This window comes from Bos indicus, chromosome 13 (genome assembly GCF_029378745.1).
Source record: "Bos indicus isolate NIAB-ARS_2022 breed Sahiwal x Tharparkar chromosome 13, NIAB-ARS_B.indTharparkar_mat_pri_1.0, whole genome shotgun sequence".
Taxonomy (NCBI): Eukaryota; Metazoa; Chordata; class Mammalia; order Artiodactyla; family Bovidae; genus Bos; species Bos indicus.
The window spans coordinates 77,852,611-78,130,760 of record NC_091772.1 but is presented as its reverse complement, the minus strand read 5'-3'; the positions used below and the strand labels follow the sequence as shown (position 1 = coordinate 78,130,760).

The window sequence follows — 278,150 nt, the reverse complement described above, 5'->3', positions numbered from 1 at the left end:
CCCTCACCCCTGTGGCAAGTGGACACTCAGTCCTCTTCCCTTCCCTGGCCTGCACCTGCTCCACAGGACTCTGCAAAGGACTCGGGTCTTGACGTCAAGGATTCGAGCAGAGAACGTTCTAGGGAAGGGCAGCTTGTGAGAGCATCTCTTCTTTCCATTTGAGAGAAGGAAGGTGCCAGGGTGGGCTGTATGGGCCGCATGTGGCTCTGGGCTATGGGCGTGACAGCTGGACATACCCCCAAAGGCCTCCTCCTGGGGGCTCCATGAAGTTACCTGCTGCTAGCACCGTGGCTGCAGGTGGCCTTGGAAGAGGGGAGGGCTTAGCACTCAGTGCCAGCCTTGCAGTTCTTGGCCCTGGCACTGGAAGGCACTGGCCACGTCTTTGGGGTTCTGGCGTGTGCCTGACGGCCTGAGAATGTGGGCTCAGTGAATGCCAGATTTTGGTTTTTTAATTGAAGTATAGTTAACTTACAGTATTATATTAATTTTAGGTGTAATCTTTCTGATACAGATTTTTATGTGAGATCTCCCAACATTAGGGTGTCACACTCGTTTTTTAATTCCTGTATAGAACAGGAGCACCTTCGCAGCCCGCTGGCCATAGTTGAGGCCTCAGGATGGAAAGCTCCATCACCAGCTGTCCCTTATCCTCCCCAGATTGTCATCTTGGTGGCCTTTGAGCCCTGGGAGTCCTGCAGTCCTGGAAGCCCTACCCAGGGTCATGTGGTGGGTCCTCAGAACGTGGGCAGGACCCCTGTGGCCCAGGGGGAAGGTGCCGAGTAACAGGGTGGCCGCAGGGTCCCCAAGAAACAGCCCCACATTTCACTGAGTCTGAGATCCTGTCCTCTATGAGATGCACCATTATTTTATGCACCACCAAGAAAAAAATGCTGCCAATTATAAAGATGCCACTGATTGTAAGGAATGTCCCAGTTCCAGAAATGTTAAGATGTTAAAAAGTGAACATTTTAGGTTTGACGAGAAGTAGAGTCTTGTCTACAAGGCATTGGTGGCTCAGTGGTAGAATTCTTGCCTCCCACGAGGGAGCCGCAGGTTCGATGCCCGGCCAGTGTATGTACTTTGAACTTGCCAGGTGGCGCTAGTGGTAAAGAACCTGCCTGCCAATGCAGGAGATGTTAGAGACTTGGGTCTGATCCCTGGGTCAGATCCCCTGGGAATCTCCTCCAGGGTCAGGGAAGATGCCCTGGAGGAGAGCATGCAACCCACACCAGTATTCTTGCCCGGAGAATCCCATGGCCAGAGGAGCCCGGCAGGCTACAGTCCACGGGGTCGCAGAGTCGGACACGACTGAAGCGACTTGGCACAACACGCACAGTTGTGATCAGCTGTGATAAGCACAGAGGCGGCAGCCACCCCAGCAGTGAAGGGCAGAGACCACATCAGCTCTCTTGCTAAAAAAAAAGTAACCTGCCCATACACTAGTGATGAGAAATCTGAGCTGGAGACCCCACTTTGTTTTCACCAAAGAGAGACTACAGGAACCTAGACAGTGCTTCAAACAGTAGCAGGGGACAGAACAGAAGGTGAGGTTCCCTCCCTCTCCTGACCCCGCCCCCGAGGGCGAGTGGCTCCCCATCTCCCTCTCTCTCTCTATTTTTTTTCCAGTTAGCATAACTGGGCGTGTGGCCTCCACTCCGCTCTTCCCCCAGACACGTCTTTCACCAACAGGACCTTTCAAGGCCCCTGGACAGCTGCTGAGCGCCCAGGACACCATGTGCCACCCCCAGGGACCAGGGCCTCACGGGAGACCCTGAGGTCATCCCTGACGTTCCACCCCGGCCCCGCAGCCTCAGCGCACCCGGGCGCAGCTGCGCCAAGGGAATGCCTAAAAGCAGACTTCTCCCGCCAAGGACATGGGCAGTTTTAATCTTGTCATTTTCAAACTGCCTCCAAACGAAGAAGTACCAAACTCGCCCTCCCGCCAACAGCACAAGATGGTTCCTTCTGTTCCCTTCCCTTTATCTGCGCTCATACGTCTTGCCCGCCCATCTTTGAGCTGAATCGTGCTATTTCACGGCTTCCTGTGCACTTTCTCATGTGATATGCTGAGTATCTTTTCTCGAGATGAGAAGCCCTTTATCCCTCTCATTACGTCATCTTTGTTCCTTTTCCCTCCTGGTTTGTAGGAGTGCCTCACACACAGGCATCCTCGCCGTCTGAGACGGTCATCTGAAGCATAAACAGATGGCTCTTGTGTGGCTCGGTGGGGGCAGCGATGGGTGGCTGCCCTCACCAGCCACCGCGGGCCCTTGGGATGCAAAGAGCTCAGATCAGAAGCCCTTCCGGGTGGTCGGCGGGACACGTTTTCAGTCCCTCCTTGAGGCCTGTCCACTTCAGGGTCCGGTGGGCGAGTAGGGTGGAAGACAGGTAGGTGGCCGGCCCAGTGGCCTCCTGACACCACGCGGAGCGGGGCTGGGTGACGCTGGCCTGCGTTCTGTGCTCTGACCCACTGCGCCCCGGGGGCTTCGAGAAGCCCAGACCGTGTGCCAGCCCGCCAGCGCACTAGGTTCAGTTCAGTTCAGTTCAGTCGCTCAGTCGTGTCCGACTCTTTGCGACCCCAGGAATCGCAGCACACCAGGCCTCCGGAGTTCACTCAGACTCACGTCCATCGAGTCAGTGATGCCATCCAGCCATCTCATCCTCTGTCGTCCCCTTCTCCTCCTGCCCCCAATCCCTCCCAGCATCAGTCTTTTCCAATGAGTCAGCTCTTCGCATGAGGTGGCCAAAGTACTGGAATTTCAGCTTCAGCATCATTCCTTCCAAAGAAATCCCAGGGCTGATCTCCTTCAGAATGGACTGGTTGGATCTCCTTGCAGTCCAAGGGACTCTCAAGAGTCTTCTCCAACACCACAGTTCAAAAGCATCAATTCTTCGGCGCTCAGCTTTCTTCACAGTCCAACTCTCACATCCATACATGACCACTGGAAACTTCCCCAAGCCAGTTCTCACGCCCTCCCCCTCCTATCCCAAGTGCCACCTCCCTGGGCTCTCCGCCCATCACCCCCAAGCGAAACGTGGCCACGTCACGCCCGTCTGGTGCGCGGGCCTAGGACTTGCTTCCTCGTGTTCATGCGGTGGGCTCCCACCACAAGCAGCACAGGTATGCCCCTCCACCCCGAGAGAGCCCCAGCCCCTCTGGAGCAGCCACTGCGGGCTGGCTGTCCTCATTAGCCGATGCTGTTTTGTTCCTGGCAAGTATTCATACCTAACGAACTGATTTATTCGGTTACTGATTCCTCCTTCCCTCTCTGGAACGGGCACCATGCAGGTCGGTGCTCAGCTGGCTCATCCACATCTCTGCCTCCAGCGCCGGAAGCTGTCCCTGGAACACACTGAGAAGGTTTCCATGAGCTCAGGAATCCTTCTCCAGAGTGGAGCGGAGCCTTCCTCTCCAGGCCCAGGGCAGTGACGAGGGCAGGGTCCCGGCGGCTCTGCCGAGAACTCGCAGAGTGACGGAGGGACTGTGGGCTAACTGGGAGGGCGAACAGAGGGACCAGCCCAGTAAGGAGTTTGGCGGCTCCAGGTGAAGCTGGTGAAGACACGGGTGGGTGGGCGGAGGAGAGGCTCGCACGTCCTCTCTCTCCCCGGATCTCAGCACATGACCTGGAGTCGTGTGCGCCAACCCCAGTCCACCTATGGCTGTGTGGCTCTGGGCAGAGCCCTTGGCCTCTCCATATCCTCTTCACAGGACTGTGCTAAGCATTACGTAACGTTTTAAGTGCCCGTGAGATTTTCACGGTCCTCAGCACAGGGCAAACCCTTCAAGCCACTGTGAAATCACCCAGTTGCACCAGAGACAACTCTCCAGGTCTGCAGGCCCCAGGGCTCCCCGGGCTGCGCCCCCGGCTCGGGCCAGCAGAGGGCGCTCACGCGCTGCAGACGGACGCCCGGAGGGCGGGGCAGGAAGGACCACTTCTCAGCAGCCTCGCAGGCATCTGGGCGTGCGCGTTTGGCGCGCATCCACCCTCAACCCCACACCTGGAGGACCAGCGCACCTGCGCTACCAGCCCACTTTTACTGAGGACGAACCTAGGACTCAGAAGGCGTCCCCAAGGTCGCCCAGCCCGGGTGTTCGCGGTGGGGTCCTGCAGCGAAGCCAAGGCGGCCTCTGGCTTCAGGGGTCACAAACTCAAAGGCTTCAAGGGGCTGATGTTACAAGCTGGGAAACTGACCTTCTTGCCTCTGGAATGAGAGCTCAGGTTAGCCATATCTTTACGTTTTTTGAGACAGAAGCCAGACTTCAAGATTTAGTAAAATATCTCAACTTTCATGGTGTCAATGGATTAAAGGCTTTTAACATTTTAATCACCTTACCACCTCTGAGCTACCTTTTAACCTTCCCTTGGAGAAAGGCATATTGAGACAAAACCATTCTCCAGTCTTCACCAGCCCACCCTCTCCCCCTCCCTCAGGCCTCAGGTTACAGGTCACCTCCTCCCTCTGGGTTAGGGGCCAAACCCTATCCCGGGGCTCTCACTCATTTGTTTGTTCATTCATTTATTCAACAAACATTTATTGAACTCTTTCTGTGTGCAGATCTTCTATACCAGAGTCACAACAAAGCGAACTAAAATCGCTGCCTTTGGAATAGAGGAGACAAAACAGACAGGGTGAATTTACAATGTCATTTCAAAGGATTAAGCACATACCTGAAATATCCCAGCAAGAGAACAAGATGGGAAAGCCACCCTGGGCAGGGAGGGCCTTTCTGCAGAGGTAACATCTTCAACTGTGGGGAAGAAATTGCGTGCCCAGAACTCGGCAAGGTGGACAGTTCTGAGTGAAGAGAACCAGGGAGCAAGGGCCCTGGGGCAGGAAGAGGCGTGCCACGTGGTCATGGTAGCAGCTCTCAGTGCCTGGCACATAATGGGCACTCTGCACCGGTGGATCAGTGGGCACATGGATGTGCTGCACCACGCCCTGTGCTGGGCACTGGGGAGGCAACGCTTGATGAGTGAGTGGAAGAATAGATCCAGGATTTGCCCTAATCCAGCTGCTTCTGCCCTGGTTTCAGCACCTTGGTCCCAGGTCTCTCCCCCCACGCACTCTGGCCTCATATTCAGCCTGGCTGGGAATTGTCCAGGCCCATCTCTGGCTGAAAAGGCCCTATAAAGTCCCAGATGTCTTCTCCCAATCTGGCTTGAGCCCCCTTTTCTGTGGCCTAGAAACTGTCCAGAGTCCACGTGGCTTGTCCAGGAGTAGGGGGTGGAGAGGGAAATGGGTTGGTATCTGACTTCCCTGGGTCGAATTTTGGCAGGAGGTTCTGGGAACATCAGGCCTGTCCCCAGAGGAAGGCAATGATCTGGGGGCTACAGAAGCCCCCACCCCACCTTTGCCCTGGGCTGGGGTCCAGCCTAGTTGAAATACCATCTTTCTTGAAGGATGGCCAGTTGGCCCATGCAGTCATGAGCAGCACACAGAGAATGGACATATGTCTGCCTGTCGTCTGTCTGTCTGTCTGAAGGTCTCCGAAGGTCTCCTTTGTGCCAGGCACTGGGAATGCAGAAATGGACTGAAAAGTCTGTGCCGTCATTCCAGGTATGGGAGACAGAGAGTACAGAATGATGAATCAACAAGATAATTTCACAACGGAATCAGGGCAATAAGAACAGGACAGTGAGGGAATCCCCTGGTGCGCTGGTGGTTGAGAATCCACCTGCCAACGCAGGGGACACGGGTTGGATCCCTGGTGTGGGAAGAGCCCGCTGGCCGTGGAGCAATTAAGCCCGTGTGCCACGCCATTGAGCCCTCGATCTAGAGCCTCTGCTCTGTGACGAGGAGCCTGTGCCCCACAACTAGAGAGGAGCCTCTGCTTGCTGCAGTTAGAGAGCCCGCACACAGCAGCCAAGACCCAGCACGGCCAAAAATAGATAATTTTTTTAGAAAAAAAAAGAACTGTACAGTGAGCTGATGTGGTAGAAAGGAGAAAGGGTGGGAACTGCTTCGCATGAGTGGTCAGAGACGACCTCTAAGGAATGACATCTGAGCTGAGCGCTCATTGGAGGAAGAATTGGCAGCGGGAATAGCAGGTGCAAAGGCCCTGAGGCAGGCGTGAGCTTGGTGGGACCGAGGAACAGTAAGGAAGTCCGTGCAGCTGGAACCGAGTACGCGAGGGTACTGGTGGTCGGAGCGAGCAGTGGGATGAAGGCAGCCCTCCCGGGCCCCTGAGGACTGCTGTGGTGGGAAGAGTGAGCGTGGTCACCTCATGGCGTGACGTGAGGGTTAAACGGGACAGTGCAAGAAAGTGGCTGAAACACAATATGAGCTATTATTATTACTATTACTATCAATTACCATCATCCGCCCCAGCTCTGGCCCTGGGACCATCCCAAGGAGGGCTGCCGGGTTTTATCTGTGGCTTGTAGCATAGTGGTCCCCTGTGTTGGCCCACTGCCCCCACCAGGACCTGGGGGTGGGTATGAACAGTCCTGGTAGGAGGTGAGGCTCAGGCAGCTCCAGGGGCTGGAGGGGCCTCCCTGAGGGGCACCCCAGCCTAGAGCAGTGGTCTCCCCTCCTGAGAGGCCGTACCCTGACGCCACACCCCAGCCACTCACAGTCTGGAGGCCTCTGCACCAGCCCAGTCTGCACCCTAGTTCCCTCGGGTCGCCCTGAGCTGATGATTCGATCTTCTGAGCCTCTGGCGGGGCCCACCTGCCCAGACCAGCCCTCAGCCCCAACGCTGGTTCCCGGCGCCCAGGCCGTGGGTTCTTGGGCACGCGCTTACTTTTCTTCCCAGATAATTCAGGCCAGGAGATGGCCACTTCTGGCCGCACTGTTCTCACTGCGGCTTCCTGACCCTCTCACTCCACAAACTTGACCCTGTGGTCAGAGGCCTGAAGCCAGACCCAGGAGCCCCCGTGTCTCCCCCTCTCGCCCTGCCCCTGAAAAGCGCCCAACTCTGGGAATCTGACTGCAAACACTTAGGACCCTCAGCTACCCCTTTCCCACAAACCCCAGCTGAGAACACGCCTACCCAGCCGTGGATTCCAGGGAACATGGTGCGTGACAGTTCATAGGGCGATCGCCAACCACAGGGCTCCCTGGAGCTTCCCACTTAACCAGGGACGTGGCAGCATCTGCTCTTGCAAGTTCACTCATCAGCAAGTGTGTAGTGAGCCCCCACTGAGTGCCGGGCTTCCTGGTGGCTCAGCTGGTAAAGGATCCATCCGCAACACGGGAGACCTGGGTTCGATCCCTGGGTTGGGAAGATCCCCTGGAGATGGGAAAGGCTACTCACTCCAGTATTCTGGCCTGGAGAATTCCATGGACTGTATAGTCCATGGGGTCGCAAAGAGCCGGACACAACTGAGTGACTTTCACTTTTCACACTTACTGTCAGGTGGGCTTCCCAGGTGGCTCTAGTGGTTAAAAAAAAAAAAAAAAACCAAACCCGCCTGCCAATGCAGGAGCCGTAAGAGATGTTTGAGTTTGATCCCTGAGCTGGGATAATCCCCTGGAGAAGGGAATGGCAACCCACTCCAGTAGTCTTGTCTGTAAAATCCTGTGGATAGAGGAGGCTGGCGGGGTCCATGGGGTCGAAAAGAGTCGGACACGGCTGAGCAACTGAGCACAGCACAGCATGGTGTGCCAGGCTCTGCCCTAGGCTGGGGGGCCACAGCAGGGGATAAACTAGGCAGAAACACCTGCCCTCGTGAAACTGACCTTCTGCATGTGGTAAAGGCGGGACAATAGACAAGTGAACATTCAATCACGTAGAATATTGGCTGCTGATAAATTCCATGAAGGACACGAAAGAAGAAGAGGGGGTGCTGGTGATAGGAGTCAGTCAGGGAAAGCCTGAAATCCAAGAAGGCGGTGTTTGAATTCAGGCCTGAAAAAGGTACCAAGTCTTGCAGGCACCTGGGAGAAGAGTCTTTCTGGTGGAGGAAACAGCCGGTGCAAAGGCCCTGAGGCTGGAGCATGCCTCATTGATTGGAGAAACCACCTGGAGGCCAGTGTGGCTGGAAGAGATTGGGTGAGGGGGAAGCTGCCCCAGGAGACAAGGCACGGAGCGCGCAGGGCCGAGGAGAGAGTCCCCTCTGCCCCAAGGCAGGCAGGAGCTGTGCGGAGGAGGAGGGGCGGGACCCAGGTGTTCACGGAGTCCCTGCAGGCCGCGGGAGCACGGGTGGAACAGGAGACCAGAGAGGAGCCGGAAGCAGGCCCGCCGGTGGGGAGGTGGCGAGGAGAGGAGGGGCCCCCTAGGCGCTCCCCGGAGAGCAAGGGAGCAGTGGGCAGGCGTGGACAGCGTGCCGCTGATCGGGGAATGGGCGCTTTTCCCCACCTTCCGCCTCTCACTGTTTTCCCTGACCTCTTAGATTCACTGAGATGTGGAATGGTCAGACAACGGGGCCCGCGGGGCTGGCTCCAGGGGTGGATGTGGGGTTTGGGAAGGGAGGAGCCGAGGGGGCCCCCAGGCCTGGCCCGAGCCCAGGAAATGGCCTTTTCCTGCCCCCAGGGAAGGCTCAGGAGCAGCCAGTTGGTGGGGGTCTCCAGGGGTGGGTGTGAGCATTACACGCGGTGCATCCGAGAGTTGAGCCGAGAGCCACATCCGGGCAGCCGGGGCGGGGTGGGGGGACCCTGAAGTGGAGTTTAGGGCCTGCGTCTGAGCTCCCCGGGGCGGGTTGGGGGTCAGCAAGGACAGACAGAGATGGGGAAGTCTCTGCAGCCCGTCTGCGGCTTTCAAAGCGGGAAGAGGTCCCCGTCCTGAACGTGGAGCCCACCTGGGCGATGACGTCCTTTGCTTCTCGGGGGGCACAGCCTCATGTGAGGCTCAGAGCGGACCCGGGACTGGACCCCACGTTTCACTCAGCGCTCCGCTGTGCAGCCCTGGGGTCTTCTGATGGTAACAGGATAAACCTGAGGCCCCAGGTCACGCAGCTCTGAGCCACTCAGGGAGATTCAGCTCTGACCAGCGTGGCCTCGAACCTGTCACACCGCCTTAACTGCCTGCCCCCAACCACTATCCCCCCACCACAGAGATGATCAGCTACTCAACCTGCTCGCCAGGTCCAGTGACTCAGCATGGACTGAACAGCTCACAGTGCCTGAGCGCACACCCCGAACTCACGTCCTTCCCACCCATCCTCCCGTGCGGCTGGGGCCCCATTTGACAGATGGGGACGCTGAGGCTCTGGGAGATTAAGTCACTAGCTTGGGGTGAGCCACATAAGCTGGGATCTGAACCCGGCAGAGTCAGGGTCCAGAGTTTTCCCTTTGTGCCCCCGGGGAAGGAAAAAGAGAGATGGCCTCAGGATTAAGAATAGTAGACACGACTCAGTGGTAAAGAATCCACCTGCCGATGCAAGAGACACAGGTTCAATCCCTGATCTGAGAAGATCCCACAGGCGGAGGGCAACTGGGCCTGTGTGCCATAACCACGGAGCCATGCTCTAGAGCCCTGGACCACAGCTGCTGAGCTGCACAGCCCCGCCACTCGCCACACCTGCAGAAAAGCCCATGCAGCACGGCCAAAAATAAACAGATAAATAATTTTTTTTTAATTAAAAAGAGTAACAGTCAAGGTTTGACTCCAGTTTTCTGCATGCTGGGCGCATTTATGGAAGTACCGCCCCCAGCCCTACGAGGCAGGGACACCTTATCGATCCCATTTTATGAAAGGAGAAGTTGAGGTCTAAGTGATTGTCTGAGAGGGTCCACGAGCCCCTGCAGTTCCTGGTGTCCCCACTCCTGCCATCCTTCCTGAAGGCCCCCTGGGTGGCAGGAGAGGCTAGTGATGCTGGGTGACTCGGGGGGATTGCTGGCCCCGGAGCCTCAGTGCCCCTAGCCTGACCACAGGCCATGACTCAGAGCCCTGAGTCCCCCACCCTCAACCCCCTCACAAACCCAGCCCCAGGGGGTGCTCTTACCCCTCCCTCCTCACTCCCAGCCCAAGACCGGCAGGCTGATGTCCTAGGACATTTATACCCAAGGCCTGTGCTTCCTGCAAAAGTATAGACATGAGACCCTTAGTCCCAGCAGAGCAGGGAGCCTGGTGTGAGCCCGACCCAGGGAGGCAGACCTCAGCCTGCCAGGCCGGAATGAATCTGCAAGAGCTGTGTGTGGGGGTCTCTGCACCTACCACAGCTCTGTTCAGACGAGTTACAAAAGCAGCGGCCCTGACCGGACGCCGGGGACAGCCCAAGTTCCCGAAGGCCAGCACAGCCCTCTTGCGGGAGGAGGGCGTGGGCCGCCCTCCAGGGCTCAGAGAGGGCTGTCGGTGACCCGAGACACACAGCTGGCTGCTGGGGCTCCAATGAGGGTCTGAGTATCTCTGCTCTGTGGCTGGGCCACAAATCAGTTGCAGCTGCTACAGTCCTGACCCCGGAGCGGGGCTCTCAAGACAAGTACAGGGGTCCTGGAATCTGAGGAGCAGGCAAGAATGTCGTGTGTGTGTGTGTGTGTGTGTGTGTGTGTGTGTGTGAATGCAGGGGAAAAAAATCCAGAAGGAAACATGCCAGTATTTTAACACGCTCACTCCAGCCAGTTCTCAGGCCAGGGCAACCCTGTCCCTGACCCCTTGGCAACATATGGAGACATTAGGATTGTCACAACTGGCGGCAGAGGGGGTGCGACTGGCATCTGATGGGTAGAGGCCATCCTACCATCCTACCGTGCTCAGGACAGTCTTCCCCCACCCCAGACAGTGAGCCAGTCCACAACGTCTGTGGTACCCAGTTCAGAGAAACTCTGCTCTAGGCTGTGTGGACAGAGGGCGTGGCGGGCTCTTTCTTTCCTTTAGCTTGTCCAATTTCCCAGAGAGAAATGGTTAAGAGTACGGGCTCTGCAGCCAGGACTGGGGTTTATATCACATCGCGCCCAGGCAAGTGTCCTTACCTCTCTGAGCAGCAGCTGTGGCCGGGGGAGCACGCCTCCAAGGGAAGATTCAGTGAGATCATATCTGTGAAGGGGCTGGCTCAGCAGATCCTTAAGTCCGGAGACGTGAATGTTTGTGTCACCAGGAAAAACAATAATAACATGCCCCAGGGGCGGGGCCGCACGTCACATAAAGCCCCTCGGGTCTCCCTCACCCAGCCGGTTGAGGGAGGGATCAGTTTTCATCCCTTATTTGGCAGATGAAGCAATTGAGGTACAGAGAGGTTAAGCAACTTGTCCAATGTCACACAGCAATCGTCAGAGCAGGGATCAGAACTGTCACTTCGGAACCTAAGTCCCCACCCTTCCACCATGGGGTCCCTCACTGTCTCAAACATCAAGCAAAGGGATCTTTTCAGTTGAGTTTTCCCAGTCGTCTTCTCCAAAACTTGGGACGACTAAGCCGTCATTGGAATTCAGATCGCTGGTAAAATGCCAGGTGCCCCTTCTGCCCAGCCACCACCCTTCTGCCCAGGCCCTAGACCCTGCTTTATGGTAGATCCCAAGAGAAGGCCCGAATCCCTGGGGATTTCATGCCCCCATCCTGAGCCAACTTCAAAACCTTCCATGTTGTGGGCTCTGCTTTGATTTCAGGCATTTTATGGGCATGAAATCCAAGCCTTGGTCCTTTAGGAGATATGGAGCTCCTGAGGGGTGGGGTGGCCTGGGGGGCTCACTGGACAGAACCACGGGCCCGGGGCTGGACTCTGAAAGGATCAGAGGGACAGCCACGCTCTGGGAGAGTTGGACCACAGGCCCCCTCCTCTTAGCAGGCACCTAGGGGCAGGTGGCCTGGCCGCCCAGACGGACTTCATCTCATCTACTGCCCATGGCGGTTTCCAAGAGGCCGACAGCGTTCCCCCGGTTACAGATGGGGAAACTGAGGCTCGGGGTGGGACAAGCACTCACCCATCCCATCACTCAACAGAGAGTCAGGTTCTAGGCTTTTCCCTTGCATCCCGCTATCTCCAGACCTCCAGAGGCCACAGTGAGAGGGACTAAGGGCAGACAGGTGGAGAACGTCCCTCCCTGCGTCCTGGGCTCTGGGCTCTAGCGGAAGGTGCCGCGAGTCTCTTGGGTGGACACACCATGGAGTGTCCAGGATGTGGGGAGGCATGCTGGCTGCAGCGGGTCTGAAAGGCATCCGTGTCGCTGGGGGGTGAGGTCCCCAGAACTTCAGCCCCAGGCGTGCAAGTGGGGAGTGGACCTGAGTTTCGGGGGCTGGGAGTGGGTGACGCCTGCAGAACCTGATTTCCTTGTCAGCTCAGCCAACCAACTTCAACAGCTCCTCACAGCCACCCCCACACTGGCTAGACCCACTGCCAGCAGCCCCTACCCCCAGAATCCAAGCAGGCACCCCAGACTGCAAACCCAGTCACAGAGTCATGGGGCCATACGTGACTGCCCCGGACCACCTGCTGAAGCTGAGCGGCTCCTGGCTCCTTCCTCTGTCCACGTGATCATCCATGAGAGGAACCTGTATGCATTGAGGAATCTGTGTGTATTTTCTGTGGCTGCCATAACAGACTGCTACAAACCTGGGAGCTTGAAACAAGAATTTATTCTCGGACTTCCCCGGTGGTGCCGTGGATAAGAATCCACCTGCCAATGCAGAGGACACACGTTCAATCCCCGATCTAGGAAGATTCCACGTGCCACGGACCCACTCAGCCCGAATGCCACAACTGCTGACCTGCACTCTGCAGCAAAGAGTAGCCCCAGCTCCCTGCAACTTGGGAAAGCCCGCGTGCAGCAGGAAGACCCAGCACAGCCATAAACAAACACATATTTAAAAAACAAAAAGAGAGAAATTCATCCTCCTACAGTTCTGGAGAATTCTGAAATCAAGGTGTCAGCAGGGCCTTGTCCCCTCTGAAGGCTCCAGGAAAGAATCCTCCCGGCCACTCCAGCCCCTGGGGGCTGCCAGTGTGGTCTGGCCCGTGGACAGTGCCCTGCAGTCTCGGCCTCCCTCTTCATGTGGCCTCTGTGTGTCTGTGTCCTTTACTCATAAGGACACCAGCTGTTGACTTTAGGGCTCCCTCCAGTGCAGTATGATCTCATCTTACGATCCCTGACTAATGCCATCTGCAAACATCCCATTTCCAAATAAGGCCACATTCTGAGCTTCCGGTGGATGCGAAGTGGGGAAGGGACACCATTCACCCCACTGCAAATGCCTACTGTGTGCCCCAGGCCCTGGGGACAGAGTAGCAGACCAGACAAGGCAGGGCTGGGCTGGGGAGAGACAGAAACAGCGAATTACAGAAGAGATGCTCTAATAAACTCCACCAGCGAACTTGGACTTGGGACACCCACAACCAGAGGAGGAGCCTTGGGGTAGGCCTGGGCAGTGACCATCCTCCCTGTTCTGAGTCCCCGCCCACAAGACCTGGGGCCTGAGCTTAGGACTCACCCTCTCCTGGGAGCCTCCTTGATCCCAGAGGCGCCCCCTTGGGGCTCCCGAGGCCCCCTACCCTTCCTCCCGGCATCCAAAGATGATGGGGTTGTATTTTTTGAACTTGGGAATTCCCCAAGTCTATTTATTTACAAAAAGAATGCTTTCTGTAAACAAGCAATGATCATTGAAAGCCTTGATAGAAAAACGCACTGACTTTCTCCCCATCCACTCTCTGGGAGTTATCTTTCTTGGCAGGTAGGTGCAGTTGCACAGTCAGTGGTAACAGTACGTGCTTCATAATGTTTGAACACATGGATGACCAGTGTCACCCTGCCTACCCTGGGGACAGTGAGACGGTTAAGTGACAGCCTGTGGCTGTGAATTCACTGCAGTACAATCTCTACATTGCCTAGTCTAGAGTGGAGCATACAGTTGGTGCCCCATAGATGCTGGCAGTGGTTGGGGAGTTGCCTTTGGGGTCCCCTCCATCTTCGCTGCTGTCCCTGGTGAGGGGACCAGCAACCAGGGATGCTGGGATATGGGAGATTCCAGCCCATGGCTTCAGGGATTTCCTTCTGGGTCTCCACTCCAGGGGCAAACTGTCAGCTTCCAGGTCTTCTGTCCACAGCCGCCGCCCGGACACCACAAACTTGGGAGGTTGAGTTGTCGTTGTTCAGTTACTAAGTCGTATCTGACTCTGTGACTCCATGAACTGCAACACGCCAGGCTTCCCTGTCCTTCACCATCTCCTGGAGCTTACTCAAACTCATGTCCATTGAGTCAGTGATGCCATCCAACCATCTCGTCCTCTGCTGTCCCCTTCTCCTCCTGTCTTCAATCTTTACCAGCATCAGGGTCTTCTCCAGTGAGTCAGCTTTTCACATCAGGTGGCCAAAGTATTGGAGTTTCAGCTTTAGCATCCATCCTTCCAATAAAGATTCAGGGTTGATTTCCTTTAGGATGGACTGGTTGGATCTCCATGCAGTCCAAGGGGCTCTCAAGAGTCTTCTCCAACACCACAGTTCAAAAGCATCAGTTCTTCAGTCCTGAGCCGTCTTGATGTGAGGCTGAGCCCACTGGTCAATCCAGTAGCCTGTATTGAACAGCTGCTGTGCGCTGGTGGGGGCTGTGTCGCAGGCTCAGTGGTAAGGAAGCCAGCCCCGTCTGTCCCTTGTGGAGCCTGCGTTTTAGGCAGAGCAACAGACACAGACAAATCAGTAAAGTATCAGGACCCAGTGCCAAGGGAAAAGAAGGCAGGAAGGTTCAGGGGGTGGCAGATATTGAATAGGCAGATCAGGATGGGCGGCCTCCTGGAGGAGGTGACATTTGACAGAGAGTCGGGAGGGGAGGAGGGATTGTTAAAAGTCTGGGAAAAGCAAAGGGAAGGCCTGTGGTGTGAGGTCACCTTAGGGTCCGAGGAAGAGGGAGGAGCTGGTTGCGGCTGCAGCGGAGGGCTGGAAGGCAGGAGGGCGGGGTGGCCACGGGGCCCCTCGGGGCCTCTCGCCCGCCTCAGTAAGGACTTTGGCTGTTCTCCGTTTGAGCTGGGAGCGAGCCGTGGAAGGTGAGCACGGAGAACAGACATGACTTGGAGCTCACACGAGGTCTTCATCCTCAGCTATTAAAGGCTGGGGTCGGACTGTTCTGTGCCACGGGGCCATCCCGGGAGAGGGAAGGCAGTTTGGCCACACCCCTGGCCACCACCCACGCCAGCTGTGACAACCAAAATGTCCCCAGACGTGACCGCGTGTACCTCGGGGCAGGGGTGGATGCTGGGCAGATCGCCGCTGTCGGCCTGTGAGCGGAGATGGTCAGGGAGCGAGGCAGGGAGTGAGGACACCCGTGAGGAGGGGTCTGCTGGTGGGTGTGGGTGTCAGGGAGCAGCCGTGGGTTCCAGGTCTAGTTGGAAGCAGGAGCAGGGAGCACGGAGCTGTGGGATCTGTGTGGGTAGGCATGGAGCTGGGTCTGGACACATGGGTCCTGAGTGTCATCGGGCTGTGGGCCCAAAGGAATGGGGACTTCCCTGGTGGTCCAGCGGTTAGGACCCTCCCTTCCACTGCGGGGAACATGGGTTTGATCCCTGATCAGAGAACTAAGATCCCCAAAAGTCCTGGAAACTTGCCACAACCTCCGCTTATGAAGCCTTTTGTGTTTACCCTCGTGATCTCATTTGATTCTCAAGACTGGCACCCTTGGGAGCCCCAGTTACAGATGAAGACACAAGGCCCAGAGAGGCTGAGTGACTTGCCTGAGGTCACACAGCAAGTCAGGCGTGGGGATAGAGAGGAAGCCAGCTCAACCGGGGCCCAAACCCTGGTCTGTATCCAGCCCCGCAGTGGCTGGCTGCGTGGGGAAGGGGGTGGGGGTTGAGTGGAGGAAGGCTTTATTTTTCTAATTTATTTCCCCCTAAATTTTCTTTATTTTCTAAGGTTTCTGAAAAGAATGTGTTTTTCTTTTGTAGTCAAAGAGAAACAAAATCCAGAAAGGGAGGTTTTGGCTTGGTTTTTCACCAGAGACTCCTTGTGAAGCCATTCCCTGCTCCCCCCACAGAAGAGCTGACTGGCTCTGGGTCTCGGGTTCCTAGTCAGCACCATTGCTGGTGGGCAGACTCAAGGAAACAGTCTTCAGGGAGGGCAGATGAGCATGACTCTCAGAAGAGAAAATAGGACTCCTCTAGGATTCTTCTAAGAGCTCATCACCTAGAAAATACTTGCCTGAAAAACACGAAAACACTTGCCTAAGTCCCGGAAGACGTGTATGGCGTTGGGGTCTACCTCAGTGTGGTCTGTGGTAGTGATAACAGGTAACAACCTACGAGTTCATCACGGGGAGCCTGGAGAAACAGCCAAAGTGCCTTCCCTGGGGGGAACACTACACAGCTGTAAAAAAGAACCTCCCATGGCCACACGGAGGTTCCTGGAATGTCATCGTTACGTGAAAACAGCTCAGTGCTGCAATGTACGTCGTGACTGTGTGCTCAGTCGTGTCTGACTCTCTGCAACCCCATGGACTGTAGCCCACCAGGCTCCTCCGTCTGTGGAATTTTCCAGGCAAGAATGCTGGAATGGGTTGCCATGTCGTCCTCCAGGGGATCTCCCTGACCCAGAGATCTCTTGCATCTCCCGCAACAGCAGGCAGATTCTTTACCACGGAGCCACCTGGGAAGCCCTTGATACTATCTGTAAAACAAAAGGTAAATAGGAAAGAAGAGAAATGTGGATTTGTTTGTGGATTCTCAGACAATCCCTGGAAAGTACCAGAAGACACTCTTAACAGGGGCAGGCTGAGGGTCAGAAGCAGGAAGAAGACTTGGCTTTTTCTTTTCCTTTTTCCCTTCAGTTATTATTTTTTATGAATACAAAATAGTTCAGGCGAACAAAGAAAATATAAAGAATAGCATCCCTACCACCCAACCCAAGAAAGAAAATATGGAGAGAACTGGGACCCAGTGAGAGAATGTTCTTCCTGGCTCACAGGAACCGCCATCCTGAACCTGCAATTTATCCTTCCCACGAGTGTCCTCACTGCGCTACTCCCTTAGCCCTGCTTGACTTGAACTGAGTTTTGTGCTTTGTTTTCTGTCGGTTACCTCTCGCCCCAGGGATGCAGAAAATTAAAAGAAGTCTTCTTGCATTGCCACCCCTCCAGACTGCTCCCGGAGCTTCAGTTTCCTGGAACAAGGGGGCTGTAACCCTCCATCTGGGCCCCCGGAGGCCCTGAGCAGAGCAGAGGAGCTGGCGGGAGGGCAGAGGCAGCCCTGGGCACCGCAGCCCCAGCCCACTCGCCGGGCTTCTGCAGGCCCGGGGCGTGGAGCCAGCAGGCTGGAGCCAGGCGGCCTCCCGGGCCTCCTCACAGCCGCTTTTGATAAAGCCCCTCTGTGCACGGGGTGGGGGGGCCCCGGCCGGCTGGAGCCAGCTCACATCTGGAGGCCAGCACAGGCCCGGGGCAGCCGGCGCGGCTGACAGCGGCGCCACCCCGAGCCACACGCCCAGCTCTGGGTAAACAGCCCCGCGCCCACCCAGCAGCTCACCTTTCGCCCACAAGGCCGCCTTTCTTCTCGGACCCCGGCCGCGGCCACCGCGAACATTCCTCCAGCACGAGGCAGAACGGGCCGCTGACCTCCAGGCCGGGCCAAAATGTGAATCCAGGCATCAGGTGATGATGGAGAGGGGGGCGGGGCCGGGGGAAAGCACCTACTATGTGCCTGGTGTCCACCGAGCTCATTTTGGGCTCACTGCTGCCCTGGGAGGGGGAACGGTGGTAGAGAGCGTGTGTGTTGGCCCTAAAAGACCTGGGTGCAAAGCCCAGCTCTAGCTGTGTGCACTTGGGCAAGGTACTCCACCTCTCTGAGCCTCCTCGGTAACGGTAAAATGGAAATTATAAGGGTGCCTCCCCCAGATTGTTAAAGAAGTTACCCTGGGCGATTCCCGGAGGCCCAGGGGTCAGGATTCTACGCTTCCATTGCAGTTCCCCCTGGGTGGGGAACTAAGATCCCACATGCTGTGTGGCACAGGCAAAAAATTAAATGAAAAAAGAAGTTACCCTAAGTTAACTGTGGAGAATTGTGCCTGGCCTGGCTTATATATGATGGATCTTATGCCTCCTCTTTCAACAAAGCTATACTCGGGGTGTTTTCTGATGGATACCAGGATTAAGATGGGAAAAACTAGGGGGCTTGGCCCTCTAGGAGCTGTGTCCCTGGGCAGCGGGCAAGGCCTCTGCCCAGCCACCCGAGGGACATCGGGGCCAGCCTGGGCTCCAGGCGGCGGTGGGGCAGACCGTCAGGCCAGGGCTCCACACACACCCCTTTCTTTGGGGAGCATGACCCAGGACCCACCTGGGGCCAGCAGGCCTGGGTCCTCAGCTCCTGTGCCAACAGGTGGCAGGAAGCGGCCAGGCTTCCTGACTTTGAGCCCGGCGAAGCCTCCAGAACACCCGGTTCTGCTGTTTCCTGGCAGTGAGCCCCTCGCTGTGCCCCCGTTTCTCCACCTGCAGGGGCAAGGGCTGGGGCAACAGCACAGGTCCCTCCTGACCCTCGATGTCCTCACCTGCCAGAGGGGCAAACAGCCAGGTACCAGGCATGCCGTGGAGCTGGGGAGGGCCACAGGAAGGGCTCAGTACCTGACCTTGAACCTGGGTCTCCCGCATTGCAGACAGGGAGAGGTCTGAGTCGAAGAAGAGGGAGGCTTCCTGGAGGAGGCCACCATGCTCTCTGGTGGGGGTGTGGGGCGGTGGGGGCGGGGGGGAAGCAGGACTTGAAGGAGGCTCAGGGAGAGAGAGAGACAGAGCAGAGTGCCTGCAACGTACACAGCCCATACTGCCCTGCGGTCCCCAAGAGCCAGGTCCCTGTTCAAGCAATTGCCAAGGTCAGCGCTCTGGCCATCCCTATTTCACAGATGAAAAAACTGAGGCTCGGAAGGCAGAAATAATTGGTTCCCTCGGGGACTAAAAGTCAGAGTCAGAATTTGAACCCAGGGGGCCAGAGTGCCTCCCTCCTTCCCTCTCTTCTTCCCATTTCCTCACTTGGGTCTTTACTGCAGCCCCACTGTGCGTCGGACTCACAGAGCCGAGCAGACCCAGGAGGCCCAGCCCCAGATCCTCACGTCTCTGTCCACCACCAAGCTGGGACCGTCCTTGGCCCCTTCAGGGCCTCGGTTTCTCTCCTCTGAGGAATGGGTTGAACTCCCACTCCTGGCCCGGCGTGCTGCCTCTAGGCAGCAGGGAAGGCGGCAGCGGGGCGGGCGGGCGGGGCCTCCCTGCCCCGAGATGAGGCGGGCGGGGGTCCTCCACCTGCTGCGGCCCCCCAGTCCCCCGTGAACCTGCTCGCCAGGCTGGAGCCAGCCGCCATCTGGAGCGACGGGCTGTTTATGGAGCCGGGCGGCGGGGGCCCTGGCCCTGACCTGGCCAATCTGGAAGCGATTAGCGGCCCCGGGGCTGGGAGCGTTTGGAGTTCTCATCAGCGGGTTGGGACCACCCCCTCCAGCCCCCACACCCCGCACCACCCAGAGCCAAGGCCGCTCTGGGGGTCTCTGAGGAGCCCCGTTTCTTGCAGGGCACTCCAGTTCGGACCTGCTCCAAGGCCTAGAGCTCTGAAAACCAGGCGACACTGGGCCACACACAGACCAGGACGTGGGGGTGGGTGGGGTGGTGGGGGCGCCGGGGCCTTCGTGGAGGGAGCCTCTCAAGGAATTGCTTTCTGGCATGTTTGGTTTTGAATATACATGCAAGCACACAGAGGAAAACACACCCGGAACTCAGCACAGAGGGTGCAAAGCACGGAGTTAAAAGTCGGGGTGGCTCTCCGCTGCCCGCGAGCCCGCACCCCCTGCACAAACCCAGTGTTTGCATAGTCTCGGGTCTCCTGAGAGGCTGCGAGCGTCTACGCACACAATCTAGTTGTTCTTCTTGCCTTTTTCTACAACTGGCAGCCCACTTTATATTTGGGCCTGCCTCTTCTCCCTTGGATTAATCCATATTTCTACCACTAGACGGCAAAAAATCTGTCTGCAATGCGGGAGACCCAGGTTCAATCCCTGGGTCAGGAAGATCCCCTGGAGGAGGGCATGGCAACCCACTCCAGTATTATTGTCTGGAGAATTCCATGGACAGAGGAGCCTGGCGGGCTACAGTCCATGGTGTCGCAAAGAGTTGGACATGACTGAGTGACTTTCACTTTGCCGAGGAATAATAACCATAATGTTCACAATAATAATAATGGTAGCAAAGGTTTCCAGAGGATTTACTGTGTGCTGGGCACGGTTCCAGATGCTTTACATGGATTAATGAATGCGTCAGAAAGATGAAGTGATCCTATCAGGAGGCTCTAATCCCCATTTTGTAGATGGGGAAACTGAGGCATGGCGTGTCAAGGCGCCTGCCCAGTGCGACACAGCTGTGCCTGGCAGAGATGGGACTCAGACCCCGGCAGGCGGGCTCCCTCCCAGGCCTGTGCTCCAAAATCCTTCACCATCCGGCCCCTCCCTCTGCTTTCTGGATGGATCTGGTGGTTTTGACAGGTGACCGGTGATGTACCACTGGGCTATCTCCATCTTGGTGCTGCTGCTGCTAAGTCGCTTCAGTCGTGTCCGACTCTGTGCAACCCCATAGATGGCAGCCCACCAGGCTCCCCCATCCCTGGGATTCTCCAGGCAAGAACACTGGAGTGGGTTGCCATTTCCTTCTCCAATGCATGAAAGTGAAAAGTGAAAGTGAAGTCGCTCAGTCATGTCCGACCCTCAGCGACCCCATGGACTGCAGCCGACCAGGCTCCTCCATCCATGGGATTTTCCAGGCAAGAGTACTGGAGTGGGGTGCCATTGCCTTCTCTGATCTCCATCTTGGGCTGGTGCTAAATGTGCTGTGAACAGCCTCGTGGGACGTCACGCCACGTGGAACTGCGGGGAGGTCCCATCTCGGAAGTGCCTGGCCAGACACAGGAGTGAGCCGTGCAACGGCCAAGGGCCACTGCCCAAGTGTTGTCTTGGTGGTGATGTTGGAGGTGATGCTGGAGGTGATGGTGGAGGTGATGCTGATGCCTGATCCAGGTCCCCAGAAGAAGGGAGGAATCCTCAGCTGCCACATCCTGGGCCTATTTCCGGGGTTACTTGACCTCCCTCCTGTTCTCTGACAGGCAGACAGGACTCCAGGCTCCCCTCCCATCTGCCCGCCTCCGGCCACTATGCTCCCCCAGTCCCGGCTCCATGCTGTGGCCGGAGCGACAGTAAAACCTAAGTCAGGTCAGGCCTTTTCCAGCTCCCCCCTGCCCTCCCTCTCCCTCCCCCCATCCAGGCCAAGCCAGAGGTGGGTCCCCGAATTGCCATGCCCACTCCCGCACCTCCTGCAGGGGCCAGTCCTGGCCCCTGGGACATTCCCCCCTCCTGCCCCCACTCTTCACCTGGCTACATCCTCTGGTCTGAAAGCACAGCCTTCCCCAAGTGCCCAGACTGAGGCAGGCAGGGCCTCCCCTGACAACGCACCCTCAACAACGTGGGCCCCTAAGAATCTTAGCTTGACTCACGCTATCTCTGATGGCTGTCTCTACTAACAGAGTATCTACAGAGATTTTTGCCTGTTTTCTTCATTTCCGTATCCCTGCAGACTGGAGCTTAGTAGGTGCTCAAAAAAGTTGTTGAGGGACTTCCCTGGTGGTCTAGTAGTTGAGACTCGTGTTTCCAATGCAGGGGAGCTTCTGGTCGGGGAGTTAAGATCCCGCATCCTGTGGGGTGCGGCCAAAAAGTTAAAAAAACAAATTACTGACGGGGTGAAGGTATGAATGAACAGATGAGTCGGTGGGGAGCCCGGGTCTGTGGGCAGAACGCCTGTTCTGAGGTGGGCGGGGTCCGGGCCGTCCCCCAGGGGAGGGGGAAAGGAGGACAGCTGGGAGGGGAAGAGATACAGACGGGTTCCCAAAGCTCCCACTGTCCTCAGGCACTTGCTCATTCTTTGGGCCTGCAAGACCCACTGCACAGATGAGGAACCTGAGCCCCCTTCATTTGCTCCACAGACCCATCCTTCAGTCTCCAGGCCTGGGGCTGGGGCAGGGTGACTCCGGGTTCTCAGAGCTGGTGGGAAAGGCGAACCCAGCAGGAAGGGGAACGGAATGAACCGGAACACCTGAGCGCCACCATGCCACAGTCAGCTGCTGACGTGGCCACTGGCCCCACCTCGAGCAACCCTCACACCAGCGATGGCGCTCTGTCCCCTCTTCTGGAGGCTCAGGACAGTAAGGGCCACAGCCGGCGCTTACGTGGCACCTACTGTGTACCAGGCCCTCGTGGGAGCCTGACACAGACAGACAGCTCATCTATTCCCACCAGGCCTCCAGGGCAGGGACTCTTATCACCCCCACCTTACAGAGAGATTAAGTGACCTGCCCAGGGACACACAGAGGTCAGCAAGGTAACACTGTGACATCACACACAGGGTCCTGAAGGCCCAGCTCAGGATGAAGGCCCCTTTGGAGGGAGGGTGTGGGGGAGGCCCTGAGGTCTCCCCGGGCCTCGGCGTGTTTCGTTTCTCTCTTGGAGGTGGGGATACGGATGCTCACGCCTCATTCCTGAACTCCTGGTGCAAGCTGAAAACAAACCACAGCAGCACGTAGCCACGCGGCTCCACTGCAGAGAGTGACTAAGCGTGGATACGGGGCTGACCTTTGACCCAGCTCTGGCTGACCTGGGGGCTGAAACCAGCCTGGGTAAGGGGGCTGCCCCCCCCCAGCCTCTGGGCCCCCCCAGGCTCTCAGTGACGCAGCTGTGGTGGCGTTTGGCAACCTGGGCTGCCCGCAGTTACGACAGCCCAGCATCTGGCATCAGGGGGAGAGCGGGGCGGGGAGCCCCGGGCCTGCCCCTGCCTTGTCGGCTGACCCCTCCTCCCGGCAGCCCGTCTGGCTCCATCTTTCCTCCCCTTTACCAGTTGACGTCACAGTTGCTCAGTGACCAGAGAGTCTTCACCCTGAGGGCAGGAACCTGTGCTGTCGGCACCGCATACAGCTGGCGCTCCATAAGTACTTGCTGAACGAACAGATGAAAAGCTGGACACACGGACTGCAACCCCTCCCTCCTCCCTCCCTCCCTCCCTTCTCTCCTTCCTTCCTGCCTTCTCTCCACAGATAGTTGCTGAGCACCTAGTATGTGCCGGGCAACCGGGACCCACTGGTGAAGGGAACAGCCAAAGATGCCCGTCCTCGCGGAGCTGACGTTCTAGAGAGGATGCCGGTCATCCACGCGGTCATCCTGCAAACACGGCAGCTGGGGGAGCGGCCACACACCTGCTGCAGGTGGCTGGACCCCCAGGGCTGGGAGAGCCCCCCGGGGAAGCACGCCCACTACGCGCTCCGCCGGGAGAGCCGTGGGAGTGAGAGGCACGCACACACGTTAAACAAGAGGAAGCCCTGGGCTGCGGACCTGCCCTTCCAGCCCGGAAGGGTCCCTGAGGAAGTGACGCCCTGAACACGGAGCCGGATCCCCGCGACCGCGAGGAAGACTATTCCCTTCCCAGCAGGGGCAGCAGCCCGGCAAAGGCAGGAAGCCTGCCCCACCCTGGGAAGCTGGTGGCTCCGCACGAGATGGCCCTCTCTGGCCTGGCTTTCTCCTTTTGCGGAAAGGGAACAGTCCCCCTGACAACAGACAGGGGTGTCGGATCACTCTCCGGGAGCCTTTTAGAGGGCTGGGCGAGGCACTTGATCTAAAGCTTTCTTTTCTCTTTTTTTGCAGTATAGTTGCTTAACAATGTTGTGTTAGTCTCTGCTGTACAGCGAAGCGAGCCAGCCACACATGGACGTGTGCCCCCTCTTCCCTGGATTTCCTTCCCAATTAGGTCACCGAGGCTCTAGGTCACCGTGAGTTGTATTCTCCCTGTATTTCCCACTCGGCTGTGAGCACAGGGGGTGCTCAGGGCACTTCTGGTGATTAAATGAGCCAGTGAGTCTCGGTTTCCTCATCTGTGTGATGGGATGACGCTGGTGTGGCCACAGGGAAGGAATGAACCGCTCTTTATAACTTGCATTGTCTCCTGGGGGTGGGTCAGGCCTCTGGGGACCCCCTCAAGTCCTGGAAGATGACCTTCGGGCTGAGGGAGACAGAGACAAGAGGGCAGACACAACAGCCCTCCAGCTCTGCACGTGAAGGCAGGACCCTGAGTGCTTAGAAGGAAATGACAGGCCGCCTCATTCACAATGGAAGGAAACTGAGGTACGGTAACAAAATAATAAAACCTCAGGCGTGCTGAGCGCTTACAGTAAGCCAGGTGCTGTGCTGAGCCCTTTGACCCAAGTTCTTTCATTTAATCCTTCCAACAACCGTCGCCGTGGAAAGCTGATACCGGGACCCCTATTTTACAGGTGGGGAAAGGAAGACTCAGGCAGGTAAGCCAAGGCCATGCCCCCTGTGAATGGGGGACCTGAGATGGGCACACAGATCTGGCTCCAGAACCCAGAACCGAAACCCTGGGATGTCCTGGGGGGAGGTGGAGGGAAGAGAGGAGGGAAGCCTGGGAGAGACGGAAGATAAGCCCTTGTCTGGGGGCCGCGGGCAGTGGAATAAATGATTACAAGAGTGAGTCACCTGGGGTCAGTTCCACGTCCATTCTACCCTGGATGACCCAGGGTAAATTGAAGAAGCCCCAATTTCAGCCCACCCCAGCAACTTAGAATTTTCTCTGCTTCATTCCTTCACTCATTCATGCAATCATTCAGTCAACAGAAAACAAAGTTCAGGATGACACAAACACAGCCCCGTAAACAATAAATGTAAATGGGTTGAACGGGTCTATTAAAACACAAAGACTCTTGTATGAGATCAAAAATCAAAATCCAGTCATTTATTCGTGGACCTAATATTTATTAAATGCCTAAAATATTCAAGGTCCGGTTTTAGATTCTAATGATAGAACCTAAAAATAAAACGTCTGCTGGTGGAAAAACACCGGGAAAAGGTGATCCAGGGAGAGACGTGAAGGTGCAAAACACTGAGGCTGCAGTGAGCTGGAGGAGGGAGGAGCAGAAGGGGGCCCCTGTGGCCGGAGAGCAGCACCGTGAGCATGGGGAGCGAAGCAGCAGAGGCCCCGCCAGGTTGGGAACAGAGAGCAGCGGCAGCAGCAAGCAGGGCCCAGACGCAGCGGACCCGGGTCCTTCTCTCACAGAGTCCTCACTGCCCCGGCAAGCCCAGCTGCATTCTCGACTCTTCCCATCTAGGAACCCTCCCTGCCCCCCAGACGGGGCTAAGATGCCCTGGCACAGCCCCCTCTCCAGAAGGAGACGCTGTGGGTGCCAGGCTGCACCATTGGTGGCTTCCACGCTTCATTAGCCCATTAAGTCCCACCACCAGGTTTGTTCCTCCCATTTTGCTGAAGAGAAAACTGAGCCTCAGCGGGGCTGGGTGGCCTGCCCGAAGCCACAGGGGCAGGCAATGGCAGGCCCAAGGCTTGGACTCAGAGCATCTGACACTGTGGCCCTCTCGGGAAAGGGCACTGGAGCAGCCTCGGCTGGCTGTGTCCTCACATGGGTCTCCTGACCTCCTCGACCTCAGCTCTCCGTCTGGGAAACCGGGTGCCAGGTCAGTGTCAGGACCTTGATGACGCCCTCCCTCCGGGCAGCGGAGTTCCCAAAGTGCTGAGGTAGCATTTCTGATTCCATCCCCACAATGACTCCATTTAACAGAGGAGGAAACTGAGGCTCAGAAAGGGGGAAGTGATCCTCTGGGGTCATGGCCTTGGGACTCCTGAGGGCCTGGGACTTTTGCTGAATCTGTTCATTGGATAATAAGGATGGGGACTCCCAAGGATGCAGAGACTCGGGGGTGGAGTGATGGGGTGGGGGTGGGGGGCAGACAGGAATGGGACACACAGACAGTGAGGGAGAGAAGGCCTGGAACGCAGGAGCCCCCTCCCAGCCTTTGCCCCTCACTGCATCCTGGGGAAGACAGGGGCCAGGCCCCTGGTCCGGATTATTTCCTGAGAGCAGGGAGGGCCACGGGAAGTCTCCCCACTCAGGTCCTGCCCAAACAGGAAATGCCAGGCAGTCCCCCCACCCCCATCCCAGGGCCGTGGGAAAGCTTAGCCTGGGATTCCAGCGCCTCCAGCAGCTCTGGCTCAGCCTCAGTGGGGAATCTAGACCCTAACAGGGCCTGGGTGACCTTGGGCAAGGTCCTTCCCCTCTTGGGGCCTCAGGCTCCCGCTCTGCAGTCACAGAGCTCTGCCACCTCCGGGCCATGTGACCCCAGGCAGGTGGCTGTGGCCCGAAGCGAGCTCCTCCTCCTGTAAGACAGGGGACCGGGCACCCAGAGTGTGCCCCACCCACTGAGCCATCGTCACCCCAGGCGAGGGCATGACGGGGAGGCCTTCGGAAAGATCCCTGCAGCCCTCTGCGAAAGATGCTCTAGCTTCCTTGGGCTCAGGAACCACAGCAGGGTACCTCTCTGCACCTCACTTCCCAACTGGTACTCAATTTGCACAAGAGGCAGAGCCCTGAATCACAGGGACTGAATGTCAGGAGAACGGATCATGGGGGTGGAGGGGGGCAGCCACTGATTTCATGCCACGGGAGAAGGTAGAAGGACGCACATTCAAGAAAGATAGGGATGCTGACTGGCGTGGGTAGAGGGGTGGCTGGAGCGTGTGCCCTGATTAATCACTTCTCTTTCCCACTGAGAAAAGACAGCCAGGGACTTCTCTGGTGGTCCAGTGGTTAAGAATCCACCTGCCGATGCAGGGGACACAGGTTTGATCCCTGCTCTGTGAAGATTCCACATGCCTATGCCTGTGAACCACAGCTACTGAGTCCCTGCACCCTAGAACCCAAGGGCCGCAAACAGAGAAGCCACTGAAATGAGAAGCCCAAGCGCTGCAACTGGAGCCCCCGCTCACCATACGGAAAGCCCACGCATCAGTGAAGACCCAGGGTGGCCAAAAATAATAAATAAATTAAAAAACAGGTTTTTTTAAGGCTCTCAGAATAGTGGCAGATGGGCCAGGAGGTCAGGGCTGCACCCACCCCTTGGGGGCTTGCAGAGCTCTAACAGGGGGCGCGTGGGACGGGAATGGGTCTGGCGCAGGGGTGAAGGTGGCTGTTACCTCCTGAAAACAGGTGCTCCCCGCTGCCCGGCCTTGGAAGATGAGTCCTCACTCCTTCCCAGCCCAGAACCCCCTTGTCAGCAAACTGTGACTCCATGCAGTCAGTCGAGGCTGGCACCTCAGAGAGGGACAGCCACTTGCCCTGGGTCACACAGCAGAGTTGCTACCACGTCTCCAGTCCCCTCCTAAGAAAACGGGGTCCCAACTAGGGACAGACCCTAAAGAGACAGGGAGACTAAGGCACCAGGGAGGCTCTGAGGCACTGAACGTGTAATGGGTTTCTGTATTTGGGCGTCTCCATCTCCCAGTGCCAGGCATGTCCTGGGACAGTAGAACCTGGGAAATGGGCCCAAACTCTCATTCCGACTTACAACCAGTGCCAAATCACCGCATTTCTCAGAAGTGGGTTTCTTTGTGGTAAAGTATAATAGAAGGCGTGGTACAGGTGAAGGATCCCGGATATGAAGCCAGTGCCCAGAGCAGAGCTTGGTAAACGGGTTATTGTCTCTATTGTTGTTAGAGACCTGCTACTTAATCCCTCTGAGCCTCGGTTTCCTCATCTGTAAAGTGGGTTTAACCATCCCTACTACAGAGAGTCCCACTGAGGATTCCAAGAGTCATCCCACATAAAGCACTTCCCATGTGCCTGGCTTTCACCTTCTGCCTCTATTCCAATATCCCAGTGCCTGGCACATAGTAGCAGCTCAATTATGTCTTAGCTGGGTTATTATTATTATTATCACCCCAACTCCAGCTGTCTGAGATCTTGGGCAACTCACCCACTTCCTGTCTTGCTCAATTTCACTTTCCTCCTTCATAAAATCGAAATAACAATAGCGCCTGCCTCTCAGAGCTGAGCAAGGATCCATTCACGCATTCCACAAACACTTATTAACCGTTTGTTTTTAGGAACAGGGGATATAACTGGGAGCAAAACAGAAAAAAAAAAAAACAACCCTGCCCTCATGGAGCTGACATGCTCACGGGGCAGACAGACCACATAAATCGGTATTTTATACAGCGTGTTAGAAACTGATAAGGGCAGTCTGAACACAGGCTTCAGTAGTTTTATGTGGTGAGACTGGACGAGAATGAAGGGGAGGGTGGGGGAGGCCAGGCTGGGCCTGTGGGTTGCGTGGGGTGGGGGTGCTTTCTGTGCTGAGTGGGGGCCCCAGAGGGTTCTGAGCAGAGGAAGGATGTGGTCTGACCCAGGTTCTCTGGCAGAGGGTGGACTGTAGGGGGATGCGGGAGGGATTCAGGGGGATGAAAGGGAATGCAAGGGGATGATGTGGGATGCAGGGAGCCTCGGATGAGGTCACTGTGATAATCCTGGCAGGCAGGGATCTGGCCGGACCGGGAGGGGAGCTGGGGAGACATGGCAGAACCCTGGGTCTGTTTTCATCCTCCAGGGGATTTTCATTCCTCTTTGTCTGCTGAGGAAACAGAGCCTCAGAGAGCTGGTGAGACGCCTGAGATTCCAGAGCCAGGCCAGGCCCCAGGAGGCCCTGCCCGAGGCCTGGGAAGTGCTGCTTCTCTCAGGGTGCGGGGTGTGGCCCAGACAAGCTGGGAATCCTCGCCTCTGGGGCCTCCCCTTGCCCAGACCCGTGCAGGAGGAGCAGTGGAGGGGTTCAGACCCTCACTTTCTGCCCCACAAACCTCAGTCCAACCTGCTCCCTGGGATACAGCTGCTCCGCTGGGGTGCCTGAGGATCGTTACAGTCATCTTTAGATGAGCAAGAAACTCTCATTATAAATTACATCATTAAACTTCGGGCTCTAGGATGTTGAAGCAGCTAATATCACTGCGTGTGTGCGTGTTCAGTTGCTCAGTCGTGTCTGACTCTGTGACTCCGTGGACTGCTCAGTCGTGTCTGACTCTGTGACTCCGTGGACTGTAGCCCGCTAGACTCCTCTGTCCGTGGAATTCTCTAGGCAAGAGTCTTGGAGTGGGAGGCCGTTCCCTTCTCCAGGGGATATTCCCAACCCAGGGACTGAGCCCAACCTGTGTCTCTTGAGCCTCTTGCATTGCAGACAGATTCTTTACCACTGTGCCACCCGGGAAGCCCAGATATTACCATTAACCCCATTTGAAACCTGAGGACTGAATTGTCAGGGTGGGGGCGGGGGGTTCACTGCCCGAGGTCACACAGTGGCAGGACTGGGGCTCGGACTCCCAGATCCTCGGTTCCAGGGGCTGAGCTCTTGTCAAAGACGCAGAATAAAACAGGCTGCCCAGAGGTTCCACTGAGCCCCACAGATGAGGAGAGTGGGGACGATGAGGCCAGGACCAGCTCGGGACCCGTCCTCCACCACACAGAGACCCTTGAGCAAGCCAGAGAGGCTGCTTCCCACAAGCTGGGCGGCTCCGGGCCCTACAGGAAGTTGCCCGGGCTAGGACAGGCCCGCAGCTTTGATCAGCTTTACGAGCCGTGGCTGTTTATGGAGGCCCAGGCCCCCACCTCCTGCCGCCTGGGACTGGGTCTTGTCACCGGCACTCTGGATATTGGCAGTCCCCCGAGAGGCTACCCGCCGGGGGTCTTGGCCCCACTTCCTCCAGCTTGGCCCCTGCCCTGCCCCTTGGCCTCGACCCCTGGGAACAGGGCGGGAGGGTCCCCTCAGGCCAGATCCCCTCACACAGGGGCCTCCCGGCAGCTCCTCTGCAAAGGCTAAGCAGCTCTGAGCTCTCGCCGCATCTCAGGCCCTTTGCCCCACCGCGGGGCCGGCCAGCTGGAGCCCACCAGCCCTTCTGGAGCTGCTCCTCCTCCAAGCCACCCCTGCGCCCTGGTCACCTCCTCAGAGAGGCCTCCCCGATCCCCATCTAAAGCAGCCCCCACCTCGTCACCCTCTAACACCGCCTTCCTTTAATTCTTCATTGCCTGTGTCACTGTCTGGAGGGCTTTTGGGCCCCAGCGTGTGGCTTGCAGGGAATCTCAGTTCCCTGACCAGGAATCGAACCCATGCCCCCTGCAGTGGACACTCAGAGCCTTAATCACTGGACTGTCAGGGAGGTTCCTGCAATTTTCTGGCTCATTCTTTTTGCCTGTGGGTCTTCTGTCTTCTTCTCCCCATGGACAGGGTCCTCATGGGTCCCACCCACTCCTGTGTCCCCAGTAGATGCCCAGGAACCTTTTCTTCAGTGAAACAATGATAAAGTCTGTTAGGGGGTGGGCAGGCTGAGGCCCCAGAGCATTCTTCAGGGCCCCCCACCCCCAACCCTCACATGTGCCTGGGAGACTTTCAGGCACAGATGCTGCGCACAGAGGAGTTTCAGCCCCACGTTATGGATGAGGAAACAGAGGCTCAGAGGAGTGATTCGACTTGCCGGGCATCCCAGCCTGAAGGAGTAGGGCTGGGGTGCTCCGCCGGGTCCCCCTCCCCCAGCCCCTTCTTATGCAACCCTCAGGCCCCACCTCCCTCCTCCCCATCCCCCCACCCCACCCCCAGCCTGGCTCATGTCTGTGATGGCTCCCGACAAAAGCATCAGAGGACAGGTGTCCGACCAGCCAGGCCGGTTCTGGGCAGCCGTGAGGGCACTGCCCGCCCCCACCCCCAGCGATGCCGAGAGTGGACACCTGCTCCCGCACCTGCTCCCGCTCCGTCACCCTCAGGCCCTTCAAGTCCCCCCAACGCCCACGACCACGGATGGTTTTGGAGGCCCCGGGGTGCCTGCTCCCCATCCTGCCGGCTCCCCGTCTGAGCTCTGTGACCCAGGGCAGGCGGACCTGTGCCCTGGCCTGAGAGAGCAGCCAATTCACGTTTTCCTTCCAAGCACACACACAGTCTGGCGGGCTGCCTCTCCACTGACCCTGGCCAGCTGGGGAAGCTCGGGGTGCTGGGGCGGGGAGCATGTGGGCACCTGCTGAGGGCAGCCCAGTTCCAATTTTCACAGTTTACGAGGCTTCCTAGCCACCCAGGGGGCAGTTTCTGATCATCCTTTATTCCAGCTGGGACAGTGGCCGTCCAGACTCAGAGAGGGCAGGGCGTTTGCCCAAGGTCACACAGCAAGCAAGACCAGAGCCCTGACGTGTATGCTTTCCCTGTTCTTCCAAGTCATCCCTCCCTGGACCATCGAATGTCACTACAGCCTTGGCTGAAAACCTATCAGGCATTCAGCCAGGTCCAAATTCATTGAAAAACACTTGTTCAGCAGATATGGATTTGTCAGGCCCTCGGCTGGGTCTGGAGATGTAGCAGAATGAGACAGACGCCAGCTCTCGGGGGATGATCTTCCACTGAGAAGACAGAATTAACAAGCTAGGGAAGAAACCAACCCAGTGATTCAGACATGATAAGGGTGACAAATGAAAGGGACTTCAGAGTGAGGTCAGTTGCAGGGCGCTCTGAGGAGGGGAGGTTTGGACTGAAACCTGGAAGAAGAGGAGCGTCCAAGTGGGGAGGAAACGGGGGAGGGGAGGATGTCTGAGGGATGGGGAGGCCCGGGTGATGAGGAGGCAAGAGGGGTGCTCACTGCACAGAGCAAGGTGGGCCTCAGTTTTCTCAGCTGAACATTAGGCTGAGCTGCTCCTGGGTCACAAAAGACCAGGGGCCTTTAAAGAGGGTGGAGCCTGCCCTCCCTGCTATCTGCAGGGGCATCGGCCCCCACCACGCCCCCCCCGGCTCTCGGGGGAGCCTTCTCATGCTTTTCCCTCTTTTGAAGGGTTAGGCAGAGGACAGGGCCTGAAACAGGAGGATCTGGGCTCTGGAATCTTGGGTGAGCAGCTGGCCCTCTGAGAAGCTCAGCTTCCCCATCTGTAAAATGGGCACAGCCCTGCCACCCCACCTCTTGGGGTCAGTGGCCAGGTTTCAGAGGATGGACCCTGCACTCAGCAGCTGTTCCACTTAACAGGGCTCCGATCTCCTTTCTTGGGGGTGCGGTGGGGCATTGCTTAACCCAGTGGAAACTCAGACCTGTTAGGCGGCCGGACGTATGAGCTCAGGTCCTATCCTGTTCGGACCTGGAAGGTTCTCAGCCCTGGGTCGGGCCCAGAGACCCAGCCCCTCCACCTGCCTGCTGGGGTGAGTTGCCAAGTCTGGGGCCACCAGCGTGGTCACCCCTGGGGTCCAGGGTTGGAGAGGCTGCAGGGCAGTCTCTACCCACCCAGACACGGCTCTGGGAGAACCCGGATTCCCAGCATCTAAACTGCCCCGTCCCGCAGATGAGGAAACTGGGGCTCAAAGAGAACTGACTTCTCTGAGGACTCAGAGAGACAGGGCTGTTTTCCTTTAGTCCAGAAATATTTGTTGAGCACCTACTATGTGCCAGGGCGAAATATACAAGCAGGGATTAAACAGACAAGCTCCGCTTCTGTGGCCTTCACAATCCCAGGAGAGAGGCAGACGCTGACCCCTTCGAGTGACGCACACCAGGCTTTGCAGAAATGCCTGGGTTTGAACCCAGAGTTGTCACTTGTCAGCTGTGTGACCTTGAGCAAAAGATTTAACCTCTCTGTGCCTGATTCCTCATATATACAATGGGAGACAGTACTAAAATGGACCTCGTAGCGTTGTTCGGACTTCCTTGATGGCTCAGATAATAAAGAATCCACCTGAAATGCAAGAGACCCGAGTTTGACCCCTCAGTTGGGAAGATCCCCTGGAGAAGGAAATGGCACCCCACTCCAGTATTCTTGCCTGGAGATTTTCATAGACAGAGGACTCTGGCAGGCTACAGTCCATGGGGCTGCAAAAAGTCAGACACAACTGAGCGACTGACATAGCATAGCTTAGGGCTGTTCACAGTTCTTACATAGGGAAGACGCTCTCTAGAGGTATTGCTTTCTGTTCTTTCATTTTATAAAAATTTATTGAGTGCTTCCTGTGTACCAGGCTCCGAAGTGGGAGCTGGGAACACAGATGTGACCAAGATGACAGTCACTGATCTTGAGGGGTCTAGTTTGAACCCAGGTGTCTGACTCCCAGACCAGCAGTTTCCAGCCCCACCACCTCCTCCAGGAAGTCTTCCATAATGCCCCTGGCCTGCTGAGAGCTGCCACATTCTGGGATTCAGTAGACCAACTCTGACACCAGCCCCTCCACCCACGGGTGCCCAGAGCCACTCGCCCATAGCTGGCGCTGGTCTCAGGATGGAGGGCAGGGCCTGAGCACTGGCAGGATGTTTTATCCATTAAGGTCCTGACAGACGCCAGGAGACGGGTGGGGTGGAGGTGGGGGTGAGCAATGACTTTTGCAGGCAGGACAGTGCCTCCCCTGTCCTGGTCTGGCTCTCCTCAGGCAGTCCCAGGCCTCCACCACATGTGTCCTTCCCTAGGCCCGGCCCTGGAGAATTGAACACAGAGGGGCCTGGAACTTCTCTTGGACACACAGCAAGCTCCCCTCTGGCCTCAGCTGACAGACAGAGATCAAACACTGGGGGCCCTCAGATCAAGTCAGACCCACAATGACAGAAGTACTGCTGCTGCTGCTGCTCAGTGGCTTCAGTCGTGTCGGACTCTGTGCGACCCCAGAGACAGCAGCCCACCAGGCTCCCCCGTCCCTGGGATTCTCCAGGCAAGAACACTGGAGTAGGTTGCCATTTCCTTCTCCAATGCATGAAAGTGAAAAGTGAAAGTGAAGTCGCTCAGTCGTGACCCCATGGACTGCAGCCCACCAGGCTCCTCTGTCCGTGGGATTTTCCAGGCAAGAGTGCTGGAGCGGGGTGCCATTGACAGAAGCACAAACAGCCCCAAAGAAGGCACACAAGACAGATGCACAGATAGAAATACACAACACCACACCTGGACACACCCCCCACGCACTCACACAGGCACCTGCTATTCAAGGGCACCCCAGCGGATCCAGGCTTCCACCAGCACCACGAGGGCTCTGTCGCTCCTGTTCCCCCCGGCCTGGCATCGGCCTCTACCCGGAAGCCTCTCCGATGGCCCCCAGCCTGCCCGTGTGACATCACCCCACAGCCATCCCTGCCCTCTCCTCCTCTCACAGTGGATACCCACGCTGTGCTTGCAACCTCTTATTATTAATTAATAATCGTATTAATAATCTAACTAATTATTATTGCAACATTTTCTTTCACACCTAACAACAGGATGAACTGGACAATAAGGCCCCTCTCCCTACACCTGATGACCAGTGGGATGCCTTGGGAGGGCAGGGTTAGAACCTAGTACCCAAGGACAAAGCCTGGTTCTGCCCATCCTCCTCCTTATGCCCCTGCGCCTTGACTTCCCCAGCTGTGAAGTCTGTGACTTCCCCAGACTTCCCTACTCTGATTGTGTGGGGACAATCAGAGTTGCTGTAAGAATGAATGAGCTGATTCCTGTAAAGGCTCAGAAAATGGATGGGCCCCAGGGACTCACTGCTATGGTTAGGGTGGGTGTTACTTCCCTCTTCACAGGCAGCCTGTGCTTGCAGCTTTTTCTGGGATTCTCCGTTGGGACTTCTGAGCATCTCGGGGTGGGGATAGCATCTGTCTCCCTCCTCACTATTCCAGCTCAGTAAATGCTGGTGGAATGAATGGATACATGAGGGAAGGGATGAAGGAAGGAGTGAAGGAAGGGATGAACCAGTCCCAGGCCCTGTTACAGCTGGTCCAGCTTGGGAGGCAGCAGGAAGACCATTTGGCAGGATCAGGCCCCAAACAGCAAAGGCTTGGCCCAGAATACCGGCAGATGCATCTCCAACGGTGGGGGTTTGCTGCTATAAATCTGTTGGAGAAAGCAAAAATATTCTTTGAAATCCTTAAATTGCTTGAAATGCATGGAAGACTTGTTCTCCCACCTAGTCTCTCCTAACATTCCCTTGGTTACCTGCTCTAGCCACACTGGCCTCCTGGCTGTTTCCGGAACACTTCGGCCACGGTCCTGCCTTGGGGCCTTTGCACTTGCTGTTCCCTCCACCTGGAATCCTCTTCCTGAGCCTCAGATAGCTAGGGGGCCCCCCTCCCTCAGCCCCATCAGGTCTCTGCTCCAACGGCACCCTCTCTGTGAGGCCAGTCCGGCCCGTGCTCCAGCCCACGGCTGAGGCAGCCCCTCCGCACTCAGCTCTGGTTTACAATGACGTCACTGGTCTCCCACTTCTCTCCACTCCTCTCACCCAACCTGACGCGGCTCTTTCGTTTGTCCCCAGGCTCAGTGACCAAGAAGCCGCCCGCCAGTGCAGGACATGTGGGTTCAACCCCGGGGTCAGGAAGATCCCCTGGAGAAGGAAATGGCAACCTGCTCCAGTATTCTTGCCTAAAATCAGTCTAGTATTATAAGGGCTTCCCTGGTGGCTCAGTGGTAACGAATCTACCTGCCAATGCAGGATTTCAGGTTTGATCCCTGGGTTGGGAAGATCCCCCGGAGAAGGAAATGGCAATCCACTCCAGTATTCTTGCTTGGGAGATCTCATGGACAAGAGGGGCCTAGCGGGCTACAGTCCATGGGGTCGCAAAGAGTCGGACACAGCTTAGCGAACAAATAACAAGTCTCTTTATGAACTCCTTCAGGCAGGATCTTGCTTTATTCAAAGTTGTAACTCAAGAACCTAGAACACTGCTTGGCACATAGTTCAGTTCAGTTCAGTTCAGCTGCTCTGTCGTGTCCGACTCTTTGTGACCCCGAGAACCGCAGCACGCCAGGCCTCCCTGTCCATCACCAACTCCCGGAGTTCACCCAAACTCATGTCCATCGAGTCAGTGATGCCATCCAACCATCTCATCCTCTGTTGTCCCCTTCTCCTCCTGCCCTCAGTCTTTCCCAGCATCAGGGTCTTTTCAAATGAGTCACCTCTTCGCATCAGGTGACAAGTATTGGAGTTTCAGCCTCAACATCAGTCCTTCCAGTGAACACCCAGGACTGGTCTCCTTTAGGATGGACGGGTTGGATCTCCTTGCAGTCCAAGGGGCTCTCAAGAGTCTTCTCCAACACCACAGTTCAAAAGCATCAATTCTTCAGCGCTCAGCTTTCTTTGTAGTCCAACTCTCACATCCATACACACAGTAGGTGCCCAATATACATCTGTTGCCTGACTAAGCAAACAATAAGAACACAAACAATAAGAACACAGAGGACGGAAGGCCCTGGAACAGATTGCAACACACAGTAGAACACAGACAGTGCATCGAAAGGAACAGGATGCACCACGACAGCCCCACACAAGGCAGCGGAGACAGCCTCCCTCTCGGCCTCAGCGGCGCTGGACAGAGCAGCCAAGACCCTCCTCAAACCATCACTTAGACCCCGCTGGGAACCCTCGGGGGCAGGCGGCCGAAAGCTGGGTTGGGTCTGGGGGTCTTAGCTCACCGTCTCCCCCCAGCTATCCTGCCCGGGGGGGTTCTTCCACCCACTTGGTCCCTGTTCCTGCCCAGCTGGACAGGTCAGGTGTGGTTTTTGGTCTGGGCACCAGGGCACTGGCTCCCGTCTGGGGTGATTCCTGCTGACTCACTGGCCGAGGCTCTGGACAGGATCCCATGGTCCTGATCGTGTTGAGGGTGGGGGCAGCCAGGGCCAGAGGGATAAGACACGAAGTCTCTGCGTGTGTGTCTGTGTATGTGTCTGGGGGGGTGGCGGTGCTGAGCTGGCTACAGGCCTCTTCTATCCCACGCTTATGGTTTCTGCATCACCTCTCCCCGCTGCAAGGCTCTGAAAGGCCCCTCCACCGAGCCACCTCCCAGACCCGACCAAGGCCCTGGTTAGCCTCCTGATCATGAAAGAGAAGGTAAGGAGAATTAGGGTCATCCCCCGCCTGGGGAAATGCCGACCAGTGAGAAGCTGCCCGCTGCCCAACACAGATTCGAGCTTGACCCTGAAAGCCCGGATCCCTTGTGGGGTGGGGTCCTGGTCCAACGCTTGGGCCTCTCATCAGGACAGGAGGGACACAGGGGGACCCTGCCTGCCTGTCTGATCCCAACTCAAGCATTTTCCGGGCACCCCTCTCTCCCTAGCCTTCTCCCTAATGTGTATCGGAGACAGGCCAGCTCTCCCCCTAAATCTACCTGGAATCTGACCATGTCACCCCACTTCTGCTGCCCTTTCTGTTCAGGACCCTCCCGGGGCTCCCCCCTCCCTCGGAGCAAAAGCCAAATCCTCGCCATGGCCTGCCCACCTGCCCACCCCAGCCCCTCACTGACCTCCTCCCCTCACGCCTGTTTTGCTCCGGCCACACTGGCCTCCTTGCTGCCCCTTGGTGCCGCCAGCCACGTCCTGACTCAGGGCCTTTGCACCTGCTATTCCCATGGCCTAAAATTCTTTCCCCAGATACTCACTTGGCCCCAGGCTAACTTCCTTCAAACTCTGTGGCACCACTTTCTGAAAGAGACCTTTCTTCCCCACCCAACCGACATGGAGGCCACTCCCTCTGGCATCCTGGCTCCAACCACCTGTGCCTGATTCTTCCTTCCTGACACTTACCACGGCCCACTGTATGGCTTTTTTTTTTTTTTTTTTCCGGCTGCACTACGCAGCATGCAAGATCCTAGTTCCCTGACCAGGGGTCGAGCCAGTCCCTTGGAGTGTTTGAGGCAGAGGGAAGAACAAGTGCAAAGTCCCTGAGGCTGGAACCCTGAGTCTCAGTCTCTTGAATCTACAAATTCAAGAGACAGAAAGAAGGTCTTCCTTGGGGGCTCAGGGGTAAAGAAGCCACCTGCCAATGCAGGAGGCACAGGTTCGATCCCTGGTCCAGGAAGGTGCCACGTGCTGCGCAGCAACTAAGCCCCTGCAACACAACTACTGAGTCTGGGCCCCAGAGCCCGGGAGCCGCAACTGCTGAAGCCCGCACGCCCTCGAGCCTGTGTTACACAACGTCACGGTGATGAGAAGCCCCTGCACTGCAAGAGAAAAGCCTGAGGGGCACGGAGGACCCAGCACAGCCAAAAATAACATTAATTAGTTAACTTAAAAAAAAAAAAAGAGAAAGAAGTTCATGAAGGCGCGTATAGTATGTGCGCATATGGGGGGCGGGGCTCAGGAAATTTGGGGATCGAGTTTGCTGCCTGTAAACCAGGGAGGTACGAGGATCTCGCCCTGACACCCCAGGACGCCCTTGTATCTGACTTGCTCCTGACAGAGGGTTTTCTCTCGGTCCCACCCCGAGAACCGTCCACAACTGGGATCTTAGCTCTCGGTCACCCCCCTCCCCCTCCCCCGGCCCGCGGTGCTGGCAGCGCCGGGAAACGGTGACTCAGGAGTCTGGCGGGATGGGGCCTCCCTCCCCCAACGTCCGTCCGGGCAGGCGGCCGGGCAGGAGCCAGCCTTGGCCGACACCGGGGGCCCTCCCGCCTGACGCCCGGCCGGCCGTGCTCTGGCCGGGGGAGTCCTCCCCTGGGCCGGGCAGACACTCTACGTGGACTCCTTCTGGCGGCAGCGGTGGCGGCCCCAACCATGTAACCTTCCCGGCAGCTTGTCGGGGTGGGGGGTTATCCCCACTTTCCAGGGGAGGAGACTGAGCTGCAGAGACGCTGAGATGCCCGCCACAGTCACAAAGCGGAACTGGCACCCTGGGAACACGGTGCTGGCAGCCTTGGTGCCCAGCTGGCAAGTCTAGGGCAGAGGCTGGGTTGAGCGTAGACAGACCACACACTTCCCCGGGCACCTCCCAAACAGGAGGGACCCTGGGCTGCAGGTCTGACCTTGGATCCCAACAACCCCCTAGCACCAGGACTGGGGTCTCCCTTCTCTCGCTAACCCCCCAATCCACAAACACTCACCAAGAAACAGCCAGGCCCAGAGTCCAGGAAGGAAAATACCCAGCAAAAGGGACACTGGGTGCTTCCTGGGGTGCCTTTACCCCCTCCCCATTTCCTCATCAACAACCTCCCACCCGTCAGCCAGTGACCTCAGCCGGACACGGTCACTTAGTTTTGCAGAACACGAAACATTTTTTCCCAGCCTTCCCCGAGGAAGGCGGTGGTGGGTCAGAGGGCAGGCTCCATCCGGTTCCTGGCTGTCTGCATTCAAGCCCCAGCTTAGCCTCTTCGCTGTTCAGCCTGGGGCTGGTGTCTCCACCTCTCTGGGCTTCAGCTTCCCCATCTGCACAGAAAGGTGTATAACAGAACTGCCTCTCGGGGTCGTTTTTCCGGTGGACTGAGGCGATGCATACAGCAAGTGCTTAGCAAACGTTCCCGTGGTTCCCCGAGTTTGCTAGCTCAAGTCTGTGCTGAGTTCAACCAAGAGGCTCGGGGACCCCCCGCCCAAGCCCGCATTAAAAGCTCATCTGTGAAATCTCTCAGTCACCCCTTACATCCTGTTAGAGTTACATGTTCAGGTTAGATTTTTTTATTCGCTGGCATCCACGTAACAAGCCGAGTTATTATTATTTCTGGCCTAAAACGCGGCGTGGTTCTGGGGACGTGATGGACCCAGGCTATGTTCTCTTCTGACGAGGCGGCGTCCAAGCATTTCTGGAAAACTGCGTGCTGTTTTCCCGTCCGAAACATCCAGCGTCACTGCGGATGTGGGACTTGAAGGTGGACGCCGCTTCCCGTCCTGGGCCCAGCCCTTCCAGCCTCGGGGCCCGTTGCCCCCCGAGCCTCTCTGGAGAGGAGATTCTGGGAGTCCCCGACTCCCTTCTGCACCCCCCAGCCTCACTCAAACCAAAAGCATGAGATCTCAGGCCTGGAGAAATCTCTTCCCCTTGTGCCTGAAAAGCCATGAGCATCACAACATTCCTAATGATAACAGCAGGGGTAGGCTTCTCCCATCCTTATAGCTACCATCTGAGGGAATTTCTGCCCTAAACACCCCTGAATGGAGAAACAGAGGCCCAGAGAGGTGAGTCAGCTTGCCCTAAGACACACAGCCAGGAAGAATCAAGGGGGAACGACATTCTAGCAAGTCCAACAGAGAAATGCCACCTTTAACCGCTTTCCTCAGCTTCCTCTGTAGATGGACCAGAGGCAGCCCTGGCCTCCCTCTCCTTCTCTCTCCCAGTTTCATCAGTTCTCATCAGTGTGAAGTTGACTCATGAATTCCACTTTGTGAGCCTCAGTTTCCTCCTCTGCAGAATGGGGGCAAGGCACAGCCTCCCTCATTAGCTTGTTTTGAGGATTTCCCGAGGTCATGGATGCTTTAAAAACTGCTGAGCTGACGGTTCCTCAATAAATTAAACATGGAATTACCGCATGACCCAGCAAGTCCACTCTTAGGTATATACTCAAAAGAATTGAAAACAGATGTTCAGATGAAAACTTGTACACAAATGTTCATAGTAACACTATTCACAACAGAACAAAAAGTAGGAACAAATGTCCACCAGCTGATGAACGAATAAACAAAACGTGGTATATCCATTTGTTGTTTAGTCGCTAAGCTGTGTCCGACTAAGTCATGATTTAGTAACCCGCCAGGCTCCTCTGTCCGTTGGATTCTCCGGGCAAGAATTCTGGAGTGTGTAGTCATTTCCTTCTCCAGGGCATCTTCCCAACCCAGGGATTGAACCCGTGTCTCCTGCATTGGCAGGTGGATTCTTTACCACTGAGCCACCAGGGAAGCCCTCTATATCCATACAATAGACTATTATTCAGCAGTAAAAAGTAATGAAGTACTGATGCATGCTACAACATGAATGGACGTGTGAAAGGGGCCAGACACAAAAAACTACGCATCGTATGAGACATTCATGTGAAATACACAGAGCAGGCAAGTCCACAGGGGCGGAAAGTAGGTTAGTGGTTTCCAGAGACTAGAGGGAGGGGGGAACGGGGAGTGACTGTTTCATGGGTCCAGAGTTTCCTCTTGGAGTGATGGAAATGTTCTGGAACTGGATGGTGGTAGTGATTGCACAACGCCATGAATGCTCTAAATGCCACTGAACTGCACACTTTCAAAAGGTTAAAATGGTAAATTTTATGTGTCTGTTACCACTCACACAAAGTGCTTAGCCCAGTGCCTGGCATACAGTAAGCATCCAGGGAAAGTTAGCCAGGATTATTAACTTATTTCAAGAGAATCTCGTTGTACTCAGGGCTTGGGTTCCAGAGTTGGCTTGTGAAGCTTAAATCATGTCAAAACTACAGTCCACAAACCCCAGGGCCTGTGTTCCCTGTCATCCATCAACGGCACCCACGCTCGGGTCCTGTGGCCATATTTTCCATGCCACGTGGTAGCCAGTAGGTAACGCTACCCAGCTGACATTGCAATTACGCTCAAAGAAAGACAGTGCGTCCCTGTTCACCCGACACAGAGACTCGGATGCCACAGAGCGGTGAGTGCTGTGAGAAAGAATGAATGAGGGCTAGTTCGGCCAAGGTCATCAGAGAAGGCTGCTTGGAGGAGGTGACTCAGGGAGCCAAGCAGATCTCTAACTGTGGCCTGCTCAGTCCTGCATGATTCATCCCCGCTCTCTCAGCCCCACCAGGCCCCCTCCGGTTCACTGCATTCCAGCAACATGTTCTCTCAGTCACCTGGCGTGCTCTGATCTCAGGACCTTTGTGCTTGCTGATGGCTTTGCCAGGAGCCCTTTCCCTGTAACTGTCTGGGGCCAGCCGCTTCTCATTACCCCTGTCTCCTCTCAGCTGTCACCTCCTCGGGGAGGTCCTCCTGGACTGCTCTGTCTCAAGGGGTCCCCAGCAGTCACCACCCTCTGTCACTTCCTCCTGCTTCATCTTCGTTCTTTTCCCACTTGAAACTGTGTTTTTATGTGTCTACTGTCTGTCTCCCCTGTGAAAGCATCCGCTCCACGACAGCAAGGCTTTTGGTGTCTCTTGTGTTCTGATGTACCCCCTCATGCTCCATGCCTAGAACAGTGCCTGGCACAGGGCAGGTGTTCAAGAAATATCTGCAGAAGTAAAGTATAAATAAATGAATGAGTGAGTGAGTGAATGAATGAATGCCTCTTTGCAGAGTAGATGGGGTTCAGCCCAAAAGGGGCTAAGACTTCCCAAGGGCATGCGCTGGGGACAGGGTTGACTCCAGGGGTCCCCTCTTGGTTCAGGCCTCACCTGGGGTGTCCATGAGTCCCTGCTTGTTGACTAGGGGCTATGGCCCCATCTGTCTCCCTCCCTTTTGACACCCATTCTGCCCACACAATTTGGGGGTGCGGCCCTTCCAGCTCCCCAGCCACATCATGGCCATGACAGCCCTCCAGCCCTGGGGGACCCACAGGGATTTTCCCCAACAGGTGACATCTGGGGCAGGGAGAAAGTGCTATGCAGTTACCAATCTGGTCTTGTGTTCCTGAAACTGCTCTCCAGGAAGTGAGTAGGGGGTGAGCGAGTCAGCGGGGCTCTACTGAAGGCCCCCCCAGCCCCAGGTCTCGAGTCTGGGCCCTCAGTCAGGATGTCCACAGGCAGGTGGACACAGTTCTCTGACCCTCCAATTCCTCGTGGGTCAACGCGAGCGATAGCTCTCACCTCACAGGGCTGTGTGAGAAAGAAATGGGGCATGTGAGCAAAATGCCTCACACAGGGCCTGCCATGGGGCTGCACGGGTACACTTACCCTGATAGATAGCATGCGGGATATACTTACCCTGATAGGTAGCATGCGGGATATACTTACCCTGATAGATAGCACGCGGGATATACTTACCCTGATAGATAGCACGTGGGATATACTTACCCTGATAGATAGCACGCGGGATACACTTACCCCGATAGATACTGTGTGGGATATACTTACCCTGATAAATACTGCAGGGGATATACTTACACTAAAAAAAAGGACTCGCTGCTTCTCTGGAATTCAAATTTACTTGGGCGTCCCGGGTCTTTTGTAGCTGTCATGGATCTCGTTTTTATTTGTGCTACATCTGGCCACCTTAGCCTGGCACAAAATGTATTCACCAATGTTCATTGAACGAACGAACGGAGCTAAAGCATATCAGCTGAAAGAATAAACAGATGAAGCAGTGATTGAAACGCACAGGCATTATTACTATGGTTGCCGTTGTTGTCTCACTGATGGCTCAGAAGTTCCTGCCTCTGAGAACATTCTATCTATCCCAGGCCCAGACCATGGGGGGAAGTCGGGGCTTGCAGAGCAAAGTGATTCACCCAAGGCCTTCAGGGCTGTCGCTCCTGAGGCGGGCCATCTGCACCCCCAGACAGCCCCCATCCTCCAAGCCTGAAACACACCCCAGCCTGAATCTCAGAATAACCCCACCAGGCTGGGACAGCTACCCTCCCCTGCTACCGATGAAGAAACCGAGGCTCAGAGAGGCAAAGGGACTCATCCACGCTGACAGTGACCCCCCCCGGGACCCTTCTCTCCACACTGGGGGCAGAGCCTGGAGCCCGAGAGCCACAGCTGGCAGAGCTCCAGGCTGGGCTGGAGCTGGTGAGTCCCACGGCCCCGCGCCTGCCCTCCCCGCCACCGCCGCGGGCCGAGGAATTACTCAGCCCCAGCTTAACTCTATGGAGGAAATTCTTTCCCCTGGCAGGCTTCCCACAGATCCCCAGCTCCACGGCCGGGAACTGCCTCCCCAAAGGCCCGCTCACCTCCTGGCAGCACCAGCAGATGTGGAAACCCAGGCTTGGCTCTGAGCAGGCAGACCGTGGGCGGCAGGCGGGGCTTGCTCCAGACACGCTCTGCCAACGCAGCCAGCGAGCTGGGCATTTCATTCAAGCATTCAGCAAACGGAGGGGCCAGGTGCTGAGCCCCATTTTGGGGGTTGGCTGTGGGGGAAAAGGAGGGTCAGATGATGATGTTTAAAAAGCCCAACAACACAGCAAGCACTCAGATCTATCTGTGCTCCTCTTCTGAGTACCTACTGTGTGCTTGGCACTAGCTGGAGCCCCCTGTGGCCCATGAAGCAGACAGGGTCACACCAGGAAACGAGAGTGAAGAAGAGACTAGAGGGGCTTCCCTGGTGGTCCAGCAGTCATGACTCTGCCTTCACTGAGGGGCAGGGGGTCCACGTTCGACGGCTGGTCAGGGAATCAAGGTCCCACATGTGGTGTGGGGTGGCCAAAAAAAAGAGAGACTAGGAAGCTGCTCAAACCGGCTCATGCTGTGGGGATCGGTGTCCCAGGGTTATCTCACAGGACCCTGGTGATAAGCCTAAGTGGAGGACTGTTAACTCTCCCTGTTACTCAAAGCAGGGCGAGAGGACCAAGGCTCCCAACGAGGGTTAGCACTGCTTCAACATCACCCACACTGAGGGAGAATGAGCCGTTACAGAGCACCTTTCAATGGGTCAGCTCCCTTCAATGGGTGATCATTTATTCACTCAGCAAATGTTCAGTGAGACTTACCATATGCCAGGCAACGGGGGCACAACAGTGAACCACACTAACGAGGCTAAAACTTGATAGAGGACTGATAAGAGCACGGGGTCTGGAGCCAGATACCCGGGTTTAAGTCCCAGCTCTGCCACCCACCCTGTGTGACCTTGAGCAAGTCACTTGACCACTCTGAACCTCAGTTTCATTTTCTGAAAAATTAGCAAGGATGGCAGTACTCGCCTCCTGGGCTTGGGAGGATTTAATGCACTTCTCCATGCAGAGTGCTAAGCTAAGAGCCTTGTAGACATCAACAGCTCAGCGCATACTGAGTCTTTTTTCTTTCGAATCTCCCTTTTCTCAGATGAGTAAACCAAGCCTCAAAGAGATTGTGGCAGCTGCCGCCAGGGTGAAAAATCAGTAGAGGTGGAACTTGAATCCAAACAGACTTTCCTGGTAGCTCAGACGGTAAAGCGTCTGCCTACAACGTGGGAGACCTGGGTCCAATCCCTGGGTCCGGAAGATCTCCTGGAGAAGGAAATGGCACCCCACTCCAGTACTCTTGCCTGGAAAACCCCACGGATGGAGGAGCCCGGTAGGCTACAGTGCACGGGGTCGCAAACAGTTGGACACGACCGAGTGACTTCACTTCACTTGAATCCAGTCAAAGGACTAGGAGGGCCCCTCCTTCAGGGCCGCAGCCTCAGTCCACTCCAGTTCAGAGGCGGTAGCTCCCTAGCCCCCGCCCCTCTCCCGTAACTTTCAACCTTGATCTTCAAGGGCCTCCGAGGGCACTCTCAGGACGTGTCCTATGAATTACCAAATAGGACCTGTCCTATGAATTACCAAACCTCCTCCGGGTGTTCACCGCCACCCGCCCTGCCCCCAACCCCGTGTGCAAACACACCTGCATCCGCGAGGTCCTGGGGTCCGCGTTTGAATGCGGGCTGCTGACGGCTGCTGTACGGGGGCTAATGCAGCCAGCCAGCCTGGAGCAGGGCTGAGGGAGGTCACCCAGGCAGAGGTGAGGAGTGGGCTGGAGTAAACAGTGTTTTATCTCAGAGGAAGGAAGGACAGAGGGAAAAGGAAAGCAAAAGGAAGGAAGGAAGGAAAAGGAAAAAAGGGAAAGAAGGAAGGAAGAATGAAAGAGAAAAGGGAAAGGAAAAAGAGAGAAGGAAAGAATTCTCATCTGGACAAGCTTGCCCAAACTGAGTTTAGGGCCAGACCACAGGGCTCTCATTTTGCCCCTGATTTTTCTGCCAGAGGCAGGAAACATTCTCCCTTGGGATGATCAGAAATAGCTGAGTTCAAAAAACGAGCCTGGGTGAGAGAATTCCAGGCGAGGGGGAGGGACTGACACCAAAGGGCTCCGTGGAGTCTAGGGGTTTAGGGCATGGCCACGGGCGCCGGTCGGCCTGGGTTCAAATCCCTGTCCTGCCCCTGCCTGGCTGTGTGACCCTGGCTTTGGCCTCAATTTCTCACCCACAAAGCGGGAACCATAATAGTGCCAGGCACAGCGGCATCTAGGTATTCCGTTTTCATCCTCAGCACTTGTTTTTTCCTCCATTTTTCCTGGTTCCACTCTCATTCAAACTCTCTACTCATAGAAGCAAGACGAACTCCACTGCTCCAAGCTTCCAGTCAACCAGCCACCCCAATAGAAAGCACTGCATTATTTTTGTTTCCAGCTAAAATCCCAGGCCTGCCTCTTATTTGCTGAGAGAATGCAGTGCTCTGATTGGTCAGTGGTGGGTCACATGCCCTACACCTAGGGGAAGCATTGGCCCCACCCCAAATCCCTGGACCCAGGATCAGGGAAGCCGAGTGGGTGTTGGTTTAGCCCATGAGGGATAAACATTCAAGAAAAGGAGGACTTCCTATGGCTGGTTCACGTTAATGTATGGCAGAAACCAACACAAATATTGTAATTATCCTCCAATTAAAAATTTAAAAAAATTTTAAATAAATAACATTTAAAAAAAGAAAAGGAGGGCTTAACACATGTTGATCCTGTTAAGCTTCCTGACAACCTCCTTGGAAGAATATCCCTTTGGGGAGGTGAACAGATTGGGTCAAGGCTACCCAGAGCCAGCCTCAGCTCCCGAGCCCTCCCCCGCCACCAATGCCCCTCACCCATCTCAGCCTCCAGGAGAACACAGGGATGACTTCCAGGGCACCTGCCTTGAGAAGAACATATCTCTGAGCCTGGGGGGAGGGATCATCCCCTGAAGCTCCGAGAGGTTCAGGCACTTGCCCAAGGTCACACAAAAGGGAGGCGGGGAGCCAGAGTCTGGACCTGGTGCTGCCTGAGGCCACGCAGGGCCTGGAGGCGAGGCTGGGTCCTGTCACTGGGGACAGGACAGGGCTTGGGAGAGCCGGGCCCCCTTGAAAGGTGGCCTGGTTTGAACCCAGCTCCGCCCCTTAACTCTTATGTGACCCTCCGCAAGGTGAGCTGAGTGCCTTGGTTCTCTGGGTCTCGCTTGCAAAATGGCCCGAAGCCCAGGAGATCCACCCCCTGCCCGCCGAGGCTCTCAAGCTGATGCTCACCACCGGCACTTAGTGAAAAGCTGTCCCCAAGCCTGGCTGCTGCGGTAAGCACCTTACCCAGATGAATCTTTTAGGGAAAAGAGGTGCTGCGTCTGCTGCTGTTGTTACTGTTATCATTACCTGCACTTTACAAAAGAGAAACTGAGGTCCAGGGGGGCGTGGCTGGCCCACGGCCACACAGCCAAAGAACAGGGATTCGGACCCAAGCCAGTCCGGTTCTAGAGCCCAGCTCCTCGCCGTTTTCCAGTGTCCTGTCTCCATCAAGTCTAGCTGCTATTACATTGGTATCTGCTTAACTTGCTGCAGTCGAGGTCCTACCCTGACGCGAGACACAGGGCAGGTCCAAACTCCCCATCCTCAATGGCCACCCTGCTGTGAAAACTTTCCCCCTGGGAAAACGGAGGCACCACGCAGCTGCGTATGGTACCCAAGGGTGCACAGCGCTGGGCTCCGCTACGGCTTCTCACGGCAGCCGCCCCCAGAGCCAGCATCTCCTGGGTCACTCCCCAGCTCACACACAATCTCCCTCTCTCTCACACACACATGCACGCGCGCGCGCGCGCACACACACACACACCCTCCCCCGCCTCCCTCGGCTCCACGCTGGCTGCGGGACATTTGTTACTGTGTCAGTTCCAGCTCCCGCCCTGATGGGGGGCCGGCAGGCAGGGGGCTTCCTGGCGGCTCTGGGAGGGAAGAATGCGCCCCCGCCCCCCGCCCCATATGGCCTGCATCCCGGCCCATCTGCTTTCCATTGCCTGGCGCGGCCACTGCGGGGCCGCCAGCGCCCGCCCGCAGGGGTGCGAAGTTTATGTGGCCGGGCCTGGAGCCGGCGGTGACAGGGCCACACACGCTCACACAGACACACACCGGACGCCCCCCGCCAGCCCTGATGTGTGCTCACACACACAATCCATCCCTCCATCCGCCTCCCAAGGCACCCACGTTCTCACACACCGACAGCAAAGATCCCCAACCCAAACACTCCGGAGACCTCCAACTCCCACAGGGTCCCCCAGAAAAGTGACACACACGCAGTCCACTCCCAGAATTGACCCTCCCAACGTACCCACCGACGAATCCACACACAGACTCACATGTGCCATCACTCTATACTCCCCACCCGCTGACACACACACCCACCAGCACCCTCCCCACTGTCTTCCACAGAAACACACACACACACACACACACACACACCCCTGCCCTAACCCCGATGACACCAACTCAAATCAGTGACTAACACACGAACGCGGGTCCCAGAGAGGCCCCAAGGCACAGAATGGCCACTTCCGTTTCACAGCCCCCTTCCCCCTCCTCTCCAGCATCTCCCTAACCTTGGAGCAGTTAGGAGTGCCCAGACCCCTGTGCTGGGCTTGGACATTTACTGTCCCGCCCCATCTTCCCTCCTAGAAGCTGCTGAATTTGGACCCAGACTCCAGGGACTCTATCCAGTGCCTTCTCTAGAACACCTGAGTCTGTCCCCACCAGACTCACCTGGGCTCCTGGCTACCTGGACCATCTCCAGCAGACCTCATCACTCACCACTACCTCCAGGAGCCCACAGTGGAACTCAGGGACCCAAGAAATTGGACAGGGAAAGAAGGGCACATCTTTTTTTTTCTTTTTAATTATTTTATTTGGCTGTGCTGGATCTTCATTTCTCCGTTGCAGGGCTCGGACTTCTCACTGCGGTGGCTTCTCTTATTGCAGAGCACCGCCCGGCTCTAGGTGCATGGACTTCCGGAGCTGTGGCTCACGGGCTTAGTTGCTCTGTGGCCTGTGGGATCTTCCCGGACCAGGGATAGAACCCGTGTCCCCTGCATTGGCAGGCAGATTGTTTACCGCTGGACCACCAGGGAAGTCCAGAAAGGTACATCTTTATTAGCCAACTGAAATGTGGCGTTTCCTGCCCGTACAGGCGGACTTGGGAAACGAACCTCAGCAGGACCGTGGCTTTGTCGCTCAGAAATCACAAACAGTTCCACATCCCTCTCCAGTGTTGTAGAAATAGTCTTTATCCTCTTTTCAACTTCCAAATTACCCTAGTTATTAGGCCCCATCTTATCATTAAATTCGTTAGCAAAGAAGTACAGCTGTCACCATATCTAACATTTGACTAGTTCAATATAACTGGTTTCCTTTTAATCCTGTATACTTTAATTTATAAATTGAAATCTAAATTTAGAAACATAAACCGGGTCCATGGCATGAAAGCCGGCAGGAGCCCCTGAACCAGGTCCAGGTACTATATTATTTCACATTTTTATTATTATTGTACCTTGTTATGGTAAGGACTACAGTGAGCTTGGGCAGCTTGCCCAGGCTCCCCCAGCTCCAAATGGCTGAGCTGGGATTTGAACCCACGCAGGCAGGCTCACCTGGAGTTCTATGTTATCCTGTTTGTTGGAAACGCAGGGTCCATGCCCCACCGCCAGGAAGAGGATCCCAGGGTCTCGGAGGCCCCACCAGATACACCCGCCAGCCTGGGGACCCTGGGAAACATCCGGCCGGCCCGGGGTGGATCCAGCCGGCTGCCCCAGCCAGAAGGGAGCCTAGCGGCCTTTACAACGTGTGAGATTTCTCACCAGTGGCAATGACAGCAGAGCGGGCTCCCAGCTCCCAGCCCACCCCACTGCCGTGGGGGCTGCTGCTGCAAGTTGAAAGCGAGCTTCCCTCTGCAGGGCCCCGGCAGTAGGAACAGCCGGTGGGCCCTGGAGCCCTCTGCCCCCGGTCCCTCTGTTCACCTGACCCTCTGCCTGCCTGCAGCTCAGGAAACCTGTCCCCTACAAGCCAGAAGGAGCCACCAGAAACAAAGGGGAGGCTTTCTTTGTCCTCCACTGCCTGGTTCTGTCCATCCATTCATTCATTCCCCATTCATTGAGCACCTACCTACTGTGGAGGAGAAGGGGACGACAGAGGGTGAGATGGCTGGACGGCATCACCGACTCGATGGCCATGAGTCTGAGCAAGCTCCGGGAGTTGGTGATGGACAGGGAGGCCTGGTGTGCTGCAGTCCGTGGGGTCGCAAGGAGTCAGACACTGAGTCAGACTGAGCGACTGAACTGAACTGACTGTCCTCATTCACTGAGCACCTACTGTGTGCCAGTCTGGGAGCAGAGGCTACAACTGTGAACAAAATCCCCATTCTCTTCCGGCTTATGGGGAGGTGGAAGATTCAAGAGAAGAAACACATGAGCCAAAAGGTGTATAATACAATAACAAGACACAAATCAGGGCCAGAGGGCAGGGAGAAAGTACTGGCGAGGGGGTGTGTTTAGACGGTAGTCTGGGAAGGCCTGGCTAAGGAGGTGACCTTTGAGCAGAGGCTGGAGGAAGCAGGCTGAGAGCCGTGGAGGTGTCCAGGTGGAGGGCGGAGCAGGTGACAGGCCGCCGCCATCTGGCTGCTCTGAGCTCTGCTTCTGCCTCCTTTGAGTCCCAATCTGAAACTGGGCCTTCAGGAGCTTGCCCTCTCCGCAGTTCCCCCCATTCCAGGTCATCTGCTTCTCTTCCTCCCCCTACCCCCTCCTTTCACCCTAAGGGCCCAAGGTGCTAATTACATAAGCACCTGTGTGACTATTCATCTCTCTCTTTCAAAGGAATCCCTTGTCACTCCCAGGGGAGTGGAAACCCAGGAGTCCGCAGGCTGGGGGTGGGGTTGGCGGTGGTCCTGCTCCCTTCTCTTCCCCAGCCTCTGGTCCAGTGCCTGCCACGTGCCCATTTGACAAACGGGAAGACTGAGGCTTACAGCAACACCTCGGCTGACTCAAGCTTCGGTGTGGCAGCTCTGCGGCTGGGCCCTCAGTTGTGTCAGACTCCAGGTCCTGGGCCCATATCCTTAAGCTGACGGCCTCTTCAGGGACGGCCCTGACTCCAAGCCTGGCTCCGGTCTCACCGCAGGCGGTTGGAGAACAGTCCCCCAGATCCAAAATGTGCAGCCCCTCCTGAATACCTCAGCCGCAACTTGTGGCCGATGAAATCATAAAGTTAATAGTACCCATAAATTACTAGCTCTGTCCAGGGCTTCCCATGGGCTGGACACCCTTGCATCTATCAACCCATTTAATCCTCTCCTCCCCCCAACCCCCAATCCCCCGCCCAGCGCGCGCAAGACAGGGCCCACTTTACAGACGGGGAAGTCGAGGCACAGAGCAGCAAGGCGCCGGGACGGGAGGGCCAGCGGGGCAGAAAGCGCAGAGCCCCGGGCTCCCTCCACCTGCCGGCCGCCACGGACACGGGCGGCGCGGTCCCGGGGGGCCCGGGGAATGCGCGGGGGCGGGGGGCGCCCGCGGAGCCCGGCTCACGTTTCCGGCCCGGCCCGCAGCCCCCACCGCCCCCTCGCTGCCGCCGCTGCTGGCGGCCCCCTCATTAAGGCGCCTTGCCTTCCACCTCCGAATTTTCCACGCAGGGTTAGCCTGGCGACGCGCTGTCTGCGGGCCCCATAAAGGCCGCCGTGTGCTGCATTCGTCTCGCTGGGGGCCGGCGGGGGAGGGGGCCGCGGCCTGGAGGGGCGCCCGGCGGCCCGCGGGCGGGGCTGCGCCACGGAGGCCTGGCCGGCTCCTTGCAGAAAGGGCCCCCTTCCCGGGACGCAGCCTCGAGAATTCCACATTCATAAACATCCATTAAAAAAAAAACCAAACAACAACAACAAAAAAACCCAGCCGGAATTGATGGAGTCCTGCTCACAGGACCATGAAAGCGTCAGAACCCGCCCATCCCCTGAGACCCTCCTAGCAAACTCGAGGTGGAAAGGCTTCTCTCGAGCCTCGTTTGCAAGGGGGGAAACCAAGCCCCGGGAGCGGAAAGAAACTGACCAGGGTCACGCAGAAGGGTGTGGGGTCGTTTTAATGAACCTGTCCACTGCTCGGGGCTTCTCTGTGGAGCACCTACTGTGTGCCAGGTACTGTTCTAGAGCCTGGGATAAGGCGGTGAACAAAACACAAAATGCCCTACCCTCCCGTGGCTGAAATTCCAGTAGGGGAGACAGACATTGGCAAATAAACACCTAAAATAAAGTGTCAGATGGGGAGTGCTGCTGCGGGGAGAAATCAAGCAGGAAGCGGGCCTGGAGTGAAGGTGGTGGGGAGGGGCTCTGTGAGGCGGGTGGGGAATGCATGAAATGGCTCATAATAGGATGGTCAGGAGAGGTCTCTTTGAAGGTTGGAGTCATGCGGATTTCCATTAGCTAATAGAAGGGTATTCCAGGCAGGAGAAACAGCATGTGCAAAGGCCCTGAGGCAGGAGCACGCTTAGCCAGCATTTTTTTTTTTTTATTATTTACTAGAGGTGTCTCATGTGTTATCTTTTTCCCATTCCTTCCAACCTCTCTGGCCAGTCCAGCAATTTACATAATTCTCCTTTTCTAGCTGAGGAAATTGAGTCTCAGAGAGGTTAAGAGGCCCCCCTCAAGTCCCCCAGCAGGTTGGTGGCCAAGGTGGGATTTGAACTAGGGTCCCTTACACTTGTAATGATGTGGTCCATTGATGTGATGTGGGACCAGCCAGGTCTTAATACCCATCTTCTAGGGCTGTCTGGGACTGGTCAGGGCAATAGAGGAGGAACAGAGGGAGGAAGCTTTCAGAGCAGGGTGCACCCGGCCCCCGATAGTGGTGGGAGTCCTCCAGGAGCTCCTCTCCGTGCGAAGGTGCATGCAGTCAGTAATACCTAGGTGGTCTCAGGAGGGCCGCATCTGGACGAGCTTGTCTGAGCCACCAGTGCCTGGTGCTCACAGGGTCAGAAGACAGAGCAGAACGCGTGGTCTGTAAATCTCTGTCGGCGTGGTTTATATCCACATTTGTTTCCAGGGCACACACACACACCACCACCACCCTCCATTTCTGTTGTCAGAGGCGGGTCGGGTGTCCTGGGAGGTTGGGGTTTCTCAATCATGTCTGCATCTGAGGAGAGTGGGGTCCTCGCATGAGGAGGTCCCCGAACCCTGACCCCTCAAACTATGTCCATCTCACCTAGCTTCTCTCCTCTCCAAGCATCTGGGAACCAAGAGGCAGCTGTTCTGCCTCCAATGGTGCCAGGCTGCTCTATGTTGTTACCCCCTCCACTGCACGAGTTCACGTTTCCCTCCTGTGCCGGCCGGGGAACCGGCAGAGTCGTCTTGCTCTCCCCGGGCTTCCCCTAGGCATTCTTTGGTCTCTTTGCTCAACAGTGTACCGGGTTTGGTTTTTACTCCCATCACTTAGGAATTCAGCCCCGGCCCTCCGAGAGTTGCCCCTGTCACCCAGCTCCTCTCCAGCCTCTCCCAGATTTCTGCGTGAGTCAGTCCATCACTCCGGAGACCCTTGTCGGCTCAGACCACAAGGGGTTACTCCCTCTGCTCCCCTATTTATTAGGCAGTGCGCCCCCACCACATCCCTCAGCTCCCACGCTCATCTTTCCTGCCCGGTACACCCGGGGTCCCCTAGCTACACTCCATGATTGGCATTTTACTTCCAGCTGCGGTCAAGGCTTGGGCCAGCGTGAGCCGGTGTCAGGCCTGTTTCTCCGTGTCCCCATCACCGTCACACACCCACCTGCAGAAGGGCCCCTCCTCCCTCCCGCCCTCACACACACTTGTGCTCAGAAGAGATGCAGCTGGTGGCCGCCTTCACCCCCTGGCCTTTGTCACCCCTCCTCCATGCAGCAAGACCCTCCTGCCTGCCGATGTCCTGGCTTCCGGGATCCAGGCCAGCGTGCCCCCGAGCTTGGCTGTGTCCCTGTGGGTGACCCGGCAGGCACAGTGACCCCATCTCCCCAGTGTGCCCAAGTCCTGCTGCAGTGAGCCCCGCACGTGCGCTTGTATCTGAGCAACTGGCGTTAACAGAACACCTTGCCTGAATCGCCCTGCTCCTCCCTCCACAGCACCTCCCAGCCTCCCGGTGTCTCTCAGCAATTGTGAAGGGTCTGTCTCTCCTCGTCCGGTCCCCGCTGTCTGGCCACTGCCCCCTCTTCTGTGCTCTGCTCTCGCTCTGATGTCATCTGTCACCGCTTCTGTCCATCCTCCCTGCAGACAGGCTTTCCTGTGGTTTCCCAGGAAAGGGGCTGAAAGCCCAGCGCCTTCAGTGCCCTCTCTGTCCTCCCTTCCCCCTTCTCTGTCTTTGCCTCTGTCTGCATCTCATCTCCATCCCTCCCTCCGGCTTGGCTCCAGCCTCTCGAGGGACACGTTGTCTCGGCTAGTCTCTCTCCCGTGTCCCTTCTCTTAGGTTCACGCCTCTTTCTCCTCTCCCCTCCCCGCTCCAGTCTTCTGCAGCCCCCTTTCTCTTCCTGGCTCTCACTCCCTCCACCTCGCTCTTTAATCCTTTCCCCCCATTTATCACACACACCGTGCCCCACGTCTCCTAGTCCCCCATTCTTCGGAGCCCCACTTTCCAGCCCTTGTTTTTTCAGTTAAGCCCTTCATCTTACTTCCTTGCCAGTCCGTCTCCAGATCTACAGATTATCCTGATGCACTTTATCTCCCAGATTTATGTTCACCCCGGTCTTCTTGCCACCCATCTTTGGCCTTTATCCAACCCCACCCTGACGTTCATCTCTGCACCAGCTGTTACTTCCGGAGCCCCGTCCCCTCCTGAGCCGGCCTTCCCAACCCTTGCGTGTCTTCGCGGCCACCCCGTGCTCTGTCTCCCAGCCCTGCTCAGACCCCTACTCATGCCACATCTTCTGCCCGCCCCCTCCCCACCCCGCTTGGCTCTCTGTCTCTGGGCTACCTTTCTGCCCCGTCCTCCTTATCTTTTCAGCCCCGTCGGTCATACCAGCTGCATGCTGTCCCCCTCTAACCCCATATATACATTTTGGCTCAATGCGAAAATTTCTAATAGTTACAAATCTCTGTTTTCTGGAAGCTGAGTATCACCACCATGGAATGCATCTGAAAGAGGAGGGGGAATGTAAAATCCTATCAGATGATTTAAAATTGTCGGTCCATTTTTTTATGCATTGGTTTTTAAATTTTATTTATTTAAGTATTTTTGGCTGTGTTGGGTCTTCACTGCTGCTCGGGCCCTTCCCCAGTTGAGGTGAGTCTGGTTTCCGTGGCTTCTCTTGTTGCTGAGCGCTGCCTTCAGAAGTTGTGGATCCCAGGCTCTAGAACTCAGGCTCAGTGGTCGTGGAGCATGGGCTTAGCTGCTCTGCGGCATGTGGGATCCTCCCAGATCAAGGATGGAACCCTGGTCTTCTGCACTGGCAAGCAGGTTCTTTACCCCTGAGCCTCCAGGGACGCCTCTATCCGTTTTATTATCACAGTGACTAGTAGTCCATTTTAAACTTTTAGCGAATTGAGAAGATCAAATTCTCTCTGCCGTCAGCTACCCAGGGACCCCTTCCCACAGGGCACCACGCTGCAGAGATGGCCTCTCTCAGCAGACGCATGGGCAGGACAGTGGCTTTCTGGGTCCACGGCCATGAATTCCCAGACACATTTTTTACTAATATGTTCTCAAGATGGAGCTTTTACCCAGGATTCATGATCTGGGCAAATTTAAAAAGTCCTTCCTTTTCAGCTACTGAAGCAGTTGCATGAATAGCAATAACTCCAGCACGTTGCTTGTATGGCGTTGTAGCCTGAAGGCAGGAAATAGTATGGAAAGTATGTACCTAAAGCTCTCACAGGATGTCCACGGTTTTGAAGTTTGATTGGCGAGGACAAAGGGTCTTGTGGGTTCCTCATTTTCCCTAAATCTTCCCTCATTTTCTAAATACGCCCCGATAAGATTTTTTCCCTAAAAGACTCCTGAAAGAGGAAATGAAATAACTGAAATACATTACATTCTCAAAGGTTAAATTCTTATTATGAATTTTATGATTTGTTATGAGAGCTAGCAAACCACATAATGGTACAAGTATTAGAATTAATGTGACTGTTCTGTTGCTGTCGTTTAATTATTTATAATCATTTGCTGAAGGAAAAAAATGACGCTCCATCCAATTGTATTTGGATTTTGTATTAACCATCAGTTTTATATGCTTCATCTCTATGTCTTTGAACTTTCTTGTTTTTAATACAGTTGGCCGTATTCCCAATAATGATTATAACTGAACCATGTTTTACTCCTTTGTAGTAAATATACGTGTATATTTCAAGTGAGCGAAGGACTTTCAATCAACAGAGCCTGCAAGAAGATATTCACTCAACTGCCCTGCAGGCTTTTGTGGATGTTTGATGATGACTTTTAGAAGCAACCAGTAAAGTGAAACACACATCTTGTTCATACCCCTGGCGAGGTGTGACAGTGACAACATGTTCACATATTGGCAAGTCAGGCAAGAGTAACTGAAAACAACTCAGAGAAAAGTACTTAGTTCTTTAGGACAAGCAGGGCCATTGTACGCTTTTGCTTGTTTGTGAGTGAGTGACACAGGAGTTTCTTAAAATAATTCTCATCTTTACTACACCAGAGGGACACAGCTACAGTTTTCTCTATTCTGTATTTTAAATTTTATTTATTTACCTGCTGTGCCGTGTAGCATGTGGGATTTTAGTTCCCAACCAGGGATTCAACCCGCGCCCCCTGCGATGGAAGCTCAGAATCTTAACCAAAAAACGTCTCTTATTTTACTTATTTGAACCAATGCTCGGTCTCACCTTTGATCATCAACTTCCACCCCATCCCCATTCTCACTAATATTTTTTCTAAGATTTTTTTAAAAATATGGACCATTTCTAAAGTCTTTTGAATTTGTTACAATATTGCTTCTGTTTTGGTTTTTTTGGCTGCAAGGAGTGTAGGATCTTGGCTCCCCCTATCAGGGATTAAACCCGCACCCTCGGCACTGGGGGTCTTAGCCACAGGACTGCCAGGGAAGTCCCCACTCTCACTTACATTTTGAGTCCCAACATGTCACCCCTTCTGGCCCCCAGTCGGCCACAATGGAGACATAACTCTCCCAGAACTGATCTCATGGCCAAGCTCTGATGTCGGTCCACAGGAGTCAGGTGAGGCCATGAGGGACCCTGGTCTCAGCTCCATCTCGGTCAGACGTGCTGAGTCTCTCTGATCGCTCAGAGCTGCTGTGAGGATGAAGAAAGAGGACCCGTGAGACGGGCCAAGGTGATGCTGGTGCAGGGTCACCCCATCGCCACGCTTGTTCAGACCCAGACCGGCTCCCTCAGCTCCAGCAGCCACAACAAATCGAAAACACGATATTCCATCGAACTTGTCTGACTTTGCTTGAAATAATAGTAATAATAATACCTAATTTTTTCCAGCCTTTAACCCATGCCCGCTTACCTGCTTTCGAGTTTTCAACCTTCATAGGAACCACACAGATGGAGAGACTGGAACACAGACAGAAGCCCCGTGCCCAAGGTCACACAGCCAGGGAGTGGCAGAGCTGAAGTTTGAATCCTAATACTTGCACATTAAGCCACAGGGATGAAATGATAGCAACAGAACTGCCCGCCAGTGTTTTCAGCATATGTTACAACTCTTTGTTCAGACTATCTGCCAAATGTATCTGATAGAGAACTTGAATCCAAAATATAAAAGAGCTGTCAAGATCTGATAAGAAAAGAAACAAATTTTAAAACAGACAAAAGATTTGACTATTGTATATCTTCACTAATCAAGATCTATGGATTGTGAGTAAGTGTGGAAAGACGTTCAGTGCGATCTAAAACCACGGTGAGAAACCAGTAAACCGCAGAGTGGCTAAAATCTAAAAGAGTGCCCATGTCAAGCGTTGGTGAGGACCTGGGGGAGCTGGAACCCTTGCACACCGCTGGTCAGAAGGCAAACTGCTGCAGCTGCTTTGGAAAATGGTTTGACGGTTTCTTAGAAAGTTAAGCCAATGCTCATCGTTCAGTCCAGCAATTACACTCCTATACATTCACGCAAGAGAGATTAACACAGATGCCCACGCAAAGACTTGTCCATGTCTGTAGCAGTCCTACTTGTAATCCAGCCCTCAGGTCTCTTTCATAGAGGCCACCAAACACAGGTGCTAACACATGTCTGTATTAATGCTTGGAATGTTCTAGAAGGGCCTCTCTACCTAGAGGAATTCTTTCCCACCCAATTGGGCCCCCCCGCCTTTTTTTTTTTTGCTAACTTTTACATTTTTATTTTTCTGAAAAAACTTTTTATAATTTTATTTATTTATTATTTTTGGCTGTGCTGGGTCTTTGCTGCTGTGGGAGCTTCTCATTGTGGTGGCTTCTTTTGGTGCAGAGCATGGGCTCTAGGGCCCACAGGCTTCAGCAGTTGCAGTTCCTGGGCTCTGGAGCACAGGTTCAGCAGCTGTGGCTCACTGGCTGAGTTGCCGTGTGGGATCTTCCTGGACTATGGATTGAACCTGTATCTCCCGCATTGGCAAGTGGTTTCTTTACCACTGAGCCACCAGGGAAGCCCCTGAAAAAGCTTTCTGAGGACAAAGAAGATTAAATAAGGACCTATATAGTCAGACAAGTCTGGGTTCAAATGCTTGCTCAGCCATTACCACCCCAGGGGCAACTTTGGCAAATGCCTTCTCCCTCTGGGAGTCATCTCCTTATCCGTGAAGTAGGGATGTGATAGGAAGAGCCTTGGCATCTCCCAAGGGCTGTTGTGATAACCTTCACAGAAGGGCTTTAGAACCGGTTGCTCCACCTGGTTGAAGATCCCGCAGAGCCTCTGCCCTTCCTCAGGCCTGGGTGAGGAGGGGGAGAGTGAGAACTCACCCTCCCTTCCTCCAAACTCCTCTGTGGCTCCCTAGTGCCATATTCTGCACCAAGGTCATCCACAGCCTTCTTTAACTAATTCACGACCTATTGACTGAGAGCCTGCTGTGTCCTGGGCCCCGAACTGGCTGCTAGTCCTGCCCTCTGAGAGCTGGTGGCTGGTGGGGGAAACTCACTGAGGCGAGGGGAGGGACCCCAGGGAGGGAGTTGCGGGGCTGGGTGGGGAGGTCCATAGCGTGCAGGGGGCTGTCCACTTGGTTGCTCGTGGGAGCCATGGAGGTCAGGCCTCGGGCGGGAGGAACACGGAAGTGGGGCAGGTCGGGGGACGGGCTCCGGCAGACACGGCTGGGGGAGGCTCCAACAAGAGGGTTCTAAAGAATTCCTCCATCTTCTCTCCACCAGCCCTCTTTTCCAGCCAGTCGTGCCAGAATCCTTCCTCTGCCTTGTCCCCTCTTTCGGTGGCTCTCCGACCCCGGGCAGCCCACGCATGAACGCACCTCCCACCCGGCCTTCCTCAGCTGACTCCCCAGGCGGAAGCGGCTGCCTGCAGGTGCCTCCTCTTGTCTCCTGCTTCCTTTCAGTCCCCTCAGTCTATTTCCCACACACAGCCAAGGGGAAGTCTCTCCTCCGCATAAAATCCCCTGGCAGCTTCCCATGGCTTGGGATAAGATCCAAACACCTGGCCCACAATGCCCTGCGGGGTCGGTCCCTGCCCGCCTCTCCCACGCCCTCTCCCATCTCTTTCCCTTCCAGCCACACTGAACCACATCATGAACATACCAAGCACGTTCTGACCCCAGGGCCTTTGCACTGGAGGTTCCTTCCACTGCAACTTCCTCTTCCCACTCAAGTTCTCTTTGCCCGGCTCACTCCTCTTCTTTGCCATCTTGAGACGCCTCCCCAAATACCCCCACACCCCTAAGCTGGCACCCTCTCATGGCACCCTGCACCCTTTCACTCCCCTCCCTTAACTGTCAGCTCCCTGAGAATAGACAGCAGCCTCTCTGTTTGCTCCTGCAGCAGGAGCGCCTGGGACCAGGCCTGGCGCACAATAGGTGCTCTGTGCAGGCAGGACCGAGTTCCAGTTGCAGGGGCTGGTCCCTGGAGCTCCAGACCTTCTGCGGACCTGTCCTCTGCTGAGAGAAGAGACCCAGATGGCAGAGTCAGAGCTGAGGCCCACTGGACATTTCAGCCTCTGCACCCCAAGGCGGTGGGCCCCACCGGCAGAAATCACCTGGCCTTGGGGCAGGGCTGACCTCGGTTCAAATCCTGGTGCCTAAGCAGAATTACCACATGACCCCAAACCCCTTTACTTCCCAAGAGATTAACTTATCAAAAGGTGTACTTTATATTTGGCAGTTTATTACATATCGGCTGCATATCAGTTACATACATACACATATTTATGCACTAAAGTGGCAAAAATAACAAATGCATGTGTGCTCAGTCACTTCAGTCATGTCTGACTCTTTGCAACCCTATGGACTGTAGCCTGAGAAGCTCCTCTGTCCATGGGATTCTCCAGGCAAGAATACTGGAGTGGGTTGCCATGCCCTCCTCCAGGGGATCTTCCCCACCCAGGGATCGAACCTTGGGTTCGATCTCCCGCGACTCCTGCATTGCAGGCGGATTCTTTACCACTGAGCCACTGGGGAAGCCAAAATAATAAACAGAAACCAGTAATAACAAAATGCTGGCGAGGATGTGGTACAGCTTGACTCTCCCATAGATTGCTGTGGTCCACACAAGACCTGCTCAGGAATATTCACAGCAGCCCTCTTCATTAGAGCCCCAAAGTGGAGACAACCCATATCCATCCAGCAGATGAATGGAAAAACAATATGTGGTATATCCATCAGTGGAATCTTCAGTTCAGTTCAGTCGCTCAGTCGTGTCCGACTCTGCGACCCCACGGACTGCAGCACGCCAGGCTTCCCTGTCCATCACCGTCTCCCAGAGCTTGCTCAAACTCATGGCCATCGAGTGGAATATTACTGGGCCATGAAAAGAATGAAATACTGACACGATACAGCATGGATCAACCTCAAAAACGGTCTGCTAAATGAAAAAAGCCAGTCATGAAAAGACATATGCTTATTTGTATGATCCATCTGTATGTGTCGAGAATAGGCCATAGAGACAGAAAACAGATTAGTGGTCGCCAGAGGCCAGGGGAGGGGGAAGTGGGGAGTGGCTGTTTCTTTTTCCGGTGATGAAATGTTCTGGAATTAGAGGGTGGGTTTGGTTGCACAATTTAGTGCATGTACTAAAAACCACTGAATTGTACCCCTTAGTGGATGAATTGCATGGTAAGTGAGTTGCGTCTCTATAAAGCCGTGGCAAAAAGAAAATCCTGGTGCCACCAGACATCTCACAGCTGTATGTCTTTGGGAAAGTCCCTTGCACTTCCTGAGCCCAGGTTCTGCCTCTCTCACTCAAAGGATTGACCAACTCATGGCTGGTAAACAGCCACGCAGGGAACCCATCCACACTTTCGGGGAACAACGGCCCCACTGGGGCTGGAGGATGGGCTGCCCATAGACACACAGGATAAGTGCAGCCCACGGGTGGTTCCCCGGGACGGGTGACGGCACTTAGCATCACCCTGCAGCCCTCGGTAAGTGACAAGGTGGACAGGATCATCAAGCGTGACTTCCTTCACCCCGGGGACATCGCCAACTCTTGAATGCTGCTCTTCTGTGAGTGGGTGTATGTGTTTCTGTTCAGAAAGAAAAACACATGCTCATTATAGAAAATTCTGAGATCTATGAAGAAGGGAATTGAAACCCCAGCAAACCTGCCATCCTCAGAGAACCACCATTGACCCCCAGACCACATCCGTCCTTCCCCCATTGACCCCCAGAGCACATCCGTCCTTCTCTATGAAGGCAAAGTCGGAAAAAGATGAAGGAACATTTTTATGCATCGGCTCCTTTTCATATCAACTTGTGAACATCTGGATTATTTGTGAAAATTTTGATTGATTGATTGTAAATCAGGGGTCTTTCCTAGTGGTCCAGTGGCTAAGACTCCACGTTTTCAATTCAGGAAGCCTGGTTCCATCCCTGGTCACGGAACTAGACCCCACATGCCGCAACTAAGACCCAGCACAACCAAATAAATAATTATTGAAAAAAGAGAGAGAGATGCTCATCAGGGAAACAACGATAACACTGAACTGGAAAAGGTTAAACATTATGTACAATAAAATGCCCTCCTCTTCTCCAGCACCTCAACCTACCCGCAGAGATGATCACTCTGGGTCGTGGGTACACATCTTACAGATCCTTCTTTTTCTCTTCTTTCTCTCCTTCCTATCAACAGTTACTCAGTGAAAACTAACCAACCATGCCTCTATTCATCTCATCATTCAAGAAATATTTAAAGTGCTTGTCAGACGTCAGACATTTGTCTTTCTCAGTCCACACGCTACCTACACAAAGTGTTAACTGTTCAGTGACATCCGACTCTTTGCGACCCCATGGGATTCTCCAGGCAAGAATTCTGGAGTGCGTAAGCCGTTCCCGTCTCCAGGAGTCTTCCCGACCCAGGGATAGAACCCAGGTCTCTTGCATTTCAAGCAGATTCTTTACCTTCTGAGCCGCTGAGGAAGCCCCATCTGCACGTATCTATTTTAAAGATTGCATGGACATTTATAAAGCGGTTGCAGAGTTCTCAGGATGCCACATGGGCCCCTTGTGCTGGGCACTGGGGTTGTTTGCCGTGTCCCGTTCTTCTGCAAAGTGCGGGTGGAGTGCGTTTCTGTCCCTTTTATTTTAGGATTGGGCCAAGAGTTGAGCATGTTTGCTGATGTGCAAAGGGAGAGCTCAGAAGGGCAAGGACTCATCTAGGATCACAGAGTGAGGCCTCGATGGCACTCAGACCCACAGGGCAAGGACCGAGCTTCTTAGGAAACTCCCTGCCCAGCCCCAGGTCATTTCCCCAAGGTAAAAATGGGTTTCCTTGGGGGATTCCCGCCCCGAGCACCCACCTTAAGTGATACATGGTGCTCCTTTCTCTTTGCTGTTAGCTTTTCAGCACCACTAAAATGTGTATTTCAGGCCACGTGCGCGTGTGTGTGCTCGGCCGTTGTGCTAACTCTTTGCAACTCCACGTACGGTAGCCCACCGGGTTTGTCTGTCCATGGGGTTTCCAAGCAAGAATACACGAGTGGGGGGATCTTGCTTACCCAGGGATTGAACCCATGTCTCCTGCATTGGCAGGTAGGTTCTTTACCACTGGGTCACCTGGGAAGCCCATTTAAGGCCATAGCACCAGCTGCTGCTGCTGCTGCTAAGTCGCTTCAGTCATGTCCGACTCTGTGCGACTCCATAGATGGCAGCCCACCAGGCTCCCCCGTCCCTGGGATTCTCCAGGCAAGAACACTGGAGTGGGTTGCCATTTCCTTCTCCATTGCATGAAAGTGAAAAGTGAAAGTGAATTTGCTCAGTCGTGTCTGACTCTTAGTGACCCCAGGGACTGCAGCCCACCAGGCTCCTCTGTCCATGGGATTTTCCAGGCAAGAGTACTGGAGTGGGGTGCCATTGCCTTCTCTGATAGCACCAGCTAAATAGAGTCAGATTTGACAGCACCTGTTGCCCTCACCGCTTCCCTTGTGGCTCACCTGAGGCCCCTGCAGGTTGTCCCACAGCGGGGTAGGGGACACAAGACTTCACAGAAGGGCTTCAGCACCGCCGGACCCTGCCTCCTGGCCACTCCAGGCTCCAGGCGACACAGGATGCACACAGGATGCCAGACCCTGGGAGTCAGGCCTCAGACTTCAATAAGGGCCAGGAGACACAAAAGAGCCAGCATCATTAGGACGATCCTCTATGTGACCTTTGAAAAATACTCTTTCGGAGCCTCAATGGCTCTATCTGTAAAATGGGCATAATAATAGCCAGTGTTTACAGAGGCCTTCCTCTATGCCAGGCCCCAGGCCAAGCAATTTATAAGTATTCATTCATTTAATCTGTTCAACAGCCCCCAGAAGGAGGGGCTGTTCTTCAGAGGAGGAAACGGACACAGAGAGGTTGAGCAATATGCTCCAGGTCACACAGCAGGCAGGCCATGGAGGAGACGTGTGAACCTAGGCAGTCTGGCTCTAGAACCTTATACCTGTATGGCCTAGGGTTGTGCAAATGAAACCAGGTAACCTGTGCAAAACAGACAGTGAACCGTCATGAGATGTTTACTGGTGTTATTATTAGTGTTGTTGTTGTTATTATTTGCCTGACTGGTTGCTCTTCGCCTCGCTGTCTTTATTTCCCTCAGTTGCTGAAAAGTCTATAGACAGGCCTGTCCTGGCCCCTCCCCATCCCAAACGTCTCCCCATTGCACCCTTTCCTCGGCCTCATCTACACCCCCTCCAGGGGGCCAGCACTGCCAGCTTTGCTCCTACACAACTTCCCATGGGATCTTCCCAAAGAATATATCCACTCAGGCTTCTCCCCTGCTCAAACCCTCCCATGCCCTCACGAGTGAAGTGAAGTTGCTCAGTCGTGTCCGACTCTTTGCGACCCCATAGACTGTAGCCTACCAGGCTCTTCTGTCCATGGGATTTTCCAGGCAATAGTACTGGAGTGGATTGCCATTTCCTTCTCCAGAGGATCTTCCCAACCCAGGGCTCAAACCTGGGTCTCCCGCATTGTAGACAGACGCTTTCCATGATAAGCCCCAAATTCCCTACCTGGCCCTGGCCCTAATCCCAGCAGACCCCTCCCTCCTGGCTCCTAGCCCCTCTCACACTTCTGAGGCCAAGGGAGGGCAGAGTTTTTGTGTAAAGACTTCTATTTTCCAAGAACCACAGAGACAAAATCCAGCTCCCCAAGTCTCCTCCCTAGTGTCCCGCTCCTCCAGGCCAGTTTCCCAACTGTCCCTCTGAGTTCGTTGGTTGAATAATAAAAAGTTCCCAGATCCATTCCAGGCCCTGAGAAAAACTCACCACACCCTTCGCTGTAATCACCTGTCAGGAGTTAAATTATATCCCCCCTCCACCAAAAAAAAAAAAAGGGAAAGAGAGATGTTTAAGTCCCACCCACCCCAGACCTGTAAATATGACCTTATTTGGAAATAAGACTCTCCTCGTGGCTCAGATGGTAAAGACTCTGCCTGCAATGCAGGAGACTCAGGTTCGTCCCTGGAGAAGGGAGTGGCAACCCACTCCAGTACTCTTGCCTGGGAAATCCCACAGACAGATGAGCCTGGCAGGCTACATCTGGGGTCGCAGAATCGAACAGGACTGAGTGATTAACACTTTCACTTTCACTTCTTTATTAAGTGGATGTAATGAAACTAAGATGATGTCGTACCGGGTTAGGGGGGGCTTTACCTCCAGTGACTGATGCCCTCAGAAGAAGGGGAGTGCCACAGCCTCAAAGGAATAAAGGCACAGAAGTCCACATGAAGAAGGAGGCAGAGATCACAGCCATGCAAGGAGCCAAGGAGCGCCAAGAATACCAGGAGCCTCCCTCTAGAAGCTGGAAGAGGCAGGGAAGGATATACTCCCTCTAGAGCCTTTGGGATTCCCTGGTAGCTCAGTGATAAAGAACCTGCCTGTCAGTGCAGAAGACCTGGGTTTGATCCCTGGGTTGGGAAGACCCCCTGGAGAAGGAAATGGCAACCCACTCCAGTATTCTTCCCTGGGAAATCCCATTGCAAGAGGAGTCTTGTGGGCTATAGTCCGTGGGGTCACAAAAGAGTCAGACTAAATAGCGAGAGCCTCTGGAGGGAGCATGGCCCAGGTGACACTTGAGTTTGGACTTCTAGCCTCTAGAACTGTGGCAGAATAAACTTCTGGGTTCCCCTCGGGCCCCGGCCATCACACACAGTATGTGGGATCTTAATTTCCCAGCCAGGAAGCGTAGAGTCTTAACCACTGGACCACCGAGGACGTCCCAAATTTCTGTTCTTTTTAAACCACCCAATTTGTGGTAATTTTTTATGGCAGCCATGCATGCTCGGTCACTCTGATGTGTCCGACTCTTTGCAACCCCATGGGCCCTGCAGCCCACCAGGCTCCTCTGTCCATGGGGTTCCCCAGGCAAGAATATTGGAGTGGGTTGCCATTTCCTCCTCCAGGGGATCTTCTCCACCCAGGGATCGAACCCACTTCTCCTGTGTCTCCTGCACTGGCAGGGGGATTCTTTACCTCTGAGCCACCTGGGAACTGTACGGCAGCCATAGGAAACTAATATATCACCAAACTGTGGGCACAAAGAGTGGGTCTCAGGCCCAGGGTACTGAAGGAGGTTGTGCCAAATAACCTCTTGCCAAGTGGGTGGTCCTGCCCTCATGGAGCTCCTAGTCTGGAAATTTTCCTAGTCCTCAGGGACCACACAGCATACCCCACCTCACAGGGCCGTACGGAGACTGAACTCTCCTTTCCTGGTCCTAACCCGCGCCCCCATCTACACACACCTTTGGCTATCTACGTGGCTGGAGATGGATGTTGAGGTTTCTATTAACAGAAGACTCGTTAAAGAACAGAATGGGACCATCTATTCGAGACAGTCTGGACAGGCAAGTGTAGTAAGTAGAGACCCAGATTATGTTCCACTTCCATTTGAAAAGTTTTAATTACACCCACCCAAAGGGAGAAGGAACAAAATGACCACAATGATAAAAGAACTCAGCGTTTGGGATTTCCCTGGTGGTCCAATGAGTAAGACTCCGAGCTCCCAGCGCAGGGGGCATGGGTTCGATCCTTGGTCAGGGAACTGGACCTAACACAGAGCAACTGAAGATCCCGCAGGCCGCAGCTGAGATTCTGCATGCCACGCCAAAGGTGGGAGACCCTGTGTGCCACAACGGAGACCCAGCACAGCAGAATAAACAAACACATAAACATCGATACTAAAAAAACATTGTTTTAAAAATGTTCTTAAAAAGAAAAAAAATCAGGATGTCAATCCAAGCTCTGCCATCTGCTTGCTTTGTGACCCTGGACAAGTTACTTCACCTCTCTGGGTCTTGGTTTCCTTTTTCTCAAGTCTGTTGTGAAGGTTTAGGGAGTCGGTCTATGCAAGGTACTCAGCACAGAGTCATGGAAGTGCCCCATAAGGATGGTGGCAATGATGTATTTCCTAGGGACACACACGTGTTCATCACTCGCTCAGCAAGGTCTCACTGGGTGTGCTCCTCCTGTGAGAGAGACTGGACAGTAAACAAAGCAGACGCCGTTTTCCACTTGCACGGAGCTGGTATTCTGGTGGGGAAGACACTCAGAACTGTGACGAGTGAAATATTTGGGTTAGTGCGATGGCGATGAGCGCTACAGAGAAAAATAAAAGCACAGGGCGGGGGCTGGAATGTGAGGAGGAGCGGTGGGGCGGGAAGACCAGCTGTGCGGCTTCTCTGGGGGCTGAGTCTTCCTGACAGAGGAATAGCAAGTGCAAAGGCCCTGGGGTGGCTGAGGGTCCCTCACGGCTAGAAGGAGGGGGTGTGGGGAGGGGAGGGTCTGGATGGTGCAGTCCCCCCTTGTGGGCCGAAGCGAGGGCTTTGGCTCTTCCTGTGAGTGAGATTGGAGCCATATGTGCATGTGAATATATGTGTTTATTTGTTTAACCTAGAAAGACGTCAACTAGGCACTTCAGAGTCATGATGGAGACAGTAAGGGCATCAGGGTGGGGTGTGTGGATCACACATCCCTTGAGCCTCATATCTACTCTTTTCATTTTTTTTTTAAATGAAAGAATAAATCCCCATAACATTTGTGCAATTGACCATTTGAAATCAAAAAAAGGGCAAGGACCCAGATCTCTGTTCGCTGGAGCACGCCCCCATCCCAGCTCAAGGGACATCCATGAGAAAGCCACTGGATCACTAATGGGGCCCAGATGTGCCCAGAGGTGGCCCTGGCCCCAGACCTGCCTGCCTGGACACTCGCACGGAGTTTGGCTTTACAGCCAGTTTATTTCCTGGACTCGTTTTAAAGAAAAACCCAGGGGAGGATCTAAGGGCCTGGCCAGCCCCTTCTGTTCCCCACCCAAGCTCTCCCAACCCACAGCTCTGAGCTGCTGCCCAGAGGAGGGCAGTTCTTCCCTACAGTAGAAAGCCAACCAGTAAAAATAGAAGGAATGATGGAGCTAGAAAAATCGCCATTTGGCAACCAGCATAGTAATAACTGATTTAGGCAGAAATCACCAGCGAGGGCTAAACCTCTTGGGAGGAAGCTTAAGGAGAGTAACAGGATATTCACATGGTCCTGGAACGTCTCCCCGCAAGATACAGATTAAATACAAAAAGGGAGAAAGAGGAACTTCACCCACCTTAACCCAGTGATCAAAAGTGACGTCACCAGGAATGGGACAGGCTGACGTCACGTGCCGCGTGGTGACTTGCCCTGGGAAGGGTATGGCCCGACTGCTGTTGTTCTGCCCGCAGCGCACAGCCCAGATTTTAACCACGGGAAGCATCAGGAAAGTCCAAACTGGGGGACATTGCGTGAAAAGACCTGGCCTGAACTCTTCAAAAACGTCAGTCACAAAAGACCAAGGAAGGAGTTGTTCCAGAAAAACAGACTGAAGAGACAAGACAAGGAAACTTAACGGGAGGTCTGGATCTCTCCCCGCCCCCACCCACCAAAGCGCTACGGAGAACATCACCAGGACAGTTGGGGAAGCCTGACTGTGACCGTGGATTGAATAATAGCGTTGCACCAATGCTGAGTTTCCCAATTTTGATCATTAAACTGTGGTCATAGGAAAGAATGTTCCTGTCCTTAAGAAATATCCACTCACATAGTTAGTGGCAAAAGGGCATCGTTTCTACCGCTTCCTTTCAAATGGTTAAAATAAAAAGTGGGAATGTGTACCTGTGTAGACAGACAGAGAAAATGCAAACTTGATAAGATGTTTTTCTGAAGAATCTGATGGAAAGATTCCAGTTTATTGTACTTTCCTTGCAACTTTTCTGTCAGGTTGAAATTATTTCAAAATAAAAAGTTTTAAAGAAATCTGAAACACCTGTCTCCCTTCTCTCTCCTAATAGTCTCTATCCGCCCCATTTCAGCCCTATACCCCCCTAGAGACCCAGGCTTTGATTGCTTTATTATAAATCCTCCCCGAGTTTCTGTAGGCAAATACAAACAAGAATGCAGACCATGCTCAATTCCACCCTTCTTCCCACAAAAAGGAGCATGGTCTGCATGTAATTTTTTTCCCTTAGCTAAATGTGGTTGAGTGGGGGCGGGTCCACATCAGGACAGAAGAACCGTCAACCGTTTGATCCCCACTCCCGCCACCCAGTCCAACATCTCCTTTAAAAAAACCCCTAGGAACTCGCACCCACCAGCACTCAGGTATGCCTGGCACAGGCCTAGAGGCCCAGCCGTCACATACTCTTGAACCCCACCTTCCCCGAGGCCTCCACCCCTCTAGGCCGGCTCAGCGTCATCCCTCTTGTCTTGGGCCTTTCCCTGGCTCCCAGCTCTAGTTTCTCTCCTTTTCTGACTTGGCTAACTCCATTCTCCACCAGGATGGGAGGAATCGGTGTAAAAGAAAAGCAGGCCTCAGGACTCCTCCGCTTAAAAGCCTCTGTGCCTGCCCTGGGGCTCAACCGGAGTCTGATTCCTCCTTGCCACCCACACGAGCGCTGCAGGACATGGACCCTCTCATCAACCTCACCGGGTCCCCCCAGCCCCTCTCAGCAGGGGGACAAGCTCATTCCAGCCTCAGAGCCTCTGCACTTGCTGCCTCCTCCAGGTCTCCACTGGAACGGGCTCTGGGCTCCGGCTCTCCGGGCCTTATCAGAGGGCGCCCCACCCCATCGCTCTGAAGCACATGCTCTCTTTAATTCCATCTTGGCAGGTCACTGTAGGAAAGCAGCTTGTTTATTTAGTCACTTGTTTGTTTTCTGTCTCCCCCGCTAAAACATGAGTTCCCTGAGCCCAAGGACTGTCTATCTATTCAGGGCTGTAACCTCGGGGCCTCGAACACGCGGGTCTCACCCAAACCCACTGCGTGGACATCCTTTTCTCTCGGGGGAGGAAAGCACTATCATCACCCTATTCCAGAGGCAGAAACTAGAGTGTCCAGGGGTCTGAGACGGGGAGAGCTTTGCTCCAGGGCCTGCGAGCCAAGGGGGCGTGAGCCTGGTTCTTGACTCCCGGGATAAGGGGAGTCTGGTGCACCCTGATTGAATGCAGGCTGGGGGTTCCCATGAGGCCCACGCCTCGGGGAGTGTGTGAGAACGGTTCTTCATCCCCCACATGTCAGCACCTACTGTGGGTAGGTGGACGCCCCCCAGGGACCTGGGACACAGTAGGCCCTCAGCACACTGATGCCCACCCCTCACCCACCCCCAACTCCCTGACTTCCCTTCAGGGAGGCCAGCTACAATTTGGCGATTGTTAGAGAACTTTTTTTTTTTTCTTTTGGGAGGAAAGCTGCAAGTCATTAAGGGCTGCTCCCGGCCTGCGGGTCACCATTTCCTGTTTAGAAGAAAGAATCATCTCTCCTTTGGAACACGAAGCTCCCCCACCCCCGGCCTGGCTCTGGGGCTCCGGGGCGCCTGCGACGCCCGCCCCGCTCAGCTCCCCGCAGGAAACTGGCACCTTCAGCACCTTTTGTGCGCAAAAAGGACACTCATTTTCTCCCGGCCCCAGGAGGGCCCCAGAGGTGAGGTCACCGTGCGAGCCAGTGGGGAGTGAATTATCTCAGTCCCGGGACGCAGTGCTGACTGCCTTCCCGTTCTGTCCTCGAGCAGGAAGTAGAATGACCCCTACCCTTTGGCCCAGCTTCTCACCCTCCCGGCTCCAGCCAGCCAATTTCCTCGCATCAAAGGCCATTTGGTACCCAGCAGCCAGACGGAGGTGTGGGCCTGCCAGGGAGGCCAGAGCGGGCCCGGAGCCCTTGGAAACAGGAAGGACATCCTCTGTCCCTCCTGGCCCACCGCATTCCACTCTCTTCTGGAGCAGCAGCCGCGCCCTCTCCAGAAGACCTGCCGGGCTGGGGAAGGCCCCACAGCAGGCCTGCTTGATAAGACCTGGGAGCCAGCTTCCTTCCCCGTGAGCCTGGTCGGCTTGAGAACAAGAGGGCCACAGAGAGGATAAGGACCCTGCATGCACAGCCCTACCGCCCACCGGCCCGCAGGTGTTTCCCGACCTCCACATCGGACAGGACGTCCACGCTCCGAGGAAAACCCACCTGCACAAACAAGGTCCCCCGGCAAACCCAGAGGGCCAAAGCCAAGACTGTGGGCGTCCAGAGCACTCGAGCTCCCTGCATCCCTGCCCCGTCCTTCCTCCCCGAAGGCCCTTGAAAACACTCCTGCGGCGGTAAAACCAGGTAGACTTTTTATATATAAATTATATATAATTTATAAAACCAGGTAGACTTTTTATATATAAATTAACCACTTTATTGAATATCAATAAACCGTACATATAACTATACAAAACGTTTCCTTAGTACAAAATGTCGCTTGCGATATAAATACCAGTGTACCTTTAAAAAATTGTAAACATCTTCCTCCCAGGCCCACCTGTTGGGCCCCGAAAATAGTTCTGGGAGACACAGTGGTGGGGCCGGAGCGCCCCACTCGGGCCCCTGACAAGGGAAGGCAATTATTCACAGTCCCTTTGGAGACATCGTTAAATTGCCTGTGAAACAGGTGCCACCATGACACACAGGAGGCTGAAATAGCTGCCCAGGCCGGGGGGCATCCTGGGGTCCAGACGCGGTCCTCGCATCAGGGGGCACCGCCGCGGGGCACCTGGGGGTGGCCGCTTGCATAGTGAGGCACTCCTCCTGGAGGGGCAGCCTGGGGGTCCCTGGGGGGCAGGCTGGGGCCCCCTGAGTGGGGCGGGAACTTCTCAGTCTGCCGGCTCTTGTCCCCGAGCTCCGAGCAGCTGCAACCAAAACCCAAACAGCTCTGGAGTCACAGAGCTGCGCAGAAAGGCCAGCTCCACGGACGTTGGGAGCAGCGGCTGCCAGGAGGGGTCCCTGCGGCAAGCCACCCCCCCCAACAGGAAGCGCCCCTGCCCCTCTGAGCCTGGCAAGGCATCCAGAAGACCAGGAAACAGTCCCCAGGGTCCAGCCCAACGGTGGAGCTCACGAGGGGATTCTGTGGCAGTGCCCAGGAGGCAGGGTCTTCCCTTCTGGAGCGGGGGTAGGCCCCTCTGGGCTGCAGGGAAGGCCCAGAGAGGTGGAAGGAGCCTCAAGAGTCAGCGTGGCCCCCCCGAGCAGCCCGACTCTTGGTGCTTGTGGAGCAGGGACATTCGGGAGAAGGTTCTGGAGCATGTCTTGCACTGGTACTTCTTGACATCCGAGTGGGTCTGGAGGTGGGCCCGAAGGTTGGAGCGGTCGGCAAAGGCGCGGCTGCAGTGGGGGCAGGAGAAGGGCTTCTCGCCTGGGGAGAGACGACAGGAGGGGTTGGTGGAGGCGCAGTCACTCGGGAGAACAGCTGATGTCTGCTGACATCCCCAGCCACCCCCAACCTCTGCCACCCAGCTCACCCCAACCTTGAAGGGCTCCCGTGACCCAGAGAAACCAGAGGCCTGGATTCGGCAGGGAGCGCTGCCGCTTCCCACCGTGTGGCCCTGAGTTAAGTCAGCGGGCTTCTCTGAGCCTCCGTTTGCTCATCTGTAAAATGGAGCCATTCAGCCCCCACACACAGGGGTTGGTAATTGAGAGAAGACTGAATCAAATACTTTTCCTGCCCTGCCAGCAGACGTGCTGAACAATGACGCGGCAGTGACGGCCGTGTTTGCTGACCGCTTTGTGCCAGGGATGGTAGAAGCACTTCCCACTATCTCATTGAACCCCACCTTCGTCCTGAGTTTAGGGACGCAGAAACTGAGGCACAGGGAATACGCAGGGTCTCAGCAAGAACCAAGCAGCCCGACTCCAGCGCCCTTGGTTTTAACCACTACAGAGACTGCCTCTTAGTTAAGGAGGCTGAAATGGGTGTTTCTTATTACCACCCCTGTACTGCCTTCCTAAAGTCAGCCTAAAAGCCCCCCCCTCCCCTCCCCCGGTCACTCCTTTTCACTGCTTCCCCATCACTGGGATCACACTCAAGAAAGTGTTACACTCAAGAAAGTGTCAAGTGTGTCTGTCCCCCCATCAGAGAGCCCCACGAAGGCAGGAACCTCCCCACCCTGACTCCATTCCAAGCTTCCAACCCGAGGCCTAGAACCCCCAAGAGGCTACAGAAATCTTTTCACCTTGTGACTTTTTAAAAAAGAATCCCACCTGAGGCCCTCTTGCCACCTGGCTGCCCAGGCTGTATTGGGAAGAGCCTGCACTCAGGGCTGGATACACAGTAGGAGCTTTAAGTGCTTGGACAGCAAATCTTTTTTTCAATAATAAAAAAAAAAGGTCTCAGAAGAGCCTGACTCCTCAGTCACCACCAGACAACACCATTCACCAGTTTTTCATAATTCCTGCCCCAATCAAGAGACTATAACTCACATTCCAGAAACCTTACAGCAAATGCTGTTTCGCTTTTCCTTGGGGCTGTGTTTCCCAAATAAAGCCAGAAGAGTAACTCATTAAATAAATACTAATCAAGCCTCTAACTCCACCCAGGCACTGTTCTTTAATACTGAATATTTTTTTCCCAGAAACACATTCTCCTCTCCTCCCATTCCCTTGTGTCCCTAGGCCAAGGCCCCCTAGTTAAATCCCGGTGCTGGAAATAAATGAATGCCAGCAGCCTTCGTGGGTGCCTGGAGGCACTGCACGGTGATGGGTGGGTGGGGTCCAGAAGCCAGGTGTCTGCAGCCCACAGGGGAGCCGCAATCACGGGCTCAGTCTCCTGGGACAGGGCCACCAGGAACCGGGCCACCAGCAGCGTGGGGCCGGGGCCAGAGGACTGGGGAAGGGACGCCCGTGTAACCTGCTCTGCCATGACTGGCGCGCCTCTGCATAGCAGGCCCGAAGGGTCTGATGACTGAGTCCTACAAGTTCTTCCTCATTCACACCCTGCTCTGAAAACTCAGGGCCTGGGCTCTGCAGACCTGGAAAAGCGGATGAAGTGCCTGGGTTCCCCGCTTCTCCTCGCCCACCTTGGGCGAGGCGCAGGAGCCCTGACTCTGGCCTATAAAGCTGGGACTTGGGCAAGTGGCGGCCTTCTCTGCGTCTCCGTTTGCTCACCGCTGAGACGGGGTCAGGACGGCCGCTCAGGGCGGCTGCTGGACTGACTGCCACGACACAGGTGACGAGACAGGCCCAGAGCGCGTGCCTCCCCGCCTCCGGCACTCATCGAACGTTATCTTTATGTTACGTGTGATTAGACACGAACCTGGACAAAGAGGCCGGCTGGATGGGATGGGATGGGATGGGATGGGTGGAGGTCTGTGTGCAGAAGCAGGAGGCCCCGCAGGCCTCCAGCCCCCACCCTGGCCCGGCCACATCTCTCTGGTGCTCCTGGAGTGTGAAATGGGCACCAGGCCGGAGGGGACAAAGGCCGCCGAGGGGGGCAGTGTACATGCGATACTCCCTGGATTAAAGGGGCCTGACACGCTGCGGGCCGGCAGCTGCGACCCGGAACAGGTGCTGGGCACCGCTGCCCCGCGCACCTGCTCCAGCCCCCAGCCCCCGCCTCCCCCGGGCGCACCATTAAGACGCACAATGGGAGGCGAGGAGGATGGCGCTGGTGCATTTCAACAGGCTTTGTGTGTCTGGGCCATGCCTTTACATGAAAATAATGTCTGAACGGGAAGGGAGAGAAGCTGGGGGGCTAAGGGGAGCATCGAAGGGTTTCCACTGCCCCCAAATAGAGACCCCGTCGCTGGGCAGCCACCGAGGACACAGGCTAGGCAGTTGGGCCTTTACATGTTAAAATCAGGGCTTTTGTGCACCAAGAAGAAACTGCAGACATGGGCTGCAAGCTCTGGAGGTTGCCTGCCTCCGCCCCCCACCTCCCACCCAGGAGGAATGACATCAATAATGCCTGCAAAATGCCAGGCTTCACACACCACCTCACTGACCCTCACAGCTCACAGGTCAGCCCTTGGGCCAGGAAATGCCAGAACTGAGACTCCAACCTGGCCAGCCTGACCCCCAAAACCAACAGTCATGACCCTTGAACCCTCTCTCTGAAGAGCAGCCCCAAGCAGAGAGGCCTCCCCCATTCACGCTCTGAAAAGGTGGAGTGGATACCTTTTCTGCACTTCTGTAAAGCTAAAGGCTAGGACAGGTTCTTTCTCACAAGTTTCTACACATTTAGCATTACAGTTTTTGAAATGCCAAGACCTAATTGTTTTCTGCTGGCAAAGGAGTTCCTGGGCCTGCATGATGGGATTAAGTTTATCTGTTCAGCAGTGAGTGGGGGTGGGGAAAGCAGGTCTGAGAACCATCATGATACTATAACAAGTCATTATCAAGTGATGAGGCAGCCACTGAACCCAGACTGCCCCCTCTACAATACTGCAGTAACCCACTCTGTATGATTAAGTTATAATCAGAGAGGCTGAGAGAGTTAAATCCGGTACTCAAAGAAACACGGCTTGGGAGCAGAACAAATACCAACGATTTTTGTGCCTGCGGGTCGTGTCTCAAGCATTTTCCCAAGTAGTTTCTGTCCCAGGTGTCTCATTTAACTGACACAAAAACCTCACAAGGTGTTTTTATGCTCATTTCACAGATGAGGACACAGAGGCTAAAGGAGGTGAAACGCCAGCCCAAAGTCTGGGGAGGATCCCAAAGCAGGATTCAGAGCGGAGGCAGGTGGGCAGGCTGACAACATCCTGTCTGGCTAGGGTGGGGGTGGGGGTGGGCTAGGGGAGGGTGGAGCAGGGTGGGCCCCTTCACACCTGGCCCCAACAGCAAGGTGTTGTTTATACCTTTCCCATATCCAGCTCCAACCCATTTGGCTGAGAGGAACTGAGCCTGCTGAGGGACATGTAAAAGTTATCTACTCAGCCCAAGTGCTTAGCTGATGAAGGATAGCATACTTCTGCCAAACTTCAGAGCCAGGCCCCCCGAACTCAAGCTAGGCGTCAGGAGATGGCGGGGGCCTCGGTTCCCACAATCTGAAAGTGACAGCAAAGCCCATCTTAGAAGTGCTGGCAGGGAAGGCAGGGAGAATGGGGGCCGGGGGGAGGGACTCACCGGTGTGGGTCCGGACGTGGCCCTGCAGCAGCCAGGGCCTGGAGAAGGCCTTCCCGCAGGTGCTACAGACACAGGGCAGAGTGTGGCTCCGGATGTGCATCTTGAGGGCACCCAGGCTGATGTACTCCTTGTTGCAGTATTTGCAGTTGAAGGCCTTGCGAGACTGGGGGTCCTTGGCCACGGAGAGCCCGGTCAGCTGCTTGGGCAACTGGCCCAAGCCTGGGAAGGCAGCATAGCCCTCAGCCTCCAAGGAGGAGGCTGAAGTGGACGAGAAGGACGAAGGGGCCGGCGAGGGTGGGCTAGGGGGCTGGGAGCCTTTCCCGCTGTCCTCGTCGGACAGGGAGGTCAGCTCGCCAGCCTTGGGGATCTCCTGGGGCAGGAGAGAAGCCCAGCTGATGGGCTGGGCTTGGGGCGCCAAGAGAGAGTCCCAGATGAGTGTCGGCAAGGAGGCGGTGGGATTGAGGACCTCGGGCGGCGGGATGGCTGCCAGCAGGTGGGCCTGGTCGTAGGGCTGCTGGAAAGTGAGCTCTGAGCAGGGGACAGAGAAGAAGGCAAGGTCAGGCGTGAGCTCAGCCAGCCAGCAGACATCAGCCTGATGTGGGCCAGGGGCTGAACGGGGCTAGCACTCAGGGCTTAGCAGATGAATACCAGGTTCACTACTAGGACCGGCGTGCAGTTGAGCCCCTCTTCACCAGGTCACCTGGTTCTCCCGCTTCAACCTCCAGCTCTTCCGGGAAGAACCCCCCTTCCCTAGCTCCGACTCAAGGGGGTCATTTCCAGGTTTCCAAGTACCCAAGTACCCAGCTTGAGGCCAACCCCCAGCATCCTGGCCCCTCATCTCCTCAGCTGCCAAGGCACCACACCCCTGTCCCAGGCCCCCTTCCATACACATTTCTTCTCCCACACCCTCCCCCAAATCCTATGGACTCTTTCAGAGCCCTCGGCCCGGCGTCTGTCCAGATAGAAGCCTCCTCTTCTCACTTTTGGGAGGGGCGCCCCTCTTCTCTGCGGCTGGTTAAGTTCCAGTTTCCTCAGCCCAAGACCACCGCCCTCCAAAAACCCTCTCCACATCTCCCGGACCCACCTGACCCGAGATTATTCGCACCCAGGCTGTATTCTTTGACTCGACTCTGACCCCTCGACTTCGTCCCCAAGCCCCCTGCTCCTCCAAGTGCTCTCCTCATGCAGCCTTCGCCTGCCTCCCCCAAACTCCCCAGGGGTCCGGTCACCCGGCCCCCTCACCTGGAGAAGAGTCGTGCAGTTCACTGTAATTGGGTCTCCGGCGGGAGCCCGCAGACTTCCTGACGAGGAAAGAGCGCGGCATGGTGGCCAAAGCAGCTGGGGGTGGGGGGCGTCTCGCCGGGTCACGCCGGGACCGCAAAACCCTCCACCCGCGACGCCGTGCAGCTGCGCTGTGAGTGGAGACGGGCCGCCGACTCCCTTAAGTACGCCAGTCGCGGGTGGGCGTGGCCCGTCCAGGTCACGCCCCTTTGTCACCTCCGCGCCAATCGAGACGCGCCTTAGCCAGAGGCCCCGCCCCGAGCAGGTGCGCTGGGGGCTGGCGGGGCTCGCGCCGCGTGGCGCTGGGAGCTGGGCGGGGCCGCGCGGACGCCGGGCCTCGGGCGCGTGCATGGGCGCCCGGCGGCAGGCTGCCGGGGGCGGGGCGCTGGGAACCCCTGGACGAGGCGGGACCCCTCTTCGGGACTCGGGCGCCCGGGCCGGCTCGGCGCGGCACGCTCTCCCGCCTCTGGCGCCCTCTGGCGCCGCGCGCCGCGGGTCTGGGCACCTGACTTTCGGAGACCGCCACCGCCTCGGGTGTCGGAACGGGGCGGGGGGTGCCTTCGCTCGTAGGGTGCCTCGCAGAGAGCGTGGGATTGACCAGGGGCAGCACACAGTTCGGAGGCGGAGAGAAGCAATGGATACCTCCACGTGGCTGCTGACAGTGTGCAATGCCACGGCCTTTTTTTTTTTTTTGCAAAGCAAACGGGCATCAGCTAGAAAAACGCACAGACTGACTGTGTGCCCACTAACGGACCAGGCACCCCTCCCGGCGCTGGGGGGGATACGACTCTGAACAAAACACTCGGGGTCTCTGCTGAAGGGTCGCTCGCCCAGTCAAGTGGAGGAGACAGGTGAAGTCAACAGGCAATTCCAATGCAAAGGGAAGTGTATTTCGATGAGTGGGGGGGTGGGGACCACAGGGCACTGTGACAGTCAAGAGGCGGGTCACTTGACCAAGGGTCGGGGCAACTTCCCAGAGGAAGTGAAAATGCCGAGGAGAAAGGCCTGAGGTTAGAGGCAGTAACCGTCTGAGCCATTGAGAGCCTCTCTCAGGATGGGGGTGGGGTGGGCAGGGCGGCGGGGTCAGGGCCTGGAGGAGTCTGGACTTTGCCCCAGGGGCACTGGAGAGCTGAGGAGGGACCTGTTTGGAGTTTGGTTGAGAAAGATTACTCTGGGCAGGTGGGAGAAAGAAGTGGGGAAGGGCGGAGCTCAGGTTAGTTGCCTCACTCATCTGGGGTCATCGATACTGTGTCTAAAGGACCTGAGGCTAGGCTCCACCGGGGGTCACTGACTGATTTAGCTGTGGGCTGGGCCCAGGGGAGGGACAGACTTCACCCCCAGCTCTCTGAGCCCACCAACTGTGAGGGCCATGCCTGTCCTGGACTGGGGATTGGGCACAGGCCTAAATCCGCAGGTCTCTCCAACTCGTTTCCACCTGTGAAAACCCGTTAAGACCCTCCATTCACCACCTAGCATGAGAGCAGGGACAACTGTCTGGATCCTTAAGTGCTGTGAGCAAAACAATCATCCTTTCCCTGTTCTAGCTGGGGAGGGTGGGGGGAAGCGGGGGAGACAGGCCACGCACAGTCACTACAAAGAATACGGCTCCTGTCTGTTCACTTCCCATCGTGATTTTCCACCTACATCCAGAGGGAGGAGTAACGCCGTGTCCCTTTGCTCCAAACCTCCTGTGTCCCTATCTCACTCAGAGCAGAAGCCGAATTCTTCACCACCGCCCTCCACCTGCTGACCTGACCTCTGCTGCACTGATCTTGAGCCGCTCTGCCCCTCCCCCTGCACAATGATCCACCGCCTTCTTTCTGTTCCTCCACATCCCAGCCCTTGGCACCTGCCATTCATCTTCCCTGACCCCCCAGAATCTCTCTTCCGCAGGATCTTTACCAGAGAGTCTCTTTCTGTCTTTGTTTCAGCAGGAACTTCGCAACTGTTCAGCCTCATTAGTAAGGAGAGAAATGCAAATTAAAACCACAATGAGATACTATTTCACGCCCATCAGAAAGATAAAAAGTTAAAATTTGGTCATAGCAAGTGTTGAGGATGTGAGGGCAGGAGGACTTTGGTTCCATGCGGGCGAGAGTGTCATGGGTATGAGCCACTTTGGAAAAGTTTAGCATCAGCGAACAACAGGTGACTCTCCTAGCATTCTACTCTCTGGCCTGCTTCATCCCAGAGGTTCTTAGCCCTGGCGTCAGATCCCCCCAGGGAACACCAAAGCCTGGGCCCCACCCTTGCAGCCGTTCTGATTCAATTACTCTGGGTGGGACCCTCTGGTAGTAGCATTTTTGAAAACTCCTCAGGTGAGCAGCCAAGGTTGAGAACTGCTGCCCAGCTTTAATCCCAGAAGAAATGAGAATATTTCTTGCACCCTCGTTCATAATATGGAAACAAACAAACTGGAAACAACCCAAATGTTTATCAACAGTAGAAAGGGTTAATAAACTGTAATTAATAAATTACAATCATATATATAATGGGATACTATACAGTGAGAAAAAACAAACTAAAACTCCATGCAACAACAGGGATAAATCTAAAAAACATGGTGTTAAGCAAAAAGAACCAACTCAAATACAGTTAGTTGGATTTACACAGGTTCAAAAGCAGGTAAATGAAACCCTTTATTGTCTAGGAATGTATAAGGAGGTGGTAAAACTATAAAGAAAAGCAAGAAAATATTTACTGCAAAATTCTGGAGGGTGGTTAGTTGGGGGCCGAGGTGCTTCTAGAGAGGTTTTGATAATGTTTTGGGATTTTTTTTTTTTTTGAGGGGGTTAAAACATTTTTTTAATTGGAGTTGCTTTACCATGTAACAGCAAAGTAAATCAACCAGAAACTTACAGATATCCCTCCTCCTTGGATTTCCTTCCCACTGAGGTCACCACAGAGCATTGAATAGAGTCCCCTGGTTCTCATTATTGGCTGTCTATTTTATACATAGATATTTTATACATATGAATGTCAACCCCAGTCTCCAAATCCATCCCAGACAATGCTCTATTTTAAGCACAGAAAGATGTTATTATTAGTCTTGAAATTGTACAATAGGCAATTTAGACACTCTTGCTAAGAATGATATATTTAACACATATTTGAAGTCACCTGAAGGGAAGCGTCTCTGATGATCCTAGCCAAGGTAGGATCCTGCCTTACAACGTATCTTTTTTCTTCCATTGCCTGCATGCTCTGTCATATCGGATTCTCTGCGACCCCATGGAGTAGTCAGCCAGGCTTCTCTGTCCATGGGATTTCCCAGGTAGAGTGGGTTGCCATTTCCTCCTCCAGGGGATCTTCCCCACCCAGGGATGGAACCTATGTCTCCTGCACTGGCAGGTGGATTCCTGACCACAGAGTCACCTGCGAAGCCCTTTAATTCTATTTACCCCATTCAATTTTCTTCAAAGCACTTAGTAGGGGCTCTAACAAGTGTTTGGTGAATGATTACTGGCTGGACCTTCTCCTAGTCACCCTGTGCAAGTCACTCAGCCTCTCTGAGCCTCAGTTTCCTCATCTGTACAAGGTGAGCGTCCTGTCCCCCTGCGATGCCGGATGGGTAGTGGCCGGAGGTGGCTGGTCCTCGAATGCCATTGCCTGGGCCTCCTGCTCTCCCTTTCGCTGCGGGCGGACACCCGCACCCTGGAGGAGGTGTAAGGTGCTGGTGGCGGGACCTTTCTCCATCTGGGCAGTCCCTTCCCTTCCGATTGAACTATCCGGGCGCTTTATCCTGCTGGTTCGCCCACACACCCCTCCCTCCCAGAGACGGCGACGTGGGAGGGGGCTTTGGGCGAGGCGAGGCCCAGGGGCTGCAGGTCAGCTCCCAGGGGTGCGGTCCCGGCCGACACTTTAGATGCTGCGGCGTCAGGTCCTCCCGGAAATGGACCGGCTCTGCCCCCTCGCCCCACCTACCCCGCGCCCTGCGCCGCGGCCCTGCGGCGCCCTCTGCTGGCTGTCATGTGGGGCTGGACGCGCACACCGTGGATGGGGATGAAAACTGGTCCAGCTGCCTTGAAGAGTAGTTTGGGGACACCTCCCAGTGCCAGGACGAGGTGGCTGAGTGGTTAAGGCGATGGACTGCTAATCCATTGTGCTCTGCACGCGTGGGTTCGAATCCCATCCTCGTCGGCTTGTGGTTTCCACGCCCTGCCTTCAGCTGTGGCTTCCTAAGTGCTGCTTGTGGTTTTTAACAGGAAAAAAAAAAATCCTCTTCTGCCAATGCAGGAGACACGGGTTCCATCAGGAAGATCCCCTGGTGGAGGCCTGGAGAATCCGTTACCCTCAGCAAAGGCAATTATTTTTACCAGCATCTTGTATGACCTTCCAGAGATAGTCTGTATAGAGACAAGGAGATATATACATTTGTGGATGTTAATATGTACACTCCTTTTTATATAACACCAATGGGAGCCTATACTTTAGCCTACTTGCTTTTACCCCTTAAGTAACTACACTGCGTGTCTTGAAAGTTGTTCCATATCTTAACATGTAGCTCCCGTAACCCCTTGCAGGGCTGCAGACTCTTTGATTGTATGGATTATACCATAATCACAGAATTTATCTTACAAGGGGACTTGTAATAGGCATTTAGATTAGAATATAATTTTTTGCTACTACAAACAAGGGGGCAATTTCAGTGAATGTCTTGTACACACATCTTTGACCTGAAGTGCAAAGATATCTTATAAAAAATAGAGGGAATTCCTTGGCAGTGGTTAGGATTCTGCTCTCATTGCCCTGAGGGTCTGGGTTCAATTCCTGGTCAGGAAACTGAGATCCTGCAAGTCATTTGACATGTCAAAAAAAGTTGTTGATACATTTGTCCAAATGTCCTCTAACAAGGTTAAACTAAATTATACTTCCACCAGCAGGGAGTTGGGGGCCCTTTTCAAAACCTGGTGGAGGCAGGGTGTTGTCAGCTTATTTTTTTTTTTAATCTTTCCCCATCTGATAAGGAAAAGTGAGATCTCCTAGTTACAATTTGCATTTACATGATTGGGGTGGAGCATTTTTCTCAGCCTGTGTCCTTTTCCTTTTCTCAGTGTCCTGAACTGCATCTCTGTCATTTGGTCACTGATTTGATGAACTTCCTAATCAATAAAAATTCTTTGTATATTAGGCTAGCTGACCCTGTTGATTAGATCATTAACCGCTGAGTGGATCAATCAGAGAGTTCATCTCTGCCGGGAAGAAGACATTGTCCACGAAAAGTTCAATGAATGAATCAAGGCTCAACCTCTACACTTACCCTTAATTTAAAAAAACAAAACCTCTTGAGTGTCTCCCACCTGCCAGGACACAGTGATTCAGCCCTGGGCTGACTCAGAAGTCCCTCTGAGAATCAAAAGTCACCATCTCAGAATAAGGGTTTCAAGGGAAGTTTCTGGGTCCAAGTCTGTTGAGCGTGGCCCAGAGTTGGGGGCTCCAAGATGGATAAGCCCTTTTTGTTCCCATTTGCTGAGCGCCTGCTGTGTGCCAAGTTCTGTGCGGGAGCTTCACAGCGTAGGTGTCCCGTTAGCATCCCCAAGTGGTATTTGACACTCTTGGGGAACAGTTAATACATTACAATGCAGACAGATTAGCCATCTGTCAGAAAGGAGAAAACTCTAGATGTAATGGAGTGGAATCATATCAAGACATGAAGTGATAAAAAGCCAGGTGCAGAACAGCATGTACAATGTGATTCCATTTGCATAAAAGAGGGAGAAATATGTGAGTATTTCTTAGAAACACAGAAACAGCCATTGGCAGGAGGACTGGAAACTGGTCTCCGGGATTGTCTCTGAAGAGGGGATCTGAGTGGCGACCAGGCAGAAGCCGGAGAAGATGGTCTATTACATGCCCTTTCCTGTGTCTTAAAAAATGTTTAAATCACTTGCAAGTATTAACCTCATTAATTTTTAATATGGTAGCAAAAGTTGTCCATCACAGATGATCTGTTAAATACCTCAGTCCAATCAACGGATACTTTGCAGCTGGCAAAATCTCAAATCCTGTCGAAGAGTATATAGAGCCTCCCAGGCTCCCATCTCTCTCGTAGAAAAAGCCAAAATGCTCACGATACCATGAGGCTCTGTGGAACTGGTCCCCTCATGGCCCCTCTGAGCTCACTTCCGGAACGAGGCTGCAGCCACAGCAGACCACGCAAGCCTTAGCGACTTGGCACATGATGCTCCCTTTCTGTGGAGTACCTCCCCCCAGACGGCCACCCGGCTCACCTCACCTCAGGGACGTCTCCTCTGGCACCGTGTCAGCCCCTTCTACCCGCCCCCGTCTCACACTCCTTACCCACCCACCCACCCCAGTACTTGATGCATATCTGACACCGCGTGTATTTTATTTATTTTGCTGATTGTCCTTCAGATCAGAGGTTGGCAAACAATAGCCCCCAGGCCAGATTCAACCTGTGGTTTATTTTTCTATGGCCCTTGCGCTACAAATAGCTTTTTTAAAAAAAGAAAAGAAACCACTGGACAGCCAGGGAGGTCCACGAACAGCTTTTACAGACAAACATTTTATCAGTTTGAGGAAAGGAAGCTCTACCGAGGCAGGAAGTATCTGTTTGGTTCACTGCTGTGACCTAAGCCTGGTTTACAGTGGGTGCTCAATAAATATTAGCTGAATGAATGAATGAACCGATACAACCTTTTAAGTGAAAACAAAACATTCAGGTGATCAGAATATCCCATAGGCTGCCTGTTGTGCAGAAGTTAATAAATAATATCTACATGTAGGCCCAGGCTGTACAATTAGACCCAAGAATCCGGTTACTTCTGAGGAGGAAAGCAGACAAGGGCGGGAAGACTTCTTTTTCTCCAAACTGTTTTGGTTTTTTAAAAATTATTTTATCATTCTTATTGTTATTTATTTATCTTTATTGGCCATGCCATGAGACATGTGGACTCTTAGTTCCCAGATCGGGGATTGAACCTACGACCCCCTGTGTAGGAAGCATGGAGTCTTAACCACTGGACCAATCCCTCCAAACCATTTCTGAATGGTATGCATGTTTTATTTCAGACAAGATCAGGCAGATTCAGGGTGGTATGGCTGTAGACTCAATGTCTATTTCAGATGCATGTCACCATTTCAAATAAAATACTTTTTCATGAAAAAAATCCAACCACAAAACCCAGGCAAAATTTAACTGTCTGCCGCTGAGACCTGGTTTCTTCATCTAGTGAATGAGGATAGTAAGTAGGGTGACCAGCCGGCCCCGCTTGCCCAGGACTGCGGAAGTTCTGGGATGTTCCTGGACAACCAGAAAGAGGTGGTTTCCCTGGTTAGAAGGCAGTAGTCCAAAGCCTTGAGGGTGCCAGGCGGTTGTGTGGGGACTGGCTGGGGCCCTGAAGCTAGATGTCTCTACACCTGCTGGGCCAGCGTCATACCTGGAGGTCTGCTGATGCTGCAGACCCGACATGGGTCCCCGGGATCTCGCGAAGGTGCAGTGCACATCTTGCCCGGCTAATCTCCGTGCATTTGTCACGGGGGCGGACACGCATTATCTCACAGGGTATCTGGAGCACTAATTTGCCTTGGCAGCCTCGCCCCTCGGACTGCTGATATCGTCCTGTTATCTCCACTTCTGGGCAGAAGGCTGAACCTGTTTCCAGGAAGAGCCCCAGGGCCGCCTCTTTCCCCACCTGCGCCCACCTGGAGACCTTTGTGCATCTCTGGACTATCGAGTGTGGGAGATACTGCCAAGGAGGGGACAGTGAGAACAACCCTGTCCTTAGGTCAGAGGCTGCCACAAGATGCTACCTAGCCTGGGGCTCATCTCCCCCACTCTCCCACTGCTCACCTGCTCCAGCCTCTGTGGCCTTCCTGCTCCCTCTTCACGCAGGTTCTGTCCCACAGCAGGGTCTTGGCCTTCGCTGTTCCCTCTGCCCAGAACGCCCTTTGTCAGCTCTTCCTAGAGCCGTTCCCAGCTCATCCGTCACCTCGGAGATGCTCCTGTCATCGCCCTTGGCCACTGCTGCCACGCTGGCCCATCTGGACGCCCCAGCAAGCCCCGAGTGCTGGGCGAGGTTGTTGTTGTTCAGGTCACTAAGTCATGTCTGATTCTTTGTGACCCCACAGACTGTAGCCTGCCTCTGTCCTCCACTATCTCCTGGAGTTTGCTCGAATTCATGTCCACTGAGTCTGTGAGGCTATCTAACCATCTCATCCTCTTCCATAAAATAGTCAAGATTATCAACCCCATTTTACAGATAAAGAAACCGAGGCTCAGAGAGGTGACATGCCAACATGCTCAAGTTACAGTGAGCAAGCAATGGAATGTCCCTGGCTTAGTGGGTTAGGATTTTATAATAAACCAGCCAGACATAAACAAGCTCCTGCGCCCCCGGAGCCCACAGGTGAGGGAGGAATCTGCCAGCCTGAGGGACCCGGGTGAGTCAGAGGAGTGAGACCCCGAGGGGCCCCACGCTGAGGTCACAGGGAAGGGCAGGTGAGAGAGGGAAGTGAGAAGACATTTCCGGCAGCAGAGACTGCTGACCACCATGACTAAAGCCCGGGGGCAGCTGAGTGCTCCAGGATGTGAGTGTTCAGGTGGCAGAAGTTCCTCGCTGAGAGCCCCAGGCCCCTTGGGCCCACTCCCCCAGGACGCTGCAGCCACCGTGGGCCAGAGCAGCCAGGCTCCAGCCTCAGCAGCTTTGCCTGTGATATTCCCATTCTGTAAATAACTTCCCCACAGGTGACCCTTGCAGTTCTTGAGATTGCCCGTCTTTTTATAAAATTAGAAATGTCCAAATGGGAGTTTAGAAAACTGTGGTCTGGGGACTTTCCTGGGGTCCAGTAGCTGAGATCCTCCGCTCTCAATGCCCAGGTTCCACCCCTGGTCAGGGAACCGGACCCCTCATGCCGAAACTAATGTTTTGTGCTGCCATGAAGATCGACAATCCTGCGCGTTGCAGCTAAGACCAAGTGCAAATAAATACTTAAAAAAACACACTGTTGTCTGTTTTTAATGTTTGTATTTAATATGTTGACACTTTAAAGACATGTACACACACCTCTGCAGAGCACAAAGCTAGGGTCCTGCCTCGCCCACCACCTGTGACTGTGTGATCCTGAATAGATCCCTTCTTTAGAACTACAACCACTGCATAGACTGGGAGCTAAAACCTGAACAAGCCGTCTCAGAAGCCCTCCTCGAAGGCACGTGTACACAGACACACACACACCCTCTGTGTTGACTTCACCTTGCTGTTCTCACTGATTCTAGAGATAGGGTTGCCAAACAAAATCCAGATATCCATTGAAACCAGAATTTAGGGGGTCTAGGATGGTTATGCACACACTGCTATCATTAAAATGGATAAATTACAAGGACTTACTGTATACCGTATACCATGGAGAAGGCAATGGCACCCGACTCCAGTACTCTTGCCTGGAAAATCCCATGGACAGAGGAGCCTGGTGGGCTGCAGTCCATGGGGTTGCGAAGAGTCAGACACGACTGAGCGACTTCACGTTCACTTTTCACTTTCATGCATTGGAGAAGGCAATGGCAACCCACTCCAGTGTTCTTGCCTGGAGAATCCAATGGACAGAGGAGGCTGGTGGGCTGCCGTCTGTGGGGTCACACAGAGTCAGACACGACTGAAGTGACTTAGCAGCACTGTATACCAGATGGAACTCTGTGCAATGTTAAATGGCAGCCTGGATGGGAGCGGGGTCTGGGGGAGGATAAACACATGTACACGAATGGCTGAGTCCCTTCCATGTTCATCTGCAACTATCATAACATTGTTAATCAGCTTTACCCCAATCAAAATAAAAAGTTCTAAGTGTGAAAAAAAAAAAAAAAGAATCTCACATAAACCACAAATAAACTTTTAGTATCAGACTGCATGGGACAGACTTCTTTATCTGAAATTCAAAATTAACTGGCTCTCTAGTATTTTAGGGCTTCCCCGATAGCTCAGTGTTAATATCCACCTGCAACGCAGGAGATGCAGAACAGCTGGGTTCAATCCCTGGGTCGGGAAGCTCCCCTGGAGAAGGGAATGACTACCCAGTCCAGTATTCTTGCCTGGGAAACCTCATGGACAGAGGAGCCTGGGGGGCTGGAGTCCATGGGGTTGCAGAGTCGAACACAGCTGAGCACGCATGTGCACAAAGGGCTCGCGTTTTTATTCGCTGAATCTGGCAGCCCTGCTTAGAGGCTGGCTCTACAGCACTCAGTGCGTCCCTGACCAGTCCCCTGTTGATGGGCAATGAGGTTGCTTCTCTTCTTCTGCTTACGGTGAACGGGACAGTCCCAGGAAAATCCCTGCACAAAGGACAGTGACCTCATCTACACTTGTATCTACAGGGTGTGTCCCTGAAAGTCGCTTAGTCACTCTCTGCCTGGATTCCTGTGGCCAGGATGCCAGGGCGTCCACGCCTTAGACCTGCTCCCTGTCTCCCCGACAGCAGCCACCTTCTCTCTCTCAGGCTATCCCTCGACCTTGCGCTTTCTCCTTGTCTCTCTCCATCTCTTTCACGCTCTCTCTGGGTGTCTCTGACTCTTCTATTTTTCTGTCTCACCTCGTGTATGTTTCTTTCTGTCTCCCTGGACTCTGCCTGTCTCAATCCCTCCCAGTCTTTCTCTGTATTTCTGTCTCTCTCAACTTCTCTTCATTTGACACAGCACCTCTCTCTATAAAATACTTAGAAGTTTTGAATTTTTTTATAAGGGAATTAAAACCATTATTTTAAAATTAATGTTTTAATTGGAGGATTGCTTGACAATATTGTGATGATTTTTGCCATACATCAACATGAACTGGTCACCGGGACACACCTGAAACCACCTCCAACCTCCCTCCCCACCCCATCCCTCAGGGTTGTCCCAGAGCACTGGCTTTGGTGCCCTGCTTCATGCAAAGCTTTGAATTAAAAAGAAATTGATTTGGCTGCATTGGGTCTTAGTTGCGGCTCAAAGAATCTTCATTGCACACAAGATCTTTTCGTTGTGGCCCTTGAACTCTAGTTTCGGTGTGAGGGTTTAGCTGCTCCACGGCATGTGGGATCTGAGTTCCCTGACGAGGGACCCAACCTGTGTCCCCCTACATCAACAGGTAGATTCTTAACCACTGGACAGCCAGGGAAGTCCTGTATATAAAGTACTTAGATGGGTGGGCAAAGATATATTTGGAAAGCTGTTCACTGTAGCACGGCCCATAACATAGTTGTGAAAATTAGTAAAGGGCTATTGTTCAGTTGCTAATCTGAATGATTTAGTCTCTTTGCAACTTCATGGGCTGCAGCACATCAGGCTTCTCTGTCCTGCGCTATCTCCTGGGGTTTGCTCAAGTTTATGTCCATTGAGTCAGTGATGCCGCCTAACCATCTCCTCCTCTGCCGCCCTCTTCTCCTTTTCCTTCAATCTTTCCCAGCATCGAGGTTTTTTCCAATGAGTTGGCTCTTCACATCAGTTGGCCAAACCTCACTAAAATGGAGTTGGGAGGCCAGAAAGGGGAGCTCTCATGCATACACCACTAGAAGTCAATACAGACCCCAACAGCAGAGGTCCCTTGCATCTGCGGTAGGAAGGGACACTATTTTACTACTGCCAGCAGGAACAAGATTTCCTCCTTGTCAACAGCTTGGCCACTGAGAGACTGTCACAATGCAGCCAATGAGAAGGCACTGTCCTTCAAACTCCCAGTTTCCTCCAAGGGCCTCTGTGTTTATAACAGCCTCTCCCAACTTCCCCTTCTCCTGTGTAAGAGTTTCCTCTCCTTTATTTTACTGGACTTGCATTGAGTTTGCCACCTGTGCATGTCTCGAGTTGAAATTCTTTGCTGTTCCTGAATAAACTCATTTTATTGGTTAAAAACAACAACAGCTGATTGTGTTATTGTTTTAGGTTAACAGAGTCAAACTGGAAACCTAAATACTCATTGATAAATAAAAGTAAGGTCCATCCTCACCAGGAGGGTCAGGCAATCATTAAAAATAACACAATGACAGGAAAGATGTTGAGAGATAAATCATGGAGTAAAAAGTGCAAGTTATAATCTATATAGACAAGAAGTAAAGCATTCACCTAGTTTAAGTTTCAACCAAAAATATGACCCAAGGACATGTATTTCATTATTAAATGATCACTGATTGTCTATGGGGTGGGATGAGGAGTGGTTTCCAATTTTTTATATTTTTCTGCTTTACCTGTCTTCTGCTATTTTCTAAACAATAAGCATTACAGTTGTTTGTTTGTTTAAGGAGACCCTGGTGACTCAGTGGTTAAGAATCTGCCTGCAACGCAGGAGATGCTGGAGATGCAGGTTCAATCCCTGGGTCGGGAAGATCCCCTGGAGGAGGGCATGACAACCCTCTCCAGTATTCTTGCCTGGAGAGTCCCAGGGACAGAGGAGCCTGGCGGGCTACAGTCCCTCAGGTCACAAACTATCAGACACAGTTGAAGCAACTGAGCACACATTATAATTTTTAACATCGTACATATTTGCTCCTTATCATTTTATGTATCTATACACAGGGGCACACTATTTTTTCCTGAGCCATCTGAGAGTAACCCTTTACTTATATCATTTTGGGGCGGCTGCTCCACGTGGCACGCAGGACCCTAGTTCCCTGACCAGGGACTGAACCCGTGCTCCATGCAGTGGGAGCAAGGAGTCTTGAGCCCTGGACCACCAGGGAAGTCCCATCACGCCCTTTGAACTCTTAAACGTCTGTCTCCTAAGAACAAGGACATTCTCTTATGTGACTGTGGTGCAACTCAAAATCAGGAAATCTCACACTGATAAAATACTGTTACTTGTTCCACAATCCTTATTCCAATGTTAGCAATTGGTCCATGAACACTCTTTAAAGCAACCCCCGTAACGTCAAGGATCCAACCTGGGATCATGCAGCATTGCAGCTGGTTGCAACCTCTGGTCCTCTTCAACCTTGACATTTTGGAAGAGGTGGAGCGGTTTCGTAGACTGTCTCCCAGGTTGGAAGAGTTGCCTGATGTTTCCTTACAACGGTCTGTGTGTGTGCTCAGTCGTGTCCGACTCTGCGACTCCAAGGATCGTAATCCGCCCGGCTCCTCTGTCCTTGGGATTCTTCAGGCAAGAACACTGGAGTGGGTTGCCATTTCCTTCTCCAGGGGATCTTCCTGATCCAGGGATCAAAGGCGGGTCTCCTGCACTGGCGGGCGGATTCTTTACCACTAGTGCCACTTGGGAAACCGTTCCTTACAATTAGACTCTAGTAAATGTTTTTCTGTCGGACTCTGAGAAGTGCTGCATTCTCCAGTGTGTCCCATCAAGTCACCCGTGACTTGTCCCATTATCAGTGATATTAATTCTGATCCCTTGGTAAAGGAGGAGTCTGCTAGGTTTCTCCACTGCAAAGTTACTAATTTTCAGTATTTACTTTTATTTTGCTGTGCCGTCTTAGTTGTGGCATGAAAGATCTTTAGTTGCAGCGTGTTAAGATCTTTCGTTGTGGTATTCAAACTCTTAGCTGTGGCATGTGGGATCTGGTTCCCTGACCGGGGATCAAATCTGGGCCCCCTGCATTGGGAGCCTGGAGTCTTAACCACTGGAGCACCAGGGAAGTCCCAAAGTTAGTAATTTTTCCTTTGTAAATAATTTGAGGGGTGATCATTTGAGACCAAACAGTCTAGATGATTTTTATAAGCAGAAAAGGTATCGTTAAAGTCTGGCAACCTGTAAGAACTGAGCTTGCCCACCCAATTCTAACCAACAACGGAGTGGCTGCCCTACCCCAACTATTATACAATAGATATGTTGTAAGACTAGCCCGTCTTACAAGATAGAATGTCCTACACTAGCCTAAGGATGGCTTCCCTAGTGGCTCAGTGATAAAGAATCCACCTGCAATGCAGGAGACCCGGGTTTGATCCCTAGATCAGGAAGATCCCCTGGAGAAGGGAATGACAACCCACTCCAGTATTCTTGCCTAGAAAATCCCATGGACCGAGGAGCCTGGCAGGCTACCAGGGGGTCACAAAGGGTTGCACAGGACTGAGCCTAACACTTGGACCCTAAGGATGCACTTTACCAGAGGCTCTTTTTAAAAGAAAAGATACCTAAGCCCCACCCACACCTGCCAATCAGAATCTGGTAAGCAAGAAGCCTGAGAATCTATCGGGTAGCAACTGTGACTGGTGATAGAAGCAAGGTCCGATGTTGTAAAGAGCAATATTGCATAGGAACCTGGAATGTCAGGTCCATGAATCAAGGCAAATTGGAAGTGGTCAAACAGGAGATGGCCAAGAGTGAACGTCAACATTCTAGGAATCAGTGAACTAAAATGGACCAGTGAATTTAACTCAGATGACCATTATATCTACTACTGCGGGCAGGAATCCCTTAGAAGAAATGGAGTAGCCATCATGGTCAACAAAAGAGTCTGAAATGCAGTATTTGGATGCAATCTCAAAAACGACAGAATGATCTCTGTTCGTTTCCAAGGCAAACCATTCAATATCATGGTAATCCAAGCCTATGCCTCAACCAGTAACACTGAAGAAGCTGAAGTTGAACGGTTCTATGAAGACCTACAAGACCTTTTAGAACTAACACCCCCCAAAAAAGGTACTTTTCATTATAGGGGACTGGAATGCAAAAGTAGGAAGTCAAGAAACACCTGGAATAACAGACAAATTTGGCCTTGGAATACGGAATGAAGCAGGGCAATAATATAGAGTTTTGCCAAGAAAACACACTGGTCATAGCAAACACCCTCTTCCAACAACACAAGAGAAGACTCTACACATGGACATCACCAGATGGTCAACACCAAAATCAGATGGATTAAATTCTCTGCAGCCAAAGACGGAGAAGCTCTATACAGTCAACAAAAACAAGACCAGGAGCTGACTATGGCTCAGATCATGAACTCCTTATTGCCAAATTCAGACTTAAATTGAAGAAAGTAGGGAAAACCACTAGACCATTCAGGTATGACCTAAATCAAATCCCTTATGATTATACAGTGGAAGTGAGAAATAGATTTAAGGGCCTAGATCTGATAGATAGAGTGCCTGATGAACTATGGAATGAGGTTCGTGACATTGTACAGGAGACAGGGATCAAGACCATCCTCGTGGAGAAGAAATGCAAAAAAGCAAAATGGCTGTCTGGGGAGGCCTTACAAATAGCTGTGAAAAGAAGAGAAGCGAAAAGCAAAGGAGAAAAGGAAAGATATAAGCATCTGAATGCAGAGTTCCAAAGAATAGCAAGAAGAGATAAGAAGGCCTTCTTCAGCGATCAATGCAAACAAATAGAGGAAAGAAACAGGATGGGAAAGACTAGAGATCTCTTCAAGAAAATTAGAGATACCAAGAGAACATTTCATGCAAAGATGGGCTCGATAAAGGACAGAAATGGTATGGACCTAACACAGGCAGAAGATATTAAGAAGAGGTGGCAAGAAAACACAGAACTGTACAAAAAAGATCTTCATGACCAAGATAATCACGATGGTATGATCACTCACCTACAGCCAGACATCCTGGAATGTGAAGTCAAGTGGGCCTTAGATCAAAGCTAGTGGAGGTGATGGAATTCCAGTTGAGCTATTTCAAATCTTGAAAGATGATGCTGTGAAAGTGCTGCACTCAACATGCCAGCAAATTTGGAAAACTCAGCAGTGGCCACAGGACTGGAAAAGGTCAGTCTTCATTCCAATCCCAAAGAAAGGCAATGCCAAAGAATGTTCAAACTACCGCACAATTGCAGTCATCTCACATGCTAGTAAAGTAATGCTCAAAATTCTCCAAGCCAGGCTTCAGCAGTACGTGAATCATGAACTTCCAGATGTTCAAGCTGGTTTTAGAATAGGCAGAGGAACCAGAGATCAAATTGCCAACATCCATCTGCTGGATCATCGAAAAAGCAAGAAAGTTCCAGAAAAACATCTATTTCTGCTTTATTGACAATGCCAAAACCTTTGTGTGGATCACAATAAGCTGTGGAAAATTCTGAAAGAGATGGCAATACCAGACCACCTGACCTGCCTCTTGAGAAACTTATACGCAGGTCAGGAAGCAACAGTTAGAACTGGACATGGAACGCCAGACTGGTTCCAAATAGGAAAAGGAGTACATCAGGGCTGTATATTGTCACCCTGCTTATTTAACTTATATGCAGAGTACACCATGAGAAATGCTGGGCTGGAAGAAGCACAAGCTGGAATCAAGATTGCCGGGAGAAATATCAATAACCTCAGATATGCAGATGACACCACCCTTATGGCAGAAAGTGAAGAGGAACTCAAAAGCCTCTTGATGAAAGTGAAAGAGGAGAGTGAAAAAGTTGGCTTAAAGCTCAACATTCAGAAAACGAAGATCATGGCATCCGGTCCCATCACTTCATGGGAAATAGATGGGGAAACAGTGGAAACAGTGTCAGACTTTATTTTTGGGGGGCTCCAAAATCACTGCAGATGGTGATTGCAGCCATGAAATTAAAAGACGCTTACTCCTTGGAAGGAAAGTTATGACCGACCTAGATAGCATATTCAAAAGCAGAGACATTACTTTGCCAACAAAGGTCCGTCTAGTCAAGGCTATGGTTTTTCCAGTGGTCATGTATGGATGTGAGAGTTGGACTGTGAAGAAGGCTGAGAGCCGAAGAATTGATGCTTTTGAACTGTGGTGTTGGAGAAGACTCTTGAGAGTCCCTTGGACTGTAAGATCCAACCAGTCCATTCTGAAGGAGATCAGTCCTGGGATTTCTTTGGAAGGAATGATGCTAAAGCTGAAACTCCAGTACTTTGGCCACCTCATGCGAAGAGTTGACTCATTGGAAAAGACTCTGATGCTGGGAGGGACTGGGGGCAGGAGAAGGGGACAACAGAGGATGAGATGGATGGATGGCATCACTGACTTGATGGACGTGAGTCTGAGTGAACTCCAGGAGTTGGTGATGGACAGGGAGGCCTGGTGTGCTGCGATTCATGGGGTCGCAGAGCCGGACACGACTGAGCAACTGAACTGAACTGAACTGCCTCCCACGTAATTCATGTCTTCAGGGCAAGTTTGGGAAACACTTAACAGTAGTTGTCTCAGACACTCACAGCTGCCAGCTGCTGCGGTGCGGCTGAGCACTGGATGGTCTCAGGAATGAGGAGGAAAACAGTAGCCGCATTGCTGTTGCTGTTTAGTTGCCAAGTCAGACTCTTTTGCAAGCCCATGGACTGTGGCCCACCAGCCTCCTGACCATGGGATTATCCCAGCAAAAGTGCTGGAGTGGGGAGCCATTTCCTCTTCCAGGGGATCTTCCCGACTCAGGGTCGGAACCTGAGTCTCTGCACTGGCAGGCGCATTCTTTACCACTGAGCCACCTGACAAGCCGCTGCGCTGCACCAGTGTGAATCACTTACCCTTCCCAGCCCCCACTCCATCGTCTGTGTAATGGGAATGCTATCAGCACCCCTCCTGCAGGGCTGGAAGAGGATTCAATGTGATTGACTTTTCTGGAGTATCCTGAATGCCTGGTTTCGGTCACCTTCTGGGAGCTAAAGGAAGGATTAAATAAAAATTACTTGAGGGATGTCAGGAACCTGGGATGAGGATTATCCACTGCCGTTATCCCTGTTCCCATAACGCCCAGCTGAGGCCTCACGTGGGACATTCAGCAGGTACTGTGGATCCTGAGCGCATCTAAGGACGACATCGAGGGCGTGGGCAGAGCAGGTCCCCACCAGCTTCTTTCAGGCTCTGTTTACCACCCAAATTCTGAGCTGGAGTCACCACAGAAAAGGAAGTACCATTGTAAAAGGGCTCCCTTTAAATCCAAGGAATATTTATGGAGTCTAGTTGGAGCCAAGCATGGAGGACAGTGGCGCACCAGGTCTGGTCCTTGCCCCCCCTGAGCTTCGTGTGGGAGACAGCCATTAAAACAAGTAACAGCACAATAATTTAATGAGGTGTGAGCTTGCCAGCAAATAGATGTTCAGAACATTTATTCTGATAATGTACGTTCAGTAGAGCTCCCAGGCTTCCACAGGTGTCCAAGTGTTAGTCACTCAGTTGTGTCTGACTCTTTGCAACCCCATGGACCATAACTCACCAGGCTCCTCGTCCATAGGATTCTCCAGGCAAGAATACTGGAGTGGGTTGCCATGCCCTCCTCCAGGGGATCTTCCTGATCAAGGGATGGAATCCAGGTCTCCTGTACTGTAGGTACCTTCTTTAACTGAGCCATCAGCAAAGTCACACATGCCGAAGGATCCAACATAAACCTATTTAACTCAGAAGGGGAAGTACTTTCCAGATGTCCCACAGCCAGAGGCAGAGTGCAGAACCGAGACACGCCCATGACCTCAGATCTTTGCGTGTGGAACCCACTACTGCGATGTTTTAGGGCTGTTGCTAAGGCACCTGAAGTCTTGTTTCACGGAACAGGATCACTTCTTGCCTCACTGGAGTTCCCAAACGTGTGTGTCTGTGGTGGAGGACGGTGGGGACAGGGGTGGCAGGGAGGTGGGTTTGTTCTCCAGAGAAAACAGACCCGGTAAAGCCAGCTGGTGAAGAGTCAGAGCTGAGATCAGAGCCAGATGGAACTCACTCGTGACAGACAAGAACTTCCCCTTAAAAAGCACAACAGTCTTCCAGAGGCTCCCCAAGACCAGGCTTCAGCAAACTGAGGTTAACAACAACAGGCATTACAGGGTACCAGTTGGATAAATCATGAGATTTATTTATATTTCACTTTAAAAGCCAGAACATAACAAACGTCACTTTCTGGAGAGTCATCTTATTAGAAATACATCAAGTGCACTTAATACAATGAAACTCGTCTTTTGGTACCACTGTGAGACCATCAGGTGAGGCTTTGTTAAATTTCCCTCTAAACTTAGGCTGAGATGATCTCAATTCAGGAGGGTCATAGCAAACTTTTTCCAAAACTACAGTGAAGAAGCTGTAACAACACCCGGGCCCTCCCAAATGACAACGCGTTAGAGAAAGTTACTTTGCCCCACTAGACCCGGTCCCTACCGGTTCCTGAGCACGTGAGATTTCAGCGGCAGGGAGGGCGAGGCCCCAGCAGCGGTGTCCAGGCCCAGAACCCCGGGTCACCTGAAACTTCAGCCACTGACCAACAAAAATATCCCTATTCAGACAGGAAGTCTAACAGGGAAAAATGAACCTAGACAGGGGGCCTTCTGGTCTACCAGAGGCTCTGCTCCTCCAGATGAGACAGCCCATGGCCTTATTTATTAACATTGGTGAAACAAGGTGAACTTCAAGCTTCTTGAGCTGTTAGCAAAGCAAGTTTCTGGCAGACAGTTTCAATGACCAACTGCTCCCAGGAGGTGTGCTGTGCCTCCTGACCTGCAGGTCTTGTCAGAGACAGCAGGTGGGGAGGCTGGACTTCCCCTAACCCCTCCGCCTCAGAAGGCAGGTCTTCGTACACTGATTAACGTGTTGAAACCAGTTTTATAAGGAAGAAGTCTGTGACAAGGGAAAGCAAGCCTCAGGTTAATCCAAGTTGCCAAATAAAAGATGACAGAACTAGTACCCCCTGGGCCCAGGACTTCTTACTCATCTGAGGGCCCCTCTTTGTGCTTCGAGGACAAGAATGTAAGCAGGTTCCCAGAGAGGCAAACATGACTAAGTCATTGGAAAGTAACTCATTAGTTTGAAAAAAATCAGAACCCAAAGCTGTGGCCCTCCCACCTCACTTAAGCTGACCCTTCTCCTTAGTTAGGAATAAATGGAGTTTAATTCCTAAGTCAGAAACACTTTTCACTAAAAATATGTGGTTACACCTCACCCTAAGAAGGCACCATGCAGGCATTTAAGGTTGAACCAGTTAATCCTAAGGGTGTGCAAGAATGGGAGGGAAACAGCACTCATCAAAACTCCCAGCATCAGACCATGTTCAGCTCAGAACACTCACTCCAACGGGACTTGTGAAATGTTTCCCATGAGGTAACTCCAGCTTCCGGCAGCTGCTGCCAATGACCACCACACAGGAACTCGCACAGCACGGGAGCAGCTCCATCACCCACGAGACGCCTTATTGCCAGAGATCACATACCCCGGGGACAAGGAGAGGAGACACTTGTCTCACTTGTGCTATTCATGACCCAGAAAAGGTCCTAGCTGACTTGGAGGACCTGAGAGATCGACACAGGACAGGAGGACAGGAGGTGCGAGCGTGACCCACGGACAGGTGGGGCAGCTGGGCTCCCTTCCGGAGACGGGACAGAGGCTCCGCAAAGCGGCTGAGGAGCAGGACGAGAGCAGACAGGAGACACACAGGTGAGCGGAGCCCCGGGGGAAGGCGGGCCCGTTCCCTGTTCGGAGTGACCCTGCCCTAACACCAGGCCCACTCCCAGGCCTGCTGCACACTTGGGGGCGAGTCACGTTCTCCACACGGAGCCGAGGCTGGGGGCAGCCCCGGGCGCGCCTGCTCACTGGTCAATGATGGAGCGCTGCAGCACCTGGTTAATCATGTCTTCCTCATCCACGTCGTAATCCTGTGGACAACACAGACGCTTAGCAACTGTGTGCAGCTGAGGGGACTCACTGTGGGTCGGAGAAGCAGGGCATCTGAGCAGAGCTCTGGAGAAGGGCCAGGGCCCAGCTGCACGGTCTGCGATGCCGGCTGCCTGACCCTGGGCAGCTGCTTGATTTCCATGCCGCAGCTACTTCACCCTGACCGTGAACATGCCCACGGCACCCTCAGACGGTCAGGCACCTGCGTGAAGCCTGGCACAGAGCAGGTTCTCAGAGCTGGAGTGCCCGGGGTGAAAACAGCCTCTCTGATTCAGTAAGGCAAAGCTACCTACTTGGGCTTGTCTTGGCAACTGTATTCATCTTTAACAAAAAGATGCTAATTTTGAAGTCTGAATTTCAGATACTCTCATTAGGACAAGAGTAAATTGCTCTTTAGGACAACTCAGGAAAGAGTCATGCTTTCTATCTTAGGTCCTGAAACACAGCCATTGAGACTGAATGCTACTCTCAAATCCTAACCTGACACCTATATATGTAAATAAAAGGCTTACCTGAGACAACTAGCTGGATTTGTCACCATAATGCCAAGACAACAGTGTGCCCTTCAAACCACTCAGCTCCAGGGGAAGGATGTAAACCTGATGACCACGTTTGGCTATTTTTTTTTTTTTTTAAATTTTTAAATTGAAAAAAAATTTGGCTGCACCAGGTCTTCATTACGGCATTCAGTTGTGGCATGGGGGATCTAGTTCCCTGAACAGGGATCAAACCCAGGCCCCCTGCATTGGGAGCATGGAGTCTTAGCCACTGGACTCCCAGGGAAGTCCCAGTGTGTTTGATTTGACCTGAAGTACCTGAAGAAATAAATATGGGACACTTCACATGAAATTCTGCCTTTCCAGCTTCTTGGTATTGGGGCAGGAAGGAACCTGGCAACACAGTGCCCAGCTCTGCCCTCATCAGCTGGAGCTGCTGGCAGCATGATGAGTCATATACACTGTCCAGCTTGTAACTCCCTAGACAATCACATCCATGACTTGCCTGGACCCATGGGCTTCTGAGCTTAAGGATCCCAAACCAGGTTCTGTAACAGCTAGAAGCCACATACGAAACAAAGTGGATAAAAATTTTGGAAAACATAAAAGGAAGCTCACTCTGTCTCAGTCTCGATGGCTGGCCAGTTCACTTCCTTAAACGCCACAGAGCTGTCATTCCAGGGAGCCCATCACATCAGTGACAACCCCCCCGGGGGCCCGCAGTTCTCGGGTGAGGGGAGGGAGGGAGCCATGTGGTCCGCTGGGTGCAGGTGGGTTGAGGGGGGTGGCGCGTGGGGGTGGGGGGGTGGTCAGGAATCAGCGCCCGGGCTGCAGACTCACCACGAAGGTGTCGTAGGAGAACTGGTGCCGGCGCTGGAGGTGCTCGATGAAGTTGGCGCTGCGGTAGTTGGGGTCTCCCCAGGGCATCGAGGCGCATATGGGACACACCTTCCGGCACAGAAGCATGGTGTCAGGGATGGTTTAGGTACTCGGTGCCTGAGCAGACACCAGCCCTCTGTGGACTGTGTCCGGCCACCTTTGCTCCAGGACAGCTTTCCTGACTCCCGGCCCACCACCCGGTCACACCCTCAAGGGCACATTCACATCCTGGAAGACATCAGTCTCCTACTGACAAATGGACAGGCAGGGCAGGGTGTGGGTGGTGGGTAAAGGCTTTAAGCCATGATACCACCCATTTCTAATCCCCTACTAAGGAGAGAACAGGGTCAGTTTGTCAGACCAGGAGGGGCCCAGACTGAGCCTTCCAACCCAGTGGGCAAAATGATAGTAAAAGCACAAAGAAAACCAAGGAAATGACAGGTGAGCAACATCCCAAGGAAGTAACACAGTCTTACATGCTATTTTTATACAGTAAATGTTCAGATGAAGGGGCTCAGGGTAAAAAGCCTTCACACAAGAGGCTGATTCCGGCTTTGCAGAGTCGGAGGTATTGGAAAGACAAAGAGTACATGGCAAACAGCCAATCAGTGTGGCTAGAGTGGAAAATTCCTGGAGAGAGGCCGAGAGGAGTGGGAAGGGGGAGAGCCAGGCCTAAGTGGGCTGGATTGGCGATAGCACGTCACCATTCACTTTACAAGGAAGATACGGTGACAGATGGGGCTGACACGAGAAGAATGTGACATGATGGGCAGCTCCTCGAGTGGAAGAGCTGGTGCTGTGGAGCACGGCATGGACAGGACCAGAGTCTGAGGGGGAGACTTCCGAAGGGCAGGGCTCAAACACTGACCATTACAGAGTTCTGCAGGAGGAGGGCAGAATGGGGAGGGGCAAGGGCTTTAACGAGACAAAGTAATCAGAGGGATTTCAGGAAGCCAAAGGAAGGGGGAAAAGGAGAGAAAATTAAGCTGTAGTATCAGATACCATAGAGGAGTTTAGCAATAGGAAAAGGAGTTCGTCAAGGCTGTATATTGTCACCCTGCCTATTTAACTTCTATGCAGAGTACATCATGAGAAACGCTGGACTGGAAGAAACACAAGCTGGAATCAAGATTGCCGGGAGAAATATCAATAACCTCAGATATGCAGATGACACCACCCTTATGGCAGAAAGTGAAGAGGAACTCAAAAGCCTCTTGATGAAAGTGAAAGAGGAGAGTGAACAAGTTGGCTTAAAGCTCAACATTCAGAAAACGAAGATCATGGCATCCGGTCCCATCACTTCATGGGAAATAGATGGGGAAACAGTGGAAACAGTGTCAGACTTTATTTTTCTGGGCTCCAAAATCACTGCTGATGGTGACTGCAGCCATGAAATTAAAAGACGCTTACTCCTTGGAAGGAAAGTTATGACCAACCTAGATAGCATATTGAAAAGCAGAGACATTACTTTGCCAACAAAGGTTCGTCTAGTCAAGGCTATGGTTTTTCCTGTGGTCATTATGGATGTGAGAGTTGGACTGTGAAGAAGGCTGAGCGCCAAAGAATTGATGCTTTTGAACTGTGGTGTTGGAGAAGACTCTTTAGAGTCCCTTGGACTGCAAGGAGATCCAATCAGTCCATTCTGAAGGAGATAAGCCCTGGGATTTCTTCAGATGGAATGATGCTACAGCTGAAACTCCAGTACTTTGGCCACCTCATGCGAAGAGTTGACTCATTGGAAGAGACTCTGATGCTGGGAGGGATTGGGGGCAGGAGGAGAAGGGGACGACAGAGGATGAGATGGCTGGATGGCATCACTGACTCGATGGACGTGAGTCTGAGTGAACTCCGGGAGTTGGTGATAGACAGGGAGGCCTGGCGTGCTGCGATTCATGGGGTCGCAAAGAGTCAGACACGACTGAGCGACTGATCTGATCTGATCTGATCAAGATTATGCATATAGTTAACCTTTGACCAAATTAATCTGTATCTAGACTAATTTTTTTTTTTTTTTTTGGTCAGGAAGTAGAATTTACTGATGGCCTTGACTGAGGAAGGGACAAGGCCTTGTCCAGGGGCCATGATTAGGGATGAAGCTGACCCCAGAGCCATCTGGGATGGGCCCACTTTTCAGCCCCCAGGTTTTCAAATTCACCTGCATTCAGTTCAGTTGCTCAGTCGTGACCGACTCTTTGTGATCCCATGAATCACAGCACGCCAGGCTTCCCTGCATTAAACTTAGCAAATCCCTACTTCTTGGAAGATATGGATCTTCTGGTGGCCAGGGGAACTTGAACTTGGCCTTGAAAAGGGCCTCAATCACATACTCCTCGTTCAGCAGCTTGGTGCCGGTGGACATTATGACTTGGCCAACGTGGGCCCTGGCCACTGTGCCTTGGGGCTTTCCAAAGGCACCCTGCACACCTGTCTGGAGCCTAGACTGGGAATAGCATGAGGCCAGACAGAAATGTCCGTGGAAAAAGCCTGTCTCCAAGGTCCCTTAGGGCAACCATCCAGGCAGCAGGGCGCACACACTACCAGGAAGGGCGCTGTCTGCGGTCACTGCACGCCAGGCCCCGGAGAAAGGAGCACAGTCGGCCTACCTGGTGGCAGTTCAAGACTTTACTTCACAGACATAAAAAAATACAGGCGAAGGTATGTCAAAATCCATGGCAGTCTTTTCAAACACGCCATGAAAAACTTCAGGACTATAGGAAATAATAATTTAATAAACTATTCCTTATCCCCAATGCCTAGATTTAAGTGTGGCACACTTTCTTCAACAATAAATGAAGCATTTAAAAATAAGATACAATTCACCCTTAACTCTTTCAGAACAGTCCTAAAAATGTGTTTCCCTTTATAATATTACTTATTATCTCACCCATCAAACAACCATTTTTTAGTAGCAATTAATATCCAGTCCTTAGATTTTTAGATACTGTCAGAAGTAACCCTGACATTTGTCAATAAGGGACCAGTTAAATCATGGTACAGAGACCAGTAATGGAAAACTGGCAGCTCATTAAAAAAGAATCCGATCCACATGTCCTGACGTGAAACCAACGTCGGCGACGCCGGTTACAGTGTGCAGAATGCGCCGTCACTGGCATCAAAAGGGGGACAAGAAAGGGGGACAAGAAAGGAAGACATGCACAAATCACACTTCCAATCAAAAGCTAGAAATCTATTACTAATAATAGTAATAGAAATGAGTGCAGGGAAGATGGTGGCAGGAAATGAATGAAAGTATCTCTGTCATTTGATTTAACATCCGTTTTAGTTTTCATAATTAGCAACATAGGTGAGTTTACCTGGCTAACTTTAAAATGGAAAGGGGTAATGGGGACAGGTGGCGGTGGCTGTTTGTCTCTGTGTCTAAGCTCACTGGCTCTTTCAATCAGTAGTTAGTTATTAAGAACTGTAACTAAAACATCTTGAGGCAGCAGCTGAAAACTTGGCTTTGGGGTGTAAGATAAATGGGAAAATAGAAATGAAACTAGAGAGAAAGTTGTATTAAGGCCTGTCTGTCAATCATACTAAGAGGGTGGGGTGACACTGCTGAGAGGGGCCAAATTCGAACTTTTTAAGGAAACCATATGTCAGCCTTGATATTTAAATTAAATGTCAAAGACTGATCAGCACTTTCCTAATACTTCCATCTAAATTCTCTTTCTCCGCAACTATGAAGAAGCTATTCACATGGAAAACAGCAACTTTATGTAGAAACTTGGCCAACAAGATCCAAATTAACATTACCAACAATGGGAGCAACAGACGACTCCCCTGATGTGTACGCAGGGGACAGAGCATTCGCGTAGGTAATCATGAAGAAACAGACAAACCCAAATTGAAGGACAAGCTACAAAACAAGTGGCCCACCCTCTTTAAAAAACGTCAAGGTCATGAAAGAAAGAAAAACTGAGGACTAAAGGGACTTAACATTCAAATATAACACAAATCCAGGATCTGCGGGCTGGGGAAAACTGCCTTGAAGGACATTTCAACTGTTAAAATTTAAACGGAATTGCAGGTATTAGCTTGTATCAATGTGACAATTCCTGAGTGTGAAAATTAAAACACAAAAAATGTGGTTTTCTAAGAAGATATACTTCTTCCTAGGAGATATGTGCTGCAGTATTTAGGGGCAAAGGATCAGGGTATCTGTAACCTACTCTCAAATGGCTAGCACAAAATATGTATACAGAGTATGGTTAAGCGAATATGGTAAAATCTTAATCTGTGAGTCCAGGGAAAGGGTACATTAGAGTTCATTAACTAATCCTCTAACTTTTTGTAAAGTCTGACTTTTCCCCTGTAAGAATTTAAACAACAAAACCCACAAAACAAAAAAACTCAAGTTTCTCTTACCACAGATTTGGTGTCCGTGCTATGGGATAACTTGCAGTGTTCCACAAGTCCTTCTTGATCAAAATTCTTCTCAGGACAGTAAGGACAAGGGAAAGTATACCGGTTTGGGACGCTTCTGGAAGATGAAGGCAGGAAAAAAGAAGAAACTTCTCTGTGAGCACCTTTCCACGTAATTTCAACCACTGTCCCCTCCCCAGAGGAGCAAAGTTCACTCAATGCATTAGGACAGGGATTCTGGTGATCACGTCTGAGTCAGGTCAAATGTTTTGAAAGTAACAGTCTAGCCCGCATTTGAAGTGAACATGCGAGTCCTCCATAACCACCCCAAAACAAAAACTTACACCAGCTTTAGCCAGCCTAACAATTACACCTTTGCTTTCCAAAACTCATGAAGACAGATTTCCAAAACTCATGAAGACAGACATCACCGAAGAGAGTCATAGAACCATTTACCTTGGTTGACGAGACGCGTCCTTGGTGGTGGCCTTCACACCTTCCATGATGTAATTCTGGTACTTGGAACAGGTAGCCACATGTGCCCGGATCTTGGACAGGAAGAACTTAGGTGGGAAGGATCAGAGCCCACAAGTTAGCTGGGATCTTGTACCCAATCCAACACAGTGCCAAAGCAAAGGCAAGATGTAAACTAGACCTACACCTCCCTGGGGAGGCAAAGAACCTCACGAGACTCCTGGCTCCACTGAAGGGCCTGAAACTCTGACTTTTTTTTGCAGGGTTTCTATTAGTATCAAGGCTGATGTTTTACTTGAGCAAACCAGGATATCTGCTTCCACTCTAAAATCACTCTTGGAGAGGTTTGTTTTATTCACGATATGCTCTCTGCTCACAGAGACACTCCAAACCCAGTGAAGCGTCTGAAGTGTTCTACCCCAGCACTTAAAACGCGTCTACTTTCAGCATGCCAAGAACCACATTCCATTATAAGTGCAGCAAAGTGATGATTTACATAAAAGGGATAAAGGCCAGTAATCCTAGTTAAATGATAATATTCTGTCACCAGATTGTAATTAATGAACTTCTTACAAAAAAAAAAACAAACCAGATTCTGAATTCTACTTCATTAATAAAATCTAGTCTTTGCAAGACAGAAAGACAAAATTGTACTTCAATATCTTGAGTTTCTAAATCAAAAGAAACTGGAAGGAAAAATATGTTTCAGTGCTTGCGCTATGGCTTACCATGATGCTTCTGTCTTATCTCCAGCTAAAGAACTTGACTTCAAGCTGCCAAAGAGCTCCCAGTTAAAGGGGATGGGAACTAGCTCTATTCAGAACTATAGCCACTGTGTACCCGTAGTGCCAAATTACTCTGAAAGGAGGAAATGGTAAAGAACACCCAGTCCATGGCTGCTCACACTAAGGTGTTAAAGAAACTGACACGCAAGGGTGTCCGACAAGTCATGGAGTGAAAAAAATTTTTCAAAAGTGAAAAGAAGTTGTAGAAATATATATTATAGTAGGATCCTATTTTGTAAAAATCCTACATCTATGTTTGTATAAAACCCACACCTGTGTTCGTCAGAGAGCAGGGAAATGTTTTGCAGCCTTCTAAACGGAAGTATTTTTAAAAAGGTAATCTCTGGAGTGGGGAACAAGCCTACATTGATTTATATTTTTGTGCTGTCTGGAATTATGAAATCACAATTATTTAAAACCCAGTAATTCTGTATATATCTCTTTTGAAAATAAAACAATAGCATTTCTCCTATGCAGTTATAATTATTTTAAAATAAATATTCTTGACTCTAATATGGTCATACAAAAAAAAGAACACGGATGCGTTTCAAACACTGGACACACTATCGTGAAATGTCTTCATATTGACCTTTGTACTAGAATCCCTCCTTGCCAAATGCCAAAAGCTGAACCAGTTTTACATCTGTAGTGAACACATCACAAAATTTCCCCTCAGACTCACTGCAGCAGGTAGTTTTGAGGCACTGACTACATTTTATACTTTAAAAAATGGAGAAATATCACTCTGTCTTATTCTAATTAAATTTGTGTATGCTGCTTTGGGAAAAATGGGTCTTTTACAGAAAAAAACTGGGATAACTGATTTCTATGGTTTTCAAAGCTAAGCTATATAATATGCTAAACCAATTATTTAAAAGAAAAAACCAAACCACACAACCAATCAGGTTACCAAAATGCAACAGCACGGCCACGGCCACAGCCAGCCAGCATGCACATGTGCTGCTGCTCACGCAGCTACGCTCTAAGTTCAGAAACAAGGCGGCAAGCTCTGTGTTTTACCCATCTTACAGACGCCGACTGCTCCGCCCCACTCCCACATACATTTTTACGGCAGCCGTGGCAGGAAGTCTCTGTGCTCTCAATCTGCCGCTCGAGCTCCACGGCTCGGACGCCAGGCGCCAGAGCGCTGCGACACACGCCACAGACAGGCTTCTTCGGCTTCAGACATTCCTGCAGGCATGCAGAGCAAAAGCTAGAACAAGACATACAGAGAACCTGCGTCATGCATCGTGGAGACAAGACAACAAAAATGGATAAACTTTTCAAAATGACATCAATGGATAATGAATTAAAAACTGCTCGATCCCTGCTCTTGATTCAGTTCTTCTGGGCAATAAAAATGGTGGTGGTAGGGTAGGGGGAGGAGGGCAGTGTTCCTTGCAAAGAACACACAGGTCCAACGACAGAAATAAACGTGAACTACCGTGACACGCAGCAGAAGGTGCGACGGCACAGCCTTCAGTCCTTAGCCCTGGCCACTGAGGGATCTTGCTGGGGTTTCCCGAACTTCAATTTCTCTTCTGTGAAGTGGAGGCTTGCAGTACCTACCTCTAGAATTTAGGGAGGATGGATTACGTATAGTGGACTCTTAGGACAGTGTCTAGCACGTATGAAATGCACCATAAGCAGGAGCGGCCATCAACAGAGGTGAATGCAAAGCACTATGGAAACACAAAGTCAAGAGCAGCCAGATGTAACCCGAGAAAGACAGCAGTGGTTAGACTTCAGACAGCATACACGAGAGCGCCTCAGAAGAGTTCAGTGGCAGAGGAGGGGAAGAATATTCCAGGCCCCTAGGCTTCCATTTCCTTACATGCATTGTGCATGTTTACCACTCTGCCTCATAAGCCTCAGGTACTTAAAGCAAGGTATCAACCAAACCAAAATCAAGATTTAGAAAAATAATTCTGGGATTAGCATGGACAAGAGAGTTGTCAGTTTTAATTTTTTTTTTTTTTCAGATGAGCAAAGAAACCAAATAGATGGCCAAAGGCAAGAGATCATGAGGGCCTGACTGAGGCAATAAAGAATTCAGGAAATGATGTGGGGATGGATTCAGGAGGACTTGCAATTTACTAAATTTGGAAAAGAAAAGTTAAAGATGACCAACTTTCTGTATATCTGAAGCCTAGACAGGTGGCAATGCTGAGGTAAGGTACAGAGAAAGAAGGAATAATGAGGCATGAAAATATCCCAGCTGCACTTGCAACCTCAGAGATCTAAGGCAAGATAGCAAAATCTGCCAGGAAGAACTCTGGATATGTAATCAAAGGTAATCTGCACGTTTCTTTTGTTTTTTACTGTCTCTTAACATTTTTCTCCCTTCTGTCATTCAGCTAGGCGTCAATGCTGCTTTTCTTAGCTGTGACTCAGAGATCAATGTTCACAAGCCACTCTGTGCCTGTCATGCCTAACAAACAAGCTCGCTTTTAAACGGCCCCTGTATCTTGGACGGGTGTCCCTGGTGGCTCAGTGTAAACAATCTGCCTGCCAATCCAGGAGACACAGGTTCGATCCCTGGGTTGAGAAGATCACCTAGAGAAGGAAATGGCAACTCACTCCAGTATTCTTGCCTGGGAAACCCCATGGACAGAGGAGCCTGGCAGGCTACAGTCTACAGGGTCGAAGAGTTGCACATGACTTAGAGAGTAAACAATGTTGGTCTGGCTTTCAGTTTCCATTTCCTACTGATGGGCCTTTTTCAGCCTTCTAGATGCCCCACCCTTCCTGTTATAATTCTCCCTAGACAAGTCGTCCTGGGCACCCAGCCACCTGCCAGTCTCCAGCTGTACTCCACTAACCTGGAGAGGGATGTAAAATTCAGGGCTTGAAACAAAGTTTTATAAGAACTCAACGCCCCGTGCGGCTAGAGCTGCAGTGCTGCTGTTTTCAAGCACAAAAGCTAGCAAAGATCAACCAGGCAGAGCAAAACGCACTCGGTGGGAGTTAAGGGAGATGTGGGGGCCCTCACAGAGATCCCGCCAACTGTTTTCAATCAGCATCGAACTGATGAACGTGTGGAGCTAGTATGGCGAGTATAGACAAGAGTCAAGGTTTGAGTATCAGTACTGCCCCCTGACCTCTGACCTTGGAAAGGTCCACCTGGCTCAAGGAAACCTCAAATTTTGCTGCTCTTTAGTTGGTAAACTGTGCTGGGTCAAGCCTCTTTTTAAGTATTAAATGTAAATTAAATCCACTCAAGTAATCCAAAATTAGGTAAACCTAATGAGAGCTGATTGACAGAAAAGCGGATTCAACTTGAGAGCCACCTAGGGGCCGCTTCAATTCTCACAGTGTGCTTTCACCAGTTTCTCAGCTTATGTGGCCTTCACCTGATCACTCCCCCACCCCCACGCACACGGGCTTTATCTCTGTGATACTTTCCCAGTGGACAATGAGTTTGACTGAACACTGCTAGTACTTATTTATCATCAATTCAGTGGACTGTGAACTCTGAGGGCAGAATCACCTTGTTTCTTAGGATGTTCCCCAATTTGGCACACAGTGTGTATACAAATATTTTTAGCTAGTTGAATATACGGAGAAGGCAATGGCACCCCACTCCAGTACTCCTGCCTGGAAAATCCCATGGAAGGAGGAGCCTGGTGGGCTGCAGTCCATGGGGTCGCTGAGGGTCAGACACGACTGACTGACTTCACTTTCACTTTTCACTTTCATGCATTGGAGAAGGAAATGGCAACCTACTCCAGTGTTCTTGCCTGGAGAATCCCAGGGACAGGGAGCCTGGTGGGCTGCCGTCTCTGGGGTCGCACAGAGTCGGACACGACTGAAGCGACTTAGCAGCAGTTGAATATAAGATTGGAAGATAGTTGCTCAAAACACTACACTGGGCACTTGGGACAGAAAGAGGTGCAAAACACTGCCTTCATGAGCCCTAAGTTTTACTCTCTGAAAGGCAGGAGGAGTCCCCTGGAGAGAAGCTGGACGGTAACTGAAACGTGAGAGTGACAAGGGAGGCTGTCACTAGAACTGGGCCTATATGGAAAGGATTTGGGGTGGTGACGGGAGAGGGGCTGAAGGGGCAAGAAGACTTCCAGGCTAACCGAACTGCAAGCAGGAACAGCCTGAAGCTGGAAAGAGCTTGGCGTACAAACAAAAAGGCGGCCGGGTGGCTGGGGAGCCCTTGCCAGGCGCCCGCGGTTCTCTGGGCAAACAGACACCCGGTCCATCAGGGGAGAGCAGACAACGGTGAGCCGGCCCTGAGGGAGCCTCGGTGCCCTCACCTGCAAAATGGCTGCCACGTCTCTGCCCCACAGGACTGCTTCAGGAACAAGAACGCCCAGCAGGTGCCTTGTGTGCCTCCTGACCAACGGAGGGGTCCTAACACCAACCCCAAGCGATGCCCGCGGTGATAAGCGCTGGGGGAGGCCACAGAGCAAAATCAACCCCCAGCAGCAGGAGGCGGGCAGCCACACTTTGTACAATTCTTTCCACTCAGCCGTTTTGCGGGTCTGATGGAGCAAGGCTTCCATTCAAATGTGGCCGGCCTCAAAGCCCACCCCAGGGCCTATTACTGCACATTCTCACACAAGCTCCTTTCGTCCTCACAAGCAGCCTATTAGCAGCATGGAGGCTCTGAATTTCGAACACAGTGCAACACGCCCCGTACGCCTGTGGGAATGCGGACCACCGCCACCTGCCAGCCCCCGACCCCTTTCCCGTGAAGGGCAGACGGGTCAGGTCTCCTTCAGGACTCCCCTTTCGTCCTTTTGGTCCAGTCGAGCGTTTCCCCAACTTCAGAGCACACTGGAACTGCCGGGCAGAGCCGGACACAGGACACGGCCTAGCTGAGGGGCCACGGGCAGCCCACTCACGGGGACCCGGCGGGCCTCGGGCCCCACGCCCCCAGCAGGCGGCCACTCCGCCATCACGCGTCGGAGGGGGCCCGGGACGCAGCGGACTCAACGGAAGAGCCGGGCGCTGGGGAGGAAGCGGGGCGGAAGAGAAGAGCGCCCCGCCGACGTCCACGGGCCCCCGGGAGCCCCGCGGGGACGCGCCTCGAGGCCAGGCCTCCCGCTCCCGCCCGGAGACCCTTCCTGCTGGGGCCTCACTCCCTCAGCTCCATTTTCATCCCAGTCAGGAGAACCCCCTGCCTACCACCACCCCGATCGGGCCCCAACCCGCCACTTACACGTGTCCGCAGGGCACCTGCACCGGCTTCTCGTACACCTCCAGGCACACGGGACACGTGAAGCGGCCCAGGGGGTCGGCCTCCGCCGCGGGTCCTGCCAGCTGCGCACCACCATCACGGGCCGGGGCCTGCGCCTGCGCCGCCATCTTGCTGCCGCGGACCGCCGCGCCTCAGCGGCCGAGGAGGAGGCCGAGGGGCGGAGCGAGAGCGGTGAGGGGCGCTCGGGGCGTGGCTTATGGAACGTGTGTCGGGTTGGGGGCGGGGCCAGCGGGCGGGCCACGCCTCCTGGCCCCTCGGACGCTAGGGAAAAGTGTAGATCCGGATCCAGAGACTGGTATGAGTGGAGGAGGGTTTGTGCTTCAGCCACTTTTGCCCAAAATTTAAATGGTTGTTACTATTACTTCGGAGAAGGCAATGGCAACCCACTCCAGTACTCTTGCCTGGAAAATCCCATGACTATTCCTTAATCTTTCTCTTCAGTCGAGTTTCAGCAAACAAATTTTACAGGGAGATTTGATACCACTCCCAAGCTACAAATAGAAAATCAACACCACGTATTTCCACAAGGCACGGGGAACAAATACAATAGAAACAGTATAGTCTTACGAATTCGTGCCGGATACTGTTGACGCAGGAAAGGGAGATTGAGCATGATTACAGAGGTGTTGAAGACAGGCTATCACCACATTGAGACTTCCTAGGGAAAGCAGAAGTAATAAAATTATTTAGTATTGTCTTCACGTGCCTCCTGGCCATGGGGTCCAACTCCAGTTCTGTAGAAGATGGGGAACCTGGGGTTTGAAGAGATAGACTAAGCCTCAAGCTTGAAAGAAGCAGGCCTAGAACCCAGACGTTTTGAATCTCATCTTCCTTTACTTCCCACTGTACCCAGTTGGCTCTCATATACAGCCCGTTATAACAGAAGCTACTTTTTTTTTTTTAAAGACTGGCTTTACTAACAGGTCTATGCGGTTTTCTTAACCAGGAAAGTCAGTGATCAATTAAACTCTACCCTGTAAGGCCACAGAGGCCTCACAGTAAGGAGTCTGCACAAGACAAATAAATCAGTTTGCTAAACCAGGTTAACTGAATGCAAATTTGCGCCTCGTCTGGCCCATCCCCAGTCCTCTGGATTGATTCTGCTTGACCTGCTGGCAGCAAGAGGATTATTTTTAACTAGCCATGTGGGCCATCTTTTCACTAACCAGTAACTTGGTGTGTAGGCAGCAGCCCAAGAGAGCCAATGCTTCCATTTCACCATTTCTTTTTCTTGTTCCGATGTCAGGCACTGTGCATCTGATATCTCCCCAGCCCAAAAGTGCTCTGTCTCCCCTTCAGGAATGGGGGTGCCTCTGTGGGGGCAGAGATGTGTTATAGGTATTTATAAGTTTTTGTTTTGGCCTTGTAACTGCAGCCAGACCCTGTGCTGTGAGCAGGGAGGGTGGTGAGGGCAGGGGAGTCCCAGACTTGGGCTTCAAATCCACTGAGCGCCTCCCGTTTGAGCTCTTGAAATCGAACTCATACATACCTTACCTGCCTCTTGAGAAACCTATAGAGTTAGAGCTGGGTATGGAATAATGGACTGGTTCAAAATTGGGAAAGGAGTACGTCAAGGCTGTATATTGTTACTCTGCTTATTTAACATATGCAGAGTACATCATGTGAAATGCTGGGCTGGATGAAGCACAAGCTGGAATCAATATTGCCAGGAGAAATATCAATAACCTCAGATATGCAGATGACACCACCCTAATGGCAGAAAGCAAAGAGGAACTAAAGAATCTCCTGATGAAGGTGAAAGAGGAGAGTGAAAAAGCTAGCTTAAAACTCCACATTCAAAAAATGAAGATCGTGGCATCTGGTCCCATCACTTCATGGCAAAAAGGGGAAAAATGGAAACAATGACAGACCTTATTTTCCTGGGCTCCAAGATCACTGAGGACAGTGACTGCAGCCATGAACTTAAAAGATGCTTACTCCTTGGAGGAACAGCTATTACAAAACTAGACAGAGTATTAAAAAGCAGAGACATTATTTTGCTGACAAAGGTTTGTATAGTAAAAGCTATGGTTTTTCCAGTAGTCATGTATGGATGTGAGAGTTGGACCATAAAGAAGGCTGAGTGGCCAAAGTATTGATGCTTTCAAACTGTGGTGCTGGAGAAGACTCTTGAGAGTTCCTTGGACAGCAAGGAGATCAAACCAGTCAATCCTGAAGGAAATCGACCCTGAATATTCAGTGGAAGGACTGATGCTGAAGCTGAAGCTCCAATACTTTGGCCACCTGATGTGAAGAGCTGACTCACTGGAAAAGCCTCTGATGCTGGGAAAAGTTGAAGACAGGAGGAGAAGGGGGCAACTGGGGATGAGATGGTTGGATGGCATCACCGACTCAATGGACATGAATTTGAGCAAGCTCCGGGAGGTGGTGAAGGACAGGGAAGCCTGGTGTGTCTGCAGTCCATGGGGTCGTAGAGAGTCGGAATCGACTGAGTGACTGAACTACAGCAATGAAAGAGAAGAGGACAGGACTGAAATAATAGTATATTAATAGTGAACTTTGGGGTGCTTATTATTCTAAGCACTTTACATGAATTCTCACAGCAAGCTATGACAGGTTCTACTGTTTGCGTTTTTTGTGTGTGCTTAGTCTCATCCAACTCTGAGACCCCATGGACTGTATGTAGCCTACCAGGCTCCTCTGTCCATGGGATTCCCAGGCAAGAATACTGGAGTGGGTTGCCATTTCCTCCTTCAGGGAATCTTCCTGACCCAGGCATAGAACCAGCATCTCCTGTGTCTCCTGCCTCAGCAGGGGAATTCTTTACCACTAAGCTATCTGGGAAGCCAATTTGCATTTTACAATCATGCAAATCAATGCACAGAGGTATTAAATCACCTTTTAACACAGATGGAACACAGGAGTCAGGATTTTCCCCGGCAATCCAGTGGCTAAACTTCCAATGTAGCGGGATCAAGGGGAACTAAAGGCCCATATGCCGAGGGTGGGGCTAAAAATTTTTTAAAGTAAAAAACAACCAAAAAGGACTGCCAGTCACTCTCAAAGTCTAGTATGCATCGGAGTCACCTGGGGGGGATTCCGAAAATAAGAGTTGCTGGGGGGCAGCCGCCCAGAGTTTCGAATTCAGCCGGTCAGTAAACCTAGAGCGTGGCCCCAGGATCTGCCTTTCTAACGTTTTCTCCAGCTGGTGCAGGTGCTGCTGGTCGGGGCTGCACTTTGCGCACCATTAACCTACGTTACACCCCACACCCCGCCCCAGTCAGTGTTTCTGTTGTTGTTGCTCACTGGTGTCCGACCCTTTAGGAGCCCATGGGCTGTAGTCCACCAGGCTCCTCTGTCCATGGGATTTTCTGGGCAAGAATACTAGAGTGTGTTGTCATTTTCCTACTCCAGGGGATCTTCCTGACCCAGGGATCAAACCCGTGTCTCTTGTGTCTCCTACATTGGCAGGCGGCTTCTTTACCACTGAGCCAGCTGAGACTCTAGTACAGATGGTTCCTAGACCTCAAATCAAGTAACCCTCAGAGTCTTATCTCTCAACCTCAGGTCACATATAAAATGTATTTATTACTATGCTTATCTAAAGTAGGTAGAATTTACACCATTATGCATTTCTACATTTATTAATCTGGGCTTCCCTGGTGGGTCAGACGGTAAAGCGTCTGCCTGCAATGCAGGATACCTGGGTTCAATGCCTGGGTTGGGAAGATCCCTTGGAGAAGGAAATGGCAACCCACTACAATACTCTTGCCTGGAAAATTCCACGGACTGAGGAGCCTGGTATGCTACAGTCCATGGGGTCACAAAGAGTTGGACACGACTGAGTGACTTCACTTTCACTTATGGGTAGATAATTTCATCTCAATGTCAGCAGTTCTTCAAGACTGCCAAATTGCTAATAGAAAGCTGTAGGAATTCCCACCTGCACCACTAGGGGGCAAACGGGTATCTCACAGTCTCGCCGCACCTGGCCCAACTAGGTGGAACAAGGCTTCCCTTGTTCTTAAATCTTCCCAGTTGCTTAAATGTTGACTACCCCTATCCCTTATAGCTTGCTGCTGCTGCTGCTAAATCGCTTCAGTCGTGTCTGACTCTGTGCGACCCCATAGACGGCAGCCCACCAGGCTCCCCCGTCCCTGGGATTCTCCAGGCAAGAACACTGGAGTGGGTTGCCATTTCCTTCTCCGATACAAGAAAGTGAAAAGTGAAAGTGAAGTCGCTCAGTTGTGTCTGACCCCTAGCAACCCATGGACTGCAGCTTACCAGGCCCCTCCGTCCATGTTTTTTCCCAGGCAAGAGCACTGGCGTGGGGTGCCATTGCCTTCTCCGCCCTTATAGCTTACTCGTGGCAAATAGATGGGGAAAAAAAATGGAAACAGTGACAGACTTTATTTTCTTGGGCTCCAAAATCACTGCAGATGGTGACTGCAGCCATGAAATTTTAAAATACTTGCTCCTTGGAAGAAAAGCCACGACAAACCTAGATAGAGTATTAAAAAGCAGAGACATCACTTTGCTACAAAGGTCTGTCTAGTCAAAACTATAGTGTTTCCAGTAGTCATGTATAGATGTGAGAGTTGGACCATAAAGAAGGCTGAGCACCAAAGAATTGATGCTTTTGAACTGAGGTGCTGGAGAAGACTCTTGAGAGTCCCTTGAACTGCAAGGAGATCAAAGCAGTCAATCCTAAAGGAAATCGACCCTGAATATTCAGTGGAAGGACTGATGCTGAAGCTGAAGCTCCAATACTTTGGCCATCTGATGCGAAGAACTGACTCATTGAAAAAGACCCTGATGCTGGGAAACATTGAAGGCAGGAAGAGAAGGAGATGAGAGAGGATGAGATGGTTGGATGGCATCACCAACTCAATGGCCATGCATTTGAGCAAACTCCAGGAGACAGTGAAGGACAGGGAACTCTGACATATTGCAGTCCATGGGGTCGCAGAGAGTCAGACGTGACTGAGCAACTGAACAGCAACAACTTAGGATGGAAGTAAAAACCAAAAAGGAAAAAAATACTGAAAAAAAAAAAAAAAGAACACAGTCTTGGATTGAAAGGACTTTTAACATGAGTAACACTGGCATGTAAATGTCTATTTAACCAATAACTTCTTTGTGTCAGGTATCCTGAGAGGTGGTGGAATTTGGGCAGTGAATGATTCAGCTATAAAAAGGAAAGACACAGGAGGATGACTACATAAAAAGGCTGCTCCCAGAATATTGCTGTTCATCAGTCACTCCAACAGCTCACCGCTTTTGCACAGCATTTTGCAATTTGTATTCTATCAAGCCATGTAATGAAGCACAAACAACGTCAATCTAGCAAGATCTAATCATGACTGTAACTGAAAAATGGATATTATGGTTGCCCCTGGGGACGTCTAGTCTACTTTCTGTCTCTTTGAATTTGCCTATAATAGGCATTTCTGGTAAGTGGAATCACACAGTGTTTGTCCTTTTGTGACTTAACTTCTTTCACTTAGCACAATGTTTTCAAGGTTAATTCATGATGTAGCATTCATCAGAACTTCATTCCTTTTTAATGGCTGAATAATATTCCATTGTGTAGAAATACCACATTTTGTATATCCACTCATACGTTGATAGACACTTGGGGCCTCCCTAGTGGCTCAGACTGGAAAGAATCTGCCAGGAGTGTGGGAAACCGGGTTCGATCCTGGGTCGGGAAGATCCCCTGGTGAAGGAAATGGCTACCCACTCCAGTATTCTTGCCTGGAGAATTCCATGGACAGAGGAGCCTGGCGGGCTAGCCCATGTGGTTGCAAAGAGTCAGACACACTTAGCGACTAACGCTCACTTTCACTTGGGTTGTTTTCACTTTTTGTTTGATTTCTTTTTGGCTGCACCACTTGGCATGCGGGATCTTAGTGCCCCGACCAGGGATCAGACCTGTGCTCCTGAAGTGGAAGCACGGAGTCCTAACCAGTCAAACTCCAGGGAATTCCTTTTTTTTTTTTTTACAGTGGTGTCATTTCTCATAGGCTCCCTTTGTTGGCAGAACCAGGAAGTGTATATATATATATATATATATTTTTTTTTTTTTCCTAAATAAATTTAAATATTTTTGACCGTGCTGGGTCTTCCCTGTTGTGTGGGCTTTCTCTAGTTACAGCAAGTGGGGGCTACTCTGTAATGGCGATCCTCAAGCTTCTGCCTGCTGTGGTTTCTTGTTGTGGAGCACAGGCCCTAGGGCGTGCAAGCTTCAGCAGTTGTGGCGAATGGGCTCAGTTGCCCGGTGCCACGTGGAATCCTTCCATACCAGGGATCGGACCCCGTAGTCCCTGCATTGGCAGGCAGATTCTGTTCTTAACCACTGGCCCACCAGGGAAGTCCCTAGGAAGTATGTTTACATACGGTGTTTATAATTGAGAAATTTCACTTAGAAAGCTGGACCTCTAGCTTCTCTTCAGAAACCTGAATGCCTGATCATGATCAGCTGGGAAACTGGTGATAATCAGCTGGCAGATGGTAGGGGTTCAACATTTGTTTTCTCACTGAAGTATTTATTGCACGCCTACTGCGGGCCAGGTACTTGGTTGTATTACGGTTCTTCTAACTTCTGGCGCTACGTAGATGAGATGGTAGTACTCTAGAAGCTAGTTACACCCACTGTGTATATTTGTAGGCAGTGGAGTTTCAGTACCCAGTCCTCACTTTTGGCTTCTTTTTTCCCTCCAGCTGGAAGGAAAGCTGGATACCCTTACATGTCCAGAGCCCATGCAAATGCCACCTCCTCCTTGGGGCTGTCCCGTGTGCCATCTCAGACGTCACTTCTCCATTCTCTAAGCTCTTTGTCCTTCTCACAACATTCATCACCTTCTGTCCTGAATCATTGGTGTTCAGTTCAGAAATGCCACTCCAGTACTCTTGCCTGGAAAATCTCATGGACAGAGGAGCATGGTAGGCTACAGTCCATGCGGTCGCAAAGAGTCAGACACAACTGAGCGAGTTCACCTTCTTTCTTTCTTTACTCCTAACTTATTAATCTTCTCTTTCTGGTAAGGAGACGGTACACTCTTTGAGGGCAAGCACTGTATCTGTCTTTCTTGGGTCTGTCTATGTCCTTAAATCTAACATCAGTCCTGGCACATTGTAGGCATTCGATGAAAATTTTGGTTAAAAACAATTGCTGTTGACCTCTCTGATGGGTGCAGCGTGGCATGGAGTAGTAATATAATTGTAAGCAAAACAGACATAGTAGTTTTGTCCTCAGAGAGTTAACTGACTTCTAGGGGAGAAGGATATTAATAAAAATCATATAATTTGTATCTGTAGACTGATTTGAAAAACATGATCTTTATTTGCATTATTGTCCCCAGTTGGCTTCATACATACGCACCCTTAGAAAATATATATAGTGTTGGTTGATATTGTGTTTTGCATTTCAGGGTATTGCTCTCTTTTTTCCTTCCAAAATATATCTTGCAGAGTAATGTAGGGTTACATCATCCTTTTAAAGTGATAGATAGTAGTCATTAGTATGGCTACACCATTCCCCTATTGATGGGCATTTAGAAAGTTTCTGGGTTTTGTTTTTGCATTACAAAGAATAATGCAACAGGTCTTTTTGTACACTTCTGCTTTTTCTCTGGTAGATTCCAGAAAATCAAAGTGGTGGGTCATAGGCTTGCTTTTCTTTTTCATTTTTTGTTCTACACATGCCTATGTCATTAGAATTCATACAGCACTTTTGTGATGAAAAAAAATACGCTAAAAAATAGAAAGAAGTAGGTAGATGGTTCATGTTGCTGGCTTTTAGAATGCAGAGGTGCCTGATCACTGTCACATGACTGTTACATAATCTGCTAACCATTATGTAATAAAATCTGCAAAGGATGCTCCTGTGATTACACGTCACCAAGCAGAAAAATCTCAGGCCTCCAGCCCTGTTTTCAAGATGAGAAATGTCTCCCTTCAGAGATTTTGGTATTTTTCTGATACAAAATGTCACAAGAATCAGTGACCAGGGTTTCCTACCAGTAAAGCCTTCTTAAAACTTTTGTTTTCTTTTTGGCTGTCACAAAACCACAGAGCTGGAAGGGACTTATTAACAGCCTCATGCACTCTTGTAATGGTTTCCAAAGTACAGTTTTGAGTTGTTGCAAAGGCGGAGTTTGGGTGGGACAGTTTTTCTCAGCTGGAGTTCCTATAAACACCATCACCTTAGGAGTGATTAACACAGGAGCTTAAACACGAGCTGGTAACAGCAGAAGTACACAAAGATCTAAATCGATGCTCAGACAGCAACAGATAAATACAGTAATTGCTGCTCTTTGAATAGCAGGTTGTTGGTTCTCCAAATGCTCTCCAGGCACCATGTCACTGACTCCTGAGACAAGACCCACTGACTTTAGCTGGGGACACCAAGACCTAGAGAGGGAATCCCACACTCAAGCAACACCTGTTGGACAGCTCCTGATCAGACATGTGCAGAGCTCATGGGAAACACAGATATTATGAAAGACGGGATATCCCTGGCAATCCAGTGGCTAGGACTCTACACTTCCAATGTAGAGGGCAAGGGTTCTATCCCTGGTTGGGGAACTAAGATCCCACGTGGCACATGTCATGGCCAAAAATTTTTTTTTAACTTTTTTAATTATGAAAGATGTTGTTGTGGGGTGGGAAACCAGGGGAAGGTTTTGCCTGGAGAAATCAGAGAAAGCTTCAGAAAGGATATGAGGACTCAGTTGGGGCTGGAAGTCAAGAAAACAAGGAAGGGAAGAAAGGAAGAACATTCATACCCAGTGAACAGCATATACAGGCATAGAGGCCAAAGTGGTCAAAGAATATGGTAGGTACAGAGAGCCAAGACCATGTTGGAGAAAGAGAATTTGGCATGTTGTGGGCCCTGAGTCTTCAATAAATATCTGGGGCGAGTTAGATAGAATGAGTGGTTCAATGGTAAATGTGTTCAACAAAGTCTTGAGTATGTGCTGGACACTTTGCAAGCACCAAGGGTTCAGTGAGTGATGAACCACAAAAGCAAAGTTCACAGTTAACATGGTGTGTGTGTGTGTGTATGCTAAGTAGCTTCAGCTGTCTGATTCCTTGCAACTCTATGGGTTGTAGCCCACCAGGCTCCTCCATCCATGGGATTCTCCAGGCAAGAATACTGAGTGGATGCCATTTCCTCTTCCAGGGGATCTTCCCGACACAGGGATCAAATCCGAGTCTCCTAAGTCTCACTGTACTGGTAGGTGGGTTCTTTACCACTAGCCACCTCTGGGAAAACCATCAACATGATGGGTGGAAGACAAATCCATGAAGTGAAGTGTGACAAGCCACCAGAATTAACGCCAGTGTAGTCTACACTGCAGGAGTCTGGTGAAGTGACAAATCAAGGAGACAGTATTTGGCTGGGTCTTCCTCAATGCTGGTTTCCATTCAGGGAAGTTGAGGGCTGAGAAAAGTCATTTCCTTTGACTTACCCAGATTTTATTTTATATTTTATTATTTATTTATTTTTTGGCCATGCCATGCAGCTTGCAGGATCTTAAGTTCCTTACCAGGCATTGGACGCAGTCGCTCAGCAGAAAGCATGGACACCTAAACACTGGACCACCAAGGAATTACCAACTTAACCAGATTTTTAAAACAGTGTATTTAGATTATTACACTAATGCAACTACTGTGGTGTTGGAGAAGACTCTTGAGAGTCCCTTGGACTGGCAAGGAGATCCAACCAGTCCATCCTAAAGGAAACCAGACCTGAATATTCACTGGAAGGACTGATGCTGAAGCTGAAGCTCCAAACTTTGGCCACCTGATGCGAAGAACTGACTCACTGGAAAAGACCCTGATGATGGGAAAGACTGAAGGCGGAGAAGAAAGGATTGAAGAAGGAGAGGACAGAGGATGAGACGGTTAGATGATATCACCGCCTCAGCGGACATGAATTTGAGCAAACTCCAGGAGATAGTGAAGGACAGAGAACTCTGACGTACTGCAGTCCATGGGGTCGCAAAGAGTCGGACACGACTGAGCAACTGAACTGAATGCAACTACTTTAATAACTTTAGTAAGTGGCTTCCATACTCACTTGAATCCCAGAAGGCGGTATATTATTATTGCATTTATAGGTGAAAAAGCCGAGGCTCAGAGAAGTTAAGTAACTATTCCAAGGTTATGTTGCTAGTAAGTGGTAAGGCAAAACGGGAACCCTCGCTCTTAGACACAGCCTGTAACATCGCCATTCCCCTCAAGGCTGGATTCAGTCTCACGTGACACTGGGCATCTTATTTGCTTTTTTTAAGCCTTGGTATTTCTACCTGTAAAATGGGGGTGAGGGATCCAACTGTCAGCTTCTTCTCAGGCGCGGTCGAGAGCTCATGGTCAGATCGCATGGATAATGGGGAAGACCGGGAGGTGGAAGCCGCGAATCTCTCCATCCGAGCTCACAGATCCAAGTTACCACCTCTGGGCTCCAGCCAGGTTCCCATGACAACCCGGCCAGCCGCCATCCTGGGACCCAGGGCATGCGTCACTTCCGGCCCGTTTATTTCCGGGTCCCAGCCCCAGCCCTGCGGCGGCAGGCCTTTAGGCTCCGAAGTGAGACGCCGCCGCTTCTCGCTCACCCTTCTGCCTCAGGCTTCTTCTCCGCCTCCGGCGAGCGTCGGCCTCTCCCCGGCCCAGCGCGCAGCCGCGGCCTGGCCTCCCTTTGGGCCCGCCTCCGAGACGTCACTTCCGGACTGAGTGCTTCCGGGTCGCCGCGGCCCCAGGGTACTGGTCTCGGTCTCCCGCAGCCGGCCGGAGCTCCGAGCGCCCATCCGGGCCCGGCTCCGGCGGCGGCCGCGGCTGCTTCCTACTCACCTCGGCCGGGGCGTCCTCGGCGGCGGTGCCGGGGTAAGGGCGGTTCGGCCGCGGGCGGAAACGGCGTCTGGGGCTTCCCTGGGCGGAGGGGGCGCCCGATTCAGCGGGGCTCGGCCGGCCCGGGAGCGGGGTCCCTTCGCGGCCGGCGAGGGGGCGATGGGCGAGCCCGCCTTTCCGGCACTCCGGGGGCCCGGCTGCTCCTCAGGATACCCGCTCCCCCCCGAGGGCTGCCTCGCAGCCTCCTGGGGACCGGCGGTGGGAGGCTCAGGGCAGCTCAGGAGGAGCACCCCATGTTCGGCGACTAACGCGGCAGCAGAACACCCCGATTCCAGCCGCAGGCAGTTACCGCGCAGTTGGTCCTCAGCCCGGGCTCCGGTGGCAGACCGGGGTTTGTACTCACTCTGTGACCTTGGACAAGTCACTCCATCGTCTGAGTCTCAGTTGGCTGGTTAGTTCAATGGGGAGTGAACCTGTCTGCTCGGGGCCGGGGTGGGGATAAAAGGAGATGCATAGGAAGCACAGACTCTGGCATACAGCAGGCATCCAATAAATGATGCGTGCGTGCTCAGTCGCTTCAGTCGTGTCCGACTCTTTGCGACCCCACAGGACTATAGCCCCGCCAGGCTCCTCTGTCCATAGGATTCTCCAGGCAAGGATACTGGAGTGGGTTGCCATGCCCTCCTCCAGTGGATCTTCGCAGCTCAGGGATGGAAGCCGGGTCTGCTGCGTTGCAGGTCGATGTTTTACCGTCTGAGCCACCAGGGAAGCCACCCCCCCCCACCCCCCACCCCCCGCCAATAAATGACAGCTGCTGTCGATTCGGCCACAGTCCCTGGGGAGGGCCCGAGATTGGGACTAGGGTGTTTTGCACAACTGATGTGGCGCTTAGAGGCTGTAGGAATTACCAGACTGGGAATAGCAGTTGCCAGCTTCTGTGTGCTGCGGGGAGGGGAGCCTGCTTGCTCCAGAGCCCCTCTGCCAGCCGCAGCTGCCACTGGGGAAGCCCAATTTCAGCATCGGCTGAGGCTATTTTCAGAGGTCAGGAAGCCCTCTTTCTGAATCTCTCTGGGATTGGGTTGGGGTGTGGGGACCCTCTGGTGTTTTCACTGCCAGTGGAAGGTTGCCTAGGATGTGTCTCAGGGGCTTGGGGATGAGTGCCAAGGAGTGGGGTGCAGAGGTGGAGGGGGTTGATGGGCACTCCCCTTGCTGCTGTTTGGAGGCCCAGGGAACTCTGAGTGGCCTGAAGCTAGACCAGGGATCTGTAAACCTGTGGACTGGGGCAGTGCCGGGCCCAAAATAGCTTCTGCCTGTGCAGGGAGGAGGAAGCCTTCAGATGCTGCTTGGGGAATGTTTCTGCTTGAATGGGCCAGCTGAGGTAAAGCCAAGCTCATGCTTTGCTATCCAGAATCATTTCAGTTCCGTTCAGTAAGGTTTTAAACAGAGCCAGCTTTCCTCTGAGATGTTTAAAAAATAATTAAAATGCCACCACCCCCCTGCCCCCCGCCCCCGACTGCAATATCTCTCTTCAAAGGGGGGCCCAGATTGTGGGTGCAGGAAGGTGCTGACCAGGTCTCTTGGCTCTGGACACCCACCGATTCTGTTAGGGATGTTCATGGTACCATGCTTTTTTTTTTTATTCTTCCGCCAGCCTGGCATGTCTTGGCATTCCAGTCCTTGGGTTGCTTGGAGAAATTAACGGCTTCTGTCACTGCGCTGTCTTGGTATTCTGTAACCACGCTGTTTTTGCACAGAGCGTGTTTTTTGTTGTTCTTGCAGAGTGCTAGGAATAAATTGCTGGCTCTGTGCTCAGAAGAGACACCAGCTATGACCAGCTACAATGCAGCCTGTATTCTCAGAAAATGAATTCAGGAGGGATGATGTCAGCTGCTTTACCACTGGCCGGGCGCTGGTCAGCCTCCCCTCTCAGCCCTTGAGCTTACGTCATAGAGAGATCTGTGCTCTTCCAGTCCCGCTCCGTGTGAGAAGATGGGAGTCTTGCTGCCACCGAAATTTTTAGAACTCAGCTGTGCTGGCCCTGCCACAGGGCGTCTGCCTTCATCAAGCCCTTCTGAGAAGAGCTATCCAGCAGCTGGACAGCTGTGCCTGAGAGCAGCGCAGCTCAGAGCTTGAGTCAGGGTTTTGGCATCAGACCCGGGTTCAGATCCCCGAGCCCCTTCTCCCTCTCCTTATGGCTTAGGGTGAGTGACTCGGCCCCTCTGCGCATGCACACCGAGTCGCTTGGTTGTGTCAGAGTCTTTGTGAGCCCATCACCTGTGGCCCACCAGGCTCCTCTGGCTGTGGGATTCTCCGTGGCTGTGGGACTACCAGAGCGGGTTGCCATTCCCTCCTCCAGTTGGCCCCTCTGAGCCTCAGTTTTTTCTTGTTTAACCTTGGGGTTGTCGAGTGGATTTTGTTGATTTTCATGGGGCACTTAGCAGAGGGCCCTTCTGTGCTAATCCCTTGGTGAATGGTACTCATGGTAACCGTAAATGAGTGAAGTAAAGGAGGAAGATCCCAGGCCATGGTGCCGGCCACCCCAGGTTCAAATTCCAGCTCTGACCTTTTCAGGCTCTGTTGAGCAGGTTGTTTAATGGTAGAGCCTTGGTTTCTCTCCTCGTAGAACTGTGAGGATTAAACTGGATGATGCAGTTAAAGTGGAAAGCCCAAGGCCTAGCGCACAGTAGGACCACGACAGTTGTTCCCTTCCTTCTTACCTTTCCTCAAGGATCTTGTAGCATTTTCTTTCACCTGTTTCCTCACCAGTGGAGGATGGTTCAAGATTCCCCTTAGATGTGTTTCCCGCCCTTGGCTTTAGGACTTTGAATACCAGCCGGGCTGTTTGCAGCCCTTTTGCTTGTCTATTTGCCAGCCACAAACAAGGGTGGGGACTGTGGTATGGTTACAGCACTGAGCAGACGCAGAGCTGAGCTTGAGGGTGGCTGACTCTGTTTTTGTAAAAAAAAGTCAGTCTCTATTGGCTCAAGCCTGACTTCTTTGGAGAAAAATCATAGCAGTATTTCAGAGGCTTGATGTCGCTCTGTCTAAATTGTTCTCAGATGTACTAAAAAACAGTCCCTGGGGCCAGAGGCCGGATGGAAGCTTCTTTTGGATAAATAAAAAAAAAATGGTAAATGCATATGGGTTTTTTTTAGCAAGGACAGTGATGTCTTCTCTCAGGTTGCAATGCAGTTTTATTTTTAAAGTGAACACACATACTTTGATACTGAGCGGTAAGCCTGTTCAGCTAGAATTCAGGGCAGAGCTCTGTCTTCTCAGCCGCTGTGCCCTCCTGTCCCCTGCCTACGCCCTGTCCCCCTCACTGCACCAGCCTGGGGCCTGGCACCGCTGAGGCCTGCATATTGCTGAGCTCAGGGAGCATGGGGTGGCGGGAGGAACACAGCTTTCCAGTCCTCAGGCCAGGCTTGGAACCTGGGGTCCACCTTTTCCTAACCCTGAGCTTACATAAGCCCATGGCAGATCATGTCATGGAGCCTCGCTTTCTTCCCGCTCCCGCTGGCCTTCCAGAATTCTAAGGAGAGCTAAATGAGAAACGCGAGCGTGGTGAATGCTGACGTGCTTAGCATCGTGCATTTTGCCTGTTTTATCAAATACCTACTGTGTGCCAGGTGCTATTAGGCATCATGGTGAACAAAATAGACATTGTCCTTGCCTTTGCAGGGTTGACTGCTTACTGGATATTGAGGGGAAACAGACAGAAGATAGTAAATGAATAAAGTTGAAAATTTCCCAGAGTATTTTTTTTGGCCACACCCAGTGACATGCAGAACTTACCCCACTAGGGACTGAACCCATGCCCCCTGCAGTGGGGCTGTGGAGTCTTAACCACTGGACCGCCTGGGATGCCCAAAGTTGATGATTTCAGATGGTGATTACCCCAGGAGAATGGGATGACAAGGGCCAGGCAGGTGCGATTTACTGAGCTGGGGTGGTCAGGGAGAGCCTCAGAGGAGTGATGATTGAGTTGAGACCTGAATGATGAAAGTGAGCCGGCGACAGGAGGGACCAGAGGAAGAACATGCAGAAGGAACAACATGTGCAGAGGTCCTGAGATCAAAATGGGCTTGATGTGTTTGAGAAGCAGGCAGAAGGGTCTGTGTGGGTGGACCTCAAAGGACAGGGATGGCTGTTCTGAGGGCCACAGCGACCTTGGGCAGGAGGGAGAATCTGATCCCAAGTGGCACTGCTCACCTGTGTGCTGCTCAGGTCTGAGCCTTGGGCTTCCTTGGCAGGGCAGTGGGTGGGAGAAGGTGGCCTCTCTGTGTCCCTAATTCTCCTGCATGTCTTACCCACCGGGCATCTCCCCAAAACTGGAGAAGCCAGAGGAGTATCTCATTGCCGCCTGTGTGATTTTATGGACTTCCTAATCGTCACCAGGCTCATGGGCACTTAGGACTTCTGAGCCAGACTCAGAGCTGCTGGAGGACTGTGCAGGTCCATCCATTCCACCGCAGCTTGTTTTCGGTCCCGCACCATCTCCCACAGTCAACAGGAGCCCCGCCCCCGCCCCGACACACACTCACTCAAGACAGCGGCAGGCTTTTATGAAGCGTGTGCCCTGCCCTGGCACGGTGACCTTTCCCGAGTCACTTGGTCACAGTCTGCACCCATGGAGCGTGTGGGCAGGAAATGCAGGCCAGGTGAGTGTGGAAGCACACGTCCACCCCAGCGGGAGATACCTGCCTCACTGATCTCACCTCCGGAGAGCGCTTGGCAGGTGTCGCACCTTCTGACACTGGGAGCGCCTGCTTGTGTGCCTCGTGAGCCTACTCTGAGCTGGCATTCTGGAGAGCGTTCTTTTCCTTTCCTTCCCTTGGCTGTACTGGGGCTTCGTTGTAGTCTGCGGGCTCTTTGTGGCAGTGTTCAGGCTTCCCTAGTTACCCCAAGGCGTCTGGGGTCGCAGTTCCCTGACCAGGGATGGAACCCTCACCCCCTGCATTGGAGGGCAGGTTCTTTACCACTGGACACGGGGAAGTCCCTGAAGAGCTTTCTGTACAGACTGCAGAGAATCCTTCTACCAGCTCTGGACTGTAAGAATTATTAACCCCCTTTTTCAGATGAGAAAACTGAATTGAGTACTTGGCCCAAGTAACCTGGAGAAGCAGATCCAGGGTTCACACCCAGGCAGTCCAGCTTTGAAATCTGTCTGTAACCCCTATGGGCTGTGTTGCCTCCCCTGGCCCTGGCAGTATCCCTTGATGAATACCGATTGCTGCAGCATCGTAGCGCCAAGAATACTGATGGATCTGTGCCTGCTCTACTAACAAGTGGCCAGGGAGACGGCAAGAGTGTGTGAATCCTGTGCGTCCAGCTTAGAAGGTTTTGTCCTCTCCCAAGAGAGAACCGTAAAAAACAAAGGTGGGGTGGGATTCCCTCGAGGTCCTGTGGTTAGGACTTATGCCTCCACTTCAGGGGGCACAGGTTCAATCCCTCGTTGGGGAACTAATATCCCAGAAGACAGGGCATGGCCAAAACCCCCGCCCCACAGAAAAACCAAGGCAGATCAAGGGACTCTCCAAGGGTCGGCAGCCAAAGTAGCCTTTAAAAAAAAAAATGATTACAGGTGTGATCATGTACCTGTCCCCCTTGCTTTGAACCCTTCAGGGGCTGCACGGGGATCTTGGAATGAAATGTCTGACTCGTTGAGACCTGAGGCTGGGATCCTGCTGTATGGGCAGCCTTGTGTCCTGTGACCCTCCTCCTCTCTCTGCTTCAGCCTCACTAGCCTTTTCCTTTCATTTCGAGGAATGACGTGCTTCTCGGTCTTCCCCTTCCAGAGCTTTCTGCGGGTCCAGGCAGGCAGCATGTTGATGCTTCTGGCAATGTCCCTGCCTCTAAGCCAGAAGCCATGGAGGAGATAAGGTAGCCCCCGTCCCTGGATCGGATTAGATGGGGAAGCCCAGTTCAATGGATGCAAAATACAAGGATGACTTGTTCCGGAAGTACGTGCAGTTCCACGAGAGCCAAGGGGACGCCACCCCCAGCAGTGATGAGTCCCTGCGGGCGGCAGCCTCCACCCTGCTCAGCCTGCACAAGGTGGACCCCTGTTATCGATTCCGGCTGATCCAGTTCTATGAGGTGGTGGAGAGCTCCCTGCGCTCGCTCCGTTCCTCCAGCCTGCGGGCCCTGCGCTGCGCCTTCAGCGTGCTCGAGACGATGGGCATCAACCTCTTCCTCTGCCCCTGGAAGAAGGAGTTCAGAAGCATCAAGGTAAGGTCTGGGGATGGGCTCTGCATGCTGCTCTCCCCTCTTGCGCCTTCCTGTCCATCTTGGGAAGAGGGTTTGTGCCCGTGTAATCTCCTTCCTCTGCTTGGGCCCTCCTGGCTTCCCTGCTGCCACCTGGCCTCCCTGCATAGTGCCTTCTCTTCACTGGTTGCCCGCCCCTGGCAGCTCACATCTGAAACCGTGAGGTTGGAAAGGTGGGCAGCACCCAGTTATGCAGGGCCTTGGAACCCGGGGCAGGGGCTGGAAATTATTCTAAGGGGGCTGGGAAACTGGCAGGGCCAGGATCCAGTTTCCACTGGAGAAGACGACTCCTGGCGGTTGTATGGGAGGTAGACAGCGTGGAGGCCTGGAGGAGGCTGCCGCGGGCGAGGGAAACAGGGATGAGGGGGGAGGAGGAACTGGAGACCGAGAGTTCTGAATCATTTCAAAGGTGGTGGTGGCTCAGGAGAGTTCCCCGGGTCAGGCTAAGTCTCACGGAAATACCAGAAAGGGTACTCGCATTGCTCCTGGGTGTTTCTGCCTCTGACCCGATTCCCTTTCTCCATCAGTGTTTGCCCTGCACCTCCCCAAGGAACAGGGCCCTTGCAGCCCATGTGGAAGGCCAGTGGCTTTGCTCCCTGCCCCCCCGGGGTCATTTCCCTCAGACCCTTGCGCTGAGTTGTTGGGGAGCAGTAGCCTCTACCTGCCGCCCTGAGATGGCCCCGAACCCCGCTCCCCACCTGCCCGTGTGCAGACTGGGTGCAGCCCGCCCGGGTACAGTCTCCGCGGTGTGTCTGGGAGAGAAGAACCCAGCTCTGCTCCTCTGCCCTCCCTTCCCCTAGACCTACACGGGCCCCTTCGTGTACTACGTCAAGTCGACGTTACTGGAGGAGGACATCCGAGCCATCCTGAGCTACATGGGCTACATGCCTGAGCTGGGGACCGCCTACAGGCTCAAAGAGCTGGTCGAGACGTTGCAAGTGAAGATGGTCTCCTTCGAACTCTTTCTGGCCAAGGTGGAGTGCGAGCAGATGCTGGAGATCCACTCGCAGGTCAAGGACAAGGGCTACACGGAGCTGGACGTGGTGAGCGAGCGCCGGGGCAGCGTGGAGGACGCGCGGGGGTGCGCGGAGGCCCTGCGGCGGCGCGCCGAGGCCCGCGAGCCGCTGTCGGCCTCGATGGCGCGCGTGGTGCTGCAGAAGTCGGCCAGCGAGCGGGCGGCCAAGGACTACTACAAGCCCCGTGTGACCAAGCCCTCGCGGTCGGTGGACACCTACGACAGCTACTGGGAGAGCCGGAAGCCTCCCCTGAAGACCTCGCTGAGCCTGCGGAAGGAGCCGGCGGCCGCCGAGCCGGGGGACGAGCTCAAGGACGAGATCATCCGGCCGCCACCCTCGCTCCTGACCGTGGCCGGCTCCCCGCACGGCGGCGCCGACGACCTGCCGGCCCCTGCGCCCAGCAACGGGCTCGGCCTGCTCCGCGGCCCCTATCTGCCCGGCTCGGACGACGTGGATCTGTACACGGACGCGGAGCCCCGGGCCGCCTACCGGAGGCAGGATGCCCTGCGGCCCGACGTCTGGCTGCTGAGAAACGACGCCCACCCCGGCTACCACAAGCGCTCGACCCCCGCCAAAGAGTCCGCCCTCTCCAAGTGCCAGAACTGCGGCCTGTCCTGCAGTGCCGCCCTCTGCCAGCGCTGCGACAGCCTGCTGGCCTGCTCCCCGGCCGCCAAGCCCAGCGCCTTCCCCGGCAAGGCCTCCGGCCACGACAGCCTGGCCCACGGGGCCGCCTTGCGGGAGAAGTACGCGGGCCAGACTCAGGGCCTCGAGCGGCCGCCGCACCTCCACTCCAAGTCCAAGCCGCCCTCCGCCGTGGCCGCCACCTCCCGCTGTGGCTTTTGCAACCGCCCGGGGGCCGCCAACACCTGCACGCAATGTTCCAAAGTCTCATGTGACGCCTGCCTCAGCGCCTACCATTACGACCCCTGCTGCAAAAAGAGCGAGCTGCACAAGTTCATGCCCAACAACCAGCTGAACTACAAGTCCACCCAGTTCTCCCATCTCGTGTACAGATAGACGCCACCCCTCACCTCCCTGCTCCAAGGGCTACACCTCCGACCTTTCTGGTGTCACGGGGAAGCAGTGTTAAGGCAAAGATCTCAGAAGCAGAGCCCTGCCCTTGACCACGCGGGTGTTGGGGGATCCTGGGGCCGGCCACCCCATGTGGGAGTTCCCTTACGGACTCAGATTATTTCAACTGGTGGCTGCTTTGTCCTCTGGCAGGAGAGAGGGTGGCGCTTCTGTTGGGATTCCTTTTTGCTAATCTCTCCACTCCCTGTTCCTGTTTTTTTTTGTTTTTTGTTTTGGTAGTGGGGGGGGGGTTTGTTTCTTCAAGATGGTTTCTATCTTTGGGACTCTTGCCGACCACTCACTCCCACGGCAAGCCAACTTGGATTGGGAAGGGCCCCCCCGGGTTGCTTCCAGATGGCCACCTGGAGCGGTGAGCTAGAGGCCTGTTGGCTTGTGAAATGAGCCCTCCTGCCACACCGGGCCTCCTCCACTGGCTCATCCCTCCGTCACCGTCCCCAAACACCGGGACCCCCGCCGGCATCCCCCGCCTGCCTTCCCTGCCTCTACGCATCAACGGTGACCCGAGCCCAGGATTCACTGAATGTCATGCTGTTGCCTCCACAGCTCAGCGCAGCTGTGGGGTCTGTGAACTTGGCCCTCACGCTCTGCAGTGTGGACCTTCCACCACGGCACTGACCCCCGGCCCCCCACCTTCTGTCATTTGCACATCCTTCTCTTCCTGTACTGTACATAGATATTTTTGAGATTTATTTTTAAATAAATATTCAACTTGCCGTGTGTTTCAAAGTGGTGAAAACATTACCGATGTAGCTATTTATAAAGATGCCCCAGGTTCTTTAGTCTTCCAGGGGAGGGGCTCATGCCCTTCCACCTTGCTGCCTCCGCTCGCCGCAGCCGGAAGGTTGAGTGGAGCGTGTGGGCGCGGAGGAGGAACAGAGACGATGTCCCCTGGGCTCGTGGAGAGCCGCTGTCTTCCCTGCAACCAATCTCAACACCTACCTCCAGTGTGCACCTCGGGGGGCTCGTCCGGGCTGAGAGGTCTCTGCGCCCGCAGACTCTGACCACCAGTGACGAGTCGGGAACCTCGCCCTGTGGACCTCCAGCCTGGTCTTCGCCGCTTGCTGAGTGGACCTTGCACTGCAGTCTCCTCGAGTCTCAGTTCAGAAGGAAGAGGGTTTGGGATCCCCACCACCCCTCCACCTCAGTCCTCTCCTCTTCACCTGTTTCCAGGACTCGTCTGTAACCTACGCGACCTTTTTGCACTAGAAGTGGGCAGGAGTCTGCGTGCGCCCAGCAGATGGGCGCCTCCTGAGATTCTTAGCCGAGCCTCTCCGTATGTGAATTAACTGACCCCAGATTATCCTTTTGGGTTACAGAGGAGGAGCGGGGCAAGAATCTGAAAATAGAACCGCTTCCGTGTGAACTAACAATATATTTTAGCCATAAGTGTTGGTGATGTACAGAATGTTACGGGGATTGACCTGCAGTGGGTTTTCTGATGGGAGGAGGTATTCAGCTCCTGAGCACATTTCCATCTGGCTGAATCCTGAGGCCACTGTGAATTTGCTGATGTTCTTCCAACTCAGTTGAGAGATTTTAAGGTTTTCAAAATCTCCTATGGCTTTTTAATATATATATCTAGTGGGTCACTTGTAGATACTCCGTGTGTATATGAAGCTGAGTTTCAACCAACTTTATTACTAAGGCCCTCCCACTCGGGGGCACCCATCTTTGATGTTGTTCTTCCTTTTCACATTTCGGACATGTCAGTGCCTGTCCCAGTCCCGACTTTCCCAGTTTTCCATTTTCAGACTGCTCTAGCACTACACTAACTCTTAACCAACCGTGATGCCACGTAACTGACACAGCAGACGGAAGCAGGAATAACCCACTTGTTCTGGAAGAGGAGTCCAGTGTGGGTTATCATCACGGAAACACTGTGTTCATGGGTTGGAATAGGAAATGCTGTGACCGTGCTCCTCCTCGGTGTGTATCTAAATTGTATAAGGTTGCTGTGATCGAGATAAATAGATGCTAATTTAAAAATGCAGATGTTTTGCATTTGATTTCTACCAAGAGTTGAAATGTTGAGAGATGCTTTAAAAAATAATAATAAAGTGTCTTCCATTGTTAATGAAGTGTTTGGGGTTTTATGTCTCTCCTCTCTGCCGCTCTGAAGTTTGGGTTGCTTGGGTTTGTTTTTTTGCTGTTTTTGTTTGCTTTTTGCTCAAACCATGTTTTGTTCTTTAGTGACAGGACTCACATTTTCTCCTCCATGAAACTCACAAATGATAACAGCCAGCATTTGAGTGCTTGTTCTGTGAGACAGACTTTGAAAAAACAAAGATTTGTGTATTTGTTCGGGTTGCTCCGGCCTCTGCTGCGCGGCCTTCTCTCGCTGTGGTGGTCCGGGGCTGCCCTAGTGGCAGTGCACCGGTCTCTCATCGCACTGGCTTCTCTTCTTGCCAAGCACAGGCTCTCGGTGCCCACGCTTCAATAGTTTTGGTGGGTTGGCTCAGTTTTTGCAGCACAGGAGCTGAGTTGTCCCCTGGCACGTGGGATCTTCCTGGACCAGGGATCGAACCCGTGTCCCCTGCATTGGCAGGTGGATTCTTTACCACTGAGCCACCAGGGAAGCCAAGCCAGGCATTTTATATGCTGAGACTTTTGAGATCTCATGTAATAGTCTCGGTCCTCCTGGAAGATAACCTAAATCCCATCTTACAGATGGGGAAACCAAGGTGTGCAGAGTTCAGCCATGCTTCTGGAGTGGGACTGCAGACTCCAGGAGAAATGATTGTTAGTAGTGACAGACAGGAGTTAAATAACAGTGAAGGGTGTTGTGTTAAAAAAAAAAAGCAATCCCATTTAAAAATGTTTTGATTCATTTAAATGCCTCAAGAGGATCCTGGTCAGTGTAATGCTAGCTTGTCTCTAAGAAAGAGAAAGCAGGGCCAAGAATCTTTAGCAGAATCTTGGCTTTTCAGTCCCCTCTATTCAGGGCAGACCATACTACTTACCCATTATAGCAACAATAGGAGATTACTTTAAAAATCAATTTAAGATTTCTTTTTTAAATGAAGTTTCCAGAAACTGATATAACATGGCAAATCAACTTCAATAAAAATAATAAATAAATAATGAAGGTTGACTTAACCTACATGGCAAAAATCTTCAGGGCAATGTAAGAGCAGCTGTGGTTTGGGGACATCCTGGCTTTATCCCCTGGTGGGGTGTCTGTGCCACCACACTGCCCACTCTGGGGACTTGGCCCCACGAGGCTGCTCAGCTGTCCAGGAGGAGACTAAACACTTCTCTCCAGCTCACTCACTGGCTGAACAAATATCCAGGCCTTGGGCCAGACGAAGGCCCAGGTGCTGGGTTTGATTTTAGCGACAGCATGGGAAAGGGCACTGCCATCCTGGCTTCCTGGAGACGAACACCCAGCCTGGGAGAGCTAAGGAAGCCAGACACTCGCTCCTGATGCTCCTGTATCTATCTGAAGGGGAGCAGAGACTCTGAGCAGCTTGCTTGATTTGCATATGTAAATGACAAGCATATTTAAGCATCACCAGGCCCACCAGCTGTACAGCATTACCATGAGCCTTGCTGCCAGCTCTGAGCACCAACCTGTGGTACCCCACACACTCAGAGGGATAGAGCCGTGGCAGACATTGCCAATTAAACTCTGGTAGCTGCTCACCCACCCTCCCTTGCTAATAAAAGCCGGGAGGTTTAGACATCTGGCCAGCAGGATAAAGACTGCCTTTCCCAGCCTCTCCTGGAGCTGAGCACAGTCATATGGGTAGGTCTGGTCCGTAGGATGGAAAAGTGCTGTGACTTCTAAGACTCGTCCTTCAAAGAAAGAAGCTTGTGCCTCCCACCCTGACTGTGCTGCTGGAACGGAGCAGCTCTGTGCGACTCTGAGGCAAAGGTCAAGGCAAGGCGGGCATGGCAACTGGCTGGAAGGGGCTGGCTCCCTGACACTTAGGAAGCCAGCATCTCACCTGGCCTGCCCCACCTATCTTCAGATTTTATATGCAAGAAATAACCTACTCTCTTGCTTAAACCCACATTTGTATTTTTCCATTTGCTCATTTTAGAAAACTTGATTTACAAAGAAAGCCAGACGAGAATAATGATGCCGCATGTACACTGAACCCAGGGCTTCAGTGGTTGAATGGTTAACGACTTCCGGCCAACCTGATATTTTCTGTACCTGTCCATCCACTTCCCTGACTCCTAAATTCCCTGGAAGCAAATTCAGACATCTGTTTCATTTAGGAACATTTCAGTTTGCATATCTAAAAGACAAGGACTTCTAATACCCTGACCGTATTTGAATTTTTATAACAATTCCTTAATTAAGCAACAGATATCAAGCCAGTGTTCCCAGGTCTGGTTGTCTCCTAACTGCATACTTTAAAAACTGCTCACCCTGGGGTCCCAATAAGGTCTCACACTCCAGTGGATAGATCTTTAAATCACCTTAATCCTAAAGGCTGTCCCCACGGAGGGACACTTCTCATTCTTTTTCTTTTTTATTCCTCTTGGAATGTATTTGTTGAAGAGACCGGGTTGTTCGTCTTTTGGAGTTTGCCAGAGTCTAAATTCTGCTGATGGCAGTCCCTGCTGCTGTTTATCGAGTTCCTCTGTTCCCTCAGCCTCCTGAAAATTGGCAGTGGGATCTTTTCTTTTTCAACTCCTTTCTGTTTATTTGAACATATTGTTCAAAAGTAGAAAAATAAACATTTCTTCTGCAGCTCCATCAATAAGGGGTGAGAGAAAGTCACAAGGCAGAATCGGGGCTTAGTGGATAAAGAGGGTCAGGGTCCCAGACGGGGTAGGGCTGGGTCCAGGTCTGCAGACACGCAGGTCTCCACTGGCAACACCTCAGGTTCTTATAAGGAGACTGAAGGGGTTGAACGGGACAGAGGCCTCGAGGCAGCCTTGGGACCCCTTGGGCCTCCTGGGGATGCAGCAGTGGTGCAGGCGGCCCTGGGGCAGCAGTCCCGCCCTGGGCCGAGCCCGGATGCAAGCCTGGAGCTCCAGGCAGATGTGGCACGGCATGTGCAATGGCCGGTCAAGGACGACCCCCAGGGACGATTGGGCCACGGCCCCCAGGACCTTCAGCATCACGACTAGCTCTCCCTCCAGGCCACAGGGCGCTCCACACCTGCATCCGCCTCAGGTCCTGGGTCCCGGGGAAGAGGCGAGAGCTGCAGCTCCCGTTCTTCAGCGAGAGTGACTCTGCCAAGGCATGCTTGGCTCTCTTGAAGCCCTCCGGCTCCTGTGGCAACAGGGAAGGGAACCGGCCCCCGTGGCAGCCCATCCCTGCCACGGTGGGCTTAGATGTGGGGACAGGGCCTGCTCTGGCCAGGTCCAGCCAGGTCCAGCCTCACGATCAGCAACACCAGGACCCAAGCTGCAGCCACGGCTAAATCTCAACGGCTTGTCTGGCCCCAGGGCTCTGCTTTCAGCCAGGCGCGTGGGGCAAGCCCAGCTGATGTGTGCCAAGTGAAAAGGCAAAGGGAAATAGGAATCTCCACTTGGACTACAGAGGGGGGAGTGGGTGGGGCCAGACGCCCAGCCAGGTGAGCTGGGGCCTGTGCCAGGAAGGAATGAGAGACAGATTCAGTTGCAGAAGAGAACTTTGTTTCTGAGAAGTCCCCTGCCCAGAGAGACTCTGGGTTAGGACTCCGGGGAATGCCTTTAGCTCACTGACCTTGGGGAGCCCCCGAAGGAGGCTGACGCTGGTGGAAGGATGGGAAACTGACTCTCACATTGGGGCAGGGACATAGAGGGGGTGGGTAAGTCTGCCTGAGCGGCAGAGAAGGGGCATCCTTTGAAGGTGCAGAAGTTTTAAAGTCCGCTGTGGCCCTCTTTTCTACTGCTACTTTTGTTACCTATGCTTTTGACATTAAATCCAAGAAACTGTTGCCAAATCCAGCTTCATGAAACTTTTGTTTTCTTCTAGGAATTGTTTTTTAGTTTCAGACTAAAACTAAATTTGGATCTTCAATCCATTTTCCATTTTGTGTATGCTGTAAGGGAAGGGTCTAGCTTCATTCTTCTGCATTTGGATGTCCAGTTTTCCCGGTACCATTTGTGGAGACGGTCCTTCCCCCACTGACTGGTCTTGGCGTCCTTGTGGAAGACCTTCGGACCACATACGTAAGGGTTTAGTTCTGGCCTCTCTCTTCTGTTGTTCTCTATGTCTGTCTCTGTGCCAGGACCACACTGTTTTGATTACTGTAGCTTTGTATGTAATGTGTTTTGATAAGCCCTCCAGAGTTTCTGTTGTTCTTCAAGACCGTTTTGGCTATTCGGGGTCCCTTGAGATCCCTTTTAAATTTTAGGAACTTTTTTCCCCATCTGTGCAAAAATGCCATTGGGGTTTTGATAGGGATTACATTGAATCAGTAGATTGTTTTGGGTAGTATGGACATTTTTAATGATGTTCAGTCTTCCAACTTGTGAACACAGGATGTCCTTAATTTGTGTGTTCTTTCAGCAATGTTTTGTAGTTTTTGGTATACACGTTCTTCACTGCCTTGGTGAGATTTACTCCTAAATATTTTATTCTTTTTGATGCTATTGTAAGTGGAATTGGGTTTGTAATTTCCTCTTCAGATTATTCGTTATTTGGGTATAGAACAATGAATCATAGAGAATAATGTGTTGATTTTGTATCCTGCAACTAATTCTTACATTCATTCTAACAGGTGTGTGTGTGTGTAAAATTTTTAGGGTTTTCTACATGTAAGATCATGTCATCTGAGAACGGATATAATTCTACTTCTTTCTTTCCAATTTGAATGCCTTTTTATTTTTTTCCAGCCAAATTGCTCTGGCTAAGATTATCAGCACTATGTTCAGTAGAAGAGGCAAGAGTGGGCATCCTGGCCTCTTCTCGAGGAAGAACTTCCAGTCTTTCACCGCTGAGCATGAAGTTAGCTGTGGCACATGCGCTTTGGAAATGGCTTTTATCATGTTGAGATAGTTTCCTTCCATTCCTAGTTTGCTGAGTGTTTTTTTTTTACCATGAAAGTGTGCTGAATTTTGGCACACACTTTTTACGCGTGAATTGCAACGGTCATGTGGTCTTTATCCTTCATCCTGCGTGCTGTATCACCTGGTAGTTGACTTTTTTTTCTTTTCAGTAGTTGATTTTTGAGGCTTGCTCATTTGTGGGTTGGGTTTTTTGTTGTTGTAAGAACACTTCATAGATGTTGTCTTTTTTTTTCAGGAGGCACATGGCATCGAGTTCTGTCCCTTTGGGATATGAATAGCCTTTAAGGCTGTTACTCAGTACTTAGATCCGTTATTTAACTGGAGACTGCAAAATAGAGATATTCCAATCTTAAACGATATTCCAATCTTAGTCTTAATCGTTTGGCAACTGGAATACTTCTATAAAAAGAAACTTTTCTGTGGCGCTGTGAATCTCTACCCGGGACAAAACTGTATAAAACTAAATACACGGGCACACACAGGACAGCATGTGAAACTGATGTCATGGGAGCAAGGCCCGTGCATTTCACCAGTTGTGCCAAAGTCAGTTTCCGGCTGTGATATCACTCTATAGCTGTGCAAGATGTTCCTCTGAGAGAAACTGGGTGCAGGGTACACGGAACCCTTCTGTACTATTTTTGCAACTTCCTATAAATCTAGGACTTAAAAAAAAGTTAAAAAGAAACATCCCTCCTCTTTATGAAAAGCAGGATAGATGTTTACTTCTTTCCCTTTATTTTTACTTAGAATAATGAGTTGATGCCTTAGAATCCCCTAATAGTGACTGATTCTTTTTAAACTTATTTGTATTGGGGTACAGCCGATTAAAAATGCTGATAGTTTCGCTTCAGAACACTGAAGGGAGTCAGCTGAACATATAACATGTATTCACTCTCCTCTAGATCCAGTGACTGATTTTTAACAAGTATTACTCTGAACTCATTGATTTCAGTATATCTTAAGTATTTCAACCCACTCCATTATTACTGTTACTGACTTTCAAGTCCCATCTTTGTTCAGTGGGAACCTCCTCAGGCTGGCTCCCGAGTCCTTTTGACCTGACCCTGAAACCCCACTTGCTTCCTCACCATCTGCTGTAATGGGGGCTCCAGGTTTACCTTATACATTTCCTGTCCAAGTCCTGGAATCGAAGGTTTCTCCAAAGAGCCCTGGGTCCTCTCCTTGTGAAGTGACATAAACCTGCTGCGAGCTCCGCAGGGAGGTCAGTTCCAGGACCGGTTAATCCCCTTGTCCGACAGAGGCGTTAAGGACCGGGGCCCCGGCAGGTCGGCGAGGCCGTGCCTCGTGTTAGAGTTGCCGCCACAGGTCCGAGGAGCACTGCATCCCCACAGGATGGGAGAAAAAGGCCAGACAATGGGAAGAGGGCACTTCCCTGCTGTGAGTGACCATTTTTGAGTGTGAGGAAACAGCTGGAAATTCCCTAAGACGTTGCTTCCCTCTCCTGCCGGGACTGGGTCAGAGGCCTGTTGCTTAGCCTTCTCAGGTGAGACAGCGGAATGACCAGGAACGGCTTTACCTCCGCTCGGCACCTCTGGGCGTCCTATGCTGGTCACAGGGCCTTCAGCTCTGTGTGTGACCCTCCCCTGCAGCTTTCCGGCCTCTCAAGGAAAACCCTTCTTCCTTGGCTTGCTCCCCTTCACCCTGTTCAGTTCACTCAGTCGTGTCCGACTCTTTGCGACCCCATGGACTGCAGCACACCAGGCCTGCCTGTCCATCACAGTTTGCTCAAACTCACGTCCATCGAGTCGGTGACGCCATCCAACCATCTCATCCTCTGTCGTCCCCTTCTCCTCCCGCCTTCAATCTTTCTCAGCATCAGTGTCTTTTCCAATGAGTCAGCTCTTTGCATCAGGTGGCCAAAGTATTGGAGTTTCAGCTTCAGCATCAGTTCTTCCAATGAATATTCAGGACTGATTTCCTTTAGGATTGCACAGTTGGATCTCCTTGCAGTCCAAGGGACTCTCAAGAGTCCTCCCCAACACCACAGTTCAAAAGCATCCCCGTCACCCCGAGTGCGTGCTTTTTCTGGGCGATGAGAAGGTTGAAATGTGAATGACAACACCCAGCTTCCCTAGGTGCCGCTCTGGCTCCCCTCGCCCTGACTCTGGGGCTTTGTTCCAGGCTGACTGGGCTCAGCACACTCCACTTCCCAGTCTCCGCGCGGCCACCGGGGCCTGGAAGAGCCTGCTCCCTATCTGCCAGAGTCCCCACTGCTCCCGGGCCCACTGGCATCACCCTTGCGCAGTTTCACTAGGCAGGAGAACCCCTTCTCTGAGCCCAGTCTCTGTCACAGGGGGATGGGAGCTGAGGGCCACGGGCACTCCACCAGCCCTGCTCCTGACCTAGTTCCCCGCTGACACCAGCAGGCGTTGATCGGCCATGCGGTTGGCAGCTCAGGAACCGAAGGGGCCAGCATGTGATAGATGCTTTCCCCACTGCCTCCTTTGGCCAGGGGCGGGGGAGGTGGGGTAGCAGCGGGAGGCATTGCAGGGTCGAGGGGGACCGAGAGGTCCAGTCCTGGCCTCCCGCCAGAAGGCTGCTCCCTGGGGTCAGGACAGGTTCTCTTGCCTGGTTTCGTTTATCTCACATGTGTTTTCTGTTTGCATCTGTGACCAAAGGCTTCCCAGATGGCTCAGTGGTAAAGAATCTGCCTGCCAGCGCAGGAGACTCAGGAAACACGGGTTCCATCCCTAGGCTGGGAAGATTCCCTGGAGAAGGAGATGGCAACCCACTCCAGTCTTCTGCCTGGAGCATCCCATGGACGGAGGGGCCTGATGGGCTACAGTCTATCGAGTCGCTAAGAGTCAGCACACACGCACAGCCTGTTACCATAAGCAGCTTAGGATGCCGTTTGGAAGTATGAGAGGGTAACAGCACACTGAGCCTCAAGACTTCCCACTTAACAGACATTGCCACCACCGTCCATCCAACTCTTGCAGCCGTGTGGGCTCAGAGCCTGGCTTCAGTCTGGCAAAGGCCCACCACAGGCTGGCCTGCAACGCCAGGGGCCTGGTGAGGACGCGTCCCTTGCATCTGTGCGAAAGCAGTCGTGGGCTGGCTGAAGGCTGGGCACGGCCCAAGCCGTTCCCACAGAGGGACTGTATGCTTCGGCCACTCAAGATGGTTGCTCTCTTGCTCTTGGTACATCTCCTGTTCGACCAGCCCATGCTTCCCTCACATGACTGTCCAGTCCTCTTAATTACAGGGCTTAATCAGATCCTGGTAACTGAGTCCATCTGACATCAATCCCCCCCACCTATTAAAGGTAGCCGCTTCCTCCCTGGGGTACTGAAGGCCACCGCAGTGTTCTGCCCATCAGCTGCTGTATACGGTGGGGTATCACTCCACCTTGTGTATCGACCTCTGTGTAAGAGCCCTCCATCTGCCAAACCATTAAACCTTCCCTGGTGGCTCAGACGGTAAAGAATCTGCCTGCAATGTGGGAGACCTGGGTTCGATCCCTGGGTTGGGAAGATCCTCTGGAGAAGGGATGGGCAACACACTCCAGTGTTCTTGCCTGGAGAATTCCATGGACAGAGGAACCTGCTGGGCTGCTGTCCATGGGATCACAAGGAGTCGGACACGACTGAGCGACCAGCACACACAGCAAACCATCAGGGCCTCTGCTGCTGCCTCTGGGCGATGGTCTCAAGGCTTGTGGGCCTGTGGGGTGCAGCCCCACGGAGACAGAGGCAGGAATTGGGCCCCTAGAGCCCACGCTCCTGCTCATCACCCCCTGCGTTCTGCACCCACCTCTGGCAGAGAGAGCCGAGCCATGTTGGCAGAGCTGGGCCTAGGGGCACGCGACCCCTGCCTTTGCAAAGCCACAGAACACAAACACAGAAAGTGGCTCAGATTCAGCAGCTTTCGTCTTTATTTCTAAAAAAGCATCCAGTGACATTACCGTTTTCCATCCACTTCTGAACTCTTTAAGAGCCCAGCGAGATGAGGCAGTGGCTCCAGCACAGCAGCCGCAGGCCCCTCCACTTCTGACCCACCCCCCAACCCGCAGCCCCACTGAGAAGAGCAGCAAATCATTCTTCAGAGACCAGGACCGGGAGTGCCTGGGGGAGGACAGAGGAACAAGGTGGCCTCCCCATGGTCCTTTCTTTTTTACAAAGAAAACCAGTCAAAAGAATACAAGATTCTGATTAACCTTGAACACACCAAGTTTTGCAGGAGCTGTACTGGAGAAAACGTTCTACATTCCCAGGTGGTGCAGTGGCAAAGAATCTGCCTGGCATGGAGACTCATGAGACGCAGGTTACATCCCTGGGTGGGGAAGATCCCCTGGAGGAGGAAATTGCACCCACTCCAGTATTCTTGCCTGGGAAATTCTATGGACAGAGGAACCCTGGAGGCTACATATAGTCCATGGGGTGGCAAAGAATCGGACATGACTGAGCACACACACAGCCACACACCTCGAGGAGGCCCAGCGAGTAAGGCGCCTTCTCAGCTCCGCAGAGCAGGGCTGGGCCCGGAGAAGCGGCTCTCGCGCGTGGCTGGCCGGCTCCTTGGATGGGTCCCCAGCGCCAGCAGGCGACCTTTCCCTTCCGACCACCAAGCTGCACGCTCCTCGTCAGCCCCGCAGCCTCAGGGGCCCGCGGCTGTGCGCCAACCACTCAACCTTCTCGCCTGGAAGCCAGGATGCTCCTGCAGAGCAGCTGGGAGAGGCCCTGCTCCTGGGTAGGAAGCACCACACATTGTTTCCCGCTGGGATTAGGGACCATGTCCTCTGGGGTGAGCATCGGTGACGTGGGGTGGGCCAGGGGCCATTAGAAAGTCTGCCTTCGTCTGTCACAGAGGGCAAGACGGTGAAGTCCCTGCAGGTCTGGCTCCATTTGTGAGAGAAATGGCGGGAGACTGAGCGGAAGGGAGCTGCTTGCTCCTTCTCAGCCTTCATTCTGACTGTGGTGTTTTCATTTAACACATATTGTCTGGGGCTTTGGAGACTGGGCTCCCGGTACAACAGCTTCTTAATGATCCTGGCTGCTCCATCAGGAACCTTTCAGATTTGGTTTCCTACCCACCACCCAGCAGGGGACACATGTGCCTGCGTCCTGGAGCCAGTGAACAGGGAAGCCTCGAAGGATCTTTTGCTCTTTTTGGCATTTAAAGGCTAACTGACGGTCAGTCACTGCTCAGAGTCCTCACGCCAGACTCGGGGACCAGCTCCAAGGCCAGACCCACCCTCAGCCAGGCCTGTGCCTCGGACCGCCCCCAGCCCACCCCACCCTGGCTCTTCTCACCAAAGCAGAACGATCCTCACTGTGGCCTACCCGCTGCGGGCTCTGCCAAATGTGTGGGCCCCTGGGGGCATGTGGACCTGAGACCCCACGAGGCCACCTCTGATGCAGGCTTCAAGGAGAAGGCGCCCCACTCAATGATTTTTCCACATGCCGCTGTACACAAAGGAGTCTGCAGGCAAATGAGGCCGACGTGTGTGTGGGGGGGTGTGGCGCACAGGGTCTGCCAGGGCCCCGCCAGCACCCCAGTCTGAAGAGGTGGCTTGCCTGGGGGGTGGGCCCTTTGCCCGGCTCCTGGGCCGAGGGTCTGAGCCCCAGACGACGGGACTGAGCCACCTTCTGCCTGGCCTCGCGCCAGCCCAGCCCAAACTTGACCTCCGGAGGCCCAGGAAAAGCTAGCTTCTTCCCCTGTAAGGCCTCACACCCCAAACCTCCAAGTACGGTTGTGCCCAGGGGTTCTACAACCACAGGGATGCTCGGGGTGCCTTGGGGTGTGGGCTTACTGCTACAGCACTCCCCAAGACAGCATGTCTTCAGAGTTCACTGGCTGACTGACCACCTTCCCCAGAGGCACTCACTGACTCTGCAGCCTTCACCTCTCTGTAAAGTCATTGCCTTCTCTGTGTGCTATAGATCTCCTGTCCCATGTCCTGGACCTAAAAGGAAGTATGTGGGAAGTTATAGTTATGCTGGGCTTTAAAAAATCTTCTAAGCGTTTACTGCCCCAAACAATAGACCTATTACGAACAGTAAAGACAAAGTCAAAGTTGCTCAGTTGTGTCTGACTCTTTGAGACCCCATGGACTATACATACAGTCCATGGAATTCTCCAGGCCAGAATACTGGAGTGGGTAGCCTGTTCCTTTCTCCATGGCATCTTCCCAGCCCAGGGATCCAACCCAGGTCTCCCCCATTGCAGGTAGATTCGTTACCAGCTGAGCCACCAGGGAAGCCCCAGGAATGGTAAAGGTAGACCGCGGTTTTTGATTCTCAGGCAATGACAGCTGAAAGAAGTCCACCAGAAAAACCTCTCCACCAGCTCTGGCCTACGCAAAGGTGAACCGGCAGCAGCTGAGGAACACAGGCTCCCCGTATCCTCGCGGGCTGCTCTCCCACACTGCGAAACCTCGACTCGGCCAGCAGAGGGCAGCAGCGGCTCACGGAAGGTCCAGGCTGGTGCCGTCCAGACCAGGAAAGGTTCCCCGGCAAGCACCTCCACACAGCCAAGCCCCAGACACCTTCCACCAAGCCCCTCACGTGCTTCTCTACTTAACGTCATTCTCAAGTCTCAGCTAAAAGTGGGAGGCCAGGTGAGACTTGGTGACCAAGAGCCCAATGAACTGAGAAGAACCTGTTTCCATTGTCTATGAACTCACAACCAAAAAATATTCTTTTCTGGCACGCTATTGAATTTACAATGTAACTTACACCTCAAGATCTGACTGAATTTCAAGGCGGGCAGGGGGAGCACGTTACTGATGAACTGAAGAATGAGAGGACGATCCGGTCTCTGAGCCCTGCTGCCCTCCCCCCACCCCACGTATGGACAAAGGTCCCCTTCGCTTGATCTTTTAGTTTTCCACTAAAAAAAAAACGGAAATGATGGAGACCAGAATCAAGCCTGGCATTAATCTCCCAGTGGGGAGATTAGGTGAAGTAAAATAATCCTATTTGGCTCAAATTATGAGGTTAACGTGGGACGTGACAAAAGGAAGTGATCACCTTTTAGCAATCAAGTACAGATTTACTTTTCATGCCCAAAAAGGAAGCCGCGGGCTGCCTGCCTGCCTGCCTGGCTTCACACCTACACTTCTGGGGAAAGGGGAGGGGGGAGGGCAGGGGTCCGGCCTTGCACACAGGCACGCGAGTCCTGGAAGGTCCTGAGGTCCGTCCCTCCTCACACCCTGAGCCACCCTGCCTGGGGCAGAAAAGATGGAGACAGCTCTGCTGCCAGCCCAAGGTCCACGCCGGCCCACCGGGTCCCAGCAGAGCCAGGGATGTGCTCGCGATGAATTACACCACCCCAGGGGGTGCCGAGTTCCGAGGCTCCAGCTGCGACCCTGAGCCACATACAGAAATTGCCGTTGGCCTGGGGATGCACAGAGCAAACAGGTAGAGACGTGTTAAAGGGCCGGTGAGGGGGGTGGATGCGGGTCAGTCAGTAACTCCGGTCATCTGGTCATGATGGACAGCTCACCCCTTGAGATGGCCCAGGGGCCGGACCACCGTGCTGTGTGTGTGAGAGAGAGAGAGAGAGAGAGCGTGCGCGCGAGCACGTGGAAAGGCCCTGTGAGTGAGTCCCGGTAGCCGGTAGCCGTAGCTGCTCCGGCACGGCAGGTGAGGAGCCGATGTATCCGGCTCCAGGCCACGGGAGTCCCGGGAGGGGGTCCAGGGAGGACAAACAGGACCCAAGACGGCAGAGAACAGGGAGCAGGAAAGAAGAGATGCTCATGAGTTGACGGCGCAACGGGTAAACCGTGGGCGGAGCCCAGGGAAAGAGGCCTGGGCAAAAAACGACACTGCTAGGCTCTCACTGCTCCGTCAAAGTGCATGAGTTTAAACTGAATTAAGATAGCAGCTGCTGGCCCGCATAAACCCCGCGCCTCCAGGTTTCCCCTCCAGAGGGCGCTCTGACCTTGCAGAGAGGCTCACTCACCCCCCAACCAGGGCTGCAGCTTCCAACGGGCTGGAAGGCCTGTGCCCGCGCGGTTCCAGTGTAAACATTCACAGCATTCCCAGAGAAGGCGGGAGCCGCCTGCCGCCCGGGGAGACAGCCTGTGAGGTGCCAGTCAGAGGTATAACAAAAAAGGTCACTCGGTTTCTCTTTCTCAAGGAGCGCGAGCAACATCATTAAGGGTCGGGCGAGGGTCCGAGGGTTCTGAGCCTGCCGCTTGGATGAGAACTGCTGCTGCTGCTGCGGCCAGCAGCACCGTGATGAGGAGCAGGGAAGCGGCGGCCGGCTGCGACCCCGGGGGTCCCGACGCCCACCCAGCAGGGAAGGGCTCCGTGATGAAGGCAGCGGCCAGGGACGGCGGCGACTGCGCACCGCGCTCCCGAAACACCCCGCACGGCGGGTCCTCTCGGGCACCTTGTCACGGACACCTCGTCGGACAGATGGCTGCTCCCTGGCTCCGGAAGCAGCACGAAAAATCTACCTGCACGGGGCCCCTCCAGTCTGCGGGCCGCGGTCAGGTCCAGTGAGGAGCGGGGAGGGGGCGCTGCAGGGCAGCCAGCCGGCCCCGAGTGTGTGAAGTCCTGGGCTGGGATGACCCCGGCCCGGGTGTCACCCTCCTTCTGTCCGCCCTGAAGAGCGGAGAGCTGCCTGTGCGCGCGCCTGGGGGCCTTGCGGGGGTCCTTCCCGGGCGTCGCTCGGTCACAGCAGCTCCTGCTCGTCGTCGTCCTCCGAGCCTGAAGGGCCCTGGCGCACCTCTTCATACCACTTGTTGGTCAGCGTTTTCATCTGGATGCGCCCGTGGTGGAGGTCCTGGGGCGGGAGACGGGGCAAGCCCCTTGTCAGTGGGTCAGGGTCAGGGTCAGGGGCAAGGCAGGGAGGGACAGCTGCTTTGTGCCTTGTGGCAGGCAGGGCGCACAGGCAACTTCAAAGTGCTAACTGACTAAGGGCAGGCTGAGATTTTTCTTTGTGGGCAGAGGTAACAGAAGGTCTCACTCAGAACAGGAGGCGGCAGGATGGCTTGATGTTAAAAAAAAAACCTGGCCTCTGCAATCAGACACACCTGGGCTCTGCTCTCAGCCCTGCCCCACACTGGCTGTGTGACCCCAGGACGGGGACTCCACCTCTCTGGGCCTCAGCCTCCCTGGCTATCAGGTGAGGCAGCTCACTGCGTCTGCCGCGTGGGCTGGTGGGAGAAGGAAATGACGCCATCATGGCGCAGCGCCTGGCTCCCACTGAGAGCTCACGTGCTGAAGGCACGCTGACGCTGCAGGAGGAAGGCGGGGCTCAGAAGCAGAGCGGAGCCGCCGCTGGGGGAACCCCCAGCCCGGGCCTGCACAGGCGGGGTGACCGTTTCACTAGAGCAGGCCCAAGCTGGCCCGAGACGGGCGTCACTCCTGGTCACCCAGAGGTCAGTGGTGCCCGGAGGGATGGATGGAGCGAAAGCCCTGAGCTTCGGGCCACAGCAGGGCTGAGATTCCTCAGCCAGGTTCAGAAGCTGATCAATATCCCAAGACTACCATCCAGGGAAACCAAACTGTGTCAAGAAGCCTATTATTAAACTAACACTAAATAAGGCAGCAGAAGAGAGACAGCAGATGCCCAGCCCCACAAGCGTACCCAGCCCTCAAGCCTGGGAAGGAGAGAAAGCTGAGTGGGAGGACACCCCCACCCCACCTGGCACGTGGGCCTTCCCTGCCCGCCCCGCTCCGGCCCCTAGCCTGCGTCCCACCTCCCGGGTCAGCCGCCGCGTGAAGAAGGGGTTCAGGTACTTAGCGTCCAGCCACAGGAAGCCCTTGAGGTCCTGCCGTCTGATGTAGTGGGCCTCGTACTCCTCCTCCGTGAGCTCCGACAAGTGCTCCGACTCGACGGTGTTGCCCTGCAGGGGGAGCGGAGGCAGCCCAGGAGGCATCAAGCTGGCCCTGCCGGGAAGCCCACACACCACCCAGCCTAGCTCGCAGGCCTGTGCCCCGGGCCCCTGGGTCTCCAACTCTAACTGCAGCAGAAGGGCAGCAGGAAGGTGTGCAGGAACACGGTGGACACCCAGGGAAGTCAGATGGTGACTAAGTCGGCAGCTCGGGGCTGGGGCTCGGCCTGTACGTTCTCTGGCTGCCTGTCCTGTGCAGTCAGGACCGGGAGCCGTTCTGGACTGTCTCTGTACCAGTGAACTGAACAAGGAGGTGGCTTTTGTTGCCTTTTTGCCTGCAGTGGCCCACTGTGGGGAGTTTGCTGGTCAAGTGGAGAGAGGGCAGAAGGAACAATCCTGATGGGACCTGGAGAGGGAGGCGCAGAAGGACTACCTACCCTCTGCAGGGGCCACCAAAGGCAGTTTTGCACCCCTGCCCCCAAGCACAGTGCCCCCCAGGCATAAGAGGTGGGAGAGAGCGAGGGCACAGTGCTTCTCACACTGGGGCCACCGCCAGAACTGCCTGGAACTTGGGGAGCCATAGAACACAGGGCCCACTAGGCCCTCCTGCAGCTCTGATTCAGCAGGTCTAGGATGGGACCCAAGAATTTGCATTTCTAATGAGCTCCCACTGATGCTGCTGGTCCAGGAACCCCCACCTTGAAGACTGGGGGTGGCAAGTGTGGTTAAGAGTCTGTGGGACCTTAGCTGTGCTCTGGCCTCTGTGTGCCTCAGTGCTCTCATCTGCAAAGTGGGGATCACGAACGGTGACCACCTGCTTCCTGCAGGTTATCAGGGAGACTCAAGACAGTCCACGCAAAGCACAGGCACCGCAGCAAACAAGCCCCGCACGGCAGCTGCTTCCCCTCCGAGCGCACACCCTGGTTCTATTTGAGCTGGGCTTGGCCAAATGCGGCTGCAGTTCCTGGCAATGGGTTAGAAATGCAAATTCTTTGGGGCCCCGCCCCAGACCCACAAGACCCTGGAGCCCTCCACTAATTATGACCCCCACTAAAAGGTCTGAGAACCTACACTTAGGCTTTGGTTAAAAGCAGACAAGACAGTGGAGGAGGGGGTGGGGAGAAGGGCTGCTGAGAGGGTGGGGCGCTCTGTGAGCCTGAGGGCACCTGAAGGTGCCGCCGGGCACAACCCTGGCTGCAGAGGCCCTGGGCAGAGACTGGGCCAAGGTCCCCCCCAGACTGGCTGGACTCTGCTAAGTGACACATGGGCACATCCTTTCCCCATCTTCCAGCTGAGGACTTCTGTGCCTTCCATGACTAAGTCAAGTTACTGACGGCCTGGGATAAGCGAACTAGAAAATGATGTGTTTCTGGAAATGTGTGTGCAGAGCAGAGGGCGGTGCAGGAAGGCGTGTCCCGCCCCCCCACCAGCCAGGGCTCTGCACCCAGGCTGAGGGAAACAGGCAGGAAAGACACCACCTCAGTGACTCCGGGCACAGGGGCTTGGAGGAGGCAGGGGCGAGCAGGGGTCTGGGGGCCTTGGGCTCACTGCAACTTGCCCTGAGCACCCCCAGCCCCAAATCAGGCCCTCTCCTGTTCTGGGCAGAGTGTCTGCTCACCCGATCCTCCCAACCACTGTGAGAGCCTTCCTCCTCTCACGCCCCAAGAGGAGGCTTCAACTAAATGCTGGGGAGTGAGGTGATTCTGTCATTTGGTGACTCTCAAACATCCCTCCAGTCCTGGCCGAGGGGGTGGGGCGGTTACTGGGCGGGAGGGCGCTACTGGGAGACCCTGAGAGGGGGTTCAGGTCTGGCTGCCACCTACACATCACCACCTCCGGGGTTTCCGCGAGGCTGGCAGACAACCCACCCCAAAGAGCCAGATTTCAGACCCTGAGTCCAACCTCCTCCTTGGTGTGGGAAGCTGATGTGTACACAGCTCGAGTGTGCATGCGCCATGCGCGCCTGTGCACCCTCAGAGCTGTCTTGCCCCCGCGTTCCCTGGCGGTGCACAGGGACCCCCCGCCCTCCCGCCTGGCCCGCCCGGCACTGACCATCTTCTCGGTCTTGCTGAGGTTGACGTCCTTGCGGCCCCGGCGGCGCGCCTTGGCGCCCTCGATGTCCACGAGGCGGATGAGCGGCATGGTGCTGCCGCCCAGCAGCAAGATGGTGAAGAGCACGATGATGATGGTGGTGGTGCCGATGAGCTGCCGCTTCTCCATGGGCTCCAGGTCCAGGTGGAGGCTCAGGGCGTAGGGGATGGCGCCCCGCAGGCCTGGGCGACAGGGAGGGGACAAAGGGGGGCAGGGGGCGCCATGGTTCTCTGGGGTTCTGGGTCCACCTGAGCGCGCAGACTCAGCCCGTGCGGCACAGGGCGGTGAGGAGAAGGGGTGCAAACACGGGGCCTGGGAGACGCTCTCCTCCGCCCCCCGCTTCACAGGGCGGGCGGCCGGGCGAGGTGAGGGGCCCTGTCCCAGCCGGGCGGTGCCAGGTGCGTCGTGGTGGGGATTCATCCCGCCCGGCGCTCTCACTGGCACAGAAGAGCCCTCCCTGCAGTGGGGGGCTGGGGCGGGGGGGCGGCACTGTGCTCCGCGTGCGCAACCTCATCGGAGCCCCACAGGAAGCCCTCAGAGCTGGTCCTGACACGCTCACGGCACACAGAAGAGGGGCTGGGGCTGCGGAGGAGATGTCCTCCCAGGGCCCGTGCTCCACGGGCAACAGCCCAGGATACCATCCGTCCAGTGCCCGCTGGGCCCGACGATGCTGCGCCTGCGCGCGGGGAACCACGGGGGAGCCTCCCCTTGATTTCCTGCTTTGGTCCCCAGGAGCCTGCTGGCTGGACTGGGGCATGAATGTGCTGAGAAATGGCAAGTTCTCACTAGAAAGTTCCTGGTGCCCTGGAGAGGGAACAGGAGCTCCCTGAGTGGCTTGGAGCAGACACCCCAAAGAAGGACTCAAGGGAGGGTGAGGGCCCTAAGGAGCAGGGCGGGGAGGAGCGGGAGGGCGGAGCACACGGACAGGATCTGACCCAGACGGAGTGGCTGGCGCATCACAGCGCGATCCGGGCCGGCTGCTGCAGCATGGACGTGACATGGGGACACAGCAGAGAGGAGCAAAGGGTGGATCTCAGAGAGACACGGGGAGTGGAAGCAGCAAGTCCCAGGAGAGGGGAAGTGTGGCTAACCCGGGAAGGGCCCGGAGGATGCCCAGTGCACCGGGCACGCGGTCAGGAGTCTGGCTCCTGGGCTCAGCCCGGCCCTGTCTGTCCCTGCAGCCTCCCAGGCCAGGCCGAGGAACCAGACACAGCAGGGCTGCCCTGCCGGTGGCCGAGGATGAAGCGCCTTGGCACAGGGCAGCATGCGCTCACAGCACACCGAGGGGCCACACCTGCTATAAAACAAGCTACTGTCTCTCGCGGAAGAAAGGGGCTGCTGGAAAATAAGTAGATTGGGCAGGAAGGTAGATTCAGTCCTAGACAATGAGCTCACAAGGGCTCCATGACACCCAAGGAGATGCAGACACTGCAGTCTGGATCAGAGGAAAGGCCGGGTCAGAGGAACCAGCTTGAGGAGGATGGGAATTTGAGGCCACAGGACAGGTGGGCTTGTGAGGGCTCAAGAGACGAGGCGGGTCTGAGATGGAGTCCTGGGGGGGCCAGTGTGACTGAGGTACTGGTGCAGGAAGAGGGGAGACCCCTGGGAAGAGGAGGGAGGCCAGGGAGGGCCCGGAGGCCAGAGAAGAGGGGAAGCAGGGAGCCTAGGTCAACGCAGGCTGGGGAGGAAGGAGCCCCAGACTGAGACGCTCTGGATCGCCTCAGAACGCCTAGAACCAGAATGCCTCCCAGTTTAAACCACCCCCACGTCCCCTAGAGGTCTCTCTCCACGCGTCCCTACCCCCAAAGAGCTCACGTAACTGGAGAATGCCTCATACATTTCTTAGATTTTTTTTAGGGGGGGATTTTGAAGACCTTGGATCAACTAACTCCCTTAAACAATTTTTTTCCCCTCACTGGCAAAAAGGATTTAAGAAAAAAGTATCCTTCACTATCTACACATAAATACACACTTAACTACCTGCATGTCCTACACACACACACACACACACATATACTTTAAACAAGATCTTTTGAAAAAGAAATCTTCAAGGAATGTAGAGATATGTTGTTGGATAGAAAACAGCCTATAAAGCATATTGCTATACCCTGAACCCACAAAGAAATAAGTAAATTTAAAAATGTCTACAGATCTGGTGCTTTAGGAGCCAAAGATTTATTTATCCATCCTTTACTAAAGGGGAATGAGACTGAATGGCGACTGAAATGGTCAAATAAACTATCAGAACTTAGTGACTGAATAAAAAAAAAAAAAATCCAAATGTAGCCTGAGGTACAAAAAGGTTTGAACTTTAACCTTTTAATTTTGAGCTCCTAGACTTCCCTGGTGGTTCAGTGGTTAAGAATCCTCCTGCCAATGCAAGAGACCTGAGTTTTGATCCCACATGCCAGACCTAAAGCCTGCGCTCAGCAACAAGAGACACCACCATAATGAGAAGCCCTCACCCCCCAACTAAAGAAAGCCTGTGAGCAGCAACGAAGACCCAGTGTGGTCAAAACATAAATACATAAATAATAAAGTTAACTTCAAAGTATTTGAGCCCCTTGTCCCTTCAGCCTGGACAGCATGCAGGTAGAGCCACGACGCCATGCACAGTATGTGCTGCCGCCCTCGGGACAGGGGGGTGGAGGGGGGTGGGCAAACCCTGGCCCTGCCCCCGGGGCCCCTCGGAACAGGGGGGCGGAGGGCAGTGGGCAAACCCTGGCCCTGCCCCCCAGGACCCCTCGGAACAGGGGGGTGGAGGGGGGGTGGGCAAACCCTGGCCCTGCCCCCGGGGCCCCTCGGAACAGGGGGGCGGAGTGGGGTGGGCAAACCCCGGCCCTGCCCCCCAGGACCCCTCGGAACAGGGGGGTGGAGGGGGGTGAGCAAACCCTGGCCCTGCCCCCGGGGCCCCCCAGGACCCCTCGGAACAGGGGGGTTGAGGGGGGGTGGGCAAACCCTGGCCCTGCCCCCGGGGCCCCTCGGAACAGGGGGGTGGAGGGGGGTGGGTAAACCCTGGCCCTGCCCCCCGGGACCCCTCAGAACAGGGGGGCGGAGTGGGGTGGGCAAACCCTGGCCCTGCCCCTGGGGCCCCTCGGAACAGGGGGGCGGAGGGCAGTGGGCAAACCCTGGCCCTGCCCCCTAGGACCCCTCGGAACAGGGGGGTGGAGGGGGGTGGGCAAACCCTGGCCCTGCCCCCCGGGACCCCTTGGAACAGGGGGGAGGAGTGGGGTGGGCAAACCCCGGCCCTGCCCCCCAGGACCCCTCAGAACAGGGGGGCGGAGTGGGGTGGGCAAACCCCAGCCCCTGCCCCCCGGGGCCCCTCGGAACAGGGGGTGGAGGGGGGTGGGCAAACCCCGGCCCTGCCCTCTGGGGCCCCTCGGAACAGGGGGGTGGAGGGGGCCCTGCTCCCCAGGCAGCTCGACCCCCAGCAAGCCCTCTGCCCTTAGACCTGGGTCTCCCCGTCTGTAGGGCAGACACACTCCCCTGCTGGGGGCGCTGTGGGGAGGGGTGTGGCCCGTGAAGGGCCTTGCGTGGATTCTGAGGGCTGATGAGGCCCCCTCAGTTTGGAAAGACTCCGGGGACAGCTGTGTCCACTCTCCAAAAGGCCAGTTTGTGCTTTAATGACACGGTCTCCTCCACGGCTCACTTGACACTGGACTTACCGCTGAACCACATGATGAACATCATCTTCGGGGTGATTTTATGATCACGGAAGAAATTCAGGAGGTAGGAGAGGGGGAAAATGTTCACGGCTCTGCCAAACAGCACAAGCACCTGCAAACAGCAGCAGATGGAGTCTTACACGGAAACCTCCAGTTCTTCAAGCTTACTGAGATGAACACAGACTTGCTAACACACCGTGATGAAGGCAGCATCCCTCTGTCATCAAAGACGTGAACTTGGTGCTAGGCAGAGACGCGGGGATGCCAGTTTCTATGTGTGGCAAGGAATAAAGCTCTGTATGTTATGATTCTACTGTCAGAAAGAGAGGACTAACAAGGTATCAATGACGGCTTCAGCAACACCAAGAGGGATTAATTTAAGGGCCACCTGGCTCCTCCGAAGGTGCCCAGCTGTGGGATGAGCTAGCTCTGGGGAGACAGACAAGGTGCTCCTGCCTCTCCCATCAGGGCCCTACTCCCCGGGGAAAGGAGGGAAGATGGCCTACCCATGCCCATAAATGCTGCTCCCTGAGCACAAGGAATATGCAGGTAGGTTCTAACAGGAGGTCACATACACCCTGCCAGATCCTAGCCATCTCCAAAGGCAGGTCAATTTTAACAAAATATAGGATTATGTAAAGTCCAAATCTTATCTGAGTGGCTTTTTAGAACTACTCATTTATTTTCTTCTCTTTTCTCCATCCTGGTTCTCACTACCACTAACTTGAACAGAACAATATAGCCATAAGCTGTATTATGGGGAATCTAAGTTTGTCCTTTTAACCAGCATGAATTGAGGTGCTTTGGACTGTGTGTCCTGGCAAGTCAAGTTAACAATAATTGCCCCCAATCACCTAACACTTACATGCCAGACAATGATCTAAGGATTTTATATGCATTATCTCGTTCAATTTCCATCCTTCCAAAGGTCTTATGAGGTAGGTATTACTGTCTCTGTTTTACAGACAAGGAAACCGAGACAGAGAGGTTAAGTATGAAGTAACTGGTCCAAGCTGACACAGGCAGGAAGTGGTGGAGCCAAATCCCCCAAGCCTGGCTCAGTCCCCAGTGCCCACGCCCTTGACTGCTGAGTGAGCCTAAGGTGTTCCATCTGAATGGCACAGGCTACCTCCAGGGGCAGCAGGGCCAGACTGACCAGGTGCTGGGGGGAAACTGAGTCCCCATCCCAGGCACCCACTTCGTTTCTCCTTCCCTCCGGGCCCATGGCTGAGATCGCCATGTCCCTGTCTCACCCTCTGAGGCGAGTCCTCCACCCCCAGGTCTGTGTTCCAGGTGTGACCAAACTGGCCTCTTCCACCCAGTGACCACACTAGAGGCCATCGGACTTGCTGTAAAAGACTTGGGCTCCTGTTCTCTTGTCCTGCGTCTGGAGGACAGATAACAGTAACAAAAGCCATGAGGTTGTGCTGACTAAGGCAGAAGCACCCAGACTGCAAAAAGAAAAACATCTATCTTCCACGGGCTCCTTATCCTCTCTGCCTCAGGTCCCCCATATGCAAATAGGAAGAAGGCCTCACTGGCCTGCACATGGTAGGTGACAGTGATTTAAAAAAAAAAAAAAGCTTGCCTCTCAACATCTGGGTCTTGTTAAGTGGAGTTGGTAATAAAAGTTAACTCAGGATGAATTACACGACCTCAACGAGGTGTGCTTTGCAAGTGTCTTAACAGAGGATCTGAAAAGACAATACAGAGACCCAATTCGGGCTGGAGTATGACTCAGCAGGAGGACCTTGGGTTCACATGGAGGGAGCAGAGACTCAGGAGGGCCACGGGCGAGGGGCCTGGGACACGAGGCGAGATGCCTGAACGCTCACCACTGAGGCCACTTTCATCAGATGCCTGAGGGAGCTGGGCCTTTCTTTCAAATGCTGAAACATTTGTTTTTCTCCCGTTTCCCAAATCTGATTTTAATTCAAATCATTAAACTTCTATTTTCCTTTCTTAAAGGCATATCCTAATTCGTCTTCTACTGCCAGTACCCCTCTCCTGTCCAGTTGTAACACTTTCCCAAGTCTACTTAATGGTAAGAATCACTGGGGATGATGATGCTTCAGGATGAATCTCCAGAGGACGGAAGGGCCCTGGAATCTTCACCTTGAACAAGTGTCCAAAGTCACTCTTATAAATGGACATGTAAGAAGGAAACCGTAGTAAGAATTCAGTGTATTCATTATAATCATCCAAAAAATGCAGAAAAGAAAAAGAAAATCATCCCCAGTTTGCCAACCACTGTGAATATTTGGTGTATTTTCTTACAGATTTTTTTTTCTAGGCATACTGCTTTTGCATGGTTATAATCAATTACACATTCAATTCTGAAATCTGCTTTTCCCATCTAACATTAAAACTTGTATTTTATGTGTGTGCACACACGTATGTCCCACTCCACACAGCACGTGGGATCTTAGTTCCCCAACCAGCGATCAAACCCGTGCCCCCTGCAGTGGAAGCATGCGGTCTTAACCACTGGGCTATCAGGGAAGACACAAAAGAACTGATAATTTCTGAAGAAGATTGTAACAATTCAGGGCCTCCCTGGTGGCTCAGATGGTAAAGAATCGCCTGCCAATGCAGCCAGCTTTGATCCCTGGCTCAGAAAAATCCCCTGGAGAAGGAAATGGCAGCCCACTCCAGTTCTTGCCTGGGAAATTCCATGGACAGAAGAGCCTGGCAAGCTACAGTCCATGGGGTTGCAAAGAGTCTGACACGACTTAGCAACTATACAATGCAACAGGTCACGTAAAATTAAAAACCAAGCAAAAATGCTTTTCTTGGGATTTTATTTCACCCTTTCCCATTTATTGTATGTTTATGATTTTTTAACGAAAAGAAACTTGCAACAGAGGTTGTCTATGTAGCTGTTGACTATGACCAGTTAACAGTTACATAAATGAATCCAGAATATGTGGTTATTGATCTACAAATAAGTCATTAAATAAAAAAACAAGGAAAATACTTACTATGCACCAGATGACAAAGGAAATTTCAAACTTGTGAGGGAAACTAAAAATGGACAGGCCAAGAAATGCAAACACACATGTTTCTGAAACAAACCAAAGAATGGATTATTCAGCCTCAACTATTTTCTTCCAAGACAGGATGGGCTCATTATGCAAACAAACATTTCAGAAGTCAATCAGAATCCAGTATAACACTGCTTATTTTCTGGAAAATCCTGGTCAAGCTTGTCCTTTGATTCTCTCTTTTTTTCCCTATCACAACAAGCAACATGTGCTTGCTATGCAGAATCTCCTAATTTAATGAGCCAGCTGTCAAACACCCATGCAAATAAATACTTTCCCACCCAGGGACAAGGATAAATATATGAATCTGTCCATTTGCTGAACACTGTGATTAGCAAGGATCCTGACTGCGGCACAGTGGCAGAAATTCAGAGCAAAGTGGCTGCAGACACCACACGACCCGGGTGAAAGGGCCCTTTGTCAACTTCTTTGCCAGAGCGGACAAAGCCCACTGACTTCACATATTTAATGCCACCACAAGTTTAGAAGGCTTACACCCTGCAGGATTTGCAGGAAGAGATACGTTTCAACTCTTGGCTCCCCTCCACAAATCCAAGAGAAGCTGACATTTACTCTTGCTGTACAAGCAGCCACTTGTGTATTCTAAGAAAAAGCACCTTATAAATTTCCAGCACTAGGCTCCCTGCTTAGATTGTGACATCCTCCAGAAGAGCGCTGGAGCCAGGGAGACAAAGACTCTATTTTAAAAGCTGAACATCATAAAACATCAAGGCTGTTTTAAAACATTTAGCAATGGTATTTTTTTTTTCCTTCTTCAAATGTGTATCCCTTTCGAACAAGTCTACAAGCTGGACAGTATACGTATCCTTCTCCTCCTCGAATATTTTTCTTATCAAATATTTTTGTCACCTTTTGAAATCAGCTCATTTAGAAAACATTCCGATCTAGGTAATGCTGTTCTCTGGTAGCATGAATACAATTATGTGGATAAGTCATGGTTAAAAATGAATCCGTGATGGATATTTAGATTGATTCTATTTCTAGTATTCAGAAAGCTACAACAGGGACTTCCCTGCCGGACCATGGTTGACTCCATGCTTCAAATGCAGGGGCTCAGGTTCCAGGCCTGGTTGGGAACTAGGATCCCATACTTCTGGGCGCACCTCCCTCGATCTTCCCCAAAGAAAAAGCAACTGCAAATACCCCTGTGCACAAGCTAAATTCCTGATGGTAGAATCACTGGGTCCAAAGAACATGTGCCTCTGAAATTCTGACTGATACTGCAAATGACTCTCCTAAAAAGATGGCACCAATGTACATGCCCATCATCAGGGCCTATTTTCTATACATTCATGCCAGAAGTGGGGAATCACCAAATTTAAAATCTGATGGGTTCAAAATAGAATCTGACAGATGTTTTGCTTTACACTTCTTTGTGGTGAGACTCAGAGTCATTGGCCGTGACTTTCCGAGAAGAGTGCTGTGCAAACAATACCCACTGGGCTAGGAAGGGACAGACCAGCTACCAGACTCACTTCTTAGCTACGAGATCGTGCTCAAACCACTGGGCCTGAGCCTCCCTGTCTGTGGAATGAAGTCTCTGTACAGCTTGCCCCTGACCCCTAGCCCATGACAGTGTGGAATTGCCGCTTGGATATGAGACGGCCCTTAGAAATGCCAGGGGTGGTGCTGACGATGACAAGCAGGGGAGTCACTCGGGGCCTTCACTCCCAGGTATAAACTTGGGGGGGTCCAGGTTTCATCAGAGTTCGGTGCCTCACTGAGACTGCTGGAGAGAAATGTCAGTGTGGCCCCGACTCCCTCCTCTAATGCAGGATCGGCCCGACATGTCCTTCAGGAGACTTGTGAACCAAGAAATACTTGGGACATTTTGGGAAATGCTCAAACTCTCTCTCTCGTAGAGATTCACAATGCATGTTAGCTGAAAAGTCTCCCAGTTCGGAAACTTGTTAAACTTTATTTTTTCAAAATACTTATTTATATATTTATTTCTCTGGCTGTGTCAAGTCTCAGCTGTGGCACGTGATCGCCTCACTGCATGGTGCAGGATCCTGAGTTGCGGTGCACGAGCTCTCTAGTTGCGGTGTATCCACTGAGTTGCCGGGCAACATGAAGATCTTAGTTCCTCGACCAGGGATCTCACCCAAGTCCCCTGCGAAAGTGGACTGAACCATTAGGGAAGTCCCTGTTAAACTTTATTTACCCCAGGATTTCCCAAATTCTTTTTTGACTACGGAGTCTTTTTTCATTTTTTGGCCGTACCTCAAAGCATGTGGAACTTCCCCGACCAGGGATCGAACCTCGTCCTGTGTAGTGGAAGCATGGAGTCTTAACCACTGGACCACCACGGAAGTCCCATGGAGTCTTATCAATCTCTTATCAATCTCAGTTCCAAGGAACAGACTTTTGGAAATGTCACTTTCACATATTTTAAATGTACGCATCTCAAATGTTCGTAATTATAGCAGTTCTCATTATTTTCAGTTTTAAAGTTATAGGGTTCAAAAATTCCACCTGTTAGTTATTAGAGCTCTATGGAATGTGTGAAAGCCAGAGGAACTAACACAAAATAAGGGAGTGCGGTATCTGGCCCTGAGGGACTCTGCTGCCTCTTCTGCCAGGGAAGATCTCAAGGGACTCCTAGAACAGAGAAAGGAAGGACAAGCAGCTCTGGGAGGCCCGCACGGGACCGCAGAGGCCGAACTCACCGCACAAGAAGGCCACGGTCCGCAGGGTTTGCTGCATGAGGATCTGGGTGACCGGGGACAGGTTGTGGTGTGTGTAGTGAGACATCACAATGCCGGAGAACAGGATGGCCATGATGCCTGGAGAGGGACAGAGGGGCGAAGCACACAGCCATGAACAGAGCAGAAAAGCACCTGCCATGTGACACGCAATCATGTCTCACACTTCCTACAAGTCCCCGCAGCCTCCAGTATTAGGTGTTTTAAGAAAAAGGAGAAGAAGTAATTCCTGAGGCTTCCCAGAGAAATGTTACGGGCCCAGCTCTCTGGCAGCTTCATTACCAGCTGGGTGATCTTGGGTCAAGTTTCTTTCCCTCCCCAAGCCTCAGTGTTCTCAACTGTACAGTGGGACTAACAGTGCCTGCCCATGGAACTCTTAGGTGGGTAATGAAGAGAAGCCATGTCAAGGGCCCCTCACGAGACCAGGGCGGAGCAGGTGTGAGCCGTCACTGTCATCCGTGGATAGAAGGGGGGCAGGTATCATTCTTGGGGCAGAAAGGGGACATAAGAATCTGGGTATAAAGAATGGGTGGATTTTTACTTTGCTGTACTTTAATTTTTTAAAAAGCATGTATTTATTTGGCTGCATCGGGACTTAGCTGTGGCCCCTAGGACCTTCAGTGCATCGTGTGGACCTTCTGTTGTGGCACACAGACCCTCGAGTTAAGGCACCAGGCTCAGTACTTGCGGTGCATGGGCTCAGTTGCTTAGTGGCATGTGGGGTCTAACTTCCCCAGTCAGGGATCGAGCCCAGGCCTCCTGCATGCAAGGCAGATTCTTAACCACTGGGCCACCGGGGAAGTCCCTGTTGTACTGTGATTTTTGATTTTCCCACCGTCACCATGAATTAACCTTATAATATGAAAAGAATGACATTTTTCTTTTTTTCCTAAGTGACGTGTTTTTTCTTTAACGGTCTCCATAAGAGCATCCACAACTTTTCTTGTGCTCTGAGCATGTGAGTTTCAGCTTCTGTCCACTGCCCTAATCACTGCTGAAGCCACTTAACACAGGCTTTCCTCTCCGTGTTTTCTTGCTGAGGCAGCAGCAAAGAGGCCTTTATTTCATGTAAATAAGCTGAGATTTTTACAAAGCCTTTAAAAAAGCTGCCAAGATACATGAATTCCCAGTCAAAGTCTATAAGCAAAAACTTAACTCACTTCTGCCATTTTGTAGAAACAGATTACCAGCTAACTTTCCAGTTAAAAATGAGTGAAAAACAGAACTGCACTGGAGATGTTTCAACCGGTAAGCTTGCTGTATAAATGACACTTTACAAAATATAGGAAAACCCCACTCTTTGTGGCACCGAAAAGGTATTTGCTGGCCAGAGAGAGAGCACAAGCTGGAACATTTCATCCCCTGGCCCTTTTAGGAAAACAGCAAATTCTTGTCTGCTTTTTCCTTTTTGCTCCAAAAGGAGACCGGGCTGGGAAATTCCAGCAACGCTGCCCATGAGCCACACCTGACGAGCTTGGAGAAGGGAGAGGAGAGGGCAGCAGACTTCCTTACTGGCGACTTCAGAGCAATGGCGAGCCTCTGGCAGTCAGAAGCCACTCTGAGCCTCTGCTCCACTAGATAAAGCACGACCTCAACCCTCCGACTGTCCCCTCGATTCATCTGCTCCTCTTGGGAAGTTCCTGCAGGCGAGCACCGGGAGAGCTTCTTTCTGACTCTGCACCCAAACCATGGATGCCACCGGCAACGTGAGGTGACAGAGGGACAGCCCGGAACCACCGCGGCGGGGGGCACGCAGCACAGCTCACTTCGGTTTCTGTGCAACTGTCCCAAGGGTCTCTTTTTCTTCAGCACAATCCAGTGCTAGACAGTTCTGGGTCTGGGCTCTCAAAGGGCTTTGTTTCGCTAGCCAGCTTCAAGAAGGGTTCACTGCAAATTCACTGCAAAGCTGAGACTTCGGGGTTCTTACCCTGAAGGAAAGTCAACCCCAGAGGAGCCTGAACCATGTAAACTGTGAATCACAACCACGTAAATTGTGACAGGAGTGGGCTTGCGCCCATGTTGTCATTCTGCCCACAGACAAAGGCTGTCACAACCCTCGGGAGGCCTGACATTAAATAGTCACTCCAGAAAGCCTCCCACTTGGGCTTCCCTGGTGGCTCTGATGGTAAAGAGTCTGCCTGCAGTGCAGGAGACCTGGATCTGATCTGTGGATCAGGAGGATCCCCTAGAAAAGGGAATGACTACCCACTCCAGTATTCTTGCCTGGAGAATTCCATGGACACAGAAGCCTGGTGGGCTACAGTCCATGGGATTGCAGAGTTGGAGACAAATGAGCGACTAGTAGATGGGGAAACAGTGGAAACAGTGACACTTTATTTTTGGGGGCTCCAAAATCACTGCAGATGGTGATTGCAGCCATGAAATTAAAAGATGCTTACTCCTTGGAAGGAAAGTTATGACCAATCTAGACAGTATATCAAAAAGCAGAGACATTACTTTGCCAACAAAGGTCTGTCTAGTCAAGGCTATGGTTTTTCCAGTAGTCATGAATGGATGTGAGAGTTGGACTATAAAGAAAGCTGAACGCCGAAGAATTGATGCTTTTGGACTGTGGTGTTGGAGAAGACTCTTGAGAGTCCCTAGGACTGCAAGGAAATCCAACCAGTCCAGCCTAAAGGAGGTCAGCCCTGGGATTTCTTTGGGAGGACTGATGTTGAAGCTGAAACTCCAATACTTTGGCCACCTGATGCAAAGAGCTGACTCATTTGAAAAGACCCTGATGCTGGGAAAGATTGAGAGCAGGAGGAGAAGGGGACGACAGAGGATGAGATGGCTGGGTGGTATCACCTACTCAATGGACGTGGGTCTGGGTGGACTCCGGCAGTTGGTGATGGACAGGGAAGCCTGGCGTGCTGTGGTTCATGGGGTCGCAAAGAGTCAGATAAGACTGAGCGACTGAACTGAATTGAGCGCCTAATACTTTGACTTTGCAGAAAGTCCAAGGCTCCAGGAAATCATATCTGACAGCAAAATGTGGAAGCTCCCTTGGGACTGAGGCCACTGCCCCCTGGGAAACAAGGAGACAGGCTCAGTGCACAAAGGGTCAGGCTGGCCCCATGAGTCTGGTGTACTAGGCCAGGGGTTAGAAACCCTAATTCAGGGGCCAGACAATAAAAACAAAGATAAAAACAGTAAGTGGGTGTGTGGCACGTGTAGGGAGAAGGCACAGGCCCATCTGCAAAGGGAAGACAGCAGCTCTGTGGATGGGGACCGAGTGCCGACCAATCTTTGTTTCCTTCTGGTTTTTGAGGGATGCCAGAAAGCTGCTTCTTAGGAAACCTTCCAACGTTTTCCTTCTTTGGCTGCACCGTACAGCCTGTGGATCTAGGTTTCCAACCAGGTATTGAAACCCACACCCCTGCAGTGAAAACACTGGGTCCTAACCACTGGACCTCTAGGAATTCCCAGACATCATCCAACTTTTAATGACATCTACTAACTCAAATGTTTAAAACTTTCTAAACAGATAAACCCCATTTGGGGGCTGAATTTGGACCATATAGAAATGGGCTCTCTGGCCAAGAAAAGGGTGGACAGCCAGCTACGACCCATGCCAATCCAGTCTGGAGTCAGGGGAACTCCCAAGTTCCGGGGACTGAAGGAGAGTCAGGGTCAGCAGTGGGTGCCAAAGCCCCTGGGTCAGCTCGCACGCCCTCCCTAAGCCTGGATGACGTCACCCCCAGAAGACCCTCACCCACTGCAGCTGCTCAAAGATACTGAAGGGGAAGACGGTGCCAGCCGTCTCTGTCCTGGAGATAAAAGACCTGGGAACTTAAAACATGACCTGGAATGAAGAATCCCGATGTGTTCACTTCTTTCAGAAGGCAGCGTTTACAGAAGTGGACCGCAGTGCAGCCAATGATCAGCCTCACAGGAGGGAGGGAGAGAGGGAGGGAGGTGGGAGGAAATCCGTTTCTAGTCTTAGTTAGACCTATGGCTTCGAATGTAATTGAGGACTAAAGGGATTCAAGTCCAAAAGGCAGGAGTTGAAAGAGTATCATGTGTAATTTCTGCTGCACTGACCTTTACTGTGGGTAAAACACACTGCGCTTCCTGAAGGCCAAGGCCGAGTCAAGCCCCAGGCAGTTTTGCTGATGACCCAATCAGAAACATATTGCGCTATAAGATCCGGACTCAGAGGTAAACAGTCAAACAAGACACTCTCCATTCACACCGCCTGCCCACAGGCAACTACTATTAATAGCTGGACGTGCAGACTGCCAGCTCTTTTACCATGTGCTGTCGTAAAGTTTATCTATCTCTAAAAAGTAATAAACAGGGTCATATTACAGATATGGCATGTATTCCTAGCACAGTGGTTTTTAAAAAGTCCCTCAACACTTAGCTTTGCCTGTATAACAGAGTCCCAACTCATTTCCAGGTCTAAGAACCCTGTGTGGGTCAGAGCCTTTGCCCCTCTGGCCCAGACCCAGTCTTCCTGCTCTTCCTGGAGCAAGTCCAGCTTCTCCCACCCCGCCCCCACCACCTGGGACCCTCAGCATCTGCTGCCGACCCACCTTCCCTGGCGCCTCCTGCGGCCTCCCTGGCACCTCCTGCAGCCTCCCTGGCACCTCCTGCAGCCTCCCTGGCGGCCAGCTCCCTCTTGCCACGTGGGTCTCAGCCCCACGGCACCACTTCGAGGACAGCTTCCTGACCCCCCGCCTTGGGATGCTCCTGCCCCCCTGCTGCTCTATTACGTCACTCTGATTTCTCTTTTTCACATCATTTCTTTTTTAAAAAGTTACTGATCTGCGGCTGCACTGGGTCTCTGTTCCTTCGCTTGGGTTTTCTCTACTTGCAGGGAGCGGGGAGGACTCCTCGCTGTGTGCACAGGCTCCAGGTGCTCCGGCTTCAGCAGCTGCAGCTCACAAACCCTAGAGCATCTGGGCTTCAGTAGTTGTGGAACTTGGGCTCAGCAGTTTGCAGCTCACGGGTTCTAGAGCTCGGGTTCAGTAACTGTGGCACACGGGCTTAGCTGCTCTGAGGCACGCAGAATCTTCCTGGACCAGGGACTGAACCCATGTCCCGAGTTACAGGCAGATTCTTACCTACTGCACCACCAGGGAAGTCTGGGGGACACCTGTATTATCATGTCCACTTCAAGTCTGCTGTCTGAGATCACGCAGCTAATGAAAGGTGGGGGTAGGATTCCAACCAGGTCTGTCTGGTGCCCTTAATCGCTGTGTTCTGAACACACACATTTACACAGGGAGAGTGTGCTGTTTGGTGGTCCTGGTGACCTCGGCGACAGGAAGAGCAGAGCACAAGGAGAAAGGGGGGCAGCACTGAAGTCACCCCTCCCGTTGCTGCTTTTACAGTAACAGGCCAATCCCCTCTTCTCTGAAAACCCTGTGTGACAAACATCCCACCCACAGAGCGTGGGCAGAGCCAGCCTGTTACTCAGAGGTGAATGAGCATGTTCTTGGCTTGCATGGGCTCTCTTTGGCCCCATTAGCGTACAGAGCAGAAGTTTCTAAGGAAATGAAACCCCTACAAACAGAAAACACTGCATCTCTGAAGAAAGGACAAGAAAAACATCCCTTCATTTTAATCACAAATTTCCAAAGGATGCATGAAATGTATGTTTGCCAACAGGTACTCAGTGTTCCTCTCAAGGAGGGTGGGACACGATTTAGAAAAACCCATGTAAACACAGTGAGTCACTAGAGCCAAGTGACTCACAGGTAGTATTCATGTAAGAGCCAAAAGATAAGAGAGGCATGGGACGGCAGAGACCGGGATGGAGTTATCCAAGAGAACTGGCTTGGGGTTCAAAACAAAGGAGACCCTGAGGCTCACAAGCTTCGCCAGCGAAAACAGCCAGAGTCCTCTCTCTCCTTCCTCCTTGGCAAGACCTTCTCACAGAGAACCCATGCGTGACACCAGACAGTGACCCGAAGCAAAGAGGATTCTGTTCAACAGCAGAGGAGGAACAGAAAAAAAGTTCAAGAAACCAATAGAAATGTACTAAATTTGATAAAAGCCATAAACTTTACATAAACTATAAACCCATTTGTTCAAGAAATCCCAAGAGGAACATGAGGCAAACTATGTCGAGGCACATCAAAATCAAACTGCCACATACCGATATCAACACGGCTAGCTTTTAAAATTAAACTAAAGTGTTGGTGAGGATGTGAAGCAGCCGAAACTTTCCCATACACTCTGGTGGGAATGCAAAACGGCCCAGTCCTCTGTAAAACGCCTGGCGGTCTCTGATAAAGTAGAGGATACACCTACCGTAAAGCCAGGCAGCTTTACTTCTACCTGTTTATCCAGGATTAACGGACATATACACAGTAACAGTCAAAATCTGGAAAACCCCAAATGTCCTTCGGATGGTGAATGGAAAAAACAGCTCAGTAAGAATGCATAAACTATGGATACAGCAAAAATGTGGTGTCTCTCAAGATTATGATAGCTGAAACAGATAAGTCACAAAAGACTACATACTACATGATTCCCTTCATATGACATTTATATTCTGGAAAAGGCAAAACCACAGTGAAAGAATGCAGATCAGTGGGTGACAGCGCCTGGTGACTGCCCCTGGAAGTCAGACCCCATGCTTTGAGTGAAGGCCTTGCAGAGGGCTTGCTTTGAGAAAGAGGCAACCTTGGAAGAGGTATTTTGATCTCTGCTACAAGATAGCGGTAAAGAGAAAAAGGTGACCACGGGAACACTGAGTCCCTGCACCCAGCCGGGTCTAAATCCAGACTCTCCCTAGAGATCCAGGAAGCCCTGTTCATTGCTCGAGCTCTTCTGAGCTGTGTCGTGTGACTGAGAGCGACCCAAGCGACAGAAGCTCTTTAACCAGGCAGGACAAAGTGCCCCAGCATTTCAACACTCTCCATCACTTACCCGACAGCGAGATCCCTTCTGCGAGCCCATATGGAAGGTAGGCAAAGATGATCATCATGCCAAACTCCAAGGAAGGTGTTTTCCTCAAGTCAATGTGCTTTAGCACGTAAATGACAACTGTCAAGGAAAAAGAACCCAAGGACCCTATGGGTGATCTACAGAAGTCACAAAACCATGACCTTCCAAATAGAAAGGGTAAACACTGGATACAAAGATGTGGGAACACCCAAGGTAACGAGTGAAAAATCTGTCATTACAGACTTTTTCCTCTGTAGGGAGGACTCTTGTTTTAAAGCAGGGAATCTGACAAAATACTGAAAGATGTAAATTCCTGAGACAAGCAACGGGGAACATTAAAGTCACCCAAGTCAATTCATTTGGAAATGCTGACTTGGAGGGCCTGGGAGCAGCGGGGGCAGAGCTGGGCCGGCAGACAGCCCGAGCACAGCCCACTCTGCCAGGTTGCCTCCAGCACTGCGTCCCCCTTCCACGCCTCCTGCTCCATCAAACGAGGTCACTACGGGGTTTCCAGAACCGTGGGCATCAGTGCGCTACTGCAGGACCTTCTCTCCCGTCCCTGGACCTTCATAAACCCACGCTCCTGTGAAAGGAGAGTCTTCTACGTGCTCTACTGTCGTTCGCAGGCCTGTGCTGGCACCCGTCTACTCGGCTTCATTAAGGTAGAGGCTCTCCCTCTCCTCCACCCTTCTAAAGAAAGAGATAAATGCAGAGGAAAATACTGAACTGGAAAAAGTCTTCTTTTCCATTCTGTTTATTGGTACAATATGAGAAGCTGTCAGCCAACTCAACAGCACCTTGAGACTTCTGGACGTAGGAACTGAAGGGAAAATTTAACAGGACAGCAGACACATGTGCCTGTCTGAGGCAGAAGCAGCTCTTCTGGCCGTCTGCGAGACAGACTGCTCGTGGAGGAAGGCCAGGTGGCCATCTATCTCCCTGGCTCAGGCGCACACAGAAATGGTCTGGTGCCTGTTCCTGTCTTAAACACGGCATTTTCTACAGTAATAAAGGTGTCAGCGGCCTTAACGAGTTTCTTTGTTTCTCTGGCTGAAGAGCTTGTGGGTCGTTAAGCCACAAAATCAGTGCAAATAACTTACATGGAGCTCATTTTGAAAGCCTCTTTCCTGATTCATCCAGATAAATACTTTCAGTGGGGTAGAGATTTGCTCAATGACATTTTCAAAGGAAATTAATTTCCAATTTTCTTAATGTGAAAAGTGAGACAGCGGAAAATGAAATTCATCTGAATGCGGTTTTCATACTCTGGGAACTGAGAAGACCCCAAAATCAGACCTGATATTCAACCATGTACATGTTTTTTAAGCTTTGAAAAGTGACATGCTACATTTCACATGTTAAATTTTAAAATCCTTGAGTTTAAAGTGCTCTTCAAACCAAAACTAAGCATAAAAATCCTCCTTAAATATGACTTTAGACTACAATTGGTCCCCTTAAGGAACTGGAGAAAATGATGAGAGATGGATGTAATTAGGAATAATCTTCCTGGCCACGCGTGTTCATCATATTAAAAGGATATCAATGCAGATATTAAGCCAGTGAGGGTGCCGAGTGCCGCGGAGCCAAAGAACATTTTGAGGAAGTAGCCAAGGGCTTGTAAAAACGTCTGCCACCCACTGACATCTGACATATTTTTTCTTGTTAAACCTTCAGCTGTGCTAGGAAATAAAAGAAAAACACAAAGAAGTTAAAATGTTATAGACAAAGTTATCAGAAATTAACTTAGGACTCAAAACTTAACTTCTTGCTTAATCTTTCATTCATTCATTCAATCATTCAACCTGTTAGCCAAACATTTATTTGTTCACCTACTTTGTTCCAGGCACCGTGTTAGTTTCTAAGGGTTTGGAGATGAGAGCAGGTCCCTGCCCTAAGGGAGTGCTGTAGTCTAATAAGGGAGAAAAACAGATGGAGGCACTTTCCTGGTGGACCGGTGGCTAAGACTCCAAGCTCCCAATGCAGGGAACCCGGATTTGATCCCTGGTCAAGGAACTAGATTCAACTAAGAGTTCTCACACCACAAGAAAGATCCCATGAATACAAACTAATACTCAGCATGGCCCAAAAGAAGAAGAAACAGACACACGGACACACAGACGGGAACTAGGGCCACCTCAGTGTCAACTACAAACGGGCGCTTGCCAAGGGCATTTGCCACATGCCTCTGTGCAGACTGAAGCCTGCGCTGCTGGCCTTCAACACACATCCCCTGCATGGACTTCACGGTGGAGAATGCACTTTGTGCTCCAGGGAAACTGGTGGAACAGGTCTTCAGATAGTTATTTACAGGAACTGACTGCATGATCCCAATCCTTGCATCTCCTCGTATCTAGAGCACTAAATCCCTTCATGATGACATCAGCTCCTCGTTAGTAGCAGAAAGCCTTTTGTCAAGTAAGTGCTTGACTGCGCTGAATGCTCCCTTCACCAAAATCATAGAAGCTGACCTTCCCCCCATGCCTCTCTTTTGAGTTTTTTTCCCTCCACTACCTCTTCGGAGCAGTTTCTTGGAGCTGGCTTAGGTGCCGTCTCCCGGGCTGCAGTCCTCATTTTGCTCCAAATAAAACTGAACTCGCAACTCTCAGGCTGTGCATTATTTTCAGTCAACATCAGGAAAGAGCAGAGGAAACACGTGGAGGCATCTAACTCAGACAGGTGGGGCTGTAGAAGCAGGCTCTTTATGACACACGGGCTGGGTTTCGACTTAGGCTAAAGAAGAGTTAGCCAGGTGAAGAAATGAGGGAAGGCACTCAGGGCAGAGGGAATGGCATGTGCGGAGGCATGGAGCCTCCAGGTTAGCAGCACACAGGTGCTGTGCTGTGCCTAGGCGTTCGGCTGTGTCCGACTCTGCGACCCCCAAGGATTGTAGCCCGTCACGCTCCTCTGTCAATGGGATTCTCCAGGCAAGAATACTGGAGTGGGTTGCCATTCCCTCCTCCAGGGGAATCTTACTGACCCAGGAATCAAACCCAGGTCTCTTGCACTGCAGGAGGATTCATTACCGTCTGAGCCACCAGGGAAGCCCAGCAACACGTTGCAATCACTCAGATGACTGTGGATAGAACATAGGAACAGGGTGTGGGGGGAGAGGTCCATGGGGAGGATAATGTTAAGAGGTGAGGCCAGAGCAGCAGACAGGGCGAGACTGTGAAACGCTGTTGATGAACCCAGCTAAGGAGCCGGTCTTTTATTTGGAAGGCCCGGAGGATTCACGGGGAGTGTTTTCAGGATGGAGTGGGGGTGGGGGAGTGGGGCTCCTGTGAGATACAAACCTGAAACTGAGGCTGTGGCATGAAGCCAGGTAGCATGGAGCCGCCTCAAGAAGACATGTCTGTGGGTAAGGCTCAGAGTGGGGATTGGAGGGTATTAGGAGGAAGAACGGAAAGGACTTTCCTCTCACTGTTAGACACCAAGGTAAAATGTCAGCAGCCGTTAAATGCAATTGTTGGTTTCATCCCCAAAGGTAAAACCATTTTACCGTTAAAATATTTATTCTCCTTAAGTATTTTCCTTCTGCTGATTACACCTTCTCTCAAATCCATCCACTTCTCTCCCTCCCTCTGCTATCCTCCTCCAGTCCAGGGCTTCTGCCTCTCTGATCTTTGCATATAAACACCCTGCTCTTTCTAGGAGAACCCAACACTCAGGGGCCTGAATGATCCCTTGAAAACGCATATCTGATCAGGTTACCGTCTGAGTTAGTCATCCAGTCGTGTCCCACTCTTTGCAACCCCAAGGACTGTAGCCCACCAGGCTCCTCTCTGTCCATGGGATTCCAGGCAAGAACACTGGAGTGATTGCCATTCTCTTCTCCAGGGGATCTTCCTGACTCAGGGATCGAACCTGGTATCCTGCATTGCAGGGGGATTCTTTCCTGCTGAGCCACCTGGGAAGCCCTGATCAGGTTATTAGCCCAAGCAAAACCCATCCTCAGTTTACTGCCATGTTTAAGAGGAAACCCAGTCTGACCCTGATCCTCCCCACCACACCTCTCACCTCATTTCCTCCTATTCAGGTCGGGCCCCACCACCACCGGCACCTCCCTGCAGGTCACCTGTCTTTCTTCCTGGGCTCCAGCCAACTCGTTTGTTCTCAGAACCCAGGGTCAGTGAGCCTCCCTCAGGGACATGTGCCTTCACACAGGCTCTCCTGGTGCCTGACCTCCCCTGCACAGCGCGCGGGATAGCGAACCATCCCGTGAGGGCCAGGCCTGTGCCCACCTTACTCACGGCCGTGTGCCCGGGCCTAGGGCAGAACCCAGCACACAGAAGGTACTCAACCAACTTCTGCTGAATCAGTAAACAAAACAAAGACTTGTCTAGAGTAACATTTGGCCTCATTAACCAGTGTTTCATGAACTGGTTTCGTTTTCTTTAAGCGTTTTATTTATTTTTGGCTGTGTGAGCAGGGACTCCTCTCCAGTTGCGGTGTGCGGGCTTCTCACTGTGATGGCTTCTCTTGTTGCAGAGCCTGGGCTCTAGGGTGAGTGGGCTTCAGTAGTTGTGGTGCATGGGCTTGAGTTGCCCTGCAGCATGGGAGATCTTCCCGGACCGGGGATCGAACCCGTGTCCTCTGCATTGGCAGGCGGATTCTTGACCCCTGGACCACCAGGGGAGTCCCGAGTTGGTATAATTTTTTGGTGTGGGGAGGGTTCTTTTTTTTGCTGGCTGTGCTGGGTCTTCGTTGCTGTGGGGCTCTTCTCTAGCTGCACCGAGCTGGGGCGGCCCTCCAGCTGTGGGGCATGGGCTTCTCAGTGCGGAACACCGGCTCTGGGGCACGCAGGCTTCAGCAGTTGTGGCTCCTGGGCTCTAGAGCACGGGCTCAACAGTTGTGGCGCACGGCCTCCCAGACCGTGGATTGAACCTGTGTCTCCTGCAGTGGCGGCACTTTCTTTACCACTGAGCCACCAGGGAATCCCCAAACTGGTATACCTTTAAAACAGGATCATCTCAGGAATTCCCTGGAGGCCCAGTGGCCAGGACTCTGGACTCTCACTGCTGAGGGCCTGGGGCTTGACCCCTGATCAGGGAACTAAAATCCCACAAGCTGTGTGGTACAGCCAATTAAAAAAAAAAAAAGGGCAGGATAATCTCTGATAAAAGGATGGCTTGGTCAGATAACCTCAGCCTTTTGTGGAGATTCACAGCACAATATAACACAGTAAAGGTTTTAAAAAGTCCTGCAGAAAAAGAAAACTAACTTTTCTCACATAAATGTTTTCCAAACTCACTCCAATCGCCCCCATTCCTGTTCTTTCCCAGCAGATCATGGGTTAACATCCCACCCAGGGGAATGCTGGGAACCAACAGGGTTCCCACTGGGGAAGTGCTTTTGAAGGCGAAGGGCACCTCTAGCCTCAAACGACCGACCCACAGATGACCTGAGTAGCGTCCCACCCTCACCCCATTTCATGACCACAGCCAGGGTGCCAGCTGGCGTCACTGCTTTCTTTTCATGCAAAGGAGGCTGAGGGCCAAAGACAGTGGCTAATGGGTGAGGTCACAACAATGGTTAACAGCAGACCCCAGGCCACGGCCAGTGATTTCCCAACTCAGGACAAATGAAGGGAGGATTCAGACCTTTTCTGGCCTGGAGATTTTGTGCATTTTATTTTTCTTCAGGCCATGTTTCTCATACCTTAAAGAATAAAAAGTAATACTGATTCAGGATCCATTTCATGAGCTTTAGCTGCAGCTGGAGAGAACAAAAGGTTTCTACAGCAATTATTTTAAGAATAGACTGTCAAAGTAACAAATCAAAGCTAAAAATAATTAAGCTTAATGAAGAAAACAGAAGACACTTAGCTTTTCTGGCATTTATGAAAGTGAAAACATTAAAAAAAGGGGGTAGTTCATTAACATCTTCAGTTACAAAGATAAATGCATCATCAACGGATCACTTTGAAAACAGTCATTTATGAAGTATACACTTAAAAACAAGATGTGATTCTTCCTTGTAACCAAGGAAAGCTGGACAACACCTCCCTCCTACACGACAAACACAAGGCAGACCTGCCACGCCCCCTCCCCCACCTCCCTCTTCTCCCTGAAAATGCCAACGGGCTCACGGGATAACCGGGATAACCGGCCGAGTCAGAGGCTGACTTAGGTCAGTGACTCCCGCCCCAGCCTGTGTACCAGCATCAGAGGAGGTGAAGGCTGGAAAATGCACGTGGCCCATTGATCCAATTTTGGGAACTGTCATCAGAGGTGATCCTGGCCTTCAAAAGTACTTTTCCAGAAAAAATGTGTGGCTAGGTACAGTGACTCCATCCTTTCTCATTTAAAAAAACAAAGTATCTCCTAAGCTTTGGCCTTTTTTTGTGGCAAAGAGACCTGGAAAAGCTCAAAACTAAGATTCTACCTCAAGAGATTTAGGAAAAAAATAAATCAGAGATAATCAGTTGAGTTTAGCTCCTAATCTATAAAAATAACTCCTGACGTCACCTCCAATTTAGGCAAAATTCTTTTTTTTTAAAGATCATTTACTCATGGCTGCATCAGGTCTTGGCTGTGCACACGGGCTCTTTGCTGCAGTGCGTGTGCTCCTTACAATGTGGGACCTTGGTTCCCTGACCAGGGATCGAACCCATGTGTCCTGCACTGGAAGGCGGATCCTTAACTACCGGACCACCAGGGAAGTCCCTCGGCAAAACTCTTTATCACAAAAGTTCAAATGCACAGCCAGGACACAAGATAAAAGTAAAGACCAGAAAGCTAAGAGGTTTTCAAAGCAGATCTTAAAAAAAAAAAAAAATATTGCCATCAGATTATTTTTTAAAGCTCTTAAAGCATGATATATGATGATCTCCTAATAAAACTATAAAAAGTTTTAAGAGAAATGTAAAAAAGCCAACAATGGGGAACTGGTTAAAGAGAGCCCGGTAAATCCATAGAAGGAACATTCTACAACTGGTAAAATGATGTTACGGAAGACTATTTTATCAACTCTGCTCAATGGAAACATTACAATATATTCCCATCTAAATAAAACACATGTATACATCTACCAAACCGTTACCTGTAATTATCTCTTGGGAGTTACAACGCATGTATTGTTTTTTCTTTTTTCTTCTTCCTTTTACAGTTTTCTAAATTTTATATGCAGAATATATGTATTATTTTAGAATATATACATATATTTTTGTTTTAAGGTCTGGTGAGCCCCTCTTTCAATTAAACAACATTTGGTAAGTTCTTTCTGCAAAAGGAGACAAAAAGGGACAAACAAGACACAGCAGCTGGGGGACAGGAGGAGATGAGAGGACCTCACATGACGGCAGACGCCGTCACTGCCTCGCATGACGGCAGACGCTTCTGTTTTTAAACATATTTATTCATGGCTGCACTGGGCCTTAGCTTCTCTCTAGCTGTGGTGTGTGGGCACACAGACTTTGTTACCCTGTGGCATGTGGGATCTTAGTTCCCCAATCAGGAATCAAACCCGCATCCCCTGCATTGGAAGGCAGACTCTTTTAACCACTGGACCACCAGGGAAGTCCCTAATGGCAGATGCTTTTCATGTAAGTGTATTTATCTAGTAAACTCCCAAATCGAATCCTACGCTGAGGCGTTATCACCCTCACTCTAATATTGAGACACCAGTGGCTCCAAGAGGTGAAAGAGCTGACCCAGGGTCAAACAGCTATGAGTGGCCATCACTGGAGCTTGAACCCAGGTCAGTCTGACTCCAAGATCTGGGCTCTTTCCACTACAAAAATATTCTTTTATTCCAACACAAGAATTGTCAATGTAGTCTATATTGAGTGGTTATGCTTTGCAAGGAATCCCACAACAAAGAAAGCAAGTCCAAAATCAGAGAAAGGAGAAGCTACTCTCTAACAGAACGCAGAGCGGCCCCTCAAACGCTCTTCGCTCGTCTCTGACGCCCGCACAGGGCTCCCTTCTCTAGCCGCTCTGATGTCTGTGCCTTCTCGGTTTTCTGGCAGGACCGTCGGGCCCTCCTGGCAGGACCTGTTAACAAACACCCCAGCTGCAGAGTGCAAAGGCAAGGAAACAGCCCTGCATCCAAGAAATGCATCTGAGATAACTCAGACTCACTTCCTTTGCCCAAGGACTTGAAAAAAAATATTTATTATTATTTATTTGGCTGTGCTGGGTCTTAGGTGTGGCATCCAGAATCTTTAGTTACCACATGTGGGATCTAGTTCCCTTGACCAGGGACTGAACCCAGGCCTCCTGCCTTGGAAGCAAGGAGTCTTAGCCACTGGACCCCGAGGGAAGTACCCACAGTGACTTCCTGACATTTCATGACACACCTTTAATTTCTCAGCTACTGTCAACATGGGCAGTGATACCAACAAACAACTGAAAAGACCCGCAGTTTCCAAAGCAGCCTTCACACTAGAGCAGCTTAAGGCAGGATGTCTTACAGCGGAGAAAAGGAGGGCGCCCTGCACCGGCTCACAAGTGGGAGAACAGGGCCTCTGCTGACTGCTTTCGTCTGGAATAATCCTGTCCAAATACTGATCCCTCAACTGGCTGCTCAGCTGTCCTCTGGGGACTCACCCCAGACCTATTGGATCAGGAGCTCTGAGGGTGCCGCCTGGCAATGCGACATTTAATAAGCACCCCGTGATGCTGATGACAAGCTGGGCTTAGTTTAAAAGCACTGCTAAGGACTTCCCTGGCAGTCCAGCGGTTCAGACTCTGTGCTTTCAATGCAGAAAGCACAGGTTCAATCCCTGGTCGGGGAGCTAAGATCCCTGATGCTGTGCGGCCCAGCCTAAATAAATAAATAAAAGCACTGCTAGGAGGTAGGTCCTCCAGGGCAAGGATTCTCCTCTAATCACCCTGGGCCTTGACAGTATTCCTGAGGCACACCAAGGTTTGTCAGGACAGAAGGACGGAGAAGCGGCGAACCAATCACCCACAGGACAAGCAGCCGTACGTGCAGCTGCACGCGGATATCTGCCCTCTGATACGAGGCCCTTTAGTTCCGCCGCTTGAAGAAAGCACACTTACTTGGTCAGGACAATGGAGACTGCGTCATTGAGAATGCTCTCTCCAAACACCAGCATGTTGAGCACTGGGTCCACATGAAGGGCGTTGAAAATAGCAATAGTGGCCACTGGATCAACAGCAGAAATCAGGGAGCCAAATGCAAAACTGTCAAGAAGAGAAAAGGAAGGGGCAACTCTGTAATGCTTAAACCTGGTCCAGAGAGTAAAAGTCAAAGACTATTTAGTGTAACATAACAGGACACCCTGTAGCTGAAGGAACTACAGAAGATGGTGTCTTGTTTTCCACTTAAAATACCTGCTGATTGACACTGTGGGTGGAGCAGTGAAAGGCCCACTCTATAAGGAGCTGTTAGGTATGGCCTGGTTTTCCGCCGCAAGTACAGAGACTTCATCTTGAGCAGTGACTGAGGGAAGGCTTCTGCTTAAATACATGACGGACATCCCAGCCTTCTTGGTCAGGGCAGCTGGAGCCGTGAACCCAAAGGGCCCATGTGCTCCTGGGTCTGACCTGTGCTTTGCCCGTCACCAGGCCACCGGAGTACCGTCTGTGACGTCGCCAGCCTCCACTCAGATCTGCAACATCTAAGGAGTGCCGAAAGTCAGCAGCACCTCCAGCGTGCTACAGGGGCCGGGCGGCTCGGGTGGCAGACATCAAAACCAGGGCTGCCTCTCACCAGGCCAGAGTGCTCACCTCAGCACCCGTGAAGGTCTAATTCCTCCAACACACATGCATCGCCTAGTATGTTTCAAGCACTGAGGCTAATAACAGCAAATACGTATGTGGCATTTACCACGTCCCAGGCACTGTTCTAAGCGCTTTACAGATAGTAACTCAATAATCCACACAGCAACCGTATGACACCGGCTTGCATCTCGTACTGCGCCGCTTACACAGGAGAAAACTGAGGGACAGTGAGGCTAAGGAACCTGCCCAGCAGGATCCAAACACAGGCCAGCTGACTCACAGTGGGGGACCTTAGCCACTGCGCTGGACACAGTGATGCCCAGAGGCCAAGACCAGCTCAGGAAACGGCCAGTGCTACACAGGTGGTCAGGCTGATGAGAGAGGAACATGGCAGGATGGTGTGGGTGGGGACCACTTAGATTGGGTGGTCAGGAAAGGCCTCTTTGAAGAGATGAGGATTATTGAAACAAGGGCCTACGTGACAAGAAGCGGGTGGCCAAGCCAAGGCACTGGGGGCAGTGACCAGAGTAAGCCCCCTTGGAGGCGGAGCAACCTTGGAGGTGGAGCAAGCTTGGAGATGGAGCCCCCTTGGAGGCGAAGCAAGCTTGGTTGCCTGAGAGGCAAAACAGTGAGCCTGGCAGCAGTGTAGTGAACCAGAGTGGCTGGAGATGTGGAGGCTGGGAGGGAGGCAAGGCCAGGTCACCCCTGGGGGCTGCCTAAGGAATTGGGACGATTATTCTCTCACCCATTTGTCTTTTTCCCCTGAGAGTTCTTGCAAGCCTTCGATTCCCTCAGAAGGCTACACCTGGCACTGTTTCCCTGCCGCTGTCACGGGACAGTCTCAGGTAGAGACGTAAGCCAGAGCCCATCCACCCGCTTCCCGTCCTCCCTTCTAGGAGGGAAGAGGGGCTACTTGGCCTGGGGACCAGGGTGTGCTGTGCCCTGGATGTCCCCAGCAGCTTCCGTGATCATCCAGCTCTGAGCTCAGGGAGAGGAGTGCCGGAGGAGCGGACTCCTGGCTGCCCGGCCAGCTACAGAGCTCTTCATAAATCAATAACCTGGCCTTCTGGTTTCCACGACAGTGCCCTGGGACACTCTCAGCTCAGACTGCAGCTCGCAGACTTGCTCTGCCCCCACAGACAGTCATGCACTTTGTGAGCTGTGACCTTACCTCTTGCCCCGCCAGGAGCGCCCAGGCGGTGAGTGCCATGTTTTAGTCACGGGTGTTCTCAGGGTCTGCGCTGCTGTTTGGGGAAGGCGGCAGGCAGGAGGGAGGGCAAGGGGATTCCACCAACCCGGGAGGCTGTGACCTGCTGGTGGCTGGCCTTAAGGCCCTCGCTCTGAAACCCACAGAGATTCTCTCTTCTTTTAGTCCCACTCTCCTCACCCATAGCACATAAAAGGGGCCTTGAAGGAAGATGAGTGTCTAAAAAATACATCTTGGAGACTTCCTTGGTGGCCCAGTGGTTAGGACTCCTCGATTTCACTGCAAAGGCCTGAGTTCAATCCCTGGTTGGGGAACTAAGATCCTGAAAGCAGTGAGTTGCAGCCAAAAATTAAAAAAAGGAAAGTACGTCCCAAAGCGGGGTGGGGACCTGGGAGCCGTGGCAGGTCGTGCGTCCGGCACTGACTTCGTGTGGCTCGGCTGGCCCCTCCTCCTGCCCCTCAGGGAGCACCCACAGCCCCAGATCCAGTGACCTTCAGTTTTCCTTTGTGGAGCCTGGCCCCCCCGACTCTCCAGCTGCGGAGTTGCATGGGGTGCAAGGAGTAGGCAGGGGACCCGAGCCTGGTCAGAGGACCGTCACCAGGCATGTTATCAGGTCACCGGGCATCAGGCTGGCCCTTATGGCAGGGGTGGCTGAAGTGAGGGGCACCGTGAGCCCGGAGCCACTGGTGCTGCCAAGTGGGGTGAGCATGCCCGTGGTGAGGCTGACCAGGGAAAGGCTAAGACCGTGAGAGGAGGGGTTCCGGACACTGGGTCCCCAGAGGCTGTCGTGCAGGAAGCCGTGACTCTGGGGACACTTCAGTTCTACGAGTCAACAAACTCCTTTTTTTTTTGCTAAAATGAGTTTGTGCCGGGTTTCAGTTGCACTGAAGAGGACTGACTGCTGCTCTTTCTAACAGTCCCCGTGGCATCCTGACCTGGAAATCGAAGAGTGGGAATGAGAAGACGGACTGATGGATGGACAGAGGGATGGAGAGATGGCAAGACCCGTGTTGAGCAAATCTAGCTTAACAGTGACTGTGGAATCCAGGGGGTCGTGTGCGTGCAGCGCCTCCCCTTCCTGTGCGTCTGACATTCCCTTAAGAAGTCAGGGGAGACGTGCTCGGCACGAACATAGCACATGTGGCTTTGGCTGTGAATCTAAACTAGGGCACAGTGTTTCTGACAGAGAACACGGAGAGGCTGAACTATGAACTGTCTGGATCACGGAGGGCCCTGCCTCTAAGCGGTCACTGGATCTTGCCCTCAGCTTCTCCACATCACACCTTACGACCCAGTCTTTCAAAGGCCAGGAGCCGGAAGTTCAACTGAACAATGCCTTTTTTTGAGTCCGTCATCCCCAATGACAGCAAGGTCCACAAAACAGAAAGAAAATGGACTGGGTGGTGAAATAATACCGGGTGTTATCTACGAGGGAACTAGCTTTCTGGTAGAAACACCCATAACGTAAAATCTTCTGTCCAACAAAGTTATTTTCATGTTTCTACAGTGCAGGGGTCCATGCTTGACAGGCATGGTGTTTTAAACAGGACTAAGTGGTCAACATTTAAAACTGGAAAAATCCCCTATTAAAATCTAGAAACTTGGCCTCTTTTGAATTAAACAATTAGGTATCTGGTCATTCCGGGCCCACGTTTCTACATAGTAATTACTAGATGCACCTGAGGTGGCGGCCCCCTTCAGAGAGAGCGGGCTCCCTGGTTCACCACCGTCACCAGCTCTAGACACACACCTGGCCAGCTTCCTTCTGTGAAGGGTTCCACCAGGCCCTGCAGCTGTGTGGTTTACAACCACTGGCTAATTTCCCCCAGAGGACACCCCCTCCCACCCCCGCAATCTGTGCGACAGTCACTTTCTAACAGGAAAGGAAGTGTCTGCCCACAGAGAAACTCCACCTGGGTCTTACTCTGCTTGTCTAAGGGCCAATTCTTTTATTCCTCTCTTCCTGAACATCCCATCCATCGGTTCCATTCAATTTCACAAGGATTTATCGAGCATTTTTTGCATCTCTAACCAGCTGTTCCTAAACAGGCTGAAGGAATGAATGCTGTGACATCTGCCTTTATAGCCACTGGGTTTTGAGCGTTTCTTTTCAGTTGCAAAATACCTTCAAAATACAGACTGTCAGTTCTGCTCTGCTTCCTGCTCCCTGTGAAACAAGAATGCATCTTTCCCTACTTATTTATATATTGAGACTATCTTACAACAAAAGCTTTGAGATCTATGTCCTTGGAGAGAAAACAAGATTGGACTTGATGTTACCAAAGGCACATTTCTCAAGAAAAGGGCTCCAAGGTGCTGCTGTAAAGACTGTAAATTCTCGCCGATCCAGTGAAAGGGACCCCAGGGCTGAGCACTGGGTCTGACTTCTGAGCGCTCCAGCCGGGCCAGAGGACAGAACCCAGTGTTCCTGGCAGAGAAACACGAGAGATGGGCTGCAGACTCACTGGCCGTCTCAGTGAGGGGAAACCAGGTCACACTCTGTGTGCACTTCTTTAGCACTAGATCTGGTACCTTCCAAGAGACAGCTGCCTAGGCTGCCTCCTGCTAAGCTGATTATGGAAATTTCTGGATTGGGCTCCTAGACAGCAGCTCTGAGTGTCCGACAGAGTAGCTTCAGGCTGGGGAGGGTGCCCACAACAGAGGCCTCGGCCCTGTCTGCTTCCACCGCCCCCTCCCCGCTCCCTTAGTGGGAATCCCAGAGTAAAGGCTGACACCTCACCCCTGACTCCATCCCCAACCTATCAAAGAGACAAGTTTCCATTATGGCCACTGAAAAGCTTTAGAAATGAGCTGCAGGTGATCTTTAATAATAAAAGGACAAATGTGTAGCCTGCAGTGTGTGTGTGTGTGTGTGTGAGGCGGGGGTGGGTGGGTGGGGCAATTAATGAACCAAGAGTTATTCCCTTGAAAGCTGAAACTAAATCATTCCTGTCAGCAACTGACTGGAGATCTTCAAAATTCTTCAAGACAGTTTGATTCATTTTGGAGATACACATCAATTCAGAATAGATTCTACAGCAGAAATCGTCAGCCAAACCAAGAGACACAATAGAGAAGTCAGGAAATCAATACGGAGAAAACTTTCCCCAGTAAAAAAGTATAGCCACATGGGTGTTACAGGATGAAAGGTTTACCTGTCTGTCATGTTGAGTTTAGAGATTACATCAGCCTGTAAAATAAAACACACAAACACACAGACACACAAAAAAAACCCCTGGAGAACAGCCAAGAAGATTGAAATGTCCATTAGTGTTTTATTACAGACTTTATGGACATTAATCTTCAGTCCCCAAACCACTTGCAAAATACAGAAAACTCCTAAGTTTTAGTTTAGGCATGCATCTGATCATCATACGTCTAAAGTATGACAGAGAATGCTACATTCGTCAAGCCAAATTAACTAGTTTTCTTCTCTAAAGTTTATTCCCCTCTGATGCTGGAAGCTGAGCAATGAAGAAGGCTGCATGACAGACAGATTTATTCTGGTGCCATCGAGGCAGCGGTAAAGGTGAAAATCAGACAGAGCCATCAAAAGAAGCAAACGCATCTTACACACATATAAAGGAATCTGCCAGTCAGCCCAAGGCCTGCGCCTCAGACTGCACTCGCACGACTGGGGCCGACACACGGTCTACGGCTGACCGGCTGGAAAAGAACGGGGACGTGCGATAGGCATGCGTGAGGCAAAGTCACAGACACTGCCTTCCTAGGCAGGTCAGGGTTAATTCAAATTAATTTGAACTCAAAATACAAAGCACTCAATTGATGACACTGGGAACTGCTTTAGGAATGGTGGAGAATCCAGGGAAAATCATTCTACAGGACAGTTTGGAATGGAGTGAACACATTCACAACCATTTTTGATTTTTAAAATGCAAATTTTTATTAAAGAAACAGAAATTTAACTTTGCTTCAGTCTGATAACATAATCAATATTGTTATAATTTGAAGATCTTGATGGTATATATTGTTTTATTTTTAGGTATTCCAACTTAAGACAATATTGGTTTGCAAATATAATCAAATACTTTGGGGGATTATGGAAAAGATTCACTCAATTCCAGACAGCAAAGCTTCTCGGGGACGCTGAGAAACAACTTGAGCATGTCTTTACTGTGCCTGCTTGACTCTGGATTTCTTGGCAGGAGAGCATTTACCTCGACTGGAAACCCAGGCCCCATCAGGTGTCCCTACCCCACTTCCCTGCACAAGCTCTAAGAATGTAAGGTTTTCAAGGTTTTTCAAAGATATTTTCCTTACCTGACCCAGAAAGTAAATTCCTCCACCTACTACAAAAGCAGAAATTGCTGTACCAAAAACAGCAAATAGGGTGATGGAACCAATATTTTGAAAGAAATTACCCTGTTTGAAAAAGCAGAGATGAGAGAAATGATTAGAAAGGCTGGTCTGGTCAGTGAAGTCATGGCCCCACAACTGGCCCTCCTTATATGCTTGAATCTCTGTAAAGGGCACCGTCACCCCGCAGGGTGGGCAAGCTGGAAACCTGGGCGCCCTCCCTCACCCCCACCTGCAGTGCAGAGCCAGTCCCGCGGCCTCTGCCTTCCCCTCGTCACTCACGTCTCTCTGCTTGTCTCCATTGCCCCTGCCAGCGGTCAGCATCTCTCCCATGGACCACTGCACAGCTTCTGTTAACAATAAGTCTCAACCATCCCTGGCCTTGCCCTCTGCTCTTCAAGGGCTTCCAGAACGATCTTTGCAAAAGATAAACCTAACAGTGCTGCCTTCATTCTGACCCCCGTTTCCACTGAAAACACACATAAAACGCAACCAAAGCCTGGATGGTTTGATTCCTTCAAAGTCTCCAACCTCCCGTGTTCTCTGGGTTCCCAGTCACACTGGTAGCTTTTTTTCCCTAATTTTTTTATCTGGCTGTGCCAGGTCTTAGCTGCCGCACACAGGATCTTTGATCTCCGTTGTGGCACGCAGGATCTTTAGCTGCAGCATGTGGGATCTAGTTCTCTGACAAGGGACGGAACCTGGGCCCCCTGCGCTGGGAGCTGGGAGCTGAGCCCCCGGGCCACCAGGGAAGTCTCCTCACTGGGAGCTTTTTGTTCTTCAAACACATCGTCATACTCTCTGGGCTTGGACCACTCTTCCTTCCCCTCTGCTTAGTGACCTTTCATCATTCTCACTTTCCCTGAGGGAAGTCTCCTCTGACCCCTCCGCCAAGTCAGACGCAGCCTCTGTTCTTGATGCACACCGCCTCTTCTCTTGGTAGCGCTTGACGCGGCTGAAATGTGACACTTACTTATGTCATGACCTGACTGCTATCTGTCCTTCCCACTAGGCTGCAGGCTCGGGGGGGCAATGACCATGTCTGCTCTGGTACGACACAGTCACCGGCATATGCCTATCAGATGGATAATGCCCAGTGAACAGGTACTGAAGGAATTAACTGTGTTTCTGTCTGATCAAAGTCCAAAATCTATATAACGATAATTTTTTCAATTAATTAAGAAGAGGTACATTACTATAAAGAATATCAAGATAATAGGTTATACTATCAGAAACTCCTTTGTGCTGTCCACATCTTTTAAGCAATTTTATTCCACTCTATTAGTGAAATAGAGTGAAATAAATATGACAAATATATTCCCATCTATACTTTACAGCATTTAAGAGAAAATATCTGAGTCCAAGCAGTAGTAACATCTTTCACATATCCATTAAAGTTAAGAAAAACAAGCTGTTTATTAGAATCCTGTGGACTCTACTTAGGGACAAGGCCAGGGAATCTTGATGGCCTTTGACTGTGGGCCTGGGCAAGGAATCCTATTTTTTTTTTTAGTCAGAAATGGTCAAGCCACAGACAAAAGGAACTGATACTTTTTTTCTGGCCGCATCATGCAGCTTGTGGGATCTTAGTTCTCTGGCGGGGGACTGAGCCTGGCCCTTGGCAGTGAAAGCACCGAGTCGTAACCATCGGATACTTTAAATCTAACTTCAAAAGACTGCCTCACTCCACATGTAGAGCCCACTAAGCCTATCTCCTTCAGGAAGTATCTTTGCTTAATTTTTTGCAATTTTGACTTGGCTGCCCACGATCTGACATTCAATTACTTTGGCATATCAATCTTTAGCATACAAAGAACTTTAAAATAACTTAAGGCAAACACAATGATTGGGTTCTTTCCTAAACAAAAGACTTTCATCTATGAGTTTTTCTTTGCAAAGAGCTGTTTTGTCTTTTTAAGAACAGATTACACTAACTCTTGGTCTGTTTGTGTGTGTTTAGTTGCTAAGCCATGTCTAACTCTGTGACCCCATGGACCGCAGCACTCCGGGTTCCCTGTCCTTCACTATCTTCCAGAGTTTGCTCAAATTCATGGCCATTGAGTCGATGGTGCTATCCAACCATTTTATCCTCTGTCACCCCCCCTTCTCCTCTTGTCCTCAATCTTTTCCAGCATCAAGGTCTTTTCCTGGTGCTTTCCTGGTGGCTCAGATGGCAAAGAATCCACCTGCAAGGCAGGAGACCCAGGTTCAATCCCTGGGTCAGGAAGATCCTCTGGAGAAGGGAATGGGTACCCACTCCAGTATTCTTGCCTGGAGAATTCCAGGACAGAGGAACCTGGCATGCTATGGTCCATGGGGACAGAGGAGCCTGGTGGGTTACTGTCCATGCGGTTCCAAAAAGTCAGACATGACTGAGCGACTAACACTTTTGTCTGTTTACAGGGATCTAATTCTGCTGTAACTTATGTAGTTGGCTAATATTAATCTGGATATTGAAAATTTACCAAAATTCAATTTACCCCACTATAAGAACTTCCCTTTGCTACATAAGGCAAATTCATCTGCTTCTTTCTGACATAATTAATGTTCTATTCTTTATATGATACTAATAATTCAAAGAACCAAACAGCTGCCTACCTAATGCATATCAGCTGATGATAATCGTATGGAAATTTTTAGTCCAAACCCAAATTTACACCAGCAAACACAGCAATGTTAAAATAAAACAAAGTCAACTTTCTATTCTTTAGGGACAAGTGCAGGCAGTGGACAGAAGTCTCTAAATTCACACTTTCAACTCACATTAGTCCCTTTCACATAAACTGTCACATTTTCCGCTGGAAAGTCATCTTCAAAGAAGTTTTTTCTCAAGAAACTATTTTCCTCAAATTCTGAATAAGTTTATTTCCCTCTTCTCCAAAAAAATTAAAAGATAAAAACTTTACATGTGCTAATATAATAACCAGTGTTATGTTTTTAAATCAAACAATCATTTTCGGGAGTTCCAGTTCAATGCTTAGGACTCCATGCTCTCACTGCTGAGGGCTCAGGTTCAATCCCTGGTCGGGAAACTAAAATCCCACACACCGAGCAGCACACCAAAAAGAATATAATACGCACATCACTTTCTTCAGTACTGTTGTGAAGTATTTTCATAGTCTGCTCTCAGTTCTTTCAATATTTGTCCACAAAATTAAAGAGTAAAAGACACTGACCTTCAAATCCTTCTTGCTTGTTTTTCTAACAATTATCTGATGTCAGTTTTAAAAGATATAGGATTTTTTTAAACACTAAATTTCTTTTTCCTTTTGATTAATACACAGTAAAATGGTAACTAAAAAAATCTGGACTGAACATCTTAATTTTGCTTTACTATTCAGGAAGAAAACTAAAGATTTAATTTGTATGTTTTTGCCAAAACTCTCATGACAAATTTAATTTTCAAGTTTATTATGTTATTAATATTATTTAATCTGTATTTATTTTTAATTGGAGTATAACTGCTTTACAATGTTGTGTTAGTTTCTGCTGAACAAAGTGAAACAGCTATATGTATAAACATATCCCCTATTAAATTCTTATTAATAGTAACATTGCTTAGAGGCCCTCATTCTTTTTGATTTCCTGGATTGAAGCTCGCCAGGCTCCTCTGTCCATAGGATTTCCCAGGCAAGAATGCGGGACTGGGTTGCCATTTCCTTTGCCAAATAACAACTAGTCAGGTTATAACAGAGAATACAAGCAGCACTACCAATTACTGTGGTGAGTGGTGAGTTGCTTACATTCTTTCATCTAATGTAAATCTCAAAGCAACCTAGGAGGTAGGGTTTTGGGGATCTTTTTGTTCATTATTTTAAAATTTCTACTCTACTCAAAAGGGGGCATCCCCCGTGGCTCGGCAGCAAAGAATCCACCTGCAATGCAGGAGCCGCAGGAACCACGGGTTTGATCTCTGGGTCAGGATTATCTCCTAGAGGAGATCTCCAGGATGGCAACCCACTCCAGTATTCTTGCCTGGAGAATCCCATGGATAGAGGAGCCTGGAGGGCTACAGTCCACAGGGTCCCAGTCGGATACGACTGAAGTGACTTAGCACGCAGGCACTACTCAAAAGGAACCCATAGGGGGCAGCGCATGACTAGACCTGGGTCTCTGGGTCCAAAATCCAGGCTCTTCCCCTCTCCAAGGACAGGCCAAACCTTGAGTCCTTCCAACTCTCATATTTTTTTAAAAATCACATTTACAAAATAACTGTTGTACTACTAGTATTTTAAGTTGAATCACTTTCTTATTCCAAAACTTAAATACACGAATATTTTAAAAGAACTCACAAAGAAAAGCCTATGGTACACAAAGTGATAAGCTCCTGCCCAGGCAGAAAGAGCCCCATTGGAAGCTGGAGGACAGAGACCAGAAATGTCAGAGCAAAGCAGAGAACCGGGCGGGGCCAGATGCTGTGCTGCAGGGTCAGGAGCCAAGAATGGGCGGAGCAAACTGTGGGAGTCCGGGAAGGAACAGGCCAGAAGGAGCTGGAAGCCTGGGGGGAAGGTTGCGCTCTCCTCTGGAGAGGAGAAGCAGGGCCAGGGACGGGCTGGGAAGGTACAGGGACGGGGGCTTAAGTCGGGTGTCTGAAGGCTGGGTGGGCCCAAGGAGGGAAAGAGGGAGAAACAGGAGCGGGAGAGAACCAGCAGGCCCGGGGCCCCCATCCTGTCATCACAGGACACAGTCTGACTTTTTAACATGGGTCACTCTGCCTCCAAGAGGAGTCAGTATAACGTCCACGTGCCATTAAAATTACTTTGGGAGACTTTTCTGGTGGTCTTGGAGAAGGAAATGGCAACCCACTCCAGTATTCTTGCCTGGAAAATCCCAGGGATGGTGGAACCTCATAGGCTACAGTCCATGGGGTTGCAAAGAGTCGGACACGACTGAGCGACTTCACTTCACTTCTGGTGGTCCAGTGTACAGAAATCCACCTTCCAATGCAGGGGATGTGGGTTTGATCCCTGCTTGGGGAGCCAAGATCCCACATACCCCGGGGTAACTAAGTCTTTGTGCTGTAACTATTGAGTGTCAACTAGAGAGAAGCCCGTGCACCACCACGAAAGACCCACGTGCCACAATGACAATCCCGCGTGCAGCAACTAAGGGCTGGCGTGGCCAAATAAATACATATTTCTAAAAAAATCACCTTGGTCATCTCTAAGCAAAGAACCCCTCTAAGGAAAACACTAGTAAGCCACACTGCCTGAAATCATGAAAGCAGCCCACGGGTGGTGTTTGCTCCTCTTCACCAGTCAGGTGTGATGGTCCAGATTCCACCTCATACCCTAGGCTGTTCACACAGAGCTATCGCTACTAAATTAACACCCAAGCTTTTAAGGAAACACAGGGAGTCACCCAGACCAAAAGCACTAATGCACGCCCAAGTCTTACCTTGTGCAACGAATATCCTGACTCAAATATAATAGGTGGAAGCAAGAGGAGGAAAAACATATTTGGACGAAACATTTCTTCCTCCTGTAAACATAAAATGGGTATTTTCAGAGGCATGGGATTAAGAAATAAATCCATCAGTGAAGAGCCAAAGTCATTCTTCTCTTGGAACTTGGCCCAGTGGAAACATACAATGTTTAAATCACTACCTTGATGATAAAACCAAACAAAAGCAGTGACAAAACAAACAAACAAACATACAAAGACTTCAAAAGAAAACCTATATTTAAAAATGTAGAACAAATGATTTTAAAAGGTGACCAGAAAAATAAACAGCAGAATGAACTGCTTCCAAATGTACAGCAGTAGGCCCTTCATTCTACTAAGGAAAGTAAATTAATTTTAATATAGAAAACATTTCGATTCAAAAAGAACATTTTCAAAAACAAGTCCACAAATTGGAATTCCTCCAGGGAAAAGGTAATGGTAAGCCCTAAAACAATCCACTTAGAGGGAGGGTAAACCCCACTCATGTTTAAAATAGCCCTGCCTTTTCTCTGCCTATCACAGACAACTATGCCATTTTCCTAAATCTGATTGTGATGAAACAATTCTCACCTGATGCCCCTGCAACTTGGGACATGGCTATAAAGTGAGCCCCTTGCCATGCTTTCAGATTCAAATATTAAGTACCATTATGAAATATATTTTTAGAATATGAAAATCTTCGGGGGCAAAGTTACTGTAACTTTGGGGGATGAAATAATAATTTCATCTTCTACATTAATACAGCTCTCTTCTTATAAACCTATGGAAAGAAGGAAGGAAGGGATGAAGAAAGGAAAGGACGAAGGAAGGAAGGAAGCTCTCACTGCGATGGACTGGAGGTAAAATGCATGCTGGTTCTTAAACCCAGTGGTGACGGTAACACCACCTGCTTAAAACTGCAAAATCAGGACCTTTTCAAAAGAAAATCCCAAGCCACAATCTCAACAATCTGATTTCCTGTCAAAATACCTAGTCAAAAGAATGATAAATGTACCCTTACAAATGTATGGCTGTTACCATAAAGACTTAACATGACATTCGAAAAAGGCTCAAAATAGAAGCAAATGATGACTTCTGAAAATGCCTTATTAAGTCTTAAAATAACAGCCTGTGTAACAAGCTCATGACTTAGACTAGGGCCATGTGAAAGAAATGGGCCGACCTCTGTGATCTGTGGGGCACCCTACTGGCAGGCTCTGTGTGGTAGGAACACAGCAGAGACTCTTGGAGTTTCAGAAACTATACTTCCCCTGGGAGAAAAGAGAGCCCGCCTGCAGTGGGCTCACAGCATCCTCGGTCCCCAGTTCACGTCCACCTGGAACCTCCGAAAATGACCTGATTGGAAAATAGGGTCTTTGCAGATGGAATTAAGGGCAGAATCCAGTTGAGATCTTTCTGGATTAGGTGGGCCCTGAACCCAATGAGAGTGTCCTTAAAAGACAGAAAATGACACTTAGACACAGAGATGAAGGCACGTGAAAACAGACTGAGGCAGAGACAGGAGTTATGCTGCCACAGCCAAGAAACGCCCGGGACCACCAGAAGCTAGAAGAGGTAATGAACGATTCTCCTGAGGGCCTAGATTCGCTCCCTTGAGGGAGTGTGGCCCTGCCAACACCTTGACTCCAGACTTCTGGCTTCTGGAACTATGCCTGAACAATCTCTGCTGTTTCAAGCCACTCAATCTGTGGTAATCTGTTACAGAAGCCATAGGAAACACACACGCCACCTGACGGGGAACAGTGTTACAGAAAGATCCCAGGTTCCTTTGGGCAACATCTCCCCTAAAGTGGTCTGAGGTGGTTTGAGGTGGTACTTGAGCAATGTGTGTCAAATACCACCCACCCCAAAGACTGAGAAAGTCAGCCCTTTCTGACTCTTTTTGAATCCCAATTAAGTCAGACGCATCAGTCTGAGGCTACCGTGTTAAGCCTCTCTCCAATGTGCTGATCCCTCTTTTTGACAAAGAGGAGAGGCTTGGCCTCAGAGGCTTCAGCAAGCAAATGCACTACTCTGTTTTTAATTTATAAAAACAATTTTGGTTTCCCACTTCAAACAGTATTATAAAGTTTCCTTATTTAAAATGAACGTTCATCAGTGTTCACAGCAGTCAGAAGGTGGAAACACCCCCGGGGCGCATCAACAGATGAATGGATCAACAAAGTGTGGTATATGCCTACCATGGAATATTATTCAGCCATAAAAAGGAAAGAAGTGATGCTACAGGTTACAGTGTGGATGAACTTTAAAAACATCATGGTAAAGAAAATAAGCTAGATGCAAAAGGACAAATATTGCATGATTCCACTTATTTGAGGTACTAGAATAGTTAAGTTCATAAACACAGAAAGTGGAAAGGGGCCACTGAAAAAACAGAAAATGTTAAAAAAAACACAGATAAACAGAAAGTGGAATACAAAGTAGGTAAAGAGGAATGGGGAATTGTTTAATGGGTAGGGTTTCTGTCTGAGATGATGAAAAATGTTCTGGGCATAAACAGTGGTGACGATTAAATAACACTGTGAATGTATTTAATGCCACTGAACTGTACATTTAAAAATCGCTCAAATGCTAAATTTTATGTTCTCATTTTACCACAATAAAAGCTTTTAAAAAACGGTTGTAAAAATGCGTGTACATAAACAAGCAGGCTGACTTACAGAAATACACCCAGCACATGACAACCAAGGTAGAAGGCCGCCCAGCAGGAGAGTGTGGGAAGGAAACACGGCTCTGTCACTGCTTTCTCACCTCCCACCGCCCCCCACAGCACCAGCTTTCCAAACAGGCCCTGCTTCCTCCTGCGGCTTTCCACAAACACGGCTCCTCTAGAGAGCCTGCCCTACTGTCTTAGCCTAAAAACCTCACCCCTTTCTGAGGTCAAGCACTGGCTGCCTGAATGTGGTTCACTTGTCTATACTATTAAATACGTTACTATTCTTTACCTTGAAAACCAACCCCTGCTGAAAAATATATTTAATAGTGTCCAACTTTTCCATCCCATGGACTGCAGCATGCCAGGGTTCCCTGTCCTTCACTATGTTGGACACAATTGAGTGACTGAAAAACATTAGTGTATATACTTGTAAATGTATCTATGTGTGCATCTAAGTATGAGTAAATAAATATATACATATACACACTCCAAAAAAAAAAAAAAAGATAAAGCAATAAAGATTCTAAAAGATAACAACAACAAAAAAAATATATATATATATATTTAATAACTCTGAAGCATAGAAAATTAAAAGATAACTCTTTTCCTCGTCCTGCTCAGAGCAGGCTCACCCACTCACAGGCTTCCCTGGGCTACCCCGCAGTCCCTAGGGAGCAGCTGCACTCAGCCGGGAGAGTGTGGGCCTGGGGCTGAGAGAGCGTCTGCTTCTTCCAGACGCCAGAAGTTCACATTTTTACATGAAGTTTCTAGAATTTTATATAGATTAATAATATTTAAAAGAAAACTAATGATTTTTTAACTGGTTTTAAATTGATTCCAATTTTGATCAACTGATTTTAAATCAAACAAAATGTGTCGGGAGTGGTACTTACACATCAGGCTCTATCCAGGGTAAGAGTAGAGAAAGGGTGTACGGTCTGTGCTCCCTGCCCGAAAATGAGCCACTGTGAGAGGGTTAAAGTGAACCAGTTGCAGGAAGGCCGAGCTTTATACACAACGCGCTCCAGTGGGGCCTGCCCAGTCCCTTCCCAGGCGGAGGGGAGTTCTAGAAATATTCCAAGCTCAATCCACATCCTAAGATTCATTTCACACATACAGTATGTCCTGAGCACTATTATCATTTTATAAACGTAGCCTTTCTCTTTTTCATTGGAGTACAGTTGATGCACAGCGTTGTGTTTGATTCTGATGTAAGCTGACTCAGTTTTACATATATGTGCATATATATATTTTTCACATTCTTTTCCATTATAGATTATTATAAGATACTGAGTGTTAATTATAACAGTTTCAAATTGCATTTTACCTCAGACTATGAGGCTCGTTTTACAAATTTTATACTCAATAGTTCCACAAGTAAATTAATCTTCACGCCTAGGAGCTGGCTCAAAGTAGGGGGGGCTCAAATGTGTATTTTTATCATACAATTCTTTTAATATTTTGAAATGGACCTTCTTTCCCTTCGCAAAATCAGTTTTGCTAAGCTTCCTACTCAAGTTTCAATCAGTCCGTGGCCCACAGATGAGGGTCACGCGCTAATGACCCCTGAGGGAACGGAGGGATATGAACATCCACAGAGTGATGACAGCGTGGTGTGGCAGAGAAAACACGGAACACACAGAACCAGAAGGCCTGGACCTAAGTGCCAAGTCAACTGCTCTCTGGCTCTGTGATGCTGGACATGCCCCAACCCCTCAGAGGTCACTTTCTTCACCTGTAAAAATGGAGATAATATGAGGTCCATCTAACTCCATGGCTGTCATGAGGATGACAGAAGCTGGCGTGTAAAGCATTCTCTAAGGTCTAAGTGCTGGATAGGTAAGTCTCATTAGCTGCAGCTGTTACAACAGAATCAGGAGAAACAAACACTGTTCAGCATTTAACGCTGGTTAGAGGGCTGTATACAGCAAGGGCTTCGCTGGAGGTTCAGACGGCGGCTCAGCTAGCGGCTCAGACGGTAAAGAACCCACCTGCCATGCAGGAGGCCTGGGTTCAACCCCTGGCTGGGAAGATCCTCAGGAGAAGGGAATAGTCACCCATTCCAGCGTTCTTCCCCGGAGAATTCCATGGAGAGAGAAGCCTTTCAGGCTACAGTCCATGGGGTCACAAAGAGTCAGACATGACTGAGTGACTAGCATACAGTAAGGTAATCTAAGACTGTAAAAATGCACACAAATAACAAAACATGGCACTGAATGCTTCTTAACTCAAAACTGAGATTTATGCTTTTTCAGAAAACTCAGATGTAAAGATATCAACCCTAATCTACTAAAATCAACGGGACAATATAAACTTCATAGACAGTCAAGTAATGATAAGAAGGCCACCATAACCTCCACTGTCACTAAAACTAAGAACCAATCAAACTTGTACTTATGTTAAAAAAAGAACAGTTGGGTAAACCTACCTTCCAATTTGCCAGTTTTTTAAACTCTATAATTTTTATAACTGCTCCCATGAGAATACCTAGAAGAGAAAATGTACAGATTAACAAAAAATTTAAGATATAAGAAAGATTTCTTGAGTTTATTATTCTAAAGAAACTGATTACTATTACGTCTCTGAGTGGCTTTTATGAATTTCTGCAAGTTTTGTGTCTGAAAACATAAGAATGGAAATTAGTGTGGAGTTTTACAAATCATATGAGTTTCCCACCTGCATCTCAGGCAAACCTCCCATAACAAAGTCTACAAAAATCTGGGGGTGCGGAGGAGGGGGCGGAGAGGGGCAAAAAAGCTTTATAAAACAAGACCAAAAAAAAAAAAAAAACCAAGACCAAAGGGTAGTTTGCCTGGCATGGAAGACTTAACACCGCTCATTTTTTATTTATCTGCTCATTTTTGCTTTATCCGCTCATTTTCAATGTAAAATGGCAGAAAGCTAAATTTGCCCTGTTACTGCTTATTCCTACCATTTCACAAAGGAATTAAAAATCACGTTCTCAGGCTCAGATGGCAGCGCCACGTAGAGTATTTAGTTAGAGATAAAGTCCTGATGCTGAAAATAACCTAAAGGAAAGGTTCTGTGAAATTCCTGGAATAAAACAGAGCATCTAAGTTCAGGCACGTCTCCACAAAGCTGACAGGCTCACTGCTCTCTCATAAAGAACCCACCAAAAACAATTCTCGAAGAAGCGTCACAGGTACAATTTATGACTGCTCTGTCCCTCGCTAGATAAATGATTCTTGACCCCGTGGGCACATCAGAATCAGCAGGGGAAATTTTTATGAAATAAAGACGTCTGAGCAGAACTCGGGACCTGCCATACCACCATCTCTGGTCCAGGGGACACAAAGTAAGGCTGAAGACTACCGCCACAGACACGTAAAGACTTCCCTGGCGGTCCAGCGGCTAGGACTCTGCGCTTCCAAGGCAGGGGGTGCAAGCTGGATCCCTGGACAGGGAACTAAGATCCCACGTGCCTTGTGGCCAAAAAATAAATAAAAAAGACTTTTCTTTTCCCTAGAGGAAGAAGCTTTTCTCCATCAACAACAGAGAGCTGAAGAAACATACCTTATTGGGTAGAGGTGAGGAGAAAATACGAGAACATAGAATTGTATTAGGAGAAGAAGCTGCACAAATGCTAACTGATAAGGGGAAGGAGGGGTTTGAGGTGAAGAGAGGAAATAAGTTCATTTTAACTTTATATATCTCTGTACTATTTGTACATTGTTTATATATTAATAAAACAACAATAAAACTTTTGATCAAATGGACTAAGATAAAATCTGATAGATTTGAGCTATAAAGGGAATAATGATCAATGATATTTTCAGGACAGTAATCATACATTCCTATACAGTAATCATACATTCCTATGGGCTTCCCTGGTGGCTCAGACAGGAAAGAATCTGCCTGTGATGTAGGAGACCTGGGTTCAGTCCCTGGGTCAGGAAGATCCCTGGAGGAGGGAACGGCAACCCACGCCAGTGTTCCTGCCTGGAGAATCCTGGACAGAGGAGCCTGGCGGGCTACAGTCCATGGGGTCACAAAGAGTCAGACACGATCGAGCAACTATCATCTCCACTTCCAATCAGACGCTCACTTGCCATGTGAGCACTTATTCTAGTCTTTCTCAAAGTTCCCCAGTTGCTTCCTTCTTCTTATATTTTTAAATTGTGTGTATATTTTAAGGAGTTTTCATACAATTTTTTTTATTAACCAGATAGTTTATGAATCCATTGTAAAACATTATAAATAAGAAAAAAGTCTCCTGATGAAATCCCACCCCGTCTAGCTCTCTGTCTCCGGTTCCAAGGTAACCAACCGTCTTGATAAGTCTGGGGAATATTCCAGCAGACCCTTTCTCCACCCTCTTACATATTTACATTAACCACACAGTTCTACAGCGTGTGTGTATATGCACACACAAGGCACACCTGTGAGTATTTATATAAAATGTACTGTATCTTTCTATTATTTGCTATTTTGCTAAGTGTTAGGATCGGGGTTACTACACACGGATCTGCCTCATTCCTTTTTAACAGCTCTACAGCACAGCATAAACATGCCAGAGGCTGAACACACACTTCTCCAAAGAAGGTACACAAATGGCCAATAAGCACAAGGAAAGACGCCTCACATCGTTAGTCATCAGGGAGACGCAAATGAAAACCGCAGTGATTCGTCAGTTCACACCGACTAGGACGGCTATCATTGTTTAAAAAATGGAAAAATAACAAGTGTCGGCAAGGATGTAGAGAAGTTGGAACACGTAACATTGATGTATCGATGGTGGGCATGTAAAAATGGCACAGTTGCTACAGAAAAGTTTGGCAATTCCTCAAATAGTGAAAGTTCCCACATGACCCAGCAATTCCACCCTAGAGAACAGAAAACTTGGATGTCCATAACGGCATTCTCAGCCCAAAGAGGGGACCAACCCTAATGCCCACCAACTGATGGCGTGGATACACAAGATGCGGTATATCCACACAATGGAATGTTACCTGGCGATACAGAGGAATAAACCACTGATACATGCTGCAATGCGGATGATTCTTGAAAACATGCGAAGTAAAAGAAGCCAGACACAAAAGACATCTTTCATGATCCACTTATATGAAATATTCAGAACAGGCAAATCTACAGAGACAGAAATGTTATCCTGGACAGTATCAGGGATGACAGCTAAAGGGTATGGGATTTCTTTTGGGGATGAAGAAATGTTCTAAAATTGCTGTAATGGTTGCACAACTCTGTGAATATATTATGCTAAATCCCTGAACTTTTATAGGGTTTAAAGGTTACATTTAAATACAGGTTACATTTAAGATGAGTAACTTGTATGGTGACTTACATCTCATAAAATGATTACCCTTTCCCCACCCTGCAAAAGCCAGATTCTAATAACTATAATTCCCATGGTTCCAATTCATATGAAATGTCTAGAATAGACAAATCTAGAGATAGGAGGGAGGTTAGTGGTTGCCAGGGGACAAGGGAAGGGGAAAATGAGGCGTGACTGCTAATGTGTAGGGAGTATTTTTTTTAATAAATACATTCATTTTTGGCTGTGTCCGGTCTTCGCTGCTGTGTGGGCTTCTTCTCTAGTAGCGCTGCACGGGCCTCATAGCAGTGGCTTCTCCTACTGTGGAGCAGGGGCTCAGCAGTTGTGTCTCCTGAGCTCCAAAGCACAGGCTCAACAGCTGTGGGCCACGGGCTTAGCTGGTCTGGGGCATATGGGATCTTTTCAGATCAGGGATTGAGCCCGTGTCTCCTGCACTAGCAGGCAGATTCTTCACCACTGAGCCACCAGGGAAGCCTCAGAGAGTATCTTTTTGAGGGGATAAAAATGTTCTGGAATTAAGGAAGATAGGAGTGAGGTTGCACAAGCCTGTGGACATACTTAAAAGCACTGAACTGTACAATTTAAAATTTATGGTATGTAAATTCTACTTTAAATGTTTTTTAATTTTATGGAAGCAGAGCTGATAATACAATGTCATGTTATTTTCAGGCGTATAGCACGTGACTCAGTTACACACATATACATTGTTCTTCAGATTCTTTTCCCTTACAGGTTATTACAAAATGCTGCGTATAGTCTCCTAGGCTGTACGGCAGGTCCTTGTTGGCTATCAACTTTATTTATAGGAGTGTGTTAATCCCAATCTTCTAATTTATCCCTCCCCCTGTATTTTTTGAAAGTCACTTGTTTTTTTTAACATTCCTCCCATGATGGCTATCTCCAGCTGTTTACCATTAACAGCTGCAGTGAGCATGCATGTACATGCCTCTTTGTGATATTATTTCCCTAGGGCAGATCCAAAGACAATGAATGGCATGAGCACTTTTATCTCTGCAACTGTTGCCAAACTATCCTCCAAAGTGGTTATGCGGATTTAAACCCCTGCACCAAAGCATCCTCACCAACCCTGGAACACCATCAGCCTCTTCTGCCGATGCGACAGGCAAGAAACTACTTTTATGGTTTCAGTTCGCATTTACAGTGCCTTCTGCACTCAGGAACTGTTCCTGATCACAAGGGAGACTGATCCTTCTTCCATGATTTCAGATTTCATTTTCAAAGCTAGTGTTTTTGTTGTTGTTGTCGCTGTTATTAAAACCTCAACTTTCTTTTTCCCTTGTAAATGTATAACAAACTTTAATACTTACAATAAATGCTTTTATAATTACACATGAAGCAATCACATCCGAGAATCAGTGATTATTCCATTGCCTAAGCTTGTTTCTGTATTACTATTTATGAGGAACTGGAAGCTTTGTAAAATACAGTATGATGTTTATTATTACTACTAATACTATTACATGAGTAATCCTTTGAAGTGTCCTAGGACTTAACTATGGTGCAGCATCAAATTGGCCAACTCCTCCTTTACCTTTTGAGATTGAGGTTCAAAGTTAGGTCAAATCAATGTAGTATACAGAGGAAATTAATTTATACTGCACAACCAGACACCCTAGAAATAACACTCTAGCTGCAATTTTGAACATCCCTATCAGTAAAAAGAATTTGAGCATGCACCTCCAAGCTACAAATTTTTATTTTATTATTACTAAAAAAGTGCTACTTCATCACTGTATTTTAAAATAACACGGGAAATTCCGTGGCAGTCCAGTGGTTAGGACTCTGCGCTTTCACTGCCGAGGGCCCAGGTTCAATCCCTGGTCCAGGGAATTAAGATCTCACAAGCTGTGCAGTGCAACCAAAAATAAATAAATAAAATAACACCAAAAGTAGAGACTGTGAAAGAGATTCAAATTAAATAGAAATATAAGTTCTATTATCTCCTTTTGCCCCAATGAATCTTCATACATACACCTGATTATGGATACCACTGGATTAATTCAAAGGATCAGGAGCAATTCATAATTATTTGTTAAGCTCCTTCTCCCAGGTTTTGTTGCTTTAAATTATCCTTTAAAAAAAAAAAATTATTTGGCTGCACCAGGCCTCAGTAGCAGCATGCATGATCTTCGTTCTCGGCTGTGGCATATAGGATCTGGCTCCTTGGCCAGGGATCGAACCCAGGGCCCTGCACGGTGAGTGCAGAGTTTTAACCACTGGACCACCATGCAAGTCTCCACTTTAAGTCATTCTTAATCCTCAAGAGAATGCTTCAGGCAGGAAGGCTCAGAGAGTTTCCCAGGTTTTCTGACAGCTCAGGGCCAGCGAGTGACCGTGGACTGCTGGCTCCCGGGTGCATTCTACCACCTCTCGAGGCTGAGACACGGGTAGGCCACACCACGGCAGCCCACCTGCCCTGCTGCCACAGACTAACATCCGCCACCCTCTCTCCCAGGGCGCACTGCTGGTCTACCATCATCACTGTAAACCACGAGCGCTTGTGAATATGAGCATTATCGGAAAATGCTTCAAATACATTAAGTATAACAATCAGGTTACAAAACAGGATGTAGGACAGGATCCCTGCTGCTGCTGCTAAGTCACTTCAGTCGTGTCCGACTCTGTGCGACCCCACAGACGGCAGGCCACCAGGCTCCTCTGTCCATGGCACTTTCTAGGCAAGAGTACTGGAGTGGGGTGCCACTGCCTTCTCCAGGGACATGATCCCAGTTCCCTTAAAAAAGTAGAAATATATATATGTATATATATGCACAGTTCAGTTCAGTCGTGTCCGACTCTTCGTGACAAAAAAGTAGAAATATATATATGTATGTATATGCACACACACACGTATTTATTTGCATTGTGTTAAAAAGAAACACACACACTGGTGTTAGGCATTGTCCTATAGCATACAATGTATATTACTTAAGCTCATTCTCACCATTACCCTACAAGGTAATAGACCATAATAATACAAATGATAATAATATTAACAACAGCAGGTAACAGTTCCTGACTGCTTAGCACGTAGGCATTACACTACGTGATTTCTATGCCTTTCCCTGTTTAGCATCGTCAGTCCTGAAAAGGAAACCAAAGGCCAAGGACCAGCATCACCCAGCTAGTAAAGAGCAGGTCTAGACTTGTTTTAAAACTTGAAACCTCCAAGAGAGTCTGCAGTGAAAACTTAAGTCTCTGTCCTATCCTGGCTTCTTTTCTCCTTTTTGGAGGCCACCTATGTTACCAGTTTCTTGGTTATACTATACATTTCTACTGAGTGTCTGTACATTTAAAATCATGCAAAAGGCTTCCCTAGTTGCTCAGTGGTTAAAAAAAAATCCACCTGCCAATGCAGGAGGCACGGGTTTGATCCCTGATCCGGGAGGATCCCACACGCATGGAGCAACTGAGCCTGTGCGTCACACCTACTGGGCCTGTGCTCTGCGTCCGGGAGAGGCAACGACTGGGCCCACGTGCCGCAACTACTGAGGCCCGCGTGCCCTGGAGCCCGTGCTCCAAACAAGAGGCCATGGCAGTGAGAGGCCCGAGCACCACGACTAGAGGACGGTGCCCCACTCGACACAACGAGAGAAAAGCCTGTGCAGCAACGGAGACCCAGCACAGCCAAAAATACACAAATAAAATTTAAAAATCAAATCAAAGCATATGCGTGCACAGGCATGCACATGTAACATAGATTTTAAGTTAAATGGTAGTACGGTATCAACTTTTTAAACTTACCACTACCTCTGAGAAACTATCCCATATCAACACATGAAGAGCTTCCTCAGGATTTTTGTGTTTTTAGTGGCTGCAGTGTATTCCACTGTGCCATCCAGTGATCTGCCCCTCGGAATGGACACACAGGTGTCTTCCAGGCTTCGCTCTCACTGCCATTCCCATCTGAGCAAACACATCGTTTCACATGTGTAAGGGTATCCACAGGCAAAACCCCTGAAAGAGGGGTTGCTGGCTCAAGAGTCCAGGCATTTTAAATGTCATGAAGAGCTTACCATGGTAAACCCTGGGCCCTGGGGCCAGCCCAGTCCCCTGCACTGGGCCCAGCTGTGCGGCTACTAAGGGCTCATAGCTGTCCCCTTGTGCAGATAATTGTGCTTAGCTGCCGCGAGGCACCTCATCTTGGAAGCTGTGCCCACCCCACACCCGCTCACAGCCACTGACCACCTGATGGGGGTACAGAAGTCCCACCCCTTTGCCTGAAGGAAAAACAGAGGCTGCTGGGCGGACTTGCCCCAGAGCCGTGTGCCGAGGCCAGGCGAGGGCTCCCCTGAGGTCACGCCCACCGTCTGGCACGCTCCCTCCCTAGCCTGTTGACTCCCTCCTTACGGATTTACTCCTAAAGAGCACCCCGCAATACACCACTGTCCCCAAGCCCGTCTCAGGTTCTGTGTTTAGGGAGCCACCTGGGACCAGCGGTTCTAGGAGTAGGGTGGTCGCGGGAAGCACACTTGAAGGACGGGATTCTGGAGCTGGACCCCTCTACAGCTGCCCAGCAAAGGGCCCCAACACTGGAGGCAGGACACTGCTCGTCCCTCACCGAGGGTAGCAGGGCCAGTGCTGAGACTTCCACTTGTGGTGGACTGGGTCATGGCTGCTGGAGGAGGCAGGGGCTCACGAAACATCTCTGGTGTTAAAGAGGTTATGGCTGAAACAGTAACTGTAAGAAAAGCAGTGCAACTTCCCTGGTGGTCCAGCGGTTAGACTCCACACTTCCAATGCAGGAGGCACAGGTTTCATCCCTGGATGGGGATCTGAAATCCCAGACGCTGCAGAGCAGCCAAAAAACAAAGATAAAAAGAACAGAGGAACTGCGGTTGTTGCTGAGTGCCACTCATGCTCTGAAAAGAGAACATGAAAGGCTGAAACAATCACCAACCTCAAGCAAAGGGTGAGAGTCAGAGGGCCGCCTTGGCAGCACTGAAATCGACCCTCATCTCCTGCAGTCGGACGGTCTCCAGAGCTGAAGACTGGGAAAGTCTGAACCGCAAGAGTGGCAGACCTTCAGAGAAAGGTGAACTCAGGAAGACAAACCTCCCACACCTTCTCATAGCAGGGCTCCGATATGGGAGAAGTGGGACTCAGACGTGTGGGTTGGGGAGCCTGGAGATGTACACAAGCACCTTTAACCTGCAGGTTCCCGTGGACCTTCCAGAATTTTCCGGAAGTGGCCCCACCACCCTGCTGGAATACAGAGTTCCCAGGCTACTTCAAGATTACACAGATGCCCCCAAATGAGGCCTTAGGTTAACTCCTGCTTCCTGTCATAATGTAGCCCCCATGGACACAGACCATTCGGGTGTTCAGGACAACACACTGGTCCACTACTGACCTCATGCTAATCCGCTAAGCACAATGTGGCAAGGAGATGTCTTGTAAGACACAGATGCTTCAGAGGATGGAGAGTTTTGGGGGCCTGCCCATCTGGGAAGTTTTCAGGGATCAAGTGGTCTGGAGCACACCAAGCCACTGCCTCCAAGTAAAGGACAAGGTCAGTAACTTCTACTCTAATAAAGAAGCACAGTGCTTGGGAGACCTCCCCCAGGTTTTGGAGGCAACACATCCCACACTTGAGAAAACTGCTCCCACCCATTCACTGGTGTTTAAGAGGCCGATGGTTTTGAGTGAGGACAAGAACCACCAGTCGCAGCTCGAGCAGCTCTGCTGCTTCCGCCATACCATCTGGCTGACTCCAAGGAGACTGGAAGTATCTGCTAGAAAGAGAGGCCAGCAAGCCCCCAGGGGAGGGTCTCTCAGCATAGATCCCTGGGGTTCTGGAGCAAGGTGATGCCACATGCAGAAGAGAACCATACACCCCTCGGAAAACCCCCAAGGGGAAAGAACCCCAACAGCTCCTGGCATGCTCTTGGGCTGTGGCAGAGACAGAGCCCCTGAGTATGGGGCATCAAGTGCCCACGCAGCCAGAACTGTCCTTCACAAGCTGGGATGCCACATCTACCGAGTTACGAGGCCAGACGGGCCCAGGAACAACCCACTTTAAGATGACATTGAAGACCAAACTTGTGCGGGTCCACAAGGCACAAGTACTGGGGTACTGCACAACCACACGTCAAACCAAGAGACTCACTCTATGACAAAGGAGGTGCAGAAGTGGGCTGCGGCCGTGGACGTCACACAGTCCTATCTGGAAGCTACCGGCTGGAGTGCTAGGCGGCCTCTTAAAGACGAACCTGAGGAACCAGCTCGGAGATGACGTCTGTGAGGAACGGAGCCTGCCTCTAAGATGCACTGTACTTCTTAAACCACTACGTGGGGTTACATACCCAACAGGCAAGCGTGGGTAGAGCACACAACAGGAGCACCACCCAACACCACTCTCAGGGACTCCCTCTGGAGTGGAGATTCCTACTTGAAGGACTTCTACTTCCCTTAGCCTGAAACTTTAGGCTCAGTGTCTTGAAAGGACCTAAGAAGGGGACGTGGCTACCAGGGTTCACACAGTAAGAGTTAACAGCAGAAACTGCCTGATCAGTTTGGGCTCTTTGTGCCAAGAGACCAGCAGGCCTGGAAACCTCCTACACTGGCAGGGATGACTGAGGCTGATCGCCATGAGGAGACAGGTCTGGCCACTACATAAACAGGTGGAAAAGAACACAATTACTGAGGCAATACGTTTTTAACCACAAATGATTTTTTAAAATACTGTTAGCACATTTTCGGAGAAGGCAATGGCACCCCACTCCAGTACTCTTGCCTGGAAAATCCCATGGATGGAGGAGCCTGGTGGGCTGCAGTCCATGGGGTCACTAAGAGTCAGACACGACTGAGCGACTTCACTTTCACTTTTCACTTTCATGCATTGGAGAAGGAAATGGCAACCCACTCCAGTGTTCTTGCCTGGAGAATCCCAGGGACGGGGGAGCCTGGCGGGCTGCCGTCTATGGGGTCGCAGAGTCGGACACGACTGAAGCGACTTAGCAGCAGCAGCACATTTTGTCAGCTATAATCATACAACCACTTATCCTATAATAAGGTTAATTTTGAAATTCCTGTCCTTGATGCTGCCACCTGTACTAAAATAAATACTCCAAAGATAGTATTCTGAAAGACAGAAGACTTGCCAGAAAGGGGAGAGGGGGTCCTCAGGGCCGTCTGTCTGTTTCCTGGGGAAGTGCTGTTGATACAGTTTTTGTTTGTTTCTGGCTGTGCTGGGTCTCTGCTGCTGCACCCAGGCTTGCTTTTGTAACAAGTGAGGGCTACGCTCTAGTCGCGGTGTGCAGGCTTTGCACTGCAGTGGCTTCTCCTGTTGCAGGGCACGGGCTCTAGGGCATGCGGGCTTCAGGAGCTGTGGCAACTGGGCTCAGTAGTCGTGACTCCCGGGCTCTAGAGCACAGGCTCAGTAGTTGGGGCACACGGGCTTAGTTGCCTCTGTGGGCTCTTCCCAGACCAGGGATGGAACCCATGTCTCCTGCACTGGCAGGTGGATTCTTTACCACTGAGCCACCAGGGAAGCCCTAAACACGTATATATTCAAAGGTAGCTTACTTCTTCAGTGGAATGTTATTCCTTTCTAACCCACTGAGAGCACGTATGTGATGAAAGAGGAAATGTCTAGAAGTCAGCCCAGAAAAGCAAGTTTCAGAATGCAATCCTTTAGCAACCTTTCTCTTCTGAAGTTGACACTACTTCACTATTCTGACATATCTGAAAGATTTAAGTGTAAAATGTAACTTTAAGATGGAAAAAATGCTGAGCCAAGAGAAGATGGTCAGAAAACTAGGGGCAAGAGTCCAGGCAAAAGGGCAAGTATCACACTGCGCTAACGGCTGTGAAAGAGCAACAAGACGCTCCAAGAACAAACTGTCACCTCTGATCCACGTTCCAGAAACGCGGAGGTTAAAAGTCTCTGCTAGCATTCTTCTTGGAATGCAACAGCCTGGACAATCTTGAGACTCTAATGCGATCATTTTGTCAATTTGACAACCAGTTTTGGCCTCTACCTCTAAGACAGCTACTTTAATGCCAACAAATGAATGCCTGTTCTTTCTCTAATATAAATCAAAGTATCTAAGGTTCAGGGAGTGTTTACCCACGGGACAGTTCAAGCTGCATCACTGTCAAACTCTCATTAAAGCTGTTAACAGTTACAGCCGGGATTCTTGCTTTAAGTTTTCTTTAAAAAAACAAAACTTTTTTTAGAACTTAAGTAAAATTAGATGGAAAAGGAAATAGCAACCCACTCCAATATTCTTGCCTGGGAAATCCCATGGACAGAGGAGACTAGCAGGCTATATACTCCATGGGGTCTCAAAACAGTTAGACACGACTTAGTGACTAAACGACCACAAAGGTATCTATTTATACATTTATACTTGCATAAATTTCTAAGGCCTATGTGTATATATATATGTCTACAATCCCTTTTTTTTTTAATTTTACAATTTAAAAAATCTGAGGGAAAACATGTTTTTTTATGATCTGTTTGGTTACTAAACCTGAGATGACCTGAATTTATTTGCTGGTGAAATAAAGACTTTATCCTCCCCTCCCCCGCCAAAAAAAAAAAAACCTTAAGTAAAATTAGAACTACAATCACTATATATGCTATTTTCAGAATTACTCAGGGTCAACAACACAGGAACTGAGTGGTATTTTTTCAACTTCCACTGAAATCTTCCATAGACAAAAAGAGCCCTACTCTTAAAAAATTATAATCTTTTAATCAACACAAGGAGTTAACATAACTAAAAGCACAAAGTTAAAAAGACTGTGACAAGGAAGCACATTTGTGTATTTCTATTTACTCAATGATTCAATCAAATCCAGTTACAAGTTAAAACTTGATTTGTCTGTCAGCAGTATTTAGGCTCGGAGAAGGCAATGGCACCCCACTCCAGTACTCTTGCCTGGAAAATCCCACAGACAGAGGAGCCTGGTGGGCTGCAGTCCATGGGGTTGTAAAGAGTTGGACACGACTGAGTGACTTCACTTTCACTTTTCACTTTCATGCATTGGAGAAGGAAATGGTAACCCATTCCAGCGTTCTTGCCTGGAGAATCCCAGGGACGGCGGAGCCCGGTGGGCTGCCGTCTATGGGGTCGCACAGAGTCGGACACGACTGAAGCGACTTAACAGCAGCATTTAGGCTAAACCCTGGCACATGTAGTCAAATTTTCACTCTTAACCCCATTCTGGCCTTTCCTCACTCTACAGTAAAGTATGACTAAGAAAAGAAATCTACTCCCGTTTCTGCTGTATGTATCAGGACAGTGGACAGGGTATTTATTTTCATTCTGTATCAATTTCAGTCCCAAATATATAAACAATGAATCAGTACTATATGGCCAATAAAAACAAATATGTGAACTTTACTAATACATGGAAAGAACAGGAAAAAGTAAAGAACATGAAAAATGGTATCAACTCAAACCAAGTCAAGTCATCTGATGGATATGTGTACTTCCAAGAGTAGTTTGGAGAGAAAGAGGCATGATAAGAGGAGCTGGTTGTCAAAAAAAAAAAAAAAGAGGATTTTTCTTTTTTGGTATAGCTATTTAAATGTGCCCAAAAATTTTTACTTGAAAAGGCCCAAACTACAGAATTCCCTAAGTATAGAAAGCATCTGAAAGCTGTGAACAAGGGCCAAGGAAGCATCTTCAGAGCTTTATGCTGGTACTATGTTTTTATAAAGAATCAAAGTCTCAGGATTCACTTAAAATATAATAAAACAGAAGAGTAGAAATGTGCTGTTTAGAATACAGACAGTCCTTTTATCTTTCTTTTCTTCTTTAATATTTTAAAAATGTGTTTCCTTGCCTGCACCAGGTCTTAGCTGCGCCATGCAAACTCTAGTTGTGGCATGTGGGAGCCAGTGCCCTGACCAGGGACTGAATCCAGGCCCCTCACACTGGGAGCACGGAGTCAGCCACTGGCCCACAGAGAAGTTCCCCGACAGCCCTTGTCCATACCAACAGTTTCTCAGGAACTATGAATGCTTGACACAAAAGATCAACAATATCTTTAAATGACTATGGACTAAAAAGTAACTTCTGGTGAGAAGAAGTAGGCTAGGAAAACTTATCCCTGAGAGAATGAAAACCTCATTTTCTCTGGCAGCTGTTTTGGCACAAAAATTGGAAATTCTTGAAATAGTGGCTATCTCAGTATTTTGTTACACTTTGCTCCAATAGGAGAAAAAAATTTTCCTCTCATCTACATAGCTTTATGAATTACAGGACTCTTTTGAAAGCTTTGTCAGCATTTCTAAATTCTAACCAAATGTCCTCTAATATAACAAAAACTATTTTCGGGACCCCAGCATGGTCCCTAGAAGTGCTCTTAGCATTCCAATCACCTGCGTTAGAAAATCTGTACTTAAAGTAAGATGGACTTTCCATCACCCCTTCCTAAGACCTGGCTCTTCTGGCTACAGTTATTTGTGTAACATCAGCGAAGAAATAAACTCTGTGGCCGAACAGCCTTGGCTGACCCCCACCATCACTCCACTCCATGTCCGGTTCGGGTGGCCATTTGGTGAGTTCATCCTACAACTTCTGGTGGAACTTGGGAGGAGAGGAGGGCACCTCTCCCACTGTGACTGCCACTGCAAGGGGAGTGAGCCTGAAGCTGGAGAGGCTTGCCACGTGGAGAGAGCCTGACAGGGAAGCTAAAACAAAGGGAAGCACTGTTGAGAAATGGAGAAAACTGAGTCCAGGAGACTTGATCCACTGAAGTCTGAAGCTGGCACTGCCTGTAGCTTTTCTCGTGCCCTGAGCCAATGGGTGTGCAACCACACCCCCACCCATTTGTGTTCTTTGAACCCTTTTGAATTGATATTGTCCACAGAATAGAAAGAGTCCTGTATCAGTTAAGATGTTTTCCTCTGCAAGTAAAAGAACACCTGACTAGGAATGGCTTAAACAATAGATGTTTATTATCTCCTGTAACAGGCAGCTCTGAGACAGGTGGTTTCAGGGCTATCAATTCAACAGTGCAGTTGAGAATCTGGGTTTTCCATCTGTCCCCTTGGCAGGCCCTAGCGTTCTGGCTTTGTCTTTGAGCCACAATGACTGCAAGATGGCTGCCAGTGCTCCAGACATCATATCTTCATACAACAGTATCGAAGGAAGGAGAAATTTCTTTTTACCAGAGAGAAAAAAGTTTTCCAAAACTCACCACCCCGGCCTATTTCCCTTTGATCTCACTGGCCAGAACTGGGTCTCACGCTGTCCACTGCCTCCCCACCTCTCAGACACTCACTGGTAAAAGATAACGCACTTTTCATGATGGCAAAGCCCAGTCTTGACTCGGAGGGGCCTCCCTTCCTTACGTGCACTGTGGCGAGACACCAGGTTCAAGGCGAGGACTCTGTCTCCACGGAGGGGGTGGCCCAGGCCAGGCGCCTACCACCACCTCCGTAAGTCGTCTTCTAAGTGCCGGTGCTCAACGGCCTGCCGTCCCTCAAACATTCAGAAGTCAGTGAGGACCCTGACATTCCAAACCAAATCATACAAACCGCCACTTCAACTTCCATGAGCACCAGACCAGATACACAGCAACTACGTAAACTGACCACAGAACTGTAACTTCCTTGAGTGGTTTTTTAAGTCTTCACTGGATGCCCAAGAATAACAGGTATTAGCTAAATAGGTTATTTTCAACATGCCCAACATCAGGAAAGGAATGTTAATGAATGATCTTCGTCTTCTTAGAGCTCTAAGGCTCTTGTAGAATCTGCCAGGATGTGCATATGAAGAGCTTGTTCAATAGAGAACAGGAACTCTGAGTAAAACTTATTTCTAACTCTTCACTGAAGATCAAAACTTTCTAGTGGTACCTCTTCCTTAAAACATGACATCACCTGGGGCTATGGGGCTTAAATGAGATGACACTGTGAAAGCTCACAGCCCAGAACCTGGCACTGAAGGTACCATGAAGTCCAGGGAAGACAAAGGAAGGGCTGAACCAGAGTTGTGGGAGTGCTGGTGGGAGAAGAATGGACAGAGTCTGATCATTCCATTTATTTTAAGATATTCTTGATGTGGGCCATTTTTAAAGTCTTTATTGAATTTGTTACAATATTGCTTCTGTTTTGTTTTGCTTTTTGGCCTCAAGGCATGTGGGCTCCTCAGCTCCCTGACCAGGGAACAAACTCGCATCCCTGGTAAAATCTTTAACCACTTTAATCAGGGAGTCCTTGCTCATTCATTTCTAAAGTTAAGCTGTGCTGTGCTATGCTTAGTCGCTCAGTCCTGTCCAACTCTTTGCAACTCCATGGGCTGTAGCCTGCCAGGCTCCTCTGTCCATGGGGATTCTCTAGGTAAGAACCCTGGAGTGGGTCACCATGCCCTCCTCCATGGGTCTTCCCAACCCAGGGATTGAACCCAGGTCTCCCGCATTGCAGGTGGATTCTAAACCAGATCTAAGGCAAGGAAAATTAACTTACAGAACACTAAAGGTGATGAGGCAATATTAAATATCATCAGTGGGCGAGTGGAAATTACAGAAGGAACGGCAACGTAGTCAGCTGCCTACTAACCTTTAGCCCACCTTAGTGAAACCCTATTTACTACCCTGCAAGCGCCCCCACCCACGTCTTGACTTTAACACTCACTGAAGAGTGAGGCCGTTGCTTCTTCCTTCTTAAACACTTCAATGAACTCACATGTGAGCTCAACTGTTATTACACTGATTCACATACTCTAAATTGAGGCTAATTACCTTTCAATAAATTGCCACAGGAAACAAAAGAGGGAAACGTAAGTGAGGTAGAAGGGAATGCCCTCTGACGACTTTAGATCTGACTAACGTTAAACCTTAAAGTGAGAATATCTTCTGGCTGTAAAATTCAGTGATTCTATGAATTAAGTGTCAGTTACTCGCCTCAGTGGAGTGACAGCGCAGCCTAGCAGTGGGCCTTAGAGTGAACAGCGTGAATGTTTATTTCCAAACCTAACCTAAACCTATGCTGCATCGGGAAAAATTTCTCAATATACTAAACCAGATCTACAAGGAAAAGAAAACTTATAAAGCACATGCAACTGTGCGTGCATGTGTATTCAGATGCTCAGTCGTGTCCACCTCTTTGTGCGCCCATGGCCTGTAACCCGCCAGGCTGCTCTGTCCATGGAATTACCCAGGCAAGAATACTAGAGTGGGTTGCCATTTCCTACTCCAGGGGATCTTCCCAATCCAGGGATTGAACCCGTGTCTCTTGCATCTGCTGCACTGGCAGGCAGATTCTTTACCACTGTGCCAACTGCGAAGCCTGTCATGTAGAAATATATACACAAAATTAACTTATAAAGCAGTGGTGATAAGACACAGATATCAGCAGCAGGCTACTGGAAACTAGAAATAAAGTAACCACAATATACTAAACTGATGAGAGCCTTGGCTGTGCCCTGGTTCCAGAAGTAGAAAGGGATCTTAAGCATATAGTGGGGCTTCCATGTGACTTTTAGGAGGTCATCACCAGTCTCTGAGCCCCCGGTGTACTCATCTGTAAAACAGGATCATAACACCCTCATGGCAGCTGGCAGAGAAGATGAAATGAGGTCAGGTGTACACCACATCTCGAGTGCTCAGGAGCACTTGGGAGGCACTCAGAAAATGGTACTGTTACTGCTTTAAGTATAGGATCGCCATTAAGCACTTACCTAATGAGACCACAGCAACGCTCTCTGGCAAGAAATGTAATCTGTATCGGATCAGTAAATGCACCAATATGATGCAGATAGCTGTGGGAAAAAATAAGACACTGTTAAAACCACCCAGCTATGAATGGAAACCCCAAGCCCAAGGCAGCAGTTACTTCCGGGAGGCCGCCAGGGAGTGGACAGCTGGCAGTAACACGGTAAGTCCCAGCTGTGTTTTCAATTTATTTCTGAGTCTGGAGGCAGTTCATTACATTTTACTTATTCTTTACACACTCGACCTAGCTGCTGCCTTCCAGTTGCTGAAAGAGCCACAGACACTTATCTTTCTTCTGAGTGGTTAAATCTCATACAACCATTTAAAATTATTCAAATTTCCCTTATTCTGAGAAACGATCCTCAACAGTGAGGAAGAAGTCAATGAACTCAATCACTTTTACACAAAGACAGCTGCATCAGAATATATGTTGACAAGCAAGTATTTTGCAGCCGTGTGATCTGTTCTCTTTCAACACAGAAGGAAGTTAGGGTGTTTTACAAACAGGAAAAAGTTAATCCTAATCTGGTGATAAGAATAGAGACCTAGAGACGGGGTGCCTGCTCCCCAGCCAGGCACTGGGGCCTCCCTGGTTGAGGGCTCACCACCAGCCGGGGCGGCCCTGCGCACTTCCCAAGTGCCCTCTCAGCTGACGGCCAACACTCCCTCTGAATGAGCTGCCATCACTTCTGCCTCCTTTGATTCAAGACAAGAAAGCTGAGGCTGAGCGAGGTCACACCGCCGCTGGGTGCCACCGGCCCGAGCTCAATTCCAACCCTGTCCCCTTAATCCTTGGCACCCACCACCCACTCCTGGCGGCCTTCATCCTCAACCAGGAAAACGAGAATAATGTCTGACTTTCCTCACAGGGGTGTTGTCATGAAAGAAAAGAACCAAAAAGATGTAAAACTGTTTGAAAGGAATAGGTATTTCAGACCAAAAAAAGCACACTTTCACATAAGTAACTCCTGAATGTAATTTCAAGGCCCAAGTGTTACTGTGCATGTCTTTTTTCTTTTACTAGGCACCTGGGTGGTATGCCATCCCATCAGAGTATTATAGTATTAAAAATAAATGAGTTGCCTTTTTTTGTAAAAGGAAATGTTCAAACAATCTGCATGACTGTGAATGGGCCACCCTCAGAGCCCACGTTGACAAATTAGATTATCTTTAGTCCCACCAAAAAGCACCAGGTGGCCAGAGAAAGGAAACAGTTGTAAATATGGAAATTTTGTCCTCCTTTCATTCTGTGCTTTAAACTGTCAATCTGTGGTGTTATTTTATTATAAATATTTAGCCTAGTTAGAAAAGTCCTACATTAAATACTAAGAGCAAGAAAAAAGTTCCAATGCATGAGCTCAACATGGAACCAATGAGAATGCCTACTGTATAAAAACGTAGACACACGAGCACGTAAGTAGACAGAAATATACAGCCCTAAGGAGTGGACTCAGTTGCTGCTCTCTCTTTGCACCAGTCTGGATGACAAAATTTAAAAGCTTCTGCTCGTAAATCATATAACTATCTGAAGCTAAAGAGGAAAAGAGGGACTCCCTTGGTGGTCCAATGATTGAGATTCTGCACACACAGCGCAGGGGGCGCGGCTTCCGTCCCTGGTCGGGGAACTGAGGTCCTGCAGCACGCAGCAACTCAGGCCGGGTGCAGCACCCCACCCCAAACAAGAGCCAAAGAAGAGCTGTCCATCAACAGAGAGCTGCATGTAAGGACGAGCAATGCCGAAGAATGGTCTTCAGAGACAAAAAGGAGATCTGCAAAGACAACCCACAGAACGACAGAAAATATTTGTTGGTCATATGTCTGGTAAGGGTCTTGTGTCCGCAGTATATAAAGAACTCCTACGACTCAACAACAAAAAGACAACACACTTTTTTAAAATGGGCAAAAGACATTGTCAACATTTCTCTAAAGAAAATATGCAAATGGTCAATAAGCACACGAAAGGTACTCATCCTCATCAATCATTAGAAAAATGCAAATCAAAACCACAATGAGACACAACTTCACAGCCTTTAGGATGGTAACAAGGATGGAGAGCAACTGGAGCCCGTGTGCACTGCTGGGGCGAATGTAAAACTGGGCAGCGACGGTGGGAAGTTCGGCAGTTTCTGAGAAAGCTCCTCACAGAGTAACCACTTAACCCAGCGATTCCATTCCTAAGTACATGGACAAAAATGTTCACAGCAGCGCTATTCACAATAGCCAAAAGGGGGAAACCATCCAAATGCCCATCAGCTGATGAATGGATAAACATGCAGACTATTATTCAGTAACGGAAAGGAAGGGGATTCTGACACATGCCACAACACGGATGGACCCCGAAGACATTGTATCAAGTGAAAGAAGCCAGACATAAAAGGCCACAGACCGCATGGTCCCATTTGTATGAAACACCCTCAGCAGGCAAATTCCTAGAGACAGCACAACAGTGTTCACCAGAGACTGCAGGGAGGGGGAATGGGGAGTGGCTGCTTTTAACAGGAACTGGGTTTCCTTTAGGGGTGATGAAAATGTTCTAGAACTAGATCATGGTGATGGTTGCCCAGATTCAAATTACATTACTGTGAATGTAATAAATGCCACTAAATTATACACTTCAAAATGGTAAATTTTATGTCTATTTTACCACACACACAGATTTTTGTCTTAAAAAAAAAAAGGTATATGCAAAAAGCACTAACATGGAAAGATCTCCAAGCCATTCTGTGAGAGGAAAAGCCGAGCTATAGGACCCCTCTTACATTAAAACAAACTCCAGACAGTATGTGCCTATCGCTGCCTATGTGCTTATGAATGTACATATGTATACACACACATCCGAGCACACATTTTCAAGTACACCTGAGAAAATACAGAGCAAGGAGGGACAAAACCTTCTGTGTGATATGGATGGTATGAGCACCACAAGTTAACGTATTTCCAATTTTTCATGCCTGAAGTCTTAATACACTGAAACATAAGATGTCAATTTTAACAACTCCATTAAACTCTATGGCCCATAAAATGTGTCAAATGACGCTAATGGTGTAAATCAGCAACAGGGACTCACCACTGTCGCTGTGGAGTCGGAGACCAGCAAAGGATAAGTGCAGGTCAACTGATCTCAAAGTTCTTGAAGTCAAAATAAGAATTCTGGCATCCTTTGCACACAAAAGTCAATCTCATTTGACTTGACTAAAATAGTAAACAAAAGCGGTAAATCTGTTATAGGTTAGGAACTCCTGAAGTCTAGAATAACTTATGGACTATTTCCCTCAATTCACTAGTCTATGTATTAAGTGATCTGGCAAGTTATCTATTAATAGACATTGTTTTCCTTATCAGATTTACATTGTGTGGACATCTAATCAGGAATAAATATACAAGATATGTAATAATTTGTTGATACAGAAGGAGAGGGGAAACCTCCCTTCAAATTTACATAGAAAGCATTCCACTCCCCCAACACATGCTAACCTACGGATGCAAAGTGAAGATACCAAATCGTCAACTGATTAGGGGAAACAGAAACCCTCTGACCAATGTCAGAGGCTTATGACGGGTTTGTAGAGAAGACAATCCAAGAGAAGTATGCAGCACTGCTAAATACAGCTCAGCCCTTTTTGGCTTCAAAGATGTACAAACACTGGGCAGCACTTTATGTGGATTAAAAAGCACATCATAAAAACCTGTTTTGTGATCGCTGGCACAAGCTAATCCGGGATGCTCCACACCCTGAAAGTCACTTTGAAAGTCTTATTTCTCACCCTCCTGTGAAAAAGGTGATCACAAAACAGAAGTTTTTTCCCAAGGCTTGCCTTTTATATCCCCTAACATATCATGCTGACCACAGTGTAAACAGTCTAACAATACTCCTTCAGGATTAAGGATCCGGTACTAAAGACTTCTTGGTCAAGAAAACAACTGCTTTCTTCTTAGTATTCAAGTACTATAACAAAAGGGGGAAAAAGAAAACAAGAGTCCTTGATTGTTGAAGTAATCCCTGAGAAGTAGAATTACATTGACAGAGTAAAAATTACTTGGGCATATCCAATCTAAATGGACACTGTACACTTGTGGTTTGTGTACTTTTTTGGAAAAAAGCTTTTTTAAAACTATATGGGAATTCCCTGGCGATCCAGTGGAGAAGGCTCTGCAGTGATGCCAAGGGCTTGGGTTTGATCCTTGGTCAAGAATTAAGATCCCACAAACCACGCTGCATGGCAAAAAACCTATAAAAGACAAGGATGAGTTCTGAGATTTTAAATGAAATAAAATTACTTAGTAAAATTACTTAATAGTCTAAATATAAATGTGAAAGAAGTTACACTTTTCTGCAAAAAATTAAACCAAAAACAATCCTAATAGCCATCAGAGAAATACTCTGCACTCTTATATTTTTTGTACCTTCCGTTCTTCTGAAAAGATCTAATTAGAAATATGACAATATAATTAAAGAGGAGCATAAAATGTAAACGTGCCAACTTCACTTTACAAACAAGTTTGGAGAATCCTATTCGAAGTTATTTCTTTCTTAGCTGATCCAAAGTGGTTATGCAGTTTTAACTGGGTTTTCTGGTCTAAGACACTTGTCTCCTGTCCATAGTGTCTGAGAGGCAGCTAAGAAATTGTCTTTTATCTAAACTTCCTGACCGATGTCTGGCAACCTGAATATTAGCCTCTGCTGCTGCTGCTGCTAAGTCGCTTCAGTCGTGTCCAACTCTGTGCGACCCCATAGAGGGCAGCCCACCAGGCTCTCCTGTCCCTGGGATTCTCCAGGCAAGAACACTGGAGTGGGTTGCCATTTCCTTCTCCAATGCATGAAAGTGAAAAGTGAAAGTGAAGTTGCTCAGTCGTGTCTGACTCTTAGCAACCCCATGGACTGCAGCCCACCAGGCTCCTCCGTCCTTGGGATTTTCCAGACAAAGAGTACTGGGGTGGGGTGCCATTGCCTTCTCCAGTATTAGCCTCTGCTGCTGCTGCTAAGTCGCTTCAGTCATGTCTGACTCTGTGTGACCCCAGAGATGGCAGCCCACCAGGCTCCCCCGTCCCTGGGATTCTCCTGGCAAGAACATTGGAGTGGGTTGCCATTTCCTTCTCCAATGCCTGAAAGTGAAAAGTGGAAGTGAAGTCGCTCAAGTTGTCTGCTTGAAAGCTACAGAGACGTGTCCGACTCTTCGCGACCCCATGGACTGCAGTCTACCAGGTCCTCCGTCCATGGGATTTTCCAGGCAAGAGTACTGGGGTGGGGTGCTATTGCCTTCTCCAATATTAGCCTCCAGTCTCCCTTAACACAGATCTGTCAATTAATTTAAACTCTATGGGCCTAAATTTCTTCACCTGTGAAATAAGTATGTTGAATAAAATGAGATCTTAAGCCTGGGAGAGTGAATCTCTTTGAAGAAAAATATCACGTGAGTAAAGAGCGGCACAGGTGCTACACAGACATGGCAAAAGCGGTGACCACAGTTAGCAGGAGCGACAGAGATCACAGAAAGCGGTGTGCTAACACAGGGGGTCTGGTCTTTCACTCACAGCAAACTCTTAACTAAGGGAAAGTTTACACGGAAGCCGAACGGACACAAGAGACAAAATGCGGCTCTGGTCAGAAAGTCAGACGCTCTGCCGTGTGACCCCCAACCCCCACCCACGGCGTCATACAGACAACACCCAGAGACTCATGAGCAGAATCTGAAATACAATGAACTAGAAGATGCTCAAGGCTCTTTCCAGATCAAGAATTCCTGAAGTCTTTGTTTCAAAGGACATCTACAATAAAGATGTTCTTCAGAATGACTAAGCTCAAAGATTTTATAAAGAAAGAGGACTATGAGATGAAACAGTTATGGCATCAGGAACTGATCAGTGACCCTCCGTGTATGAACTGAAAGTCAAATGAGAGGCAGACTTGACACAGTCAACAGTAGCTGACCCGGGGTTGACCACACAGACAGCACACACAGACGCTCAAAACGCCAGGGGCTGGTGTTTCTTCAAACATTCGCCGAGGACCCGCATTCACCTAGGACGAGGAGGCTGAAGAAAATGGTCATGCCGCTCGACTGCTCTTCCTGCTGAGCTTGCTCCCCTGTCTGCACCGGGAGGATGGGCTTGGCAGGGGTCGGGAGCACCAGTTTCGTAGTGACCACCAGGGTGGTGTGAAGGGTGACATTGAAACCTTCATGAGTCGTGTTGGGGAACCTGTTGGAGAACATAAAAAGCAGCAGAATTAGACAAAGGAAAGAGGGCCCGGAGTTATCAACACATACACAAACCAGAAAGAGAACTTTGGCATAGAGCTCTATGGCATTCACAAGGCCCGCAACCAAGAGGCAAGCCTTGGAGAGAAGCTGGTTAGGAAAATTCCTGCCTGCTGCTGCATGAGGGTACGGGTGGCCTCAGGTGCGCTGAACACAACCACTTAGAGGTCAGGGACAAGGGGGAGTCAGGGCCAGTGTAGAACCAAATGCTGCCTGCTCTTTGGCCCTTAATGGGGGATTTAAGGACTAAGCACAACAGAAATTCCAAGATCCAACATCATTTACTAAGTGCCTTTACTTCTCCAGCTTACATTCTTTCCTTAGAGCGAATGTGCAAGTCGAAGAAGCCACTGATTTTACTCAATTGTTGATTAAGTCTGAATGCCCCACCCTACTTTACAAGAACCTCAGTTCAGTGGCCCAAAAGTAATCCCCTCTGTAACACCCCCACTCCATCCCACCACTGTGTTCCTCACAGCTACCTCCTCACTTTGTGTTGGGATTGTAAACCAGTGTGATATTGACGTAGTAACCATTGCAGCTGTGATTGTAACAACTGATGTTTTTTGAGTACTGCCTCATTCTGGGACCAGGTAACATACAAACTTGCATTTAACAGGCATTAACAAGCCTGAGGTGGACACTGCTTTCTCTTTTTTACCTGTGAACAACAGGCTCAGAGAGCCTTTTGTTATGCCTGTTGGCTTAACTTGGCCAGTATCTCAGTCAGTCAGTGGCAGAATCAAGCCAGATTTGAATCCAAATTTGAAATCACTGAGCCATACCACCTCTTCTGCTTTGTGCTGCTGAGGCCCAGTTTAGTGTCTGTGACAGCCAAGACGTTCAGTAAGTAAGCTAACTAAATGAAATGACCACTAGGCTAAAAGACATATAGAAAACTTGTCAGGCAAGGGAGTCAAATTTCAACTGTTGGCTTGGTTCCTTGTTAATTTTTATACACTCCTTCCACAAAGATGGGCATCTATAACATGCAACAGACTGTGCCTGGCAGGTATGCAGAAAAGACTAAAAGAGTGGTCCTTCGCCAGAGGCAACTGAAGGACGGAGATACCTCACTCCCTTTATCTTATACAGCCAGCTCCCCTGCTTTCTACACTCCAGCCTTCCCTGTTTTCTGTCCCTCAAAAGACACTAAGCTCTTTGTGGCACCTGTCTTCCCTCTCCTATTCCTCCTTTTGGTCGCTAAGGTTTCATCCGGCACGTCACCTGTTCCTGACAAGCCTCCTCCACCCCAGTACCACTCGGCTTCCTTCCGAGCACTGAAATCATCTTGTCTATTCATGGTCTTCTCTTTAAACTAGAATGAAAGCTCCTTGAGAGGGACTCCTGGTCGGTCTCCATCTCTACCATGTGACCAGGGCCTGACTGACAGTAGATGGCCACCAGTTTAATGAATAAATGGATTTCATTGAAGGAAACAAGAAAACATGATCGTTACAACGGAGGAGGGGACTGGCTACGTAAGGGGTGGGGGGGACTTGCTGGAGGCGGCGGAGCGCTGCGTAATCAGCAGATGAACGAAAAATGGGAAAGTGAAATCTGGGCTGCGGTTTCCGCAAGGCAGCTTCCGAGATCGACGACGAACGGCCGATAACTAGCCAGAGGGTCCAACCTCAAGGGGGCCGCGCCGCCCAGGCCCGCCCCTCCCCCTGCTCGCAGGCGCCAGCATGGTCAGTCCCGGCCAACCAGCGCGAGGAGCTCCGCCTTCTGGGGCCGGAGGGCGGCCTGAAGGGCTCGCTGTCACCCGACGGGGCCCAGCCCTGCCGCCTCAGCCGCCCAGGAAAAAGCCCACTCACTCCTCTTCCGCCATCTTCTCCCCAATCCCGCGGAGCCTCCGAGACCACCGAGCGCGGGGCTAGCAGGGCCCGCTTTTGCTTCCGGCTTCCGCTGGAGGCGTGGGCGGGCCGACCGGCAGGGGGGCGGAGTCTTGGCTGCACGAGGCCGGCATTTCTGTCCCATCGTCTCTATGGCCGTAGGGTGGGAGGATGCGCGTGGGAGGACCGCGGGGAACTTTCAAGATGTGTGGCCGCACTTCTTTTGGCCCCTCTGGCCCTGCGAAGTTCCGGCTGTTCCCTTCCACAGGGTTGGGACGTTTTGGGGAAACTCCTGTGAGGTGACTGTGACTCATCCTGAAAGCACGCGCGTTCCTCCCGGTGTCCAGGAATTGACCATAGTTAAAGTGGGTCGGAAGCTTCTAGAGTAAGCTGAGCGGAGGGACCCCAGGGGTATACTCCCCCAGTCTCTGTTTTCCCCAGCCCGAAAGAGGACTAGCCACCTGGGTTTTGCAGAATTGTGCAGTATTCGGAGAAGGCGATGGCACCCCACTCCAGTACTCTTGCCTGGAAAATCCCATGGACGGAGGAGCCTGGTAGGCTGAAGTCCATGGGGTCGCTAGGAGTCGGACACGACTGAGCGACTTCACTTTCACTTTTCACTTTCATGCATTGGAGAAGGAAATGGCAAGCCACTCCAGTGTTCCTGCCTGGAGAATCCCAGGGACGGGGAAGCCTGGTGGGCTGCCATCTATGGGGTCGCACAGAGTCGGACACGACTGAAGCGACTTAGCAGCAGCAGCAGCACCAGCAATATTCTATCTGTAAACATTTATTGAGTTCTGACTGTATTCCTGTCTTTAAAATAGAGGATGATGATCTAAGAATGAATCCTTCATTCATTCGTTCATTGTCTCAACAAATAATAAGACGCCTATACGTGGTTCCAGGTGGCCCAGTGATAAAGAATCCGCCTGCCAATGCAGGAGACACAAGAGACACCGGTTTGATCACTGGGTGGGGAATATCACCTGGAGGAAGAAAGGGCAATATTCTTGCCCGGAGAATCCCATGGACAGAGGAGTCTGGTGAGCTACAGTCCATGAGGGTCGCAAAGGGTCAGACAGGACTGAGCATGAAGGCACATGGTTAATGTCGTGGTCTGTGTGGGTTGGAAAAGAATTTCCAGACACCAGGCAGAATGAAAGGAGAATAAAGTTTATTTCCAAGGCCCCCCTTGGGTTTTTTTTTTTTTTTTTTTCTGTTCTTTTGTCCTTGGGAAACCACAGTTAGCAGTGATCTGTGGGGTTGGGGAAACAGGAAAGAACAAAGTGAAGTTGGAGGGGTAGGAAGGCCCCCACCCGGAGAGCTGGTACCCTCTTGTGAGGCCTTTGGCTTTGATGCCAGCTCTGTAGCTACTTCCCTTCCTGGTGGCAACCATCGTAGCTCAGCAGCTGTGATAGCTGTTTAAACCCTTTATCTGGCTCTGCTGTTCTTCCTTAAGCTTTTCCCACAGCAGAGGGACTAAACACACACAACAGAGGCCCCAGTGAACCTTTTAAACTTGAGTCATTCCCCTGCTTAAAAGGTACCCTGGCTTCCAGTCTCAATCAGAGGGAAAAAAAGGTGGAGAAGCTCCAGGACTCAACCCTGGCCCCTCTGCCTTGTGAGGTCAATCCCCTCCCCTCCTACTCACACTTTCCACTGTGGTCACAGTGACTTCTTTGGGGGCACCTGAAACACACCAGGATCACTTCTACCTCTGCGCTGGCCAAGCCCTTGGCCAAGAATCCTCAGCCCTGGGACTTCCCTGGTGGCCCAGTGGCTAAGACTCTGGGCTCTCAATGCAGGCGGCTGGGGTTCCAGCCCTGGTGAAAGAACTGCATCCCACATGCTGCAACTGAGACCTGGTACAGCCAAATCAATAAAACCTTTTAAAAAAGAATACTCAGCTCCTCGGTTGCTCCTTGACACCCACTTTCTGTTTACCCTTTTCTTGTCCAATATGCCTTCCCTGACTGACCTGTCTAAAATCCAAGTGCTCTTCCCTTTACTGCGTTCTTTTCCTCCATAACCCTGAACATATTATATGTTTTACTTATATGTTCATTTATTGTTCTCTCCATGAGAACATAAACTTCTGAATGCCAAAGTTTTGTTCTTTTTTATTTCTAGTGCCTAGCATAGTACCTGGCATAAAGCAGCTACTAGAGAGAAAAATGACCCTCAGACCCTAATACTCCAGTGGTTATGACTGCACTTCCAATGCAGGGGGCAAGAGTTGGATTCCTGGTCAGGGAACTAAGATGCCACATGTATTGGCGTAGCCAAAAGTAATTTAATTTAATTTAAAAATGAACAAATAATCCATTTTGAGTTTATTTTTGTGTATGGCGTTAGAGAGTGTTCTAATTTCATTCTCAGAATAAGAGAAAATATTTGCAAATGAAGCAACCAACCAGGGATTAATCTCCAAAATAGACAAATGGTTATGCAGCTTAATATAAAAAAAAGCAAAACACATAACCAAATCAAAAAATGGGCAGAAGTTCTAAAGGAGACGTTGTTGTTCAGTCTGTTTGTCGTGTCTGACTCTGCAACCCAACAGACTTGGGTGCTGCAACCCAAACAGCACGCCAGGCTTCCCTGTCCTTCACCATCTCCCAGAATTTGCTCAAACTCATGTCCATTAAGTCAGTGATGCCATCCAACCATCTCATCCTCTGTCACCCCCTTTTCCTGCTTCAGTCTTTCCCAGCATAAGGGTCTTTTCCAAAGAGTCGGTTCCTCGAATCAGGTGGCCAAAGCATTGGAGCTTCAGCATCAGTCCTTCTAATGAACATTCCGGACATAAAGATGGCCAAAAGAAAACATAAGGATGACCAAAAAGTGCATGTTCAACATCATTAAAGATTCAGTTCCGTTCAGTTACTCAGTTGTGTCTGACTCTTTGTGACCCCATGAATCGTAACACACCAGGCCTCCCTGTCCATCACCAACTCCCCAAGTTTACCCAAACTCATGTCCATCGAGTCAGTGATGGCAGCCAGCCATCTCTTCCTCTGTCGTCCCCTTCTCCTGCCCCCAATCCCTCCCAGCATCAGGGTCTTTTCCAATGAGTCAACTTTTCACATGAGGTGGCCAAAGTATTGGAGTTTCAGCTTCAGCATCAGTCCTTCCAATGAACACCCAGGACTGATCTCCTTTAGGGTGGACTGGTTGGATCTCCTTGCAGTCCAAGGGACTCTCAAGAGTCTTCTCCAACACCACACTTTAAAAGCATCAATTCTTTGGCGCTCAGTTTTCTTCACAGTCCAACTCTCATATCCATACATGACCACTGAAAAAACCATAGCCTTGACTAGATGGACCTTTGTTGGCAAAGTAATGTCTCTGCTTTTGAATATGCTATTTAGGTTGGTCATAACTTTCCTTCCAAGGAGTAAGCATCTTTTAATTTCATGGCTGCAGTCACCAATTGTTGTGATTTTGGAGCCCAGAAAAATAAAGTCTGACACTGTTTCCACTGTTTCCCCATCTACTTCCCATGAATTGATGGGACCAGATGCCATAATCTTCGTTTTCTGAATGTTGAGCTTTAAGCCAAGTTTTTCACTCTCCTCTTTCACTTTCATCAAGAGGCTTTTTGGTTCCTCTTCACTTTCTCCCATAAGGGTGGTGTTATCTGCATATCTGAGGTTATTGATATTTCTCCTGGCAATCTTGATTCCAGCTTGCGCTTCTTCCAGCCCAGCGTTTCTTATGATGTACTCTGCATATAAGTTAAATAAGCAGGGTGACAATACACAGCCTTGACGAACTCCTTTTCCTATTTGGAACCAGTCTGTTGTTCCATGTCCAGTTCTAACTGTTGCTTCCTGACCTGCATATAGGTTTCTCAAGAGGCAGGTCAGGTGGTCTGGTATTCCCATCTCTTGAAGAATTTTCCACAGTTTATTGTGATCTACACAGTCAAAGGCTTTGGCATAGTCAATAAAGCAGAAATAGATGTTTTTCTGGAACTCTCTTGCTTTTTCGATGATTCAGCAGATGTTGGCAATTTGATCTCTGGTTCCTCTGCCTTTTCTAAAACCAGCTTGAACTGGTTTTAGAAAGTTCACGGTTCACGTATTGCTGAAGCCTGGCTTGGAGAATTTTGAGCATTACTAGCGTGTGAGATCGGAGAAGGCAATGGCGCCCCACTCCAGTACTCTTGCCTGGAAAATCCCATGGACCGAAGAGCCTGGTGGGCTGCAGTCCATGGAGTCACACACAGTCGGACATGACTGAAGCGACTTCACTTTCATTTTTCACTTTCATGCATTGGAGAAGGAAATGGCAACCCACTCTGGTGTTCTTGCCTGGAGAATCTCAGGGACGGGGTAGCCTGGTGGGCTGCTGTCTATGGGGTCGCATAGAGTCAGACACGACTGAAGCGACTTAGCAGCAGCAGTAGCAGCATGTGAGATGAGTGCAATTGTGCGGTAGTTTGAGCATTCTTTGGCATTGCCTTTCTTTGGGGTTGGGATGAATTAAAGATTAGAGAAAAGCAAATCAAAACTACAGTGAGGTGTTATCATGTGCTATCAAAATGGCCATCATCAAAAAATCTATAAACAATAAATGTTGGAGACAGTGCGGAGAAAAGGGAACCCTCCTACTCTCTTCATGGGAATATAAATTGGTACACTCACTATACTAAAAATAGAACTACTGTATGATCCAGCCATTCCTGGTTATATACCCAGAGAAAACCATAGTTCAAAAAAGATACATGCACCCCGATGTTCACTTATTATTTACAATAACCAGGACATAGAAACATACTAAATGTCCAGCAGTGGAGGAATGGATAAAGAAGACATGGTACATGTATATACACAATGGAATATTCAGTTCAGTTCAGTCACTCAGTCGTGTCCAACTCTTTTCGACCCCATGAATCGCAGCACGCCAGGCCTCCCTGTCCATCACCAACTCCCAGAGTTCACTCAAACTCACGTCCATAGATTCTGTGATGCCATCTAGCCATCTCATCCTCTGTCGTCCCCTTCTCCTCCTGCCCCCAATCCCAGCATCAGAGTCTTTTCCAATGAGTCAACTCTTTGAATGAGGTTGCTGCTGCTGCTGCTAAGTCGCTTCAGTTGTGTCCAACTCTGTGCGACCCCATAGATGGCAGCCCACCAGGCTCCCCTGTCCCTGAGATTCTCCAGGCAAGAACACTGGAGTGGATTGCCATTTCCTTCTCCAATGTATGAAAGTGAAAAGTGAAAGTGAAGTCGCTCAGTCATGTCTGACTTAGCGACCCCATGGACTGCAGCCTACCAGGCTCCTCTGTCCATGGGATTTTCCAGGCAAGAGTACTGGAGTGGGGTGCCATTGCCTTCTCCATCACATGAGGTTACTCAACCATAAAAGAACAAAATGATGCCATTTGCAGCAACACAGATTGTCATAGTGAGTGAAGTCAGACACAGAAAACCGAATATAATATCACTTATATGTGGAATCTTAAAAAAAAGATACAAATGAAGTTATTTACAAAACAGAAGTAGAGTCACAGGTGATGAAAACAAACTTATGGTTACCAGGGGATAAGTAGGGGAGGGATAAATTAGGAGATTGGAATTGACGTATATACACAACTATTTGTAAAATAGATAACTAGTAAGAACTAGCTGTATAGCGTAGATATTCGATAACAGCCTATAGAGGAAAAGAATCTTAAAAAGAGTGGAAGGACTTTCCTAGTAGTCTAGTGGTTAAGAATCCGCCTTGCAGTGCAGAGGACACAGTTTCAATCCCTGGTTGGGGAAGTAAGATTCCACACGCCTCAGAGCAACTAAGCCCACACTGCAACTACTGAGTCCAACAGAGCAAATAAAGAAATAATTTGAAAAAGAGAGTGGATATATGTAGAACTGACTCACTTTGCTGTACACCTGAAACTAACCCAACATTGTAAATCAAGTATACTCCAAAAATAAAGTTTGTTAGCTCCAGAAGTGTTAGGAAACACGAAGGATTTGAAAAGAGGAGTGCTGTGGAGAGTCGGGGGTGGGGAAGCGGGGGAAGGATGGAAGGTCTCAACTAGGAGGCCTTTGCAGTAATCTGGGCGAGGGCTGGTGGCGCTTTGAACTAAGGTGATACCTTCGGTATGGCAGGAATGATTGGGCTGTGGGTGGGTGCTGAAGGCAGGATTTGAGGATGGACTTGGGAGAAAGAAAGGAGTCAAGGATGATGTCAAGTTTTTGGCACTTGAACTGGGTGGAGAAAAGATCTATCTATCTGGCTCAAATTCTCTGCCAAAAGGATTTAAGCTCTCTCGACGCTTGTGCAAGCTCACTGAGAGAATGGGCTCATAATCAGCCGACGTTTTCTGTCCTTCCTGTGGGTGTGGTGCTGGGCTATCATTTCCTCGATTCCTTACATTTCTTTCAGGCAGGTATTATCATCAAAGCACAGAGACATCAAGCTACTTGCCTAAAGTCACACAGCTAGCAAATACTGAGCTGGGATTCAGGTCAGTTCAGTTCAGTTCATTTCAGTCGCTCAGTCGTGTCCAACTCTTTGTGGCCCCATGGGCTGCGGCAAGCCAGGCTTCCCTGTCCGTCACCAACTCCCGTAGCTGCTCAACCTCATGTCCATTGAGCCGGGGATCTCTGAGTCACATTCATTAGCCGAGACCTCAAGGCTGCCACTTTTCTTCTAGCCCCAGAAAACCCCACCTGGCTGGATTTGGGCTCCCCGGGGCTGGAGGTAGGTTTCTTTGCATCAGGCTGCAGGCTGTGGGCCAGTCACGATGAACACAGGGCCCTGAACTCATCGAGGGCTGCCAGGTTTTTTGTTTTTTTTCTGTAACATCTTATGGAAAAACCTGGACGAACTTTCTGGCCAACTCAATAGTCACCGTGCCACCCACTGCTCTTGGCAGGGCCAGATCCAGGCTTCGTGCCAGTCATGGACCTACTGCCAACTGGGAGGCTGGAGAACACCCGTTCTCAGGACTGTGGGCCAATCCCAGGTCCTTCTCACCGATTCCTGGGCATGAATCTAAAATCTCCGGTCACTGCCCTCAGGAAGGTAAATAAAGCGTTTCAGCATGTAGTTCTGGTCTCGTGCGCCATGCCAGCAGAGCGGGGGCAGGCTCTGGGGTCAGGCATTCCTGGCTCTCCACCCCAACTCAGGACCTGTTGTTTCACAACCCTGAGACCCGTCCAACACCCTCAGAGCTGCAAGTTCCTATCTTAGTTTTGGACAGAGAGCCCCTCTTTGGAAGGCTGTTGTAAGATTGGAGAGAAAACTCTTGCCTTGGTTCTTTGTGCCCTCTTACCCCTAATCTTCCTTTTTCTTGCCTATTTAGGTCTCAGCTCAAATGTCACCTCTTCTGGGAGGCCCTCCCTGACCAGTCTAAAGCAGGGGTCAGCAAACTTTTTTGGGTAAAGAACCAGACAGTAAATGTTTTAAGCTTTGTGGGCATTCTGCTTTGTGGCAACAACTAAACCCTGCCATCGCAGTGGGAAAGCAGCCATCTCCAGTTTAAATAGGCATGGCTGTGTTCCAGCAAAACTCTATAGATACTGAAATTTAAATTTCTTGTGACTTTCACATGTCATGAACTGTTCTTACTATTTTTTCTCAACCATTTAAAAATATAGAAAGCAGGCTTCTCTGGTAGCTCAGAGGTAAAGGATCTGCCTGCCAATGCAGGAGACACGGGTTCTATCCCTGATCTGGGACGATCCCACATACCCCAGAGCAACTGAGCCTGTGCATGGCAACTACTAAGCCCGAGCTCTGGAACCTGGGAGCCACAACTCCTGGGCCCCGGTGCTGTACCTACTGCAGTCTGAATGCTCTAGAGCCTGTGCTCCTCAGCAAGAGAAGCTGCTGCAGTAAGTCTCTGGGAACTGCAACTAGGGAGGAATCCCTGCCCGCCACAACTAGAGAGGAGTCCACGTAGCAAGGAAGACCCAGCACCGCCAAATTAATTAACTGATTAAATTATTAAAAAGTATATTTTAAAAATATAGAAAGCATTCTTAAGTCACAGGCCATATAAAAACAGCTGGCAGTCTGGAATCTGGCCTGCTGTGGGCTGCCAACCCTGGTCTAGTTTTGTGTGTTTTTTTTTTCAAGCCATGCATCATGGCATGTGGGATCCTAGTTCCGCTACCAAGGATCGAACCTCTGCCCACCCCATTGGACTGCAAGGGAAGTCCCACCCTGGTGGGACTGATAGCCATCAGATATTTTCCCCCCTTCTTCCCTCCCTCCCTTCTTTCCTTTCTTCCTGAGTTTATCTGTGTGTTTGTGTGTGTACTCCATGGACCATCTTTTTTTTTTTTTAATTAATAAATTAATTTTAATTGGAGGCTAATTACTCTACAATATTGTGGTGGTTTTTGCCATACATTGACATGAATCAGCCATGGTTGCACATGTGTCTCCCCATTCCGAACCTCCCTCCCACCTCCCTCCCCATCCCATCCCTCTGAGTTGTCCCAGAGCACAGGCTTTGGGGGTCCTGTTTCATGCATCGAACTTGAACTGGTCATCTATTTTACATATGGTAATATACATGTTTCAATGCTGTTCTGTCAAATCATCCCACCCTTGCCTTCTCCCACAGAGTCCAAAAGTCTGTTCTTTATATCTGTGTCTCTTTTACTGTCTCACATATAGGGTCATCGTGACCATCCTTCTAAATTCCATATATATGCGTCAATATACTGTATTGGTGTTTTTCTTTCTGGCTTACTTTACTCTGTATAATAGGCTCCAGTATCATCCACTTCATTAGAACTGACTCAAATGCGTTCTTTTTAACAGCTGAGTAATATTCCATTGTGTAAATGCACCACAACATTCTCATCCATTCGTCCGCTGATGGACTTCTTGGTTGCTTCCGCATCCTAGGTATTGTAAACAGCGCTGCGATGAACTTTGGGGTACACTTTCAATTCTGGTTTCCTTGGTGTGTATGCCCAGCAGTGGGATTGCTGGGTCGTATGGCAGTTCTATTTCCAGTTTTGTAAGGAATCTCCACACTGTTCTCCATAGTGGGTGTACAAATTTGCACTCCCGCCAACAGTGTGAGAGGGTTCCCTTTTCCCCACACCCCCTCCAGCATTTATTGTTTGTAGTCTCTCCTGTCTTTCTTCTGACCTCTAGCTCTCCTAACATTTCTTAAACACCTACTCTGTACCAGGCATTATTCCCAGGGCATTATCCTCAGTGATTTATTTAATCCACTCAATAACCCCATGAGGTACTCATTCACCCAATTTCACACATGTGGAAACTTGGAGTTTTATTCATCCCTCTGTTCCCAGAGTTTAGAAAATGCTGAAGCCGTCAACAAAACTGAGGTACTAAGGAAAAGTTGTTTTTTTTTTTTTTGTCAAAAGAAAGGAAATCAAAGCGATTACCACCAAATGGTTATCAGTAGAGTTTCAGTCAGAGAAGCAGAACAAATAGGAAATATTCATTGAGGGATTTAGTGTAAGGAATGTTCTGCAAACAACACAGATTTATTATAATTTTGTAGGTTAGAAGTGTCACGGGGGGATTTCCCTGGCTGTCCCGTAGTCTGTGCTTCCAACTCAGGGGGTGCAGATTCCATCCCAGGTCGGGGAATTAAGATCTTTCATGCCGTGAGATGCAGCCAAAAAACAAACAAAAAAACACCCCACAATGCCATGGTCATCACTTCATCTCTGACTCTCCTGCCTTCTCTCCTTTTGTGTCTACATTGAGTCCACCCAGATACCCTGGAAGGATCTCCCCATCTCCAGGTCAACAGATTTAACCACCTTAATTGCCCCTTGTCATGGGACATAACACATTCACAGGGGCCAAGAATTAGCACGTGGACATCTTTGGGAGGTATTTTTCTGCCTACCATGCCATGAAAAATTAAATTCTGTGTTGGCTTTCCTTGTAATTTTTTTTTCTTTTACTATTTGGTATTATTTCACATTCATTTGCACACTGGGGAGAGTTGTGGATAATTTCTTAAAGCCCACTGACATCAGTGTTTCAATCCGGCCCTGGCCACTTAGCATTTAGTAGGCACTAGAGTTACCAGCACAAATGAAAAAATTGAGCTTGTAGAATTCAGGAAAGTCAGGTGCAACAGGTATGCTTACGATGTGGTGAAAATGTACAGATTCCAGTTCTATCACGGACCACTGGATCTTGGCCTGGAGCCTGAGAATCTGAATTTCTTCTTGGCTCTCCCCAACTGTTCTCAGACTCTACTGGTGCCTGCTCATAACATCTTGGGGAGTCCTTCTGCAGCCTAATGGCTTCCTTTCAGCACAACACAAGCCAGCTGTGCTGGGCAGCTGATGCTACCAGAACAGCCCTCGGCCAGTGAATGGAAAGAGCTGGAGGATAAACACCCTCAGTCCTTTGCCCCTTGGGTAAGACAAGTCTGAGGTTATATTCTAGTGTCCCAGAATCCTCCAGTGGGATTAAGCTGCCCACAGTGGTGACCCACTAGAACACACACAGGCACCCAGAGCCAGCCCACCTTCATATCGTGGGTTCTGCCTCCTCGGATTCAACCAAGTGTAGGTCAAAAATATTTGAAAAGAAACATTCCAGAAAGTTGCAAAAGCAAAACTTGAATTTGTTGTGCACTGGAAAGTGTTTACATAGCGTTTATTTAATATATTGTGTTAGGTATTAAAGTAATCTAGAGATGATTTAAAGTACGCCGAGGATGTCCTTGGTTATGTGCAGATGCTACATCATTTTATACAAGGGACTTGAGCATCCGTGGATTTGGGTATTCGTGAGGATCCTAGAGCCAGTCCCCCTAAGGATACCAAGGGAGACTCGTGTGTGTGTGTTTACGTATTTATTCTTGGATGATATAAATGTCCAGGAGTTTACTTTGTGTTGAAAACCTGCTTTGAGGGTATCTCATGAGTTTTGACCCATGATTCTCTCTTTGTGGTTTCTTCTTTGAGACGAGACTTACTCAAGGAGGCATTTTAGAATTTTGTCCTTATTGAGTAACTTTTGTTATTCATTTCTAATTTTATTATACCCAGTAGTATATACTAAACATGTTCTGCTTTTATGGCTTCACAGAGATTTAGTTCATTGCCTAGTTATGAATAACTTTTGTGAAGTACAGAGAGAAACAATAAAATTTATTTTTGCTTTCAGAGTAAAAATATTGATGTGTCTATAGTAACTCATATTATTTAAATTCTATATACATTTAATTAGGTTTTTAGATCTAAGAAGCTTTTCAATGCATACGAAATGAAAGAATACCTTTGATAAACAGTAACATTCTGTATAATAGACAATGCCCCAAATACCTTTCTTCCTAGTTTAATAAAAATTATATACTTTAAAAATGCAACTTATAAATGGGACTCTGAACACGTATACAATCATATTTGAAGTGTCCTTGATATACAGTATTGTGTTAGTTTCAGGTGTACAACAAAGTGATCCAGTTATACGTATTTTTTCAGATTATTCTCCATTATAGGAGAATTAGTTATTAGAAGACGATGCTGTGAAAGTGCTGCACTCAATATGCCAGCAAATGTGGAAAACTCAGCAGTGGCCACAGGACTGGAAAAGGTCAGTTTTCATTCCAATCCTAAAGAAAGGCAATGCCAAAGAATGTTCAAACTACCGCACAGTTGCACTCATCCCACACGCTAGTAAAGTAATGCTCAAAACTCTCCAAGTCAGGCTTCAACAGTATGTGAACCGAGAACTTCCAGATATTCAAGCTGGATTTAGAAAAGGCAGAGGAATCAGACATCAAATTGCCAACATCCATTGGATCATAGAAAAAGCAAGAGAATTCCAGAAAAACATCTATTTCTGCTTTATTGACTACACCCAAGCCTTTGACTGTGTGGATCACAGCAAACTGTGGAAAATTCTGAAAGAGATGGGAATACCAGACCACCTTACCTGCCTCATGAGAAATCTGTATGCAGGTCAAGAAGCAACAGAACTGGACATGGAATAACAGACTGGTTCCAAATTGGGAAAGGAGTACATCAAGGCTGTATATTGTCACCCTGTTTATTTAACTTATATGCAGAGTACATCATGAGAAATGCCAGGCTGGATGAAGCACAAGCTGGAATCAAGATTGCTGGGAGAAATATCAATAACCTCAGATATGCAGATGACACCACCCTTATGGCAGAAAGTGAAGAACTAAAGAGCCTCTTGATGAAAGTGAAAGAGGAAAGTGAAAAAGTTGGTTTAAAACTGAACATTCAGAAAACTAAGATCATGGCATCTGGTCCCATCACTTCATGGCAAATAGATGGGGAAACAGTGGAAACAGTGTCAGACTATTTTGCAGGGCTCCAAAATCACTGCAGATGGTGACTGCAGCCATGAAATTAAAAGACACTTACTCCTTGGAAGAAGAGCTATGACCAACCTAGACAGCATATTAAAAATCAGAGATATTACTTTGTCAACAAAGGTCTGTCTAGTCAAAGCAATGGTTTTTCCAGTAACTATGTATGGATGTGAGAGTTGGACTATAAAGAAAGCTGAGCACTGAAGAATTGATGCTTTTCAACTGTGGTGTTGGAGAAGATTCTTGAGAGTCCCTTGGACTGCAAGGAGATCCAACCAGTCCATCCTAAAGGAAATCAGTCCTAAATATTCATTGGAAGGACTGATGTTGAAGCTGAAGCTCCAATACTTTGGCTACCTGATGCAAAGAACTGACTCACTGGAAAATACCCTGATGTTGGGAAAGATTGAAGACAGGTGAAGGGGACGACAGAGGATGAGACGGTTGGATGGTATCACCGACTCAATGGACATGAGTTTGAGCAAGCTCCAGGACTTGGTAATGGACTGGGAAGCCTGGTGTGCTGCAATCCATAGGGTTGCAAAGCGTCAGACACGACTGAGCGACTGGACTGAATTGACAGGTAATTATAAGATATCCAATATAGGTCCCTGTGCTTGAATGGTAAGTCACTTCAGTTGTGTCTGACTCTTTGTGACACTATGGACTGTAGCCCGCCAGCCTCCTCTGGTCCTTGGGATTCTCCAGGCAAGAATACTGGAGTGGGTTGCCGTGCCCTTCTCCAGAGTATCTTCCCAATCCAGGGATCAAACCCAGGTCTCCTGAATTGGCAGGCAGATTCTTTACCATTAGTGCCACCTGGGACCCTTTCCTGTGCTATAGAGTAAATCCTTGTTGCTTATCTATTTTATATACAGTGGTGTGTATCTGTTTATGCCATACTCTTAATTTATCCCTCCCTCCTTCCCCCATCAGTAACCACAGATTTGTTTTCTGTGTCTGTGAAGTTTACAACCATGTTGATTTCAGAGTCCTAAAATTAAGACTGTTGATGTTCTCCATATAGACTTTAAAAAATATATATGTATTTTTTTTTAATTGAACTGTAATTGACAGACAAGATGCCTATACTGAGTTATTTATCTTCCCAATCTTAGTTCTCTAAGACATCTCCTGAGCAAACTAAGACATCCCCTTCCAGAATTTCTTACGATAATCACACTTCGAAACAACTGCTGGGGATGATCCTGTTTTTTAAAAAAATCCCTGTGCTTACCATGTGGCGGACCCCACTCTTGGCATGGGGAACAGAGAGATGAGTCAGGCTTGGATCTCTAAGGAAGGAGGAAGTGGGATTTCAGCAGGTGTTCAGAGTATCATCTGGATGTTAACCCACTGAGACTTGGGGAAAGAGGGCCAGCTAAGTGCAGACTTCTACTTTTGTTTTGGCTGCACCAGGTCTTTCTTAGTTGCTGCATGCAGGATGTTTTGGCATGTGAGATCTTCAGTTGCAGCATGCAGGATCTAGTCTCCTGACCAGGGATCGAACTTGGGCCCCTGCACCACCAGGGAAGTTACTGGACTCCTACGTTTGCTATACCCCTTGACTCTAGGTTGACAATAAAGTGGTGTTTTTGTTTTTTTTTTTTTAACCCTTAAGGACTGGAGGACAGGAGAGGAGACAAGAGTGAGAACATTTTGGAGAAGAGAAAGTACATAGATTAATCAGCAGAACTGAGAAGACCCAATCATCAGGCAGCACTGGGGAAAGTCAAGGCCAACCTGATTTACCCCCAGAAATTCCTCCCAAAGGGTCGGGAGTTGGTGGCACCAGGTAACTCTGAAAGTAAAATTGAATGGGCAGGGGAGTGGGCCTCAGAGTAGAGGCTGGGAAATAAAAGAAATCGCCTAGAAGTCTGTTTAAGAAGCAGTCCAATTTGCAGATCCTCCCAGCCCCTACCCAACTCTAGGCGACTGGGCACCAGCCTCAGCAAAAGGCTGGCAGTTTGTTCTTTGGAGGCAGTAAAACAGAGAGTCTGGGGGTGGGAACCCCAGCACATTTTAGGGCAGAGGTACTGTATTGAAAGCAGGAGGATTAAGTGAAATCTTGTGTCTTAATTTCCTGGGAGTGCTGTAACAAATTACCATGAACTGAATGGCTTCAAACAATAGAAGTATATCCTGTTACAGTTCTGGAGGCCGAAAGGCTGAAATCAAAGTGCTGGCAGGGCCATCCTCTTCCAGAGGCTCTGGGAGAGAGTCCAGCCCTCATCTCTCCCAGCTTTTGGTGTCTGTCAGCACTCCTCGGCTTGTGGCCCTGTCTCTTTCTGCTCCATCTTGGCTCTGTCTTCTCCTCCAAGCTCATCTGCATCTGCCTGTCTCTTAGAAGGACATTTGTGATGGTACATAGGGCCCACCTGTACATGCCAGAACTATCTCCTCGTCTCAAGAGCCTTAACTTGGCACTTCCCTGGTGGTCCAGTGGTTAAGACTTCATCTTCCAATCCGGGGGTACCAGTTTGATTTCTGGTCAGGGCCAGAGACTCAGCAGTAAAGAATCTGCTTGCAATGAAGGAGACGTGGATAGACCCAGGAAAGATCCCTGGGTCCGGGAGATGCCCTGGAGGAGGAAATGGTAATCTACAGCAATTTTCTTGCCTGGAAAATTCTATAGACAGAGGAGCCTGGCCAGCTGTAGTCTATAGGATCACAAAGAGTCAGACTCTACTGAGCACAAAGCACAAGGTTGCAATACTAGCCCACAGATGCTATAGTGTAAAAAACTGAAAACACAGGGAGCGAAGAGCCCACACGCCTCGAGGCCAATAAATAAAACATAAAACAGAAGTAATATTGTAACAAATTCAGTAAATACTTTAAAAGTGGTCCATATTAAAATATATATATATATGGTCCTTTTTTTTTTTTTAAGTCTTAATCATAGTTGCAAAGACCCTTTTTCACAATGAGGTAACATTCACAGGAATTTAACATGGAATCTTTGGGAGGAGTCTTTTGGGGCCTGCATGCTGAGATACCCTTCCTGGTCCTTCACTACATCTGCAGGGCTGGCCCCATGGCTCACATCAGGGCCCAGGCAAATCATATGCAGCTGTCTTCCCCAGGCCATTCCACTCCAGGTAGGAGACTGGAAGAGTCTTCTCCAAAAAAATCTGGCTAGACTCAGAGGAATCACCTAAATACATTTTTACTTATTTGCTTTTATTGGATCGTAGCTGCTTTACAATATCATGTTAGTTTCTGTCATTACCTAAGTGTGTTTTAACATCAGGAGAATCCCAACAAATGGCCCAGTTCAATGTCAGCAGCCCACTTCCCAACATGTACAATGATCAGCTTCTTGGTCCCCTACTCTTAAATATGATCAGAAAATCAAGAAATATCAGACATCTGAGAACACCCTCTTAAATGAAAAATTGAGACCATAGCAAATAGAGAAAAGTAACTAGAGGAAATAGAGACAATACAGGAAAGGGAAAAAAAAACCTAGCAAAAATTGAAAAACAACTTTTCAGAGAGTTACCCTGAAGCAAGAAAAAGGTGCCGTTAAAAGTGGGAATATTTTGAGGGCTTCTTGGAAATGAAAAGCAGAGATATTAAAAAATTAACAACAGGAACAGAAGATAAATGTGAGGGTTTGTCTCAGAAAGAAGAACAAAAAGACAAAGAAAGAAAATAGGAGAAAAATGATAAGTTGTTTAGGGGTCCAGTCTAAAAAAATTCCACATCTGAAACATAGTCATTTTTATCAAGAAAGAAGAGAAACAGAGAGAGGAATCATCAATAAAATAATTCACAAAAATTCTCCAGAATGAAAGGACATGTGTTTCCAAATTGAAAATGTTTACTGAGTGCCCAGCGCACTGAATAAAAATAGATCCACAGCAAGGAACATCACTGTGAAATTTCAAAATACCAAGAACAGACTTGCAAAGAGAAAGGGAAATGGGTCACGTTTAAAGTAACGAAAGCAGAATAATTTTGGACTTCTCCTCAAAAATGCAGACATAAGAAGACAGTGGATTGATGCCTTCAAAAATCTGAGTGAAAATGACTTTCAACCTAGAATTCTCTACCCAGCCAAACAGTCATCAAGGGAGCAGAAAGAATAAAACCATTTTCAGTTATGGGAAGTTGAAAATTTTCTACTTCCCACACGCCCTTTCTCAGGGAGTTACTGGAGGCTGTACTACACCAAAAAGGGTGTGTATATGCTTGCCTAGGTGTGTGTGTGTGGTCAGACGAGGAAGAACGAGACATAGAACCCAGGAAAGAAACCCAGCACGTGGGAGAAACAGATGGATTTCCCAGATGATGATGAAGGGGCATCTTAGGATGACAGCTGTGCACCAGAGGGTAACTGGTCCAGACTCTGCAGATCTGAAGGCTCCAGGGAGATTTCTTTACAAAGGTGAACACATAGAGTTTCTGATGTATTGGAAGGAGCTGGGAGGATGCTTGGTCCATTGGCAAAGAACCTGGAGTTGAACTGATAACAAATACTGAGAAAATGAGGTCAGCTTGGGGTGGGGGTGGAGAACAAGATGATAACCAACTTAAAAAAAAACAAAACACTGGGGAAAAGCTAAAGGACATGACAGTTTACCACAGTGTTCAATGATGAATGGTATTTCCATAGTCACAGTTATGTAAATAGTAACCACTGGTCCCACCAAAATTACCATACCCCTATCCTGAGAGGATGGGGGAGTGGGAAGGGTGTAACTATATGGGCCAACTTTAGAGAAGGAAGGAGAACAGAGCCCTCACATCCAAGAGCGGGAAAGCAACAAATTATTTTTTAAAAAAATATTTCTTTCTTTCTTTGACTGCACTAGGTCTTAGATGTGGCATGTGGCATCTAGTTCCCTGACCAGGGATCGAACCCAGGCCCCGTGCATTGAGAGCTCAGAGCCTTAGCCAGGGGATTATATACTACAAGGGAAGTTTCAAGCAGATTACTCTGAAAACCGCCAAGTTTAGAAGTGGCAATCAGTAGAAGCATGTTATTTAGAGAGATGAAATTGAATATTTAAAAATTTATCTAAAAGTGGTCAGAGTCGTTGCCTTTGGGGAGAGGAAAATGGGAGGGAGAAATGAAGTGAGGACTTCTGTCTTTTAGGGAATTTGATACTTCCGTTCAGGTGCGTGTATAACCGTGATCACATAAAGTCTAAAAATAAAAAAGGATAGGCGCATTATACACTACAGTGCTGTTTTGATAATGATTGTTTCTGCATTGTGCGCCTTGGGTATGCCCCCCATCTTCCTAACTTATTATTGTTTTAATAATTTTTGTCTACAAATGATATATGGCATGAAATGAGAAAAAAAAAAGTAGGCTTTTTTTAAAAGGAGAAAGGGAAAAAGGGTCTGCTTGAGGGCAGCCTGGAAACCAGTGTTTCCGTCTATCACCAGGTCTCAAAGCAGGGACAGTGAAAGGGATACAAAGGTGAGCAGGAGGCAGGTTGGGGAGGAAGCATTGTCAGAGCTTGATGACTCATAGAACGGGGAGGCGAGGCAGTGTCACGGACAGAAATATCAAATAACCATGGCCTTGACTTCCTGTTTTTAAATAAATATGACAAGCTGGCATGTTTCTAGTTTATGAAAGATGACTGGCAGTTACTAAATGTTCCTAGTCACAGCGCAGTGTCAAAGGGCTTTGCTTACAGTTTATGCTTCTGCTTTTACTCACCTGTTATTTACTTTATGTGGCAGTCCAAGTGGTCCTTTTTTTAAAAGTTTTTTTTTTTTTTTTTCTTAAATTTATTTGGCTGTGCCAGGTCTTAGTTTCGGCACTAAGAATCTTCAGTTGCCGCATGCAAACTCTTAGTTTCGGCATGTGGGATCTAGTTCGCCGACCAGGAAATCAAACCTGGGTCCTCTGTATTGGGAGCGTGGAGTCGTAGCCACTGGACCACCAGGGAAGTCTCCTGAGTGGTCCTTTTTAAGCGTTTGTCTGATCACGTTTCTCTTTTGCTCAAATCCATCCCTGGCTCCCCACTGTACTGTGAGCTAAACCCAAAGTCTTCTTAGTTATCCACAGTGCCCAGTTTGGGCTGCTTTCTGCCCCTGCCTGCAGAGGTCTCTGATGTCTTGTGTCCTTTCCTCTGCACCCCAACTCTATGGACTTCAGTTCATTGAATGTGCCAAGCTCATCCCCCAAACTCAGGACCTTTGCACTTGCTGAGCCTTCATCTATTAATACCTTCTTGTTGATGTTTATATAGAGCCTCCTAGTCATAATTCAGGTTTCATCACAAATGTCACTTTAGGGACTTCCCTGGCAATCCAGTAGTTAACACTCCACATTTCCAAGGCAGGAGGCTGGGATTCAGTCCCTGTTCCGAAAACTAAGATCCTGCGTTCCGTGTGACGTGGCCAAAATAAACACAAACGTCACTTCGTCAGAGGGGCCTTCAGGAACAGCTTGCCCACTTGCCCCAGCCAGCTACTATCTCCTGCACACTTCGCTTTCTTATCTTTCAATGAGCACATCACAATGTGCAATTATCCTCTTTTTCTCTTTTCAAAATGTTTTAAAATAGTGTTAAGATGTAATTCATATAACATAAACTCTAGCATTCAAAAGCATACAGTTCAGTGACTTTTAATTTATTTATTATGTTGTACTACCATCACCACGGCCTGATTCCTAATTGTTCCCATCACCCAACAAGGAACCCTGTACCTGTTAGCAGTCATTCTTTCCTCCCCCTATCCCCTAGCAGTAGAAACTAATCTACTTGCTGTCTCTATGGATTAACTATCCTGAATGTTTCATACAAGTAGAATCATAGATGTGTCATTTTTGTGTCTGGCTTCTTTCACTTAACATGATATTGTTTCTTTTAAAATTTTGCTTCCTTATTATTTATCATCTCCTTTAGATTCTCAGAAGCTTTGGTACCTAGAATAGTGCCAGTATAAGTCATTACATGTGGATTAAGCACCTATTATGTGTTAGGCACACAGTAGCACAAAAAATTGTCTCCAAGAAAACTCTCTTTAATCTTTCTTTTTTCCTAAGTAGTCTTTAAGCCTCCCCTCATACATCCCCAAGGGGTGTGATGGGTCAAGGCTCAGTGGGCTGGTTTGGGGAAGTCTTCTCCTTCTTTTTATAAGAAATCTTTTGTTTATGTATTCATTTGTTTGGCTGTGCCAGGTCTTAGTCGCAGCACATGGAATCTTTGATTTTTTTTGTTGTTGCAACATGAGAACTCTTTAGTTGCGGTAAATAGGATCTAGTTCCCCAACGAGGGATTGTACCCCAGCCCCTTGCATTGAGAGTGTGGAGTCTTAACTACTGGACCACAAGGGAAGTCCCAAGTCTCTGCTTTCTTGATCCACCAGACATGATCCAGCTCCCTCCAGAAAGAGACACCTCACATCAGCATGGGGGCCCCAACCAGCACTGCAACAAAAAACAGGTCCCAACAAAGCACCTGCTTCTAAGGGGTTTCCGTGTCCCTTTGATTCTTATTCAAGAAAAATCTATGGGACAGTTAAGCTCAGATCAGATCAGATCAGTCGCTCAGTCGTGTCCTACTCTTTGCGACCCCATGAATCGCAGCACGCCAGGCCTCCCTGTCCATCACCAACTCCAGGAGTTCACTCAGACTCACGTCCATCGAGTCAGTGATGCCATCCAGCCATCTCATCCTCTGTTGTCCCCTTCTCCTCCTGCCCCCAATCCCTCCCAGCATCAGAGTCTTTTCCAATGAGTCAACTCTTCGCATGAGGTGGCCAAAGTACTGGAGTTTCAGCTTTAGCATCATTCCTTCCAAAGAAATCCCAGGGCTGATCTCCTTCAGGATGGACTGGTTGGATCTCCTTGCAGTCCAAGGGACTCTCAAGAGTCTTCTCCAACACCACAGTTCAAAAGCATCAATTCTTTGGCGCTCAGCCTTCTTCACAGTCCAACTCTCACATCCATACATGACCACTGGAAAAACCATAGCCTTGACTAGACGAACCTTTGTTGGCAAAGTAGTGTCTCTGCTTTTCAATATGCTATCTAGGTTGGTCATAACTTTCCTTCCAAGGAGTAAGCAGTCTTTTAATTTCATGGCTGCAGTCACCATCTGTAGTGATTTTGGAGCCCAGAAAAATAAGGTCTGACACTGTTTCCACTGTTTCCCCATCTATTTCCCATGAAGTGATGGGACCGGATGCCATGATCTTCGTTTTCTGAATGTTGAGCTTTAAGCCATCTTTGTCACTCTCCACTTTCACTTTCATCAAGAGGCTTTTGAGTTCCTCTTCACTTTCTGCCATAAGGGTGGCGTCATCTGCATATCTGAGGTTATTGAGATTTCTCCCAGCAATCTTGATTCCAGCTTGTGCTTCTTCCAGTCCAGCGTTTCTCATGATGTACTCTGCATAGAAGTTAAATAAGCAGGGTGACAATATACAGCCTTGATGAACTCCTTTTCCTATTTGGAACCAGTCTGTTGTTCCATGTCCAGTTCTAACTGTTGCTTCCTGACCTGCATACAGATTTCTCAAGAGGCAGGTCAGGTGTTCTGGTATTCCCATCTCTTTCAGAATTTTCCACAGTTTATAGTGATCCACACAGTCAAAGGCTTTGGCGTAGTCAATAAAGCAGAAATAGATGTTTTTCTGGAACTCTCTTGCTTCTTCCATGATCCAGCAGATGTTAGCAATTTGATCTCTGGTTCCTCTGCCTTTTCTAAAACCAGCTTGAACATCAGGAAGTTCATGGTTCACATATTGCTGAAGCCTGGCTTAGAGAATTTTGAGCATTACTTTACTAGCGTGTGAGATGAGTGTAATTGTGTGGTAGTTTGAGCATTCTTTGGCATTGCCTTTCTTTGGGATTGGAATGAAAACTGACCTTTTCCAGTCCTGTGGCCACTGCTGTTAAGCTAGCCACATTAAATAACAGTTTGAAGAGACCATGGGGCAAGGAATATAGGAGACATCTGGCTGCAGAGAGAATAGCCTCCGCAACCAATAAGCAAGGAAATTAGGACCTCATTCCTACAACCGCAAGGAACTGAATTCTGCCAACAACCTCAATGAGCCGGACGTGGAGTCTTCCTAGAGCCTCCAGATACAGACACAGACAGGCTGCTGCCTAGACTTCACTTTTGGGACCTGAGCGTGGAACACAGCAGAGCCAGCTGGACTTAGCACCTAAGAACTCTGAGCTGGATGTAATTTAAAAGCCAACAACAACAACAACAAAAAATTCACTTTGCTGCCTGTGGTTCCTGCCTAAATGTAGGCTTGCTTTGAGGATCCCAGGGCTGATTGGCTCATTTGGGCTGGAGGGTAGACCCAGAGGCTACTTAGAATAGGAGTTAAGAACTAGATGCTGGAGCCAAATTTCCAGGGTCTAGACCCCAGCACTGCCACTTATTACTTCTATCATCTTGTGCAAGTTACCCTCCCTGTGCCTCAGTTTCCCTCAGTATACTGTATTATACTGTATATTTTTAGACTAGAGTATTATTTTTAGATGAAATAAACTGATATTCAGGAAGTCTTAGAACCATGCCAAGTATATGTTTCTTAAATAAACATATCACACACCCCAGATGCTATATGTGTACCTAATGGGGCAGCTAGTTGCAAGTAATGCTGCTCTGCTCGTTGTTGGTTCTCCTGGGTTGGAAATACTGGTTGTGGTGACATCTAACCACAAGCTTTTTTGGTTTTGTTTTTAACCTCATTTAAAGACCAAAAGGGAAATTCGTCTCTGTTTCCTGGTAGGAGAAAGGTAGAAACATCCCAATTATCCATTAATAGAAGAGTAAATGCAGACGCTTTAAATGATGACTCACAGCTATGGATATTCAGTTAGGAAAGGGCCTGTGTTCTGCCTTGGTTAAGATCATGGGCCTTGAAGCCAGACCATCTGTGTCTGAATCTCAGCCTGACTACCTATAGCTGTGTGACTTTGGCTAACCCGCTCAACCTCTCTAGGTCTCTCTAGGTCTCTCTTTTCCCATTTGTAAGGTTGTTGATGTTCAGCTGCTAAGTTGTGCCCAACTCTTTGTAATCCCATGGACTGAAGCTCGCCAGGCCGCCCTGCCCCTCACTGTCTCCCAGAGTTAGTGCTTATGTAAGTGCTTGTCATCATCATAATAGTGCTTATCACACAGAACCACTGTGAGGATAAAATGAAGTCAAACCCAGAAAGCAACCAGCACGAGCACTGTCGGTGCTCAAAAAACCTTCGCTGTTACTGCTTAATAAAAAAATAAAAGTAGCGCAAATGAGCTTCAGGGTTCAAACATATTTCTATGCACTGAAAAAAATCTAGGAGATACTTTATAAACGGCTCTAAAATGGTAACTGTTTCCCACACCCTTCTTCATGCTTTCCTGTATTGCCTGGAAAAAAAAATTTAATATTAATAAGCCAATACTACTTTTGTAACCAGAAAAAAATTTTTTCAAGTTAATTCCATGTGGGGGTGTGGGCCTTAATAAACAACTCCACCCTCCACTGCAGAGGCAATCGATGCGTTATTTGCCTGTCCTTGCCTTTTGTGTTTGAAGACTGTTTTTGCCTGGGAGATTTTTGCGAGAACAGAAAGTTAACCTTGTTTACTCAGCTCCTCTCCCTGTGAATCAGCCTGTTAAAAGCTGGGTAGGTTCTCCTTCCCCCTGCCTGATTCTGTTGCAGGGGAGGAAGTACTGACTCATGCATCGTCTGGTTCATCTGGCCATTTATTTCATTTACAGTCATTCAACAGGATTGGGAAACAAACATGGCCCACCCAATCAACAGAATTTCATGGCTTCGTCTCAAAGATCAAGACTGATTCATATCTATTACCCTGGAGAGATGCTTGCCCTCAGTGAAAACAAACAAGCCAACTACAGAATGATATTTATTCAACAAGTATCAAATACTTCACCCCTCTGTTCAAAGCACTAGGAACACAGCAGAGAAAAATCCCTGCCCTTGCAGAGCAGAAACTCTGGAAGAAGAGATCGAGTTCACAAGAAAAACATAAGTTCATCTAGGTAATGAAAATTACTGTGATGCAAGAGTGAGAAGGAGACAGGACTACTTAGGTGGCGCGGCTGTGGAAGGCCTCTCTAAGGAAGTGGTGTTTGAATTGAAAATATACAGTGATTCCACTTGTGTGAAATATACTCCTCCGTGTGTGAGAATATGTCTGTTTACTGTAAACACAGAATAGTTCTCAGGACACTAAGATGATTCAGGCAGGTATGGTCCTGGCCTCCGAGGACTATCTCCTTTTCTCATTCCCCACATCAGCTGGACTGGGCTGGGCTCCAAACTCATCACTGCAAGTAACAGAACCTCAAAGTAGTTTAAAAGAGAATTTTTTAATTCTCTTTTAATTCCACAAAAGGAAAAGTCCAGGGCTATCATGGGTTCAGGCACAGCTGTATTCAGGAGCTCGATGATGTCAACATGTCTCTGCCTCCCTTCATCCCCCATCTCTGCTTTTCCTTCGGTTGGCTTCATTCTGAGGCAGGCTCTTCCCGTGAGGTGACCAAGACGTCTTCAGCTTCTGTCCTCCTAGCTCGTGATCCCAAAGAGAGGAGAGCACCCTTCTCCCCGGCAACACTGGCAAAGTTCTCGAGCTGCCTGTCATTGGTTCACTTTGGAGCACATGCTTTTCCTGAACCAATCACGTTGGCTTGAGGGGTGCAAAACTCCAGGTGAGGATAATGCATCCACTCTTGGAGTCAAAATGGAGTCTCCCTCACCTGGACCACATCTACTGAAGAGGGGAAAAGACCAGCCCAGAAGCACTATCAGCACAGACTGAACATTCACTTTTTGCCACGCAGTAATGACATAAGATGGGGCTTCCCAGCTGGCACAGGGGTCAAGAATCCACCTGCCAGTGCAGGAGACACGGGAGACGTGGGTTCAATACCTGGGTCAGGAAGATGCCCTGGAGGAGGAAATAGGAACCCACTCCAGTATTCTTGCCTGGAGAATTCCACGGACAGAAGAGCTATAACCCATGAGGTTGCAAGAGTTGGACTCAACTTAGCTACTAAACCACCATTACCACCATGTGACCTAGGTCTGGCCAAGGGGAAGTGAGGAGATAATTGCCAAAGGCTTCTTAGGAAGTTCTTCCTCAGTCTTTCAGGAGAGGGTCTGGAAGTGACCCTGTTTTCCTACTGGACATGAAAGAGAATGCCTGTAGCTCTGAGAGCTCTTGGCAGTCATTCTGCGATGACAAGGAGAACCAACATTGTGGATGGCAGAGTAGAGAGACCTAAAGAACGTGGGTCCTTGGTGATACCATTAGGTCACTAGAACTACCTCTGTCCTACAGCTGATCTGAGCTGGACACCCAGTGAGGGGAGGCAGGATAGCCTGTTCTGGTTAAGCCAGTTTGAATTTTATTGACTCCTTCTTTCTAGCAAAAGGCGTTCTAACGGACTTACTGTGGATTTTTAAATCTTTATTTCACAGATGGGGAGACCGAAGCTCAGAGACATCAAGTGAGTTGTTTAAGGTCACACAGCATGCCAGGCTTTAATCCAGGGTTTGTCTGATTCCAAACTCATCTCATAGTGTGATTTCTACACGGTAGTAGCCTTCCTTCTGCTAGATACATTTTTTAAGCACCAAGACGCTGAATCCTCACAACTATTCTGTGAAGTAAGTGCTTTTATTATCCCCAATTTGCAGATCAGAAACATCCACAAGGGAGGGGAGGTTGTTTAGCAGACGGACTTTTGGATCAGAGGCTTTCCTTTCGGGTTTATGATTCAGAGCCAAGGGCAGATAATAGTTAAGTGGAAAGGGAGGGGAGTAGGATTGGGGAAAAAGGAAATCCTGGAGGTTGTAAAATGCAAGGATCTTATTTCAACTCTGCTGAAGTATTGAGCCAGGAGAATCGGGAAATAGAGCCCCAGAAATTCTTTTGAAATTGACTCTTAATTCATTTTAAATTTGGTTTAAAAAATTCATGTAGGGAATATGTTACCATTTTAGAAAGAAATTGGAAATAAAGGCACAAAGCAAGATAACATGATTTTTAAATCGTACCAATACTCCAGCTGGTGTAATTGTTGACAATTATGCTTAATCCCTTTGTGCTTCTGTTTCCTCTACACAAGGAGTCAGGAAAGCCTTTCTGAGGAGGCAGCATTTGAGCCAAGGCTGGAAAGATGATATGGAACCGCCACTGGGAGAGTATTCTAGGCAGAGGGACTAGCACATGCAAAGGCCCTGAGGTGGGAGCGAAGCTGGCTGATAGGAAGGTTAGGGCGAAGGCCCGTGGGATTCACGAGAAACAAGGGAAAGGGGAGTTGCAGGAGATGCGGTCAGGGAGGCAGAGTCGGATCACAGAGGGGGAAATGGCTTTGGGGACAGGGAGCTGCTCAAAACACAGGTGAGCAGCCAGTACTCCAAGCAGAAGGTTTATTAACTAGCATCAAGCTTCTGGGAGGAAGGGCAGATGAGAGACCCTGCCAGTTGATACATTTTTACCAAGCATCTGTTCTGTGCCAGGCCCTGCCTGGAGTGCTGGTTTCCAGGAACATTTGCTTTGAAGATCAGAATTTCAGGGACAGCCAAGTCTATAGAGAGGCATTTTTCCAAAGGGGATGCCTGACTAGCCAACAAATGGATGACAACCTCCTCAAGAGCCCTCTAAAGCAGGCAGCGCAGGTGAAACGCCAGAGACATTGCCCAGCTGTAGACTGGCAACAGTTTGAAAATCAAAAACACCAAGTCATAGAAGAGTGGTTAACAGCTCAGGCTCTGAGACCAGCTCATCCGGGTTGGTACCATGCTCCATTATTTCTAGCTGGGCGATTTGAGGCTACTTACGTCCCCTCTCTGTGCCTCCATTTCTCTGTCAAATGGGGATGATAACTATCTTTAACTTAAACTTTCTTAGTGAGGTTACATGAGTCACTAAAGGTTAACTGTTGAAAAAGGTGCTTGGCACGTACTTACTGTCATATGTGACGGTGGTATTATTATTGGTGAGGAAGTGGGAAACAGAACTTTCGTATACTGCTGTTTGGCATTTGAAAGGCATGCAACCTGTGACCAGTCCCCCTTCCAGATATCTGCCCTAGAGCAGCTCTTACACAGGTAAGAGTAGGTGTGGCAGCTTCACCCATAGTAGGGCAAGAATAGGAGTCAGGAGGTGAGTGAGTGTAATCAACTATGACATATCCCCATAAAGGAATACCAGTGAGCAATAAAAATGAATAGTCAGTTTTCATTCCAATCCCAAAGAAAGGCAATGCCAAAGAATGCTCAAACCACTGCACAATTGCACTCATCTCACACGCTAGTAAAGTAATGCTCAAAATTCTCCAAGCCAGGCTTCAGCAATATGTGAACCGTGAACTTCCAGATGTTCAAGCTGGTTTTAGAAAAGGCAGAGGAACCAGAGATCAAATTGCCAACATCCACTGAATCATGGAAAAAGCAAGAGAGTTCCAGAAAAACATCTATTTCTGCTTTATTGACTATGCCAAAGCCTTTGACTGTGTGGATCACAATAAGCTGTGGAAAATTCTTCAAGAGATGGGAATACCAGACCACCTGACCTGCCTCTTGAGAAACCTGTATGCAGGTCAGGAAGCAACAGTTAGAACTGGACATGGAACAACAGACTGGTTCTAAATAGGAAAAGGAGTTCGTCAAGGCTGTATATTGTCACCCTGCTTATTTAACTTATATGCTGAGTACATCATGAGAAACGCTGGGCTGGAAGAAGCACAAGCTGGAATCAAGATTGCTGGGAGAAATCTCAATAACCTCAGATATGCAGATGACGCCACCCTTATGGCAGAAAGTGAAGAGGAACTCAAAAGCCTCTTGATGAAAGTGAAAGAGGAAAGTGAAAAAGTTGGTTTAAAGCTCAACATTTGGAAAACGAAGATCATGGCATCTGGTCCACACAGTGGAAACAGTGTCAGACTTTATTTTTTGGGGGCTCCAAAATCACTGCAGATAGTGATTGCAGCCATGAAATTAAAAGACGCTTACTCCTTGGAAGGAAAGTTATGACCAACCTAGATAGCATATTGAAAAGCAGAGACATTATTTTGCCAACAAAGGTCCATCTAGTCAAGGCTATGGTTTTTCCAGTGGTCATGTATGGATGTGAGAGTTGGACTGTGAAGAAAGCTGAGAGCCGAAGAATTGATGCTTTTGAACTGTGGTGTTGAAGACTCTTGAGAGTCCCTTGGACTGCAAGGAGATCCAGTCAGTCCATTCTAAAGGAGATCAGTCCTGGGTGTTCATTGGAAGGACTGATGCTGAAGCTGAAACTCCAATACTTTGGCCACCTCATGCGAAGAGTTGACTCATTGGAAAAGACCCTGATGCTGGGAGGGATTGGGGGCAGGAGGAGAAGGGGATGACAGAGGATGGGATGGCTGGATGGCATCACTGACTCGATGGACATGAGTTTGAGTGAACTCCAGGAGTTGGTGATGGACAAGGAGGCTTGGCATGCTGTGATTCATGGGGTCGCAAAGAGTCGGACACGACTGAGTGACTGAACTGAACTGAAAGAGGTCTTAGGGCTTCCCTGGTGGCTCAGATGGTAAAGAGCCAGCCTGTAAAGCAGGGAACCCAGGTTCAATCCCTGGGTCAGTGACAATCCCTTGGAGAAGAGAATGGCTACCCACTCCAGTATTCTTGCCTGGAGAATTCCATGAACAGAGGAGTCTGGCGGGCTATACAGACCATGGGGTCACAAAGAGTTGGACACGACTGAGCAACTAATATTTTCACTTTTCAAAAAGGTCTTAAAAATATAATGTTGAATGAGAAAAGAAACTCTCAGGGACTTCCCTGATGGTCCAGTGGCTAAGACACCCCGCTTCCCGTGCAGGGGCCAGGAAAGGAAAATAGGGGCCTGATCAGGGAAATAGATCACACATGCTGCAACTAAGACCCAGAACAGTCAAAAAAATATATATATTTTAAGCAAAGAAAATATACGTTCAGAAGTAAACTCTTGGTATGATACCATTTATGTAAATATTAAAGCCACAAAACATTATACAAACAGGAGTAGCAGGGTGATATTAAGCATTTAATAACTGGCATGACCCAGGCACCGACCAAGCAGAGCAGAGGCTGACCACGTGGGCCCCACCAGGCTGTCCAGAAGTGGCTTCTCCATGTTCATAAGCCCCTCCCAGCCTCCCTGCTCCTCTCCTGTCCGTCCTATTGCTCATTAGCTATGTGATGTCGGGCAAGTTGATGAATCTCTCTGGGCATCAGCTTTTCCATCTGTAACCCAGAAATAATACTAACAAAAATGAACAATGCAGAGTTCCCATGTGCCAAACCCTTATTATCATCATCATAGTAACCATCTGTGTTAAATTCTACTATTACTCCCATACGTACATGTGGAAACTGAGGCATAGATGAGGCTGAGAAGTTTGCTCATGGTTTGTAGAACTTAGCCTATAGGATTATTGCAAATATACTGTTGATGATATACGGTAAGAGCTTAGGGAAAGGCCTGCCGCTGCGTAGTACTCAGTAAAGGCCAACAGTGATTATGATGTCACTGCCCTACTCGTAGTCTGCAGTGGCCACCATCGCCCTTAGGGGACAGTTTGAATTCATCGTGGGCTATAAGGTCATGATCTTTTCCCTTCCCACCCCTCTGTCTTATTCACCTGTTTCCCCTTGTTCTCTGGTCTCCAGTCAACTGGCCTTCTCTCAATCCCTCCTACACCCCTCACCTTCCCTGCCACTGGGCCTTTGCACATCTTTTCCCTCGCCTGAAATGCTGTTTCCACCTGCTCTTGTTTTATCCGCTTAGCCTCTAAACATCTTCACAGCCACATGCAATGACACCTCTTTCAGGAGGCCCTGTTGAAGTAGTGGGGGGTCCTCCTGGTCTATACTCTCATAACTATTTTTTAAGTTTTTTTTTCTTTTGATGTGGACCATTTTTGTAAAGTCTTTATTGAATTTTTTACAATATTGCTCCTGTTTTATGGTTGTTGTTGTGTTTTTTTGGCCCCAAGGCATGTGGAATCTTAGCTCCCCGACCAGGGATCAAACTCATATCCTCTGCAAAGTCTTAACCACTGAACCACCAGGGAAGTCCCTATGTTGTCATAACTTTAAACAAATGTCCCTTAAGTAATACTTTTCCCTCCTGGAATTACTTCTTCAGTGTTGATCTGCCCCACTCAACAGTAGCTCTTGGAAAACAGGGAAGTTTTCTGACTTTATTGTTATTGTTGGCCTGTGGAAGGCAGTACAGACCGGCTTGCTCAGCACTTGTCCCAATCCCCCTGTAACGTGGCTTCTTGTGCTGTAACAGCTAGAAGTGAAAAACTAGATTCCTCAGACTTCTGGGAAGCAGGTGTGATGCATGCGGCCCTGGTTCCCCTGGTAAGCCTTAGAGGCAGAAACAAGCTGCGGGGGTGCCAAGTGGTAGAATCTTCTGGCAAGCACCATGGTAGAGATATCGGGTCCTTCCAGGGAGTCATAGAGGAGTTCTAGCTCCAGCCCCAGCTCCCTGCGCCCTGAGCAGCAGGGGCAGAGATGTTTCTGTTGGAACAGTTCGGCTGTGAGGTTGTTTATTTCTCCTGGCTTTGATGCGCCTGGCTACACTGAGGTTATTCAGCATCCATAGTACTGCTTAATACCTTTAATAAGTCCCTCTTTGCCTAAGCTGGCTCTCGTTGATTCTGTTGTATGCAACTTAGAATACCTTGCTCAAGAAATATTGGTTGAATGAATGAGTGAGTGAGTGAATGAATGAATGATGACCTCTTGGCAACTTTCCTATTCCCATTGATTTAATCCTCAAGTAGTAGCGTCAAAAGCCCTGGACGGTTACCGTTCTTCCAAAGGTCAGGGACAGGAAGATGACGTGGAATGTCTTATCACTGGCAGGCCTTGTAGATGAAAGAGACTCCTAGGAAGGAACTGGGGCTGTCCCCAGGGGCTGGCAGGGGAGCTGGCTGGAGCCTGAGGATGATTGGACTCTGGGGAAGGATAGTGTGTGAGGAAGAGGGAAGAGGCAGGGTGGATCACTGAGCTGTCCCAGGTCCTTTGGGGTGGGGGTTCTCTTATTGGGGGTCACCATAGGTCAGTGCGTGTACTGTGTTTCAGCTGAAAAGCATGTTAGAAAAATATAATCAGGAGCCAAATATTTTCTAAGAAAGCTTAAACTGCACGTCAGCCAGAGTACTTTTGGCTGTGAATGACAGAAAACCAATCTCAGGAAAGGCTTAGGTTGGGCTCCAGCAGAAGCAGATCTAAGATGAGGATTTGTGTGCAAGTAGCTCATTTGGGCAACGGCACCCACTCCAGTGCTCTTGCATGGACGGAGGAGCCTGGTGGGCTGCAGTCCATGGGGTCGCTAAGAGTCAGACACGACAGAGCGACTTCACTTTCATGCGTTGGAGAAGGAAATGGCAACCCGATCCAGTGTTCTTGCCTGGAGAATCCCAGGGACGGGGGAAGCCTGATGGGCTGCCGTCCTGGGGTCGCACAGAGTCGGACACGACTGAAGCGACTTAGCAGCAGCAGCAGCAGCAGTTCATTTGGGAGATGATTCTGGGATAAGCTGGCTGTCGGGGAGTGGCAAGTGAGACGAAAGAGGGAAAGAAGCCAATAGAAGGTGAGTAACTGAGCAGGGATTCGTGTTGCGTAGCTGAGGCTAGACTCCACTTCGGGACCCTGGGCCACAGAGTGGAACACACTTCAGAACTGTCCACTCGGGGGGCAAGTGAGTCTGGGTATTTGTCCACCAACTCCCGTCGATCCTTGGGGAAGGTGAGCCCCCAACATCCTCAGTCTGTTTGCACTAAATATTCACGGGGGACGAAACTCTCAGAGCACCAGAGCTGGGAACTGGAAGCCATAAGGTCACTGAGTATCAAAACAGTGATTGCCAAGGGGATATAGACATCAACATCATCCGCTACAGTGACTTCAGCCAAAAACAAAAAAATCAGAAACATTTGGCTCATGGAGAATAACATGTCCCAGGATATGCTGGCTTCACGGACAGCTAAATTCAGGGGCTCATTAGTTATAGGGACTCGGTCTCTCTCTTACTCTCCCAGGTGTGGTCACCTTTGAGGCTAGGCTCTCTTCATACTGGTCTAGCACAGCGGAAGGAAAACAGTGCTCCCCAATGATCGCAGCAAAAACTGGCATTGATCCACCTGTGGCACATGCCCACCCCTGAGCCAGTCCCTGTGGGCAGAGGGTACAGTGTTGACTGGCGCTTTAGAGCCTCCAGTGGAGTCAAGGATAGGATTAGCCCCATGTACTTCATATGGACAGGGAGCAAAGAAGGGGCCTCCTGGGAAAATCAGGGTGCTGTTACCAGAGGATGGGGCACCGGATCCTGAGAAGGTAAGCCAAGAGGACAGGTGTTGTCCAAACTCCCCATGTATAGATGAGAACCAGCCGCCAGATAGTGAAAGGGACTTACCCTGGCTCATTCAGTGAGACAGTGGCAACCTAGCTTCCTGTCTTAACCCCCATCGTTCACCACAAGCCAGTGGCCTCTCAATAAATAGGATTGGTTTATCCAGTGCAAACCCTTTAACATCCTCCCATCCTAGCTTCTTCTCTCAATCCACGACAGCCCCGTGTGATTCTGACACATTTCTGTTAAATAAATATGTAATCCCCCATTTTCCAGGCAGAGAAACTGAATTTTTTTTAATGGTATTAATTCAGAGGTTAGCAAACTTTTTCTGTAAAAGATCAAATAGTAGATATTTTACTCTTGCAGGCCACTGAAGCTCTCTCTTGCATAGTCCTCTTCTTCTCCACCTCCTCCTTCTCATTTCTTCAGCCCTTTAAAAAGGTTAAAACTATCTTCAGCTGCAAGGGCCCACAGGCCAGTTTGTCCATCCTTGGTATAATGGAAGAGCAGCAATCCTCGGTGTCCCAGAAGGTGGACTCTGCTGCTCTTCTAGAGCAAATCCCTGCATCTCTGAGCCGCAGGCCCTCAACCATGAAAGGCAGGCCATGCTCCTTCTCTCCAAGACTAAAAATCTGAGAAATAAAGATTATGAATATATACATTATATAATATATTAAAATATATATAATTATATTATAATTATATATATTATATAATATGTACTGTATAATGAGTAAAAACTGGGAACACAAAATAACCATGGCCTACCCAGGGAAAAATTGTTTTTGCAATTGAAATAAAATACACACAGAGCAACATTCACCATTTTAACCACTTCAAAATATATACTGCAGTGAAGACAGCAGTTTTTTAATTTCTTTTTTCAATTTATCTTGGGTCTTCGTGGGTAAGCGCTCCAGGGCCAGGATGCCGTGGCTCCATGGAGTGGGGGCCCAGGCGCCTTCTCCCTGGTTGTTCCTCCATCCCTAGAGAGGCATCCTTGGTCACAAGGTCCCAGACGGCTCCCCAGCACCTTGTCTGTCACTTCAGCCCAGCTGGAAGGGAGCAGTGAAGGGCAGAACATTGCCCATTCCTTGTGAAGGGCAGGACCCGGAAGTAGATCCAGGGGCTTTGTAAGGGAGGAGCTTTCCATTAGCTGTAACTTAGTGCCAGGACTCCACCTCCCTACCAAGAAGCCTGGGATATGTGGGAAGCTGTGTGTCCAGCTAAGAACCAGGCGATCCGTTATTAGGAAAGAGCGGGCCGGAACTGATATTGAGGGGATCATCCATTATCTTTGCCCAAAGCATCTGGCTCAAAGAAGCTCTACAAAAGATAACTGCTATTGTTGTCTCTTCTTTGAAAAACTCAGAGGGTGAATTTGAAAGGTGCACATAAATACTGGATACCAATACAGCACATTAGACTTTGCAATCAACACAGGAGGGTTTAAGTCTCTATTTTCATGCCTTCCCAGGCTGTGTGACCTCTGTGAATCCTGCTTTCATCATTTGTCAAGCCCGGCAAAAGTTATACTGTTCACAGGAAAAATTAATGAACATAAAGCTTAAGTGCAATGTCCAGCCCGAAGCGGGTGCTCCATAAATGGTCATTAATATTGATAAGAAATGTGTATGATATTTGTGATGAGCTCAGAGATCAGACAGGCCTGGGTTCAAATGTGGACTCTTGTACTTCCTAGCTGGGCAAAGTCCAGCTCTGACTCAGTCTCCTCTCTGTGAAATGGAGCAGTAACAGTTCCAGCCCACTGGATGGCTTTCAGGCTCCAAGGAATCGGTGACACATTGAAACCAGCAGCAAAGAGTTATTATCAGGTCACCTTTCCCATTTTGAGCGTGCAGAGCAAGAGGCAGGGTCAAAAGGCTGTTGTTGGTTTTCCCTGGCGGTGCAGTGGTAAAGAATCTACCAGCCAATGCAGGAGACACGGGTTTGATCCCTGGTCCAGGAAGATCCCACATGCCATAGGGCAGCTAAGCCCGTGGGCCGCAACTACTGAGCCTGTGCTCTAGAGCTCGGGGGCCGCAGCTACTGAGCGCATGTGCCACAGCTAGAGAAAAGCCCACACAGCAGCCAAGGTCCACCACAATCAAAAATAAATAAGCGATTTTTTTTAAAAGGCTGTTGCTGCAAACATAATTTTGTGCAAAGAAGTCATACGTGAAAGAATTAATGCTGTGTCATGCCAATTCATAAAGTCCGTGCACGCGAGCTCAGTTGCTTCGGTCGTGTCGCTTTCCTTTGTGATGCTGTGGATTGTAGCCAGGTTCTTGGGTCCGTGGGATTCTCCAGGCAAAGAATATTGCAGTGGGTTGTCACGTCCTTCTCCAGAGGATTTTCCTGACCCAGGAATCAAATCCGCATCCCCTGCACGCTGGCAGGTTTTTAACCGACTGAGCCAGCAGGGAAGCACGTAAAGTTTGGTTACCATTCAGCGTGGCAATAGAGACTGGCAGAGAGCTTCGAGGGGGCTGGAAAAGCTCCGGCCCTTGGTCAGGGGGCCGATTACCCTGCTGTGTTGCCCTGGTGAAAATTTATTGAGTTGTCACTGGTGTGTGCACTTTTCTATACGTAGGTTACCCTTCAGTAAAACGCTTCCTCCAAAGCATGGCTGTGGTCTATTAGAAGCCTCGGCCGTGGCTGAGGGGCACAGATAGGGACATCCTTCCTCGCCAGCCACCACAGTTTCTGTTTCGGCTTCCCCGTCAACCTAGCCTCTACGCCTGGAGCCTCGGGCCACAGAGTACCTCTTCCCCTGCAATGTGGCCTCATTACCACATCCGGGGCCAGTCTGGAGCCAGCCAGCCTGACTGCCCAAGTTATCAGCTCCTAGACTGTGGGAGAGACTTGTTGAGACAGGGGAACTTCAATAAGTCACCTGGAACAGCAGCCTTATTTCACTGATCTTATAGATGGGACTAGTGTTCAGCCTTCATTTCATTCATCCAGACATTATGTAGGTAGCTCTCCACAAGGTTTGTGGTTGATTTTTGTTGTTCAGTTGCTAAGTTGTGTCTGACTCTTTGTGACCCCATGGGCTGCAGAATGCCAGGCTTCCCTGTCCTTCACCATCTCCTGGAGCTTGCTCAAACTCATGTCTACTGAGTCGGTTGTGGTTGGTACAAAGACGTTTCATTCAATCATGCCATGAACAGGAATTGAGCACCCACCAGGCACTGTGCCCCTGTAGAGAAACAGACATGGTCCCTGCTTTCCTGAAACATTCTATGCAATTAACTGGCCTGCTTTCTTCAAAAGTGTTAGTAAAGTGTTAATAAAAAATAAAGTCATAAAGGACAAAGGAAAGCTAAGGAATTAATCCAAATTAAAGAAAACTAAAGAGACATAATAGCTAAAGGCATAACATGGTCTTGAACTGGATCCTGTACTTGAGGGGGAAAATGCTGTAAAGGTTATTGTAACAATTGACAAAATTGAAATATGGATGGTATTAAAGTATTATATTGAGGTAAATTTCCTGAATATGGCAACTGTGCTTAGTTACTTAAAATAATATCCTGTTCTTAGGAAAGATATGCTGAGATATTAAAGGGTAAATGGGGCATAATGTATATAATCTATTCTTAAGTGGTTTCAAAAAAATGAATGTTAGTAATGAATAAATATTCACATGAAGAAAGAGAAGATGATAAAGCAAATGCAGCAAAATATGAAAAACTGGTGAATCTGGGTAAAGGGCATCCTGAAATACTCAGAATTATTCTTGCAACATTTCTATAAATTCAAAACTATCTTGTAACCTGTAATTGTGGTTGCATCTGGGGTGAAGAAAGGAACAGGGAGGAAGGAAGATTCACTTTTCTACCCTTTTGTACTTTTTAGAACATTACCTAGTCGAATAAATATAAAGTGTAAAAAAAAAAGAAGTTCATTTATTAGATACATGTTCTAGACACTGTGCTACTTCTTACGTACTCCAGATAATTCTCATTTCTTCCTCTCTACTATAAGCATGCACAGAGGAGAAAACTTAGTCTCAAAAAAGAGAGGTGTTCACCCACGGCAGAACCCGGAATAAGGAATTCAGCTGGGTCAGTCTCATATCAAAGGCCTCAAAGTCAGTTGAGCAGGATCTTTGCCTGTCAAGAGAGGTTTCTCAAAACCTTCTTCATTGTTTAAAGGAAGAGAAAAATGCATCTGGCTCTTACTCTGTGGGTGTGGTTTGTCCACTGTGAAGATTAATCAGGGGTGTAGCTATTTGACCAATTAGTCATTCAACACACATTTATAGAAAATCTTTATTGGGCTCAAAGGCAGAATGACCATGATTTACAAGTACAGGGAAGTATTAGGAGTTCTAAACTGTTCCAGGGTAAGGAGCAGCCAGGGGACAATCAGGAAGCATTTCTGTGTAAACTGCTCAAACAGATTTCAGAAGCTGACTCTGCAAATGTCCAATAATTTGAGCTGAGTTGTTTTTTTTTTTTTTTCTTTGTCAATAAATACTTTCTTACCTGTTTCATATGAATAGTTTGTTTTCCTAAAATTGCATGAACTTCAAAACCCAAACCTCTGAGAGTTGAATAGGGAGCTCACAGCCTGGGGGTGTTGAGCAGTTACAACAGTGATGGGTGCTCCGCTAGGTGAAGTAGAGGTGCCGTAGGGGGCCCTGATCTGGTCACGCAGAAGTCCCCAGGCTGTCTTTCCCATTTCCTCTCAATCTCCTATTTGACCAGAAATTGATATTTTTATTAATTGGGTGACATGGGTTAACTGGTGATAGCTCTGTAGGTCTATAGTGTGACAGTATTAGGTAACATAATGAAGACTTGTGTGCTAGCATCCCAAGTGTGATTTTACTGAATTTATCTCATTTAAGGCCTTCCCTGGTGGCTCAGATGGTAAAGAATCCACCTGCAATGCAGGAGACCTGGGTTCGATCCCTGGGTTGGGAAGATCCCCTGGAGGAGGGCATGGCAACCCACTCCAGTATTCTTGCCTAAAGAATCCCCTGGACAGAGGGGCCTCCTTATAGTCAAGGCTGTATATTGTCACCCTGTTTATTTAACTTATATGCAGAGTACATCATGAGAAACGCTGGACTAGAAGAAACACAAGCTGGAATCAAGATTGCCGGGAGAAATATCAATAACCTCAGATATGCAGATGACACCACCCTTATGGCAGAAAGTGAAGAGGAACTCAAAAGCCTCTTGATGAAAGTGAAAGTGGAGAGTGACAAAGTTGGCTTAAAGCTCAACATTCAGAAGATGAAGATCATGGCATCCGGTCCCATCACTTCATGGGAAATAGATGGGGAAACAGTGTCAGACTTTATTTTCCTGGGCTCCAAAATCACTACAGATGGTGACTGCAGCCATGAAATTAAAAGACACTTACTCCTTGGAAGGAAAGTTATGACCAACCTAGATAGCATATTGAAAAGCAGAGACATTACTTTGCCAACAAAGGTTCGTCTAGTCAAGGCTATGGTTTTTCCTGTGGTCATGTATGGATGTGAGAGTTGGACTGTGAAGAAGGCTGAGCACCGAAGAATTGATGCTTTTGAACTGTGGTGTTGGAGAAGACTCTTGAGAGTCCCTTGGACTGCAAGGAGATTCAACCAGTCCATTCTGAAGGAGATCAGCCCTGGATTTCTTTGGAAGGAATGATGCTAAAGCTGAAATTCCAGTACTTTGGCCACCTCATGTGAAGAGTTGACTCATTGGAAAAGACTCTGATGCTGGGAGGGATTGGGGGCAGGAGGAGAAGGGGACGACAGAGGATGAGATGGCTGGATGGCATCACTGACTCGATGGATGTGAGTCTCAGTGAACTCCTGGAGTTGGTGATGGACAGGGAGGCCTGGCGTGCTGCAATTCATAGGGTCGCAAAGAGTCGGACATGACTGAGTGACTGATCTGATCTGATCTGATCTGAAGGGACACACTCCTTTATCACCATTTTGCAGATGAAGAGATTGAGGCATGGAAAGGTTAAGTACTTTGCCAAGGACATGGAGCAGGCACATGGAGGAAGCAAAAATCAAACTTGGGCAGTGTAGTGAGGGTCCCCCAGTACTGTGGGCGTCTGTGGCTCACACCTGCCCAGAATCCCAGTTTTCCTTTGGAGAGTCACCCACTTTCACTTTGGACCACGTGGTTTGGGTGAGGCTGACCATGCCCCTTGGCTCTGAGGCAGATCATGTCACCAGTCCTGGCCCATCAGAGCTAGGCCACAGTGATTAATTCAAAGGTGACCCCATGGAGAAGGAAATGGCAACCCACTCCAGTATTCTTGCCTGGAAAATCCCATGGACAGAGGAGCCTGGAGGGCGAGAGTCCATGGGGTTGGAAAGAATCAAACGCAACTTAGCAACTAAAACAAAACAAAAAAGGCTGGGAGTGGTGGGAGAAAACTGCAGAGTGATGGTTACAGGGTATGCGGCTTCTTTTAGGGATCATGGAAAGATCTCACATTGGTTGTGGTGATGGCTGCATGATTACATGAATATAATAAAAACCATTTCACTGTAGGAATGAAAAAAAAAAACACACAAAGGTGACCCCAGTAGGGTCAATGAGAACCCTCCCTCAAACCCTTATTAGAACTATGTGGATGGGGGACTTCCCTGGCAGTCCAGCGGTTAAAGACTTTTCCTTCTAATGCAGGGGTTGCAGGTTTCATCCTTGGCCCAGGAACTAAGATCCCACATCCTGCTTGCCCTGTGGCATGGCCAAAAAAAGCGAAATAAAAAAAACTGAAAATAACAACAAAAAAACCTACATGGAAAAAGTACTCCTCACGGCGGTTGGGGTGGTAAGACGGAAGCAGACTAGAGTACTGAGACCATCTTTCTTACCTGCTTGAGAAGGAAGGCAACAGAGACCAGTCTGAGCAAGACAGAGTCCCCGCTGACGTTGCCTGAGTCCTAGATCCAGCCATACCTGAAATGTCCACGAGCTTTTCCATTACATAAGCTAATATATTCTGTTTTCCTCCCCTGTTTTGTTGGCTCAGGCTAGTTACGCACATATTAGGAGTAAATGTTCAAACAGCTGTGGTGGTTTTGCTTATAGTCACAGGCCCATCCCCTTACTTTTTTAAAAAACATTTTTTTCTTCAATAGCTTTCGTGATGTGTCATGTGAAAGTCACTCCATGTCCAATTCTTTGCGACCCCATGGACTGTAGCTCGCCAGGCTCCTCTGTCCATGACATTCCCCAGGCAAAAATACTGGAGTGGGTTGCCATGCCCTTCTCCAGAATATCTTCCCTACCCAGGGATGGAACCCAGATCTCCTGCAATCCAAGCAGGTTCTTTACCATCTGAGCCACCAGGGAAGCCTGTTGAAATATAATTCACCCACCATATAATTCACCATTCACCATTCACCTATGACGTACACCATTTAAGGTGTATATCATAGGGGACTGGAATGCAAAAGTAAGAAGTCAAGAGATACCTGGAGTAACAGGTAAGTTTGGCCTTGGAGTAGAAAATGAAGCAGGGCAAAGGCTATCAGAGTTTTGCCAAGAGAACGCACTGGTCATAGCAAACACCCTCTCCCAACAACACAAGAGACGACTCTACACATGGACATCACCAGATAGTCAATGCCGAAATCAGATTGATTATATTCTTTGCAGTCGAAGATGGAGAAGCTCCACACAGTCAGTAAAAATTAGACCAGGAGCTGACTGTAACTCAGATCATGAACTCCTTATTGCCAAATTCAGACTTAAATTGAAGAAAGTAGGGAAAACCATTAGGCCATTCAGGTATGACCTAAATCAAATCCCTTACAATTATACAGTGGAAGTGACAAATAGATTCAAGAGATTAGATCTGATAGACAGAGTGTCTGAAGAACTATGGACAGAGGTTCATGACATTGTACAGGAGGCGGTGATCAAAACAATCCCCAAGAAAAAGAAATGGAAAAAGGCAAAATGGCTGTCTGAGGAGGCCTTACAAATGGCTGAGAAAAGAAGAGAAGCGAAAGGCACAGTAGAAAAGGAAAGATATAAGCATCTGAATGCAGAGTTCCAAAGAATAGCAAGAAGAGATAAGAAAGGCTTCCTCAGCGATCAATGCAAAGAAAGAGAGGAAAACAACAGAATGGGAAAGACTAGAGATCTCTTCAAGAAAATTAGAGATACCAAGGGAACATTCATGCAAGATCACATCAGATCAGGTCAGTCACTCAGTCATGTCTGACTCTTTGCGACCCCATGAATCGCAGCACGCCAGGCCTCCCTGTCCATCACCAACTCCTGGAGTTCACTCAGACTCATGTCCATCGAGTCAGCGATGCCATCCAGCCATCTCATCCTCTGTCGTCCCCTTCTCCTCTTGCCCCCCAATCCCTCCCAGCATCAGCAAAATGGGCACAATAAAGGACAGAAGGGGTATGGGTCTAACAGAAGCAAAAGATATGAAGAAGAGGTGGCAAAAATACACAGAAAAACTATATAGAAAAGATCTTCATGACCCAGATAATCACAATGCTGTAATCACTCACCTAGAGCCAGACATCTTGGAGTGTAAAGCCAAGTGAGCCTTAGGAAGCATCACTATGAACAAAGCTAGTGGAGGTGATGGAATTCCAGCTGAGCTATTTCAAATCCTAAAAGATGATGCTGTGAAAATGCTGCACTCAATATGCCAGCAAATTTGGAAAGCTCAGTGGTGGCCGCAGGGCTGGAAAAAGTCAACTTTCATTCCAATCCCAAAGAAGGGAAATGCCAAAGAATGTCCAAACTACCACATAATTGTTCTCATTTCACATGCTAGCAAAGTAATGCTCAAAATTCTCCAAGCCAGGGTTAATCAGTACATGAACCAGGAACTTCCAGATGTTCAAGGTGGATTTAGAAAAGGCAGAGGAACCAGAGATCAAATTACCAACATCCGTTGGATCATGGAAAAAGCAAGAGAATTTCAGAAAAACATCTACTTCTGCTTCACTGACCATTCTAAAGCGTTTGACTATGTGTATCACACCAAACTGTGGAAAATTCTTAAAGAGATAGGGGTAACAGACCACCTTAACTGCCTCCTAAGAAACTTGTATGCAGGTCAAGAAGCAACAGTTAAAACTGGACATGGAACAGCGGACTGGTTCCAAATTGGGAAAGGAGTACGTCAAGGCTGTATATTGTCACCTTGCTTATTTAACTTATATGCAGAGTACATTATGTGAAATGCTGGGCTGGATGAAGCACAAGCTGGAATCAAGATTGCCTGGAGAAATATCAATAACTTCAGATATGCAGATAACTTCTGTTTCTACACACTTGTGTATACTGGACATTTTATATAAATGACCTCATATAGTATGCACTCTTCTGTATCTTTCACTTAGTGGATTTTCAGGGTTCATCAGTGTTGTAGTATTTGCCACTACTTCATGCCTTCTTGGGCTTCCCTTGTGGCTCAGCTCGTAAAGCATCCGCCTGCAATGCGGGAGACCTGGGTTCAATACCTGGGTTGGGAAGATCCCCTGGAGAAGGAAAAGGCTACCCACTTCAGTATTCTGGCCTGGAGAATTCCATGGACTGTATAGTCCCTGGGGTCGCAAAGAGTCGGACTCAACTGAGCGACTCTCGCTCACTCACTCACTCATTGTTTCTCATTGCTTGGTAAGATGCCCTTGTAAGGGTGTATCACATTTTATGTATACATTCACCAGTTGTTGAGCATTTGGGTTGTTTCTGCTCTTGTCTATAATAAAGGATACTGCTATGAAGCTACATGTACGTGTTTTTACGTGGACATATGTTTTCCATTCTTGGATATGTATCTGGCAGTGGAATGGCTGGGTGATACGGCAGTTCTATGTTTAACCTCTTGAGAAACTGTCATCCTGTCTTCCAAATGCCTGTACTGTTCACCGTCTCCACCAGCAACGTGTGAGCGCCCTGCTTCCCCAGCTGACTCTTGCCGCGTAACTCTAGCAAGTCGTTTCAGCTCTCCGTGCCTCGGTTTCCCACATTTGAAACGAAGATTTCCCATGGCGGGGTGATATGGCAACTAAAAAGAGATCATGCCTACGAGATTTAGGGCAAATCTCTTAAGTTCTGGACTTCTTCTTTTTTTTTTTAATAGTAAATTTTATGTTTATGTTTATTTTACCACAGAAATGGGGATAGCAAAAGCATTTCCTTCATCGGGTTCATCTGGGGAGGAAAGGGGACTCAGCTGCAAGACTCAAGATGAGGTGGCGTTAGTGGTAAAGAACCCCCCTGCCAATACAGGAAACATAAAAGACGTGGGTTCGATCCCTGAGATGGGAAGATCCCCTGGAGGAGGGCATGGCAACTCACTCCTTGCCTGGAGAATCCCCATGCACAGAGGAGCCTGGCCGGCTACATAGCATGCAAGGAGTTAAACACAACTGAAGCGACTTAGTACGCATAGGTAGACCTACTTAGAGAGTGATTCCCTCTTTCCAGCTGAGCAAAACTTGCCTGCGAATCTGTGTACTATGCACCAAACTGTATCGTATGTATTAATGCTCCTTTGATTTTCAAGTTGGAATTCTTTCGCCTTGCGAAACCCTGGAAGACTCGCGACCTAATCTCTGGTGATCAGCTGACGTTAAGGAACACAGAGTGTTTCAGTGGGGTGACATGACCTGCTGATGAATGACACACTCCTTTGGATACAGAAACTGTGCTTGAAGCAGGAAAGTGTGGAAACCTCATGACTGGTGAGTGGGGTGGGGGTGGGGATGTGGGGGAAGGGGTGGGGGAGGGCTGGATACAATCCCAGTCCCCTGAAGGCATCCCTCCTTTCTCTCTGATCTCACCTCTCCTTCTCATTCCTCCCACAGCGCCCTTCAGTCAGAGTAAATCATTCACATTTTTCTGGAAGAAGCAACGCTCTCCAGACCTCCCTACATGCTGTTCCCTGTCCCAGAAGTGCCCTTTCTGCTCCTTTCCTCCCTGCTACCTAGCACAGTCCGGTTCAACCTTGAGTTTGCAAATTAGAGGTGAACTTCTCCAGGAAGCTTTCTGAAGTGGGGATCTTTTTCCTTTTTTTAATAGCAAATTTTATGTTTACATATATTTTACCCCCCCAAATTTTTAAATAGGAGTATGATTGCTTTACAGCATTGTTAGTTTCTGCAGTATAATGAAGCTGTGTAATATAACCATATGTATACATTTACCCATCCCTCTTGGACCTCCCGTCCCCCCTTACCATCCCACCTGCCCCTCTAGGTCATCACAGAGCACCCTGTGCTGGACAGCAGCTTCCCCCTAGCTATCCATTTCACACGTGGTAGTGCATATTATGTCAGTCCTCATTTTCCATTTCAACCCTCCCTCCTCTTCCTTTCCTGGGTCCACATGTTTGTTCTCTATGTCTGCGTCTCTATTTCTGCTCTAGAGTCTAGATAGGCTAGACTCTATTATACATAGTGAAGTAGGTCAAAGAAAAGCAAACATCTTATATTAACACATATATGTGGAATCTAAAAAAAACGGTATGAATGAAACTTTTTGCAGTGGGAATCTTTCATCTTGCCTCAGTCAGTCAGTCAGTTCAGTCGCTCAGTCGTGTCTGACTCTTTGTGACCCCATGAATCGAAGCACGCCAGGCCTCCCTGTCCATCACCAACTCCCGGAGTTCACTCAGACTCACATCCATCGAGTCAGTGATGCCATCCAGCCATCTCATCCTCTGTCGTCCCCTTCTCCTCCTGCCCCCAATCCCTCCCAGCATCAGAGTCTTTTCCAATGAGTCAACTCTTCACATGAGGTGGCCAAAGTACTGGAGTTTCAGCTTTACTATCATTCCTTCCAAAGAAATCCCAGGGCTGATCTCCTTCAGAATGGACTGGTTGGATCTCCTTGCAGTCCAAGGGACTCTCAAGAGTCTTCTCCAACACCACAGTTCAAAAGCATCAATTCTTCGGCACTCAGCCTTCTTCACAGTCCAACTCTCACATCCATACATGACCACAGGAAAAACCATAGCCTTGACTAGACAGACCTTTGTTGGCAAAGTAATATCTCTGCTTTTCAATATGCTGTCTAGGTTGGTCATAACTTTTCTTCCAAGGACTAAGTGTCTTTTAATTTCATGGCTGCCGTCACCATCTACAGTGATTTTGGAGCCCGAAAAAATACAGTCTGACACTGTTTCCACTGTTTCCCCATCTATTTCCCATGAAGTGATGGGACCGGATGCCATGATCTTCGTCTTCTGAATGGTGAGCTTTAAGCCAACTTTTTCACTCTCCACTTTCACTTTCATCTTGCCTATGCAACACTTATTTCCTCTGGGTCGGAAAACGGCATCTCAATTTCTCTTTGGGGAGCCGTTGCTGCCCCATCTCTTATGCGTGGGGTTCAGATGTGAGACCCTGGCTCCATAGGTGAGCCTGGCCAATGAGCATATCCGATTCCCCTGGCCACAGTGATTGGCTCCTGTGGGAGCCAATTGGGTGGGTGTATCATTCCAGTGAGGCCAATGAGACTCCTTCCCAGGAGTCTTGTTGGAATTGTTGGGAAAGACAACTGTTGGGGTTGCCAGTTACAAGAATTTAGCAAGCTTGGAGTTGCTGCTGGCTATCTTTGCCACTTACAGAAAGCCCCTCTGAGAGTAAATCCAAAACAGAGGAGAACAAAGCCGAAAAGAGGAGGGAGAGATGAAAGAAGAGACAGAGGTATATATTTTTTGACATCGTTTGAGTCCCTGGAGTCATGCCTCCAGGCAGTTTTGCAGCTTGATTTCGTATAAAATCCTCTCCCACTTTTATTTCACTAGTTCGGTGGGTATTCTTTCACTTATAACATAAATATGTGTGTATGTGCTCAGTTGCTTCAGTCATGTCTGACTCTTTGCGACCGCATGGACTGTAGCCCACCAGGCTCTTCTGTTCATGAGTTTCTCCAGGCAAGGATATTGGAGTCAGTTGTCATGCCCTCTTCCAGGGATCTTTCAGACCCAGGGATTGAACTTGTGTCCCCTTAGTCTCCTGCATTACAGGCAGATTCTTTGCCCACTGAGCCACCTGGGAAGCCTTACAACATAGACACACCTGAATGCTGCTGCTGCTGCTGCTAAGTCACTTCAGTCGTGTCCGACTCTGTGCGACCCCATAGATGGCAGCCCACCAGGCTCCCCCGTCCCTGGGATTCTCCAGGCAAGAACACTGGAGTGGGTTGCCATTTCCTTCTCCAATGCATGAAAGTGAAAAGTGAAAATGAAGTCACTCAGTCGTGTCCAACTCTTCGTGTGAATAATTCTCCCCAATTCCATATACACCCTTCAGCTGGGATACCCTTTCTGGGCTCTCACACAGCTCCATTTCCTCCATTTTCTTTGCATTTATTAGATTGCATTCTAATGATCTCTTTGTTTGGCTGTATCCCCCATGAGACTCAAGGAGCCGCTGTGCCTGGTTTGCTGCTGTATCTGGAGCACCTAGCCAGGCCCAGCACATGATAACACTGCAATAGATTCAGTGTTCATTGCTTCTTTAAAAAAAAAGAAAACCACAGCCTGGGGATTTCACACAGTCACTTTACGCTAGAAGATGCTGGGCTCAAGGTCTCTGCACGCCGCACCCAATGAGCCAGTGAAACTAGAATAAGAGCAAAAGAAAAAAAAGTGGCCTGTAACCGAGCCCTCAGTATCTTCTAAGTCTGCCTGTGTACAATTTGATGAGTCTGGGTATATGCAAACGGGGCTTCTCTTGTGGCTCGGCTGGTAAAGAATCTGCCTGCAATGTGGGAGACCTGGGTTCAGTCCCTGGGTTGGGAAGATCCCCTGGAGAAGGGAACGGCTACCCGCTCCAGTATTCTGGCCTGGAGAATTCAGAGTCGGACATGACTGAGCGACTTTCACTATCACTTTCATATGCAAACACTCGTTAACCATCATCATGATCAATGTACTGCTGCAATCGCAGCCTGGGATAAAAAGGTAACACTCTAATTCTGAAAATGAGAGAAAGCAAAACAGTCTTGAGACCTTCCATCAAGATGATCGGATCCTGCCCTGATCATTTCACGAGGAGAAACCACGCCTTAGAGAAGGCTCCACAGATGACTGAGCAGAGTCAGACAGCAAGCCACGCTTATGTCTTAGCTGAAGATCCCATGCCTGTTCCAGAGCCTTTTCAGGAAGTTCTTCCCACCTGCTCACTTTTTCCTACCTCTGGTAGGCCTGGAAGAGTTCAGGGCGCAGGTGACAAGTCTGTGGAACTTCTGTTCCTGGTCTGGGGACATGGGCCCCAACAGGAGTCCTCTCTACCCCCAGAAAGAAGGTTTACTGGGCTAGTAAACACGATGGAATGGAATGCCTGCCGAGGGCCTGGCCAAGAATTTGACTTTCTGCTCCCTAGAAATTGATTTCCACTAAGCCAAGGCACCAGTCATCAGATGGGAATAGCGTTTCATCATCCTGGCCTTTGTTGTTGTTCAGTCACTCAGTCGTGTCCGACTCTGCGACCCCATGGACTGAAGCACGCCAGGCCTCCCTGTCCTTCACCATCTCCTGGAGTTTGCTCAAACTCATGTCCATTGAGTCAGTGATGCCATCCAACCATCTCATCCTCTGTCGCCCCCTTCCTCTTCCCCAGCATCAGGGTCTTTTCCAATGAGTCAGCTCTTCACATCAGGTGGCCAAAGTATTGGAGCCTCAGCTTCAGCATCAGTCCTTCCAATGAATATTCAGGGTTGATTGCTTTTAGGATTGACTGGTTGGATCTCCTTGCTGTTCAAGGGACTCTCAAGAGTCTTCTCCAAACTACATTTTGAAAGGTCACCAGAAACCCAGAGGTTAAAGTCTTTGGGACATAGTTCCCAGACTAGACCATCCTTCTGGAGAGGAATGCGTTATGGGGACCCAGTGAACCAATCTCTGAAGAGCATGACGTTGTACATGAGAATGTGCAGCCATGAACTCTGAGAACACTTCAGTCAAGAAAGATGTTGAGTGAAGGGCCTCCCAAACACCATCCACGTGCCCTGGAGGGGACAGTCTGGAGAAGCTGCAAGGGGCTGCACTGTTCGTAAACAGGAAGTGGGACCCTGTTTGTGTGTCTGTTGCTAGGGACAGAATGAAAATGAGTGGGCTTGGGTTGCCCTGGTGGCTCAGAAGTGGAGAATTTGCCTGCAGGTGTGGGAGACATGAGTTAGACCCCTGATCTGAGAGGATCTCACGTGCTGCGGAGCGGCTGAGCCCAAGCACCCCAGCTACTGAGCCTGTGCCCTGAGCCCAGGAGCCGCAGCTACTGAAGCCGCGTGCTGCAAACACTGAAGCCCGCGTGCCCCAGAGCCCGTGCTCCTCAACAGGAGAAGCCATGACAGTGAGCAGCCCACAGACTGCAACTGGAGAAAAGCTCGTGTGGCAATGAGGACCCAACACGATCAGGAATAAATAAATAAATACGTTAAAAAAAAATACCCGCCCAAAACAAATGGGCTTGAGAAGATCAGAAGGAAATACCAACCAAGGGAGGTTGTAGAACCTCTATCTCTCATTGTAGATTTTAGAAACATGACAGTTTTTTTTTTTTTTTTTTTTTACCATTTTAGGAACTATTTGATTATGGTCATTTTTGAAAGCAGAAGCCCAGTTCCCAGTTAGGGGATCAAGACCACTACGGCTAACATCTCTTAAAATGATGCAGTCAAGAAGGGATAAAGCCAGGAAGTTCATATTTATTGTGTCTGTAATATGCTACTCAAAAAAAAGAAAAATCACAGACTAATTCATAGTAACATATGCACAGATACACACAAAATGAATCTATAATTTTTATAGGTCTGTATGGAAATGCACGGGTTATCTTTGGAAAGATCCCACCTGTGCATTAAGGTATAAGTTACCTCGCTCCATGACGGTCACAAGGAGAATGTACTTGTGTATCACTTATTATCAAAAATGAAAAACGAAGCTTAACTAACAAAAGCAGCTCATGTTCTTTGTAGTAGCGAATGCAAACAATTCAAAAGTGTGTAGTTATTAAAAGTGCAAATTACCTTGCCCTTCCCAATAAATATTTGTTGAATGAAGGAATAAATGTCACAACCCAAAATAGTTGATGAACAAGTGATTAAATAAGAGAACAGTCCGGCCCAGAGAGATCTCCATTTGAGGTGACCTCCCCTCCCCCGCCAGCCCCCAGGAGGCCAGCTGGCTTCCCTGAAAGGCTGGGCCTCGGGCCAAGGTTTTCTTTCTTTTTAGACTGGGGCCCTGTCTGGGAGTCCTTTTCCCCTCTGAGCCTCGTAGAATGACTCATGGGGATTTTTGTGGACAGAGTCCCCTGGTGACCAGAGCGTCACCTCCTGTTGCTCAAGCAGGTGGGTTCTGAGTAGATGTCTCAGAAATGGCTGGTGAAGGACGGGGCTTCCTGAGTGCTTGTGTGACCCGCGGCTGAATGCTGTCCCCTAGCAATCAGCCTCCAGGGGACTGTCAATCCCTGGTTGTAACAGTCCGCAAGGAGACACTGCTGGCCCAGACAGTGAACCCAAGATCCAGTCCTGCCAATTAACTTGCTGTGGGGTCTTTCCCATCCATAGAATGAGGGGCGGGTGTGGCAGACACTGGTGGTTGCCTGTCTAGTAACTGTCCTGTCCCTTTCTCCTTGTTTCCAAAACCTCAGTGGTGGGGGCTGGGGGGTGGGGGGAATTGGATTGCCATGTGTTTAAGGGGATGGTTGGACCTCTCCCCATTCCCAGTGTTTCTGTGTGCAAGTGAGTGTGCACACACACGTGTGCATCTTTGTGTACACACACGTCTTATGTAGTCCAAGTGAATCATTTTATGCACTTATTGCAGTATAGCTGCTTTATAATGCTGTGTTAGTTTCTGCTGTACAGCAGAGTGAATCAGTCATACATATACATACATCCCCCTTCTTAAGCCTCGCTCCCATCCCATCCCCTGTGTCACCCAGCTAGGTCACCACAGATCACTGAGCTGAGCTTCCTGTGCGTCACAGAAGGCTCCTCCTAGCTAGCTGACACACGGCAGTATATACACATCAATCCTAACCTCCCAGTTTGTCCCACCCTCCCCTTCTCCCACTGAGTTCTCACGTCTGTTCTTTACTTCTCAGCTGTATTCCTGCCCTGCAAATAAGTTCATCTGTAGCATTTTTCTAGATTCCACATATATACGTGAATATACGATATTTGTTTTTCTCTTTCCGACTTACTTTACTCTGTATAAGAGACTCTAGGTCTACCCACATCTCTACAAATGACCCCACGTCTCCACATCTCCTTTTCATGGCTGAGTAATATTCCATTATATATGTATATGTGTGTGTGTGTGTGTGTGTGTACCACATTTTCTTTATCCATTCATCTGTTGATGGACATTTAGATTGTTTCAGCAATCCCACTACTGGGCATATACCGTGAGAAAGCCATAATTCAGAAGGACACATGCACCGCAGTGTTCATTGCAGCACCAAGGGAATCATTTAACTCCATAATATCCCCTTGGTAGTAATGGGGTTAGGGTGTAATAACTCTCTTCTGTGTGGTTTTGGACAAGTCACTTAATCTCTTGGTGTCTGAGTCTCTTCTTTAAATTGAGAAGAGTCCTTGCATTCTAATGTTTGCTGTGGGCCTTAAAAGTAAGCCAGCTCAAGGGCCCAGCATCCAGCAGGAGTTAGAGTAACAGTTCTAAGACAAATCCTGTTGACTTAATGCCCTGTTTGAGGGCTTCTTTGTTCTTTTCACAGGAAAACAGTGTGGCGATCAGTTTATTAACTCCATTTGCTACTCCCACTTGGAATATGTATAAGTTATCATGTTATAAACACATTTTCTTCAATAAGCAAGTTCATCTCAAAATATTAGGGGTAGGTAGGAGGAGAAAGGCTACGGTTTTTCCAGTAGTCATGTATGGATGTGGGTTGGACTATAAAGAAAGCTGAGCACCAAAGAATTGATGCTTTTGAACTGTGGTGTTGGAGAAGACTCTTGAGAGTCCCTTGGACAGCAAGGAGATCCAACCAGTCAATCCTAAAAGCAATCAACCCTGAATATTCATTGGAAGGACTGATGTTGAAGCTGAAACTCCACTACTTTGGCCACCTGATGCAAAGAGCTGACTCACTGGGAAAGACCCTGATGCTGGGAAAGATTGAGGTCGGGAGGAGAAGGGGACAACAGAGGTTGAGATGGTTGTATGGCATCACCGACTCGATGGACATGAGTTTGGGTAAACTCCAGGAGTTGGTGATGGACAGGGAGGCCTGGTGTGCTGCAGTCCATGAGGTCACAAAGAATTGGACACGACTGAGCAACTGAACTGAACTGAGGAGGAGAAAGACTCTAAAGATGGAGGATTTGGGCTGTGAAATACGGAGATCTGCTGGGTGTCTGGAAATCGCCCGGGTCTGGAAAGCCAGCCTGTGGGAAATACGGAACGGCTGGCCCCTTCCCTATTGCTCCAGATGTGCTAGGGTCTGGGGTGGCGCTAGGGCTTCTGTTAACAAGAATTGAATCCGTTGAAGAATCTGGGGAACACCGATGCTAGAGATTCATTCTAATCTCTGATTTTACCCTTTACCATCTGGGGAAGGCATCCTACTTCCATAAGCCCTGGTTTTCTCATCTGTAAAAAAGTAATGATATTACCAGCCTAAGTGGTTTGTAGAATGAGTTAACAGTGGCTCCCAAATGGAGGTGACTTTGTCCCCCAGAGGACATGTGGCTGTCTAGAGACATTTTTGTCATTCCCGGGGGAATGGTTGGTGAAAGGGGGTTGGTGAAAGGATGGTGCTACTGGTATCTAGTGGTCAGAGGCTACAGATGCTGCTAAACATCTTACAGTGAGAGCATGGCCTCCACTGCAGAGAACTGTCTGGTCCCAAATGTCAATGGTGCTGAGGCTGAGAAGCTCCATGGTATGTGTATTAACATACCATGAGCTCTACAGACAGTGAAACCAAGGAGACTAGTTTTTTAATGGATGGATTGTATTTATTTATTTTTAATGTGTATGTATTTATTTATTGTCCATGCCCCACAGCATGTGGGATCCTAGTTCCCTATCAGGAATTGAACCCACACCCTCTGCATTGGAATTCGAGTCTTAACCACTGGATTGCCAGGGGAGTCCCCCGAGGAGACTTTTTAATTGTCTTAGAACAAACAAAGCATCAACCCTGGTGGCTCAGAAGGCAAAGAAGCCACTTGGGTTCAATCCCTGGGTCAGGAAGATCCCCTGGAGAAGGGAATGGCAATCCATTCCAGTATTCTTGCCTGGAGAGTCCCATGGACAGAGGAGCCTGGTGGGCTATAGTCCATGAGGTAACAAGAGTCTGACACAACTGAGCGACTATCACACATCAACAAAGCTGCCCACAACATAAAGGCCATCCCCAGTTCAGTGAAAATCGAAAGTGAAAGTCGCTCAGTCTGACTCTTTGCAACCCCATGGACTATACAGTCCATGGAATTCTTCAGGCCAGAATACTGGAGTGGGTAGCCTTTCCCTCCTCCAGGGGATCTTCCCAACCCAGGGACTGAACCCAGATCTCCTGAATTGCAGGTGGATTCTTTACCAGCTGAGTTATCAGGGAAGACCTTCCCCAGTTTAGTAAAACAGAGTTAAGAGTGGGGCGTGGAGAAGGTCAGAGAGCTAGAGAGAGCTCTTTTATTCTGTGTAAAGGCTGGTGGGGAGATGGCAGTGGTGCCAGAATCTCTGTGTGTGACCCACTGGAAGAAGCCTGCTGCCCGCCAGGGGTTGCCAAGGCCTTTACTCCTGGTTGTCTTATGTGGCAAGCTTAAGGTTAATACATAGGTGGTATTACAGCTCAGTGAAAGTGACTCTGTTTTCTGAAGTTGCTGGTTTACCCCTCAGTCATCATTCACCTAGACAGCATATTAAAAAGCAAAGATATCACTTTGCTGACAAAGGTCCGTATAGTCAAAGCCATGGTTATCCCAGTAGTCATGCATGGATGTGAGAGCTGGGCCATAAAGAAGGCTGAGCACCAAAGAATTGATGCTTTCAAACTATGGTGCTGGAGAAAACTGTTGAGAGTCCCTTAGACTGCAAGGAGATCAAACTAGTCAATCCTAAAGGAAATTAACCCTGAATAGTCATTGGAAGGACTGATGCTGAAGCTGAAGCTCCAATACTTTGGCCACCTGATGTGAAGAGCTGACACATTGGAAAAGACCCTGATGCTGAGAAAGATTGAAGGCAGGAGGAGAAGGGGACAACAGAAGATGAAATAGTTGGATGGCATCACCGACTCAATGGACCTGAGTTTGAGCAAACTCTGGGGGATGGTGAAGAACAGGGAAGCTTGGTGTGCTGTAGTCCACAGGGTCACAAAAAGCTGGACATGACTTAGCAACTGAACAATAACATTGTTCACAATGTGAAGGATTCACCTCATGGCCCAAAATGTCTGCCTTAGCTCCAGCCATCATGTTTCCATTCCTGCTAGCAGTTAAAAAAAAAAAGCTCACCACCATCTATGAGGACATATTCTGAAAGTTACACACACTATCCTTACTTTCATCTCATTTGTCAGATCATGGTCACATGGTCACAGCTAGTTACTAAGGGAGACTGGGAAATGTAGTCTGTATTCCAGTGTCCACATGCACAACTAAACCTGGGGTTTCTATTATTCTTAAAGAAGAAATAACATGAGAAATCAACTGCTTTTCATTTCCCCAACTCTAGGTTCATTGGGAAAGAATGAAAGGTATTTCCCCGACTCTTGACCCAGAAGGCAGCCAGGATTTTGTGATGGAAAGGTCTGGATATTTTTTAGCCCCTGGATGGAATTTACAGGCCATTCTTTCCCCAGGTCAGGTCCTCAGATTGTGGTGGGCAAAACCGGCTACACTGAGGGGCCTGGAGGAGCTTGTTCCAAAGTGGAGTCTCAGGTCCCAGCGCAGGTGACCCACTCACAGTTTTGGGGAATCGGACTTTGGAATTCGCCTTTTGAACAAGTGTCTCCGAAGGCTGAGAAAGTTAGGATTCTTTTATTTGCAAATGACAGAAAACCATCTGATATTGGCTTATGGAAAAATGCAATTTATTGACTTAAGTAACCGAAAAAGGACTGGCTTAAGTAATGGAAGAGTTCTGGCTTTCAGGCCTGGTTGGATCATGAGCCCAAGTGAAGGTGCCAGCTACAGCCTCTTGCCATGTCTTGGCTTCGCTCTTTGGTACATTGGCTCCCTTCTCAGTCACCACTTGACAAGATGGTAACCAGTAGCCTCATCTTGCCAGTTAATAGTCTGGTGGGAAAGAGGATCGTTTCCTGGAAACTCTACTGAAGTTCCAGCATTCACTCTGATTGCAGTGATTTAGGTCATGGCCCATCTCAGAACAAATCCCTGTCACTCAAGGATGCCAGTGCTTCGATTGTCCAGGTCTGGTCACATGTCTGTTGGGATACAGACAGCCTCACCTGAATTGCAGGGACTAGACATGGGGGAGGGGAGTTAACCAAAGAAATACTGGATGCTGTGAGCAAACAAGAGTTGAATGCTGGACAGGCAGGGCGATTGTTTCCCGTGTAGAATCGCTGTCCTAGGTCCTATACCTCCCCAACCTGCCCAGGGACTCTAGACTTCTTGGCACCCTCGAGGGTGGGTACAAGCTGCCCTTTGGTCCAGATCATGAAAAGAGAGCTAAGGTGCCCAATCAGGACACCATCAGAGCATGAAGCAGGCTTTGTGGATTTCTTTATTCCCCTTCTTCCTTGCCAACAGAACCTAGTTTTTGATGGGTCCAAGCCAGCCACGACTATCCTGTCTCCCTTTGTCTTGGTCTTGGGGTAAGCTTAGGACCCAGTCCTGGCTAGTGAGGCAGGAGGGGAAGTCTGCTGAGGGCTTCTGGGAAGGATTTCCCCCCCTGTTAAAAGAAAGAGAAGCCCTGTCAATGCAGGAGACACAGGTTCAACCCCTGGTCTGGGAAGATCCCACATGCCGAGGAGCCACTAAGCCCATGTGCCACAACTACTGAGCCTGAGCTCTGGCGCCCAGGAGCTGAAACTGCTGAGCCCACGTGCCCTAGAGACCATGCTCTGCAAGAAGGGAAGCCATCACAATGAGAAGCCTGTGCACCGCAACCAGAGATAGCCCCTGCTCTCTGCAACTAAAGGAAAGCCTGAGCAGCAACGAAGACCCAGCACAGTCAAAAATAAATAAATAAAATTAATTTTAAAAAAAAGAAAGAGAAGCTTTCTCCCCCAGTCTCTTTTCTTTCACAGATGTCTTCTTATAGCTTTTGGATGTTGTTGTGACATTTGGAGCTGCAGCAGTCATTTTGAGATCATGAGGGAAAGATCAAGGGACTCCTCCAAAAGGTGACTCATTGTCCTAATACTGAGATGCTGAATTATCCAACCTTGAAACATCCTACTTGTTAGCTTATTGTTACCCAAGATAAAAAATATCTTCATAATTTAAGGCCCTCTTAACAGAGTATATAGTATCTGTAGCCGAAAGCACCCCAATAAATCTACCTCTGTGCTAAGTCGCTTCAGTCATGTCCAACTCTTTGCAACCCTATGGACTGTAGCCCATTAGGCTCCCCTGTCCATGGGATTCTCAGACAAGAATACTGGGGTGGGTTGTCATGCTTTCCTCCAGGGGATCTTCCCAACCCAGGGATATAGAACCTGGCCGTATTATCCTAAGCAAGTTATACTCCTCTTTAAGCCTCAGCTTCCTTATATGTAACAAAAGAGGGTTGATTAGAACCCCCTCCTAGGATTCTACTATTACTTTTCATATGACACCAACATTGTCAATTCTTTCCTTCTTTTCTTCTAACAGGAAAAAAATGAATAAAAAGAATAGTAGAAGTAAATAGTCACTGATAATTTTGGAATCATTCATTCAATAAATACTTACTGTTTACCCATGTTGACCAGGACTCTCTCAGTTGGAAGGAACTTTATTCATACTAGTCTGAACCATAAACAGAAAAAGTCCAGAGATAGGTTTGCTACTGCTGCCAAGTCGCTTCAGTCGTGTCCGACTCTGTGCGACCCCACGGACTGCAGCCTACCAGGCTTCTCCGTCCATGGGATTCTCCAGGCAAGAACACTGGAGTGGGTTGCCATTTCCTTCTCCAGAGATAGGTTTAGCTTCAGGTAAAGTTGGGTGATAATACGTGGAATCTATGCCTCTCCTTGTCTTCATCCTGCTTTTCTTTCTGTTGGCTTCATTTTCTGGGGAGCCCTCTCCACATTGTGGGGAGATGGTCGCCAGCAGCTCCAGATTTGCAAACAACCAGCTCAGTAACAGAAAAGGAAAGATGGCTTCTACCTTCCAGTTCTAGCGCAAATCCTGGTGCGGGCTCTCTTTGGCCAGGATTGGGTCATGAGCTCATACCTGCACCAATCACTGAGGGCAGGAAAGTAGGATTACCTGGATGGGGGCCTGGATCATGACTCCACCCAAAAGCCAGAAGGTAGTGCCTGTCCTCGACTGTGTATCAATCAGGGGAACAGAGTCACTGTGAGTGACTATCCCATAGGATAAGAGATTTAGTATAGGAAGTAAGTCTTCTACAAGTGTGGGAGGAGTAGGGGGCTGAAGGCTTGCCAGAGGACTCAGCAGTTCAAATAGGAGTCATCAGTCAAATTGAGAGACCAGGGGAGTTCATTGAGAGATCTATGGGAAACAGTTGCCTCTGAGTCTATAGCCGAGTCTGGCCATGGGCCTAAGCCTTTTGGTCAGCAGGGCCAGCAGTCAGGAAAAAGAGCTGGAAGCGCCATAGTGGAGAGCAAGGACAAGTCCACCAGTCATAAAAACTGACAGTTACAATCTAGTTTGAAAAGTGCTTTAACAGAGGAAAGCATAAGGTGCAATGGAGTCCTGAGGGCTGGCTGAATCCTCTCTAGAAATCAAGACGATCTTCCTAGAGGAGACAACATTTGAGCTGAGACCTGAAGAATGAAGAGAGGACCAGATGAAATGGGGGGTGCGGGGGAAGTAGAGGAATTAGCACATGCAAGAGCCTAGAGCCAGGATAAGATATAAGAGAGCTAAAAGTAATTTAATCTGGCTAGGACCAAAGTATGAAGTAAGAAGGGTTAGGGGTCATGCTTGAGGCCAGCAGGGGCCAGATTGCAGGTCCTTATAATGAGGAATTTAAACTCTGTCCTAAGAGCAAAGGTGAGTCATGGGAGGATTTGTAGCAAGGGAGAGGTAAGTGTTATATTTCAGCGCTGGCGATTTGGAGACAGGAGGGTTTTCTAAACATCTCCTTTCTAGGAAAAGCCCAAATATTTCACTTGGAACTCTGAAAACCCTTTACCTTCAAGGGTTTGCTAGCTGTGGTTTCCTTCCTTGCAATGTGGGCAATAAGACATTGGGAAGGTGACCATGTTGGTTATGATATTTTCAACTTCAAGTTACAGCATGCCTGACTCATGGTGGCTTAAGTAAAGAAACAAATGTTACTATCTTTTATAACAAAATGTCTGGAGGTTGGCAGCTCCAAAGTTGTTGCAGTGGCTTGGTGGTGTTCTCAGGGACCCAGGCTCTTCTCATCTTTCCGTTCTGTCATCTCTAGCAGTTGGCTTTTGTCCTCAGACTCATCGCCCACAACAGCTGCTTCCAGCGCCCTGTGTCGAGTGATTGCCGGACACTGATCAAAACAGGAAGGAAGGGGCAGGGGCCAAAGACTCTCACCTCCCCGAATTCTGTGTTATTAATGAAGTTAACCCCCAGATTTCCCCTGACCTTGCATTGGCTAAGAGTTGAATCATGTGCCCATCCTGGACCAAGCACTGTTGAACGGGGAATGGGATTACTTAAGATGGATCATGATTTATCACCTGGGGCTGGAAAACAACCTATCTTTCAAAGATCAAGGGATTTCTGTCCCTTAGCTAAGCCCCAAATCAAGATTTCTGGGGAAGGAAAGATGTGGAAATGGAATGCAAATACCTGTGGGGTAGCAAAGACAGGGCCAGATTGCAGGTCCTTATAATGAGGAATTTGAACTCAGTCCTAAGAGCAGAGGTGGATCATGGGAGGATTTGTATCTGTTCAGGTCCTCTGTGAAGCAGATGCTCAAGTGGAGTTAAGAAGGCAAGAGGTTGAGGGCCTTATTTTGTATTTTAAATTAAAGGACACCCAGAGCCTTCTCTGAGGGGCTACATTTCTTTGCATCATTGAGCCACAGAATGAGGAATCTGCTCCGGGAAGCCAGGAGGCAGTGAGATAGGAAAGGGGTAGGGCGCAACCTCTAAAAGAATGGCATAAGCTTTTCAACAACAAATATAAATAGTATGTATAATATACATATATTTTAGAAAACTTATGGATTTTTGCCTAACTAAAAAATTCATCAGATTTTGATTCCACTTGTTTGACTTAGTATGAATAGAATGTTATATTTCTAATTCAAAAAATAGATATGCAATAAGCAACACAGATTTATTGTACAGCACAGGGAGCTATAGTCAATATCTTGTTATAACCTATAATGGAAAATAATCTGAAAAATAATATATGTATGTATGTATAACTGAAGCAACTTGCTATGCACCAGAAACATTGTAAGTCAACCATACTTCAATAAAATATATAAAAAATTTTTTTATAAATAAGAGTAAGAAGGCAAGAGGTTTATAGTTAAGTGGGAGGAGTACTGTACTTATGAAAGACAGAGTATGGGAGACAGCAGAATTGATCGAGGGAGCTTCCGACTCCAATGCAGATCTGACAAAGTCTTCATCAACACCTTGGGGAGCGCCAGAGCAAAGCCTGTTGATTAGAAAAGCCCCAGGTAGGACAGAAATGGCCAGCCTGGGGACTTCCCTGGGGGTCCAGTGGTTAAGAATCCACTTTGCAATGCAGAGGACGCAGGCTCGATCCCTGGTGGGTCATTAAGATCCCACATGTCACTGGGCAACTAAAGTCACGCACACCACAACTACGGAGCCCGCGTGCTGCGATGGAAGAGCCTGTATGATGCGACTAAGACCCGAGGCAGCCAAATAGATAAATATTTTTTAAAAAAGAGAGAGAGAGAGATGGCTAGCCCAAGTTCCCCACTGTACTCAATCACTGCCTGGGGGCTACTCAGGAAGAGACTGGCCTTGGCTTGAAGTTTAGACCGACCCCAAAGACACTGCCGCTGGAGGCTGTCCGCTCACTGCACTCTTCACAAGGGAGCAGTGTGCTCTTCCTTGAAGCTGTGTCCCTCCAGGACTGCTCCAGGGCACCTGGGACCTGGTCTGGTTGTATCATAAGAAAGTCAACTTTGAGGTGAGAAATCTATTTTTGCCCAGATCAGCATCAGCCTTGACAGACGGAATCAGAACAATTGTGACATTAAGCTCAGCTCAGAAATTGAGTTTTTTTAGAAAAATATTTTTTCCCCACACATAGACTATTTTCATTATGGTAAAATTAGAAATTAAACACATATGCACAAAGTTTTTAAAAAAATCAGTCATAATTCTTACACCATTGATGAGGATGAGATTAATATAGCAACAGGTGACATTTACAGGGTGGTGATTATGTGCCAGGCAGTGTGATAAACAATGCATATTCCTTACCTTGTGTGATCCCAGCTATGCCACTTGAGTGCATTACTTAGTGCCTCTGTGCCTCAGTGAGAACATCTGCCTAATGGGTACGTATGACAGTGTCAACCACAGGGGGTGGTTCTGTGGATTCAGTGACGTTAATTCATGTGAAGTGCTTGGAATACAACCTGGCTCAATAAATGCTCAATAAATATTAGCTATTCTTTTCACCACAAGTCCTCATTCTCTTAGCCACAATCCTGAAATTTTTTTTTAAAAAGCGATGAAAACCAACAGCTGCTTCCCAAAGTCTGGTTGGTGCCAAAACTCATCTGAAAACAAACCCTCACGTGATCTGAGGTTATGTACAGGCTTGTTGAACCCACTTGGTGTGAATATTCAGGAATGTCCTATCAATGGGTTTGACTACTTTTCTGAAATGTAAAACTTTCCAAAATTTGAAACGCTGATTTCTGATAATGGTTTGTCGACTTGTGCTCTCAATCCCCATGACAACTCTCTGAGTATCAGCAGTCTCAGTTTATAGATGACGAACCTGAGGGTCAGACCCGCAGTGTGCGTTGCCCCGCCCACCTGCCTAGGAAGTAAGAGTGAGGATTTGAACCCAGGCCAGCTGACTCCAGAGCTTCTGTTTGGGGAAAATTTTTTTAAAATAGTAGTTTCCTTTACTGCAGGACTTTCCAGAGACTTTAACCTGCTAACGTGCTCTGTAAGCCTCCAGGTGGGGCTTCTAGAAGGCGGCATTCCCCAAACTCATAGAATGTGGATGTCAAGGTCATTTTCACATAGGGGATCTCCAGAGTGCTAACACTGCGAACCAGGGAGTTCCCTCAGAAGAGATAAGAAACCTGTGCTGGCCAGGATCTTGAAGGGGCCAAACCTCGTGCACTCAGACCAGCAGGGGAACCCTTGGCAACTCCCACTCTGTCACGAACTGACTGTGTTTGACCTTGAAAAAAAAATTCCGTGTCCTGACTTGTATGAAAGACGATGAAACCGTCTTGAGATTCCTCAGCCCACCAGAGGCATTTTGGTGGGGTGGGTGGCGGGGGGCTGGGCCATTCAGCATGTGGGATCTTAGTTCCCGGACTAGGGATCAAACCTGCGTCCCCTGCAACCTGTGTCAGGAGCGCACAATCTTAGCCTCTGGACTGCCAGAGAAGCCCTTTTTTCTTTTTCCACCAGCAGCATTTTGTAGTCTTTAGAGTTGACTCATTAGAAAAGACCCTGATGCTGGGAGGGATTGGGGGCAGGAGGAGAAGGGGACCACAGAGGATGAGATGGCTGGATGGCATCACCGACTTGATGGACATGAGTCTGGGTGAACTCCGGGAGTTGGTGATGGACAGGGAGGCCTGGCGTGCTGCAATTCATGGGGTCGCAAAGAGTTGGACACAACTGAACGACTGATCTGAACTGAACTGAACTGAAGAAGAGGCAGGCTAACGCACTTGAAGTAGATATTCAAAAAGAACTTCAAGGGGGTGCAACTGGTGCCTGGTTCCTGGAAACCCTCTGAAACATGGGGCAGGGCTGGCGGCGCTGCTCGGCGGCAGGAAGGCAGGCAGGAGACGTTCTGAACGCCCCTCAGGCTCTGCCCTGGGAGCCCCAGATCACCTTCCAGGCCTTCAGTAGCTGAATCTGTCAACATCGCTTTTTTGGCTGTCCTACCGTTTTTAGTAAGGACCGGGCTGGCCAGATCCAATTTATTTATTTCATGCCTTTAAAAGAAATGTAAAACTCAATTGTTCCCCTGGCTTTTGAAGTTTTATTTTCCAGTTTTTGAAATGCTAAAAGCTGACCCCAGAGAAACAACATTCAAGCAGAATGAAAATATCCAGAAAAAGCAAGTCTTCCTTTCATCTTCTTCCCCCTGCCTGCCTCCTGGTCCCTTCCCCACAGTCATTCACAGTCACACTTACGGATCTCCTTCCAGGTAAACTTGAGACATGTATAAGTGTATATTATCGTACCTATTGAGATGCTTTGGGCCGCAAAACATGCAGCCTACAAGCATACAATTTACTTGGAAGACACATGTATGTAGAACAGTGTTTAAGCTGGTTCTTTTAAGGCTAGGATCCCCAACCTCCAGGTCCAGACCAGTACCTCCTTTCAGATCAGGCATTAGATCAGAAATAAAGTGCACAATAGATATAATGCTCTTGAATCCATTTCCCTCCTTCACCGTTCCGTGGAAAAATTGTCTTCCATGAAACTGATCCCTGGTGCCAAAAATGTTGGGAACCACTGATTTAAGGGATCAATAATATATTGCCAAGAATTTAGGTTCTTTCCCTCTTTCTGCTCTGGCCTTGACAGTGTGACCTCTGGCCCTGTACTTTTGAGTCTCGATAGCGGATGAATCAGGAGTGTGGGCAATGGGAATATTCTAGAAGCCACTGCCATGCCAGGACAGCCGGCAGTACTTTCTCTCTGCAAGGAAGAGCTTTTGAGCTCTGTGATCACATCTACTGGACCCTGACTGAATATGTCCCCAGTCCAGCTTCTCTTTAACTGACCCTGCCCCCAAATGCCCATGCTTCCCCAGTGCCATCTGGTGCCAAGGCAAGGAGTATGGAGGAGGTGGAGAGAGAGCTGTCTTGATGATTACAGTTAAAAGTCCTCACTTGGGGCTTCTCTGGTGGCTCCATGGTAAAGAACGGAGTAAAGAACCCTCCTGCCACTGAAGCAGCAGATGTAAATTGCTCGTTTCGCTGCCTGCCTGAATCACGGGCATCACTCCTGCCTCACCCACTCCCTCCCTCTCCAGGGCCTTAGCACATACTGTTCCCTCTGCCCGCAACGCTTTTCCCTTTCCTCTTTGCCTAATTAATGGCTATCTGTCCTTCAGATCCTCCAACGTTTGACCGTAACTTTCACGAGGGCAAGATCATTTTTGCCCTCCACTGTGATCCCAACACCCAGCACACACAAATTTGATATACAATTGGCATTCATTAAATATGTCCAGAGAGTGAGTGAGTGACTAAGTGAATAAGTGAGGTAAGTGGGCAGTTAATGCTAAATCATTCAACAGATGCTCTCTGAGTGAGGAAAATAAGTGCCTAAGTCGCTGTATCACTGTGGGAATTAAATACGTTGTACATTTAAAGCACCCCGAGTGATGCCTGGCTGTGGTGCTAAGGTTCCTCTTAGCACTGTTTTGTGTTGTTGCCATGGTTATTATTTCCTGTAGGTGTTCTTGCAGCTTCCTGATGGGATCAGGCCCTCTTGGTCCTGCTCTGATTGGATGTTTCTCCAGGGACCCTGCAGAGCTCCACCCAGACACCTGGGTCCACTCATCCATCCAAGCACTTTCATCCATTCCCCAGAGGCCAGGATTGGTCCTGTCCGGAGGGAACACGTTCTTGATGTCCTGCGCTGCTCCTGGGTCTTGGCTTCAGAGTACCTCATCTGGATGCAGAGTGTCATGAACACATTAAGTGGCACCTACCAGTCCATGGCGACTTTCCTCTCTGAAACAGGGGTGGGCACCCCAGAGCCATGCTTACAACTGCACAACCCTGCCCTCAAGCCAGAATTGACTGGATAAAGGTGGGTACTTGATTTGATGAGCCAATCAGATCCTCTCTCCTGTGAATTTGGGATTATGACCTAGTGATTTTTGTGGGTAGTTGCTTAAAGAAAGGGGTCGTGCACTCAGGTGCTGTGAGGCAGCCGTATTTGGTCACAGGCTTAGAGAAGAAGCAGGGAGGAGGGGGAGAGAAACAGAGGTGATGGAATCTGTGGGCAGGGTGGCAGAGGAGCACAAAATACGCACCAGAATTCCTGGTGGATTTTCAGATGCTAGTTCGAGAAATGTCTGAAGCCACTGCCCTTCCTATTCTCCTGTTTGATATAACATTGGTGTTCACATAAAGATAGCTAGGTGATTGAGTGGACACCTATCGTCTGAGCTTTTGAGGTCTTGTTCTCCCCTCTTTCAAAAATAGGACTTTGATTTTCCCAGGGGAAACACCTCTGTTTTACTTTCTGTCCATGGTGTTCAGCAAAGCTGATTCTGTCTTCATGTGGCTCTAAGCTGGCCCAATCACATTTTATCCCCTGAAGGTAAGTAACTGGCTCAGAAATGAACACATGACGCAGCTAGATCCAATGAGACTCCTTCTGGGGACGTTAGGAGCAGTGAGAAGACAGGTTCGCTTGACCCTGCAGTTGCTGAGAGGGCTGGAGCCACTGGTGCCACGTTGTTCCCAGGAGGACAGGCTCACCTCTGAGATGGAGGGAATGCACCTGGGGCATCATTTTAGCCTTCGATCCAGCTGTGCCTGAAGCTGGTCTTTTCAATTAAGCGAACCAAATGACTTTTCTTTTTGCGTAACCCAATTTTTTGTTGGTTTCTTCTGCCATAAATGAAATGCTCCTCCTTTTCACTTGAGCTAGTGATGATTTTGAAGGACTGATGCTGAAGCTGAAGCTCTAATACTTCGGCCACCTGATGCGAAGAGCTGACTCATTTGAAAAGACCCTGATGCTGGGAAAGATTGAAGGTGGGAGGAGAAGAGGATGACAGAGGATGAGATGCTTGGATGGCATCACTGACTCAATGGACATGAGTTTGAGTAAACTCTGGGAGTTGGTGATGGACAGGGAGGCCTGGTGTGCTGCAGCCCATGGAGTCGCGAAGAATTGGACACGACTGAGCGACTGAACTGAACTGAACTAAACAGTGATGATTTAAAGATGTTGGGTTAGGATTAGAATTGAGTTTCTATTCTGATGACCATGCTTCCACTCCTTTCCCAATGACTCTCCTTCTCCTCACTTTCTATTTTGAGAAACTGTCTGGGAAAAAGAGAGCTTGGAACTCCCCTTCGTCAAATGATGACAATTTTAATTGTATCTCTGAGGAGGGGATTATAATCAGCCAGAAGTGAGGAGAGGATCAATGAAGGCAGTGTTGTACAGATGGAGAAACTGAGGCTCAAACAGGTGAAGTGACTTGCCCCAAATTAGCCACATAGTGGGTAGCCAATCTGGGATTTGAACCCTGATCTATATGACTTTACAGCCCGGCCTTTAACCACCACCTGTCCTGCTCAGCAATAAGAACACGTCCATGCTCCACCACCTGCTAACATTATATACATGGAAAGGCTCCCAGCTGATGCTCTTTGACCTGCAAATCCCAGGTCAAAGGTTTATTTTAAGAATTGAAGGTGTGCTTCACAGCACGGAAAGTTAAACCTGGAGATAATGTGAATGTCTCTGAAAGGAGATTTGATCAATTATGATATCACAAATTGTGCTAGGAAAAGCTATATTTATATATATTACATGATTGTTGTTAAGATCATAGACTCTGGAATCAGACTTTCTTGAGTTCAAGTCCTGACTCTACTGTTTACTAACCATAAATAGCATATGTGCGTGCTCAATCGTGTCCGACTCTTTGCAACCCCATGGGCTGTAGCCTGCCAAGTTCCTCTGTCCACGGGATTCCCCAGCCAAGAATACTGGAGTGGGTTGCTCTTTCCTTCTCCAGGGGATCTTCCTGATCCGGGGATTGAACCCTTGTTCCCTGGGTCTTCTGCTTTGGTAGGTGAATTATTTTACTACTGAGCCACCTGGGAGGCCCCTTTCTCATCATATACTCTTAAGTCAATGTACTTGACTGCTATGAGCTTCACTTTCCTCTTCTGTAAAATGGTTATAACAATGGTCCCCACCCCAGAGCAGAGGGTGCCTAGAAATATCACTGGGCGTAAGCAAATGTGGGCTCTGGAATTAGATTCTATGGGTGAAGCTTCTAGCCTTGCTGTTTAATTTCTCTTCTGTCTCCATCTGTAAAATGGGCCTAAGAATAGGATTATAGTGATCGGTGAATACATACATATAAGTACAGTGCTTTGGACAAGGCTTGGCATAGAGCAAGGACTTAATAATGTTAGCTATGGATGGGGAAGGGTCCTGGTTCCTCCTCAAGGACATACTCATACGACAATCTGGTACGTATCTCTGAGTTCTTCTACATGAACTAAAGC

The 278,150-nt window shown here is 49.9% G+C and overlaps 4 protein-coding genes, 2 long non-coding RNA genes and 2 other non-coding genes across 13 annotated transcripts; 2 read left to right on the top strand and 6 right to left on the bottom strand.

Annotated features, from left to right (window-relative positions):
* Window positions 1-39,436: 39,436 nt before the first annotated feature.
* Window positions 39,437-43,394, bottom strand: LOC139186415 (uncharacterized). The gene is made up of 3 exons (XR_011569958.1): window positions 43,225-43,394; window positions 41,946-42,611; window positions 39,437-41,565 (listed from the first exon to the last, which is right to left on the bottom strand). It is a non-coding gene; the product is annotated as an uncharacterized lncRNA (long non-coding RNA).
* Window positions 43,395-70,477: 27,083 nt separating this feature from the next.
* SNAI1 (snail family transcriptional repressor 1) lies at window positions 70,478-76,625 on the bottom strand. Its single transcript, XM_019972569.2, has 3 exons — window positions 76,441-76,625; window positions 75,199-75,726; window positions 70,478-71,491 (listed from the first exon to the last, which is right to left on the bottom strand). The coding sequence occupies exons 1-3, from the start codon at window positions 76,520-76,522 to the stop codon at window positions 71,307-71,309; spliced, it is 795 nt and encodes a 264-aa protein (XP_019828128.1). The 5' UTR covers window positions 76,523-76,625; the 3' UTR covers window positions 70,478-71,306.
* Window positions 76,626-80,537: 3,912 nt separating this feature from the next.
* Window positions 80,538-80,619, top strand: TRNAS-GCU (transfer RNA serine (anticodon GCU)). Its single transcript has one exon. It is a non-coding gene; the product is annotated as a tRNA-Ser (tRNA).
* A 14,522-nt stretch (window positions 80,620-95,141) lies between these two features.
* Window positions 95,142-119,598, bottom strand: RNF114 (ring finger protein 114). The gene is made up of 7 exons (XM_019972568.2): window positions 119,460-119,598; window positions 109,144-109,840; window positions 105,033-105,183; window positions 103,168-103,274; window positions 102,715-102,829; window positions 98,305-98,412; window positions 95,142-96,948 (listed from the first exon to the last, which is right to left on the bottom strand). Exons 2-7 carry the CDS (start codon window positions 109,287-109,289, stop codon window positions 96,883-96,885), a joined length of 693 nt encoding a protein of 230 aa, XP_019828127.1. The 5' UTR covers window positions 109,290-109,840; window positions 119,460-119,598; the 3' UTR covers window positions 95,142-96,882.
* LOC139186723 (small nucleolar RNA SNORA70) lies at window positions 100,826-100,956 on the bottom strand. Its single transcript, XR_011570391.1, has one exon. It is a non-coding gene; the product is annotated as a small nucleolar RNA SNORA70 (small nucleolar RNA).
* Window positions 119,599-119,886: 288 nt separating the features above from the next.
* Window positions 119,887-130,446, top strand: SPATA2 (spermatogenesis associated 2). Of its 3 annotated transcripts, XM_070801868.1 has the most exons (4): window positions 119,894-120,033; window positions 121,777-122,198; window positions 125,796-126,228; window positions 127,065-130,446. In XM_070801868.1, the coding sequence occupies exons 3-4, from the start codon at window positions 125,908-125,910 to the stop codon at window positions 128,295-128,297; spliced, it is 1,554 nt and encodes a 517-aa protein (XP_070657969.1). In that variant the 5' UTR covers window positions 119,894-120,033; window positions 121,777-122,198; window positions 125,796-125,907; the 3' UTR covers window positions 128,298-130,446. The 3 variants fall into 3 exon arrangements, with proteins under 3 accessions (XP_019828125.2, XP_070657969.1, XP_019828126.2); XM_019972566.2 differs by lacking the exon at window positions 121,777-122,198 and having other exon boundaries at window positions 119,887-120,033; XM_019972567.2 differs by lacking the exons at window positions 119,894-120,033; window positions 121,777-122,198 and adding an exon at window positions 120,099-120,448.
* Window positions 130,447-139,198: 8,752 nt separating this feature from the next.
* On the bottom strand, window positions 139,199-214,087 carry SLC9A8 (solute carrier family 9 member A8). 4 transcript variants are annotated; one of them, XM_070801864.1, is made up of 16 exons: window positions 213,955-214,087; window positions 211,900-212,078; window positions 205,847-205,927; window positions 189,303-189,361; window positions 184,171-184,254; window positions 178,738-178,839; window positions 177,612-177,691; window positions 172,566-172,709; window positions 165,101-165,239; window positions 163,543-163,648; window positions 156,625-156,741; window positions 153,872-153,954; window positions 150,891-151,002; window positions 147,187-147,407; window positions 145,000-145,146; window positions 139,199-144,080 (listed from the first exon to the last, which is right to left on the bottom strand). In XM_070801864.1, the coding sequence occupies exons 1-16, from the start codon at window positions 213,966-213,968 to the stop codon at window positions 143,970-143,972; spliced, it is 1,779 nt and encodes a 592-aa protein (XP_070657965.1). In that variant the 5' UTR covers window positions 213,969-214,087; the 3' UTR covers window positions 139,199-143,969. The 4 variants fall into 4 exon arrangements, with proteins under 4 accessions (XP_070657965.1, XP_070657967.1, XP_070657966.1 ...); XM_070801866.1 differs by having other exon boundaries at window positions 145,040-145,146; XM_070801865.1 differs by having other exon boundaries at window positions 177,612-177,646.
* A 31,814-nt stretch (window positions 214,088-245,901) lies between these two features.
* Window positions 245,902-249,752, bottom strand: LOC109567795 (uncharacterized). The gene is made up of 2 exons (XR_002182106.2): window positions 249,673-249,752; window positions 245,902-246,268 (listed from the first exon to the last, which is right to left on the bottom strand). It is a non-coding gene; the product is annotated as an uncharacterized lncRNA (long non-coding RNA).
* Between the last annotated feature and the right edge of the window lie 28,398 nt (window positions 249,753-278,150).

Bases quoted from the DNA above. Each gene is read 5' to 3' on its own strand.
- SNAI1 (XM_019972569.2), bottom strand. From the start codon at position 76,522: ATGCCGCGCTCTTTCCTCGTCAGGAAGTCTGCGGGCTCCCGCCGGAGA. The intron at 75,727-76,440 runs GTGAGGGGGCCG...TCCCCTGCTCAG, and splicing joins ACTGCACGACTCTTCTCCAG to AGCTCACTTTCCAGCAGCCC. The intron at 71,492-75,198 runs GTGAGTCCCTCC...GTCTCTCCCCAG, and splicing joins CCACGTCCGGACCCACACCG to GCGAGAAGCCCTTCTCCTGC.
- RNF114 (XM_019972568.2), bottom strand. From the start codon at position 109,289: ATGGCGGCGCAGGCGCAGGCCCCGGCCCGTGATGGTGGTGCGCAGCTG. The intron at 103,275-105,032 runs GTATGTGGGAGT...TTCCCACCTAAG, and splicing joins GCCACGGCTGCCGTAAAAAT to TTCTTCCTGTCCAAGATCCG. The intron at 96,949-98,304 runs GTGAGTCTGCAG...TGTTGTCCACAG, and splicing joins TCTCCTACGACACCTTCGTG to GATTACGACGTGGATGAGGA.
- SPATA2 (XM_019972566.2), top strand. From the start codon at position 125,908: ATGGGGAAGCCCAGTTCAATGGATGCAAAATACAAGGATGACTTGTTC. The intron at 126,229-127,064 runs GTAAGGTCTGGG...CCCTTCCCCTAG, and splicing joins AGGAGTTCAGAAGCATCAAG to ACCTACACGGGCCCCTTCGT.
- SLC9A8 (XM_070801864.1), bottom strand. The intron at 172,710-177,611 runs GTAAACCTTTCA...TCTTCTTGACAG, and splicing joins AAACTCAACATGACAGACAG to TTTTGCATTTGGCTCCCTGA. The intron at 145,147-147,186 runs GTCAGTGCCGGG...CTCCCCCTGCAG, and splicing joins TCAGCAAGACCGAGAAGATG to GGCAACACCGTCGAGTCGGA.